The 225,847-nt window shown below is 50.0% G+C and overlaps 14 protein-coding genes, 1 long non-coding RNA gene and 1 pseudogene across 30 annotated transcripts; 7 read left to right on the top strand and 9 right to left on the bottom strand.

Moving 5' to 3' along the window:
- Window positions 1–24,821: 24,821 nt before the first annotated feature.
- Window positions 24,822–44,639, top strand: ZNF335 (zinc finger protein 335). Of its 3 annotated transcripts, XR_009740525.1 has the most exons (29): window positions 24,822–24,920; window positions 25,592–25,842; window positions 27,113–27,353; window positions 28,288–28,365; window positions 28,619–28,924; window positions 29,019–29,147; window positions 30,010–30,156; window positions 31,881–32,133; window positions 32,211–32,391; window positions 33,306–33,418; window positions 34,188–34,206; window positions 34,350–34,466; window positions 34,552–34,628; window positions 34,710–34,870; window positions 35,598–35,830; window positions 36,692–36,785; window positions 36,912–37,006; window positions 39,848–40,107; window positions 40,923–41,034; window positions 41,156–41,530; window positions 42,140–42,282; window positions 42,365–42,519; window positions 42,653–42,756; window positions 42,851–42,928; window positions 43,138–43,221; window positions 43,313–43,378; window positions 43,461–43,542; window positions 43,633–44,006; window positions 44,091–44,639. XR_009740525.1 is itself a non-coding variant. In XM_061437796.1 (28 exons), the coding sequence occupies exons 2-28, from the start codon at window positions 25,642–25,644 to the stop codon at window positions 43,758–43,760; spliced, it is 4,029 nt and encodes a 1,342-aa protein (XP_061293780.1). In that variant the 5' UTR covers window positions 24,822–24,920; window positions 25,592–25,641; the 3' UTR covers window positions 43,761–44,053. The 3 variants fall into 3 exon arrangements, 2 of the variants coding, with proteins under 2 accessions (XP_061293780.1, XP_061293779.1); XM_061437796.1 differs by lacking the exon at window positions 44,091–44,639 and having other exon boundaries at window positions 32,214–32,391; window positions 43,633–44,053; XM_061437795.1 differs by lacking the exon at window positions 44,091–44,639 and having other exon boundaries at window positions 43,633–44,053.
- Window positions 44,640–44,737: 98 nt separating this feature from the next.
- On the bottom strand, window positions 44,738–56,575 carry PCIF1 (phosphorylated CTD interacting factor 1). 2 transcript variants are annotated; one of them, XM_061437797.1, is made up of 17 exons: window positions 55,833–56,575; window positions 53,930–54,105; window positions 52,413–52,555; window positions 52,198–52,322; window positions 50,891–51,028; window positions 50,619–50,749; window positions 50,346–50,500; window positions 49,551–49,698; window positions 49,375–49,458; window positions 49,013–49,112; window positions 47,801–47,963; window positions 46,790–46,962; window positions 46,578–46,664; window positions 46,315–46,499; window positions 45,606–45,699; window positions 45,331–45,506; window positions 44,738–45,246 (listed from the first exon to the last, which is right to left on the bottom strand). In XM_061437797.1, the coding sequence occupies exons 3-17, from the start codon at window positions 52,534–52,536 to the stop codon at window positions 45,021–45,023; spliced, it is 2,109 nt and encodes a 702-aa protein (XP_061293781.1). In that variant the 5' UTR covers window positions 52,537–52,555; window positions 53,930–54,105; window positions 55,833–56,575; the 3' UTR covers window positions 44,738–45,020. The 2 variants fall into 2 exon arrangements, with proteins under 2 accessions (XP_061293781.1, XP_061293782.1); XM_061437798.1 differs by lacking the exon at window positions 55,833–56,575 and adding an exon at window positions 55,208–55,457.
- An 18,633-nt stretch (window positions 56,576–75,208) lies between these two features.
- On the top strand, window positions 75,209–86,392 carry PLTP (phospholipid transfer protein). 3 transcript variants are annotated; one of them, XM_061437773.1, is made up of 16 exons: window positions 75,209–75,280; window positions 76,518–76,628; window positions 76,739–76,838; window positions 77,370–77,498; window positions 77,792–77,947; window positions 78,937–79,000; window positions 79,106–79,169; window positions 80,215–80,306; window positions 81,488–81,664; window positions 81,738–81,797; window positions 83,610–83,774; window positions 83,870–83,937; window positions 85,243–85,285; window positions 85,391–85,454; window positions 85,547–85,623; window positions 86,076–86,392. In XM_061437773.1, exons 2-16 carry the CDS (start codon window positions 76,529–76,531, stop codon window positions 86,205–86,207), a joined length of 1,491 nt encoding a protein of 496 aa, XP_061293757.1. In that variant the 5' UTR covers window positions 75,209–75,280; window positions 76,518–76,528; the 3' UTR covers window positions 86,208–86,392. The 3 variants fall into 3 exon arrangements, with proteins under 3 accessions (XP_061293757.1, XP_061293756.1, XP_061293755.1); XM_061437772.1 differs by lacking the exon at window positions 75,209–75,280 and adding an exon at window positions 75,726–75,884; XM_061437771.1 differs by lacking the exon at window positions 75,209–75,280 and having other exon boundaries at window positions 76,227–76,628.
- On the bottom strand, window positions 86,326–92,936 carry CTSA (cathepsin A). Its single transcript, XM_061437774.1, has 15 exons — window positions 92,846–92,936; window positions 92,430–92,620; window positions 91,975–92,086; window positions 91,648–91,698; window positions 91,469–91,555; window positions 91,087–91,242; window positions 90,578–90,669; window positions 90,092–90,176; window positions 89,199–89,290; window positions 89,037–89,115; window positions 88,804–88,943; window positions 88,080–88,155; window positions 87,295–87,384; window positions 87,017–87,121; window positions 86,326–86,771 (listed from the first exon to the last, which is right to left on the bottom strand). Exons 2-15 carry the CDS (start codon window positions 92,618–92,620, stop codon window positions 86,688–86,690), a joined length of 1,440 nt encoding a protein of 479 aa, XP_061293758.1. The 5' UTR covers window positions 92,846–92,936; the 3' UTR covers window positions 86,326–86,687.
- Window positions 92,937–93,284: 348 nt separating this feature from the next.
- On the top strand, window positions 93,285–95,466 carry NEURL2 (neuralized E3 ubiquitin protein ligase 2). The gene is made up of 2 exons (XM_061437784.1): window positions 93,285–94,037; window positions 95,232–95,466. The coding sequence occupies exons 1-2, from the start codon at window positions 93,296–93,298 to the stop codon at window positions 95,345–95,347; spliced, it is 858 nt and encodes a 285-aa protein (XP_061293768.1). The 5' UTR covers window positions 93,285–93,295; the 3' UTR covers window positions 95,348–95,466.
- Window positions 95,467–95,562: 96 nt separating this feature from the next.
- Window positions 95,563–97,679, top strand: SPATA25 (spermatogenesis associated 25). Its single transcript, XM_061437785.1, has 2 exons — window positions 95,563–96,675; window positions 97,052–97,679. Exons 1-2 carry the CDS (start codon window positions 96,621–96,623, stop codon window positions 97,651–97,653), a joined length of 657 nt encoding a protein of 218 aa, XP_061293769.1. The 5' UTR covers window positions 95,563–96,620; the 3' UTR covers window positions 97,654–97,679.
- Window positions 97,680–98,393: 714 nt separating this feature from the next.
- ZSWIM1 (zinc finger SWIM-type containing 1) lies at window positions 98,394–101,756 on the bottom strand. Of its 2 annotated transcripts, none has more exons than XM_061437777.1 (2): window positions 101,377–101,756; window positions 98,394–99,994 (listed from the first exon to the last, which is right to left on the bottom strand). In XM_061437777.1, the coding sequence occupies exons 1-2, from the start codon at window positions 101,659–101,661 to the stop codon at window positions 98,927–98,929; spliced, it is 1,353 nt and encodes a 450-aa protein (XP_061293761.1). In that variant the 5' UTR covers window positions 101,662–101,756; the 3' UTR covers window positions 98,394–98,926. The 2 variants fall into 2 exon arrangements, with proteins under 2 accessions (XP_061293761.1, XP_061293760.1); XM_061437776.1 differs by having other exon boundaries at window positions 98,394–100,443; window positions 101,377–101,462.
- A 721-nt stretch (window positions 101,757–102,477) lies between these two features.
- Window positions 102,478–121,280, bottom strand: ZSWIM3 (zinc finger SWIM-type containing 3). The gene is made up of 2 exons (XM_061437768.1): window positions 120,819–121,280; window positions 102,478–104,905 (listed from the first exon to the last, which is right to left on the bottom strand). The coding sequence occupies exons 1-2, from the start codon at window positions 120,971–120,973 to the stop codon at window positions 102,982–102,984; spliced, it is 2,079 nt and encodes a 692-aa protein (XP_061293752.1). The 5' UTR covers window positions 120,974–121,280; the 3' UTR covers window positions 102,478–102,981.
- Window positions 121,281–121,381: 101 nt separating this feature from the next.
- On the top strand, window positions 121,382–133,365 carry ACOT8 (acyl-CoA thioesterase 8). Of its 3 annotated transcripts, XM_061437779.1 has the most exons (7): window positions 121,390–121,603; window positions 123,071–123,207; window positions 127,193–127,418; window positions 130,773–130,930; window positions 131,450–131,644; window positions 132,359–132,418; window positions 133,121–133,365. In XM_061437779.1, the coding sequence occupies exons 1-7, from the start codon at window positions 121,485–121,487 to the stop codon at window positions 133,237–133,239; spliced, it is 1,014 nt and encodes a 337-aa protein (XP_061293763.1). In that variant the 5' UTR covers window positions 121,390–121,484; the 3' UTR covers window positions 133,240–133,365. The 3 variants fall into 3 exon arrangements, with proteins under 3 accessions (XP_061293764.1, XP_061293763.1, XP_061293762.1); XM_061437780.1 differs by lacking the exon at window positions 132,359–132,418 and having other exon boundaries at window positions 121,382–121,603; XM_061437778.1 differs by lacking the exon at window positions 133,121–133,365 and having other exon boundaries at window positions 132,359–132,883.
- Window positions 133,362–139,841, bottom strand: SNX21 (sorting nexin family member 21). 2 transcript variants are annotated; one of them, XM_061437769.1, is made up of 3 exons: window positions 138,598–139,814; window positions 137,989–138,167; window positions 133,362–134,437 (listed from the first exon to the last, which is right to left on the bottom strand). In XM_061437769.1, exons 1-3 carry the CDS (start codon window positions 139,319–139,321, stop codon window positions 133,763–133,765), a joined length of 1,578 nt encoding a protein of 525 aa, XP_061293753.1. In that variant the 5' UTR covers window positions 139,322–139,814; the 3' UTR covers window positions 133,362–133,762. The 2 variants fall into 2 exon arrangements, with proteins under 2 accessions (XP_061293753.1, XP_061293754.1); XM_061437770.1 differs by having other exon boundaries at window positions 134,402–134,437; window positions 137,996–138,167; window positions 138,598–139,841.
- A 2,509-nt stretch (window positions 139,842–142,350) lies between these two features.
- TNNC2 (troponin C2, fast skeletal type) lies at window positions 142,351–145,336 on the top strand. Its single transcript, XM_061437794.1, has 6 exons — window positions 142,351–142,461; window positions 144,079–144,133; window positions 144,278–144,421; window positions 144,496–144,610; window positions 144,790–144,926; window positions 145,157–145,336. The coding sequence occupies exons 1-6, from the start codon at window positions 142,459–142,461 to the stop codon at window positions 145,186–145,188; spliced, it is 486 nt and encodes a 161-aa protein (XP_061293778.1). The 5' UTR covers window positions 142,351–142,458; the 3' UTR covers window positions 145,189–145,336.
- Window positions 145,337–149,455: 4,119 nt separating this feature from the next.
- UBE2C (ubiquitin conjugating enzyme E2 C) lies at window positions 149,456–154,187 on the bottom strand. Of its 4 annotated transcripts, none has more exons than XM_061437790.1 (6): window positions 153,993–154,187; window positions 153,408–153,435; window positions 152,256–152,363; window positions 151,633–151,837; window positions 151,467–151,526; window positions 149,456–149,654 (listed from the first exon to the last, which is right to left on the bottom strand). In XM_061437790.1, exons 1-6 carry the CDS (start codon window positions 154,091–154,093, stop codon window positions 149,590–149,592), a joined length of 567 nt encoding a protein of 188 aa, XP_061293774.1. In that variant the 5' UTR covers window positions 154,094–154,187; the 3' UTR covers window positions 149,456–149,589. The 4 variants fall into 4 exon arrangements, with proteins under 4 accessions (XP_061293774.1, XP_061293776.1, XP_061293775.1 ...); XM_061437792.1 differs by having other exon boundaries at window positions 152,277–152,363; window positions 153,993–154,181; XM_061437791.1 differs by lacking the exon at window positions 149,456–149,654 and adding an exon at window positions 150,715–150,969 and having other exon boundaries at window positions 153,993–154,181.
- Window positions 154,188–155,233: 1,046 nt separating this feature from the next.
- On the bottom strand, window positions 155,234–177,216 carry DNTTIP1 (deoxynucleotidyltransferase terminal interacting protein 1). Of its 3 annotated transcripts, none has more exons than XM_061437781.1 (13): window positions 177,028–177,216; window positions 176,381–176,451; window positions 175,237–175,333; window positions 168,920–169,018; window positions 167,179–167,247; window positions 166,860–166,916; window positions 166,547–166,605; window positions 165,166–165,214; window positions 162,150–162,208; window positions 161,989–162,049; window positions 157,772–157,843; window positions 155,692–155,747; window positions 155,234–155,595 (listed from the first exon to the last, which is right to left on the bottom strand). In XM_061437781.1, exons 1-13 carry the CDS (start codon window positions 177,130–177,132, stop codon window positions 155,457–155,459), a joined length of 993 nt encoding a protein of 330 aa, XP_061293765.1. In that variant the 5' UTR covers window positions 177,133–177,216; the 3' UTR covers window positions 155,234–155,456. The 3 variants fall into 3 exon arrangements, with proteins under 3 accessions (XP_061293765.1, XP_061293766.1, XP_061293767.1); XM_061437782.1 differs by having other exon boundaries at window positions 165,166–165,211; XM_061437783.1 differs by lacking the exon at window positions 177,028–177,216 and adding an exon at window positions 176,850–177,017.
- Window positions 158,475–158,580, bottom strand: LOC133259949 (U5 spliceosomal RNA; annotated as a pseudogene).
- Window positions 177,217–177,247: 31 nt separating the features above from the next.
- Window positions 177,248–192,107, top strand: WFDC3 (WAP four-disulfide core domain 3). Of its 2 annotated transcripts, XM_061437786.1 has the most exons (6): window positions 177,253–177,353; window positions 177,713–177,795; window positions 180,653–180,887; window positions 189,901–190,032; window positions 190,801–190,987; window positions 191,885–192,107. In XM_061437786.1, exons 2-5 carry the CDS (start codon window positions 177,739–177,741, stop codon window positions 190,968–190,970), a joined length of 594 nt encoding a protein of 197 aa, XP_061293770.1. In that variant the 5' UTR covers window positions 177,253–177,353; window positions 177,713–177,738; the 3' UTR covers window positions 190,971–190,987; window positions 191,885–192,107. The 2 variants fall into 2 exon arrangements, with proteins under 2 accessions (XP_061293771.1, XP_061293770.1); XM_061437787.1 differs by lacking the exon at window positions 190,801–190,987 and having other exon boundaries at window positions 177,248–177,355.
- Window positions 192,108–205,728: 13,621 nt separating this feature from the next.
- LOC133259809 (uncharacterized) lies at window positions 205,729–207,381 on the bottom strand. The gene is made up of 3 exons (XR_009740524.1): window positions 207,367–207,381; window positions 206,605–206,893; window positions 205,729–205,829 (listed from the first exon to the last, which is right to left on the bottom strand). It is a non-coding gene; the product is annotated as an uncharacterized LOC133259809 (long non-coding RNA).
- Window positions 207,382–225,847: the final 18,466 nt, after the last annotated feature.

The raw sequence follows: 225,847 nt of genomic DNA, 5'->3' as shown, positions 1-225,847 counted from the left end.
AAGCGGGAAGGTGTGTGGACTGCAAGACGCCACTTGCCCGAGGGGAGAGCATCATTCCAGTGCCCACCCCGCCCCCACAACAAACACACTTACCATTCTAGCTCCAGGGTGTTGGCAATTCCCATGCTGACTCGCACAGACACTAATAATAATTACAATACCATTGTGCCTATCACCTATCTGTATTGAGCTCCTTCTATAGGAAGTCAAACCTAAACAGCATATTAAAAAAGCAGAGACATCCCTTTGCTGACAAAAGTCCATCTAGTCAAGGCTATGGTTTTTCCAGTAGTCATGTACGGATGTGAGAGTTGAACCATAAAGAAGGCTGAGTGCCGAAGAATAGATGCTTTCAAACTGTGGTGCTAGAGAAGACTCTCAGAGTCCCTTGTACTTCGAGGAGATCAAACCAGTCAATTCTAAAGGAAATCAACCCTGAATATTCATTGGAAAGACTAGATGCTAGTCCTGATGCTAGTCCTGGATGCTAGAGCTGAAGCTCCAATACTTTGGCCACCTGATGTGAAGAGCCAACTCATTGGAAAAGATCCTGATTCTAGGAAAGATTGAGGGCAGGAGGAGAAGGGGGCAATAGAGTATGGTATGGGATGGTTGGATGGCGTCACCGACTCAGTGGACATGAGTTTGAGCAAGGTCAGGGAGATAGTGAAGGACAGGGAAGCCTGGTGTGCTGCAGTTCATGGGATCGAAACGAATTGGACACGACTGAGCAACTGAGCAACAACAACATAGGAAGTCAGAGTACAGACTTTGCGATCAGCCCTCCTGGACTCAAGTTCCAGCTTCTATTCCTCAGGCTGTGCAGCCTTAAGCAAGTTACTTTGTCTCTCTCTGCTTCCATTTCCTCATCTATAAAATGGGAAAGAGAATAGTCCTTACTTCAGAGTGTTGTGGAGGGATTAAGCGAGATTAGACGCTGCAAGTTTTCAGCACACAGTGGGTATGGAGGTGGGAAGAATATTAGCTCTTAGGATTCTGTCACTCCAGTGCTCTCCCCTGTACAATGAGGACTCACGATCCCAGTTAACTTCACAAATTAGGACTCAGGAGCCCATTTTACACGTGAAGAATCTACAGGTGAAGAATCTGTGAGACTCAAGGAGTTGCCTGCACAGTTAGCAAGGAGCTGGCCTGGGACTCAACCCACATCTGACACCAGCACCCTGTTCTTTCCACCTGGCTGTGCATGCACCCCCCAGCCACCTCAGTTCCATGGTTCTGTCAATGCTGAAGTGGGGACACTTGACAGCTCATCCAAGTGCCTCATGGCTGATCTTCTTAACATCCTATTTGAGTTTGGGCTTGCAGAACCCCTTGGCATTCGTGAGAGGCACAGACTGGAAGCCATTTTTAAGGTGATGGACCCACGGCCCAGAGAAGCGCTTCATGTTGCTCACCGTCACACAGCTGATGAGTGACGGAGATCCTGCCTAGGCCTTCTGACTCCACATCTCGTGCTAAGAACCGGTCACTGGATCTGGCAAGAAGGAAGTCAATGGGGGAAGCAACCTGGGGGGTGGAAGATGCCCAGGAGTCAGGCTGAAGGGGGTTAAAGCCTAGGAACCAACAGAGAGGACAAGTGTGGGTTATTTGGGCTCTGTAGGAAAAAAGAAAATGGAGTGGGGGGGCGGTGAATAAAAGAGGGTAAAGAAAAGATCAAGGTAGCTAGAGGAGGCAGAGGAAGAGTCAAGTGGAGTTTCCTTTAAGGTGAGTTCATGACCTTGAGAAGTGATGATACTGTGGAGAGAGCGCTGTGTGAATTGAGGGGGAAATAGGATGCGCTGGGACCAGTTCCTCTGGCAAGGGATTACCCACTGGCAAGTAACACTTTGCTTGGGGTCCCAGCAGAGCAGGTACAGCCCGTAAATACACATTTAAAAGGTTGCTTGTGTTGTTTTTTTTTTAATTTTTTTGTATTTGTTTAATTAAGACTAATTTTTTTAGAGCAGACTGGGGTTCAATCCCTGGGTCGAGAAGATTCCCCTGGAGGAGGACATGGCAACCCATTCCAGTATTCTTGCCTGGAGAATCCCATAGACTGAGGAGCCTGGCGGGCTATAGTCCATAGAGTCACGAAGAGTGGACACGACTGAGTGACCGAGCACAAGCAACTTCAGGTTCACAGGAAACTTGAAGGGGAAGCACAGACATTTTACTGTATACCCGTACCCTCACATTCACAGCCTCCCCTGTTGTCAGCATCTGCTACTGGAGGAGTATCTTTGTTACAATCAATGAAACTTCATTGACACATCACTATCATCCAAAGTCCATAGCTTCCGGCTCATTCTTGGAGGTGCTCATTCTATGGGTCTGGTCAAAGATGCAATGACATGCATCTGTCATTATGTTATCATACAGAGTAGTTTCACTACTCTAAAAATCTTCTGTGCTCCACTTATTCATCCCTTCCTGCCACAAAGATTGTTTTTGATATTTGAAGAAAAAAAAAATCTTAAAGTAGCCAGCTTGGGAAAAGTCAGATCTTTGGTGGACTACCTTATATAGTCATTTTAGGCTTTAGTGATGTTTTTCTTTGGATGACATGGGGGAAGGGAGCCATATTCTCAGTGTTCAAAGCCTCCAAAGGTCTAAATCTGATGCTGTTCACAATGTGTGTGTTGGGGGGGGGGGGGGGGGGGGGCTAGCTCTCAGGAAACCCCAGGTTAAACATTCAATGGTCACTCAGCTGTCCTGGCCAGATACATGCAGAACCCTGGGGAACAGAGCAGGAGAGAAAAACCCAGACAGCACACAGGGCAACTGGCAGCCTCTGTGGCCCTTTTACACACCTGGGTTACGCCTCTACTCTTGGCCGGGTACATTTTCTCAAGCGTCTTTTAGTTCCCCGGTTCTCAAAGTAGTCATGGGACCAGCAGCATCAGCACCATCTGGGAACTGGTTAGAAATTCAGACCCTCACCTGCCACCCCCTACCCTCAGTACTATTGAATCAGCACCTCTGGGTGGGGCCCAGCAATTTCTGTTTTAAAAAATCTGCCAAGCAATTCCAAGGTGTGCTCAAGTTTGAGACCTTGGCTTTACTTGAGCTTCACCCAAAATGGGAAGGGGACAGGCTTCCCTGGTGGCTCAGTGGTAAAGAATCTGTCTGCCAACACAGGAGACGTGAGTTCGATCCTTGATCTGGGAAGATCCCACACACTTTGGAGCAACTAAGCCCGTGATCCACAATTATTGAGCCTATGCTCTAGAGCCCAGGAACTGCAACTACTTAAGCCTGAGTGCTCAGCAACAAGAGAAGCCTCCTCGATGAGAAGAGCTTGCACCCCAACTAGAGAGGAGACCTGTTGACCACAGCTAGAGAAAAGCCCACACAGCAGTGAAGACCCAGCACAGCCAAATATATTAAGGGTGAGAGGGATTGTTTTTGACCCTATTTGCAGATGAGGAAACTGAGGCTCAGAGAGATGAAGCTGCTTGCCCAAGGTCACACCCAAATTAGGTGGGAATCTAGCCCTTTATGACTGCAAAACTGATAATCCTCACCCCAGTATGATAACTAGGATCAATGTTCAAATGTTTAACAACCACCACCACTACCACCCCACACCAGTCAGAAGTGACTCCAGCCAAGGAACTCCAGGAGGTCCCACAGAAAGTGGGCATGCGTGTGTGACCACTCTAAACCTTTTCATTCCTGGATCTGTAGGCCTTGGGGTCTGGAGGAGAGGGCTAAGGGCTCTGGGGCACTTAAAGGATTCCATGTAACATCTGTTACCAACGGGTAGGGAAATATTTCAATATTTTAACAACAGGTGCTTACCTGCTGAACCTCAGCCCTAACTACAATCCCCTTCCTAGAAGGAGAGGCTCCTTCTTTACCACCAGGGCAGAGGGCCTGGAGCTAAATTTAGCCCTGAAGAGAACACAGGTATAACAAATGTCTCCTGAGAATATCCATTCAGCAGTGCTTCTTAAATTTGGCTGCACACTGGAGTCTCTTGGGATTTTCTTTTGAACAGCGATGCTTGGGTTTCACCTCCAGAGATTCTGACTTAAATGGTCTGCGGTGCGGCCTGGGCACTGGATTTTTTTTTTTTTTTAAGCCCCCCACGATTCTCATATGCAGCTAGGAATTAGAGCAACCCCTACAGAGCCCCCGAAACCTGTAAGAGACTCCAGATTAAGAGCCTGTAATTTGCATCAGTATTTCCCAAGGCTGAGGACTTAAAAAAAACAAAAACGAAAAACAGATTCTCAAGAGACTCTGATTCAGTAATCAGTAGGGCCCGGAATTAGATGTTAGCAAGCTCCCCAGGTTTCTAAATCAGTGAATCCCGCAGGCTGTGGTAACTAAGAGAGGCTCAGAGATTCCACCCCTCCCCACCCCCGGCCCACCCCCAACATCGTTGAAGCAATGGAGAACATTTTGCCAGGAAGTATCCAGAACCGATTTCCGCAGCTCTTCCTTCCCCTGTGCTGCGGAGACATTGCTTCAAAGCACACGCTCTGAAACGGAGCCCGAGACGCCCTCCCGGGAGAGCCGTTTTCTGGCTGCTCCGCTGCAGTGCCCTGGGCCGGCTGAGTGCCTTCCAATCCCATTAATCCCGGGATTTAGAAACACCCTCATTTAGATGCTATCTGCATATATTTGCATATCGAACTCCAGTGCTGCACCGCCCTTCCCCCTGCCCCACCCTCCCGTGGCCCGTTAGGGTAAAATAAAACTAATGTATTCACAAAGCCCGCTGAGATGTGTTCGAGCCTCACGCAGCAATGGGACTTGGATACGCCTGAAACCCTGGCGCTGGGATGGCCCCGGCTCGGCGCGGATGCAGCATGAAGGCCGTCGGAGAGCAAGCGTTGGCAGCCTCCTGAGATCTGGAACCACAGCCTAGCCCCTGAGGAGAGGCGATGCGGGATATCTCCAGCGGAAAAGACGGGGAGCCCAGTAGACAGGGCGAGAGAGCTCCGCTTTTCAGAGGGTTGGTGAGACTCCTTCCTGGCCTCAGAAGGGACCTGGCTTGGAGACCACCACCAAGGGCCTTCCAGCTCTAACCACACGCTCCATGAAAAGCCTGCCATGTGACAACAGGTGCAGTGGAAGGGGCTGGAATCTGACAGCCCTGGACTTGAATTGGGTGTAAATGACCTTTCCCTCCCTGAGCTTCAGTTTCCTCATCTTTAGAATGGGAGTAGTAAGCTCACTGAGGGCTTCCCTGGTGGCTCAGTAGTAAAGAATCTGCCTTCCAGCAAACCTGATCCAGTATCCTTCTCTAGCATTCCTCTATGGAGACAGGAGACTTAGGGATTAGAAAAAAAGAAATCTGCCTTCCAGTGCAGGAGAAGCGAGTTGAATTATTAGGTTGGGAAGATCCCCTGGAGAAGGGAATGGCTACTCACTCCAGTGTTCTTGCCTGGAGAATCCCATGGACAGAAGAGCCTGGTGGGCTACAGTCCGTGGGGTCTCAAAGAGTCAGACATGACTTAGTGACTAAACAATAACAACAAGCTTATTACGTGGTGATGGGAGTCATGTCTTTATTCGATTGCCCAGTAATGGACAGTCTTTCTTAGGCCCGATCTGAGGCTGAGAAGGAATCTGCTGAGTGCAAGTGCCATTCCCGGCTCAGCGGCCCTGAGTTCTCCACGGCTATCCCGGCCCACAGTGGACCAGCTCCCCTTACCTCCAGCTCACTTTCCTAGTCTGGCCTCCCATTACCGCTGGGAGGCTCCAGAAACCTTTTCAATGCCTTTCCTTTTTGCTTACGTTAGCCTGAACCAGTTTTGATTGTTCACAACCAAGGGCCCCAATTGACACAAGGCCCGTTGTCTTCCTTCACTTCAGCCTCCCGAGCGTCTTCGACTGCAAGCACTGCTCGCCTCATTTCCAGGAGCCTCTTCTAGTGCAACTACAGCCCTGCTCCTCCCTGTGGGCTCCCCTTCCTGTTTCTGTCTGCAGCACTCTCTCCTCCCTGAGCCTCCCAATTTCTAAACCATCTGCGTGTAATCCTAGGGTACTCACGCACGCCAGTGCCATCCAAACAGTTGACAACCTTTGTAATCCTCTTAAATCCATTCCCTCTGTATCAGTCTGCAGGGGCTGCCAAAACAAAGTATCACAGACTGGGGGGCTTAAACAACAGAGATTTATTTTCTCACAGTCCCGGAGGCTGGAAGTTCAAGATCAAGGTGTCGACAGGGTTGTTTCTTCTCTGAGGCCTCTGGCTTGCAGATGGCTGTCTTCTCCCTAGGTCTTCATATGGTCTTCCCTCTGTGCAACCGTGTGTCCTAATTTCTTCTTCTTACAAGGGCACCGATTATATTGGATTCATATCTGCCCTAATGACCTCGTTTTAACTTAATCACCTCTTTAAAGACCCTCTCTCCAAACACAGTCACAATTGAGGTGCTGTGGGTTAGAACTCGAAGATGTGAATGGGGGTGGGGTGCACAGTTCAGCTGGTGCCAGCCTTCTCACTGCGGCTGCTCCAGCTGCAGCCCTGCCATGCCCCACCTGGTAGCACAGTAGCTCAGCCTCCCTTGTACCAGCGCCAACGCTCCAGATTCTTCTGGTGGATCAGCTCTCCCTGACCTCCATCAGAAAGCTTCCATAGCTCCCTAGGGTCTCAGGAATAAAGACTGAACTCCTTAGCCTGGCAGCTAGTCCCCTTCAGAACCTGGCTCCAGTCTGCTCTTACAGTCATCACTGCAGTTAAGGCCAGGAAAATAAGGCAGTTGTTGTCTTGTCATTTAGTCTCTAAGTCACGTCCAACTCCATGACCACGGGGACAGTGGCCCGCCAGACTCCTCTGTCCATGGGATTTCCCAGGCAAGAATACTGGAGTGGGTTGCATTTCTTTCTTCAAGAGATCTTCCCGATCCAGGGATCGAACCCACCTCTTCTGCTGGGCAGGTGGATTCTTTACCACTGAGCCTCCTGGGAAGCCCCAGTTGTTGTCTAGGATCATGATATTCAAAGTATAATTCATGGACCTACAGCATCTGCATCCCCTGGGAGCTTGTCAGAAATGTAGACTCTCAGGCTGGGTCCCGGACCTGCTGGGTCAGAATCTGCATCACCTGCGTGGACCCCAGGCCATCTGCATTCACATTGAAGCTTGATAGCTTACAGACACCAAAGGTGGAGGGAGAGGGCCTCATAGGAGTGGGGGCTGTGGTCACCTTGTTGGGTCAGAAACTTGACTTTGTCCTGACAGAACCATCCTACTCACAGGAGTCTGGGGTGCACAGCAGATGACAATTCAGAACACACACATGAACTTGACTCTGCAAGGCTATTAAGAATGCCTAACTCACAAGTATAAACAAAGGAAAAGGTTGCCGGAGATGGCTCCCTGATGGGAAAGGCAAGGTTCTCATCTCTCATTTCCATTTGGCAAACATTTATGGAGGCCCTGCTGAGTGCCAGGCTGGGTGCTGGGAGTTGGGCAGATGGAATGAAAGAGGACGTGAGCTTTGTTCTGAAGGAGCTCACGAACAAGGACGGAGATGGGCCCCAAAGACCTGCATTCAATAATTCAGTAACCAGAGTGCACGCCAAGGGCACCCGCCCACCCACTGCTTTGCTCTATCCCTCCAAACTCATCCTCTGGCTTCTGGGCGTTTGCGCTTTCCACTCGCCCCCCGACCTCAAACCCTTCCCACGTCTCCTGTCTCTACCCTCCCCCTATGCTGGCCAACTCTTACTCATCCTTTAGATTTCAGCTGAGATGTCATTTCTTCCAGAAAAAAATGCTGCTGACCACCCAGACCTGGGAAGGGGGGTTCTTCCGTGCTCGCATGATTCCTCTCAACTCACCACTTCCCTTATTGTGGCATTTTTCATAATTCAGAGTGAATTTCCTGTTTATTCATCTATCTCTCCCCCACAGGCTGAAATCATTATGAGGGCAGGGCCCTTATCTGCTGTGTTCACTATATTCACAGATATTTCTTAAACATAAAAACAATAGTAATAATGGTCGGCTTTTTATTGAGCTCAGGTACTGTCCTAAATATTTCTATGAATGAATTCATTTAATCCTATGACTGTGCAATATGGTGAGTACTATTATTTTTCCCATTTCACAGAGAAGGAAATAGAGACACAGAAAAGTTAAGTAACTTTTCTAAGATATCACAGCTATTAGGTGGCAGAGTAGGGATTCAAAGCCAGGCAGTCTGGGTCCAGAGTGTGCACATTGGAAAACGGTGGGATTAACTGTATGGGAGAGAGGACAGAGGTCAGGGAAGTCTTCAGAGGGAACAACACCCAAGCTGGGTTTTGAGGAGTGAATAGGAGTTTGCCATGTGAAAATGGAGCAGGGTTTTGCAGCTTTGACAACCTCCAGTTTGGGCCCACCTGTCAGAGTGGCAGTATTAGTGAAGGCAATTAAGAACTCTCTAGATACTGTCCAAGGAGCTTAGACAGTGTGTGTGCCTTACACAGCATCCAGTTTCAGCCTGAGTCACCCATGGGTGGGCGAGGCAAGTTGCACAAACCCTGAGGCTCCAGTTCTTCAGTCCCTGTGTGGGTGAGATGTACACACCCCTCCCCTTTTACCCCCACATTCAAGGCTCACTTCCAAAACCGCACCCCCATGCTTTGCAGACTGTATTGTCATCTCAGAGGAAAGGTCCTGGCAAGCACACCTTCCGGCAGGTGCAGCCCCAGAGCAGAGAGCCAAGGAGTTTCCCCAAAACCCCGCTCAAGCTGTCCTGAGTCTGACCTTACAAACTCTGGGAGCCTCTTCTGGCTCAGGGGTTCCCCAACTTTTGAAGCCCCTGAACCCTTTCAAGGAACTGATTTCAAGGGTACCGCAGCCTAACCAAAGGTTAAGAGGAAATGCTCGGCAGTTCCCCACCTCTGCTGACCCTGACCTTGACCCCAAGAGGAGTCCTGAACTCTCATCTTAGCCCAACCACCTCTTTTTTACTGCTGAGAAAACTGAGGCCTGGAGGAGGGAAGAGATTTGCCAAGAATACAGAGCAAGTCAGGGCCAGCACCTGAACAGGAAGTATGGTCTCCTGAGCTGAGCCAGCCCTTTCTCAGTAAACAGCATTCTCTCTCCTGTCCATCCTGTACTGGCCTCTCAGATGAAATCTGGAAGCCTCTACCACCCCAAACTCTACCCCCCACTTGCATTCATCCCATTCATTCATTCATTCCAAAAACTATTTAACTAGTAACTGAGCCAAGCCAGGCACCTGACTTCAGGAAGAGGCAAATGGGTGTGTGAGACAAACATGTCCCCAGACATTTATCATCCATTCTGACAAAACCAATTCTTCCCTGGTGGCTCAGTTGGTAAAGAGTCTGCCTGCCATGCGGGAGACCCAGTTTCAATCCCTGGGTTGGGAAGATCCCCTGGAGAAGGAAATGGCAACCCACTCCAGTATTCTTGCCTAGAGAATTCCAGGGACAGAGGAGCCTGGTGGGTTACAGTCCCTGGGGTCACAAAGAATTGGACACGACTCAGTGACTAACACTTTCACTTTCTGACAAAACTACATCAGAGACTGTTCAAACCTTATTCTCAGGCCTAGCACATAGTAGGTCCTCAATAAATATGCATGGAACACTGAGGAAGGAATGACATGAAGCTGCTGGGCCAGCAAGATGGGAAAGCCACCTTAGACCTCAGGCCCCCCCCCCTCCCCTCCTCCCACCATTCAGCACCTCCGTGGGGGTGGACAAGAGAACTCAGACCCACACTCTGCCTGAGCCTGTGCTCTAGCTGGTCTAGACCCAAGCCATCTGAACTGATGGCCACAGGGCTCGTGTGGCTGTTTTAATTAAAATTAAATGAAATTTGAAAATCCATTCCCTGGTTTCATTAGCCACATTTCTAATGCTCAAAAGCCACATGTGGCTGTTTGCAATCATACTGAACAGCACAAACCATAGATCATCACCACAAATGTCCTTTGGACTGCGCTGCTGGCCAAGAGCAGGGACTCCCAGGACCAGTACTTTTCCCAAAGTGTTTGGGAATTGACATAAGATTGCCAACTCTCCGTCTTGCCAGAAAATTACAAAAGCAATAACAATGATTTTAAAAACAGAACATGAACGCTAAGAGTGATATGAAATTCTCGATTGGATTCTCATTTTTTAAAAAGCCCACATTAAATGGACTTCCGTGGCGGTCTAGTGGTTGGGACTCTGTGCTCCCAATGCAGAGGGCCCAGATTCGATTCTGGCTGGAGGAACTAGATCCTGCATGCTGCGACCAAGAGTTTGCAGGCCACAACCGAAGATCCTGTGTACTGCAATGAAGATCGAAGACCCAGTGCAGCCAAATAAAAAAAATAAAAAATCCACATTAAACGATATGTGTGGGACAACTGGAAAAATTTGAAAATAGATTACATATTGGACAGTTGTGTGTAGGAGACTGGGCTTCCCTGGTGTCTCAGACGGTAAAGAATCTGCCTGCAATGCAGGAGACAAGTTTGATCCCTGGGTCAGAGAGAACCTCTGGAAAAGGAGATGGCAACCCACTCCAGTATTCTTGCCTGGAGAATTCCATGGACAGAGGAGCTTGGTGGGCTGCAGTCCATGGGGTCCGAAAGAGTCGGATATGACTGAGCAACTAACACTTCACTTCACTTTGGGTAGGAGACTGCCCTTGTTTTTTGGAGATTAGGGAGTGGAGGATTTAAGGATAAACTATGATGACATCTGCAACTAACTTCCTTGTGGCTCAGAAAAAATGTTATTATATAAATATGTATATATATATAGAGAGAGAGACAAAGGGAAAGCAAGTGTGTTGATGTGTTAACAGTTGAATGTGTGAATCTAGCTGAAGCTTAGAGGATTGTTCGATGTACTATTCCTGTAACTTTTCTGAAAGTTTGAGAATTTTTCAAAATAAAAAGTTGAGGGGAAAATAAGTCATGATGGCAGTTTACCCCCCTGCCAGGCAGAGATGATGGGTGTTGGGGGCTGTGCTGATGTTCTGGTTCTTCATATGGGATGTTGGTTACATGATGGTAGAGTGGGTTGCCTTGTTCCTCATCCCCCTCCATCACCCCCACCCCCTGCCAAAGAGATGCATCTTCCTGGCACCTGTGGGGTTTCCCTGATAGCCCAGAGGGTAAAGAATCCTCCTGCAATGCAGGAGACTCCAGTTCGATTCCTGGGTTGCGAAGATCCCCTGGAGAACGGATAGGCTACCCACTCCAGTATTCTGGCATCTGTAAATGCAACCTTACTTGGAAAGGTCTTTCCAGGTTAACTAAGTGAGGGAGTTAGAAATGAGATCATTCTGCATCAGCTGCTAAGTCACTTCAGTCGTGTCTGACTCTGTGTGACCCCATAGACGGCAGCCACCAGGCTCCCCCATCCCTGGGATTCTCCAGGCAAGTGGGCACTAAATCCAATGACTGCTGTCCTTGTGAGAGAAAAGCAGAGGGAAATTTGGGAACCAGAGACCCAGGTAAGAAGGCCGCGTGAAGCTAGAGGCGGAAGGATCAGAGCAATGCTGCCACAGCTGATAACTCTCGGAACCACCAGAAGCTGGAAGAGGCAAAAGGAAGGATTCTCCCCTGGAGCCCTTAGAGCTAAGCCCGTCTGGGAACACCTTGATCTCAGACTTCCAGCCTCCAGAACTGAGAAAATAAATTTCTGTTATTTTAAGCCACTAGGTCTGTGGTCATTTGTTACAGCAGCCCTAAGACACACACAGAGGTGTGTTTTACTTAAAGAGAATTCATCAAGCTGCACACTTAAGATTTGTGTGTGTTTCTCTATGTACGTTAAACTCCTTTAAAATGTACTTTAAAATAAAGAAACCAGGATGACTCTCTACTGTGCCCCCTGCAGTGGAAGAGCAGAGACCAAACCACTGGACCGCCAGGCAATTTCCTTGGCATTCGTTTGTTTGAAAAATGTTAAAGAAACAGTTTCATAAAGACATAATCTCAAAATAGAAGATGGGCCCATCAAATAACATTTAACTTAATGACCCTTCATTTCACTGAGAATCTGAAAACATATCTCATGGTAGATAAGCCCCAACTGCAGATGGGTTGTACCCGAATCACCTAGGGAGCTTTGAAAGACAGCATCCCAGACAGAGAGGTCACCGGGACAGGAGAGGGAAGCCAGAAATAGAGCTGAAGACATGTGGGAATGTAGTATCTGCTAAAGGTGGCATTTCAAATTAGTGGAGGAAGACAGACTATTCAGTATGGTGTTGGTTCAACTGGCTAGCCACTTGGAAAAAAAATAAAGCTGTATCTCTACCTCCTTCCAATCACCAAAATAAATTCCAGATGGATAAAAATTTTAATTAAGAAAAAAACACTCTAAAAGGACTACAAGAGAATGTGAGACATTTTCTCTTTATAATCTTGAGGTAGGAATTGCCTTTAACAAACATTTGCTGAATACTTATTCTCTAACTTTGTGCTTGGTGCTAGAGATGGGGACCAGGGGAGACCCTTGCTCTCAGGGAACTCACGCTAAAGAGGGTGGTTCAGAACAGTGGTTTCCAGGTCTTCAGATTTCACTAACCATTCACAGTAATTTTTAAATTATTTGCTGTTTAATAATCTTCTAGTGAGGAAAGCATTTACTTCTATGCATGAGAGAAAATCACAAAGCTATTACAGAAAAAACTAATAAATTTTGGGAATTCCCTGGTGATCCAGTGGTTAGGACTCTACCCTTCCACTACAGGGGGCAAGGATTTGATCCCTGTTTGGGGAACTAAGGTTCTGCAAGCCCATATGGTATGGTCACACACACACAAAATTAATGGATTTTAATACAGAAAAATAAATAGCCAAAACTCAAAATGGCCCTAATGGGCGGGGAGAATGGAGCCAGATTGTTCAACGAATACGAGGTTTTCTTTTGAGGTGATAAAAAATGTTTTGAAACTAGATAGATGTGGTGGTTGCACAATGTTATGAATGTATGAAATGCTACTGAATTTTAAATTTTAAAATAATTCATTTTATGTGAATTTTACTTCCATAAAGATAAATAAGAATATAATTTTTAAAGTCAACTAAAAAAAAAACCAAATGCTTGAATGGGAAAAATTTGCAACACAAAGGGGAGACAAATAATTCATATACAAAGAGTACCTCCAAATCAATAGGGGCATGGAGCAACAGACAACATCTTATATCAATGCTGCTGCTGCTGCAGCAAAGTTGCTTCAGTCGTGTCCGACTCTGTTCGACCCTACAGACGGCAGCCTACCAGGCTCCTCTGTCCACGGGATTCTCTAGGCAAGAATACTGGAGTGGGTTGCCATTTCCTTCTCCTATATCAATGCTAAGAATGTAAATAGAATGGGAACTTTTGAGAATGTACTTTGGAAATAATTTAAATGCACATAACTTTTGACTCAGCAATTTTACTGCTAAGATTTTTTTCTTACAAGTATACTTACACATGTATTCATTGTACTTTACACATGTATACATTGTATTTTGCAACTCAAGCAAATATAAGTCAAAGGTGTTTATTGCCAAACTGTTTATAATAGCAAACAAGGAACAGAAGCGCCCATTAATAGGGAACTGATTATATATGGTATTTTGATAAAGTGGAATCCTACCCAGTCATTAAAAAAGAATGAGATATGCCTAGATGTGCTTACAGAAAACTATCCAAGACAAGAATTATTGTGTGTGTGTGTGTGGGGGGGGAGCAATGTCTACATTGAGTATTATATATACAGTGTGTGTAGAGCCTTTTTTTCTTAATTTTTTTATTTCTGCACCACGCAATATGCAAGATGTTAGTTCCCCGACCAAGCATCAAACCCATGCCCCCTGCAGTGGAAGTCTGGAGTCTTAACCACTGGACCAACAGGGAAGCTCCCGTGCAGATTCTTAAAACATTTCTGGAGAGTGCAAAAGGACCCGACGACAGCAGTTACCTCTAGGAAGCCACACTGAGATGGGTTGACATGGAGAGAGAGTTCTACCTAAACTTCGTGTCTTTTTGTATTTCTCAAATTTTTTAACAATAAACATAGATTAATTATTGTATATATTACTTTTTTAAGGTTAAATTTTAAATTATGAAATCATTGAGGCATCGGCAGATTATAGAAAAAAATGAAACAAACTCAGGTGCCCACCACCTAGATTAAGTAATTTAACATGATGGATGCAATTTGAAGACCTCTGTGTACCTTTCTCGGAGAAGGCAATGGCACCCCCCTCCAGTACTCTTGCCTGGAAAATCCCATGGACGGAGGAGCCTGGTGGGCTGCAGTCCACGGGGTCGCTAAGAGTCGGACACGACTGAGCGACTTCACTTTGACTTTTCACTTTCATGCATTGGAGAAGGAAATGGCAACTCACTCCAGTGTTCTCGCCTGGAGAATCCCAGGGACGGGGGAGCCTGGTGGGCTGCCGTCTCTGGGGTCGCACAGAGTCGGACACGACTGAATCGACTTAGCAACAGCAGCAGCAGTGTACCTTTCTATGATCCACTCCCCTCCTCCCTCCCTTAGAGATAACACCATTCTACATGTGATGATATCAGACACACATGTTTTTATTCCATTAAAAAAATCTTTTATAACTTCCATATCTACCAATAAGAAACATCTCGTTTTGGATGTTTTCCTTTATATAAAAATAGTGTTAATTTATATAGTATGACTCTTAGACCCAGCAAGTCCAGTCTTGGTCCCCAAGCTTTAGAGGAGGGGTCTCCTTCTGACCCTTCTCTGTGCTTCTTTCCATGGGGTAAGGAGTTCAAGGGAATATGCACACTTGGGGCCTGTGAGCCTCTTCGAGGTCGCACTCAGGGTACTGGGGACCCCAGAACTTTCAGCCCCACAGCAATGAGCCTGGGATTGCTCATCCCGTACAGGACTCCAAGGTCCAGCCTCCTGAGGGTGGGCCATCTACCTAGGCGGGTACCCCCAGGCCAGCGTGACCAAGAACCCGCTGTTGGTGAGGGATGGGGTAGGGAGTAAATGGACCTGAACCGGAGCCAGCGTGCCCACACACGAAAGAGGAGGAGAGGTGGGATGCAAATGGGGGTTAGTATTCTTGCCTTGGACTCTCCCATCTCCCTCATGAAACTCTGTGCCTTTGGCAACTTGCTTTGCCATTCAACATTATGTTTTTGAGTGTTATCTGTGTTAATATCTATAGCTCCAGTTTATTGATTTTCACTCTCACACAGTATTTCTTTGAAGTTTTAAAAGTTTCAGACCCCTGGCTCTTAACGGAGAAGGTTCTGACGGAGGAGAGCTGCTTCACGGGCTAAAGCATCTTTCAGAAGCTCTGGGCGTTGCCGCTTGGCAGTCCGGTTTGGGGACCTAGGGGAGGCAAGTCACTCTTGGCATGTCCCTGGCTTTGCACAGGCTAACATTGTCGTTGCTGCTGCCCTTTCTCGTGATCCCCAAGGTCGGCCTGGACCGGCTGCTGCACAAGCCACCAGCCCAAGGGCCCGGTTTTGGTCTGGGAGCCGTGAGGGAGGCAGCGGGCGCCCCCTGCTGGAAATAAAGGAAAACTGAAACAATCTGTTCCCCATCCCTCCACGCCCCTCGCCCCTTCCCCAGCCTTTCCCCTCAACCTCTAGCGCTCATTTTAAGGCCAGCGCCGCTGGGATACAAATAACAGCCATCTCTTTGCTTTCCAAAAACGTTCACACATAAAACAGACATTCTAATAGTTCCCTTTCGTGGAGCCTTTATTAGCGATAAAGCAGTGCCTTTGAGAATCTGTGGGGCTCAAATCCTAGTTTATCCTCTGATCTCTGTGTGACCTCTGTCAAGTCATTGGACCTCTGTAAAACTCTGAGATTCCTCATGAATAAAATGGGACAGGAATGTCACCTACCTCATAGGATTGCTTTGAGGATTAAAGTGGTGCCTGACATGCAGCAAGGACTCCTTACTATTAGATGCCAGACCCAAGGCTGATGGTTTCTCACGGAGACACAGAGCTTGCTTGTATCAGCAGCTGTTATGTGTTCTTTCTGTTGATTATATCCCTTAATCATCACAACTCCATGCAGTGAGTGCACTTATATTCACCTCCACTTTACAGAGGAGGAAACTGAGGCATGGAGAAATCAAGCGACTTGCCTGAAGGCTCACAGCTTGCCGTTGGTGGAGTGTTATTTGAACACAGGCAGCTCTAGTCTACAGCACAGTACCTTACTGGTACATCCTCATGGCAACCGGGGGCGGGGCGAGCTTCCCAGGTGGTGCTAGTGGTAAAGAACCCACCTGCAATGCAGGAGACATAAGAGGTGCAGGTTCTATCCCTGGGTTGGGAATATTCCCCTGGAGGAAGACATGGCAACCCCACTCCAGTATTCTTTCCTGGAGAATCCCATGGACAAAGGAGCCCGAAGGGTTACAGTCCAATGGGGTTGCAAAGAGTCGGACACGACTGAAGCGACTTAGCTCGCACGCATGGCAATCTGCGGAGGCATGTACTATGCCCATTATACAGCTGGGGACACTGAGGCTCAGGGAGTGGAGCGACTTGCCGCACATCATACAACTGGCCTGGACTTCCCCACTTCTGTCTCTTTGCATTGCCTTGTGTAGTTCCGTGGCACCCCAGCGGGTGTGGTGACCCTCTGTGACAAATGAGGATGCTGAACTAAGACAGCTAAGTGCCTTGCTCAAGGTCACAGAGTCAGTTAGTAGGGAGCTTTTTCTGTTGGGGGGTGGGACCCAAGGGTATTCTATTCAGGGGCCCAGCACCTCTGTGGCTCCCTGCTGCAGCCCTTGGACAGCTCTTGTCTTTATAATCACAGTTCTTCTTCCCAGGCACCCGAGTTTAGCACCACTTGCTTCCAGGCCAGCCTCGGCACAGCTGTCAAAGTTGTGCTCTTAAGCCGTCACTCAGCCTGAGCCTGGCCTCAGTGTTGGCTCCTGGGGGTTTCTGTAGGGCTGGGAGGTCAGTTTCCATCCCCTTGCCCTCTGGGAAGCAGCTAGTATTGTAGAAGGAACAGGAGTTTGGAGCCAGATAGTCCAGAGTTCTATCCCGCTGTGCCCCTTCCTTTCTGCATGACCTTGGGTGAGTTTCATCACCTCCCTACATTCCTATTTCATCACCTCTAAAATGGGGTAACGATCAGTGCTTTGCAGACTCCTGTGAGGATGAAATGCCATAATGTGTGTACAGCATCTGGTACACAGTAGGTGCTCAAGAAATATTAGATTCCTTTGCTCCAGACCTTTGTCCCCACCTTCTCTTCCAAGATGTCTCTGAGCCAGGGTTGTGGTGTAGAAGCCGCATCCTTTGTGTTTCCTGGGGTGCTGGCTCACAGACAGAATAACGTCACCGTATGTAACTCAGCCACTGTTCAGTGGTCCATCAGAGACGGATCAAGCACCTACGCGGTGCGCTAGTGGTGAAGAACCCGCCTGCCAATGCAGGAGTCATACGAGACTTGGGTTCGGGGTTCGATCCCTGGGTCAGGAAGATCCCCTGGAGAATACTGGCAGCCCACTCCAGTATTCTTGCCTGGAGAATCCCATGGACAGAGGAGTCTCCAGTCACAAAGAGTTGGACATAAGTGAAGCAACTCAACACACACATGTGCCAGGAACTGTTCTTTAAAAAAAAAAAAAAAAAAACCTTTATTGGTTTATTTGGTTGTATTGGGTCTTAGTTGAGGAACATGGGATCTTCATTGCCTCATGCAAGGATCTTCCGTTGTGGTGCAAGGGCTTGCCCCACAGCAGATGGGTTCTTAGTTCCCTGACCAGGGATTGAACCTGTGTACCCTGCATTGCAAGACAGAGTCTTTTTTTTTTTTTTTTTTTTAAGACAGAGTCTTAACCACTGGACCGCCAGGGAAGGTTCCCAGAAACTGTTCTTGGGAATGGGGCAGCAGTGGTTCACAGACAACAGCCCTGTTCAAAGTGCATCACTGAGAACTTACCTAGTCAGTGTTCAGCCCCTGGGGCTATGGGCCAACGCTGATGCTACTATGCCCACTTCCCGAGCACTTGTACTCTTTCCCATTCACGGCTTCATGTAATCCTCAAAGATTCCACCTGAAGTATGAATATCACCTCTAACTTAAACGTGAGGGAACAGAGATGTGGGAAGGTAAGTAACATAAAGAGGAGCAGGGGATACATATTGCCATATGTGAAATAGATACGCCGTGGGAATTGGCTGTATGATACAGGGAGCCCAACCCGGTGCTCTGTGACAACCTAGAGGGTTGCGATGGGCTGGGAAGTGGGAGGGGGGTTCAAGAGGGAGAGGACATATGTATACCTATGGTTGATTCATCTTGATGTATGGCAGAAACCAACACAATATTGTAAAGCAATTATCCCCCAATTAAAAATAAATTAATTTAAAAAAAAAGAGGAGAAGGGGGCTGACTGTAGACATTCTGATCCCAGAGCCTGAGCTTCACTGGGCTGTCATAGAGTCTATCTTTTACTCCTTCCTCCAAGTTTCTAATGTTGTTCCCATTTTACAGATGAGGAAACTGAGACTCAGAGGGAATGAATGCTGTCCAAGGTCACAGAACATATAAATGTAGGTTCTAGGATATTTGGAGCCTAGGTTTGGCCTGACTCCAGATCCCACTTCACACCTACAGAGAGCTGACTCATTTAATAACCATTTTCTTCCCAACAGAGAAAGAAATCAGACTCAGGTCGGCCTTGAGAGGCTCAATCTACTGAGGAGGCCAGTGGGTAACTGACCACCTCGAACTGCAGTATATGTTATGACAGTGACACTTGGAGTGTGCTAGGGGAACTGACACTAGGGTGATAGTAACTACAGAGGAGGAGTCCTGGAAGGCTTCCTGGAGGCAGTGATACTCAAGCTGGAAGTGGAAAGATGAAAAACGGAGGAGAATCATTTGGAGTTGTTGGGAGGGAGGGAGGTTGTCTGACAACACATACATCATGGCCTCGTCCTAGGTATGGGACTACGGAGTCCAATTTTTCTGTTTATTTCAAATTTATTCTCTGCCCTTCTCCTGTTCCACTTCATATGGCAAACCATGTTTCCTGGGCTCCCTTGCTAATTAGCTTCTGGCTCCGTTTAGCCAATGGGAAACTTTGGTGAGAGATCAGAGAATAAAGTGAAAGTTAAAGTGAAATCGTGTCCGACTTTTTGCGACCCCATGGACCGTAACCTACCAGGCTCTTCTGTCCATGGGATTTTCCAGGCAAGAGTACTGGAGTGGGTTGCCATTTCCTTCTCCAAGGGATTTTCCCGACCCAGCAATCGAACCTGGGTCTCTCGCATTGCAGGCAGACGTTTACCATCTGAGCCACAAGATGAGGGAAAAGCTAGAGTTTCTAATCCCATCTCTCTCAGCCTCGAGGGAAGGGAGGGGATGACTTCAGCAGCCAGAGTCTCTCCTCCTCGTTTGCAGAACCTGCTAGAAAGGCCTGTGGTCCCAGCTCTTCTCTGGGTGGCCCTCAGTTCCTGGGCTAGGTGGTGCCAGCTCCTGTCTATAACGCTGGCCCTCGAGGAGGGCATGGCCTTCCTGTGTTGCTCATCTCAGGTTTTCAATTTCCCTTAGTCACTCCTTCAGCCCTTCTAACAATTTTGTTTCCAATCCTCCAAATTAGAGTCCCTCTTTTTAAAAATATTTATTTTTAAAAATGTATTTGACTGCACCAGGTCTCTCTTTAAAAATTGTATTATTTCTGGCTGTGCTGGTTCTTTGTTGCTGTGCAGGCTTTTCTCTAGATGCAGCAAGCAAAGGCTGCTCTCTAGTTGCAGTGCTCGGGCTTCTCATTGTGGTGGCTTCTCTTGCTGCAGAACACAGGCTCTAGGGCACGGAAGCTCCAGTAGTCGTGCTATGTGGGCTCAGTAGATTCAGCTCCCGGGTTCTAGAGCACAGGCTCAATAGTGGCTCACAGGTTTAGTTGCTCTCAAGTATGTAGGTGGGGAAGACAATGGCACCCCACTCCAGTACTCTTGCCTGGCAAATCCCATGGACAGAGGAGCCTGGTAGGCTGCAGTCCATGGGGTCGCTGGGAGTCAGACATGACTGTGCGACTTCACTTTTCACTTTCATGCATTGGAGAAGGAAATGGCAACCCACTCCAGTGTTTTGCCTGGAGAATCCCGGGGATGGGGGAGCCTGGTGGGCTGCTCTCTCTGAGGTGGCACAGAGTTGGACACGACTGAAGCAACTTAGTAGCAGCAGCAGCAGCAGCAGCAGCAGCAAGTATGTAGGACCTTCCCAGATCAGAGATCGAATCCATGTCTCCTGCATTGGCAGGTGGATTCTTTACCACTGAGCCACCAGGGAAGGCCTGCACCGGGTCTTAACTGGGTTCTTTTTGATTGTCGTATGTGAACTCTTAGTTGCGGCATGTGGGATCTAGTTTAGTTGCCCAATCATGGATTGAACCTAGGCTTTCTGCATTGGGTGCGTGGAGTCCCAGCCACTGGATCACCAAGTAGTCCCCAATTCCCTCTTTAGAATTGTCTGGCTCCCGTCTTGTTTTCCTAGCCAGACTTCTGATATTCTGTCTCCTTGTCCATAAAATGGAGGTTCATTCCATCATTTCACAAATAAGTATCTAGTAGATTCCTTGTAACTACAAAACTGTGCTAAGTGTTGGGGAGCTCACAGGAAACAAGGCAGATTAAAAGACATGAAAACCCAGGCACTGCCTACCCCTCATGTCTCTGTACTGATCAGATGAGCTGTGTGCATAAATGTCACCCGCTGCCTGGGTCTCAGGAATTGCCGGCATCAGGTAAACACTATTTGGACTAGAGCCCGTTTTCTGAGTGTTCTGGGCCTGGGGCCTTTTCTCACTTCCTCCTCCCCCTCCACCAATCCTGACAGAGAAAGACTTAGGACAAATAAAATGAATTCTTAATCTACACCATGGGGAGTCAATTTAAGGGACTTATTATCTCGAGTGGTGGTATGGTTTTAAGCTATAAATAGATCTTTCAAGAACAGGTTTCACTAAACCCATAGAGAGAGAAGACAGACAGAGAAGGCAGAGAGGTGCCCCAGAGCACTCCCCTGCGGACCGCCTGCCCCTACCTGTGCTGCCCTCCTGGGGCACCCAGCACAGTGGCAGGAACCCTGGACTGGGCTGGGAGTCAGGATACCAGGCTTTGAGACCCAGCTCTACTGACCATCAAGTGCATGACCTTGAGCAGTCATTTGACTGCTCCCAAGCCTCAGTGTCCTCCTCTGCAACCTGGCAAAGCTGAGAGTACTAAGGATCTCTGGTTGTGATGATTACAGGTTTAAAATGCGATTGAAGCACTTGGTATTTGGTAAGTGCTCAGTAAACATTTGCTAATATGATTGTTATTTGCTACAGGAGGTCTGGCCTAGAATCCCAGCTCTTTCCATTAGACCAGGAAACTTACTGTGTGATTGATCCTGAGCAAGGTATTTGCTCTCTAGGCTTCAGTTTTTTCCTCTGTAAAACAGGAAAATAGTAACTACACTGCCTGGCTCAAGAAAAGAGAGTTCAAGGATCTCTAAGAACCAGGTAGGGAATTCCCTGGTGGTCCACTGGTTAGGACTGCATGCTTCCACTGCAGGATGCCTGGGTTAGATCCCAAAAGCTGTGCAGCTCTGTAAAAGTACAGAGGTTAGAGCCAGATGGCCTGATTCTCAATCCCAGTTCCACCCTTACTTCTATTCCTTTATTGTCCTGTGCCTGTTTTCTCATATCTAAAATGGAAATAATGACGGCAACTACTTCATAGAGTAGTTGTGACAATAAATACATATAGGTAAAGTGCTTAATACAATCACTGGCACTGAGTTTCTTAAGCCGTACGTTTATCAGTTCAGTTCAGTTGCTCAGTCGTGTCCGACTCTTTCACACTCCATGAACTGCAGCATGCCAGGCCTCCCTGTCCTTCACCATCTCCTGGAGCTTGCTCAAACTCATGCTCACCCAGTCAGTGATGCCATCTAACCATCTCGCGTCCTCTGTCGTCCCCTTCTCCTCCTGCCTTCAATCGTTCCCAGCGTCAGGGCTTTTCCAATGAGTCAGTTCTCATCAGGTGACCAAAGTATTGGAGTTTCAGCTTCAGCATCCAGTCCTTCCAATGAATATTCAGGGTTGATTTCCTTTAGGATTGACTGGTTTGATCTCCTTGCAGTCCAAGGGACTCTCAAGAGTCTTCTCCAACATCACAGTTCAAAAGCATCAGTTCTTCGGTGCTCACCATTCTTTACGGTCCAACTCTCACATCCATACATGACTACTGGAAAAACCATCACTTTGCCTATACAGACCTTTGTTGGCAAAGTAATGTCTCTGCTTTTTAATACGCTGTCTAGGTTTGTCGTAGCTTTGTCATACCTCATATGGTACCTAAATTGCTTGGGGCTTTGGAATCAGAGAGACCTGCACCCATACGCCAGTTCTATCCTCTAGGCTGTATGACCTTGGACAAGTCACTTTCCCTCTCTGAGCTTCAGCTTCCTCTCTACCATGGACGACTAGAACAACCCCAGCTTCTTTAAGGTACTGTGATGCAGCAAAGCACACACGCATTGCCTGGCTTGAGTCAGATGCACAAGGAGAGTGCTTTCCCTCTTGGCTCCTCTCCTCAGTATTTTTCTCAATGGTCTACTTGAATGTCCTGACCCAGAGCCCCATCACTGCTTCTAGAAATCGTCCCATCAAAGCTGAGGCCGTAACTACACACTGCATGTTCTGGTGAGAAGAGCTCTCGATTGGTAGTCAGAAAACCAGATTGGCTTGTCTTTGCAATGGAAGAATTCTGATATGTTGTTTCAAGGAGTCTGTTAGGAAAATTAAAATGAAGGAAGTCTTGTTCAGGCTTCAGAAGTTAGAGAGCAGGCCTCTGACCTGCTTCTGACCTGCCTGGACCCTGCTCAGATTCCATGCCTGCCTGCAAGCACAGCAGGTCAGGCAGGACTTTAGATAAGAAAAGGAGTGAGTCTGTCAACTGAGCCCCTGGAGGTCTGGCCAATCACCCTGGGGTCTAACAAAACCCTATGACTCACAAGGTGAAACAAACAGCATTGTAAAAAAGGTTAAAATAAAACCAGAGTTGCATTTTTCTACGCAAATGGAGGATGCTATCCGTTTGCAGCCTGGGATTATAAAGGGGAACCCCGGAAACTTCAGTTTGAAGTCTCTCCTGGGGGTGGACGCACCACCCAAGACCTTTTTCCAACTGGGACTCCAGATTGCTATTAATGAGGGACTTGCCAGCACTAAGTCTGGATGTTGGTCGGCCCAATTTGGTGATGAACGTGCTGTTGCTCTATTGTTTCTGTTTCTTTTCATGACTGGATACTGAAATTAAGTCAAATAGTCTTTTATAAAATATTGATATTACTTATTGTGTGTGACAAGTAGTTTCTTTTGTTAATGAATACTTTGAACCTAAAACGATAGTAAACCTTTTGGCAAAACAGAGTCATACTCCGGGCCATGAGCTTTCCCTCTCTGGTCTTGAGCTCCATGACAAAGCTATTACTTTCTGTATCATGACATTCTGCAATCTTGTGATTTGGTGGCAAAGGCCAAGGTTAGGAATGAAGACTTAGTCCAGCTGGGGATGAGAATGGACAGCGTCCTCCTGAGTCCTCCAACATCCTTGAGGGAGGTGACTTGTTCGGAGGCAAGATATATCCTACTCACATGGGATGGGGTGGGGGTGGGGGGCTGGAGGCAGCTCTGCAGGGCTGAGGAATCAGGTTGGAAAACTGCCTAGTGGGTACAAAACCAACCTGCTATCATGCCCGTGTTTACCCAGCTCTCCAGGGCTGCTCTGGGAGCTGGGTCTTGCTGAATGGGGATGAGGGGGAATGAGGGGGCACAGCCAATCCAGAGACCTCATGCTCTATTCCCCTTAACAAAACCTGCTCCTAGGAAAGAACCAGGGAAACGCCCTCATACTCGGGTAAAACAGATCGTAACAGCTCAAAGCACCCTGTCTTTTTAAACTTTTTGCACGAGTTTTTTTTAGATTTCCTCCCCCTCCCCACCCCCCTGGCAAATTTGTATTTTTCAACTGACGAAAGCAACTTATGCAACACAGAGACTTTGGGGGCAAACCCCAGCGCCAGGCTTCTGTGCAAAATGCTAAAAAGGCTTAAACTGAGGGTACTGCCAAAACTGGTATTTCGGGCATCAGAAGGGCGATCATACCTTTCTGAAAGGTGGCAGACCTTTAAGTACATCTACACCACGTACACTGAACAGAGGAAAATATGGAGAATGTCTTCACTTCCAGCTCCATTATATAATAAATATGTGTACCAAGCTCAGCAAGGGCTGGGCGCTGATTCTTCTCCGTTTCCCCAACTCCAGCAACCGGGACTTGCATCCCAAGTCCCTCTACTTGACATGAGGTTGGACCAGCCACCTCCCATCTCAGGGCCTCAGTTTCCCCATCTGTAAAACAAAGATTATATGCTTCCCTCTTCCCAGGACACGTCAAACCTAATCGGGAAGGATCTGATTAGGTTCGATGAAAAGCGTAAAGTAACCGCTTAAAAGGCAGGCGAAAAGACCGATAACATTTATTTCTTTCTCACCAACCAAACACTCCGTTTCACGTCTTTCTGAGCTGTTCCGGGAAGGGCGTGGCCAGGCCACCGGGAGCCACGCCTCCGGAAGTGGGGCCAGACTCAGCCGCGCCCCGGCCTGCGGCCCAGGGAAGGGTCCAGCAGTGACGTCACATAGCCACTCCTCTGTGTTCCTCCGCCCTGAGATAAAGTAGCCCCTAACCATAGAGGATTCTTCCACTCATACTAAGCGACATATAAAATCTCAGATTCTCTTACGACTCTATTATGATTTTCAGGCCTCGGGGCTACCTTCCAGAACATTGGAAGCCTGTCTTTCTCCGGCCCGGCGTAGGAAGTAGTCCCGGCCTCAGGGAGGTCAATGGGTCCCTCCGCCGCGGGGGGGAAGAGGATGGCGACCTCGTCGATGCCGGAGTCGGAGAGGAACACCGCTACGAAAGCGTCAGGTGAGCTTCGGAGAGAGTCAGGTCGCCACACCGCACCCTGCTAGGAAGCGGGGCCACACTGCGGGGAGACCCGGCGGCGAGGTCCCGGGCCGGCGGGGCTGTCCGAACAGGGCCCCGGGGTCCCAGGCCCTTTAGTCGCTCTCGCACTTGCCTGAGCGGAAACCCGGCGCCGCCACAAGATGGCGTCGGGCCTGGAGCTCAGGCAGCGCCGGGGACAGCCCCTAGTCGCCAGGCCCCGGAACCGTCTCTGTCAGCCCCCTCCGCATGGGCTCCAGGGGCGGGGGGAGCAAGCCACTGACCCTGGGGGCCTGCAGGCGGTACCACCGACCCTCCACCCGGGGGGACTCGGGGGCCGGAGGGCTGAACCACTGAGGCCACACGGGGACCGTAGAGGGAACCACTCTGCGGGAATTGTGGAGGGGAGGAGAAAAGGGTCAAGATTCCCCGCCACTGACCACCCTCCCGAGGATGAGAGAAGGGCCGGATCCTGGGAGGCTAGGCTTCCTGGTCCTGATTTTCCAAAGCAACCCGTCGCCGTACCCTAGAAAGCCCCGCCCCGTCGGCGACTCAGTGTTTGCATCTGCGAAATGGGCACATGGGCGCAGCTGAGTGGGCCGCGGGGACCCGGAATGAGGCCCACCGGTTCCAGCCCCGGTCACCTCCTCTCACAGAGTGAAGGCCCCGGACCTTGGGCCCCCCTGTCAGGCAGCCTTCCGAGCCGATGGAGGAAAACGAGGTGGAGAGCAGTAGCGACGCGGCCCCTAGGCCTGGCCGGCCCGAGGAGCCCACGGAGAGCGGGTTGGGTGTGGGCACCTCGGAAGCCGTGTCGGCTGACAGCAGCGACGCCGCGGCCGCCCCGGGGCCAGCGGAGGCCGACGATTCCGGCGTGGGGCAGAGCTCGGACCGCGGCAGCAGCTCGCTGGTATGGACCGCGCTTGGGTGGAGGCAGCGACCGCAGGCAGCAGTGCTTGGCAGTCAGGGGGAAGGAGCCAGCAGGCTTGCTTGTAGCTAATAATTGGTTTATGGTTTACTGTGACCCAGGCCCCATGCCAGGCCCCTAGCATGGGTTTTCTTATTTAAACCTCGTACCTTGTAAGGCACATACCACTCTTTCCACATGTTACAGAGAAGCAAACGGGCACAGAGTCAGGATTCAAATCTAGGCTGTGGGCTGCGCTCTCCACTGTTGCCCTGGTTCACATCTTGGCTCTTCTGCTGATTCACTGGGAGATCTCGTGGAGCCTCAGTCTTCTGTCTGTAAAATGGAGCAGAAATACCTACTCCTGAGGGTGCTCCGTTGTGAGCTGCCACCAGATATTTTCTTGGAAACGCTTTATAAAATAGTCTCATGGGTCTGCCACCTCCTAGCTCTGTGGTCTTAGATAAGCTCCTCAGGCTTTAGCTGTCAGTTTTCTCATGTGTAAAGTGAGAATAATAAATGTTTGCCTCAGAAAGGTTTTTTTTTTTTTTTTTTTTTGAGGGTTAAATGAATATATGCAAAGCAATTAACACGGGGCTCAACACTCAGTAAATATCCACACCCTCACCACTGTCGTTATTTGCCAGATAGTGATCATTTTCAGGACATCACATCATAGAGGTACACAACAACAGTCTCCACCTGGGGCTCCAGGGATTTCATTGGGTCAGCAGAGATGGGCTTGGCATGTGCCCAGCTTGTGCTCGACCCTGGGGTTACAGCAAGAGACAAGAGAGATGTGGTTCTGGCCCTGATGGAATCTGACTTGGGAGCCATAATACTGCATAGTGAACCATCAAGTGATGAGGGGGACACAGGCAACTAAAATGCTGAGGATAGAGGGGGTCCTAACTTGGCCTTGGGGGTCAGGGTCAGCTTCCCAGGAGAGGTATCAGCTGAGTGTCTGAGTAGGAATTAGCCATGGTGTGATGCTATGAAGCGTTTCAGGCAGAGGGAACAGCTCATTGACAGCATGGTGAAACCAGCCTCACCTGACTTTTGTGTGGGGACAAGAGACATGGGGCCTTATACCTGATCAGACCCAGGGCCCCTGGGGCTTGTTTTGGGGAGGCTCTGTGACTAGAGGGCTTCTCCCACTGGTCTTCTGTGTGTATGAGGGCGTTGGGTGGCTCTACTCACCATGTCCTTGGGCCCTTAAGGAGCCCCATCCCTGGCTCCTAAGCTTCCTCTCTCCCTGTTTCCTGACCCCCAGGAGGAGGTATCTGAGAGCAGCTCCACCACAGACCCCCTGCCCCATGGCTACCTCCCTGACTCATCTTCTGTTTCCCGTGGGCCAGCGGCAGGGGTGATGGGTGGCCCCCCAGCCCTGGTGCACTCCAGTGCACTGCCAGACCCCAACATGCTGGTGTCCGACTGCACGGCTTCTTCCTCGGACCTGGGCTCGGCCATTGACAAGATCATCGAGTCCACCATCGGGACCGACCTCATCCGGAGTGAGTCAGGCCATCATGGGCAAGAGTTGCCCCTCCAGGGTTTCCCTACAGAACCAGCTGTGCGGACTCAGGCAGATAACTTTATCACTTTGAGGTTGTAACGTGGAAGCAGCAACCGCATCTCATAGTACTAAATGACATGAGGATTGACCTGACTTTGGGGCTTTTCTGGTGGCTCAGATGGTAGAGTCCTGCAGTGCAGGAGACCCGAGTTTGATCCCTAGGTCAGGAAGATCACCTGGAGAAGGGCATGACTACCCACCCCAGTATTCTTGCCTGGAGGATCCCATGGACAGAGGAGCCTGGTGGGCTATAATCCATGGGGTCGCAAAGAGTCAGACATAACTGAGCGATTAAGCACAAAATACCTGACTTTGCCCTGGAGTCTGTTCTAAACACTCTGCCTGTAGCAGTCAGTCATTGGTCCTCTTGGTAACCCTAAAAGGTACATGCTATTATTGCTCTCACAGCCTAGGTGAGGAAGCCGAGGCACAGAGGATGTAAACAAGCATAGCCCCTGCATCAGCAAGTGTTGGGCCATGAGCTCAGTCTGACTCCAGAGCTGGTGCTCATGATTTGCCAGACTATTTTCTACCATCAGTGATCTGTGTAAGGGTCGTAGCACTTGGAAAGGCCCTGAGGTGGTCTCGAAAGCCAGTCCTAAGAAAGTGGTGCAGCAGCTGGGCCTTAACCTTAGAGGAGACTGCAGAGGAAAAGAGGGAGACCTTCCAGGTGTAGTGGTTAGAGGCAGACAGCTATGGACTGGCTGTGGGGCTAGCATGTCACACGTCCCAGACCTCCCAACAGCCTTGCTCTGGATGGGAGGTGGGTCACGGGGCAGCCGATTTCACAGTTGCATGGGTGAATCGGAGTGAGTGTTGGCACTACGGTTGTCCTTATCAGCTGGGCATCCGCTCCTCCTGTCTCTGCCTAGGCTGCATCACCGTGACCAGTGCGGAGGGCAGCGGGGCCGAGGCCACACGGTACCTGATCCTGCAGGGACCAGACGATGGTAAAAGCACAGCACTATGCCCAGGGAGCCCTGCCGTGGGTGGGGGTAGGACAGGCAGGCTCTGCCGCAGACTTACTGTATGATCTTGGCAGGTTAATCCGCTGCCCCTGGCCTCTCGGTTTCCCCATGGTTACTATGGTGGGCGTGGGTTCTAGGACCCCTGAGCTTGCCTGGGAGGGGCAGCGGTAGCTCATGGCCAGTTTCCCTCTCCATTTCCCTCTGATTCCCTCACCACCACCACCACCCCTGCCAGGTGCCCCCATGGCGTCACCAATGTCCAGTTCTACCCTGGCCCATAGCCTGGCAGCCATCGAGGCCCTGGCTGATGGCCCCACATCCACGTCCACGTGCCTGGAGCCACCAGAGGAAGCGCAGGGTGGGCCCAGCTCCCCGGCGCAGCCACCCCTGGGTTCTGGCACCGAGGAGCCGGACTTGCAGAGCCTGGAGGCCATGATGGAGGTGGTGGTGGTGCAGCAGTTCAAGTGCAAGATGTGCCAGTACCGGAGCAGCACCAAGGCCACTCTGCTACGCCACATGCGGGAGCGGCACTTCCGCCCAGGTGCGTTGATAGCGGCTGGCCTGCCCGCCTGCACACATGGAGTGCCAAGAGTCAGACTTGACAAGCTTGTTGTACCCTGCTTCCCCACCCCCAGCAGTAGCAGCTGGTAAGAAGGGGCGTCCGCGCAAGTGGGGCAGCTCAGCCCAGCCCCAGGAGGAAGAGGGCCCAGAGGAGGAAGACGACGATGACATCATAGATGCTGGTGCCATCGATGACCTGGAGGGTAGGCTCCCAGACCTGCTGCCCTCCCACATCTGCATATACTGAGCTCCCTCTGGCCCACATGAAGGGCCAGGAAAGCGGAATTGGCACAGGCGCAGCCAGGAGTGCCTCCAGCATAAGATAAGAGGAGTTGGGGCTTTGGGACCAGGAGCTTCATGTGCAGTTATCCAGACCGTGCACTGAGAAACAGCACTGTGTCTAAGGGTCACATCCCATTTGTCTAGCAGAAACAGAATGCAAGCCACATGTGCACTTTTTTAGTAGCTGTATTAAAAGTAAAAAGATGAATTTAAAGTCAGTCATATTATATTTTATTTACCTATTATGTCTAAAATCTAATTTCAGTATGCAATCATTATAAAAAATTTTTAACAAATTACTTTTTTTTCATTCTAATTTTTGGTAATCTGATGTGTATTTTATACTTAATTATATCTTAGTTTACGCCTCAGTTTAGACTAGGTACATTTTGTACGCTCAAGAGTCACATACAGCGAGCAGCTCCTTTAATGGGTAGCATAGTCATACTTTGTAGACTTGAATGACTAGACTCTTTTTTTCTAAACAATGACTATAAAGCGTATTGAGGAAGGGGCACTTTTTTTCTGATTCACATTAAGGTACATATGAGCTAATGGTAGGTGTTAGGAATGGTCCAGAGAAAGGACTGCAGGGCCTCAAAGATGAGTACTGACAGTCAGCTAGGGGAACATCAGGAGGGCTTCCTGGAGGCGGCATCACTGTTGGGTTTGGAAGGAGGAGCAGGCAGAGATGGGGAAGTGGGCCTCTTTCCAGGAAAGCTGGCAAGGGGTCAGGGCTGAAAGGTCAAGGCTGTAGCCCTCCTTCTCTTGCTTTCCCCACAGAAGACAGCGACTATAACCCTGCAGATGACGAGCCCCGGGGCCGGCAGCTGCGGGCCCAGCGCCCCACCCCCAGTACCCTGAGGCCCCGCAGGAGACCTGGCCGGCCCCGGAAGCTGCCTCGCCTGGAGACCTTGGATCTCCCAGATGGTGAGAGTGGGGCCTTAGGGGTACGGGTGGGGCCCAGGGGTGGCCTCGTTCCCTGCTTGCTTCCGTGGAGCCTGGGGACAGAGCATGCTGTGCAAAACAGCAAGTCTCAGACCCACCGGGATGACCTGCCGGCCTCCGGGTAACGGGGAAAGCCCTCCCCTTCCGAGCTCGAGGGTTAAGATACACCAGCTGTCCGATAAGGCTTTTCGGTGGGAAGCTGTCACAGCATGGAAATTGGAATATTTACAACTGAGCTAATTATTATCAAAACAAGAATAAGTCTGAGGTTTGAGACAATGTCAGAGGAGCACGGACTTGGAGCGTGACAGGCTCGGGACAGGGGAGGCTCCCATGGACAGAATGCCAGCTCTGCCTCCTACCAGCTATGTGACCTGGAGTGGGTCGCTTTGCCTCTTGAATCGCTCCTTCCCTTATTGTGAATGAGGTGATGGTGCCTGTCTCTTAGGATTGTTTTAAAGCTTAAATAGACATGCCAGAAACACAAGGTCTTGGTTTTTGTACATGCAGTAGTGTGTGTGGAGGAGTGGTTATATTTTTTTTAGTGTTCTTTTCTTCTCTTCATTTTTGGCTACACCTCATGGCATGTGAGACCTTAGTTCCCCAACCAGGGATCAAACCCACACCCCTGGCATTGGAAGCACTGTGTCTTAACCCGTGGACTGCCAGGGAAGTCCCTAGTCTTCTTTGTAAAGTAACTTTTTACTGAGGTTTATGTTCAGGAAAGCACATGTATGCTAACTGCACAGCTCAGTGCATTTTAAAAAAATTTTCTGTATGTGTTTATTTTTGGCTGTGCTGAGTCTTCGTTGCTTCGAGGGCTTTTCTCCAGTTGCGATGCACAGCCTTCTCATTGCCGGGGCTTCTCTTATTGCAGAGCACAGGCTCTAAGGGCTTCAGTACTTGCCGCACGCAGGCTCAGTCATCGTGGCTCCCGGGCTCTAGAGCATAGGCTTAGTAGTTGTGGTGCAGGGTTTAGTTGTTCCACAGCATGTGGGATCTCCCGAGATCGGGGATCGAGCCTGTGTGCCTTGCATTGGCTGCCAGATTCTTTACCCAGGTCAGTGAATTTCCACAAGTGAATACACCTGAATATCCTGTTAGAAACAAGATGTTACCAGCATTTCCCATAAAATATTTTGGATTTTTTTAACATGTTTTGAATTTTTAAAACATTACAGTGAAATACTGTTAGTGTTTTTGAATAGGCAATGTATTCTGATGTTTTGATAACAGAGGCTTTGCAACTGGGCTGTGATGTCTCCTCCCTCCCTCCCATCTGCTCTTCAGGCTCCCAGCCTCCCCTGGGAAAACCAGTGATTAAGTGTTGCTGTTGCTCCCCAGATCTTAGAATGTCCCTGTGAGGTCACAAGAGCAACAGTTACCTCCCTTTGACAGATAGGGGAAAAGGAGACTCAGAGAGGGGCGGGGCTTTGCCTGAGGACACACAGCAGATTGGTGACTGAGTTCAGCCTGCAGGCAGGTCTTCTGGCCGGAAGGTCCTGGCTCTTCCAGTGCTGCTCCAGACCGTCCCGTTTAAGGCGTGCAGCTGACAGCTGTAGGAGGGGATGCTGTCTGATCATGGCTGCCTGCATCTGTCCCGCAGCCTGCTGTGCCCATCAGTGGTCTGGACCATGTGTGTGGGGGTGTATCTTGACTGGCCTCTGACACACCTGTCCACATCTGTTATGGTGTGTCCGTGGCAGGTGTGGAAGGAGAGCCTTTAGTGAGTCCACAAAGTGGACAGAGCCCTCTGGAGCCACAAGACCCCGAGGCACCCAGCTCCTCAGGGCGGGGACGCCTGGTGGCCCTGGGCAAGGCCAACCGGGCCCCCGTGGAACCCAGTGTGAGCCAGTCAGATGCGAGGAGCGCGGCGGCATCCTACCAGGATGAGGCTGACGCCCTGCCCCGCCGCCGTGGTCGACCCTCCAGGCGCTTCCTTGGCAAGAAATACCGCAAGTACGGGTGCCGAGATGAGGGCTGAGGGTGGGGAGTGGCAGTCTGGCCCTTCCAGACCTCCTCCACCATCCTCCTAGCAGGTACTATTACAAGTCACCCAAACCGCTCCTGCGGCCTTTCCTGTGCCGCATCTGCGGCTCCCGCTTCCTGTCCCACGAGGATCTGCGCTTCCATGTCAACTCCCACGAGGCCGGCAACCCCCAGCTCTTCAGGTGCCTGCAGTGCAGCTACCGCTCCCGTCGCTGGTCCTCACTCAAGGTGTGGCAGGGGGACCGGGGCAGGAAGGGATGCTGCCTGGGAGAAGGCCCTGAAGGGGAGTGGTGGTGACGTGGTGGTGACGGGCCCCTTCCTGCCCCATCTCCAGGCCGAGGGTGTCCTTTTGCAGGCTGCACACTACAGAGTCACATCATGTCTTAGACTTGCCTCACCACCAGCACACCTGGCAGGTGGCTGGAAAGCTGCGTTAATCTCCTTCACTGTGTTAGTCTCCAGCAGGTCCTTTTCATCATCTGCCCAGAGGTGCCTGTGGGCCTGCAGCAGCCGGAGCCTGCCTTGTATCTTGTAGATGCTCTGATGTCATCCTCATGTAGCCCAATGAGGTCTTAAGTGTCAAGAGTCCCATTTTTTTATTATTATTATGTTTATTTTTGGCCGCGCCGGGTCTTCATTGCTTTGTGTAGGCTTTCTCTAGTTGTGTGAGCGGGGTCTACTCATTGCGGGGCCCAGGCTCCAGGCATCAGGCTTCATAGGTGCAGCACACTGGCTTAGTTGCTCTACAGCATGTGGAACCTTCCTGGCCAGGCACTGAACGTGTGTCCCCTGCGTTGGCAGGCAGATTCTTATTCCACTGCGCCACCAGGAGAGTCGAAAGGTCCCATTTTACTACCCAGGGATCTGCAGCTTGGCTTGGCCAGAGTGAGGTGGAACGGGCCGTCGTGGGGGCTGGGGATACCTTGAGCTCCGATGGCCCGAGTTTTGCACTTTCTGCACACACGGTGCTTCCTCCCTCAGACTGGGCCTAGAGGTTATTCTCTGGACCTCGGCAGGAAGGGTGGGGAGCAGGTATTGTTGCGAGGTGCACTGGGGAGGGACAACTCTAAGGCTGTGGGCACAGGGCAGGTGGGCAGGAAGGGAGGTTATGCTCCAGCCCTATCCTTCTGCCTGTCTCCCAGGAGCACATGTTCAACCACGTGGGCAGTAAGCCCTACAAGTGTGACAAATGCAGCTACACCAGCGTCTACCGGAAGGACGTCATTCGGCACGCGGCTGTGCACAGCCGGGATCGGTCAGTAGGGCTGGGGAGGCAGAGGCCCGGGGTGACCCCAGTTCCCACGTACTGAGCCCCTGCTCTGGGTCAGCCCCTTCGCAGCCCATGACAGACCTGGGAACAGCAGGACAAGTCGTCCCAGATCACTCGGCTCAGAGCGGGGCAGTGGGGGTGCCTAGAGGTCTCTTACTCAGTCTCTTTCCTGCTTCAAGCTTTGTAAATTGGGGACTATCATTGTCGAGGTGGTTAAAGGAAATCGTGTACCTAAAGGGGCTCAGAAAAGGATCTAAAGCCAGTTCTCTGTTATACCTTTTTTTTCTTTCTCTTTGGCATGACTTGCAGGTTCTTAGTTCTCTGACCAGGGATTGAACCCAGGCCCTAGCGGTGGAAATATCAAGCCCTAACCATTGGACTGTCAGGGGATTCCCTCTTATAGGTTTTTCTTTAAAAATATAAATAAAAAGGAAGGAGGAGTCCTTTGTCCGCATGATATTAGGGATACCAGGTTGAACAAGCACTTGGTTCAGCAGCTCTCTACTGCTGCATAATTTCTCAGAGTTTTTAAAACACAAATGTGTTTTGTGACAGAGAATGGCTTGTTTCTAAAGCTAAGTTGCAGAACTTACCACACACCTCTTCACATTTTCTCCAGCGAGCTCCAGTGGGGGAATGCCCTTCTCACAGAAGGGGGCTAGGATCAGGGCTGAGACTGGGTCTGGTCAATGGGAGAGGGTCTGGGGTGGGCTTGGGCACGTGATGGTCTGACTCCTGCGTCTTTCTCCCCTAGGAAAAAGAGGCCAGACCCGGTGAGTCTGGGGCTCAGGCCTGGGAAGGGCGCCTGCTTGCGGGCTGCCTGCGGGGTGGAGGGGCGGGGGCGGGAGGCTCAGGCACTGGCTCACCCTCCCTGCTTGCCTTCTATGTCCACCCGTCCCCTTCTGCCCCTTCCCAGACCCCAAAGCTGAGCTCCTTCCCCTGCCCCGTGTGTGGCCGTGTCTACCCCATGCAAAAGAGACTCACTCAGCACATGAAGACACACAGCACCGAGAAGCCCCACATGTGCGACAAGGTGGGTGGGGCTGAGTGCAGGGCTGGGGCGTGAGGGGGCCTGCTGGGGGGCGGCTCTTTCATCTAACCCACCCCACCCCCTGCAGTGTGGAAAGTCCTTTAAGAAGCGCTACACCTTCAAAATGCACCTGCTCACGCACATTCAGGCTGTCGCCAACCGCAGGTACACCCCCGAAGAGCCCCTGGGGCTGCAGCGCCCCGCTGTGCCCCACTGCTGAGCTCTCTCTGCTCCAACCACCTCCAGGTTCAAGTGCGAGTTCTGCGAGTTTGTTTGCGAGGACAAGAAGGCGCTGCTCAACCACCAGCTGTCCCACGTCAGCGACAAGCCCTTCAAGTGTAGCTTTTGCCCCTACCGCACCTTCCGAGAGGACTTCCTGCTATCCCACGTGGCCGTCAAGCATACAGGTCCGGCCGGCCCCACCCCTCAACACAGCAGGGCTCCATAGTGGAGGCTCGGCTCTGTCTTGTTAGCCATCCCCCCACCCCCAAGCCTTGGCAGCCCCAGCTCTTCAGTGGAAGGGAATTGCCACCCCACCCCACCCGGGACTGTCGCTCACCTAAGCTCAGATGAGCTCAGCTAGCTACTCTCTGTATGACCCGGGGTCAGTCTTTGCCCTCTCTGAGCCTTTCTTAGCTGTGAAAGGAGAGAATCAGATGTGCCAACCCTGTGGTGGTCATAAAACCATTTGTTCCCTGAGCCCTGTCCATTCTGGGCACTGGGACTCGAGACGGGTCTTACATAGGCCCTGCCCTCACCAGAGGAAGCCATAGAAGATGGATGGCAGAAGTTGCCTTTTTTTGGTGCCTGGCCCTCTGGCAGGCACACGAGGGAAGGCTAGAGAAAGGGAGCCAGGGCTGCCCTTAGCTGGATTCCCAGCTCCCTGTGGGGAAGCAAGTCGGGAAGAGAGGTGTGTGGTCACGTGACCTTGAACTGGGTGCTCGGAGGAAGGCCGTGAGTGCAGAGGGAGACCTGGCTGGTCTCTGTTCTGCCCACCAGCAAGGACAGAGTGTGCTTTCCCTGCGCTTGGGAGTGCGGTGCTGGGAGTCAGTCAGCTGGAGAGGTCCTTGGGGTCGAAGAAGGGTTCCCCGAGGGGGCGGGTGACTCCAAGGCTGCCTCCTGGTGTGCCTGCAGGGGCCAAGCCCTTTGCCTGCGAGTACTGCCACTTCAGCACGCGGCACAAGAAGAACCTGCGGCTGCATGTGCGGTGCCGGCACGCCAGCAGCTTCGAGGAGTGGGGGCGGCGCCACCCCGAGGAGCCCCCCTCCCGCCGCCGCCCCTTCTTCTCCCTGCAGCAGATCGAGGAGCTGAAGCAGCAGCACAGCACGGCCCCTGGGCCCCCCGCCAGCTCCCCAGGACCTCCTGAGGTAAGCACAGGCAGCGGGTAGAAGGGGTGGGGGACATGGGCCGAGAGGCCATGTGACGCCGCCTCCCCCAGCCCCAGGATCCTTGTCGGCATGTGGGGTACAACAAAATGAGCCCTGCCTCCCTGGACGGGGTGAAGGGTGGCCGAGGGCACAGAGATGCTGTCCCTAAGCTCTGAGGAGGGGTGGGCTTTCCAGTGCTAGTAATAGAGAACGAAGTGTCAGGAGCCAGGTCGTGGTAATAGTTTATTCTTCTCTCACACAAAAGGAGTCCAAAGGGGAGCAGCCCAGGGCTGATGTGGCAGCTCCCTGGTCAGTCGTCAAGGACCAAACTCTCTCAATATATCTTCCTACGCATATGATTCCCATTTTTGTGGTTGCCTCATGGTCCAGTGTAGCTGCAGGAGCTCCAGCCTTTCTCACCATCCCAGATAAGAAGCAGGAGGAAGGGATGGGGGAAGAGGAAAAAGGATGCGTGCCATATATCCATCTTATCTTCCTCATGAACTTTACCAGAAGCTCCTGCTTAGCCACACATAGCCAGACTTTATCCAGCTGCAAAGCAGGCTGAGAAATACAGTCTCGTGGCTGAGTATGTTGCCTGCCCGCTCCTAGCCCCTAAGGATGGACCACCACAATGTGCTGGCAGAGCATAGAGGGGCTCTGGAGTCAGCCAGCCTTGTGTTCAAGTCCCAGTTCTCCTCCTTACTAGCCGGGGGATCCTACATGGAGCTGGTAAATACCTTGAAGAGAGTAAAGATCAAACAAGCCAATAGATGTGAAGTGTCTTACACTTCAAGACACAGGAGGTGTCTTGAATCTGAGCTGCCCCCTGTCACCCTTGGCCATATTCTCACCCCGCAGATCCCCTCAGAGGCTGCACCTTCCCAGTCCCCTGAGACCCCCCCACTGCTCTGTTCTGACACCTTGGGTGGCGCCACCATCATTTATCAGCCAGGTGAGTTCTGCGGAAGAGTGGCAGCAGGGACAGGGCTCGTGCTGGTCGGGGCCAGAAGCTGGTGGGGAGGGGGCTTGGGTGCCAGTTTTCCAGCCCTTTCTAAGGTTCAGGTTCCACCCGACCCAGGGACTGCGGAGTCTACAGCCGTGGCCACGCAGACAGCCTTGGACCTGCTGCTGAACATGAGCACTCAGCGGGAGCTGGGTGGCACAGCCCTGCAGGTGAGCTTCTTCCCAGCCTGGCTGCACTCTGGGTGTCAGCTCTGCGCTGGACACTGGGAGCGGAGGCAAGTGGTGAAGTAGACATGCCCTGCCCTCAGGGAATTCGCAGGTAGTGGGAGATGGATCCACTGGACCCCAGTGGGCGGATGCAGGGGAGGGAGGCCGCTATGCCAGGGAGGCCCCAGGAGACCAGGGAGGGCAGACGGTCTCCCGCTCCACACCCTGGAGTCACCAGTGACACCCAGCGCACTGAGCAGTAAGCACCACACTGTGCTCAGGGCTCTGAACTGGCTTCCCAGCTAGCCCAGCGCCCTCACTCCGTGCCACCTCCCACAGGACAAAGGCTCCTACAGCTTTCTCCAGCTCTGACCTCTCACGGGGTTCACGCGCCTTAAACCCAGCACGTCCTCCCCCAAGTTCATCATCTTTACTTGTCCTCGCTGCGCCCAGCTGCCTCCCTGGACCTCTCCATGCTTCTCTAAGGCAGGGAAAGGTCTGTCAGCACCTCCTGTCTCTTAGCCTCTTGGAAAGATGGAAACCGTGTGTTTGAGATGTTAAATTCCAAGAACTTGGAACAGTAACATGCTGCCAGGGGGACAGAGCTCCGTGGAGGAGGGAGCCTGTTTTGAACCTGGAAATCTTCATAGGGTTTAGTTTGCATCATTTGGGGGTAGGGAGAAGTTTTTGATTTTTAGATAGTTCAGTGTATCAAGCTTTTATAGTTTTTGCTTGTGGTATCATCCTTAGAAAAGCCTCTTCACCTCAAGATCATATAAACATGCATTGGTATTTTCTTCTTAGCGTCTCATTTTTTACACTTAAATCTTTACTCCACCAGGAATTTATTTTTGGTGTATGCATAAAGGTAGGGGACTAACTTTATTTTTTTTCCCCAAAGTTGTCCAGTGCAGTAGATCGAATCCTCTCATTTCCTCAGTCATTTGAAACATCCCCTTTATCAGTAGATTTCCCTGTGTTTCTAGACAGGGTCTTTTGTTTTGATCTGTTTGCCATTCTCATGCCAGTATCATGCATTTTGCTTTGTTTCTCTGATTACAAAAACATATGCTTGTTTTTGTAAACCCAAAATGAGTGTTAAGAAATGTTCTCTTCAGAGGGTGAAAATCTTTAAGTTTGCTCCCCTCCCCTTCATTTCCACTGTTAACAGGTTAATAAGCATTTCTGCAGAGTTGTGTCCAGGTGCTCGGTAACACAGAGACCTTTTGATCTCTAAAAAGTGGGATCATGGCATCTGCACTTATGGACAGGCTAGCTCTTCTTCCCTCTGCAGCCTGGCCGCATGTGTCCACTCCTTCCTGGCGTCTCCGCCTCATCCTGTCATGGGGGTGTTCTGAAGCGCATCTTGTCAGTCCTTCATGTGTGCACGGTTTCCAGTCTTTCAGGAGCTCAAGGCAGTGCTTCCATGAACATGTATTTCCAGGTGTTCATAAACATGTATTTTAGTGGTGGGGTTAAAAGAAGCCTCCTAGAAACACAATCAGTGTGTTCCACCCCAAGCGTGACTCCTAAAGTGATGTGTCAGGACTTCCCTGGTGGTCTGGTGGCTTAGATTCCTCGCTTTGAGGGCACAGGGGCCAGGTTTGATCCCTGGTCAGGGAACTGGATCCCACATGCGGCAACTAAGACCTGCTTCAGCCAAATAAATAAAAATTTTAAAAATGAAAACACATGTCATTACATGACTGCTACTAGAGTGTGCTTCCCCACTGCCTCGCCAGTGCTGCACGCCAGTCTTTACCAGGCTCTTCATGTCACAGACACGTGTCAAGACCTTAATTGATAACTTTGTGATCACAAGAGAGATTGAGTTTCTGTATGTTCATAGACCACTTTATTCTCTCACTTACCTGCTTGTAAATTATTAGTCGTCTTATCACTTTGCAAGGGCTCTTTGTATGTACGGAAGCTCCACCTTTTATCTCTAATATGCATTGTTAAATGCCATCCCCCCACCCCAAGTGTCTTTGTTTTCTGGTCTCATTTTCTGATTCATGTTGCTGTAAGTTTTAACATCTTCCGTCATGATTAGGAAAATCTCAACCGAAGGATTACAGAAATACCCGTATTTTCTTCTAATCGATCTTGAGTTTTATTTCTTATGTTTCAATCTTTAATCCATTTGAAGCAGACTTTGGAGTAAGATGTGAGGTAGAGCTCTGATGTTTGTGTTTTTTTACTGGTTTGTCACTTGTTCTTCTACCTCAGGATTTCTTAACCATGGCACTTTGGGCTAGATAATTCCATATTGGATAAAGCATCGGCCTGCAATGCAGGAGACCCGGGTTCAATCCCTGGGTTGGGAAGATCCCCTGGAGAAGGAAATGGCAACCCATTCCAGTATTCTTGCCTGGAGAATCCCATGGACAGAGGAGCCTGGCAGGCTACAGTCCACTGGGTAGCAAAGAGTCAGACACGACTGAGTGACTTCACTTTCTTTGGCTTCTACCAGCCAGGGCCCAGTATCCACCCCCCACCCAATTGTGACAATCAAAACTGTCTCAAGACATTACCCAATGCCCCTACGGGGCAGTAACACTTTATCCTGTCCTTGTTAAGTCTCTCCAGTGCCCCTAGGGGGCAGTAATGCTCTATCCTGTCCTTGTTAAGTCTCTCTCCAGTGCCCTTCGGCGGCAGTATGGCTCTGTGCCATCCTTGTTAAGAGTCTCTCCAGTTGCCAGGAACACACAACTGGGCTTGTGTCCATGAGTGGTGGAAGCACTGGATCCGGCTGGAGTGTGGGCAAGCTTTTGAGTCCCAGAGAGATAAAAGGACTTCGAATGCCAGCTCCTGCCACCAACCCCACCTGTCATGCCATTGCAGGTGGCCGTGGTGAAGTCAGAGGACGTGGAAGCGGGGTTAGTGTCCTCTGGGGGGCAGCCCTCCCCAGCAGGCACCACTCCCCAGGTGGTCACCCTCCACATGGCAGACCCAGGAGGCAGCGTGGCCGCCGAGAGCCAGCTCGCGCCCCCTGACCTGCAGCAGATCACCCTGGCGCCTGGGCCGTTCGGCGGGGCTGGCTATAGCGTCATTACAGCCCCCACCGTGGAGGAGGGCACTTCGACTCCCGGCACGCCTTACAGGTGAGACCTGCGGCCGTTAATAGGCGTGGTGAGGGGAGCACCCCGCCCACCCACGCCTAGTTCGCAGGAGGTAAAACTAATGCATGTAAACGACTGGGCTGTAGGGGTATGGTGTCCCTCATGGGTTAAGTAAGGGCTACTTAAGAAATTCCAGGCACTTGACAGTCGTGGACTCGGGTAACCACTCCTGTGGGGTACCTGTTCCCCTCACTTTACACGTGAGGAGGGAGTGCAGTAGCGCCCCGAAGGTCAGACGCGCTGTGGATCTGAGCCTGGCCTGTGGGCCACGTGCTCCTGGTTCTGGATCCCTGAGGTCTGGCCAGTTCTGACCTTCGTCACACGCTCGGGCTCCTCCGCGACATCAGAGGCCCCACCGCTGCACTTGGATTCTTCTAGGCTGAGCGAGTCTAGGGTAGAAATGTTCATTTTCCATGTTCACTGAACCCCTGGGCCATCGGAGGAAGCCCTGAATTCCAATATGGGATGGGAGTCAGGATCCCTGCTTCCCCCACTCACCCTCTCCTCCTGCCCCGCTTAGTCAGACTTGGGCTTGATTCCTGGAGCCCTTCATCTCATCACTCCATGCCCGTGAGGGGGTGGGGATGACCACTGCTAAGCTGGACGGTACACTGGACACTTGGTCCCTGCTTGTGAAAAAGGCAGCGGAGGTCCGGCTGGTAAAGGGAGGAGCCCAGGGCCGGTCTGTGGTGGCCGTGGTCTACTGTGAAAGGAGGGCTCTCCCAGGGGAGAGGCTCCCGTGGCCCGCTAGTCTCCCCTGGAGCTCTGCTTCCCACTCCTGGCATCTGTGCCCACAGCGAGGAGCCCCCGGGGGAGGCAGCCCAGACCGTGGTCGTGGGTGACACCCTGAAAGAAGCTGGCACGCACTTCATCATGGCAGCCGACGGGACCCAGCTGCACCAGATCCAGGTGAGGCTGGAAGGGGGCTAGCTCCGCCCTCGCCCATCTACCCGCCCCCTGCTTCCGGTCCCTGCCCAGCCCCGCCCCTCCGCACCGCCCTTTTCCCTCACGTCCCGCCCCCTCTCCACAGCTGACTGCAGACAGCTCCATCTCCTTCCCAAGTACGGAAGCCTTGGCCTCCGGCGCCAAGTGGCCCCTCCTGCAGTATGGGGGGCTGCCCAGAGATGGTCCTGAGCCCCCGGCTCCAGCCAGGACCCACCAGCCAAGGGACCCTCAGGGCTCTGCCTCCCCACCTCCTGCAGCCAGCAAACCCCTGGGCCTGGTAGTGCCCCCCTCGCCGCCATCTGCAGCTACTGCCTCATCAAAGAAGTTTTCCTGCAAGATCTGTGCCGAGGCCTTCACCGGCCGAGCAGAGATGGAGAGTCACAAACGGGCCCACGCCGGGCCGGGAGCCTTCAAGTGCCCTGACTGCCCGTTCAGCGCTCGCCAGTGGCCCGAGGTCCGGGTAGGTGCCCTGTTTCTCTGCTGGCCCCTGTCTGTGTAACAAAGCTTGACTAAGCACCCTCCATGCCGGATCTTCCGCTCCCCACTGGGCTCAGAGGTGACTCAGCAAGGCCCCAGCTCTCAGGGGGCTCAGTCTGGTGGGGAGACACACCAGGCGGGGACTGACACCAGACAGTGTCCCCAGGGTGAACGCAGCGCACACACACAGGAAATGAGTCACGTGGACTTGGGGTGCTGGGGGGACTTCCTGGAGGTGATGGCTGAGCTGGGTTGGCAGGAGCAGAGGGGTGGTACCGTGAGGCAGCTGGGGAGACACGAGGGAAGTTCCGGGGACTCCATCCCCAGAAGGACCAGTTCTCAGTTCTGACTGCGTGCTGAATCCTCACACAGCTCTGTGTGGGGGGGCGGGCAGAGCCCAGAGTGTCAGGGCTGGGGGTGACCTTTAGAGGCCCCTCTTTGAGCCAGTATGTTTCACAGGGGTGACCTGAGGGGGAGCAGGGATGGGCTGAGTGGCCTCATGATGGAGCCAGCGGGGTGGCAGCAGACTGAGCACAGGTCTGTTGCATCGGAGCCGTCTGTCCTGAGCAGCGCTGCCCCACCCCGCCCGCAGGCCCACATGGCACAGCACTCGAGCCTGCGGCCCCACCAGTGCAGCCAGTGCAGCTTCGCCTCCAAGAACAAGAAGGACCTGCGGCGGCACATGCTGACCCACACCAACGAGAAACCCTTCGAGTGCCAGCTCTGCGGGCAGCGGTGAGGCTTGGCGAAGCCTGTGGGGCTGCTGGGCCTGCGGAGGGTGGGGGGGCGCCCCTGAGCCTGCATCCTCCTCCCTCAGCTTCAACCGCAACGGGCACCTCAAGTTCCACATCCAGCGGCTCCACAGCCCTGACGGGAGGAAGACGGCAGCCCCCACTGCACGGGCCCCAGCCCGGCCCCCAACCCAGACCATCATCCTCAACAGTGATGACGAAACGCTGGCCACACTGCACAGTGAGCAGGACCCCAGGGTGGACCTGGGACTGGAGCCACTGCCCCAGCACACACCCTTGGGCTGGGGTGGAGCCGGGCCATGTCAGGTTTCCCTGGAACCCCTGAGCGAATGTCCCCCCTCTTTTCTGCCCAGCTGCCTTCCAGTCCAGTCACGGAGTCCTGGGTCCGGAGCGGCTCCAACAGGCACTGGGCCAGGAACACATCTTCGTGGCCCAGGAACAGACAGTGAGCAATCCGGTGAGAGCCTGAGTTTGGGGGCCCCGCTGGCGGGTTGGGGACAGGGGTGGGGGCACCCAGAAATCTGAAGCTAGAGCTGGCCTGGCCATGACAGGAGGAAGCCGCCTACATCCAAGAGATCACCACAGCAGACGGCCAGATGGTCCAGCACCTGGTGGCATCTGACAGCCAGGTGAGCTGCCGCTGCTGACCACCCGGGCCGGGGCACCCATCCTCCCCCCAGGAGGAGGGGGGACAGTACTTTGCAAATGATCCCTCTGAGGGTCCATCCTTGCAGTTGCCATTGCTGATGGGGTGGGTGTCCCCAGCCACTCTGCTCTGCCTTCCTCGTGGAGCTCCCGGGGGGCGGGCTGTCAGCATCTGCCTCTTCTCCCTTCTCAGGTACAGTACATCATTTCCCCAGACGGAGTCCAGCAGCTCCTTCCCCAGGAATATGTGGTGGTGCCCGAGGGCCATCACATCCAGGTAGGCCAGGCCTGGGGCAAGGCCAGGGGAGCGGGGTGGAGAGGCACCGACACCTCCTTCCAGGATCACTATGTGGGCTTCCTCTCTCCAGGTACAGGAGGGCCAGATCACGCACATCCAGTATGAGCAAGGGGCCCCCTTCCTTCAGGAGTCCCAGGTAGAGCCCCTGGGGACCCAGGGGAGCAGAGGTCCAGGCAGGGGGCCTGTAAGGCTGTGTCTCACTGGCTTCTCTTCTCCAGATCCAATACGTGCCTGTGTCCCCGGGCCAGCAGTTGGTCACCCAGGCCCAGCTCGAGGCTGCGGCACACTCAGCTGTCACAGGTACAGGGCTAGACCCCGAGGGTCTCGGGGGCCTGGGAGCCAGGCCTCATTCCTGGGCCTCAGGTCACCGTCCTCTCCCCTCCCCGGCAGCGGTGGCCGACGCTGCCATGGCCCAAGCCCAGGGCCTCTTTGGCACAGAGGAGGCGGTGCCCGAACACATCCAACAGCTGCAGCACCAGGGCATCGAATACGACGTCATCACCCTGAGCGATGACTGAGCGAGCCCCAGGAGCCCAGCACAGACCGTGAATGTTGATGGGGCCTGCTCTGCTGGGGGTGGAGGCCCATGGGGACTCCCTCCCTGCTCCACCTAGGATCTCCAGATATTGAGCAGCCAGCATCCTGTCACTCCTGGGGAGCCAGACCTGTGCTGCTGGGGTTGTGGACAGCCATGGGCACCAGCCAGGACACACTGGGGGCCCCAGCCTGCAGGCAGGCTTCGGGAGAGAAATTTATTTTTGTTGGTATGTACCCACTGGTCTCTCAGGCTCAATAAAGGGACCAGAGTCTAGCCGTGGCCCACTCCCTTTGTCCATGTGCTGCTACAGCTGGAACCAGGCAAGGCCTTAGGAAGCAGGAAGAGGAGCCTGTTAGAGCCCACGAGGGTGGGACTGAGGTGGGAGCTGCCCGGCCAGAGGTGCACCCTGCCCCGCCTCTGTAAGTACAGTGGCCCAGGAGGGCAGACTCGTGGGGCAGCAGCCTGGTACCGAGAGACGGCCAAGCTGAGGAAAGTGGACAGCACCTTCAGGTGCTGCTTCCTCCCCAGCCCCAGGGGCGCACTGGCCCCACACCTCAAGGTCCTCCGCGCACAGCCAGGTACTGGCACCGAGGCCAACAGAGCCCAGGTGCCCTGGAGCCGCACTTCCTCCTGGCCCTTGACCGTAAAACAGCCGGCTGCCCACTCAGTGGTGGCTCCAGGCATCTAGGTTTCTACCAGCCCTCCACTCCCCAGGGGTGTCAGTGAAGCTGCTGCTGGCTGTGGGAGCTTGGGGCTTGCAGGTGGTTGACGCTGCCTCTGGACCCTTCAGACTTCCTGGGCACAGCAGGATGAGAAGCTAGATCCTGGAGCCCGGGGCCAGATGTGAAGGCCCAGAAGTCATGAGAAGGTGCGCCTGGATGTGCAGTGGAGGGCTGCGGTCCTGCGAGTGGCTCCAGCTTCCTCAGCCTGCTCTGCCCTCAAGACCCTCACACGTCCTCAGGGGGGTTTCTGTATTTCCTTTTACAAATGAAACAAGGTGGCAACAGGATGGGGTGAGGAAAGGGAGGGAGGGCCGGACGGGGCTATTTACAGGGGGCCTGGAATGAGTGTGAGGTGGGGAGTTGGGGGGACGTGGGCAGGGAGGGAGCGCCCTGGCAGAGCCACGTCTTCCTATGTCATCGGCGGCCGCCCCACGAGGCGGGTCCTGGGGTCCACTCTGCCCCCAGAGCCCCAGCAGTCCACAGCAGCACCCAGGAGCTCCTCCTCCCCGCAGGCTGTGTTAAGTGGAGTGCGGCTCTCGGCTCGGGCCCTGGTCCCGGCCTGAGTCCCGGTCCTTGGCCTCTGAGGATGCGGAGCCGCTGGAGCCATGGCTGCGCCCCGACTGTCGGCAGGCGGCACTCAGCTCCTGCAACCGCTCAGGTGTGGGCCCCCACTTGGCGAAGCCGGGCTCGTTCTGCAGGAAGAGCACGGCCGTGTTGTGGACGGCCTTGTAGTGCATTTCCTCCCTGCGGGCAAAAGCAGTGGCTCAAGGCAGGGCCCAGCAGGGTGAGCCCAGCCCGGCCCTCCCGCCTCGCCCACCCAGCACCCACTTCTTGCAGACGTGCTGGGAGCCACTGCGGTACTCGTGCTCGAAGGCAGGCAGAACCAGCTGGTGGCGCTTGAAGCGGCTCTGCTCCATGCGGGTGAGCGCTGGGGTTGGGGGTTCTCGCCACTCAGGGATGAACACGATGAAGGACAGGGGCTCTGGCGAGCTCTCAAGCAGTTTCTGTGGGAAGGGTCCCAGGGAGGGTATCAGGGGCTTGCACTCCAGGCCGCTGGCCCTCAGGCTTGCCAACCAAGCCCCCACACCCAGTCACACACCCACCTCAAAGTGAGAGACCATGGCGTCCATGAGCTCCTCACAGAAGGGAGGGTTGGCCTCGAAGGAACCGCTCAGTGGGGAGAAGTCCAGGCAGGGCCTGGGGGAAGAGGCAAGCGTGTAGGTCCCACCAGGACCCAGCCCCTCCACCAAGAACAGGTGCCACCCCCACCACAGGCAGCCCTTTGGAGACAGGGCTCTGGTCAGGCCAGGGGCCAAGGGCCACCCTTGGTTTGTCCTGGGACAAGAGGTGGCCCGCTCTGTTGAACAGCTGAGGACAGAGAGGCTCAGGCTTGGGGGCCAAGTCCACGGAACTGGTTAGGGGAGGAGGTAGGGCCCAAACCCAGTGGTGACCAGGCTGCCCTCCCGCTGGCATGGCTGCCTCCGTGCCCTATCCGCTCACTGTGGGACCAGGTGCTCCGCCTCCTGACCCAGGATAGTTTACTGAGCGCCACTGGCTGGGTCAGGGCTGGCATAGGTTTCCAGACCTGCAGCAGCGTGTCCACGGCCACAGGGCTGGTGACGGGAGGCAGGGACTCCACCTGAAACTGCTCAGGCCCCAAGCCCTCCAGCATCGGGAAGCAGCTGACCCCGGTGGGCTCTGTAACCGCCCAGGCCCGAAGCCCCTCAGAATCAGGAAGCAGCTGACCCCGGTGGGCTCTGTGCCCTGGAGGACACTACCCAGGCAGGAGGCCCAGAAGCATGGGGCACTCACCCGCGGGAGCCGAAGTAGCCGTCTGTGTCAGGAAAGGCGGAGCAGTACTGGCGGAAGTAGCAGTTGAGGGGCGAGGCGAAGCACTCGAAGCTGACGCCGAAGAGTCGGTGCAGTGCCTCGAAGACGTGCACCGGCAGCGAGCCCTGCAGGCCTGTGCCCTCGTAGAGACCCACGCCGAACATCATCTGCGGAACGGCTGGCTCAGCCTCGGGCGGCCTCCCCGCCCTCCGGGTCAGCCCGCCCCCAGCCGCCCCAGCCAGTACCTGGTACCGGCGAAGCAGACACCAGACCCGGGGCAGGAATCTCTCAAAGGCGGAGTCGTCGATGCAGCTGTAGCGGTAAAGGAGCCACTGTGGGGCAGAAAGCAGTGGGCTTCAACTGCAGCCCGCCCACTGCCACCCCCTCAGCAGACTCCAGCTGAGAGACGGCCGGCCCCGCGCGCCCTCCTGGAGCCGCCTCCCGCCGTGGCTCTTACCAGCTTGCTGAAGTAGTTGCGGCTGACCTTGACCATCTCGCCCTTGTAGCGGACGCAGACCACGCTGTTCTCCACGTGCATCTCCACGCTGGGCATGGGGGGCGCGGGCACGGCCAGCCGCACTGGGTAGCAGTACACCAGGCGGGGCTCCACCTCAGGCGCCTCCACCTCCTCTGCGGGCAGGAGCGCGGGGAGGCCGTCACCCTGACGCTCTGGGCCCACCCAGGCCAGGCGCTTCCCACGTGTGTCCCAGGGACCAGGAGAGGTAAGTCCCATCCGGGGAGGAGTGAACTGCAGCTCAGGGACGTGACGTGACATGAAAGTCGCTCAGTCGTGTCCGACTCTTTGCGACCCCATGGACTATACAGTCCATGTAACTCTTCAGGTCACAATACTGGAGTGGGTAGCCTTTCCCTTCTCCAGAGGATCTTCCCAACCCAGGGATCGAGCCCAGGTCTCCCACATTGCAGTGGATTCTTTACCAGCTGAGTCACAAGGGAAGCCCAACAGCAGCTCAGATGGTTCAGTAACTAAGGAGACAGCTAGGCAACAGGCAGGAGCAAGAAGCGGGGGTCCACATCAACACACTCTGAACCCACTCAGGCCACCATACCTTGGGGCCTGGTAGGCAAGCTGTGGGTTTGCTGCCATGGAGAAGTATGAGAACTACACTGCCTGCCTCCTAACAGTCATGAGACTGTGCATAGGGCTCTTCTGGGGCCCAGCACTTGGAGGTCCCCGAATCCTCACACGCCCCTGTGGCTAGGTGTCACCCCTCAGAGAGGCTTACAGAGGACGGACGTGAAAGCAGGCCGCCTGCCTATCTCCCTGTCTGTCTCTCGCACCTCCAGCCCTCCCTTTCTTATCACTTCTGTTTCCCGGAGGGCGCGGAAACCCCAGAGCCAAAGGTCACAGCAGGTCCCACTGCTGGGAGAAACGGGCCTCCTCGAACCAGTCCATGGCCTTGAAACTCAGCCTTACTTGTCCCTTCTGTACCACCTGGTGCCCTACCTGGGATGTTGTTTTCCTTGAGGATGGCAAGGTGCTTCTCTCGGATCCGTTTGACGTACTCCAGGGAGATGTGGTAGATCTTGCTGCAGATGCCTTCCACGGAGTCCTTGGCTGCAGCCGAGACGTGGGGGCCACACTGCCTCCGGAGGTGTTCCAGGCGGTCCTGAGGGGGAGAGACTCCTGGTCAGGCTCCAGGGGCTGGTGTGGGAGGGCTGTCAGATCCCAACTGTCCTCGTCCTGAAACAGGCTCTGCTACTTACTAACTGTGTCACTTGGACAAATCCCTTGGCATCACTGAATCTTATTCCTCAACAGTTAAGGCAACACAAAATACTTACCTAACGAGGCAGTTTGAATATTAAATGCAGTCATTCCCATTAAGGATCTGCCATGCCCTTGGTATACAATTACGTATCTAATAAAAGCCAGCACTTACTACTGGGGTTACACTAGGGCAAATCTCTTGCTGGGGAAACAGACAAACCAGGAATAATCCCTGCTTACAAGGCATCTGCAGTTTATGGGGAGAATGGCTGTTGTAAAACAGGCTCTCTGGGCACTGCAGATGTGGATTTGCGCCTTCAGCGATTTGTAAGGTTAACTGTAGGCCTTTGTAATTACGCTGAATTGCACATGTCACAGTGATGGGTGAAAATGAGTCACTCTTGCTAGTGAGGTCACCTACCTTTATCACTCTCTACGTGTCAAGTACACAGTTACTATCGTGAAGTGCGAAACCTTGTCTCTTGTGAAAAATGGTCCTGAAAAGAAAGCCCATTGCTAGTGCTGGTGGAGAGTTGAAGAGTGATGGGTTTGGGCCAGAAAACAGAATTGTTTTGGACTATTAAAGTGGGCAGTTGAATCTGGTGGTAGCTCTGAACTGCAGTAGGGCCGCACACACCAAGCAAAGGCAGTCTGTCCATCTGTTTTCCAAAAATCTAAAGGGAGGTGTTGGAACATTCATTAAGTTGAAAAGGCAGCTTACTTTGGTGTGTGGCCAAGCACAGGATTCCAGTAAGAACCGTAACAGAAGTGTTCTTTGGGAGAAAGCCAGGAGCTGGGAGGAACAGCTCCACAGACATGAGTTGGGGACTTGATGAGTGTCAAAGGTCGGCCGAATGCACAGGAGACGGCTGCCATGGGGGCCCGCCTGGCCTTGGCAGGCAAAGTGGGCTTCTTGGAAGCAGTGGCCTTCCACCCAGGGCTACTCACCATGTAGTCCTCCTTGGAGGCAGAGTGGTCCTTCCGCAGCCAGCTGAAGGTATCCTCCACATTCCACTTGACCACCTTCCTGCTGTCAGGAGACGCGCTCCTGCCAGTTGAGGGCGCATAAAAAGGGGCTGGCTGTTAAGCACCCGCTGCCCACTCCTTCCTTCTCCCATTCCGCTGCCACTGGTGTTTGGGCATCAACACCCAGGCTGACAGTGCAACCCTTGCTGTCTGAGGGAGCAGGCCCCACTCCAGCCACCAAGCGTCATGACCGGGCCCCAGGGGTGGGCCTGAAGGCCCAGGCCCTCCCCTCACGCTGGCCGGAGACCCGTCACACTGGGCCAGGAGACAAGAGCCCAACAAACCTGGACTCGATGAGCCGCCTGGCCGCCTCTGCGTACTTGAAGAGCAGACGCTTGGCCTCCTCCCGGAACTTGATTCGGGATAACCTGGGTCAGAGAGCAGGGAGTGAGCCTGACTACCCTGGCCTGGGCACACACACCAAGAGGCTGGGGTCGGCTGGCCTGGCTGGGGGGCATACCTGATGGGAATGTCATTCATGATTTCGCGAAACATGGAAGGTGACACCACCGGTTCACAGTTGCTTGGCAACAGGGGGTCAGAGCCTTTGTCCACAACCTTGCGCTCTAGCATCCAGCGGTTGAAAGATTCCCGGGGGGGCTCGATGCCTGTGGGACAGGACAGTAGATCAAAGTCCAGATTCAGTCAGCAGGCTCCATGGGGCGGCACCGGAGGCGTGGTGTGGGCACCAGAGGTGCCACAGTAAACAAGGGACAGCCCCCGCTATGTCAGGAGCTCAGTCCCAGGCAACATCTCCCAAAGTGTATTCTGAGAACTGCTAGTTCCATAAAAGGCACAAGGCGTAACAACGCAGGGACGGATGGATTCTGTATCTCAGCCAAGTTTAAGCCGGCTTATTAATAAAAGCTACAGTTTACTAAGCACTTACTCCCTGGAGTAACTGTGTGAGGGGTAGGTGCTCGGCTTTTTACGCCCTTTAAGATACATAAAAAGGCTGTGAATACTGCCTGGCAGACAGTGCCTAGTGCCTATTTTTTGTTGTTTGGGTGTTGCTGATGCTACGTAGACACCCTTATGTGGACTACCGCTACCTTACAGGTGAGAGAACCCGAGTGCAGAGAGGTTGGTCAATAAGCCCAAAGTCACAGAGCAGCAGTTACTGGAGCTGGGACCCCTCCAGAACACAGGCGCAGCCCCTGGGTTCCACGGTGCCACTCCCTGAGCCCCACTGGCCAAGCCCCAGCTCCAGCTCATGGTGAGCGCACACAAGGCAGGTGGGCCCGGGAGGCAGTACCCTCTCGCTGCTGGCACAGCTCCCGGTAGTGCTGCCGGAGCTTCAGGATGAGCTGGGAGCGGAGCAGCTCCACCTCGGGGTGTGGAGGCAGCACCTCCGAAGGCCCCCGGTGCTTGATGACCGCGTTGGTCTGAATGTCCAGATCCCAGTACACCCTGGGGGCACAGACAGAGCAATGAGGAGGCGGACGCCCTGCCTGCTTCCCTCTCCGCTCCCCACACACACAGTCCTGGGCAGGCCAGCCATCCAGGATGCGCAGCAGCAAGGACTCACTCTGTGGGTCGGAGGAGAGCTGCCTGCTGTTTATCTTCAGGGGACGTGCCCCAGATCTTCAGCGTTGGGGTTCCTGGGATGCTGGGGGAGCTGGGGACTGACGGGCCCGTGGGCGTCATGGGGATTTCAATCTGGAGTAAGAATCAAAGGTCTGAGGTCAGGGGAGCTGGCCGGGCTGCACCAGTGCGAGCCCCACCTCCTGACTGACTGCCGAAGCCCAGCGCACAGGGGCCCTGCCAGCTGCCTGCCCGCCCCAGTCCGCTGACACTCACCTTGGGCTTCTTCACGCCATTGCCGCTGGGCTGCTCTTCCGAGAGCTGCCGCTTTCGGGGCTTGTTCTCAGCCAGGGGGGTTTCCACCAAGCTTGAGTCTTGGGGCAGGGGGGTCGCATTCAGCCCTAAAGGGTCCGACTGGTGGAGGGAGACCAGCAGAGTTGCAACCAGGGCCGGCGGCTTAAGAGCCCCAGTACTCGAGTCCTGGCCCCCTCCCGCCCCTACTCCTACTCCTTGGAGAAGAGCACAGGGGCTGGGGTGCAGGACGAGCACTGGGCTCCGCTCCTGCAACTGTGCACCCTAGGCCAGGGCCTTCTCCTCCCTGGTGGGCCGTGCTGAGCCCTACCTCGCCTCTGAAAGCATGATTTAAGGGGTCAACGCAGGTGACCAGTTTAAAACGCCGCCTGGCATGAGAACCAGAATGGGGGGATTCCCTGGCGGCCCAGTGGCTAGAACTCTGTGCTTTCACTGCTGAGGGCGAGGCTTTGATCTCCAGTCAGGGAACTAAAGATCCTGCATGCTGAACAGCACGGCCAGAAAAAACCAGAACGACAGGAATAAAGGGGAAACTTAAGAAACACTTGGAACTCCTGTGGTGATACTGAGAGTATGAGTGTGACAGCGGACAGGGTGCAAGTCCTGCTCTGCCTCTTACTGCCTTGAGGTCTTGGGCCAGTCCCTTCCCCTCTCTGAGCCTCAGTGTGTTCATCTGCAAAATGGGGGTGGACTGTGCCCAGAAAACAAAGTCTGCCCCAAGTGACAGGGACCCAGACAGACGGCCCACACCCACACGTCCCCGTCACGTCAACACGGGCTCCCAGACAGTGCTGCTCACCGCTTCCCACTTTCACTCAGCTAACCTCACACGCTGGTTCTCGAGGGAGCCTTCCCTGTCCCCCCCCTTCCCTAGACCCGCTCAGCACCCCTGCTGGGCTCTGACCCTGTTTTCCTGTGGGTGCTACACTGTAATCCGGGGCGCCCCCAGCAGGCAAGGGCAGGACTAGATCTACCTTGCTCACGACTGCATCCCAGGCACAGTGCCCAACGTGCTACCCAAGCTCAACAGCACCCCCTCACAGAATCATCTTCCTGTGTCCGACAGTCTCTGCTACTGGAGGACAGCTTCCAGGTGGGCAGGACTGTGTGTCTGTCTTGCTGGGCACTGTGTCCCCTGGCCCTGACACAGTGCCAGGTGAGTTAACAGCTGCTCAAGGTACATTTGGGGAAGGCCCAGATGCCAGAAGCCGCTGAGACACCACCCAGCCCCGCCCCACCCCGCCCCGCCCCGCCCCAAGGCTGGCACTCACAATCACGTCGTGCTGGCCGAGCACAGGCATCTCCCACAGGGACTGGTTGGTGAATCGGTTGAAGTAGTAGGGACGGTTCTCCCTTCGGCTCCAGCACTTCTCCCAGCCTGCGTGCACCAGCTCCTCTGCAAATAAGCACGGAATCCAGCCAGGGTCACGGCTGCTCCTGGGCACCCTGCCGACCCCACTGCCCTGCCACGGCCCCTCGCTGGTACCTGGGAGGTCCTGCACCAGGCGGATGGGCTTTGGAGAACAGGGCTGGCTCTGACTGGAGGTGCCGGGGGAGTGACTTAACAAGGATGCTTCCTCCCGGGGGCTGCCGTGATTCTCATTGGCCATCTCAGCACCCACACGGGACCTGCCACACAGAGGACTGAAAGGTGTCAGGGCCAGCAGGGCGTGGAGGTCGATCCCCCCCACCCCACGACTGCACCTGAATTACAGTCCACCAAGGGCCCCAGTGACCGCCTACACCTGTGAAGCCGATCCAGTCCCATGCTGGAGGGCCAGCCTGCTGCCACAGGAGCCCTCAGGCCTACGTTGCTGTTCCCTCAACTGTCAAGTGGGGGCGCTCCCGTTACTCTTTTGGCCTGGAATTCTCTTTCCCCATCCATGTCTCTGCCTGGCTTACCACTAGGTCCTCCATCCTCCAGGAACCCGTCCTTCGTTCCCTTCCCCAAGCTAGGCGGTCAGAGTCCCTCCCTAGGATTGTAGCACTCAAATCCTCTGGTCCATCAACTCAGTTTGCCCCCCTCCATTAGACTGTCAGAACTCCCAGGCCTCAGAAGTGGGTCCAGTTTGGCTCTCTCTGGCGCTCAGCAAAGTACCAGGGACCAGCAGAGCTGTATTCATTCTGCGAATGTTTACCGAGCACCAAGCACCAAGAGTGGCAGACAAGATCAAACAGGGTCTGCGCCTGAGAAAGTTGTTCCCATAAGCAGCAGCAATAACTGCTCCTCTTCCCTTTTCCTACCCAGTAAAATCTAACTGGAACACAGCCCAGAGCAGGAAGGAGTATGGCTTCAAATTAGATGCCTCCTCCTAACTACAGACCAGGAAGGTATCTGTTGCTAAAAGAACCAGTGTGGCTGAGAAGGAATTCCGAGTTCAGTCCTTCATAATCCCCAGGTGAAAATTTACTTTAAATGCCCACAGAAGGGTCAGCTCCTTCTGATTAGCATTCTCTATTACCCCACCCAAAGCACTCTGGCACAAGCCTCAATGGCCAAAGTGGTTCCCAACCCGGCTGTCAGACTCCTAGGGGGGCAACTGAGATCAGGCTGACACTCCGAGAGTTGTTTCAGTGCTGTAACACCCAAAAGAAATCAAACGTTTACCCACAAAGAGACCACAAAGGCATAAACACTGGTTTTTCTCTGCTGCTGAAATTTTATCAACTCATTGTGGCCGCATTGATTATTTTATGACGATCAGAAGCTCTGATGTTGTTGACAACAGCATAGCAATCATTGGGTGGTGGTTTTTATTGTACATTCAGTCATAGACATCATTGTTAATTTGGAAAAGGCAAAGTGGTCACTTCGTCTGTACGGTTTGGCAGCTAAAAATGCAGGGAGCAAGAGAACACACAACAAAAGGGGGCCAGGATAACAAAAAGGCTTGGAACCACCAACCAAGGGAAGCTGCCTTGGTTCTCTGGGGAAAAGGATGCCCTGTGCCTTAGGGCTGACCCCCAGGTCTCAAGGCTGAACAAGGTCCCTCTTTCTCTCACCCTCTGGGGTCTGCAACGCTAGCATGAGAGGGTTTTCTTCTCCGGCCAGATGGACCCCCACGTCACCGGGTCCCCCAGAGGCAGTGGGGGGGGGCCTGCAGGAAAGCACAGCGCAGGAGGATGGGCTGGTCAGCAGTGGAGTGGACCGGGGCCCAGGGGATTCCTTGCATCAGCAACTGCAGAGCAAAGAGAAGAAAAGAGTCGCAGACCTATGAAATGCTGTAGAACAGGGAAAATGGTACGAGAGGCAAGGAGAGAGCGCGTCGGGAGCCCCAGGACAGGGCAGGACACACTGCGGGAGACATGGGGATTCAGGGATGGAAACAGCATTTCTCAAGCTTCCCAACAGCCAACAGGTTCACCTTCACGGACTCGCAGCCCACACGGTCCCCCAGGGCCGAGGAGGGACCTGAGCCTGCTTTAATGCTCTGCTCTGACGGTTGTCACATTTTTAATAAGTATTTAACAAAGGGCCTGTGCTTTCATTTGGACACTTGACACCACAAATTGTAAGCTGGTCTGGCCAACCATAGTACTAAGACAAAAGTGAACAAACATACACATCGCGGATCAGGCGCAGCCCCAAGCCACCTACAGTGAGTGAAAAAACACATTTCTTTGAATCAGGTCTTTAATTCTAAAGACAATAAAATATGCAAATGCATTAAACAACAGAGCGTGTTCACCTTTATTGAAATACTTTTCCCCAAGCAATACTGTGTGATACTGGTGCAGCAGGTAGGTCAACTATGCAGAGAAGGAGCAAGCAGTTTAGTGGCCTCACCGTTTCGTGAGGCCGAACCATGACACAGCAGTGTTTCCAAAACGAGCTGTGCATCAGAAACACCAGGGAACTTGTTTAAAAAATCCTCAGATTCCTGTCCGTCACTCCACATCGTAGAGAAACGGGGAGGGGAGGTACACAAATATCTGTATTTTTCACACACACCCCCCAAGAGTGGGGATGGGAAACCGGATGACTGATTTTCTCACTTTACACCACTTCAAATCTTTACCAATTTTGTTATGATTAAAAAGCTTTTTAATTTCCCAGGTGATCTGGATACAGCAGGTCGATGGCTAAAACACCAGGTCTGGGTTTGGACAGACCCCGGTTCCACACGCTTCTGCCATTTTCCGACTTCTAATAAGAATCATTCGGCCTCTACGGTCTCAATGCGTAGAGCCTAGCACATTGTACACTCTCAGTAGGAAATAACTGCTATTACTAAAAGAACGTTTTTATTTATCTTGTGGCTTCCCGACCCCCAGGCATACCGCAGTTCAACAGTGCCCAGCAGCTTAAGGATAAACAACTGTATCTGCGCAACCACAACAACCCACCAGAAGGTGAAAAAAAAAGACTCCGACTCCAGGATTGGAGGAAGATGGGGCGGGATCATCCAGTAACGCACCAATCAAAGCCCTCCGACCCAGTAGGGAGGCGTCAAAGGGCTCCCAAAGTGCGCAGGCGCGGGGGGCGCGCGAAGGAGGGGCTGGGCCGACTCCCAGCGCGCGCGCACTTTCCCCCTACCCTCTAGCGGGGGCGGGCTGTTTGGCGCGCGCGCGCCGGCCCATCTCCCGGGCTCCGCCCCCCGCCCCGCCGCGCGCTCCCGCCCCCGGGCTGAGGCGACTCAGAGTCGGCGCCCGACACAAAGGCGGTGGCGGCGGCAGCAGCGGAGGGGCCCTAGAGGCCGCTCCGCCCGCGCTCCCCGGACCCAACTCGCTCATCCAGGCCACCGGCTCGGCCGCCCACCCGTGGGCCTAAGATGGCGGCGGCGGCAGAGACGGGACAAGCGGTAGCCCGGAGCGGAAAGCGCCGGAGGGGCCACCGCCGCCTGGCTTCGGAACCCCAGACCCTGGCGCGGCTCGCGGCGGGACCATGGCTTCCTGGGGCTCTTACCTGCCCGCAGCGGACTCGAGGGGACGCGGTTACACGTTCTGCTCGACCGCCCGTTTTGCCGCCTCCGCCTCGCCCTCCCCAACGCCGCTGCCGCCATCTTGTGTCCCGGGCCGGGACTCCGCGCTGCGCATGCGCTGGTACCGCCTCTGAGGGACTTCGCCGCTGCCGCGCCGCCATCTTGAGTGTGGCAGGACCGGCCGGCTCCTTAGACCCCGCTTGCTTTGGGCCCCCTCCCTTTCTCCCTTGTCCTTCCCTGCTGTTCCAAACGGGTCTAAGGGGCGGGAGGCAGCTTTGCAGGCCCTGGGGTGTGGACTGAGGAACGAACCCACAAGCACGTGCCCTGCCTCAGTTTCCCCCGCGAGCACACCCGCCTGGAGAAATAGGGGGTGTTCCCCTAGGATTTGGGTGGGCGGTGCGGCTGCAAGGTCGAACTGAGTATGCGCACCAGGGGGCGCGGGGCGGGTTTGAAACCTGCGGGGACTCGGCTCGGACGCCCACCCGGGGGCGGAGTCCTGGTGACGTAAGTTCTGGACGCTCGGAGGACCTGGGTCCTAGCTTCGGGGCAGCTCTGCCACTTTTCTGCAGTCGCTTGTTTTCTGGACGTGAGTCTAGGAGGTTTTCGAACCACTTCTCGTATGCAGGCTGCATGCACATCGAACTTTCTGCCTTAATGAGGCTGCACAAGTTCTAAGAACTTAGAAGAAATTCAAAATGGCCCTGAGAGACTTAGAATAAAGATGGCTTTTGCCAAAGTTGGAAAATTGTAAACTAAATGCATCAGAGGACTTTCCAACACTTAATATCGGTGGTTGCTAGTTGCAGTGCAAAACCTCACTGAGAACTCAATCCTGCCACAAAAGTTAGTTAGCCCAGCAGGAGGCTGGCAATCGCTAGGAGCCCAAGGCTGGCTGCCTGCAGGGTTCTTTGGTAGGGGCGGGCAGAAGACACTAGCTCCACCTCCCTCTGGCCTCCTCTGGAAGCTGATCTTCCAGTCATAGTTTAGGAAGATGGGCTTGCCACCTGCTGTGACGTCCCCTTCCCACGTGGAGCCTTAGCCTGAGCTGGGCTGTGGCTTGTGTGGTGGTGCCTGGTCCCAGCAGCTTGGTGGGGCTGGGGTGTGCTAAGTCGCTTAAGTCGAGTATGACTGCGACCCCATGGACCGTAGCCCGCCATGGTCCTCTGTCCCTGGGATTCTCCAGGCAAGAATACTGGAGTGGTTGCTGTCCCCTCTTCCAGGGGATCTTCCCAACCTGGGGCTCGAACCCCCATCTTATGTCTTCTGCACTGGCGGGCAGGTTTGTTTTTCTTTTACCACTAGCGCCACCTGGGAGTGCCAACAAAGCAGAGACAGTACTGTAACAAATAATTAAGAACTAGGCTTCCCATCAGTGTGGGTTCAAACTCCTCCTCCATTCTAGATGTATGGCCTTGGAGGAGTTGCTTAACCTCCTAAGCTCTAGTTTTCTCTAATGGACAATAAGGCTGTCTACATCATCAAGATTTGCTGAAAATTAACTGGGATGGTGCCTGTGGAAGTACTCAGCACAGCATATGGCACGAACTGTGCTGTGCTTAGTGGCTCAGTCGTGTCCAACTCTTTGCGACCCCATGGACAGTAGCCCACCAGGCCCCTCTGTCCTTGGGGATTCTGCAGGCAAGAATACTGGAGTGGGTTGCCATCCTCTCCTCCAGGGGCTCTTCCCAACCCAGGGATCGAACCCAGGTCTCCCACATTGCAGGCGGATTCTTTACCAGCTGAGCTACAAGGAGGCACTAACAGATGTTAGCTATTACCACCTCACGGGGTTTGAGGATTGCTCCAAGTAGATCTGAGCCCTCTGGAAATAAACCGGCTCCTTGTAGGCACAGTAGGTGCAGTGATCCTGCCCTCACACTGCCTGCCATTCACTTGGGAGGCTTGACAGGCAAGGGCTTCATCTCAGACACACACAAGGAAACCACATACCCTGCTTTGGGACTGTCTTGATTTATGTCTGTTATCCTGGTATAGTTATTAATATGGCTTGCTTTCTCAAAAGGGCCCTGGTATGGACAATAAATTATATGGTTACTCTAGACTTATAGAATGCCCCGTGTTACAAGCTCACTAGCTAGTTCTTATTAACACTGGAGTGTAAAAATCGTATAGTGATGGTTACCTGCTCGTCGTCCTGTGTATTCAATGTAATTTTTCATTCCTTAGCACCAAATAACCCAAGTACCTATCTTCTTTTACCATGTAGTCCTCTGCAAGATTCTCCCAGGTGGTGCGGTGGTTAAGAATCTGCCCGTCAGTGCAGGAGATGCAAGAGAGGAGGGTTCAACCCCTGGGTCAGGAAGATCTGGGGGTAGGAACGCACTCCAGTATTCCTGCGTGGAGAATCCCATGGATAGAGAAGCATGGCGGGCTACAGTCCATGGGGTTGCCATCGGACAAGACTGAGCACACGTGCGCACCTCTGCAAGAACCCTTAGAGTGGAAATGGCTATGTCAAATCTACACCTGAGGAAACGGTAGCTGGGGGTGGCGGTGGGGGCAGGGGGTGAAGTGACTGTCTAGGTTCAAAGCCATGAAGGGAGAGAACTGGGATTTTAAGCTCAGGGTTCTCAACACCAAAACTTTTTAAGGCTGATTCCTTAAAATCATAGTGCTGCTCTTGTAGAGAAGGAAATCTGGACTTGGGACAAGTGGCTTATCTGAGCTCACACAGTGGTCCTGGCCGTTTCCACTTCAGTATCTTTCAGGGTTCTCTAACTCAAAGAGTGTTAAACACTCCTCCAAACTTGTTCCTCCCAATATATCCTCATCCCTTCTCTCCATCCTCATTTCTACTTTTTAAAGCAGTTTAAAGCCTTTCTTCTTGTTAACAGTTTAAAACCTTTTTTCTAGTGTATTTGGCATTTTCTAGGGGCTGCAACAAGAACTTTACATACATTCATGTTATTCACAACTTGGACCTTCAAACCTGAACCCTCGTCTTTTTCGTCTCCTGCGTTGCCAGGCACATTCTTTACCACTGCACCAGCACCTGGGAAAATCTTGCAGAGGACTGTGTGGTAAAACAGAAAGAGAAATGATTTGTCACTGAGTGAATCTGATAAATATCACTCAGGTCCAGATATTGCAAGGCACAGGATAATCACTGTTGCCACTACTTTTGCGATATTCACGTCCTTCCTTTTATAGTTTTACCACCTAAGCACACATCCCTAAAGAGTATCCTTTCATTTCACCTGTTCTTTGAATTTTATATAAATGGGATTATATATATGTTTCTTTCTTTTGTTCAACACTGCACTTGCAAGACCCATCTAAGTAGTTGTGTGTATTATAGTTAATTTTCATTGCTGTATCCTGTCTTCCACTGTATATTTTTCTCTTCCACTTGGGGTATATTTGAAGCTCCCCCACCCTGTACCTCTTTTCTCAGTTACTATTGGTTTGGAGATCAGTTCCCAAACTAGTCTGATCATCCATCTGTCCTTTTGGTGGTACATAATCCACCAGTCACAGGAATCTATTTAAGCTTGGTCATATAGCAAATCTGACCAAGTCACCCTGGCCTTAAAACCCTGGAATGTCTCCCCATTGACTGCACAATAAATTCTCAAACCCCTACCTTGGCTTCCAAGATGATAGAAATGAGAGCTACTATGGCAGAACATTTGCTAGGGGCTGCGCCAAGCATTTCACGTACATTCATGTTATTCACAACCTGAACCTTCAAACCAGCTGTCCTTCATTTGGTCCCAGTGATCTCCATGATGTACCTAAATGTGCCAAGTTCTCTCGTGACCCTGGGCCTTTGCATATGCTGTTTGCTGTCACTTTTCCTCCCTTCTTTGCCTAATTCAACCTTCATCTTAACTGAGATGTCACCTCCACCAGTCAGTCTCCCCTGAGTTTGCTCGCACCTAGACCAGACTAGGTGCCTAGGTCATAGGCACCTAGAATACAGAAGGTCACCTCTTCTGTATTCCTCTAACAGCCTGTGCTCAGGCTTTGTTCATTTTCTTCGACCATGAGGCTGTGGACTGCTGAAGGACAGGGCCAGGGCTCATCACTCCTGCAGTCCCCAGGCCCAGCACTGTGCCCAAGCCTCTGAATATTTGCTGACCGCAGACAGACCACACCAGGTTAAAGTCTTGGTGACTTTTTCAGGTGTCCCCATCTCTATTCCAGGCTCTGGTTTCTGTGGTGGGAACACCAAGGCAGCGCCCTTTGGGACACCAAGAAAAACATGAGCTGCCCGATGTGGCAGAGTCCCTGCCAACAGCCTGGAATCCTTTACTCCCAAGATGGGGATGAGCAGGTTGAGTAAAGATCCTAGGACTCTCAAGCACTCCAACAACTCCTCTGTAGAAGCCTCAATAGACAGCAAGCCTGGGGTATGAGAGATGGTTGGGGTAAGCAGAGCTCCTCCAGATATAGCCAGTCCTGGCTGGGAAACCAAGCAGAACCCTGGGTGTGGAAGCCCTTTTGAGCAGTTTCTAATCAGGGAAGGCAGGCGATGCAGGGACAAGGGAGGAGCAGTCAAGAAAAAATATCTCAGGGACGTCCCTGGTGGTCCAGTGGTTAAGAATTCGTCTTGCAATGCAGGCAACGTGGATTTGATCCCTGGTGGGGGTTTCCCTGGTGGCTCAGAAGGTAAAGAATCTGTGTGCAATGCAGGAGACCCAGGTCCGATCCCTGGGTCAGGAAGATCCCCTGGAGAAGGGAATGACAACCCACCCCAGTATTCTTGCCTGGAGAATTCAATGGTCAGAAGAGCCTGGCGGGCTACAGTCCATGGGATCGCAAAGAGTCAAACACGACTGAGTGGCTAACACTTTCACTTTCCATTGCTTGGGAAGTTAACACCACACATGCTGGGGAGCAACTAAGCCCATGCCTGTGCGTCGCAACTGGAGGGTCCATGCGCCTCAAGGAAAGACCCTGCACGACAGAACGAAGATCCTGTGTGTCTCATTTAAGACCTGACGCGGCCAAATTAGTAAATAAAACATTTTTTTAAAAAGAAACAATAGTGCAGCCCTAGGTTAGAGTCCTGGTTCTGCCTCAAGGGATACACACAACAGTATCTTTGAAGTCTTTACAGAACCAAACCCCCGACAAATGGAAGATGTTAGCATTCTTCATTCCAGATTAAAGGAACCAGAGAGACGTATTAAGAGCAGACCACCTGAGGCCAGATTAAAGGAGTACAGGCCCAGCAAACACCCTAATCTTTATCAGCAATCCGGCCCTTCAACCATTGCTATAAAACTCCTCAACAAATCCTCCCCTCACCGAGACACACAGTTTTGAGGGCCACCAGCTCATTGTGTCCCCCTTTGCTTGACAAAGCAGTGAAGTTATTTATTCTTTTCTGCTCCACCCCAAACTCTGTCTCAGAGATTCAATGTGGCACCAGTACACAGAGGCCGAGTATTCAGCATCAGCCAGGAGCCTGTTACCAGGGCCTCTGAGGACCCCAGCCGCAAGTCAGGACAAATCCATCTACACGTTAAAGTCAAAACAAAAACATACAGGCTCAGAGCGCCACATATCTTCACATCCTTGTTGTCTCCCACTACAGCAAGAAGCTGCTGAGAGAGAGCCACACATTTCAAGCCCTGAGGTCCTGGCAGTTATGAAACCGTGTAACTCAGATTGGGGCCTCAAATGCATGGCCTTTAAACCAAGATCACACCCAGTCTTAGGACTTGATGAAACTCAGGTTCTTGATGTCCCATCACAGAAAAAATTAGTGAGACAAAGTGATAGGTAACAAGTGGATATATTTGGAGAGAAACATACTGCACAGACAGTGTGGGGCCATCTCGGAAGGCAAACGCGGCACCAAGGTGCAGGTTGTCAGTTTTTATAGGGGTGGATAGTTTCATTACTTTGCCGACAAAGGTCCATCTAGTCAAAGATATGATTTTTCTAGTACTCACGCATGGATGTGAGAGTTGGACTATAAAGAAAACTCAGTGCCAAAGAATTGATGCTTTTGAACTGTGATGTTGGAGAAGACTCTTGAGAGTCCTTTGGACAGCAAGGAGATCCAATCGGTCAGTCCTTAAGGAAATCAGTCCTGAACATTCATTGCAAGGACTGATCCTGAAGCTGAAAGTCCAATACTTTGGCCACCTGATGCAAAGAACTGACTCTTTAGAAAAGACCCTGCTGCTGGGAAAGATTGAAGGCAGGAGGAGAAGGGGACGACAGAGGATGAGATGGTTGGATGCCATCAACAATTCGATGGACATGATTTTGAACAAGCTCCAGGAGTTGGTGATGGGCAGGGAAGCCTGGTATACTGCAGTCCATGGGGTGTCAAAGAGCTGGACACGACTGAGTGACTGAACTGAACTGAATTTCATAGGCTAATGAGTGGGACGAGTAGTCCAGCTATTTTGGGGAAGGGGATGAGGATTTCCAGGAATTGGGCTACCGCCCCTTGTTGACCTTTTATGGTCTGCCATGAAACTGTCCTGGCGCCTGTGGGTGTGTCATTTAGTATGCAGATGTGTGACAATGAACAAATACTCAAGGTCAGTGAGGCTCAAGGTCTAGTGGCAGTCTGGTCCGCCATCTTGGACTTAGTTGGTTGTAACCGGTTTACGTCACCCGTCCTATGGCTATGTCATTTTTCTAAAGGCTGTGCTCTCCCCCCGTCCCTCCTGTTCAGTTGGGGAAGGGAGGTTCCAACCCTATTCCAGGTTGCTTTTCTCCCCACCAAGGCCAAACCACGGCTGTCCCGAGACCCTGTTCTGCAGTTGAAGTAACAATAAGGCAGTTTTGGACTTCCCTGGTGGTCCAGTGGCTAAGACTCCGAGCTCCCAATGCAGGGGGCCTGGGTTCGATCGCTAGCCAGGGCACTAGATCTCACATGCCACAATGTAGATCGAAGATATAACATGCTGCAACTCAGACTCAGCACAGCGAGATTAGTAAAACCCCCAAAACACTAAAGCAGTTTCCAAGGCGAGTGGGTCTGGCAGTAGGAAAGCTGCAGAAGAGGCTGCCACCCTGAGCTGCGGTTTTCCAGGGAGTGGCTCTCCAGCCATTCTGGGCCAGATGAGAGAAGCCATGTAGGCCAAGAATAGATGAGGGCAGTGGGGCGTCTCCTCTGGTCTCCGTGGCCCGGCGAGTGTCTGATGTGGTGTGAGGCACCCTTGCATTTCTCCACTACCCGATACATGTTGAGCCCTGCCCCAGAAACTTGAGCACCAGCGATAAGTAAGACGGGCTCTTTGTCTTCAGGAGCCCATGGAGCAGTGGGGGAGGCAGACACATGAATAAACCCTCTACTACAGGAAGATAAGGGTTCTGTTGGGTTGATCAGGGGAATGGGCTGCAAAGGAGAAGCCTTCAAAAGAGATAACAATGAGATGGATTTGGTGGGAAGAACAGGATTTTCCAGGTAGGGGAGGGTACGGCCAGGCCTGGAGGTATGAAAAGATGTGTTATGTTTGGATAACTAGTCCAGCTTGAGTGCTGCCGGGGAATGGTACCAGGGCCTTGGAACCCAAATCCAACCCCAGTTCTGGTTTAGGGCCCAGCATCCCCAGGTGGTGTCAGAGTCTTCTCAGCATAGAGTGGGGGCCACCTGTGCTGGTCTCCCTCACCATCCAATCCATCCCCTCAGATGCCCATTTTTCTCCTTTGGGCAGCATAGCCAGGAGCCAGATGTTTACACCCTTGTGAGCTGAGTCTGCAGAATTAAACCCCAGACTTCTTCAAAATAGAAGCCAGAGCGTCAGCTGGCAGCTTCCTGAAAAGTCTGAGATCAGAGGAAACACTGATCTAGACAGAGGAGGGGGAGGACACCAAGGCGTCCTGGGTCCCAGCTGAGGGGTTTCCAGAGCACTTGCCTTCTCACCCAGAGATCTCAACCCTTTCCTTGGGTATAATTTACATAACACGAGACTTACTGGTTTCAAATAGCAATGCAGTGATTTTTGGTAAATTTACACAATTGTGCAACCATCATAGCTCAGTCTTTAGAACATTTCTCCCCCAAAAGATCTCTTGTTCCTGTTTGCAGTCAACCCCTCTTCAAATGCCCCAGTTGCCACTCATCTGTTTTCTGCCACTAGGGACTTGCCTTCTCTGGCCCTTGCATATAAATGGAATCACAGGGGATTCCCTGATGGTCCAGTGGTTGGGACTCTGAGCCTCCATTGCCAGGGAGACGGGTTCCATCCCTGGTCTGGGAACTGAGATCTCCATGTGGCTGTGCGGCTTGGCAAAAAAAAAAAAAGAATCATACAAAATGTAGTCTTTAAAAAGAAAAACAAATTATAGTCTTTATGTCGTGGTTCTTTCGCTTTGCAGAATTTTCGGGGGGCTGCCCTGGGTCTTTGGGCTTCCCAGGTGGCGCTGGTGATAAAGAACCTGTCTGCTAATGCAGGTTAGGCATAAGAGGCACTGGTTCGATCCCTGGGTCGGGAAGATCCCCTGGAGAAGGGAATGGCAACCCACTCCAGTATTCTTGCTTGGAGAATCCCATGGACAGAGGAGCCTGGTGGGCTACAGTCCATGGGGTCGCACAGAGTTGGACATGACTGAAGTGACTTAACACATAACAACATGACTGGGTCTTTGTTGCTCCATGTGGACTTTCTGTAGCTGAGGCGAGCCAGAGCTGCTCTCTGTTGGGGTACATTGTGGTGCCTCCCCTTGTTGCACAGGCTCGAGGCACAGAGGCTTCAGTAGTTGTGGTGCAGGGGCTTCGTTGCTTCTCAGCATGGGGAATCTTCCCGGACCAGGGATCAAACTCATGTCCCCTGCAGTGGCAGGCGGATTCTCAACCACCAGACCACCAGGGATGTCCTGCAGAATGTTTCTGAGATTCATCCAGGCTTTAGCATTGATCAGTAGCTCATTTTGTTTCTCCCTGAACAGTATTCTCTTCTACACATAGACCGCATTTTGTCTGTTCACCAGCCGATGGACGCTTGGATTGTTTACACTTTTTGGCTATTACAAATTGGTGTCTATGAACATTCATGTACAATGTTGTGTGAACATATGTTTTCCTCCTTGTTGAGTGGACAGCTAGAAGGGGAATTGTTGTATATAGAGTACATTTGTGTTTCACTTTCTAAGAAACTGCTGAAATGTTTTCCAAAGCAGCTGCACCATTTTATATTCCTAGCAGCAAAGTATGAGGGTTCTGGTTTCTCCATGTCCTTGAGATTACTTATTATTGTCCGTCTTCTACGTTATATCCTGCCGAGGAACTTTTTAAAAACATCTAAGGATGCCCGGGCTCCAACCCAAACCAGTTAAATCAGACTGTTGGGAACGGGGACCCAGGCATAGGTATTCAAAACATAAGAAAGCAAAGCAGAAACCTCCCTGCTTGAAAAGCCATTATTAACATGCAGATGGGTTGAGAACCAGTGATCTAACTTTCGGCTTGAAGTGCTGTCCAACTTCACCAAGAGGGAACTCAAGCTGGCCAGCAGTCTCTCCCACACCAGAAGACATGTGGGCTTGGAGACAAGAAACAAGAAACTTCCCCAAAAGGTGCATGCAATCTCACAGCAGACGGGCTTGTTGGAACAAGTGAAGTGAGGTGAAGGCACCAGGAGTGGGTTGGGTTCAGGGGTCCTGATTTCTGCACAGCCTGTTTAGATCTCAAGGCGGGGGACACCTCCCACAACCTAGGGATTGTTCAGACCTCTCAAAAGATTAGGAAAGTATGACATTCCTGGCTGCAGACCAGCTCCAGATAACTCTGGGGAAATGAAGGAGCTCAGTGGTACCAGCAGGAAGCAAAAGGGAGCTTAGAGGCCAGGGCCACACAGTTCATGACAAGATCTCCTCCTTTTGGAGGGCCTGCAGATGATAACCACAGCCCACTTTCCATGTCCCACACCCTGGGCACGGCCATGTAACCCTGGGTTACAGCCATGACTAAGTGTCAGACTCCTTACTCCCATGGAGCTGACAGTTTACTTGAAGAAACAGACAATAAAGAATTAAACAGAATGACAGGTAATGATGGGGAGAGGGCCTCTCAGTGGGGGTGCCATGTGAGTAAGAGATCTGAGTCAGTGAAGGAAGCCGATTATGCAAAGATCTGTGGGTAAAGATGTTTCAGGTAGAGAGAAGAGTTTGAGGAAAGCTTGAGACTGAGTGGATTTGGTGTGTTCCTGAGAGTGGTGAATGGTGGAGCTGGAGAGGAAGGTAAATAAGGGCTAGATCACCTAGCATCTCCTGGGAGTCATGACCAGAGTCCAGGTTTTATGTTGGGAGCGATGGGGAGCAGATGAAGGGGTTGGAGCAGTGGAGTAGGAAACGGCAACCCACTCCAGTGATCTTGCCTGGAGAATCCCATGGATGGAGCCTGGTGGGCTGCTGTCTATGGGGTCACACAGAGTCGGACACGACTGAAGCAACTTAGCAGCAGCAGCAGCAGAGGGTGTGAGGTGGAGAAGGAAATGGCACCCCACTCCAGTGTTCTTGCCTGGAGAATCCCAGGGATGGGGGAGCCTGTTGGGCTGCCGTCTCTGGGGTCACACAGAGTTGGACACAACTGAAGCAACTTAGCAGCAGCAGCAGTAGCATGTCAGGATTTCTCCTGTTTAAAGATCATTTTGGTTGGTGCAGGGAAACGAGACCGAAAGGGCCAAGAGTGATGCAGGGAGACGAGTCAAGTTGTCCAGATAGACGAGGAAAATGGCTTGGACCAGTGTTGGTGCAAAGGAGAGATGTGTGTAGATATGGGTCATATTCTGGAGTGAGAGACACCACGATTTGCTGACATGGAGTAGGAGGGGGAATAAAGGGGGGCAAGGATGATGCCTTTTTTTTTTTTTTTTTTTGATGCACTGCACAGCTTGCAGGATCTTAGTTCCCAGCGTGTGTGCGTGCTAAGTCATGTTGGACTCTTTGCCACATTATAGACTGTGGCTCACCAGGTTCTGTCCATGGGATTCTCTGTCCATCCCTCTGTCCATGGGATTCTCCAGGCAAGAACACTGGAGTTACCATCCTTTCCTGCAGGGGATCTTCCTGACCCAGGGACTGAACCCGAGTCTCCTGCAGCTCCTTCATGGCAAGTGGATTCCTTTCCACTGAGCCACCAGGGGAAGCCCTCTTAGTTCCTTGACCAGAGCTCGAACCCTGGGTCCTGGCAGTGGAAGTGAAGTGCCCTCACCACTGTGCTGGCGGGGAAATCCTGAGGCCTGAGTTTCTGACTTAAGCGTCTGGGTGCAGGATGGGGCTGTGAAATGAGATGGAGAATGCTGGGAGAGGAGCAGAATTGGAACCAGAGGTGGGGATACTAAAAGAGATCTAGCTCAGTGGAAGACAGGAGGGAGGCCAGGGACCGTGATGTCCTTGTGATTCCCAGCTGAGGGGCTGGCCGTCCTTGTCAGATCGAAGCCTGTGTACGTTGGGTCCTTGTAGTGGTTTATTCGCTAAGTCATGTCTGACTCTTTTGTGACCCCAGGGACTCTAGCCCACCAGGCTCCTCTGTCCACTGGATTTTGCAGGCAAAAATACTGGAGTGAGTTGCCAGTCCATTCTCCAGGGGATCTTCCTGACCCAGGGATTGAACCTGGGTCTCCTGTACCACAGGTGAATTCTTTACCGACTGAGCCACCAGGGGTGGGCCGCTGAGACTGGAGTATTAGAGCATCTAGGAAAATTTTAAGATGCTGGAATATTCAGGATGTTTCTTGCAACCTTTAGGAGGTCCCTGAAGTATTAGAGACAAGTTTAGCCAAAGAGGTGGCCCATCATTATTATCAAAAGGAAAAGTCACCATCTTTTTCTGTTCCCTCTCTTCAGGTACATCTACTTCTGCTTTATTGACTACGCCAAAGCCTTTGATTGAGTGGATCACAACAGACTGTTGTGGAAATTTTTCAAAGAGAGGGGAATACCAGACCACCTTACCTGCCTCCTGAGAAATCTGTATGCAGGTCAAGAAGCAGCAGTTACAACTGGACATGGAACAAGAGACTGGTTTCAAATTGGGAAAGGTGTACATCAAGGCTGTGTATTGTCACCCTGCTTATTTAACTTCTGTGCAGAGTACATCATGAGAAACGCTGGGCTGGATGAAGCACAAGCTGGAATCAAGATTGCTGGGAGAAATATCAATAACCTCAGATATGCAGATGACACCACCCTTATGGCAGAAAGTGAAGAGGAACTAAAGAGCCTCTTGATGAAAGTGAAAGAGGAGAATGAAAAAGTAGGCTTAAAACTCAACATTCAGAAAACTAAGATCATGGTGTCTGGTCCCATCACTTCATGGCAAATAGATGGGGAAACAATGGAAACAGTGACAGACTTTATTTTTCAGGGGCTCCAAAATCACTGCAGATGGTGACCACAGCCATGAAATTAAAAGATGCTTGCTCCTTGGGAGAAAATCTATGACCAACCTAGACAGCATATTGAAAAGCAGAGACATTACTTTGCCAACACAGGTACATCTAGTCAAAGATACGGTTTTTCCAGTAGTCATGTATGGATGTAAGAGTTGGACTATAAAGAAAGCTGAGTGCTGAAGAATTGATGCTTTTGAACTGTGGTGTTGGAGAAGACTCTTGAGAGTCCCTTGGACTGCAAGGAGATCAAACCAGTAAATCCTAGAGGAAATCAACCGTGAATATTCATTGGAAGGACTGATGCTGAAGCTGAAAGTGTAATACTTTGGCCACCTGATGCTAAGAACTGACTCATTAGAAAAGACCCTAATGCTGGGAAAGATTGAAGGCAGGAGGAGAAGGGGACGACAGAAGATGAGATGGTTGGATGCCATCAACAACTTGATGGACATGAGTTTGAGCAAATCCGGGAGTTGGGGATGGACAGGGAAGCCTGGCGTGCTGCAGTCCATGGGGTTGCAAAGAGTCGGACAAGACTGAGCGACTGAACTGAACTGAATTTAAGGTACTTCGAAATTTTATTACTGGCTTACGAACTCCGAGCATCTAAATAGCACTGCTGCAAACCCTCCACCCTGTCCTCAAATCACTTAGAGGCTAGAAAGCCCATACAAGGTGACTAGCACAAGCAAGGGCAGGAGGCTCAGAGGGCCATCAGAGAGAGGCCCCGTGAGTCAGTCAGTTCACAGGCTGTAAGAGGCATAGAACCTGGAAAGGAGGGTAGAGCATGAAGAAAATAAAGAAGAAATCAGAGGGAATGAATGAGCTGCCCGAGGCCAACGTCGGAGCTGAGCTGGAGAGGTATCGGGAGGAAGCTGAGGGCACGGATGATGCTTGTATATATTTTGGCTGCACCGCACAGCCTGCAGGATCTTAGTTCCCTGACCAGAGATCAAACCCTGGTCCTCCTGCAGAGGACCCAGGAGCCAGGGCTACAGCACCCCATGAGAAGCCTTAGAATCCTTGAGTTTCAAACCTGGAAGGGCCTTTGAGGACCATGTGGCCGGCTCCTTAACCCGAAAAAGGAGGAAATGGGACAGAAAAGGAGAAATCAAAAGACCAAGTCTTCCAACTTTAGAAGCAACAGAAGCAGTCAATAGCTCCACCCTGGCTGAACCCTGAAAGCTCTGGTCCGTCCTGTGTCTCTGTCCATTTGGGAAATGTTTGGCCCCCATGGGGGCAGTTCTGCCCAGCTACATTCTAGAAACAGGTGGTTTGGAGAGACGTAATCAGGGTTTCCTGATCTGACATCTGTGCCCCCTCCCCACCGCCCACCACACACCCCTCCCCTCATTCCAACTGGCCCCCCTCACATGGTCCCAGGCACAGCCTCACTGAGCAGCGGGGGGCACAGAGCCTGCAGGGTTCATGAGAGAGAGGAGGATGATTGCCTGTGGGGGTCGCTTGGGTGGGCGTTACGGGGTAGGGGAAAGGTCAGGAAGGGAGATGGGCTGACCGCACGCAGCTTCTCCAAGCCACACAAGTATCCAAAGACAACACAGCTGGAGACAGGGAGAGGGAGGGGGGAGCCCGGCTACCCTCCTGTTGACTTCTTGGGCAGAAATCCAACTTGGTATCCTGTGGTCAGTGGAGCCTGTGTTTATTGACTGAGGCCAGTTACTTCCTCCTGCTGTACCTCAGTATCTCAGTCTGCTAAACAGGGACATTGGATAATTTGAGGGGTGGCTGTGAGGATTAAAGGGGATCATTCAAAAAGAAAGAGGACAGGGGCTTCCCTGGTGGCCCAGGAGCTAGGACGCCACTCTCCCAATGCAGGGGACCCGGGGTCTGATCCCCGGTCAGGGAGCTAGATCCCACAAGCCACAGCTAGGAGTTCGAGTGCTGAAATCAAAGAGCCTGCATTCCGCAACCAAGACCCAGAGCAGCCAAGTAAATAAATATTTAAAAAAAGAAAGAAAGATGACAGGCTGAAGGGGTGAAGAGCGTGGGCTCTGGAGCCAGACTGACTTGAGCTGATTACTTCACCTCTCTAGACCTGTTTCCACATCTGTTAAGGGGGTATGATGATAGCTCTTTTGTAGGGTGTTTTGAGGTTCAAGTGAGTTCCTATTTGGCAAGCACTTTTTGTTTGTTAAACAACTGCTTAATACTAATAACCAGAGACATTTATTCAACCCTTTGGTAGGCCAAGTACTAGATTTAGACTTGATATATTTTATGACATTGGAATGTCACTGCCACCCGGCAGGGGGAGGCAGGTACTAAATCATCCCCATTTTACAGATGTGGAAACTGAGGATCGAGACAAGCTTAATTTTTTTCTTTTAAACATTTTTAAGAATATGAACCATGTCTATTGAATTTGTTGAAATATGGCTTCTGTTTCATGTTTTGGATTTTTGTGGCCATGAGGCATGTGAGATCTTAGCTCCCCAACCAGGGATCAAACCCACAACCCCTGTATTGGAAGGCAAAGCCTCAACCACTGGAACGCCAGGAAAGTCCCAGGAGATTTACTTTTTAATTTTTACTCTAGGACAGGAGTAGGCAAACTACAGCCCGTGGGCCCAGTCCAACAAGCAGCCTCTTCCTTAAAGGACTGTGTATGGCTCCTCTCATGCTACAGTAGCAGAGTGGAGCTATGACAGAGATTAAAGGACCTACAAAGCCTGAAATATGTACTGTCTGGCCCTTTACAGGAAAGGCTTGCTGACCTCTGCTTTAGAAAGCGGCAGAAGCAGGATTTGAACCAGGTTGGCCTGGATCCAAAGCACTGGTGTTTTGCACTATCAGTGTGCTGGGTGTAAAATAAAGTCTGGAAAACCATTTCTTTCCTGTCGCTTTGAATGCTCGGAAGGCTTTTCTTATCATTTCAAAGACAGAAGTGAAAGTAGAAAGGGATTGGGGATTCTGATCGCTCCATCTCTCAAGCCAAGTGGTGAGGACTCGGGGAGGCTGCCAAAACTCCGCGTGGGGAACTTCCCTGGTGATCTAGTGGCTAAGACTCCATGCTCCCAGGGCAGGGGGCCCCGGGTTTGATCCCTGGTCAGGGAACTAGATCCTGCATGCTGCAACTAAGACACAGTGTAGCCAAATAAATAAATTAAAAAAAAAAAAAAGTAAAAAGAACTCCATTTGGGCTGGATGTTTGCCAACTTCATTCTGCAGTGAGAAGGTTGGGGGCACAAGTTGTGGGAGAAAGGGTGACAGAGGGGATCGGGCTGAGTAGGCAAGTCTCTGGAATCAAGGTCAGAGGTGACCTTCATGTCCCCCAGCCCAGGTCGAGGCTGTGTTTAGAGTCAGTTAGACTGTGACTCACAAGGGGCAGCACAGGTATCGCCTGCTCCCCAGGGATACTCAAGCGCTCCCAAACCAGTCCAGTTACTCAGCAAATACATTTCAGTTCAGTTCAGTTCAGTCGCTCAGTCGTGTCCGACTCTTTGCGACCCCATGAATCGCAGCATGCCTCAGTACCTAATCTGTGGGCTTCCCAGGTGGCTCAGTGGTAAAAAAAAAATCTGCCTGCCAATGCAGGAGACACGGGTTTGATCCCTGGGTCGGGAAGATCCCCTGGAGAAGGAAATGTCAACTCACTCCAGTATTCTTGCCTGGAAAATTTCACGGACAGGGGAGCCTGGCGGTCTACAATCTATGGGGTCGAAAAGAGTTGGACACGACTTAGCGACTAAGCAACAACCTAATCTGTACCAGGCACTGTTCTAGCGCTGGGAGTAAGGGGTGAATAAGATCCCAGCTCTCACAGAGACAGACAACGAACCAATATTAAATTAGAATAAGATCTATAAAGAAAATAAACCAGGGACTTCCCTGGAGGTCCAGTGGCTAGGACTCTGTCCTCCCAGTGCAGGGAGCCCAGGTTTGATCCCTGGTCAGGGAACTGGATTGCACATGCCACAACTGAGTTCATATGCTGCAACTAAAAAAGGGTAAAAAGGAAAAAAAAAAAAAGGGCTATTGCAATTGAGAGTTAACTGCTAAGTAGTCAGGGAAGGCTTCTCTGAAGAAGGGTCATTTAGGCGGAGACCAAAAGGACAAGGGGCTAGGCCATGGGAAAATCAGAGGGAAAAGCCTTTGAGGCAGAGGGAACAGCAACGGCAAAGGACCTGAGCAAAGAAGAATTTCATTTGCACGTTCAAGGCACCAAAAAAATCAGTGTAGCTGGAGCAGAAGGAAAAGGGTGAGGGAGGTGGGAAAGGAGACAGGGAAAGGCCCTTTCAGGTGTCTAGACATCTGGGCACAGGGGCAGTTCAAGAATGGTGGAAAGTCACTGACTGAAGGCTAATGACACTAGTAATTGTTGATGGCTAATGATGGTAATAATTATAGCTAGTTTTTGAGCCCTTACTAAATGCCAGGTGCTTATTAAGTCCTTTTTATACATTAACTCATTTAATCCTCACAAGCAACCCTAAGAAGGAGGTGCTTTGTCCTCATTTTATAGATGAGGAAACAAAGGCCCAGAGCGATTAAACCACTGGCCCAGGGTCACACTGCTATATTTAAAGTTCACTGAGGCTGGGGACTTCCCTGGTGGTCCAGCGGTTAATAATCCACCTGCCAAGGCAGGGGACATGGATTTGATCCCTGATCTGGGAAGATTCCACATGCCGCAGAGCCACAATTACTGAACCCACACTCTGCAACTATTGAAACCCATGTACTCTAGAGCCCATACTCTACAACATGAGAAGCCATCACGATGAGAAGCTCATGCACAGCAATAAAGACCCAGCACAGCCAAAAACAATACATAAATAAATAATTTAAAAAATGTAAAGTTCACTGGGGTTCTCTGGGGACAGTGAATTATAGGGGGGAGACCCTGTAAGGGGCTTCCCAGGTGATAAAGAACCCACCTGCCAATGCAGGAGACATAAGAGACACGGGTTCAATCCCGGGGTCAGGAAGAGCCCCTGGAGGAGGGCATGGCAAACCCACTCCAGTGTTCTTGCTTAGAGAATCCCCATGGACAGAGGAGCCTAGCGGGCTATAATCCCTGGAGTCGGACATGACTGAAGTGACTTAGCAGGCATGCTCGACCCTGTAAAAGATAGCAATGATACAAAAGACATTTGCATTCCAGTTAGGAAAATGTGAGGAAAGAAAAACTAACATCCGTCAGGTTTTTCTCTCCAGCCAGACTCCCGGAAGAGCCAGGGTTACTAGAGTTTAAAGGCGTTCAGGCACTTCCTCCTCTGGATATCCTTACCACTTTCTCTGTTCCCCTCCTACAGCCCTCCCGCCTTGTCTGTTTGTAATCTGTGACCCTAATCACAATAGCTAGCATCTATTTGGCATTAATGGTGTGTCATGTATCATGCCCAGCACATGCACTATGCCTATTTAATTTATTCTTGCAATAATCTAATTGTCTTCATTTTAGAAACTGAGGCTGAGAGTTGCTAAAGTATGGGGTCCAAGGTCATACACCTAAGAATTGATAGCCTAGGATTAAAAAAAAAAAAAAAAACCTTTTGTTTTGTATTGGGGTATAGCTGATTAACAGATTATGTGATGATAGTTTGAGATGAACAGAGAAGGGACTCAGCCATACATATTCATGTATCCTTTCTCCTCAAACTCCCCTCCCATCCAGGCTGCCACATAACACTGAGCAGAGTTCCGCTTGCTATGCAGTAGATCCTTGTTGTTTAATCCATTTAAATATAACAGCGTGTACATGTCCATCCCCGGAGAAGGCAATGGCACCCCACTCCAGTACTCTTCCCTGGAAAATCCATGGACAGAGGAGCCTGGTAGGCTGCCAGTCCATGGGGTCGCTAGGAGTCGGACACGACTGAGCGACTTCACTTTCACTTTTCTCTTTCATGCACTGGAGAAGGAAATGGCAACCCACTCCAGTGTTCTTGCCTGGAGAATCCCAGGGACGGGGGAGCCTGGTGGGCTGCCGTCTATGGGGTCGCACAGAGTCGGACACGACTGAAGCGACTTAGCATTAGCACATGTCCATCCCAAACTCCCTAATTCTCCTTTCCCCCAACCTTTCTTACCCGGGCAACCATAATCTCGTTTTTGAAGTCTGAGTCTGTTTCTGTTTTGGATGTAAGTTTATTTGTATCATTTCTTTTTATTTTTTAAAATATGTATTTATCTGGCTGCATTGGCTCTTAGTTTTGGCATGTGGGTTCTTTGGTCTTGGCATGCAAACTCTGTTGTTTTTTTTTTTCCAAACTCTTAATTGTGGCATATGGGATCTAGTTCCCTGATCAGGGATCGAACCCAGGCCCCCTCCCTGCATTGGGAGCACAGAGTCGTATCCCTGGATCACTAGGGAAGTTCCTGTGTTATCAATTCTTTTTAGATTCCTCATCTAAGGGTTGTTATACGATATTTCTCCTTCTCTGTCTGACTCACGTCACTCAATGTGACATTCTCTAGGTCCATTCATGTTGCTGCAAGCCTAGAATTTTAACCCTGATCTGCTAGACACAGGGTCTGGACACAATTACTGGGCTGTAGGCACCCACCTCTCACCTCCCACCTTGCCGTGAACAGTTTATGGGCTCCCAGAGCAGCCAAGGATTGTCTTTACCTCTAGTTTCCTGCTAAAGAGGGTTCATAATAATGCCAACCTCACAGGTTGTTAGAAGATTAAACAAGTTAATCTAGATCCAGGGTGACTGAACATTCTAGTTTCCCTGGGACTGTGTGGGGCAGGGGGGTCCCAGGCAGGGAGACTTGGAGTTTCAAAATCTGGGAAAGTTCTGGAGAAATTAGGAGGAGTTGGTCATCATGTCTGGACTAGTGTTTTGTGCTTAAATACATGTTCAATGGATGTGAACCATCATTATTTCTCTTTCCCGCTTTCACACATTTGACAACAAAAAGGTTGCATGCCCTGAGCCTGTCCTGGGAGCTGGGGCCATCTGTAGGCAGTACACGTGCAGAGAACCTAGCTTCAGAGGCTCACCAGAAACCCACAGCCCTTGGGGAAATGCCAGCCTCCCTGAGGGTGATTCCAGCAGCTTGCGTGTGTCCTCCTGGGCTGGCAGTGTTTGCTTGAACACCAGTTGGAGAGGTCTCTGGGCCCTGAAGATCCGCAGGTTAGTGACACAGAGACAGTTGCGGGTGGGGTGGCGGTGGGGGCTTCCCACAGTGAAGCCTGGCAAGGAGAGGTCTTGAGATGATGCTCGGTGGAAGGAAAGGGAAGTATGCGTCTTGGGCATTGCCTTTGAGGCTTGCCGCGGGGCCCAAGAGGTGGTTCCTATTATCACACACATTTTACTGGATGAGGACATTGAGGCTCAGGCACCCAAGGGAAGGGACTTGCCTAGGATCACACAGGAAGAGATGGGTGGGGGAAACTGAACCAAGGTCCCAGCAAAGCAGGGACTGCTGGCGTCGGGCGGGCTGACTTCTGCACTTCCCTCCCTCCTGCCCCGCTTGGGTCCCCCACTTGTCTTGACAAGGCCAGGCTTGTCACGGGGCTCCGTACAGCCCTCTCCACCCTCCCAGTTGCCAGCGACCCGCCCCATCCCCTCCCAATCTCCGAGGGAGGAGAGGAGAGTGGGAGAGAGGAGGGGGGCTCGGGGAGGCTCGGCTTTATAAAGGCGGCTGGACCAGCGCTGCCCGCCAGACCCCGCCGCCCGGATCCCTTGCGCTGCCCGCCGCCCCACGTGACCGCGCCGACCACCGGCTGTACCGCGAGTGAGTTGGGGGCGCGCCCCCATCTGCCCTCAGACCCTCGCCCAGCCCCCTGATTTACTGAACCCGGGCTGAGGAAGAGGGCCTCTGAAGGAGAGCGCTGAGATTGGGGTGGGGGGCATCAGGCAGAAGCCCAACGACAGGGATTTAGGACCTGGAGGAGCCGAGAGCCCCGGGAGCCGGGAGCCGGAGGTCGGGTCGGCCGCTTGCTCCCTCGCCTCCTCCGACTCGCGGCCTAGGAGACCGCAAGCCACCCCCCAGGAATGCGCGTGCAGCCGTTCCCACGGTAACGTGCAAGCTGCCCCCGCCCTCCGCCGAGGAAAAGGGGAGGTTGCTGTGGGGGCTGGGGGGTTTGATCCCCGGGAGGTCCAGACTCGTCACGCGGCGGTTGCACGGGGGAACAGAGAAGGTGCTCTTGCTCTCCCCCGGTGCCCCAAATCCTCCGAGCGTAAGGGAGCACGTCGCCTAAGCCTCAGTTTCCGCATCTGTCAAATGGAGGCAATGTTACTGGTTGCAAGTTCCCCGAAAAGCGATCTCGAGCTTAACGAGCCGGGCCATCCCCCTCCTCTGGTTGGCCATCCGAGGAGTGGGTTTTAGCGGCCTGGATGACTCCTGCGATCCCCACCCCATCCCCAGGCCCGCTCGCCATGGCCCTCTTCGGGGCCCTGATCCTAGCGCTGCTGGCCGGCGCTCACGCCGAGCTCCCCGGCTGCAAGATCCGCATCACCTCCAAGGCGCTGGAGCTGGGTAAGGCGCGGGGGTGCGGTGGAGGGTGGGGGGAGTAAGGAGGGGAGGTGTGTGTGTGTTTGTGTGTGTGTGTGTGTGTGCAGGAACTAAGGACCTCACTGCGGCTTCAGTGAAGCAGGAGGGGCTGCGCTTTCTGGAACAAGAGCTGGAGACCGTGACCATCCCGGACCTGCGGGGCAGTGAGGGCCACTTCTTCTACAACATCTCTGAGTAAGTGGGGGTCAAGGGGGCGGGGCCTGGGCAGGGGCGGAGGCTTAGGAAATACCTACGGAGTCTCGGGAGAAGGGAGGGCTGAGTGGATTGGGGGCGTGGCCCGATCGCCGAAGCTGGACTTAAGAAACAGGATGAGGCCGGAAAAGATAAAGGCCTGACCCGCCTACCGAGGCGGGACCAAGACGATGGGCGTGGCCTAGAAGTAGGCGGGACCAAGAAAAGCGAAGCCGAACCTGTGGAATTGGGGCTGGTCCCAGAGGCGGAGTCAAGAAACTTGGCCAAGGATGAGAGTGGGGTGTAGGGTACCCGGGTGGAGCTAATAGGAGAGGTCCGAAGGACAGGAGATAAAGACCCATGGTCTTTAGCCACCCAGGTCCAGGTTGGGCACGTGACGGGCAATGGGAGAATTCGTTCCACTCACCCCAGCTTCCCCAGACCTGGAACGGAAGAGGAGCAAATGAATTTCCTACGGTTGGGTGGGATGCCCTTTTCTTGGTCATGAATCTGACCCTGAGGCCTCCCACACAGGGTGAAGGTCACAGAACTGCAGCTGACATTCTCTGAGCTCCATTTCCAGCCAGACCAGGAGCTGGTGCTACAAATCAACAATGCCTCCTGGGGGCTGCGCTTCCGGAGACAGCTCCTCTACTGGTTCTTGTGAGGACCTGGCGCAAGACTCTCCACTCCACACCTGGGAGTGGAGAGTGGATTGGGAAGCCTGGGGAACTGTGGAGCTGTGGGCAATCCCTTAGCCTTTCTGAGCCTCAGTTTCTCCATCTGTACAAAAGGGGCAATCATACCCATTTCACAGTCAGGTGAACTGTGCAGAAGCACATAAGCCTTATTAAGAGGGCTCCCACCATGACCAATATGGCTTGGGGAGGAGGACAGTAAAGACTTGGTTAAGCTCCAAGTTGGAGTGACCATTAACACTCCCACCCCTGCCACAGCTATGATGGGGGCTATATCAACGCCTCTGCCGAGGGTGTATCCATCCACACTGCTCTGCAACTCTCCCGGGATACCATTGGCCGGATCAAAGTGTCCAACGTCTCCTGCCAGGCCTCTGTCTCCAGAATGCATGCAGCCTTTGGGGGAACCTTCAAGTAAGCTCTGTCCCCAATCCTACTGTCCCCCCTTTCAGCCGCACAGCCCATTTGCCTAGGGCAATGCACAATGCACGGCTTGGGAATCAGATCAACTGGGTCCAGGTCGCAGCCCCACCACTTCCTGGCTATGAACTTGAGCAAGTTGCTGAAGCTCTCTAAGATGGGGATGGTAATAGGACCTACTCTATGAGATGTGAGGACTGTTCATCTTAATTTATGTAAAAATATTTATAACAGTACCTCACATATAATGTGGGCTCACCACTTAGGTAAGAACCACTGTGAGGACCTAGTGTATACAGTGGGCATGTACTGGGTTTTCAATAATCGGTAGCTCTTACCATTAATAACAAAAATAATAACATAGTTCCAGGGTTGGGGCTGAGAAGGGGAATTTGTGCTGGTTCTGAAAGAAGGTGGAGGAGAGAAAATGGTGGATTTATTATCTGGTGTTGATACACAGTTTTTTTATTCATTCAACAAATGTGTAGGCCAGGCCTTGAGGATTCAGAAAGGACACTAGAGCCTGGCTGGAGGGATGAAACATTTGTCACTGGGGCCTTGAGAGAGGGACCAAGAAAGTACTCTGGGAGGAAGAGGAGGAGTTCAGAGAATAATCTAGGAGGACTGCCTGGAAGAGGAAGCACCTGTGCCCAGATGGGAAAATACAGGGTGGGAGCACTGAGGATGTAAGGGAAGACAGGAGTAAGGATATGGAGCTGAGGATGCTCAGAGGTTTGAGGAACTCTGGGTCCATTCATTTGATTGGTGGGGGACGAGGTGAGAGAAGAGGTCTTGAGAACCAGTCTGGAGAAGGAATTTGAGCCCACATCTTTAATGGAAACTCCACTAAAGACATGGTAAATTAAGTTGAAGTAGAGGTATTCTGCCCACCCACCCCCATCTCTAATCACTGTGATTTCTCCTAGAACTGGGTTGGGGTGAGGGCAGGGTCTGGACTCACCTGGCCTCTCCTCTCCTCACAGGAAGGTGTATGAATTCCTCTCCACGTTCATCACCTCAGGGATGCGCTTCCTCCTCAACCAGCAGGTGTGGGCAATGGCAGGTGGGGGGGGGCATGTTGGAGGACAATGGCGGGGTGGGGGTCGTATGCCCTCTCTTGCCAAGACCTTGACTCAGGCTGCCACCTCCCAGATCTGCCCCGTGCTCTACCACGCAGGGACTGTGCTTCTCAACTCGCTGCTGGACACCGTGCCTGGTGAGTTGTGTAGACGGGGTGGGGAGCTCTGGGCCCCACCCTGGCGCGGAGGTGGGGAGGAGGCTGGGTGGGCAGCTGTCAGGTAGCACTTGATGGAACAGCCCTGGGTTCAAAGGTGGCCTCCTGCCACTGACTCCCTGTGGTCAGTACTCACTCTCTCCCTCCTTGTTGGCTGACAGCGCTTCCTCAGGGCTCGCTGTGAGGGTTCACTGAAGGCATGGTTGTCGTGATCCTTAATACGTGTCTGCTGTGGGGGCCTCATTTGTATTCAACTCCTGGCACTTAACAGGAGCTCAGTAAACATGACTTCCCTTTCCCTAAGCGATGAGATCATCATGTCACATACATGGGGCACAGGATGGGAAGGAGAGGGCAGGGGAAACCAAGCCACTGAGAGAAGGCAATCCCTTGCCATCTTAGAGTATTTCTTAAATTTCTTTTTATTTATTTATTTGGCTGTGCCAGGTCTTAATTGTGACACGCAGGATCTTTAGTTGCAGCATGCAAACTCTTAATTGCGGCATGTGGGATCTAATTCCCTGACCAGGGATCAAACCCGGGCCCCTGCATTGGGAGCATGGAGTCTTAGCCATTGGACCACCAGGGAAGTCTCTCCCTCGCAATATTATTTAGTGACTTGATGAAACCTATGTAGTAGTAGTAGCAGCAAACAACAACAATAATAATAATCGGGGTGGGGGGGGCGGTCCCTGGTGGCTCAGTGGTTAGAACCCAGTGCTTTCACTGCCATGGCCCCAGGTTCAATTCCTCGTTGGGGAACTAAAATGCAGCAAGCTGAGCACTGCGACCAAAAACAAACCGAGAGAACAACAAAAGCCACAATAATAATAGCTAACACTGTTGACCACTGCACACCGGGCACTAAATACTTTCCACTTGTAGTAAAACTGATTTGAGCTTCATAAGCACCCTATGAGGGAAGTGTCCTAATCCCCCTTCTGTGAGTAAGCAGCTGAGGCCCAGAGAGCCTAAGCAGCCAGCCCAGCACCACACGGCTTTGCATGACTCCAGCCCCTCCCGACAGTGCGCAGTGCTGTGGATGAGCTCGTTGGCATCGACTACTCCCTCCTGAAGGATCCCGTGGCCTCCACCAGCAACCTGGACATGGAATTCCGGGTGAGCTGCCCAGCTGGTGTGTGCAACCGGACCCCCTCCTTCTCTCCTAAAGCACACTCTTATGTGGCCACTCCACTGGTGGGGATGCTGTGGCCTCAGGCTCAACTCCTGGGTCTGACACTTGAGCCTTGTTAATCTTGTCTGGTCCCACCTTTCCAACTTCATCCTTTGCAGCTGTGTGCGTGTATGGGGTAAGTTGCTTCAGTTGTGTCCAACTCTTTGCGACCCTGTGGAGTGTAGCCCTCAAGGCTTCTCTGTCCGTGGAGTTCTCCAGGCAAGAATACTGGAGTGGGTTGCCATGCCCTCCTCCAGGGGATCTTCCTGACCCAGGGATCGAACCCACGTCTCTTACATCTTTTGCATTGCAGGCGAGTTCTTGACCACGAGTGCCACCTGGGAAACTCCTATTCTTTGCCAAAGATGCCCTTCGCTTCCTATCTCAGGGCCTTTGTTCATGTACTGTCTTCCCCCATTTCTCCCAGAAGGAACTGAACATTTAGCTTTAATGCACGCAATCTCATTCCCTCCTCTCACAACCCTGTAAATCAGGTCCTGATGTTATATTCATTTTAGGGATGTGCAGACTTGCTCAGGGAGGCCATGTCCCTTGTCCAAGGCCCCTCAGCTAGTCTGTAGCCATGGCCATTGCTTTTCCTAATGGAGTGTTGCAGAGTTTCAGAGCAGAGTCCAGTTAGAATGCCAGAAGATCAGCTCCCGGCTCTGCCACTTACTAGCTGTGTGATATTAAGCCAGTGGCTTAACGTTTCTGTACCTGTTTCCTCAAATGTAAATAGAAATAATACAGTAAGAAAAGATAATCTCATGGGATGTTATGTGGATTAAAGGAGTTGGTCTAGGTAAACGGCACAGAAGTACTCCGTACATGGAGGCAGTAGTTGCCATCATTATTACTGTCTAGTTTTCAAGGCCCACTCAAGGGCCACCTCCCCCTTGAGCCCTTTCTTGTGTCCCTCCTTCAGTCGGATGGGACTGCGGCCTCGGAGCACTCCAGCTACCCTCCTTTCCATGCTTTTTAAGGAAAGTACCTGTTGAGTCCCCCCAAGGTCAACAACGAGGTCCAATCCTCCACCATGTTGTCTGGGGACAGTGAATTATATGCCTCGAGACACCTGGGTGCCGGACCAGTCTGCCTGGCCCTGACCCCGATCCTCCAAAACTAGGGGGCCTTCTATCCCCTGACTGAGGCCAACTGGAGTCTGTCCAACCGGGCGGTGGAGCCCCAGCTGCAGGAGGAAGAGCGGATGGTGTACGTGGCCTTCTCTGAGTTCTTCTTTGACTCTGCCATGGAGAGCTACTTCCGGGCAGGAGCCCTGAAGCTCTCGCTGGTGGGGGACAAGGTAAGCCGGGATCTGTTTGTGAGGTGGGGGCCTGTGATGGGCCTTCTGCCTTACCCCCAGTTCCCCTGTGCAGGTGCCTCATGACCTGGATATGGTGTTGAGGGCCTCCTACTTTGGGAGCATCGTCCTGATGGTGAGTGTGGGTGGGAGGTGGGAGCCTGGTCAGGTGGGTGGGCACATCAAGTGTACACCCACGAGGCGACTGGCGAGGCGAGCAGGGCCCCCAGCGGCAGCCACAGAGTAGACAGAAGGCCTGGCCTCCTGCCAGTGGCCACAGCCTCTGACTTGGCCAGAGTCAATGAAGGTTCCCAGGTCTGCAAGGAAGACTTTGCTACTCTTGCTTCGTCTCTTTCACGAAAACCAGGATGAAGAAGCTGGGCTGAGAACCCAAGGCAGGCCAGTGTAGGGACTTTAATAGCAACTGAAATATCAATCTGGGCCTCCCTGCTGGCTCAGATGGTAAAGAATCTGCCTGCAATGTGGGAGATCCGGGTATTATCCTTTTTGCTTCTTTTCCCTTGTTTAATGGAGTTAAAATTTTTAAAGAAATACTTCAGTTTGGTTCAGTTCCTCAGTCGTGTCCGACTCTTTGCGACCCCATGGACTGCAGCACACCAGGCCTCCCTGTCCATCACCAACTCCCGGAGTTTACCCAAACCCATGTCCATTACTTTCAGATCAGATCAGATCAGTCGCTCAGTCGTGTCCGACTTTGCGACCCCATGAATCACAGCACGCCAGGCCTCCCTGTCCATCACCAACTCCTGGAGTTCACTCAGACTCACGTCCATCGAGTCAGTGATGCCATCCAGCCATCTCATCCTCTGTGGTCCCCTTCTCCTCTTGCCTCCAATCCCTCCCAGCATTAGAGTCTTTGGACTTGTCCTTGGTTCTAGCTTATAAAATGATGGAGCTGGGATTTGAACCTGGGTATGAATCTCGGTGATTCAAGGTTACCCTACTTCTCTATACTATGTAGCCTCCCAGAGTTGTCATGAGGGTTGAATGCATTAATACTTATAATTACAACACCAGCTGCTACGAACACTATCCTTGTCGTCATCAGTGGCATCATTGTCGTGGCCGAGCATGGACTCTGTTGCCATGATTGCCTGGGTCTCAGTCCCAGTTCTTCAACTGAGCAACACAACTTGGACAGGTTACTTAACCTCCCTCTGCTTCAATTTTCCCATCTCAAAAGTGGGTGTAAGTTAATACCTGCTTCACAGTTACTGTGAGGTTTAAATGAGCGAACATGTGTGAAGTGTTTGGTGAAAAGCAAGCAGGTGGTCACTACACTGCCTGTAGAATAGCTCAGCAGGTTCAAGAAGAAAGGTATGGCAGGGGGCTGAGTTTTGTTATTTATTAATTTTTTTGTCAAGTCATGTGGCTTGTGGGATCTTAGTTCCCTGACCTGGATTGTACCCAGGCCCACGGCAGTGAAAGTACGGAGTCCTAACCACTGCTGGTGGCGGTGGTTTAGTCGCTAAGTTGTGTCCGACTCTTTGTGATCCCATAGACTGCAGCCCGCCAGGCTCCTCTGTCCATGGGATTCTCCAGACAAGAATACTGGAGTGGGTGGCCGTTTCCTTCCCCAGGGGATCTTCCGGACCCTCCTAGTTGGAGGCAGATCCTAACCACTGGACCACCAGGGAATTCCCTGGGGTGTTTAAGTGCAAAGAGACTGTGCTGGAGGAGTCTGGATTGGAGCTGGGTCCTGAATATTGAGAACATGGGAAAACAGAGAGAGAAGGAAGGAGGCATTCCTGGAACGAGACATTCCCTGTCTGAGCAAAGGCAGAGGCTGGACACAGTCCTGGAGGGTTCTGGAAGCCATCGCTGTCTTCCTATTTGTGTTTGTGTGCCCCCAGAGGGTAAAACTACCCACTCCTCCCCAGGGACTCCTCGGGGAGGACTTGACCGGCCCTCCCTGCTGTGTCCCCAGAGCCCGGCAGTGATCGACTCTCCGCTGAAGCTGGAGCTGCGGGTCATGGAGCCTCCGCGTTGCACCATCAAGCCCTCGGGCACCACTGTCTCTGTCACCACCAGTGTCACCATCGCCCTGGTGCCACCCAACCAGCCCGAGGTCCAGCTGTCCAGCATGATCATGGTCCGGACACCAGAGCAGGGGATGCAGAGGGTCAAGGAGGGGGGCCACCACCCACTTTGGGGCAGTAACACCACCCTCCCTGCTTTCCCACCCAGGATGCCCGACTCAGCGCCAAGATGGCCCTCCGGGGGAAGGCGCTGCGCACCCAGCTGGACCTGCGCAGGTGGGCAGGTGTCTGAGGGTCTTGGATGAGCCCGTAACCTCTCTGAGTGTCAGTGCCTTCAGGATAATCATACCTGCCCAGCGATACTGGGGAGCTAAAATTCAGTCATAGCTATCAGCCACCTGAAAGCCAGGGTCTTGTTAACGCATCAAGCGTTTCATTACAGTGTAATTTCTCTGCATCCTCAACTGCCCAGAAGCAGGCAGAGCAGGTATGATGAGAGATGATCCAGCTGGCCCAGGAAGGTTAAATGACACACCCACTGTCACACAGCAAAGTGCGTAAGAACACAGGTTTTGGCACAACTTAGTTTTGCGATCTTGAAACAAGTTCTTTTATCTTTCTGAGCTTCATTTTCTTCATGTATTAAATATAGAAAATAGTAGCATCTGCTGTCTAAGGCTGTACTGTTCAGTGTAGCAGGCGCCAGCCCACTGATGGCTGTATTCATTTAATTATAATGAAACAGTTCCTCACTTGCTCATTTCTATAACCATGGCAGCTAGTGGCTACTGTGTGGCTGGTGTAGAACACTGTCCAAGAGCCTAGATTCTAGAGGCAGGTTCTGGAATTTGCCAGCTGTGTGACCTTATGCAAATCACTCAGTCTCTCTGGGCCTCCTATGCTGCCTCTATAAATGCAAATTTTAATAGTGCCTATTCCTTAGGGTTGTTATGAGGATTAAATCATGTGGCATTTAAAAATATTTCAGTATTTAGCTTTTTAACATGCCTGGTATCTGGCAGGAAGCAAGCATGGACAGTTTTGCTAAATAAAGGTAAATAACACACGGAAGTGAAAGTGAAGCCGCTCAGTTGTGTCCGACTCCTTGCGACCCCGTGGACTGTAGCCCACCAGGCTCCTCAGTCCATGGGATTCTCCAGGCATGAATACTGGAGTGGGTTTTGCCATTGCCTTCTCCAGGGGATCTTCCCGACCCAGGGATTGAATCCGGGTCTCCTGCATTGTAGGCAGACTCTTTACCGTCTGAGCTACCAGGGAAGCCCCAACACATGGAAAGCCATCAGCAAAAGTCTGGCTATAGGGGGTGCTCTACAAATAAAAAGCAGCAGATTTGAGATTCAAAACAAAACAACAAAAAACAAAAGGCAGTAGACTTGGAGAAAGGAGACTGAAGAGGGAGAAACAACTCACCCAAGGATGCACATCTGGAAAGTGCTAGAACCCCCTGGCAAGGTGTGTGGGTGGAACATCCAAGACGGAAGCTCAAGGGCTTGGGGTAGGTAGGCCTGGGTGGCCTGGGGAAGGGCCCCTGCCCATGGGACCCTTCTTTCTCTCCCATAGGTTCCGAATCTACTCAAACCAATCTGCACTGGAGTCACTGGCAGTGAGTTGGGAAGAGGGGGTACAGGCACAAGGTTGGGGTCTGGGGAGGGCAGTGAAGGCCAGCCCATCCCCTCACTGCCCTGACTTCTTGTCTCCCTGCTCCCAGCTGATACCATTGCAGACCCCTCTGAAGACCCTGCTGCAGATTGCAGTGATGCCCATGCTCAATGGTAGGGTTGGGGTCGGGGTGTGAGGAGCGTTGGGGAGAGGTCAGGGGAGGAGCTGGGTGGATTCAGACTGAGCTGACTATTCCTGCCCACAGAGCGGACCTGGCGTGGGGTGCAGATCCCACTCCCCGAGGGAATCGACTTTGTGCGTGAAGTGGTGACAAACCACGCGGTGAGTAGGGGGCACCGTGGGGAAGGAGGGCAGAGCCTTCCCCTCCCTCTACAGCTCTCCTCTGCCCTCCATGACCTGATCGCCATTTCTCCCTTATCAACATCTTTTTTTAACTAATTTTTTTTTTCAACGGCCTCTTCTCATCTCAACCTTACATCAGATTCCTCCAGCCCTTCGCACAGGCTGCATCCTCACCTTGGAACACTCTTCCCTGATTCCATCCCCAATGCCTACTAATTTATCAGGTCTTAACTAAAAGCTTGCCTCCTCCAGGAAGCCCTCCTGGACCTCCTGCAGCCTCTATTTCAGCACCCATCACAGGGAGTTATAAGTACCACTCTGGTGCTCTGCCTCTCCTACTAGATTGAGGCCAGTGATTCTTGTCTGTGTCTCTAGACACTATTCTTAGTAATGGAATAAAGAGACCCCTTTCTCTGCTCCCTCCTGCACAGGGCTTCCTCACCATCGGGGCTGACCTCCACTTTGCCAAAGGGCTGAGAGAGGTGATTGAGAAGAACCGGCCCGCTGACACCAGGGACCCCCGAACATCCAGCGCCCCGCCACCCTCCACGGCAGCTGTCTGAGCCCTCAGCCCCTACCCTGGCAGCTGCATTCAGGACTCCACCGCCTCTCATCCCTTCCCTCACCCCATCACAGCCTCTAGTGTCCTCTATAACCCCAAGTGCCACAGAGAAGACGGGGTTTTAAGCTGTACCCAATTTAATTCCATAATCACAGTCAATCCATCAATTACAGTCCGTCCACTCTCCCTGTGGGGTGTTCTGAGCTTTGTTTTGATTGTGGGATGCTATCAGTGCAATGAGGGCAATTCTTTCAGCAGGGAGGGGGTTAAGCCCCACCCCGGTGAGTTATAAAGTGCAAACTCCCCCCAAGTGAGGCGCTGGGGCCAGGTCTGGGATGCACAGGGCAGTGGAGCGGGGTGGGAGCCGTTCTGGAAGCAGGGATCTGCCCTACAGGGGTATTCTGCATAAAGGGGGCCCTCTCTTCTGGCAGGAGAGTCTGGGAAGGACTAGATCAGGCAGTGGGGGCTGGTCCTGTGGTTCTCAGTATGGCTGCCTATTCAGGAAGCGGGAGAACATGGTGAGGGCAGCCTGGGGCTTGTCGGTGGGGACCATGTGTCCGGCGCCCTGAAGGGCAAAGCTTTGTGAGATTTCCCTCCCTGGACGACCCCTGCCCCTGGGTGCTTCCTTCATCCTACGAGAACCCTCTAGCCCATGACCTTCCTCCTCTGGTCCCTCCCTTTATCCCATCCCTGGCCAGAACTTGCCCTTCCAGGGGCCACGTGGTAACCCAGCATAAAAGGTCGGAAGAAAAGGACAGGCAGGTCCTGCTGCATCCTCTCCCTCCTCCCCAGTCCTCATCAAGGTCCTACCTTGATGGTAAGGAATGCGATGTGGGAGAACTCCTTCACGAAGCCAGCGATCTGCTCCCCGCTCTCCCCGTAGTCCACCAACCAGGGCCGGCGCTGGACTTCCATCTGCCCCGCCACAAAAGACTTAGCAGCCTGCAGCTGCCCCCTCGCCTCTGCTCGCAACCACCGGCCAGGCCTCAGGGGCTGGGAACGCCTCCAGGTTTGCTCTCTCTGTCTGCCCCAGCCAGTCTGCCCTCCCCCGCACCTACTTGACCCTGGGGCTGGGACCCCTGCCTCACCTTCTGGTTGAGGGAATCCACAAACCACTCGTCTCCCATGAAATTGCAGGCCATGTCCACATCGCCGTTGTACAGCAGAATCCGGTATTTCTGAAGCAGCACAAGGGGGAAAATGAGGGTTTGGAATAAGCCCAGACCCCAGCCCTCCCCCGGTTCAAGCCCTACCCACCAGGAAATTCAAGGAATCCAGCTAAATTGCATAAACCAGGAAACCCTTGTTTTCTGACCACTTCCTTCAAGGCGAGAGCCCTACTGAATGCTTTACCTATGCAGCATTTTACTATGATACCATTAGTAACCCCATTTTACAGATGGAAAAATCAAGCCTCAGATATGTGAGAAACTTGCCCAGGGTAACCTGGCTAGTGACCCCAGAGCCCATACGCTACCCACTGTGCTCTGCAGAACTTGGTCCTGCCCTGGCTCAGCCAGTATCTCCTAGGTAACCTACCGTATCTTCTAGGTGACCTTGGACAAGGTCCTCTCCCACCCTGGACCTCTGTTTGCCCCTTGTAACATGATCTGACTAGCTCTTCTCACCTTAAAGGCTCCTGGACTGATGGAGACCCCTCAGACTCTTGCCACAGAGCAGCATCAGGTGGGGACAGAGCCAGGTTCAAATCCTGACCCTGCTGACCACAGGCTCTTGGCAAGGGACTTCACTTTTTTGGGGAGTTTCAGCTTCCCCTGCCCCAACTGGCGTCCTAAAGCAGCCCCCACCTTGCCACGCTGCTCCAGGGTCCTGAGGCTGCTGATGGACCCAGCTGTGGCTGCTGCCCACTCACCTGTGCAGAGAGCAGCTTCAGGTACTGGGAACACATGCTTTGGTAGAGACGGCGGTACTGGATATTCACCAGGAAGCTGCAGGACCACGTGGGCAGTAAGAAAAAGAGACCACAGATCAGACCTCATCCCCTACCTGCTCCTATTCCCAAGCTCCAGCCCAAGAGAGACAGACAACTGGGATCCAGCCCCTCCTTGGGCATGTAACCTCTCTGGGACTCACCTAGATGAGGGGAGGTGGGGCTGGAATCCAGCAGACCCCAAATCACCCCCATTTAGAAATGTGCAGGGATGCTTTTTTACTGTGGCTGGGATGCCACTGGCATTAAGGTATAAGGACTCGTGCTGACCAATCAGAATGGACCTGACTGGCCCCTGCTGTGGTCACCTTCTTACGTGTAGGTGTCACAGGAGACAGCTGCAGGCAGCTGGGCTGGTACTAAAGTCAGGGAGGGGCAGGGGATGGGAGTGTCTACTAAATACCAGTGTAAGCAACTGACATTTTAACCACCAGTGTGGCCATTTAAGAGTTAAGTGGCTGAATATCCGTCCATCTGGGGGTCAGGGACCTTGAAATCCTATTGGAACAATTCACGATCACAACCCAGATGTGCATGGTGTCCTCAATGAGAAACCCTAGGCACAGGATGCCTGGGGACCTTTCTGAGGCCCACAAGCCCCAACAGTCTGCCACCCCTCGGGCCACGAGCACCCATAGAAACCCACTTGCACAGGTCCCAGCGGGGCAGCTGCTCGGGAATGTGGAGCGCCTTCCGCACGTGAGGGTCGTTGAGGTAGTTGGAGGCGGCCGTGGTGTTGGTGCAGGGGGGGTCCAGGTGCACTTTCTCCCCAGAACGCAGCAGCGTCTGGGAAGGGGGCACAGAGGGTCAGGATCTTGGCTTCCCTGCCCCGCTGTCCCTCCCCGTCCCTGCTGGGAGGAAGCCTGGGCCCTTGCACACCTGATGCCACACCCGCTTGAGTGGCAGGCGGGTGAAGATGTTGCCCAGATCCTGGACCACGACAGTGTCCTTCTCATGCCTGCAAGTGCAATGGGGGGAAATGGGTGCCTGGGCCCCCAGATAGGGCTGGGGTTGGCAAACAGGATGCCTGGCAGGGCCTACCTTACGTGGCTGGGCACCCCCCCAGCACATGGAGCATAGAGGTTGTAGATGTTGAGGCCGGAGCTGGCCACGATGTGGGACACTTCCTGAAGCTGCAATGACACCCCCCAAGCTGCCATGCTTTACAGAATCCTGGCCTCCCACCACCTCCCCAACAGCGCCCCAAGACTTTTTTTTTCTTTCTTTGGGCCTGTTATGTGACACGTGGGATCTTAGTTCCCCGACAGACCAGGGATCAAACCCGCACGCCCTGTCTTGGGAGTAAGGAGTCTTAACCATTGGACCACCAGGGAAGTCCCACATCCCAAGATTTATTGCTCTTCTACTTGGCCTGGTCATTATCCTTCCCCCCCTCCCCCAGGGAAACTGAGCCTCAGTGGAAGGAATCTGCTAGTCCTGGGTCCAAATCCTTGTGCCTCTCCTTCCTAGCACTGTGACTTCCACATGCTTGGCCTCAGTTTCCTTATCTGGAAAATGTGGATAATACGATCTCCCTCGAAAGGGACTTCTGGAGGAGGAACAATCTGCATGGCCATCACTGAGCACAGCCATGGCACATCAGACGCTGGATGAGGGAAACGCCCTTTCCCCTCACAGGGAGACCACAGGCAGTGGTGTGGGACCGCACCCACACTCCAAAGCATCTGCCTTCAGGCGGGAGAAACAGGCTAATCCCTTAGTCAGGAAGATCTCCTGGAGAAGGAAACGGCACCCCCCGTATTCTTGCCTGGAGAATCCCATGGACAGAGGAGGCTGGTGGGCTACAGTCCATGGGGTCACAGAGTCGGACACAACCGACTAACCAACACCAAGCAGGCTATAAAATGAAGGGGGTGGGGGATGGGCAGGATGGGGGCTGTCGGGGGTGGCGCAGGGCGGGGGCAGAACCGCACATTGGCCACGCATTCTGGCTCTTTGTTGTCGTGGAAGTTACATTTGTTTTGAGAGCAACAGTGCGTCTGCAGGGAAGACCAGAGCCTGTAAGAGATGAATGATAATTGCTTAGGCCCATGGTGGGCCAGAGAAGGCAAGTATCCCACCTTCTCAACTTCCCCGTCAGGGCTTGGACCCAAAGGACCTGTTTCCTGGGGACAAAGATATTTATCAGAGAGCGTGGTATGTAGCTCCCAAACCTGGCTGCCCTGGGGCCATCCTGCCAGCCGTCCTTCATTTCTTTATGTTCTGATCTTTACATGAAAGATCCTTTCATCTTTCCACACCAAAATCCTTCTAGCAACCCCATCTCACCCACCTCCCCCGCCCCCCAACTTCTGCTCATAAACCAGGGCAGGACCCGAGATAGCATGCGCCTGGAGGACAGACCTGAGACCCCCATGACCCGCCACACCCAGGGATTGCCCAGTGGTCCTCTCCCATACCTGTTCCCCAGAAGGCCATGGTAGTAGGCGAAATAGACCAGGGAGTTGTCATTCTGCTCATAGGAAGAGAGTCCATTGCCCACCGCCAGCCCCTGTGAAACACCCAGGGCCTTCAGCTCATCTGGACGTGGGCCAGAAGAGCCTCCTTTGACCTCCACCCAAACCTTCAGCAGTCTGGAAGCTGAAACCCAGGGTGGTTTGAGGGAGTGGTTGGGCGGGGGAGGCCACTCAGTGTAAAGAATGGAGCTGGCAGCTTGATGAGTGAGCTTCCGGTCAGGGGAGGCACGTAGCCCAGAGGGGCCAGCGAGTGCAAGGGGTGTCATGAAGGAAGAGTTGGACGGAGGAGCTGACCTTCTGCTCGTAGAGCAGGGGAGGCAGGACCTGGGATATCACATGCCTGGAGGAGACCTGCTGCAGGGGAATGCCCAAGAAGTGGGTGGAGAGCGGACCTATTTGACCTTGCTAATCACAAGTCTAGGCCTCCCTCCTCTCCTGCAGCCTCCCTGCACCTGAAGATTCATGCTGGGGTCCTGCATGACCAGCACTGCCAGAGTTGGGATGTAGATGCCGGCATAGCTCTCGCCCGTCAGGAAAAGCTCATTGCCCTTGTATTCTGGGAACAGGCAGAAGAAATCTTTAAGGGCTTCAAAATTGCTCTGGGCGACCTGGAGATGGCAGGATAGAGGGAATCAGAAAGTGGTGGTGCTTCAGCTACAATCTCAGAGATAATGACACCCACCCACCCTGTTTGTGCAAGAGCCTGTGACTCGTCCGAGACCACACCCCAGAGCTGGTGACAGAGCCACAAATGGACTCCAAGACCATGCTGTTTTTCTCCTTGCATCATGCCAACCAGGGAGACTGAGACACGTGGGTGGACACTGGACTCACCTCCGTGTCATTGGTGGCATAAGACTTGTCATCAGAGTAAGAGAAGCCCACTCCAGCTGGGGACTCGAGGTATAACACGTTGGCAATCTAGAGGGGAAGTGGAAATGGGTTGAGGGGGCTGTTCCCTTCCCCATCCAACTGTTGAGACACCCACCCAGGACCCAAAGGGGTGGCGATACCAGGTTCCAGGAGTAGGGGTTGTACTCCAGTGTGACACCATCTGGCTGGATCTGTGGAGGAAAGAGATGGCTAAATTCCCAGAGTCAGCTGGGTGGTGGGTGGAGTGGGGGAAGGTCATCCTGCTGGGTATTGCACAACCAGGCAAAACCCCCTGAGGTATGAAACTGTCAAGTCAGGGGTATGGATGAAGAAACCGAGGCTCAGGAAAGGGACACATTTTTTGGAAGACCACAAAGTCCTTTTCTCCCTCTTCCCGGGCCTTTTCCTTTGGGAACTGTCCCCTCCCTGCCCCTGACCAGGGGGTGACCCCGCTGCTCTCCACTCACCAGGAAGGGGCCGTGCTCTGTCAGGAGGCCGTCAAGGGAGCTACAGCCTGGCCCTCCATTGAGCCACAGAACCACAGGACTGCTCTTCGGATCCTTCTGGGACTCCACAAACCTGGGGGCCAGTCAGGCTAGGGTGGGTGCTGGTGCGGGGGACTGGGTGCAGCTCAGTCTTCCAGCCTTCCCTACTCCTGGATTTCCTCAGGGATTTTTTTTTTCTTCTTCTTCTTAATCTCAGTTTGACGGCAGAGCATGCGAGTTCTTAGTCCCCCAACCAGGGATAGAAACCCAGTCCCCTGCAGCTGGAAGCACTGGAGCCTTAACCAGAGAACCCCCAGGTAAGTCCGATCCCTCAGGGGTCTTAAAGACACCCCCCCCACACACACCATCATCTCCCCTCACGGTGGGCATTGCAGTGCCCCCCTCCCAACCCCGTCCGGGAAGAAAAGGCTGCAGACCAGTAGTGGAGGCGCTTGGAGCCGGAGCCTTTGAGGTAGCCGGAGTACTGGCGGAAAGAAGGCTGCTTGGCCAGCCCGGGCAGGAAGCGGATCTCGTCCTGGTCGGGGGCCCCTTCGCCCCCGGGCGCGCAGGCGAGCAGCAGCAGCTGCAGCAGGAGGAGAACCGGCGGCCACAGCGCGGCTCGGAACATCTGCGGCAGGAAGCGGGTGCCGGCTGTTGCCTCGCCCGCTCGGTGCTCGGCCGCCCCTGGCGGGGAGCTGGCGGCGCACCCTCCAGGGAAGCCCCTGCCTTGCCCCAGCTCCCACCCGCCGTGCCTCCTCCGTCGCGCCCCGCCCGGGTGGCTCCCGGATCGCCTCCAGCCTCCGGGATCGCCTCCAGCCTCCGGGATCCCTTCCAGCCCCGGGATCCCTCTCACCTCCGCTCCCTCGCGTCCTTGCTCTCCTGGAGATGCCGGCCCGGCGACGGGAAGTCATGTGTACTCCGAGTCACGTGTGCCCCGGCGTCACGTGACGGGCCGCCTCCTGCCCCTTTCTGGCCTCTATGGACCCAGGGGTACAGGACGGGGGCGGCGGAGGTTCCACCTCGGCGAAGGTCAGCGGGTTCGGCAGGTCGCATCCCGGGCGCCGGCGGTCAGATGACCCAAGCGTGGAAGGCCGGGACCCTCGAGCCTCCCGGGACTCGCTTCGAGGCGGGATGGCCGAGCTAGCGGCGCTAGGACCCCTGGGCAGAGCCTCGGGGAAGGGAGTCGGTGGGCGGAGGACAATACCTTACATGGTACACTACCCCACCGCCCCCGGCGGTCACCATCTGAGTCCGCTGCCCAAAATAGCCCCCGGCGCCCGCCGGTCTGCCCCATGGCCGGGAGATGGCTGCTGTCTCCGACCCCGTGGGGCTGGGTGCTCCGTGGGGACCGGCGCGCCCCGAGCCCCCTCCCACCCGCTTCCACCCAGTGCACGGTGCCAACATCCGCGTGGACCTCTCCGGGACGCGGGCCACACGCGTGGAGAGCTTCGCCCACGGTGTGTGCTTCAGTCGCGAGCCGCTGGCCCCCGGCCAGGTGTTCCTGGTGGAGATCGAGGAGAAAGAGCTGGGCTGGTGCGGGCACCTGCGCCTCGGCCTGACCGCGCTGGACCCCGCCAGTCTGGCCGCCGTGCCCGAGTTTTCGCTACCCGACCTGGTCAGCCTCGGGCACACCTGGGTCTTCGCCATCACGCGCCATCATAACCGCGTGCCCCGGGAGGGCCGGCCGGAGGCAGAGGCCCTGGCCCCGAGTCGCCCCCCAGCCCTCCTGGTGGAACCGTATCTCTGCATCGAGCAGTTTCGTATTCCCCGCGATCGCCTGGTCGGCCGCAGCCGGCCGGGTTTGTACAGCCACCTCTTGGATCAGCTCTATGAGCTGAATGTGCTGCCTCCGACCGCGCGCCGCAGCCGCCTGGGCGTTCTCTTCTGCCCGCGCCCGGACGGCACGGCTGACATGCATATCGTCATCAACGGCGAGGACATGGGCCCCAGCGCCAGGGGGCTGCCAGCCGCCCAGCCCCTCTACGCGGTGGTGGACGTCTTCGCCTCCACCAAGAGCGTGCGCTTGATCCAGCTGGAGTATGGCTGTAGGTATCCCATCCTCTGGGCAGCGACCCCTCCTGGGCCCCAGTGGGGACAGGAACCTGCTAGGACTTCTGAACCAGCTGGCAAGACCTTGGTGTGTCCAGCGTTGCTTTAGAAGTTGGGGAACTTGGGACTTCCCTGGTGGTCCAGTGGCTAGGACTCCATGGGCCCAATGCAGGGGACTGGGATTCCATCCCTGGTCAGGGAACTGGATCCCACGTGCCACAGCTAGGAGTTTGCGTGCTGCAACTAAGACCTGGCACAGCCAAATAAATACATAAATATTAAAAAAAAAAAAAAACAAAAAACGTGGAGGGGGGATTCTGACTTCAGATTCTGCCTCTGCCTGTGGCCTTGGACAAGTCAGTTCCCCTGGCTTTGGGCCTCAATTTACCCACCTTGGCTGTGATTGATTAGGATGTCCTCTAAATCCTCTTTCTAGCTTTGCCAATTATTTTCTGTATTAACCTAGGGCATGAATTCTAAACCAATTTTAGATTTTGGTCCTCTGAGAATTATGTCTATTAGACAAATACTCATCAATTTGAGTATACAGAGTTTAAAGGCATCACCTCTCAACTCCTGAGAGCTTCTGAATCCTGAGGTCTGGTTCATGATAGCACCATTAAGCCCCTTTATTTATACATCTGAGCGTGTGTGTGCGTGTGCACTCAGTCGCCTCCGACTCTTTGCGGCCCTATGGACCGCAGCCCACCAGGCTTCTCTGTCCATGGGATTTTCCAGGCAAGAATACTGGAGTGGGTTGCCATGCCTTCCTCCAGGGGATCCTCCTGACCCAGGGATGGAACCTACAGCTTCTGCAGTTCCTGTGTTGGCAAGTGGATTCTTTACCACTGAACCACCTGGGAATCCATACATCCGAATTCACATTTTATGGTTTCAGTAGACGAGAACCCTCTCTGTGCCAGGTCTGTGCTGGAGGCTGGGGTTGCGCAGGTTTATCAGACACTACCCCTGCCCCCAGAAGCTGATAAGGGAGGGGAAGGGAGCAGGGTGATGTTATCAAGGAGACAGAGCTGCAGTGTTGGGGAAGTGCTGCGCAATCATGTAAACAGCCCCGAGCCAGAGAGTGAAGGGACCAAGACCTTGATCTGGGTCCCGGCCTTGGCTTCCCGCGCCGCGCCCCCCCCCCCCCCACCCGGTTGCTTTTGCCTTAGACAGCCTTCTCTCCACAGTGCCGTCGCTGCAGACCCTGTGCCGCCTGGTGATCCAGAGGAGCGTGGTGCACCGGTTGGCCATTGATGGGCTCCACTTGCCCAAAGGACTTAAGGATTTCTGCAAGTATGAGTGAAGGCCTGCACCGCCCTGGAGCAGGGCCATGCATCCTGGCCCCAGAGGCATGCCTGCCCTGAAGCTGGCCATGCTGCTGCCAGCCAGGACGGAAATAAACACAGCTGATGTTGCCACTGATCCTTGGAGGGTCTCCTTGCCCCTGAAGTCTGTGAGGGGCATTTCTTTTAGAATCACTGGGGCTCAGCAGGGCAGGTGAGAGAAAGACCATTTTGACATCACCTAGACCAGTGACTCCTAGCCTGACTACTCGTGATCTAAGATAGATTGCCAGCGCTCCGGGCCCTGTCTCCAGAGATTCTCATTTGATTTGTCAAAGGACATTGTTTTTGCAAAAGTTCCCCTCGAGATACTAAGGAATAGCCAGGGTTAAGAAGCATTTCCCTCAAACTTTTCAAACATTTCAAACATTTCCCTATATTTTCAAATAATATTTTAAAAATACTGCTAACTGGGTCTGACCCTGGGATTCTGATTTAGTTAACCCCAGAATAAGGCTGAGCATCAGGATTTCTAAAAGCTTCCAAGAGAATCTAATGTGCAGCCTGGGGTGAGAACCAATGCCCTAGACCAACTACATCATTTCACAGATGGGAAGTGGAAGCCCAGAGATGGGAACGTGTTTGCCGAAGGACACAAGCAAATGAATGAATACAGGGTGTTTCCCCCTCACACGCTACAGGGCACAAAGCACCCGACTCCTTTGTCATCTCTGATCATTTCTTCCATACACATGATCTCATTTGAACCTTCATAACTTCTGGTGAAGTAGTGGGCCGTCATTTCCCCCATCTTACAGATGAGGATATCAAGGAACAGAACTGTCCAGGTGACTTGCCCAAGGTAAAGGCAAGAACCTAGAATGCCCAGTTCCTGGTCCAGCACTCTTTTAGCGCCATCCATGTGCAGGTTCTAGAATGAACAGGTCAATCCTGTGAGGGGGGTTCCAGGTGTAAAAGGGAAGGACTGTGAGGGGACTTCCCTGGTGGCTCAGAGGTTAAAGCGTCTGCCCCCAATGCGGGAGACCTGGGTTCAATCCCTGGGTCGGGAAGATCCCCTGGAGAAGGAAATGGTAACCCACTCCAGTATTCTTGCCTGGAGAATCCCATGGACGGAGAAGCCTGGTAGGCTACAGTCCACGGGGTTGCAAAGAGTCGGACACGACTGAGCGACTTCACTATACTATGACTATGAGGTGACATTCTAGAAGGGTGGAGAAGGTAGGACAGGAGGCAGGTGACTGTTCCCTCACAAATAGGGGCTTTGGGGCAACCATGTCCTATTTCATGTCTCCACAGACTCAGCCAGGTCTTCCATCTTCTGGCCAAGGTGAGGGGGCTCTTGAAACTGGGGGGTATACAACTTCCTGAAAACCTGAGTCCTGCTCAGGGGAGGTGGCGGTTCTACTGGGCATTTTTAGGCTTGCCCTGGAGTCAGTTCTCTTTGAAGAAAGCCATTCCCAAAGTCCTTGCCAAGAGCCACCCACTTGTTCATTCATTCAACAAACACGGCTCCATCACCTACCTGCATTAGGGACTGATTTGGGGTGTGGATATGAGTAAAACCCAGTTCCCAACCACCAGACCGCCCTCTTGGGTTGGTCTTAATTGCTCCCGAACCTAGTGCTCTGCTCCTATGCCCTGCCCCTCAGGGCCTCCTCCTCCAAGACCAAGAATAACACTCCATCCCATTCCTGTCTCTGCAGGTGGGGCCGCTTCTCCGGGCTCATCTCTTGGCCTCTATAGTCCTATAGAGCCAGGGATGGTAGCCTCTGGTGGACAAGGCCCACTGAGCCAGAAAGCTGAGCAGGTGACACCTGTTGCCCAGGCCTGGGGCCCGGCCCCTGGGGGCACTGGCTGGGAGCCACCGAGGCAGGAGTACAACTGGTACTGCCACAAATTCCCCGCCGCGAGGCAGCCGGAGAACCTGGGCCGGGAGGATGGCTGCTCCAGAAGCAGAGCCCCCCAGCTGGGTGGCCCCAGCAGGCCTGCGCCCCTGCTGCTGTGTGGGCTGTCACCTGGGGCTCTGCTGATGCCCGCCGAAGCAGGGGGGAAGGAGGCCACCTCCCAGCCTGACATCTGCATCCTGACCTTGGCCATGATGATTGCTGGCATCCCCACCGTGCCCGTCCCAGGCCTGCGGGAGGAGGACCTGATCCGGGCAGCTCAAGCTTTCATGATGGCCCATCCGGAGCCGGAGGGGGCTGTGGAGGGGGCCCAGTGGGCACAGGCGCAGACCCACATAGCCTCTGGGCCGATGGCCTTAGCAAGATCCCGGAGGGGCCAGCCTCCTGGCTCCTACTTGTAGCTGGATGAAATAGCACCAGACACAGAGGGTGGCTTCTCCGTATGGTTTTTGGGCAGGCAGGGTTGGTGGTGCCTATGGCAGGGACTGGAATAAGGTGGTGGTCTGAGCCACTCTGACAAATACTGGCCCATTCAGGGCCCAGACTCCAGGAAGTTCCCAGAAACCATTAAGCTGGGAGATGGGTCTTTGATCAGAGTAGTTACAATGAGAACTACTGAGGTAGGCGGCCCTGCTTGAACAGTGGAGGCTTCTTTTGTACCCTTTTGGTATTCCCATCAGAATTCTTGTGCAAAGCCCTAGGCAATGTGCACTTTTCTCTTGCCTTTTGTTTCTCACTCTGCTGAGGGCAGGTGATGAGACCATAGGCAAGGAAGGAACATAAACTCTTATTTGAGCACCCACTGGGAATCAGCCCATCACATTCCCATTCTCCTCTCATCTTACCAGTGCTCTGGGAAAGCTCCATATTTACAGGTGAATGAATTGTGGCTTAGAGAGGTGACTTGCCTCAAGTCCCAGGACAAGTAAAAGGCAGCACCAGGCCTCAGAAAACAGACAGGGAAGAAACCAGAATTTGCAATGTAATGGAAGACTCTATAGAGTCTAGTCGTTCTATAGTATTGGGCTGGCCAAAAAGGTCATTTGGGTTTTTCCTAACATCTCACAGAAAAACCCGAACATTTTGGCCAACCCAGTATTTCCTAAACTTCCTTCTATGAGACAAAAAACTAGACAAGTGCTAAAACAGACAACATTCACTTTAATAACCTCAGGATGGGGGGAGCTTGGCAGGTGGTGAGGCTGAGAGCCTGGCTCTCAGCCTCTGGGGGGCCTTTTCCTCTGTGGGTAAGGTGTCGTCTCATGACTGTGGAAGCTCTTACCAAGTCCTAATCTTCATCTTCACTCAGTGTCTTATCTCTTATCCTAGAGCAGGTATTACCTGTTAAGGCCCTTGAGCTAAAAATGGGTTTTACTTTTTGAAAAGGTTGTTAGGGAAAAAAAAAAAAACAACCCACACAACAAAGAAGCAGGAATATACAACAGGCTGTAAGTGCCCAGCAAAGTCTAGGATACTGACTACCGGGCCCTTTACGGGACAGCTTTGCTGCCTCCTGTTTTAGGAATCTAGACACATGGGTAGCGGGCTGCAGAAGAGAAGACCTTTGTGCTTCTTCCCTGGAAGGAGGGTCTGAGGAAGTATAGCAGTGAGTATTGGGGGAAGGGTGTGTGTAGGGGGATGTAAGTGATACACGAGGATAAGCATCATGGGTAATCAGAGTTGTACCTGCTCATAAGGGCCAATCCAGCTGTCGGCCAGCTCCCGCAGAGTGCTGTACCGCCGTTCAAACTCCTCCTGGCTGCAATGCTGCAGGAGCTGACTCACCTCCTCTGTGAGGAGAGCCACAGCCAAGCGCTTCTCCAGGGTCTCACTCCATGTGCTTTCCAGGATGTCACTGAGGTTGGGGGCACAGCCTGCCGTCCACTCAGCAGGCAGCATGTCGGGCTTGAGCTCCTGGCGGTGGGCGCTGAGCATGGCCAGGATGTGACGGCAGGGCAGGCGGAAGGCCTGGTTGAAGTAGCAGCTGCAGCTGGCTGGGGGCTGGGGCTGCACCCTGTGGGTGTCCTCCAGGATCTGTATGTTCACCTTTTCGGAACCCGAGCCGATGAGGTGCATGGATTTCTGGACCACAGCAAGCTCGCCCAGGCAGAGCTGGGCGGCTGGCCCCGTGCAGATGGCATTAAGTGAGTGCTGGATGCGGGCTTCCACCAACTGCTCCACTTTGGGGCTTTCAGGACTGCCCTCCAAGGGGGTGTAACGGTTCGGGGGACTCGGGCCCAGGTTGAAACTCACCTTGTCTCCCGAGTTCTGCTGCAGGTACTGCAGCAGGGCGCTCATGCCTTTTTCCACCACTGGGGTGGTGCCAAAGAACTGGCTGAGGAGGCGGGTGGTGACCTCCAGGCCCTGAAAATAGCGGCTGCTCTCGGCTTGGCTTCTCCAGCGATGGGCCAGCCAGATGCGGTCGTTGAGCAGCCAGTGTGAGTGGAGCGCGGGCAGCTGGGCTGGCGGGATGCAGGTGCTCAGCAGCGTGTACAGCTTCCGCAGGTTCCCAGCTGTGGCCGAGCACATGGTGCTCCGCAGGGCAGTCAGGAGCAGCCTCTCCACCGGCTGCTCGAGGGCCAGTTGACAGAACTTGCCCTGGAGGAACTTACAGATGTGGAAGGCCGAGAGCAGGACCTCAGCTGCGGGGAACTCCATAGCGAGGGTGGGCAGCAGGAGGAAGTAGGGATCCACCAGAATGGTACAGACTCTCTCCCATGCTGGGTTAAACTTCTTGAACACCTGGAATATATGGGCCAAGGCTTCAGCATCCTCCTTGGCAAGAATGGCAAAGTAGACTGCGCGGGAAAGATGACCCTCCAGCGGCACCCGGGGTCCATCCACCAGGAAGGTGTATAACACCTCACCCCTCGGGTTATAGGTCCGGTGGATAAATAAGATCTCAGGAAAATGGGTAAAGACCCTCTGCATATAGCAGCTCTGATAGTTGAGGGTCTCCAACTGGGCAGTCTTGTTAAGCTGGTAGAGCAGCAGAGGTGGGCTTGGGTCCTCAATCAGGAGCTCATTCAGCACTGTCAGCGCCATGGGGAAGATGGGAAATGTCTCGATGCCAAGGTCAAAATATTTGCTCTGTGCGGCCGCCAAACAGAAGGCTCCCACTCTCTCAAGCTCCAACTAAGTCAAGGCTTGAGGCTAGGCTGTAGACCCCAGATCTTAATCCAAAGATGGGCCTATGGAAAAGAAAAGAGCTTTAAGGAGCCAGTAGGGGTCTGGCTCTTCAATTATTCACCAAGACAATACTTTATTCCTTAACTGTGTATCAGCACTGTTCTGAAGGATATGCAATAAACATGTAAACAAATAAGGATGTATCAGATAATGAAGTTTATAAAGACCCTAGAATGGGGTAAGGGTAGGCTGGAGGAGGGAAGGATGCCTTAGCCAAGGTGGCCAAGTAAGCCCTCTCTGAGTGGTGGGAGGATGACTTGGAGCTGAGAGCTAATTGATAAGAAGTCAGCATGGAAGGGTTTGGTGCCAGGAAATTTGAGTGAGTGTGAAGGAATATTTAATATTCTCCTTAAATATTTAAAATATTTGTACAGCACTTTGTATTTACTTCTTGGCCTCCATTCTTTCATTGGTACTGGTATATACAAGAGAACTGCAATTGCTCCAGACTTACTGTGTGATCTTGGGCCGGTCAGTGATCCCTCTGAGCCTCAATCCCTTCAACCGAAAACAGGGTTAACAAATGTTCCTAAGTTTTTCCTCCCTCTACGTTAATCCCTCGATTAACTGTAATACTTTATTCAAATGTTTCCTCTATTTAGTTCCTCAAACCGGTTACTGTCCCCATTTTACAGATGAGAAACTGAGGCTCAAAGAAGTTAAGTGACTTGCCTACCATCACTCAGTAAGTAGTTGGAAGCTGTCTTTGGCTCGGGATTCTGACAGCTTGCCACAGTAAAAAACCAGAGACAGAGAGGGGATACGGCCTCTGACCTCTCACCTCTAACCCAGGTGGCAGGATGTGGATGTCTGACGTTCGCATTCGGGGTCTGGCCAGAGCCAGAAGAGAAGTCAACCTCCCACCCCTTTGGGGGCTGTGTCATGGTGACTACGGTCACCAGCTGCCTCACACCACCCCTTCAGGAATTACTCACCACAGCTTGGCTCCGTCGCCATTTCTCCCTATTTGACCCTGCCTCTGACTCTGACTGACCTCTAGGCTCACCAACCGCGGTGCCAGCTTCCCGTGACTCGGGCCAATGGCCTGAGGAATTCGCTTTAGGACTTTGTGGCAACGACCAATCATAGCCCGGTAACTTGTGGGCGGGCGCTGTTACCAGGGTTACGAGGGGCTCGGCTGGCGGCAACCAATGAAAGTCTGAAGACACTAGCATCCTTTGGAGTCTGAACCCTAAAGCTGAAACTGCGGAACCACACATCTGGGAAGAGGGCTGGAAGGGTGGGTTACTATGGAAACTCCCTCAGAGGCCAAAAAACAAAAGGAAAATAAATAGCAGTGTTTCAAAAAAAATTTTTTTGTCTTTTCTGGTCAAATTCCAAAGCCCCAGGAGGGTAGGAAGTGGTGCCTGTGTGATTGTACTGTGTCCTCTGTCTTATGGGGAGGCTGAGGCCCAGGTCTCAAATTTTGCTTCTCCAACAAGGGTCAGAGGGGCCCAACTCTCGGAATTGAGGAGATCGAGATCTTCTTGAGAGAGCTGAGCTTGGGTATTGCTCAGCCCAACCCCTCCAGTATTTTCCAGGCAAGATCCAGAATAGTGTTGTGACTGTTAAGGTCATGGTGAACTAGTGCAAGAAGCAGGATTGACTCCCATCTTTTGACCTCAGTTCCGTTGAAGATGGTTCTTCGAAAGCTGGGAAGCTACCAGGCTTTAGGTGACTAAGGTTACAAACTAGCAACAGCAACAAAAGTCTGTGTTGATGCTTAAATCTCCATTGAATCTAGAAGTGAAACTGGAATTAGAACATGCCAATGGATTCGTTTTTGCAGATGAGGAAACTGGGGTCAAATTAAGGACTTGTGCACAGTCGCCCAGCAAGTTGAGGGCAGTCAAGTCTTGGACCCAGGTTTCTTCCCTCCCAATCTATTTGGCTTCTTTGGGCTAGAATATGAGGCAGCCTGAAGTCAATGTTGAAGACTTGGTTGCAGGAAGAGGATGAAGCAAGGGAAGGATCGCTAATCATTGAATTTGAGGCATTGGACTCTATTTGGCTGCACAACACCCAGATTCCTTCCCTGTTCAGGCAGAACACATTTCTCTTGCTTATTTGCTTTTATTTAAAGAACAGAAACAAAACAAAACTTTAATATGAGTAAAAATAGGTACAAACAAATTCTTTGTAAAGAGCAGCAACAGCCAAGTAGCACACTCCTTTCATATAGTCCCTGAAACCAGGTCTGTTTTATCTCCCCCTATCCTGGGGCTGGGTTATCATCTCTGTAAAGTTAGTTAGATCTGATCTCAGGGGCTGAGGGAGAAAGAGGAATGACCTTTCTGCATGGAAATAACTTTGGCCTTGAACAATGAATGAGGCTCCCAAGGAAAACCAAAGGCAGGGCAGAAATGGGGCAGATTCAAAGGACTGTCACACAGTAGGGTTTCTTTCTCTTGGAACCATTTTCCTAACCCTACCCAGAAAGACATTGGTTAAAACGCTGACCCCGAGCATGTCCTGCCCACTTTGAGCTCTTGGACTGCTAGGGAGAGGGGCTGGCGGCCTAGCGTGCCAGTGCAAGTGCTTCAACCATGAATGGTGGTGCCAGCAGGAGCCAGTCCCTCCCCTTCCTCCTGCTTTCCCCAGAGGAAAGGGAGGCAGCCCACATCCCTGAAGTCCCTCGGCCGGTGACTGGGCTCAGGAGGCTGGCGGGGGGCCGCCCAGATGTCCACAATCTTGCGCAGCGTGGAGCAGCGCTCCTCCAGCTCTGGTCCCTCACTCTGCATCAGCAGATTTGCAAGCTCCCTGCTTAGGTCCTGAATCATGTCGTTCCGTCCCGGCTCCCCTGGCTGGCCTGCATCTGCTGGGATCAGAATGGGGTCCCGGAGCTCCCCGCAGGGCCCGAGGAGGTGCTGGTACCTCTTCTGCCACCGGCGGCACACCATGGCTTCGCTCACAGGCCTCTGGCTGGTGTGCAGCAGTGCCAGGATGTGCCGGCACGGCAGGTGGTACCGCTGCTGAAAGTAGCAGCTGCAGCTGCAGCCGTCTTTGCTCACCTGGTGGGAGTCCTCGAGCAGCTGCACGTCCACAGCGCAGCCAGCCACGTCCACCAGGTGCGTGGAGCTCTGCACCACTACCCACTCATTGTGGCACAGCTTGTAGGCCAGGTCGGAGCCGCTCTGGCGTAAGGAGGCCAGCATGCCGCCCTGCAAGGGCTGCCCCTGGGGAGGCTGCCGTGGCGGCCCCCGCACTTGCTCTGGCTTGGCCTCCTGCACGGGGGGCCTGCTGAGGCTCTCTCCGCAGATGCCAGAAGGCTTCTTGGACTTGGGGGCCGTGTTTGCTGACCGGGCTCTCTTTAACTTGGGGGGAGCCATGGGAAAGTTCTTCACGCCTTTGGTGTTAAAGAAGTCTATGTAATCCACAAAGTGGAGGATGCAGTCCAGCAGGGACTGCTGCTCCCGGAAGAGGCTCGACACCTTGCTGGTGACAATGTCCAGGCTGTCCATGTAGGTGCTACAGGCGTGCAGGCCCTTCCTGACATGCATGTACCACAGCAGTTCACAGGAGAACCAGTGGGCCTGCAGGAAGCTGAAGAGCTGCTCGTCAAGCAGGGCCCGGGACATCTGGCAGAGATTTTGCAGGCTGGTCTCGGAGGTGACAAACACGGCCTCCCGCAGGGCTTCCTTCATGAGCCGTTTAAAGGACGGATCTGCAGAACTGCGATGCAGCTTCTTCTCCAAGAGTCGGGTCGTGTGATAGACGGAGAGGAGGGTGCGGGCACCAGGGAAGACCTCCTGCAGGATGGCTCGGTGAGGGAAGGACGGGTCCACGAAGACCACCTTGACCTTGGGCCAATCTGAGTTGAACTCTGTAAAGATGCTTAGCATCTTGGCCACGGAGGTGGCTGTCTCGGCCTTGAGCACCGCGAAGTGTACCACCCGCCCTTCTCGCTCCTTGCTCTCCACCAGGAAAGCGTAGAGGATGTGGCCCTGAGCGTTCTCCACCCGGTGCAGCAAGAGATTCTCTGGGAAGCGGACAAACAGATCGCTCATCTTGCTGCTCTGGAAACTGAGCCGGTCCAGGTCTTGGCTGCTGCCCACACTGAAGGAGGCCATGGAACCCACATCTACCTTAAGAAAGTTCTTCATCACTTTGGCTATCTTGGCCAGGTCAGAAGGAGCGATGTCCTCCTGCTCTGGCTTCGCGGGTATCTGGACCTCGTCTAAGCAAAACAATGGTTCAACTGGGGACTTTGCAGCTGTGCCAAGGTCTTTGTTGACCGCGGGCTGTGCAGACGGGAGTTTCTTCTGAGATTTGCCGGTGGCGTCTCCTCTAGGACCAGTGGTTTTGGGGTCAATGTGTATATGCTGTGTGTTGAGTTCACTGATGAACAGTCTATCCAGTTTCTCATTGTACCGCAGGAGCAAGTATGCTGGGCACATGTCTGCTTCTGCTGCTCTCTTCCTGTTTGACTGGGTCCGAATACAGACAAATTTCACCTGCACATATCTAGGGAAGGCAGAAGCAACAGTGAAACAGGTGCTGACCACCCAGTTTTCTCTTACAAGTCTAGGCCCTGTAGGGACTCACAGTGCCTGATACATTTCCTGGAGACCACAGTGTGGTATAGGATATGGGAAAGAAAGATTCACGTTCACGCTCCAGTCCCAAAGTAGTCAGGTCTTTCTTCAAGACCCCATCCAATTAAAACACCCTTCATTTGCATCTACAGAAGTTCTAAGCTCCAACTCCTTTTACTTACTCTCATTTTCCCATCTGCAGTTGTCAATCTGAGGCAAAGATATACGGGGAAATAGATGAACAGCAACAGCAGAACTAGTTACCTGCTGTCTAAAGTGTCTTTCATTCCTGCCCTCAGGGAGCCATTGCCTTCTCTGTTTCCTCCTCCAGGCAGCAAAAATAAAAGAGGTCTCAGGGGTTAGGGTAGATCTGGGCTTCCTCTCTAAGAGGAAAGATCTGGGTTCATCTTTGACTTAAAGAAAAATGTCTACATCCTGAGAGAGTGAGAACCCTGAGGCTAGATGATCCCCGGGATTCTGCTAGCTTTGCCGTTCTAGGCTGAATGTGCCTACTCAAAGGAGACTGGTAATTAAACTGAATATCTGTTCTCTTCCTCCTTTCTATCTCTGAGGCCCAAATTAGGTCCTACCTTCTCCAGGAAACCTTTATGGATGCCCTCAAGCCACAGTAATTGCTCCTTACTTAAGATTCATAGCATTTATTTGAAACAAAAGGCTTAGCAGATTTTCTGGGTAGCAGTAGTGGTTACACAGTGGGGAGGCTGGAGGCTGACTCCTGGATTTGAATCCAGAAGGCAATGGCACCCCACTCCAGCACTCTTGCCTGGAAAATCCCATGGACGGAGGAGCCTGGTAGGCTGCAGTCCATGGGGTCGCTAAGAGTCGGACACGACTGAGTGACTTCACTTCACTTCTACCACTCAGCAGCTGTTTGACTCTGGGCAAGTTACTTCAACTCTCTGTATGCAGTTTCCTTAACATCATAAAATAAAACTAAATAGGGTTGTTATGAGATTTAAATAAGCCACAGACATAATATTTAGCCCAGAGCCTGGTTCAGCCTTTTATTTATTCTAAATAGGAGTCATCTACTGTTATTACAGCTCCTAAGCCTTGTGACCTATTCTTGGGCGTTTATGCAGTACTTTTCCAATTGGATGGGGCTGTTTTCAAGTGTCAAGAGTAAATCAATCCTCAGTGTATTCTAAGCACCTAGCACAAATGCTATTCTTTCAGCAGATGCTTGTCAAAGATGGGCTGGCTGAATGACTCAGGGACCGCAGGTGGGTGGGACAGGTCACACCCCTGACTCCTCAGAGAGGTCCCAACCCAAAGATTAATGAAGGGGAAAAAAAATCTCAGCCTCTGGCATGACATGACACAACGCTGGCATCTCAGCAACCCGTTCCAAACACTCTAATCCAGCTGGTCCTGTTTGCTCACCCTGTGGGGCAAGCTTAGAGAAATAGGATGTCAGGCTTGAAATTACAGGGCGGAGGGGCCGGAGGCTGAAAATGCCTGCACCTGTTGTGTGCACAGCAGCCAGGCGGCCACGTCATCTCTGGCTCAGGGAGCGGCCCGGTGGTACGGCAAGGCCAGCAGGCTGTGACCGCGGGACAGCCTCCACCTGATCTCCTGCCTGTTTTCCACTGCCCCCACCATCTTGTTTTATTGTACCCTAGAAAGACCAGAAGATATTAAGAAGAGGTGGAAAGAATACACAGAAGAACTGTACAAAAAGATCTTCACAACCCAGATAATCACGATGGTGTGATCACTGACCTAGAGCCAGACACCCTGGAATGTGAAGTCAAGTGGGCCTTAGAAAGCATCACTACGAACAAAGCTAGTGGAGGTGATGGAATTCCAGTTGAGCTATTTCAACTCCTGAAAGATGATGCTGTGAAAGTGCTGCACTCAATATGCCAGCAAATTTGGAAAACTCAGCAGTGGTTACAGGACTGGAAAAGGTCAGTTTTCATTCCAATCCCAAAGAAAGGCAATGCCAAAGAATGCTCAAACTACCGCATAATTGCATTCATCTCACACACTAGTAAAGTAATGCTCAAAATTATCCAAGTCAGTCTTCAGCAATACGTGAACCGTGAACTTCAAGATGTTCAAGCTGGTTTTAGAAAAGGAAGGAACCAGAGATCAAATTGCCAACATCCGCTGGATCATCAAAAAATCGAGAGTTCCAGAAAAACATCTATTTCTGCTTTATTGACTATGCCAAAGCCTTTGACTGTGTGGATCACAATAAACTGTGGAAAATTCTGAAAGAGATGGGAATACCAGACCACCTGACCTGCCTCTTGAGAAACCTATATGCAGGTCAGGAAGCAACAGTTAGAACTGGACATGGAAGAACAGACTGGTTCCAAATAGGAAAAGGAGTACGTCAAGGCTGTATATTGTCACCCTGCTTATTTAACTTATATGTAGAGTACATCATGAGAAATGCTGGGCTGGAAGAAGCACAAGCTGGAATCAAGATTTCCTGGAGAAATATCAATAACCTCAGATATGCAGATGACACCACCCTTATGGCAGAAAGTGAAAAGGAACTACAAAGCCTCTTGATGAAGGGGAAAGTGGAGACTGAAAAAGTTGGCTTAAAACTCAACATTCAGAAAACGAAGATCATGGCATCTGGTCCCATCACTTCATGGCAAATAGATGGGGAAACAGTGGAAACAGTGTCAGACTTTATTTTTCTGGGCTCCAAAATCACTGCAGATGGTGACTGCAGCCATGAAATTAAAAGACGCTTACTCCTTGGAAGAAAAGTTATAACCAACCTAGACAGCATATTGAAAAGCAGAGACATTACTTTGCCAACAAAGGTCCGTCTAGTCAAGGCTATGGTTTTTCCTGTGGTCATGTATGGATGTGAAAGTTGGACTGTGAAGAAGGCTGAGTGCCAAAGAATTGATGCTTTTGAACTGTGGTGTTGGAGAAGACTCTTGAGAGCCCCTTGGACTGCAAGGAGATCCAACCAGTCCATTCTGAAGGAGATCAGCCCTGGGATTTCTTTGGAAGGAATGATGCTAAGGCTGAAACTCTAGTACTTTGGCCACCTCATGCAAAGAGTTGACTCATTGGAAAAGACTCTGATGCTGGGAGGGATTGGGGGCAGGAGGAGAAGGGGACGACAGAGGATGAGATGGCTGGATGGCATCACTGACTCGATGGACGTGAGTCTAAGTGACCTCTGGGAGTTGGTGATGGACAGGGAGGCCTGGCGTGCTGTGATTCACGGGGTTGCGAAGAGTCGGACACGACTGTGCGACTGAACTGAACTGAACTGAGAAAGACCAACTGCTTCCAGGGTCCCCTACACTGTGTCTCACCTCTTCGCCTTTGCTCGTGTTGTCTCTCTGTCTGGAATGCCCTACCCACCTGTATTCATCTCAGAGCTTACTCATCCTTCAGGATTACATGCAACTACCTTCTTTCCTAGGAGGCCTCCCCCAAGCCCTCAGGATGGGCCCTACCCTTCCGCTGGCTCAACATCTTGGCATAGATCTTAGCTCATCACATTGTATTGACTTTATGTGCTCATAATCCATGCTTGTTAGCCTAGTCAAAAAAAGAAAAAAAAAAGACACTGGTGAGTGCCAAGCATAAAACTCTTTCCCCCTTTTCTGGTTCATTAACGACTGCACCTCCCTGTGGAGACATCAGCATTCTTTTTAATCCCTCCTTCTCCAGGTTTATATCCATTATGTTATGTCTTTTAAATTCATTTCTCCCACTATTGCATGTATAAGGATTACTATATGCCAAGTTCCATGTAAACCCCTTACATGCATCATTTCATTCTAATAAAAGGGTTCTACCATCTACATTTTACAGATGGGGCAACAGGCTTAAAGAGGTTCTTGAGCATGAGAATCTGGGATTTAATCCTCTGGCTAAAACTGGAGAATCTGGGATTTGAACTAAGTCTGCTTGGCTACAGTCTATGTAGTTAACCATTATGTTGCCTGTCTTCTTCCAAAATATTTCTCCTTCTGAATTCTCATTTTTATCTTCCTCAACTTGACCCTCAATACTTTATTCAGGTTCAATAATGTCCTTAAAGATCTCTAAACATACTGTGCTTGTTGGCATCAAGCACTTCAAACTTCAGGGGCACTAGGTTAAAGCCTGTGTCATTTTTTCCTGCTTCCCTTAATCTTTGGTATTGAGCTGTAACTTACACACAGTGAAATACACAAGTCTTTCGGAAGAATTCTTGGAGCACTGTAGTAATTTTAATCTATATTTATTTCTATCTCCCAAGTGAAGGCATAGACTCTCTTCAAGACAGGGATAGGGTTTTATACTTCTGAATCCCCCTTAGTGCTTCTATCCCAGCATGCTCAGCCAGGACGTGAAGGAAGGAAGTCAGCCAAATCTGCTCTGTAGGTGTTTATTTTCCTCTAACTGGACTGTGCCCCCAGTGTACTCCCAGCGCCCGGTACTGTACCTGGCACAGAGTAGGTGCTCAGAACACACACACTGAATGAGCGACTGCATGACAGAAATTCATCTTACAGTGTGAGCAGCACATTAGGACGATCGCCAGGAGAGTTCTGTCAGGTGGCTTGGCTTCTGGCCCAGCACTACTATGAACTGTAACTTTGGACAAGTCCTTTGTTTAATTTCAAACGTGTACTAAGTCTATTATGTACCAAACACTAGTTGCTCAGAAGGTGATGGAGACAAATTAGGCTCTACTGTCAAAGTCTGTTGAGCACGGAGATGAGTACACAGATGATCGGTAAAGTCAGAAGTAAGTGAAAGGTTAAACAGAGGTACGAGCAACACACTTATAACTGAATAAAGACTAATTCCCCCTGACTATGGGGATTGGAGCAGATCTAAAGCTTTTGATTAATTTCACATGAGATTTGTGTCCTTGCTGCATGTAAACTGTACCTCGAGCAAAGAACAGGATTTTTACAGGTGAAGTCAACCCATTTTAGACAACATAATCTGAGTTAGGAACAAGACTCAGAAGATCTGAGTTGAATTTCCAGCTTTACCACTTAGCTGTGTGAAAGTGAACAAGTCACTTCATTTCCTCTCAGCCTCCAAATCTATAAATACAGAAATAACCAGAGCACTGGTCTCTGAATAATCAGTACCTGATCCAAGAATAATCACTACAACTAAAAGTGAATTCAGGCTTCCCAGTGGCGCTAGTGGTAAAGAACCTGCCTGCCAATGCAGGAGATGTCAGAGACTCAAGTTTGTTCCCTGGGTTGGGAAGATCCCCTGGAGGAGGGCATGGCAACCCACTCCAGTATTCTTGCCCGGAGAATCTCATGGACAGAGGAGCTTGGTGGGCTATATAGTCCATAGGGTTGCACAGAGTCGGACACGACTGAAGTGATTTAGCATGTACAAAAGTGAATTTGTTTAAAAGGCTGTGGCAGAGAAAGATAATTTACAATCTGATATCACCTATATGTGGGATCTAAAAAATATAACAAACTAGAGAATATAACTGGAGAAGGCAATGGCACCCCACTCCAGTACTCTTGCCTGGAAAACCCCATGGACGGAGGAGCCTGGTAGGCTGCAGTCCATGGGGTCGCTAAGAGTCGGACACAACTGAGCGACTTCACTTTCACTTTTCACTTTCATGCATTGGAGAAGGAAATGGCAACCCATTCTAGTGTTCTTGACTGGAGAATCCCAGGGACGGGGAGCCTGGTGGGCTGCCGTCTCTGGGGTCGCACAGAGTCGGACACGACTGAAGCGGTTTAGCAGCAGCAGAGAATATAACAAAAAAGAAGCGGACTCACAGATACAGGGAACAAGCTAATGGTTAACAGTGGGAAGAGGCAAGGGGGGAGGGGCAGGATGGGGTAGGGGACTAAGAGGTACAAACCATTTAGGTATAAAATAAGCCATAAGGATACGCTGTTCAACATGGGGAATATAGACAATATTTTATAAAAAGAATGGGATAAAATCTTTGAAAATTGTGAATCACTATACTGTGTATAAGGATATGCTGTACAACATGGGGAATATAGACAATATTTTATAAAAAGAATGGGATAAAATCTTTGAAAATTGTGAATCACTATACTGTGTATAAGGATATGCTGTACAACATGGGGAATATAGACAATATTTTATAAAAAGAATGGGATAAAATCTTTGAAAATTGTGAATCACTATACTGTACACTTACATAGTACAGTGACTATTCTTTTCTTTCTTTTTTTTTTGGCCACGTCTTGAGGCTCATGGGATCTTAGTTCTCTGACTAGGGATCAAACCTGGACCCATGGTAATGAAACCCCATGTCCTAACCATCTTAGCCACTGTACCACCAGGGAGTTCCCTCAACTATTCTTCAATTAAAAAAAAAAAAAAGGCATGATTGGTTGGTAATTAATCCAACATCCCCCATCCCCCTCCTTCCTTCCTTCCTTCTGGCCAGTTTCATTCAGGTTGTCATTCCTCCCCACACAGCTAAGTGCTTCAGGGCTGGTCTAAGCCAATTAAAGTAATCTTGTTAAGAATGACCATGGATACCGGCCCAATTCTGCAAAGAAACATGATAGGAAGTCTGTAAGAAACCAAGGCAGGCTTTTTCTTCTGAATGTGACCCCTACATATGTGCCATGTGGCGAGACACTCTAAGAACAAAGCTGAGAATTGAAGACGGAGAGTGGAAAGAAAGGAAAAGCCTGAGCCGCTGAAACAATCACCTTCTCTGGGCTAAGAAATAAGGCATTTTGAGTCAGGATTTTCAATTAATTGCAGCCCAAAATACATTTTCAGAATCCCTGTTTTATAGAAAATAGTAGAAAAAAAGATTTGAGCAGATCTTTAAAAAATGTGATGAAAATTATGAAAATATTATATGTAATGAAATTTAAGTCATGTAGAGATGTGAGAGTTGGACTATAAAGAAGACTGAACACTGAAGAACTGATGCTTTAAAATTGTGGCACTAGAGAAGACTCTTGAGATTCCCTTGGACTGCCAAAGAAATCAAACCAGTCAATCTTAAAGGAAACCAACCCTGAATATTCATTGGAAGGACTGATGCTGAAGTTGAAGCTCTAATACTTTGGCCACCTGATGCGAAGAGCTGACTTATTGGAAAAGGCCCTGATGCTGGGAAAGATTGAGGGCAAAAGAAGAGGGTGGCAGAAGATGAGATGGTTTGATAGCATCACCAACTCAATGGACATGAATTTGAGCAAACTCTGGGAGATAGTGAAGGAGAGAGAAGCCTGATGTGCTGTAGTCCATGGGGTTGCAAAGAGCTGGACAGAACTTAGCAACTGAACAACAGGCTATAATGGTGGCTGTCTGCCAATTCTTAAATAATCAAAGAACCACTTGAAGAATCAATTTTTTTCCCTGATGTATTTCCCCCAAACACTCTTATACTTTATTTCCTAGCTCACCTTTGCAATATATAAAGGTCAGTTTTACCAAAATATTCCTGTGCTTTATCATGTTTCCCAGGGGCCTAACTTAATTTTTTGCTCTGCAAATCCTTTGCTTTTCAAGTCTGTATTTCAGTCACTGTCCTTGATTTTCCTTCTCCGTCTGTCAGCTGGCATAAGGCTGTGGGGAATGTAAGGATTTCTCTATCATGACTCTTCATGATAGAGACTTCATGATAGGGACTTCACCAAGTACCATAGCTCTGGAATAGCTCTTGCTATTTCAGTTTGCAATCAATTTTATTTGCACTGTTATTATCCTGAGGTTTACCTCATCTATTCATTAGCCAGAAACTGACTACCAAAGATGTTGATGGAATTGGTGGAGACAAGCAAGAAGGAATGACTAAGTAGTTACTAATTTTAAAAGTGGCTAGTCTGTTAGCATGATTTTTGTTTTCCCACACAGCCTTGTGACTAGAAAAGAAAGAAAGTGAAGTCGCTCATTTATGTCTGACTCTTTGCAATCCCATGGACTATAGCCTACCAGGCTCCTCTGCCCATGGGATTTTCCAGGCAATAGTACTGGAGTGGGTTGCCATTTCTTTCTCCAGGGGATCTTCCCGACCCAGGGATCGAACCCAGGTCTCCCGCATTGTAGGCAGACACTTTACTGTCTGAGTCACCAGGGATATGTGGAAAATGAAAACTCAGATAACAAAGGCTTAGTTCAAAGGGTGTGATGGGGATTAAATAAAACTAAAACCCTCAGCAGAGGAGGGAGGTTCAAAAGGGAGGGCATATATGTATATGTATACCTATGACTGATTCATGTTGAGGTCGATAGTCTTCAATCTAATAGCTACCTTTTTTGAACACTTTTTGGGAACGTGTTCCAGTGTTCAAAAAAGGTAGCTATTAGACTGAACAGCAATGGAGAGAGACAACAGAACACTTCACGGAATGTTTGAAGACTATCAATTCTCCAAAGACATAACACAAATAAAAACACACGTAACAGCCATACATAAAAATATGGGAAGGGAAACTGGGTGTAAAAATCACAGAATCTCCCAGTTGATTGGGATTTTGGGTCATTTAGAAATAACTCCCACAACACAATTCTCTGACTCTTTTAAAAATACCTACCATTTTCTGTCATGTACTACAATTATGACTTTAGCAAATATTACTGTGCTTAAACCACTAGCAAGAGCGTCTTGCTTACAATGCGGGAGACCTGAGTTTGATCCCTGGGTCGGGAAGATACTCTGGAAAAGGCAATGGCAACCCACTCCAGTACTCTTGCCTGGAAAATCCCATGGACGGAGGAGCCTGGTAGGCTACAGTCCATGGGGTCGAAAACGACTGAGCGACTTCATTTTTAAACCACTACGTGTATTTTATGTAATCTTCACCACATCCTCCTCATTTTGCAGAGGATGAAACTGTGTCATGGAAATTAAAAGTCTTGCCCCGGGTCAGAGTTAAAGCCTGTCTTTCTGACTTCAGAGCTCTCACTTTTAACAGATATGCCAGCTTTTCCTGAACTTCAAGGAATCACCGACCCCCTTTCCATCTGCCATAGCCATTCCTATAACCTTTGTATCAGTATTTTCAAATGGTTTTCTTTAAATCAGCTCACTTTATTTAATAAGGACCTTTATGTTTAGATATTAACATAAACATTTAAAATCATCTCGCCTGACCTGTCTATCTGGTTGCAGGAAACACTGCTCTGCTAAATTACTCCCTGAAAGCATTTCCCCTTCCTGCTCTCCAGTCCCACAAGAGAAGTGCTCATCCCACACGTCCATACATCACTCAAAAAGCCCAACTCAGTGCACTCTGGCACAGAGCCAGTATCCAACACAAGCTCCAAGAACACCCTTTACAATACCCCAACAAGCAGTCACTCCCTCTCTGCTGAAGGCCTGAGCTGCTCAGAATTCACTTCCTCCCAAACTAGCTCTGGCATATGATTATCCTCAAGGGTAGAGACCACAGTTCACTCAATCTTTTTATCCTAGCTCAAGCCTGCAGGGGTAAACCTTTTTACCTCTCACTAGAAGTTTGTTGACTGAATCAATACCGGGATGCTGTTATAACCCAGTGGTTGAGGAGGGAGCTTCGAGCTGTGGCAATAAACAGGATGGGTCTGATCTTCAGTTCTAACACCTTGATGCTTTCTTACAACTTCTGAAAACCTTCTGACTTCTCTGGCAATCCAGTAGTTAAGACTCTGCACTTCCAATGCAGGGGGCGCAGGTTCAACTCCTGGTTGGGGAACTAAGATCCCACATGCTGCATGGTGCGGCCAGAAAAGAAAAAAGAAAGAAATCTTACCCCACTCCCTGCTCTGACTTGCTTGCTCCTTTCTGCATATTCTTATTTTCCTTGACTGCAACTGTACCCCAAATTCAGACTTCCCTGGCTCCCACCAGGTGGTTTTGGGGCTGGGGGTGGTTTTTGTTACTGAATCTTATTTTCCTCTTCTAAGTCTTGACTACCCAGGCCTCTGCTCCTTGCCTGCCTTGACTCTATCTACCTTCTCTCCTCCCTTTTGCCCAAGAACAGAGGAGCTAGGGGGTAACCGCCTTCAAAGAGTTACATAATGAAACTAGGAGCCTTAATGTAAAGCAGAGAGGTAGAACTTTTAGTCCTCTTAACCTTGCTTATTTAACTTATATGCAGAGTACATCATGAGAAATGCTGGGCTGGAAGAAGCACAAGCTGGAAACAAGATTCCGGGAGAAGTATCAACAACCTTAGATATGCAGATGACACCACTCTTATGGCAGAAAGTGAAGAGGAACTAAAAAGCCTCTTGATGAAAGTGAAAGAGGAGTGAAAAAGTTGGCTTAAAGGTCAACATTCAGAAAACGAAGATCATAGCATCTGGTCCCATCACTTCATGGCAAATAGATGGGGAAACAGTGGAAGCAGTGGCTGACTTTATTTTTTTGGGCTCCAAAATCACTGCAGATGGTGACTGCAGCCATGAAATTAAAAGACGCTTACTCCTTGGGAGGAAAGTTATGACCAACCTAGACAGCATATTGAAAAGCAGAGACATTACTTTACCAACAAAGGTCCGTCTAGTCAAGGCTATGGTTTTTCCAGTGGTCATGTATGGATGTGAGAGTTGGACTGTGAAGAAGGCTGAGTGCGGAAGAATTGATGCTTTTGAACTGTGGTGTTGGAGAAGACTCTTGAGAGTCCCTTGGACTGCAAGGAGATGCAACCAGTCCATTCTGAAGGAGATCAGCCCTGGGTGTTTTTTGGAAGGAATGATGCTAAAGCTGAAACTCTAGTACTTTGGCCACCTCATGCAAAGAGTTAACTCATTGGAAAAGACTCTGATGCTGGGAGGGATTGGGGGCAGGAGACGGGGACAACAGAGGATGAGATGGCTGGATGGCATCACTGATTCATGGAAGTGAGTTTGAGTGAACTCTGGGAGATGGTGATGGACAGGGAGACCTGGCGTGCTGTGATTCATGGGGTCCCAAAGAGTCGGACACGACTGAGCGACTGAACTGAACTGAACTGAACATTCAACTTCTCCTGGCCATTTCCCCCATCTGCATAATAACATTATTATAAAGGCAATAATATTTATGGAATATTTTCTGTGTAGTGGGCCTTGTGATAAACACTTTACATGTATTAACTCATTTAATGGGAGTGAAACCTACTTCTGACAAGGGGATTCAGAGGGCCAAGTCAGGTAAGGAGGTGAATGTGCTTTGTAAACTTACTTCCACAAAATATCAGGGATGGCCGTTTTTTCCTCCCCAAGAGCCTGCACCGGCATCAAGTGTCAGCCAACACCCACACTACGTACAAGATTAGAGTCCCTTGCCATTCCCCACATGGCACCCTAGACTTTTCCTTTGGCTCTTTTTTTTTTTTAAAAAAAAAAAAAAAAGACGACCCCATAGATGGTAGCCCACCGGGCTCCCCCGTCCCTGGGATTCTCCAGGCAAGAACACTGGAGTGGGTTGCCATTTCCTTCTCCTCCTTTGGCTCTTACTACCAGTCTTTCCTAGACTCTTACTACTATTTTATTTATTGATTGACTGATTGGCTTTGGGGCTGACCAGAGAGGGAACCTGGGCCCTTGGCAGTGGAATTAGAGTCCTAACCACTGGACAGCCAGGGAATTCCCTCTTACCACTCTTTTAAGGAAATTGTTATTTCTGCAATTAGAGTTTAATATTTGTCTCCCTGCCTGGAGGGCAAGCACTATGAAGGCAGGGACTCAACTTATGTTTTTCAACACTCTTTCTAGACACTAGCATGGAGTAAGTTTTCAGTTGACAATCGCCAGAATCAAAGAATTAAATGGCTCATACAATGGAGTGATGTGGAGTAATCTCCAAAATACATTGATAAGTGAGAAAAACAAGGTACAGAATGATATGTAAAAGTAGTATGCAAGGGACTTCCCCAAGGGTCCAGCGGTTAAGACTCCAATGCAGGGGGCCCCAAGTTCGGTCCTTGGTTAAGGAACTAAGATTCCACATGTGGTACATTGCCGCCAAAAAAAAAAAAAAGAGTCAGTCACCTGTGTGTGTTTTTTAAAGGTGCATATGTACACACAAGATATATTTTTTCAAGCTCAGAGTATGTCAGGAAGATAAGAGTGGTTGTCTCTAGATAATATACTGGAAGGGACACTGCCTTTTGCAAACTTTGATGTAATTTGAAATTTTTAAAAAATTAGATGACTATATTGACCACTCAAAAACAAATTCATTTAAAAAACTGTTCAACCTGCAAAAATAAATGAAACTAATCTGCACCTCTGTTAGCTAAGTCCCTGCCATTCTTTTTGGTACTGCTCCAGCATAAATCTCCCTTCTAGTCAAGTGTGTCTCCTCACTGCCTTCCAGGTATAGCATATGCACTGGCTCACACACCACTTCTCCCGGCAGCATGTTAACCCCCTGTGATAGGCAGATGGGCCCCTGAAGATGCCAACTGCCTCATCTCTAAACTTTGTCAATATGCTGGGTTAGACGGCAAAGCGGAATTAAGATTGCAGATGGAATCAAGGTTACTAATTACCTGATTTTTTAAAAGGGAAATTATCCTAGATTATCTGGGCGGGCCTAATACAACCACAGGATCCTAAAAAATGGAAGAGGGAGGCAGAAGGGGCGCCAGAGAAGGAGATGGAACAAAGCAGGGTCAGAGTGATATGATGCGAGGACTACACCAGCCACTGCTGGTTTGAAGATGGAGGAAGGGGACCATGAGTCGAGGAATGTGAACAGCTTCTAGAAGCTGGAAGGCTTGAAAATGGACTCTCTTACAGGGACTCCAGGGGCTTCCTCAGTGGCTCAGAGGTAAAGAAGCCACCTGCAAAGCAGGAGCCTCAGAAGACTTGGGTTAGATTCCTGGGTAAGGAAGATCCCCAGGAGGACATGACAACCCACTCCAGTATTCTTGCCCGGAGAATCCCATGGACAGAGGAGCCTGGAGGGCTACAGTCCATAGAGTCTCGAAGAGTCAGACACGACTGAAGTGACTTAGCATGCATGTACAGGGGCTCCAGAAAGAAATACAACTCTGCTGATGCCTTGGTTTTAGCCCAGTCAGATCTGTGCCTGACTTCTAACCTATAGAAGGATAAGCTACTAAATTTGTGTTGCTTTCATCACTGAGTTTGTGGGTAATTTGTTACAGCAGCAGATAGAAAATACACCTCCTGACACCTCCCTGTCTCTGAGGGCCCAGCTCAAGCCTCCTTGTCTCTCTTACTTCCCCAGCCCACTGTGACTTTTCTCTGAGTCCCTGTAGCACCAGTTTCACTGAGTTATACATTTAATATTTGATGACTCATTCATTCAACGGTTACTTAAGCCCTGCTGTGGGACAAGCCTTATGCTAGACCCTGGAGGTGATCCCCCCGAAGGGTGTCTAGGTGCATTTGTGAGGGGTTTGGACTTGATTCTAAGCAAGCAGCATGGTGTCAATCAGTGAGAATGCAAAAAATAGTAAACTAGAGTCCCTCCCTCAAAGAGCTCAGCAAACCAGGGAAACCTCTGTAAACTATATTCCAAAAGGATGTGCAAAGAGCTATAACAAGCGCTGTCAGAACACAGAGTAGGAGCACTGAACCTAACATAAGAAAGGCTTTTTGGAAATTATGCTAGTATCTGAAGGAAAAGTAACAATTAGCTAAGACAGAGTTTTCCACAAGTGGTCCAAAATGACTGCAGAGAAACAAGGATGTTTAAAAAAGATATACTACTTTTTGGCCACCATACTGTTCCTTCTTATATAGTATTACTTAGATTGGTTCTAGAGTTTCTTTGAATATTAGAACAATTTAAAGAAAAATGTTGGTAAATCGTAGTTCAGGATATACAGTACAGAAAGGTTAGTATACAAAACAACTGTTTGAGGAAGAGAGAGCTAAGATAAGTGATGGACAAGGTTATCCTAACAAGTAGAAGTGGTTAAGTGCAAGGACTAGGAAGCTATGGGCTTGGGACAGGGGCTGATCATGGAGTAAGAGTCGGTGAGTATGGAGCACACAATGCAAGATGGGGAGGTCAAAAGGGTTAGATAGTCTGGCGAGCCAGGTTAATAATAGTCCTGGACTTAATCAAGAGGGCAACGGGGAGGCTATTGCACTTTATCTGGCCTATACTGTTAAGCAGTTTGAAGCAGGGCATTTTTTTTTTTTTTTTTGCATTCTTTCATTGCTTAGAAAGATGGCATAGATCAAAGTCCAAACACCTCACAGACTGGATTGGGTAGCCATGCCCTTCTCCAGGGCATCTTCCCGATTCAGGGATCAAACCCCACTCTCCTGCATTGCAGGCAGATTCTTTACCATCTGAGCCACCAGAGAAGCTCGAAGACCTTTTATTGATGGAAGTCTCTCAGTTGTGTCCAACTCTTTGCAACCCCATGGACTATACAGTCCATGGAATTCTCCAGGCCAGAATACTGGAGTGGGTAGCCTTTCCCTTCTCCAGGGGATCTTCCCTACCCAGGGATCGAACCCAGGTCTTCCATGTTGCAGGTGGATTCTTTACAGTAAAGCCACAAGGGAAGCTTTTCTTGATGGGTGAACTGCAACTGACACGACCTCCTGACAGGTATGGCCTCCTACACTGTTTCTCAAACATGCCACATTCTTTCATACATTTGTGTCTTCACTCCACAGCTCCTTCTGGTCAAACCCCTCTGTGATACTTGATATTAACCACTGAACTTCTGCTCTAGCCTTCTGTTTTCATTCACAGCCCAGCAGAAACCATTACTTCCAGTGTGAAGCCCTTCCTGTCTTCCCAGACACTTGTCCCTTCTTCCTCTGCACATATCTAACAAAGCATTTGTCACATACTAGCCCATGTACTATGCCATCTCAAGCTCTTTGAGCACAAGTTTAATTACTTATTCATATTTATCTGTACCCAGCACAGCACTGGACTCCAGAACAGGGAAATAAACACCGCCTGCCTGGCCAGAGAGTGAGCTTTGGCCAAATGTCTCAACCTAGAGGTCTCAAACTCAGATACACTTTGACTCTCAGAGTTGGCCCATAGACTGCGTGTTCACATGTGAATTGATTTCCAATTTTTAAAAAGTAGACACATTCACATAAAGCCTGGACTGCTAACTCCATTTGCCCATATCTGGGAACACTGGATCTTCACCCCCACATTGAGGCCATCGGCTGGACTTAATTGGCCTGCTCTCCATTTTGCCCAGTTTACTTGTCTATTCTCCCTAGCACAAAGACCTGGAGTTGATTATTTCATCACTCCTTTTCAGATAGTTAAATTAAAAGTTCAGTTTTCTTACACGGGGCCGTTTCACCTGAGTCTTGAAGGCAATTGAGTTTTCAACCCTTAGCTTAGCCTCCAAGCCTCTTTTCTCATCTGCCAAATGGGAAAAATAACATTTACCTGTGATTTTCAATACACCCCTGTGGGTGAAAGCGTGCCTAGAATAGAGAACTCTGCCTGGGACATGGGAAGTGTTTGAAAACCGGTTCTCTGGAGCTCGAGAACCATTTACAGAACTAAGAAAAGAATGAAAGAATGAATGACCAATCTAACCAACCAATAACTGACCAGTGTTACTGCTTTGTAAAGAGAAGACATGAACAAAATTCTCGCCAAGGCGTTTTTATCCATTGTGAAGGCCATACTTTGTGTCTGGGATATGGCAGGTGCTCAAAAAATGAGATAAACTGCAGTCGTCATGAATTTCAGAAAAGCTGGGAATGAAGGCGTGAATGAGTGGAGGTGACGTGGGTGGTCAAAAGGCGATGCCTGTGGAGGTTTTGCGCTTTTCCCAGGCACCAAGCAGGTGCTCAATGTGGAATTGCTCAGAGACGGGGCGGGGTCGGGGGGCGCCCAGGTGCACCCCCTCCTCCACGCCGCCCTTCTTTTTGGGACCGTCCGGCCTCCTCCCCAACCTCCTGCCCCGCCCCCGCCACGCCCTTACAGGATGTCCTCGCGGATAGAGGTGCCATGGTTGAGGTTGTGGTACCGGACGGAGATGCAGTCCCTGAGAATGAAGGAACACTTGTTCTCCTTTTTGTAGGCGCTGAAGCACTCCTTGAAGTCCTCGTAGGTCTTGAAGCAGCTCCCAAGCTCCATGGCCGCCCCCTCGGCCCACCCAGGGGCTGACTAAGATCAACACCGGGGATCAGAGGTCACCTAGGAGGGTCTACAGGCTGTTGGTCCCCAGGATGCCTTAAGAGCGGGCCTCTATTGGGTGCCTTGTTACGGAGCTCAGGAGAAGCCCTCGGCCTGAGAGGGTTATCGTGGGTTAGGTGGGTTTGCTCTCTGACAAGTGGGGGAAAAAATGACACTGAGCCCTTATTATCCAGTCTCGAGGCTCCGCCCCCTCACAGTCATATCCAATCACACATGGGTTCGCCGGACTGGCACTCATTTTCCTCAATTACAAGAGAGCAGATGGGCTCGCCCATCCGAAGACTGACAGGAGCACCGACCAATCACAAAGAGGATACAGGCTGTCCTTCTTTCTTATGGCCTGAGGGAGACTTCCGGTTATTTAAGCGTCCTCCCGAGGCTGCGCGTTCTGTTGCAGGTGTCTGCGTGTGCCCCTCCAGCGCAGCGCCCGTGCCGGTAGCTGGTGAACTACATGTCGCCCCCTCAGGACCCGGAAGACGAACAGGGCGGCGGCGATCCACCCGGGGACCTCCGCAGCGTCCTGGTCACCAGCGTGCTCAACCTCGAGCCGCTGGACGAGGATCTCTTCAGGTAGCCGGCCGCATCTGGTCCGCAACCCCGCATCGGGTCAGAGTCTTCTGATCTTGATTGCTGCAACCCCACTGCCTCTGCTCGTACCCCTCCGAACGAGGATGGGCTCTGTGCGCGATGCCTCTGTCGTAATTGGGAGGGAACTTGTGTCTGAAGAAGCTGCCCCGGCTTCCTCGGCGCGGGGATCTGTGCAGCCTCATCCCCGGGAGGTCCTGGCAATCTGGGCAGATAAAGTGGTGATCCGAGGTATCCTTCTCAGCAGCCTCCCCAGGAAGGGTCAGGTCCCTGGGAGAGCCAGCCCAGAAAGGGCAGTGATTTGTCCGAGGGAACAAACTTATCCCCAGCTCCTTGCACAGTCACTATCTTTTCCTTTTACATACTCCATCCCCACCACCACTAGGTGGGGTCTGCTGCTAAATCGCTTCAGTCATGTCCGTCTCCGTGCCACCCCATAGACGGCAGCCCACCAGGCTCCCCCGTCCCTGGGATTCTCCAGGCAAGAACGCTGGAGTGGATTGCCATTTCCTTCTCCAATGCGTGAAAGTGAAGTCGCTCACTCGTGTCCGACTCTTCGAGACCCCATGGACTGCAGCCTACTAGGCTCCTCTGTCCATGGGATTTTCCAGGCAAGAGTACTGGAGTGGGGTGCCATCGCCTTCTCCGAGGTGGCGTCTAGTAGCTCCTTATTCATTCTGAGGCCTGAGCCAGTTTCCTTCCTGATGTCACTTAAATTTCTTGACTGTAACGGGGTGTAACAGTTCCAGCTACCAAGGCTCCTCCTGGGTTATTGGAAGCTGTTTTAGGCACTAACTTAATTTCCCCCGTTTAACCAACTACAAATAACTGCCAGGAATTTTGCAGTGCCTTATATGAAAAATGCTGGGCTGGGCAGTGGGAAGCTTGAGACTTAATCGTAATCCTTAATCTTTCACTGGGGGAGACTTTTGACCTCTGGGGGCTGCGTTTCCTCATCTGTACACTAAATGGGTTAGACTTGAAGTCTGAGGGTCTCCAAGTTCTAAATTTAGTTCTTTTAAGAACTGGTCTATCAAAGTTGAGGGGTGTAAGTGGCAGAGCTAATGCAGTCCACCTGCAGCTTGTGGGGTTCATCTTGGTCTACTCAAGGCGTTGAGACAAGCTTATGTCTTAGCCTCGTATGGGCAATGGAAGACATATTGGACTTGGGATCAAAAGACCCAGATATTGCTCAGGATGGTAGTTTGTGAACTGTGTGACCTTTCTCAAGTCAGTTTCCCTCTCTGATCCCTTTACTGAAGTCCACAGATAAGGCCTTGGAGTTGTAGATAGAGTGATGTTAGGATATTTGTCTAGGGAAAGGCTTTCACCGGATTCTCAAAGGATCACATACCCCAATCAGGTTAAGAAATCCTACACTGGAGGCTCACGGAAGGTCGTAGGATTTGGCTCAGCCCCCAAATCTTTCCTCTTGTCCCCCTCTCCCCACAGAGGAACGCATTACTGGGTACCCTCAACTGAGCGGCTGTTTGGGGGTCAGATCGTGGGCCAGGCCCTGGTGGCTGCAGCTAAGTCTGTGAGTGAAGATGTCCATGTGCATTCCCTGCACTGCTACTTCGTACGGACAGGTAAACCAACTCCTCCCTACCCCACCCCAGCACAGGTGGCTCAGCAGAAGAATTCTGGCCTTGAGGGATGGGGGTGACTGAGGAGAAAGCAGGAGAGAAGGAGAAGGGAGAGGGATGGTGAGGTTAGTTGATCAACCTCAGGGGAGCCTAGAGGAAGAAGGGCAGGGGCCAGGAAGAACCTTAGGCCCAGTACCTGTTGAGATACTAGGTACTTGTTGGTGCTTAACTGTTCCCAGTGGGTCTTTTGCTCTTTATCCTTTACACACCTTCTCATGCCAGTCCTGGTGCTGGTTCCTCAGAGAAGTACTGGAATCTCTGCTGGGAGTTTGGAAAAGAGACCAGCCTGGGAATCAAGAGACCTCTGGTCTAGATGGAGCTTTGTCACTGATTTGCCAGGTGCCCTTGAGTGAGATAACCACTCTTCCTCACCCTCTCCTTCTTCCCACCTGAAAAATGCAGGAGGGCCTGGGCCAAGCGAGATTGTTCTAGCTGCTTACAACTCTGGGATCAAATCAAAGAAAGAGCATAATCTTTTAAAACTCATGCTCTTTTGAGAAACATAAAAATCTCACTCCTAAGCAGATGCTCCCAATTTTAAGAGTTTCTGCCTTCTGCGTGGTCCCATCAGCTGAGAAGAATTTATGCAACTTTATGAAATGTGATCGGTATTAAAAAAGACAGTGGGTTTCCCCCCTTCATTTTACAAATATAGAATCGTTGTTGTTCACTCGATAAGTCGTGTCCATAAGGACTGCAGCCTGCCAGGCTTCCCTGTCCTTCACTATCTCCCAGAGTTTGCTCAAATTCATGTCCATTGAGTCAGTGATGCTATCTAACCATCTCATCCTCTGTCGCCCACTTCTTTTGCCTTCAGTCTTTCCCAGCATATATACAAATATAGAATAGTTTAATAGTAAATATACCTTTTCATACTATACTCTGTTGGTCACTCCCCATCCCTTTATTTCCTGTCCTTTCCTGATAGTCATTGCTATAAAGTATTTGAATGCTTATTTTAAGGTGAGCCCTGTTCTTAACCTTTATGCCAGTTGGAGGCAGGTGTACCCTTGTGCCCTTGGTTCCCTCAGTTTGCATGTAAACTCCAAAAATCCTGGCCTTTTGATACTGTAATCCTTCTCGCCCAGTGAGACAGTTTTGTTTTGTTTTGTGGAAGTAGGAGCATTATCTGATCCCTTTGAACCGGTTTCATTATCCAGTTTCTGAAAAGAATTCTGGGTCTTTGTAGGTGAAGTATCTAGTGCAGGGCCTGGCAGGTTGTGAGTTCTCCATAAACAGTACTTACCTTTATTTTTTGACGATGAATTTATTGGAGTGATTACAGTTTGCATGTTATAGTGCACAGCTATTTACACTGTCTTGTTTGATCCTCTTCAGTAAACCCGAGGGGTGTTTATTCTACGTGTAAGGAACCTTGGACCCAAAGAGATTATGTAAGGAGCTTCCATAATGCTCAGAGAGGCAAGGCCAGGTTTTGAACCTGAGGTTGGGTGACTCCAAGCTCTGTGCTTTGTTCTCCTTCTGTGCTTTTCTCTTTCACTCTTGGGAAATAATTCCAAAACCATGGGAGAGCCCATCTCAGATTCTGTGGGAGGCATCCACTTTCTTGGAAATTCTCCATCCAGGAGCAGCATGAAATGAATGGTGCCAACACCACTATATCCTAATAATCACCAGTTATTTGTATCCCCTTTCTGCTTCTTGAAAGAAGACAGCTTAAAATAACTGGCTGTTAAAAGTCAGAATTCCCTAATAGCCCAGTGGTTAGGACTCCATGGTTTCACTGTGGAGGGCCTAGGTTCGATCCCTGTTCGGGAAACTAAGATCCTGCAAGCCGTGTGATGTGGCCAAAAATAAATTCTTTAATTTAAAAAATAAAATAAAAGGTGAGGTAGATTAGGAGTATGGGGTTAACAGATACAAACTATTAATACATAAAATAGATCTGCAACAAAGATTTACTGTGAGGCATAGAGAATTCAATATCTTTTAATAACCTGTAATGGAATATAATCTGCAAGAAAATAAAGTGTGGGGAAAAAATAAAACATTTGGGGCAAAAGTTTTAAAAGTAATAAATTAAAGGGCCAGGAGACTGGGATTTGGGGGGAATGATTGTGTTAGAATACTAGGCTAAGGCATATCATCGCAGTTTTATACAAAAGTTAGTTCCAAGCTTCCTGGCAGCAAGGCAGAAAGGGAAGCTCTTATTAGTTTCTGATGTGACCCACTACCAGGGTGTTGTTTACTTGCTAAGTTGTGTCCAATTCTTTGTGACCCCATGGACTTTAGCCAGCCAGGCTCCTCTGACCATGAGATTTCCTAGGCAAGCATACTGGAGTAGGTTGCCATTTCCTGCTCCAAGGTTTCTTCCCGACTCAGGGATTGAACCTGAGTCTCCGCAGGTGAATTCTTTACTGCTAAGCCACCAGGGAAGCCCCCTCTACCAGGTACATCAAGATTTATAAACAGTGATGGTGCTCCAATGATCTTAGACCTTAATTCCCTGACCAGGGATCAAACCCTTGTTCTCTGCATTGGAAGGACAGATCTTAATCACTGGACTACAGGGAAGTCCTCCAGTGATATTTTTAATTAAAAGATACTGTGAGGTTGGGGTCTGGTTCTTGGCCATTTATCATACCAATTCTTTTTCTTGATGCCTAGGAGAGAATGTGAGTTTGGGTTTTTGTTTGTTTATTTTTTAAAAAATGTATTTCTCTAGATAGTTGTCATCTGGCTTGGTACAGGCCATGGAATTCTCCAGGCCAGGATACTGGAGTGGGTAGCCTTTCCTCTCTCCAGGAGATCTTCCCAACCCAGGGATGGAACCCAGGTCTTCCACATTGCAGGTGGGTTCCTTTACCAGTTGAGCCACCAGGGAAGCCCTGGCATAGGTTTAGAGCTTGGAGATTCTACAGCAGGAGTCAAAAAACATTCTATAAAGGCAGATCATAAATATTTTCGATTTTATGGGCAAAACAATAGTCAAAATACATAAACAAATGGGCTTGGCTGTATTCTCCAAAAATGTTATTTATGGCATCAATTTCCCCATCTATACAATTGGGATAAGACCCACTTGGCGTAGTTAATGTGAAACCAACATGAGAGGATACCTTAGTTTAACTGTAAAAAATTAAACGGAAACCTCCATTCAGGAGTGTTGGGAGGCCAGAAGAGGGCGCCCTCGTGCCCTGTGACAATGGAGCCCAAGAGGAAAAAGAAAGACTCCTTTCTGGCAAGGAATCAGCCAATGAAAAACCACAGGTTCCTTGTTTACTAGGATCCTCCCAATTACACTGTACAGTAGCCGCCCCCCTCACCCCCCCCCCCCTCTATAAAAGCGGGCTCCTTCCCTTGCTGGGCGGGGACTTGTACCTGGCTCACCATGGTTGCAGACCTCGAATTGCAATTCTCTGCTGATCCTGAAGAAACATAACTTAGCTGGAAAAGTATCTGGCTATCTGTTTCAGGTCAATGTAACAAATGCACTCAACTCCATAACTCTTTCTCTCTCTTCCTTCAATATACTGCAGAGCCTACCTGCTTTGTTCCAATACAAATTTTAAAGAACAGGTCTAGAACTCATTCATGCTGATGCTGCTAAGTCACTTCAGTCGTGTCTGACTCTGTGCGACCCCATAGACGGCAGCCCATCAGGCTCCCCCGTCCCTGGGATTCTCCAGGCAAGAACACTGGAGTGGGTTGCCATTTCCTTCTCCAATGCATGAAAGTGAAAAGTCAAAGTGAAGTCGCTCAGTCGTGTCCGACTCTTAGCGACCCCATGGACTGCAGCCTACCAGCCTCCTCTGTCCATGGGATTTTCCAGGCAAGAGTACTGGAGTGGGGTGCCATTGCCTTCTCCAAGTCAGTAGCTACTGAGCAGTAAAGAAACGGAGAACCATTAGGTGAGCGGGCCCGAAGGGCTCACTTGGGCTCACTGTGTGCCTTGTGCCCGCTGCAGGGGACCCGAAGGTGCCGGTGCTGTACCAGGTGGAGCGGACAAGGACAGGGGCAAGCTTCTCTGTGCGCTTCGTGAAGGCCGTGCAACATGGCAGGCCCATCTTTATCTGCCAGGCCTCCTTCCAGAAGGCCCAGCCCAGCCCCGTGCAGCACCAGTTCTCCATGCCTGCTGTGCCCCCGCCGGAGGAGGTGGTTGGCCGTGAGGACTTCATTGGCCAATTTTTAAGGTGAGAGACCTGGAGGCCCCAGGACAGTGTTCAAACTGCCGTTGCCACCCATTGGCGGGTCACGGCCTCCTTCAGTGGATCCCAACTAGCATTTTAAAAAGCTAGATTGGGGATTGGGGGAGTGGAAGGGAGGGAATATAGGTATACTTACAGCTGATTTGAAACCATTTGGTGTCACTTCAGGGGCTCTGAAGAGCTTCGGCACCATAGTCCTTTATGGCTCAGCACAGAAAATAATTCAGCAAGAGGCAAAGTGATTGATAAGTGATTTATTAGGAGAGGATGCTTAAGAGGCTTATAAGTGGGTGGGAGAGACATGCCACACACCCTGAGAACTTACTGGGCTACAGTTTTATAATCGAAGGAAAAGTGGGGAGGAGAACGTCTTTGTCTTTCTTGAGTAGATGTCATGCTTCCAACATCAGCTTCTCCTCCAGCTTGAGCAGGAAGTTTTCTTGTCCCTGCGTGGTCAAGCTAGGTCCATAAATGACTGTTTTTCATGTGTGCAGAGTATGTCCCAGGGATCATTAACTTACTGAGCTCACTGGGCAGGATGTGGGTCTCATTGTTTTGGGGGCAGGTCTCGTGCTTCTGTTGCATGGCTTTGTTGCTAAACAAACCTGTTTTCTTGAGTAATCATTAACTTACCAGGGTTTCCCATACTTTTTCTACTTAACAATCCCTTAGTGCTTAGTTGTTGGGACTCAGTCATGTCTGATTCTTTGCAACCTCATGGACTGTAGCCTGCCAGGCTCCTCTGTCCATGGGATTCTCCAGGCAAGAATACTGGAGTGGGTTGCCATGCCCTCCTCCAGGGGATCTTCCCAACCCAGGTATCGATCCCTAGTCTTCTGCATTGCAGGTGGATTCTTTACCAGCTGAGCTACAAGGGAAGCCCACAATCCCCTAGTGGGATTCACTATTTAATCACTTGTTTGTCCCTTAACTCTGTCCCTATCAGATACACTTTGTTGTACAGCGGAAACTAACATGACATTGTAAAGCAGTTATCCTCCAATTAAAAAAAAAGCAAGCTGGGGGCTTCCGTGGTGGTTCAATGGCTAACACTGTGCGGCCATTGCAGGGAGCCTGAGTTCAATCCCCGGTTGGGGAACTAGATCTTGCATACAACAACGAACAGATCCTGAGTATCGCGAAGATCAAAGAACCCCCCTACCACAACTAAGACACACACAGCCAGATAAAAGTAAATAAGTAAATATTCAAAGGAGAAAAAAGCTAGACTGGCAGGGTGGGGCGGGCTGCAGGGCACGTGATCCGCTCATGCGCACTTCTCTGATTGGCTGATGCTGACGTAACAGGGCAGTGTCTCAGGGGTGAACATTATCAGTCCCCAGGTTCCAGAAGGCCTCAGGGCTACGTGCTCATGGTCGTCAGTAGTTGACATCTTCCATTTGGTGGGGAGTTTTCACAGCTGTAAAACAACTCAGGAAATGTGCATCAAATGCTGGTTACCTGGGTACCTCAGAGAGGAGCGAAAGCCGAGGAAGTGGATGAAGACCAGTCCCCGGAAGGCCCCACAGGGTCCTGCTCAATTACAGTTCCCACCTTTCTTTCAATACTCTTCAGTCTTGAGGAGAACACGTTTTGAACAAGAAAAGGAATAAAGGTTCAGATATGGAAGTTAATCATAAACTTGACAGAGGTGCCCACAGGTTCATGGTCGGTTACTGATTCCTGCCAGGGCTCCACCTCTCTTGGTGCCCACCTGCTGTGTAGCTTTGCCCCTCTCCTACCTCTCAGAGCCCCGCTTCTTCATATGAAAAATGGGGATCATTGTTTCTGCCCCGCCTGCTTCCCAGCTGAGCGGTAAGGAGGGCTCCACCGCCTAGTGCCCCGTGCAGGGGAGTCAGCCCAGTGAGATGGAGCGAATGTGCGTCCGAACCTGGGAAAGGCCTGGGCTCAGATCTGGACTCTGTCACTGGCCACCTTGTGAGTCTGGCAAGTTGCTTTCCCACTTTGAGCTTGTGATCAGTTATTAAACTCCATCGGAATCCCTACCTCGTAAGGCTGCTGTGAGGATGACACAGATAAGTGATAACAAGGTGCTCAGTGAGCGCTCAGTAAATTACAGTTAGGCCACTCTTGACAGAGAGGAATAAACATGGAGCCTGGTGTGTGGTCAGAGCTCCAAAATACTTGAGAAGGAGACCTGGGTTCAATCCCTGGGTCAGGAAGATCCCCTGGAGAAGGGAACGGCTACCCGCTCCAGTATTCTGGCCTGGAGAATTCCATGGACTGTACAGTCCATGAGATTGCAAAGAGTTGGACATGACTGAGCAACTTTCACTTTCTTTCTCTTTTCTCCCTGGCGGTGCAGTGGTTAACTTTCACTACAGGGGGCTTGGGGTTCGGTCCCTGTTCGGGGAATTAAGATCCTACATGCCGCAGACAAAAATAAATTAAATAAAAAACTTTGAGAATGAAAGGAGGACATTGTTCTTAAAGGTCCCTGAATCTAGAACTGTGTCTCCCATAAGGAAACTACTAACCACAGGGGGCTGCGTTGAGTTTATTAACATTAAAGAGAGTTAATTCAGATCTGTTCCTCAGTCACACTGGCCACATGTCAAGCCCTCAGCAGCCCGATGTGGCTAGTGGCCACCACAGTGGACCAGAATGTTCCATCATCACAGAAGTTTCCATCAGACAGGGCTCAAGGGGAAAGGGAGGGAAATGAAATACTGGGGAAGAGCGCTAGGGGCATGAGGGGTGGTGGTCCCTGTGGCGAAGGGGCTTCCCTGGAAATGGCCTCCTTGCCCTGGGAGACGGTTTCCCCAGTGGCTCAGGTTAGGTAAGTGTCTAAGTAGGGCAGCCTGTTTCCTGAGGGTTAGAATAGAGAAGCGGTTAAGAGCAGGAACGGAGGAGGAGCTAGACTGCCTGGGTCTAACTCCTGCCCCCAGGCACTTCCTGAGCTGGCTATCTGCACCCTCTGTGTTTACTCCACTTCTCAGAGAGCAGGGAGGATAGCATCTGAGTTCAGGGATGATAGCCTGGAGCTGGGCCATTACAGTAGCCCCACGGCTGGGTGACGTGTTGGCCTCACATGCATTATGTTGTCTCCTCCCCAGTGTTAACTATGAGGGAGGTGACTGTCATCATCCACATTTTGCAGATGGGAAAGGGCTGATGATGACTAACTTGCAGCAGGCCACAGGGCTCCTCAGCGGCAAAGAAAGGATGCAGATACTGTCCTATCCTGCCTGCTGGAGGGGAGGGGAGGTCTGGGGATGTCAGGAGTTCCTGTGGAGGAACAAGCGGGGTCCGAAGAGGCAGCTCAGACAGGTTCCCCATCTTCTGGGGTCTCCCCACCCCTCTCCCCTTTACTTTCAGGGACCCGGAGCTCCAGGAGAGGTACCGAGTGGGGCTGAACCGAATTGCTGCCCAGGAAGTGCCCATTGAGATCAAGGTGGTAAATGCATCCACTCCAAGCCAGCTGAAGAAAATGGAGCCCAAACAGATGTTCTGGGTGCGAGCCCGGGGCTATATTGGTAAGCGGACCCCTTGGCCTGAAAGGAAACTCTCTTTGGGGGTCTAGACCTGTACCTCCTCTGCCCTGGGTGGCCTTGGGCATGGTCCTCCCACACTATGGGCCCATTTTCTTATCTGAGTGATGGAGAAGTGAGCTCAGCCTTTTGCAGGGGGAGAATGGGGAAGTGACGGGAATCCTCACGTGGGCCTTTCCTGGGGAAGGCAAGGCACCTAGCCGAGATTCTTCTCCAGGTCCCCTACTAAGCATAAGGTACCTTTGTGCAAAACTGGAAAAAGATACTTACAAGGTCCAGGGTGGGATACGGGGGGAGGCTTTCAGTCCTCACCCACCCCTGCCCTCTTCCAGTCTTCATCTCCCTTGACCTCCATCACACACACGCACCCGCCCCCTTGGGCCAGGTGCCCTTGTGAAGAGTCTGCACATCTGTGCACAGCAGCCCCTTTCTCCCTACCTCCCTGCAGGTCCTGAGCTATAAAGCCCAGGAGCCCAGGGCTGATGGGACTGGAACCTGTTGCAGGTGAGGGCGACATGAAGATGCACTGCTGCGTGGCGGCCTATATCTCAGACTTTGCCTTCCTGGGCACAGCAATGCTGCCCCACCACTGGAAGTACAAGGTGGGCTTCATGGTCTCCCTGGACCACTCCATGTGGTTCCATGCCCCTTTCCGAGCTGACCACTGGATGCTCTATGAGTGTGAGAGCCCCTGGGCTGGTGAGTACTGGGGTCACGGGGGACGAGGGTGCTGACCTTGGTGCCTTTGGTGGGGAGGGCAGGGAGCCTGCTGTCTTGGGTGATGCTGCCCCACCCACTTGCTGTGGAGCACCGCACAGATCACTTCCTCTCCTGCTTCCGCAGGCTGCAGCATCCTTGTCTTCAAAATGACAGGGTGCGGCCTGAGGACAGGACACCCGCTTAGCTCTTCATTTCTGTAACATGCTGGGGACATGATTCACTTTATCTGAGGCTCAGCGCTAGTCCCAGAACCACTTCAGATTCTCTGTGTGATGCTGGGCAAGTCCCATCTCCGCTCTGTTTCCTTGTCTACACAAATAGGGTTGCACCAGAGCAGAGGGATCCAAAGCTGGGGGCCTATTCTTCCACCTCTCGGGAGAGCTTTTTCAAAACATTCCCAGATTTGACCCCCAGGATTCTGACTGCAGGGCTTGGATGAGGTCCAGGAAGGTATTTTTACGAAGATTCCCTAAGTGATTCTGACAGTTAGCCTGGCCTGGGGGTTGGGGCCCTCAGCAGTGTAGGGGCCCCACTGCTTGGACCCTCCTTATACTGTGAAGCAAGAAACCCAGACTTGTTCATCAGCGCCTGGTCTCAGAGCCCTGGGTTCCGTCCCAAGGAAGTGCATTTCAAACGAAGAGAAACCTTGTTTTGTGAAACAGAGACAAAACTTAAGGGACTCCTTATACTCAGGGAAGAGGGACTCTCAAGAACCAACAGCATCACAGCACAGGAACAGCCGCCACCTTGATGGTAGGTCTCTTGGGTTCGGCTTTGACCTGATCCTTAAGGCCAAGTTCCCGAGCCTCTCTGGGCTTGAGTGTCATCACCTGGAACACAGGACAAGGCCTGCTTTACTTGGCTACCGTGAGAACTAAGTGGGCTATACTGTGTTTAAAAGAAACCAGCAGTTCCCTTCCTAAACGTCAGACTCCGGCCCTGGGTAGCAAGGGAGAATCTCCAAGTGCGGAGGGGAGTGCCTAGGCTCCTCATGGCTTCATGTCCTCTCCCCTGAGCCCCTTTGTCCCCGTGATTGTGGAAGATTATTTTTTTTAATAATATGAATGACTGGCCTGGAGGGCCAGATTTATTAGAAAGGGAACTGATGGGTTTCCTTACACAAGTGGCCAGAGGTTGGGCAGATCCACCTAGCTGAACTACTGAACCAGACTGTTCTCAGAACTTCTCCCCTTGGGATTTTTTTTTTTTTTGAGGAAGTCAGCAGATACATGAAAGTGCTTTTAAACCATCAAGTGGGGCTCCCTTGGGAGGAGTTACACCCTTGAGCAACCATAATAGGCTCCTAAAGGGGTGCTTGGAAATTGGGAGTGACCACACCACCAAGCATGGCTCTGGCATGGGGCAGCCCAACCCGAGCTGCACCTCTTGCAAGGAGCACGTTCGGCTGGGCAGCGGGAGACAGAAGGCCATTGAGATTCTTCTCTTCATCCACAGGTGGCTCCCGGGGCCTGGTTCACGGGCGGCTGTGGCGTCAGGACGGGGTCCTGGCTGTGTCCTGTGCCCAGGAGGGCGTGATCCGAGTTAAGCCCTGGGACTCAACAAGCAAGTTGTAGCCAGAGGTGCCAGCTGGGCCTGGGGCTTCAAGGATCTCCCTTCTCCCCCTACTCCTGAGGCAGGACTACCATCCAGGGCTGGGCCTTCTGTCCAGGACATCCAATAAAGAGACTCAAACCACTGGAGCTACTGCCCTTTAATCCCCCTGGGCCAGGATCGCAGCTCTCCCTCCAGCCATCAACTCCAGGACTCCACGGCCACAGTCCCTGGCCCTTCTGCCAGGCTGGCCTGCGGGAAGACAGACCATCGACCCTGACCTGGGTCACGGCCCCCAGGTATTCGTAAGCTGGAGAGGCAGCGTCAGACTTTCACTTTCTCCCTGCACCATCCCAGCCTGTCCTGAGTGCAGCTCAGTAGAAGAGCACGTTTCCTTGGTCTGCTGCAAATTCTCTGTGGACCTTCTTGGGGTTCCCAGCACCCCAGGGAGCCTCTCAGCAGCTGTCTGTGTCCTCGTCTGCCCCCCAGCCCACCCCCCATCTGGGGGCGGCGCCTCTCCCACAGTGGCCTTAAGTCTAGGTGACGCTAGTCCAGCACCTCCTTGATGAGTAACTCTTTAAGACTGGGGGGTGGCGTGGGGGTCAGCCCTGCCTCCTGCAGGGCCTGGAGCCGGGCCTCGGAGTGGCGTTTGTCCAGGCCCAGGCGCCAGGAGAGCCGCACGTGGGCCTCCAGAAAGGGGGCCAGCAGAGGGTGCGGGCTCTCGGCCCCCAGAAGCTGCAGGGCCCTCTCACAGCATGCCCGGGCCTCACTGGCGTCCTCCAGCTCCTGGTGGCACACGGCCAGCCCCGCCAGGGTTAGCAGACGTCGGTCTGGGCCACAGGGGATGCCCAGCTGGGCTTGTAGCTGCCAGGCGTTGGCCCAGAGCGCCAGGGCCTCGCGGTAGAGGCCGGTGCAGGTGAGGCTCTGCGCCCGCCGCAGCTCGGGCAGCACGAAGAAGTCCTGCAGGTCTGCAGCGTGGCGCAGCTCAGGCACAGCCTGGAGGTGGCCCAGAAACTGCTCGAAGGCCCGGCTGCGGCGGGCGATGGTCTCGGCGGTAAAGTTCCGGCGCAGGCGCTTGCGGGGGAAGGAGATGCCAGCCATGGGGCCCCGGAACTGCCGCTGCAGGTTTCGGTGCAACCGCTCAAAGTCCGAGTAGCGGCGGGAGATCTGGGCTGGCTGGCTATCTGGTGGCCCCGGGCCCATCACGGCGAGGGTGTAGAGCTGCAGGGAGGGCGGGGGTCAGGGCAGAGGCAGGGTGTCCCCAGGCCCCTTCCCTCCCTGACCCCCCACCCCCACTTCCAACTCTCTTTCCCTACCCCTTCCCTTCACCCTGGAGATCGAGCCTGGAGGGTGGGAGCTGCCAGGGCTGCAGCCGGGGAGCCCAGTCTCATCTTACCTGAGGTTCGTCTGAAATGACCCAGGCCCAAGGCAGCACAGGGAGAAAAAGACAGGGATGAGCTTTAGTGCCTGGACGGCTGCCCCCCTCACCCCTTCCAGGGAGTGTGTGCTAAGTTGCTTCAGTCGCGTCTGACTCGCTGCAACCCTATGGACTATAGCCCACCAAGCTCCACTGTCCACGGGATTCTCCAGGCAAGAATACTGGAGTGGGTTGCCACGCCCTCCTCCAAGGGATCTTCCCACCTGGGGATCAAACCCAGGCCTCATGTCTCCTGCCTCGGCAGGCAGGTTCTTTACCACTAGTGCCACCTGGGAAGCCCCTCCCATTGGGAAGCGAGCTCTTCTGACAGCCCCTCTGGAAAACCAGCCATGTGTTGAAACCCAGGCCCATCTCCAGGCCAACCTTTAGGACCAGCTTGGAGCTTTGTTCCATTCTGGACACACGGCTCCACATGGCCAGGTTATTCCCATCCAGACCCTCAACACAGGTCTTCAGACAGTCCCAGTAGTGACCAGTGTAAAGCACACTGGACTGGGACCCAAGTTCTACCCTTGGGTCAGACGCTCCCTCCCTATGGGAGTCGGGCAGGGTGGTCCCCTTCTTGGGTCCACTTCCACTCGAGTGAATGGAGCGCCTGCCCAGCTCAGTGCTTACTCAGGTGTGGGACGGGAACAAACGTCGGTCCCCGGGATGTTTAGGTGGTAAGTACTGGAGTGAATAACACTTGAATAGAGGCAGGAGGTGATACCCCTCTCATTCTCTGTGAATCTTTCTGACTACAAATTGAGAAGCTCTCAGTTTGGTTCACAAAAGCCCTTCTCCAACACTTCTCAGCTCCATTTTTAGAAAAGAGCCAGAAAGAGAATTTGTCAGCGCCACCTCCAGGCAGCAGCATCCAGCCAGACTTTAATGACAGTTTCACTGCTTTTATTTTTATGGTTATCTTCTTTTTATGGTGAGTTAGTCAAGCTTCCCTGGAGAATCCCGGGGACGGGGGACCCTGGTGGGCTGCCATCTATGGGGTCACACAGGGTCGGACATGACTGAAGTGACTTAGCAGCAGCAGCAGTCAAGCTTCCCATCTACAGTTGTTTTGTAAAGTTGTCTTTTAAAGTTATTTTTAAAAAAATATGTTTATTTGAAGAAAAATGATAAGCACCAATTGGTAAATGTAGCATTTAGATAGGACAAAAATTGTGAGGGTGACGGAGGTTTGGGAAATGCTGAACAAGATGACCACTAAGCTTCCCACCAGGTTTGAGAACCCAAATATGCCTTAATCTATAATAATGCTGAGCTAACAGGTCTAAAAAGGGGATTAGCAAGCATTAGATGTTAAAAAGAATCGGTCGCAACTGACACGCACACACACACATACACACACACAGATGTTAAAAGTATACTAACACCAAACCCAGATTTTACTCTCAAATCTGTTCTGTGAAACTGCCAATATCGGAGCCACCCCTGCTCAGTCAGGTTTGCCTGCTCACTCTGGAAGATTCAGTCTACATTAGTATTCAGGATTAGAAAGTTTAACAATAAAGAAACTTACTTTACTCTAGTTCAACTCCACATTCCCAAAACATTACATATTGACTGTAAAGCTTTTGTTTTTTCTTTAAAGGGACAGTTATTAATATTCCAGGGAACCAGTTTTCTTCAGAACACATTTCAGGAAGCCCTCATCTATAGTGACTCCTTATGCTCATCTAGCTTTTATTTTCATTGGTAGTTTTTGGACAAAAACCCATTTTAGATCCACTGCCTGATCCTTCTGTTGTCCTACGTGACAGGTAATAATGAGGATCATTAACTGAGCACTACCCTGCACCACACCGTGGTGTGAGTTCTTCACAGCCACTATTTCACCATCACAACCTCACTGCGAGGAAGGTGTCCATACCTCTGTCAGCTCAGGAAGCAGGCTGCCAGAGAAGGCAAAGGGTTTAAAGACCTCCTCTAAGTCACACAGCTGGTAAATGGCCCAGCTGGGACTCAAACCCAGGCCGACCTAATTCCAAAGTCTGTGCTCTTAACTTCCAGATGTTGAAGCAGGATTTGTTGCCTAGTCACTCAGTTAGGTCTGACTGTTTGAGACCCACCCCCAGGCTCCTGATTCCCTGGGATTCTCCCAGGCCCGGCCCAGGCCAGGCTGGGCTCTATCTTGTCATTCTCTTCCCAGAGCTGCTCCCAACTTCCCTGTCTCTCAGCTGCTCCATGCGCCCCTCTCCTGCGCATGACCCCCAGCCAGGACTTCTGCCACTCAGGACTCGATCATCAGAGTTAATTCCCGCTGAAACTGGAGCAGCTGCCCTGTGGGTGTAGCCCTTTTTTCACTGAGAGCCTCAGAAAGGGGTGGAGAGGTCCAGATATGGGACCGGGCTCCAGGTCCCCTTCCTGCTGAGTCAGAAATGGAGGAGGGTGGGGAAGAGGAGGGAAGTGAGAGGCAGGGAGCTGCCGCTGCCATGACCAGCCAGGTTAGGCTGGGTTTCAGGACCAGGCCAACCGCATCCTCCGTGTGTTCCTCCTTTCCACAGTCAGGAAATCAGCCCACACCCCCGCAACCCACCAATCTTTACCCCAATCCACCAATCCCCTGGCGAAGGAAATGGCAACCCACTCCAGTATCCTTGCCTGGAAAATTCTATGGACAGAGGAGCCTGGTGGGCTATGGTCCATGGGGCTGCAAAGAGTCGGACATGACTGAGCACACACACACACACCAATCCCCTAAATCCAGTCCTTTGGACAAGCTTATTCTGTACAGGTGTGAGTGCTGGAGAACTGACTCTTCTGAGTTGCAAAGAGGCCACAACAGGCCAACCCAAAGTAAAACAGTAATAACAGAACTACCATTTTATCGAGCACTTCAAGATGCCAGGCACAATGCTAAGGGCTTTCTGTGTACTGTCTCATTTAACTCCTGCATTATCCCCATTGTTCAGGTGAGAAAACGGGTTAGTCAAGGTTTCACAACTCACCTGAAGTCAAACAACTGGTAATAACTGGGATCTGAATCAAGATCTGGATGCCAAACCCATTTTTCCAACCAATACCAACTTGGTCTCAAGTCTGACTCAGATAATATTCTTCCCCATGTATCTTGCATCTTGTGACAGTTTGCAAAAGTCCGAGGGGCAGAGGACATGCACAGTAGTTCTTAGTCTCAAAACTGGGATAGGATAGGTTCATTTGCCTGAGGATCTGCTCAAATTACACCCCTTTTCTGGCCTCAGTTTCCCCATCTGTCAAATGGGGCAGCCATTTACAACTACATAGCCAGATCACCCAGGATGCTGAAGCTTCCCTTACTTTCTCTAAGCCAGGGTCTTCTAAGACTCATAGCTCAGGGTCCTGGACCCTCACTCACCACGTACTTGGAGGGCGGGTCCTTAACCACGGTGGCGTTGGTCACCTCAAAGAGCAGCCGCTGGGGTACCAGGGTGTTCCGGGACTTCTTCCAGAAATCTTGCAACTGCCGGGTCAGGAGCTGACTGCCCCGCTGCCCATCAGGTGGTGGACTCCGTTCTGCTTGAGCACAGGATGGGCCTGGGGCCAGGTTTGATGTAAATTAGGTGCCTGACCTCATTCATCCTCCTCCCAACGAATGACAAAGGCTTTATCCCTATCTGACATCAATGGAAACGAGGGCCAGACAGGGACCCGGAGCCAAACACCTGCCGGGCAGACAGTAGGTGTTAAATAAACATCTCCACCCCCAAAACATCCCTAGCACAGTACTACCGTTTGTATCCCAGACTGTACATTTCACGCCCTAAACAACCCTGAGATGGGACTGATTTGACACAGGGAACTTGGCCCAGAGAGGTGTTGTGAGTCTCTCAAGGTCACACAGCCAAGAGGCAGCTGGACGCACTTAAAGAAGTGTCTCGAGTTTCGGCTGGATCAACTCGGGAACGCGGCCGGGGTGGAGGCCTAACCGAGCCCAGGGTTCCCGCCTCCATCCTCCCGCACTCGCCTGCGTCTTCTCCCGCCACCCGGTCGCCAGCGGACAGCGGGTCGGGGTCAGGGTCGTCATCGTCCTCGCCGTCCTCCTCGTCGTCGTCCTCGGCGCTGGTGAAGCTCAAGGTGCCGCTGAGGCGGGACGACAGGCCCTCGGCATCGTCGTCCTCCAGTTCCGAGCTCTCCGGGAACTGCTCGGCCTCGGGGCCGGCCGCCGCCTCCCCGGGGCCGTCGCCAGTCAGGGCGTGCCGCAGCCGGTGCAGGAGCCGGGAGGCCATGGCACCCCGGGGGGAGCGCGCGACGCCGGGTCGCGGGCCGGGGCGGGAGGGAGGTGGACCCCGGCCCCGCGCCGGGAAGGGGCGGGGCGGGGCGGGGCCCGGGGCGGGGGTGGGCGGGGCGCCGTGGAGGTCCCGCCCCTGCCCGTTGAGGGGACGGGGGGCTCTCCCCGCGCCCGTGCCTCCTGCGCCCCGCGGCGCACTCCGGGGCGCCCCTCTCCCCGGTGCAGCTCCCGGAGGCTGGCCGAGGCCGACCGGGTTGCACCGAACCGGCCCAGTCCGCTCCGAGCGCCGCTCCAGCCCCTTCCTGCCGCTGGCCCGCCTCCCGCCCCGCCCGCTCCCGGAGCCGCCCGGGAATCCCGGGCCCTTCGCTCCAGGAGGGCTATGGGAATCCTGGGTAGGCCAGGCCTCCTCCGGGATCGTCCCCAATCCGGAGGGGGCTACGCCCTCCTTGAATCCGCCCATCCCTCCCGGAGACCAAGGCTGGCCGCAGACTATCCCCTCATTTCCACCCAGCACTCTTTAACTTTACAAAGTCACTGCGCGGCAGTCAGAAACCCATCTCTTCTGGGAGGAAACCGAGGCCAAGAGAAGCCAGGTGATCTGAGATGGAATCTAACCTCTAGTGGCCTAGGTTTTCTCATACGTAAAACAAGAACAATAAGAACTGAAGCACGAATTTTGCAGCTCTCCAAAAGGACCCTAGTCCAGAGCTTAGCTCAGAGCAGGGGCTAAGAGGATCATCAGTTACACAGTGATTATTGTTTCTCCAGTGTTCACAAGTTCTTACAATCTCATTTGAGCCTGCCTCACACAGAGCACATAGACAAACGAGGAAACTGAGACCCAGAGGGGCTGAGTTACTTGCCTGAAGTCACACAGCTTGCCAGAGGTTTCTGAGAGTGGGGCCTTGCAGCCCAGGTCTCCTGAGTTCCACATCCTGTTTTTTATCTTGCGATGTCAGTTGCAATCTCAGCAATTCCTCTAACAAGCTGTGTTTTTATCTTTTATCCAGAAGGCAGCTGTAGGTCAAGAATTTATTGTCCCTTCCTGTCAGAAGGCCTAGCTATCAGTCCCTAGCAGGGAAGATATTGCTAGTTATATTGTATGATCAGATAAAATCTCTGATAGTAGCTCCTTCTTCTTTACATTTTTTTTTTTTAATTTTACTTTTGGCTGGGCTGGGCTTCATTGCTTTGCCTGGCCTTCTCTAGTTGTGGCGAGTAGGGGCTACTTTTTGTTTCGTTGTGGTTCACAGGCTTCTGATTGCAGTGGCTTCTCTTGTTGTAGAGCACAGGCTCCAGGCACCTGGGCTTCAGTAGTTGCAGCACTTAGTTGCTTAGGGCTTAGTTGCTCTGCAGCATGTGGAATCTTCTCAGACCAGGGATTGAACTCATGTCCCCTGCTTTGGGAGGCAGATTCTTATCCTCTCCGCCACCAGGGAAGTCCACTCCTGCCCTTTTTAAATGTGCAGGAGAGAGGGGTGGGGGAATGGCTTTGAATGGAACACACTCCCTGCCATCCCTCGGTGCATGAGGCAAGGCTGTCATTTCCTGAGGTTCCACGGTATCCTCCACCTGGTTCTCGGCACTTGAAAAGGTGTCATATCTAACCCTCACAACCTCCTGGGGAACAGGCTGTTAGTGGACAAGAATCGTCCATTTTTAAGACGAAGAAACTGAGGGACTTCACTCCTGGTCCAGTGGCTAAGACTCTGAGCTCCCATTGCAGGGGCCCCAAGTTCAATCCCTGGTCAGGGAACTGGATCCCACATGCTGCAACTAAGCGTTCACAGGCCACAACTAAAGATCCTGCATGCCTCAATGAAGATGGAACGTACCACATGCCTCAGCTAAGACCCGGCACAGCCAAATAAGTAAATATTAAAAAAAACACCTACAAACCTACATGTGCAAGGGCTTGGAGGGCTATAAAGGGTGGTGTTTGGAGCTGCATTTTAGCTTGAACCAGAGCAGAACCACTTGTAAGGTGGGAATGAAAATGGAAGGGTCAGTGGGACCTTGCTTGGCCACACTGAGTTTGGACCTTATCTATTTCCCCGAATATATTAAAGAACAAACTAATGAACAAAGGATTGCCGGGAGTTCTATACTCTCTATACTCTGTTCCTAAAGGATCAAGTGGTTCCAATGTTTGTGTCCAAATAGGCACCCCCTGGAGAGCATCACCCTTTGGCCCTGGGCCTGGATGGGGGAGGCCTTATTTAGCCTGGCCTGGCTCCACAGAGCTTTCCTTGGGAATATCTATGTAGGGCAAGAAGGCAGCCCAGCTGCCACTGTCCGTCTGCCTTCCTTGGTGTCCAGCCCCCTCTCCCTGGCCCCAGCCCCTGTGTTTAGTCATCATCGTGCTCTTTCTGTTACTTGATGAGAGTCCATGAATGTTGCCCATCCCAACACCCTGGTGGACCCCGTGGATTCTCAGGGTGGTCTCCCTTCGGATTTGACTTGATCCACCCACCCCTTCACTCTCTAGGAGGCCAGCTGAACTCCTCCAGACTTCTTCCCCGAGCTGCAGCAAAGGGCCAGCTGTCCCTGCATTTACTTAGTGAAACCTCCCCTGGTCCCCTCCCCCGCTAAAAAAGTGAATCCCCAAACCTCCTTTCCTGGACAAGGTAAGCTTGAGAGAAGAATCTACTTTCAATGTTTATTTCTGTTCCAAGTGCACACCCCGTTTCCTGGACCCCTCTATTCATTTTTCCCTCCAGACAGGTCCCTGGAGGACCGTCTGCCCCAACTTCCTCTCAGTCAGAATGAATAAGAATCCCCAGAGTGACTATAGAGCTTTATGATTTACAAAGCTCCCTGGTAAAAAGGGGAATAACCATAGTTGCTTCCTCACAGGATGAGTACTGGGTGAGATCAGATGATTAAAACGCTTAGCAGAGGTTCAGTAACTGTGGCTGTCAATTTCCCCTCATCCTGTCTCGTCCCGCTCTGGTCTCTGATTCAAAGACAAAACACTCCACTTGCAAAGCACTGACTTTAAGTAGTTGGCACAAGCCCAGTGACTTAAACCCAAGCTCCCGTTTACCATGGTTTCTCTGGGAGGAAGGTTATGACTGTCTTCATCTCACACACAAGGAAACTGAAGCTCAGAGTGGCATTGCCACATGCCCATGTATGCACAGCTTGTAGAGATAGGACTTGGATCTTGGGTTTTGAACGTCAAGGCTTGTGCTCTTCCATGCTACTGTGCTGCCTCTCTTTCCTCTATCCTGATCTTCCTCACCCATCTTGGAGCAAGCGTGCTTCTTGGGGGTGGGGCGGGGGGGCTCACTAGGAGTGGCAGAGCAGGGCGGGTTCTCCTCACAAGAATCTAGGACGTCAAGCCCGCCACCTGCTCAGAGGCTTAAATTTCTCTGCAAGGGCCCTTGGCTAAATTAGGTAATGGGCTAGGATTCTGGGAGGGGGTGGCGCACTGACCCCAGGATCTGATTGGCCAGGGCATCGGTCCTGGGGAGCAGGGAGGTGGGAGGAGAGGGTGCCCCTACAAATCTGAGGGGCTAGAGCGGGCCAGGGCATCTTTGGGTGGTGGAGTACGGAGAAGGTGACCTAGAGTGGGAGTCCAGGTTGACCTGCAAAATGGTAAGCACCAGAAGGAACTTCCTCTCTGCCCTCACTGGAGCTCTTCTGGGCATCTTTCAGATCTGGGTTCTTGGTGGGGCAGTCACTTGGATGTTTGAAGATGGAATCTGAAGGCTCCTGGAATGCCGGTGTCTGGGAGGAAGGCTGGAAGAGGGCCTTGGACTTGTTTTGGAAGGGGAGGGCTGTGAGGACGTTCCAGGGGCCCATCCTCCAGGCTTGCTGGTTCCCTGAGATCTTCTGAGGCTTCTAGCAGTGTGGATCAGGGGATTGTGAGTGGGCCTTAGCTTGTCTCCCTCGTGGTGGAGAGGGGGTTATCCAGCAAGGCACTGAGTGGTGGTGGGGGGATGGGTTGGAAGCCTTGCTAAAGCCCTCCTCTGGAAGACAGGAGGCCTGCTCAGGAGCAGGACCCCCAGAGCTCCAAGGGGCCAAAGATGACAGAGCAGGGTTAGAGAGATGTCGGCCTCCCTGAGAGGGGCTGGGATTTGAGGCTGTGCTTCTCCTCCAAGAGCCCTCCCCACTTCTCTTCAAGGAGTAACTGGACCCGCAGGGCAGCTGCTGTTGCCCATGCCTTACTAAAAATAGTCTGCCCTTCTGGCTCAGGACTGGGGAGGGGGAGGGGAGGAGGGAGACAGGGAGGACAGGCGGCTGCCAGCCAGCCAAAGGACTCCTAGGATGCTTCAGCACTCCCTCACCACCAGCCTCAGTCCAAAGCCCCAGCTGGGTGTCTGGGCTTGGATGTGACCGGAACTCTCCAGAGCCATCTGTCACCCCCACAAGGCCCACATCCCACTCTGCCCAGCACCGAGTGGTATTTACTCTGATGACTGAGTCATCCGAAGGAAGCTTACACCCTCTGTCTCTGCAAGTTCTGAGGGAGGGAATGTGCCTGATTCCTTGGTGGTACCAGTGCCTGGTCTATGGCCTGACCCTTGGTCAGTAATCAGTAACTTTCTGTCACATTATTATTTGTGTGACCGCAAACATTTATTAGCACCTATTAAAGTACCGGGCTTCCCTGGTGGCTCAGAAGTTAAAGTGTCTGCCTGCAATGCGGGAGATCCGGATTCGATCCCTGGGTTGAGAAGATCCCCTGGAGAAGGAAATGGCAACCCACTCCAGTGTTCTTGCTTGGAGAATCCCATGGAGAGAGGAGCATGGTAGGCTACAGTCCATGGGGCCGCAAAGAGTAGGACACGACTGAGTGACTTCACTATTAAAGTACCAAGTGTGATGAGCAGGTAGGGGAAACTGGAAAACCATGCTGGAATCGTGCTGGCACTTTACAAAGCCTTCTTTCTCACTGGGCTGATTCCAGCTGATCCCGGAAAAGCTGCTGAGAAGAGATGAGGGAATGAGGTACATTTAATGACTCTCGGAAGGTCATGGGGATGGAGGTCCTGACTTGATCTCCGATAGACAAGCGAGACATAATCCCCAGTTCTTCAAAAGTGGAGCTGGGTGCTGTGGGGGCATGCCCAGAGTGGGGCAACTGGAAGCTGTTGCTCTGCAGGGACTTAGAGGGCACGTACAGAAATGGGGGTGCAGGAGAACGGGGTGAAGGCAGGAATGTACTCCGGGCTGTCCCTTCGACTCTTTGATGGCCCGTGTCTTCTGCAGACGACGGACCAGCAGGCTGAGGCCCGGTCCTACCTCAGCGAGGAGATGATCGCTGGTGAGTGGGGGTGGGCGGGCTGGCTGCTGGGAGGCGGGGTGCCGGGGAACCTGGAGTCTGGGCAGGCGGGGAGACAGTATGTGGATGTGAGGCTGACAGTCTCGCCAGGCTCACTTCAGCCCTCTGCCCTCCTCGCCCTGGCAGAGTTCAAGGCCGCCTTTGACATGTTCGACGCGGACGGCGGCGGGGACATCAGCGTCAAGGAGCTGGGCACCGTGATGAGGATGCTGGGCCAGACACCCACCAAAGAGGAGCTGGACGCCATCATCGAGGAGGTGGATGAGGATGGTGAGCCGGCGGCCCTCGGGGGTGGGGGGCGTGGCAGCCAGGGCTCGGGCCCACTTACCACCCGCTCCCCTCAGGCAGCGGCACCATCGACTTCGAGGAGTTCTTGGTCATGATGGTGCGCCAGATGAAAGAGGACGCCAAGGGCAAGACCGAGGAGGAGCTGGCTGAGTGTTTCCGCATCTTCGACAGGTGCGTCGGAGGCCTGGGAGCAGCCAAGGCGCGGAGCAGTCTGAATATGGCCCGCAGGGCCGGAAGGTTCTGGGGGGCGGGGGGGCGGATGGGGGTGCAGGCGGGGGGCGTGGCGCGGGCGGCTCGCACCTGCGGGCCCTGAGCGCCCCCCTCCCCGCCCCGGCCCTACACTCCCGCAGGAACGCGGACGGCTACATCGACGCCGAGGAGCTGGCGGAGATTTTCCGAGCCTCCGGGGAGCACGTGACAGACGAGGAGCTCGAATCCCTGATGAAGGACGGGGACAAGAACAACGACGGCCGCATTGACTTCGACGGTGAGGGTCTGGGGCGCGCGGGGACCGGGGCCCGCGGACGGGAGCGTCCTCCGCCTTGAGGGCGGGGCGGGGCCAGGTTTTTCCCCGCCTCCCGCGGGCTGGTTTTGTGCAATGTATCGGCTAATAGCCCGGCGCCCTGTCTAAGAGGCAGGTCCCCCGCCCCACCCCGGGACCCGGCCTAGTCCGCCGCGGGGAGACTCGTGAGCGCCCCACCCTATCCTTTCCCGCAGAGTTCCTGAAGATGATGGAGGGCGTGCAGTAAGAAGTCGGCCCTTGCAGCCATCGACACCGCGCGGCCCTCGGGCGTGGGCGGCGCCGCCCCCCGAGCCGCTTTCGTTCCCCCGCCCCGGGCGGGAGGCGCGGCCCCTTCTGGGGATGTGTCTGGAAGGAATAAAAGGAAACATTGCAAAGCGCGTGGCTTGAGTAGAGGGGAGGACCGGGACGGATCGTGTGTCCGGGGCCGCCTGGTTGGGCCACCGTCCAGGGCGCCGCAAGGCTGGAGCCGCCCGAGCGTCCTCCGGTCCGAGCGCAGCGGGACCCGGGAACCCGAGGTGGCGTTCCGTGCCCTCGGAAGTTTCGCGACTGAGCGTGCGTGACAGCTTAGCTGAGGGGCTGTGTGGCGCCTGGCGCTTCCAGCGTCCCCTCTGCTTCTAGAAGCAAATCCAGATTCCATCCCCTCCTTCTCACAGTTGCCCCTCCCCTCGACAGGCTTCGGCCTCTCTCTCTTGCTCTGGAGGTGGGGTGCACTTTAAGCCCTCGGGCCTTTGCACACGTTGTTCTCTCTCCTTGGACTCCCCTTCTTCCTCTTATTAAAGCCTTGGCAAATCCTTCAACTCAGCTCAGATGCCATCTCCAAGATACTACGACCCAGCTCAGATACCATCGCGTCCTTCCTTGATCCGTGCGCTGACTGGCTGCACTCTGGCGACCAGAGCTCTTTTGGAAACAACTCAATGATAGTGAGAGTCGGGCTGAAGCTAATTAGGTGCAGTGGTAGTTTGGCTTTGGTAAAGCTAAGTCTGAATCCTCACTGCCGGTGACAAACCACTCTCTGCTCCCTATCCTAATCTGTAAAGTGGGGACAATGACAGTACATATCTTTGGCCTTCCCTGGTGGCTCAGCTGGTAGAGAATTCGCCTGCAATGTCAGAGATCTGGGTTTGATCCCTGGGTTGGGAAGATCCCCTGGAGAAGGAGAAGGCTACCCACTCCAATATTCTGGCCTGGAGAATTCTATGGATTGTACAGTCCATGGAGTCCCAAAGAATCGGACAGGACTGAGTGACTTTCACTTTCACAGCGTTGGAAGGACTAGTTAATGTGTACCAAGTGCTTAGAACAGAGGCTGGCACAGAGTCAGCATACAGTAAATCCTTTTAGTAATGTCGTTATCATCTTAAAACATTGAACTCTTATTCATCGCTCTAGCTCTCTCTCTCCAACTCCGTGTTTTCTTCTCCCCTTTCTGTCTCATTCATGTTTCCTGGATGGTATTTCCAACCAGGAACAGTGCTGGAGGTTAGTTATCATCCCTATGAGTGCCTACTGTGTGCTGCTCATTGTCTCATTTATCCACACAACCCCAGGGACAGATGCCCTTATTTCCATTTTACAGTTGAGGAAACTAACACCGAGTGGAATGACGTACCCAGACATATCAGTTCAGTTCAGTTGCTCAGTCATGCCCAACTCTTTGCAACCCCATGGACTGCAGCATGCCAGGCTTCCATGTCCATCACCAACTCCTGGAGCTTGCTCAAACTCATGTCCATTGAGCTGGTGATGCCATCCAACCATCTTACCCAGACATATAGATGATAACTTAGATCAGAGGTCCCCAATCTCCAGTACCGGGTACGGTACCAGTCCATGGCCTATTAGGAAGTGGGCCACACAGCAGGAGGTGAGAGGTGAGTTAGTGAGTGAGGATTGAAACTTCATCTGTATTCATAGCCATTCCCCATCGCTCACATTACCTCCTGAGCTTCATGTCCGGTAAGATCAGTGGCAGTATTAGATTCTCAAAGGAGTGCAAACCCTACTGTGAACTATGCATGTGAGGGATCTAGATTGCACAAGAATCTAATGCCTGATGATCTGATTCTGCATTATGGTGAGTTATATAATTATTTATCACAATGTAATAATAATAGAAATGTAGTGTGCTTGAATCATCCTGAAACCATCCCCCCACCTACCACTCTGGTTGGTGGATAATTGTCTTCCATGAAATTGGTCCCTGGTGCCCAAAAGGCTGGGGACCACTGACCGAGACGATATGGCTGTGGGGTGGAAACAGGAGTAAGACTAGCAGTTGACAGTTCTTTCTGGGCGTCCTGAGTGCTTCAAACTGGCTCTGCTGTAAATTGATAAATCTCCCTCCTCCATCTTGTCTTGTGGTGCCTTTCTCAGGGATGAGACCCAAGTGAGAAATTCTGAAACTCGTTTCCCACCTCTAATTTACTTACTGGGCCCTGCCACTTTGTCTCCCTACCACTTCATCCCTCCTCTCCAAGCCCACTGAGCGTCATAACTCAGGTCACCACCATTGCTTACCAGGCTATTGATAACAGTAGCAAACTTCCTTCCAGCCACTCACTCCCTAGACAGACGGTGGCCAGAAGGATCTTCCCAAAACCAAATCTGATCATGTCACTGCCCTGCTCAAGGCTTCATGAACTGCCTATTACCTCCCACACGGCCCAATTCCTTTCTCCAAAGAGCCTTCTTTGACCCTCCCCATCTTTGTTAGGTGCCTCACTCACCTCTGAGTGCTCATAGCAACATGTGAGCCTAGCGCTGTTTTTGTTTTTTTTTTTGCCACACCACGTGGCTTATCTCAGTTCCCTGACTGGGGACTGAACCCAAGCCCTGTCAGTGGAAGCCTGGAATCCTAACCACTAGACTGCCAGGGATCTCCCACATCCGGCTTTTATTTAGTGCTTTTTATGTGTCAGGCACTATTCTGAGGCACTGTTCTATCCTATGAGGTAGCTACTAATATTTCCATTTTACAGAGAGGTTTGCTCTAAGTTCCCAAGTGTGTACAAGTAATATGGGAGTGGATCAGGAATTCTAACACAGTTCTACTTTAACCACCACTTATTCCTGCTATTGACATGCCTTCGCTTGTGTATGTGTTCAGTCACTTGGTTGTGTTTGACTCTTTGTGACCCCATGGACTGTAGCCTGCCAGGCTCCTCCGTCCATGTGATTTCCCAGGCAAGGATACTGGAGTGGGTTGCTGTTTCCTTCTCCAGGGGATCTTCCCATTCCAGGGATTGGCAGGCGGAGGCTTTACCACTGAGCCACCTCTGATGCCCCACTGATATGTCTATCTGTTCCCTAAACTTCACTCTCCTCGAGGACAGCACTGTGTCTTCTTCCCTGCCTTATCCCCAGCCCCCAACCTAGGGCCTTTACCTAGTAGGCACTCAACCGTTGTACTGAATGAATGAGAATGACAATCATCACAGGAGCCTAGCAGGCTACAGTCCATGGCTTCACAAGAATCGGGCATGACTTAGCGACTTAGCAACCACCACGACCACCTTCTCATACTTACTGAGCTAGTGTCCGAAACTGAAGTCAAACTGACTTACACGAAAAAGATTTGTTGACTCATGACACTGGGATGCCAAGGCATGAAGTGGAGGCCAGAGTTTCAGTGTCATCTCTCAGCTATTTGTTTCTGCTTGGCATTCTTTTTATTTGCAGCTGTCTCCACCAGCAGCCCAGACTGACTCCCTCCTCTTTTAGCAGCCCTAGTAGTAGTCAATAAAGCAATTTTACTTTCTTGGAGGGATTAGTTCTGAATGACAATGTGGAGTTGGGTCTCTGTGACTGACACTTGTAGGCCACGTGACCATCTGGGGGGATCAGACACCATGATCTAGCAAAGTACATAAGGAGGCTTCCTAAGGCAGGCAAAGACTTATCCACCTTGGTCAGCACTTAAGAACCAATTTAGTGTCAGATTCTGAGCGCTGCTCTTCTCAGACATCTCCTGGCCTGGTGACTTTTTTTTTTTTTAAATTTTATTTATTTCTGGCTGCACTGGGCCTTATTTGCACCAAGCGGGGTTACTCTTAGTTGCAATGCTTGGGGTTCTTACTGCAGTGGCTTCTCTTTTTGCAGGGCATGGCCTCTAGGGCATGCGTGGGCTCAGGGGTTGTGGCTGGTGGACTCTATAGAGTGTAGGCTCAGTAGTTGTGGCATATGAGCTCAGTTGCCTTGTAGCATATGGGATCTTCCTGGACCAGGAGTTGAACCTGTGTCCCTTGCATTGGCAGACAGATTCTGAACCACTGGGCCACCAGGGAAGCCTGGTCTGGTGATTTTCAATTTGACAGCATCAGAATCATCTGGACAGATTACTGGGGCCAAGAACTTGCATTTCTAGCCAGATCCAGGTGACACGTGGAAGGAGCACACCTTGAGAAGACGGCTTTGTACCTTTAACTAGACAACAGCAGTGATACCACCTGGGAGCCAATTGGAACTGCAGAGCGTCAGGCCCCACCCAGACGGACGGAATCAAAATTTGTATTTGAATAAAATCCCAGGAAGGTTTATATGCACAGTAGATTGAACAACATGAGTCTAAGCTCCAAGGAGAGAGCCAACAGCACAATTTGAGATGAAGAAATTGATCAGAGGACATTTAAGTTCCAACCGCAGTTCTTTCCACATGTGACAGCTTGGTCGGGGCACAGGGATGTGGGCTAGCTGGATTAAGAGAAAAAGGTGGGTGAGAACCTTCCTGATGGTCTCCCTGCTATCTCCTCCTCCTGCCCTACCCCAGGCCTGCACAAGCAGCTGCAGACAGTTGACCAGGCTAGGCGAGCAGGGCAACGCTCGGGCTTTGTTGGAGTGCACCTAAGCTTCTCATGGAGATCTTCCTGCAGGACCTGGGCAGGGCCTAGCACCTCGGCCTGCTGGGACCCAGCTGGTCAACACGGGGGTTTCCTTCCAGGGGCCCAAAGGCCTATGGTGGGTCAGTGGAAAGATGGCCCAGGGGGCTGGGGCTCTGGACCAGTGGTGCAGCAAGCAGAGGAAATGCTGGGAGATGGAGCAGGTGAATGTGCCCCAGTGGAGATGGAACCACCAGTGGAGGACCTGGGCCAGGGGTGACTTATGACCTTCATCCAGAAAACTTCCCCTGGCTGTCTCCCCAGACCCTGGGCCGGCTGTAGGGTTACCTGAATGTCATCTTGCTCCTTCTTCAGGGTCAAAAAATCTACTGTCCTAAAGTGGGTAGCTGGTCCTCCTCCCAGCCCTCTCTAACACACACACACACACACACACACACACACACACACACTGTATCGCTCCATTTCAGTCTTAAGATCTGGCTCAGCTTCATCTGCAACACAACTGGGACAACACCTGTGTTCCTGGTCTGTGTCACCACTTCATAAGATCAGCATTTTGCTTTTCTTTAAATTAGTATTTATTTATTGCCACGCTGTGTGGCTTCTGGGATCTCAGTTCCCAGGGGTTGAACCCAGGCTGCAGCAGTGAAAGCATTGACTCCTCACCACTAGACCCCCAGGGAACTCCCAGAAACTAGCATTTTGTGACACCTGTTTTATAGATGAGGAAACAGATGCAGAATCATAAAATAACTCAGGTTACAAGGGAGGGAATCCTGTCACTTCCTTGCTCAGCCCTACAGCCTATCAGCTGTTTCTACTCCCTGGGCCGTGGAGCAGAGAACCCAAATCCTAAACCTGATCTCTGCCGACCCTGGGCACTTCCAACCCTTGGGTAATGACAAAACAGCAACTTGCTATAAAAACCCCAAAATGTATTTATTTAATATATTTATCACAAGGGTTTAACCACACTTAATTTAAAAAACAGAAACAAAACAAAATGACACCACAGATAAGACAGAGTCCTGTACAGAAACTGAGGCATGGACAGACTGCCTAAGGAAAAACAGAAAAAAAAAGAACACAAGGAGAGCCGGACATCCCAGGTCAGGGGTCTTGGCTGGAGACCTGCTTTGAGTAGGTTTCTTGCAGGTACTTCTTAAAGGCTGGAAGAGAACAGGCGGGTCTTGGTGACTGATGGGGGCAGGGGATAAGGTGGGCAAGAGAGCGGCAAGAATACACACGTGGGAGGACTTTGGGGAGCTCGGAGGGGTTTCCCAGTACAACAGCTTAACCCTCTGCTGGCCACTCAGACAGGTCTCCTGGATGGGTTCTGCTTCTAGGGGGTAGCTCTGCTCTCAGGGACAGGGGAGGCGCCTAGCGGCCCTGAGAGAGCAAGTCATTTGCACAAAGCTTTGTCTTCTACTTAAAATCTCCCCAAGGTCCATTAATGTGGAATGGGTTAGTTTTTCTGATTTTATAGCAAACAAGAGAACCGGACACATCAAGGAAGAGGTGGAAGTGGGTTACCGTCTCCCCCTCCTCCCCGGCCCCCTTAAGCCATCAGGACACATTCCCAAGTCACTGGATTCCTCCTGTTGTTTGAAGGAGCTTCTGAAGGTTGGGGAGGGATGGTCTGGTGCCCTCAGGATGAAGGACCTACCTGTGGGGTTTTTCCAGAGCTCGGCAGCATGTGTGTTCAAAGGGCTATCAATGTTGGGCTCTGCAGGTGGAGGAAAAGAAGGATCAGGTGTGGGTAGGAGAGGCGGCCCGGGGGGAGTCCGGACAGGTCCCCAGGTTCTGGGGGAGGGGCCGGGCCTGACAGTCACCTCCGAGCAGACTCTGGATGGAGAGCAGGATGGTCCTGACGTCATACAGGGCGGACCACTTGTCTTTCAGGATGTCCAGACAGATGTTACCCTGGGTGTCCACATTGGGATGGTAGCAGGGTGTGAGGAACTTCACCGTGGGTGCGTTGTAAGGGTAGCCACTGGGGAACTCCAGGGACAGTTTATACCTCAGGTCTTCATATACCTGGAGAAAGAGATTCGCGGATTAACCCTCCTGCCCCGAGCCTCAGTTCCCAGCCCAAGCTCCACATAAAGGACTTGCCAGGACCCCTGAGTTCATCAGGACTCAACAGAAGATGAAGCATGAAACTGGTCTGGTGCGTTCTCTTGTATCTGGTGGGGTCCTCAGTGATCCTTTGGTCTAAGGCCCACGAGCCTTAGTGTGCTCAGTTGTCTCTGCTGTCTGGTCCTCTGTACGCATCTCAGATGGACAGCGCTGCCTTAAACCCAGCCTCTCACTGTACTCAGGGTGACCAGGGTCACAAGCTCAGGGCACCACAGCAGACACAGAGGAGTGTCCTGCCGGGCAAGAGACGTGAAGCAGACCTGGCACTTGGATTTCACCTCCCACTTCTACCCAGACTCAGCTTAGTCACACTCACCTCTCCCAACCCTGCACTTACTGTGCCAGCGGCTCCATGGATGGTCCCCACCCATTTGAAGAGGTTGTCGGATTCAGGGAAGGCAGAAATTCCTTTATCGCCAGACATCTGGGGAGGAAACGACACATGCTGGGCTGGAAGAGTTCGCTCCTGGAGGGCCAGTCGGTGAACCCGTTCCTCTTAACCTCACATTCTGATCCAAAATAAAGCAACTGGGCCAAACCGATATGCTTTCCTGAGGGGAGTACTGGGATTGTGGAGGTTCATTGCCAGGCTAAGAAATGAGATGCTGTGTAGGGAAGCAGAAGGCAGCTCTGGACCTTTAATGCTGGCTGTAGGAATTCAGTTCAACATGCTATTTTTTTTTGGCTGTTCTTTGGCTTGTGGGATCTTCATTCCCTGACCAGGGATGGAACCTGGCCCAAGGCAGTAAAAGCGTTGAGTCCACTGGACCACCAGGGAATTCCCTCAACATGCTATTGAGTGCTGGTTATATATGAAGCCCAGAAACTATTCGCAGACTGGGAAGAGGAACAATATGGTCATTGAAGGATGTGAGTTGAGTATCTAGGGTTAATGTAGAAAACGTAGTCCAGGAAGGAAGCATTCCAAAGTATGACAGGATTAGAAATATTAAGAAGGATGGAGAGATGGGTGTGGATAAACCTGAGGGCTTCCCTGGTGGCTCAGAGGATAAAGAATCTGCCCACAATGCGGGAAGATCCCCTGGAGAAGGGAATGGCTACCCACTCCAGTATTCTTGCCTGGAGAGTTCCCTCAACAGAGGAGACTACCAGGCTACAGTTCATGGGGTTGCAGAGTCGGACACCACTGAGCTACTAACATTTTCCCTTTTTTCAAACCTTAGGGCAGGGAAGTAGGGCCAGCCAGGACAAGGAGAGGCCTTGTATAAAAGCTGTATTTTAGGTATAACTTCACTGTGGGGGGGATGGTACTGGGGAGTAGAGATTGTGGGAGAAAAGGCGTGTAGGTGGGGTGGATTAACTTCTTTCCAAAAGAGAGAAAGGTGGACTCATCTTTTTACCCCCACGACTACCAAAGAGCCTGATGTAGGAAAGGAAGCCACTGATAAGTGACTAGGAGGTGGAAGGGTAGACCAATTGGTTGGGGATCTGGGCACCAGTCACTCACCATGAGAGTCATCAGCTCCTGTTGTAGCCTGCAAAAAGAGTACTTGGAGTTACGTAGGAGTCTGGATGGGCCAGGACTCCAGGTATCTTCTCCCACCCCAGTCTCTCTGGAGCAGCTGTCACGGAGGCTTTCCTCTACCCTGAAGTCGGACTCACCTGGGTAACAGTCACCTCCATTTCCATAGGAGGGTCCTAGTGAGCCCTCACCCTCCCTAATTCGAGGATCTCGAAGGACGGATCTGGCTTACTCTTAACCCCATCTGCTTCTCTGGCGTCTCTCTCCGGATCTCAATTTCCCCCCTTCTTCCTCCCCCACCCCGCTCCTCCGCCACCCTCCGGCCTAGCCACCGAGGGTCGCCGGAGTATCTTCATCTCGGCTCACTGACAGAGGATCCTGGCAGTGATCCTACCCCTTTCGTCCTCTTTCGGGAGTGCCTCTTAAGAGCAGGAGAGCTTCTGGCATGTCTCTCTAACTCCCGTATCTCACCCGTTCCAGGAGGAGGTGGGGGTCCCGGAAGTCTTCCCTCTTGGCCCCAAATGCCCAGGGCGTGCCAGGCTCGGCGGGTGTTACCTCCACACCACTCACCTCTTGCCCACAGGGCCCCGGGCAGCACCCCCGCTGGGCTCGGCTCCTTTACGGGCGGCGGCGACGCTGGCGGCGACTGGGTCGCGGTTCTGGGAAGCCATCCGGGCGGCGATGAGGCGGAGAAAAGCGGTACGCGGAGCTCACAGTTCAACTGCAGGGCTGCGGGCCCGCCCGCCCGCGTTTGAATTGTAACCCTCCGGCAGCGTTAACCAATCAGTGGCTCGCTTGGGTTTGATCCAGCCAATGGGGCACTCCAGAGTGCTATGTCATCGCGCAACCGCTAGACCCTCTACCAGCGTACCACTATTGGGCGACGGAATCGGGCTTCTCACTGGCGATTGGCAGAAGAGGCTGTCATTGATTAACGAACGTGTAATAGATTGGTCGCCTTTGGAAAACGCCAACCATTAAAGGGCCTAGAAGACGTCCACGTGGGATGAATCCCTTTAGGTCAAACGCTTGGCTACAGTCGGCAACACCCTGCACGTCCTTACCGAGAGTCTCCAATCTTGTGATGTGTGCGTGTGCTCAGTCCTAACTCTGCGACCCCACGGACTGTAGCCTGCCAGGCTCCTTTGTCCATGGAACTTTCTAAGCAATACTGGAGTATGTTTCCATTTCCTACTCCTGGGGATTTTCCCAATCCAGGGATCAAACCAGTGTCTCTTGCTGTCTACTGCATTGGCAGGCGGATTCTTTACCAGTATGCCACCTGGGAAGCCACACTCGTCCCTCAAACCGGAAACCCCAGCTCCTCCACCTGTTATTAATGTCCTAGGCACTTTGGTTGGGGCCTTAGGTGTCTGAACACGCAGGTGAGGGAAAAAACTAGAAGCTGATGGTTAGAGCCAGAGTCCTGATTGGAAAACAGCTTCACTGGCTGCTTCTCCAAGTTTGCTGCATTACCCTGGGCACAAAATTTAGAGTTTTAACCTATAAAACGGGGGTAATAAAAGCCACCTTACATTTTTTTTTCTGATTTGTCATCAATCTCCCATGGTGCCAGCCATCACATTCTGGTATTCCACGCTTTAGTTGGGTGAGGAAACAGAAACAGAGGGACAGGGAAGATTGGCAAAATACACGGTGTCTCCAGCTTCATCTCACAAAGCAGATGTTCGCGGGGGCACTGGGCTTCCTGGGGTGAGGGTGCCTGGTCCTTTTTTCCTACACCCACTTCCTCTAGAGCCCTTGATATTTTGTCAGGCCCCTCTGGCAGACCTCACAGCAGGCTCACCATCTGTGTTTATTACAAACTGTTTAATTGCTTCTTATCCCAATAACTTTACAAATATAGAACCACATGCCAGTCTGGGGGTGCTCTGCAGTGAGTCACTACAAACTAGCCCAGGCATAGCTTAATGCCGCTGAGATCCATCTAGGAGCAGTCCCAGCAGTGGCCTCAGCCATGTGGATACGAGGGCCTTGGAGGAGGGCTGCCAAGTGTAACCAGGGGACCCGGTTTCAGGTCTGTGGAGGTGCTTCGACAGCACGATGCTCATTCTCTGTCCGAAGTGTCTCCATGTACTTCCGCATCTTCTCAACCATCCAGGAGGGCAGGACAAAGGATTTCAGCTCCTCTAACTTCAGGTCCAGGCATCCTCTGGAACAGACATTGAGGAGGAGAGTTGGAGCAAGGGAGGATGTAGGTCCATGCTCATCCCAGTGGGGAGGGGAGAGCAGAGACTACTGGTTTTACCTGTAGTCATCGCTGGCAGCCAGGTCCCGGATGTCCTCCTCAATGAGAAGGTAGGCCTAGAGTAGGAGCAAAGGAGAGTCATCTTTGCCTATGGTTCATTTCAGTCAACTCGATTAGCACTTTATTAAATGTCTGCTTAAGGTAAGGGCTGGAAGGGAGGGGCTGGTAGTCACAGTTTATAATTTAGCAATGGAGAGAGTAGGGAGAGACTGTCTGTCTGGGGAACAGTTCCTTGAGGCATTCTTTCACTTAAGTTGAAACTTTCTGGGTGTGAGAGTGGGCAATGGTGACTAATTTATCTATAGCTGCCATCTCTTGTAAAAAGGGACCCTGAGGTGTTTTAAAATTAAAGGGCCAATAAAAAGGAACACACTTGAGTCAGTGCTAATGAGGTGGATGAGCCTAGAGCCTATTATACAGAGTGAAGTAAGTTGGAAAGAGATAAACAAGCATTGTATATTCCCCATATATATGGAATCTAGAAAGATGGTACTAATGATCCTATTTGCTGGGCAGTGACGGAGGTACGACATAGAGAACAGACTTATTGACATGGGGGCGTGCGGAGTAAGAAGGAGACGGTGGGACAAACGAAGAGAGTAGCATGGAAACATATACACTAACATATGTAAAACAGATAGCCAGTGGGAATTTGCTGTATGACTCACGGAACTCAAACTGGGGCTCTGTGACAACCTAGTGGGATAGGATGGGGTAGGAGGTGGGAGGGAGGCTCAGGAGGGAGGGGACATATGTACCTATGGGTGATCCATGTTGATGTATGACAGAAACTAACACAATATTGTAACTATCCTTCAATCACAAAAGGGCCAGAGAGCCAGCAAAATACACATGGAAACAGGAAATCAGAAGGAAGCCATGTGTGAACCCTGGAACTAAGATAAGCTGGTTTTGAACTCTGAGGCAAAAGGGCAAACACGACAAACTGCACTGCTGTCCAGGCGCTGGGGTGTTGGTCCGGGGCCTGCAGAATTGCTTTGGCACAATGCCACGATCGGCCTTGGGAGAGCCCTCTTGTGAATTTACCACGTGGGCGATGATGTTCATCACATGAGTCTTCTGTGGGAGGCGTTTCTTTCCAGTCTTAGGGTCAGAAATAACTGTGTGTCCCTTGAGTCATTTGACTGTCTTCACCTCAGGGGCAAAGGAACTGAATCTGTGAAAACCTATAGACATGCACTGGTCTCCCAGTCTGGTAACTTAAAATTCCCCTGCCTTTTTTTCTTAAAACAACAACAATCCTTTTTTATAACTAGTCTTGCTCCTGCCTTAATTTTCGATCCGGCCTTTCCTTTTTTCCTCTCTTTTCTTATTTATGTTATGTGTTCACAGTAAGCTTCCTAAAATCTTTTTTGAAAGAGAGTATAGCATAAATATTAGGAAATAAAAGGCAGCCAGGTAGGGGATGGTGCAGTGGCTTGCAAGGCCACTGAATTCTAACAGGAGCAGTCCCAGCAGTGGGGCTAAGTGCATCTTCAGATGAGAGACAGTGCGTGTGATGGACACACCCCACCATGACAGTTTTAGAATACATGTGAAGATGATTTTCCTAAGGATGTTGCTTGATCTGAGCTGAGAACTCTTCAAGTAGAAGTGATTCTGAAAGGGGCTGCCAGGTGTGGCAAACAAGTTTCACTGCATGTGCTAATTTTTTCTGACAAGGGGTACAGTCTGGGGCAGTGCTGAGAAGAGATTCCATAGTTGCGTCTGATGGCAGAGTTGTGATGGAGGGGTGAAATCTATCGACAGGCAGTGCATGATGGGAAAGAGTGTTAAGTGTGTCTTGTACTTGCTATTCTTATGTACAGCTAATATGAACTACATATGAGGGTGCCATGGGAGGGGGAGGGGGCAGTGTGTGGGAGACCCGGGCACAGGAGAGGAAAGGCAGGGGCTAGACGGGTCTTCAGCATGAAGGAACGGGCCCTCTCTACTCTTACAAGTCTCCTTTCTCATTTGTTGGGTGTGGACTCTCTCAGGTTTGGAGGCAGCTGTCACCAACAGCCCTGGTCCCTGGGCTGGTGGGTCCCTGGCAGTGGCACGTGTGAACAGTGCTTACCATCTTTCCCCCTGTTGCCCGCATATGGTGCTGCTCGGCCAGCCAGTGCTTGTCCTGGGGGTCAGCTGCATACTGTGAGGGATGAAGCCACAGGGGGAGACATTAGTCTGGTGTGATGGGAATTTTTCATTTGGTTCAGAACATACTTTTAGCCTTTGGGGCTTTCTTACCAACAAGACCTCTGGTGGCTAGAGAGGGCTCACTGACTTCTTCAGAGCAAACAGGGCTGAGTCCAGGAGGCCAGGGAAAGGGGCCCAATTCCCAGAGATTTAATACACTTCTAATTCCTTTCCCTTAAAAAAATTTTTTTTTTTTGTTTTTTCTTTTGGCCAAGACTCAAGGCTTGTGGGATCTCAGTTCCCCAACCAGGGACTGAACCTGGGGCATGGCAGTGAAAGAATGGAGTCCTAACCACTAGACCACCAAGGAACTCCCCACTTTGCTTTACCTTACTTTTTTATCTTTTATTATAACATCAAGGGGCTGCCCTGGTAACTCAGTTGGTAAAGAATCTGCTTGCAATGCAGGAGACCCAGGTTCAATCCTTGGGTGGGGAAGATCCCCTGGAGAAGGAAATGGCAAACTACTCCCATATTCTTGCCTGGGAAATCCCATGGACAGAGGAGCCTGGCAGGCTACAGTGGGGGTTTGCCAAGAGTTGGACATGATTTAACGACTAAACCACCACCATAACATCAAAGATAAGCCCTGCCAAGGGCTCTGAGTTGAACACTCAGAGTTGTTTCTCTCTACAGAAATCTTTAGTAAAAGGCAAAAGATATATTCGATTTCAAGAGAAACCAGAGTATCCTCCCTTTCCTTCCTTAAAACATAGCACCTCTGGCAACTGGTCAGACTGGTGACTATGTTTGAGAGCTGTACTCCTCTGTGAAGAAGTGATTGGAGGTGGCTTACAACATATGTGGTTATTAAGGTGACCAAATTTTCTAAAACCAAAGTGAGGACACTTTATGCCCTGGAGGCAGAAGAGCATCATGAGTAAGAACTTAATTGTGGGGTTCAGAGCTCAGCCCATAGGGAGCGCGTGTGGCGTGGAAAGTTGGAGATGAGCATATGCGCAGGTAGCCAATTTGGCCTGGTGGGCTTTTAGGGGGTGGCAGGTTAAAAAAACAAGAAAGAAAAGAAAAAAAACTTGGTTCATAAATCTCGGTTTCTTCTACTTATTAGGTGGTGTAAATCGAGGCAATGATTTCTTTGAGACTCAGTTTCTTCATTTGTAAAACAGAGAGTATTAACACTTATAGGATTGTTGTTAAAATTAACAGAGTCAGCACATCCCTGGTGGTCCAGTGGATTAGAATCTGCCTGCCAACGCAGAGGACATGGGTTCAGTCCTGGTCGGCGAAGAGCCGACATGCTGGGGAGAAACTAAACCTGTGCGCCATAATTACTGAGTGCGCATTCAGCAGCTACTGAAGACCGAGTGCCTGGAGCCTGTGCTCCGCAACAAGCAAAGCCACTGTGATGAGAAGCCCGCACACCACAACTCGGGAGTAGACCCTGCTTGCCGCAACTAGAGAAGGTTGGACACAGACCCAGTGTAGCCAAAAACAAATAAATAATATTAAAAAACAAAAAAAAGAAGGGCTTCCCTGGTGGCTCTGTGGTGAAGAGTCCACCTGTCAATGCAAGGGATGTAGGTTCCATCCCTGATCTGGGAAGACCTCACATGCCGAGGAGCGACTAAGCCCACGCACCACAACTATTGAGTTTGTGCTCTAAAGCCTGGGAGCCTCAACTACTGAAGCCCGTGTGTCCTAGAGCCTGAGCTCTGCAACAAGAGAAGCCAAGGAATGAGAAGCCGGTGCATCGCAACTAGAGAGTAGACCCTGCTCTCCGAAAACAGAGCAAAGCCTGTGCAGCAACAGAGACCCAGCACAGTCAAAAATAAATCTTAAAAAAAAAAAAAAGTTAAATGAGGGGGACTTAATAACATGGACAAATCTCTTAAGGTATTATTCCCTAGATTTATAGTGGTCAGCACACTTTTTCTTAAATACTTTAGGCTTTGCTGGTCACGTAATCTTTATTTTTTCTTTTTAAATTACCCTTTAAAAACGTCATCACTCTGCGTTGGACAAAAACAGGTTACAGATTGGATTTGGCTCCAGGCTATGCAGCTTGCTTTACATTAGACTGTAAGCTCTGTGAGGGCAAGGAGCTGTGTGTATCTGTTTTGCCCACTGCTGTATCTCTGCAGTCTGAGACTGCTCAGTACTCAATAGGTATTTGAATGACTGAATGAATTTTGGGGTGAAAAAAAAATTAGAGCAATATATATAGTATAAGACCAATAACATTAACAAAACATCAGTGAAGGACAAGGAGACACACACACACACACACACACACACACACACACGGGACTGAAAACTGCTACCATGGTGCTGGGGTGACCTTCAGGGAGAAGAGTCAGAGTCAAGGGTGAAGTGGAGTTTGGTGCCTTGTTCCCTATGAGCTTTAGTGTATTGTTTGAATCTTTTTACAAGAATGGGTTTATATATTATTTCTACAATTTAAAAAAGTTAAAAACAAAAAGGAAATTTGCAAAATGCCTTTAGAAGGACAAAAGAATGGGCAAAAGGTATAACGGGCAGTTTATAGAAGAAACACAAAAACTCTAAATGGATGAAAAGATGCTTATCGTCACTCGTAAAGAATTAAAAGTAAAAAACCAAAAACTTTCCCCCTCCACTTATTATTCTGAAAAGATTAAAGTAAGAGAGTATCTACTGGCCATGAGTTTATTACCAACGATAGGTCTAAGAACTGGGAAAGCATGCTGGTAATGACAATTTACTGAGCCCTTGCTATGTTGGCATTGTCTGGGGGCTTTACTGTGCTTTATCTCTCTCTCTCTTTTTTTTAATAGAGGAAGTCCATTTTTTATTTATTTTTTTGAAGTATAGCTGATTCATAATATCATACTCATTTCAAGTGTACAACACAATGATTCAATGTTTTTATAGACTATACTCCTTTTAAAGTTATTACTACTGACTTCCCTGGCGGTCCAATGGTTAAGAATCTGCCTTCTAATGCAGGGGATGTGGGTTTGATCCCTGGTCAGGGAACGAAGCCCGTGAGTCACAACTAAGACCTGATGCAGCCAAGTAAGTATTAAAAGGAAAAGTTACTACAGAAAAAGGCTAGATTTTACTGCATTCTCTCTTAATTCTACCAACCATAAAAGGCTGGTTTGCATCCTTCTCATCTTACAGAGGACAAAACAGGCTCAGAAATGTGGAGCCACTTGCCCAAGGTCACAGGCTAGTCAGTAATGGAACAGGACTGAGATGATACTCTAAACCATTGCACAAAAGGAACTGGAAGTAGGTCTAAGAGCATATCCATTTGGCAATGACGCCAGCGAGGGTCTTGGACAAGGTGGATCTTACAGAACAGTCAGGCAGAGAAAAGGGTGGGGGTGCTGGGGGAAGGTCATCAAAGGAACAGCAGGACTGAAGACACTAGGGAGGAAAATGAAGTAGTAGCACGCAGGCCAAAACACAGGTTGAAAATCCCCAAACTAAGACCGGTAAGATAGAAGTAGGTTTACCCTTTAAAGAACTTGAACTTGCACCGAATGTAGCGCCCAGAGCCCATGATTCTGAGACCCCAGGAGCTGTTCTGACAAGGGGCACCGAGTCTTGCACGTAGGTGCAAAAACCATTAGCCTGAACACGTGCATGTTACCTTTTTTCTAATGTATTTGGATGCTCCTGTGACTGATAAAATACAAACTTATTTAAGAGCATGAATTCATGCCCTCCCAGATCCATTATTTTCTCAAATAGTGGAGACCAAAGCATACCTCAGACGAGGAGTCCCCTCTTTGGAAAACGTTAGAACTGCTTGCAATCTCTTTATTTTGCAGACAAACGAATACAGCAGTGGTTAAGAGCTCAGGATTTGCAGGAGACAGAATCCTGACTCACATCCAAGCGGTAACATAAGTGTAGCACTTAAAACCATGTTTGACACGCAGCAAATAGACGAGGACAGGAGCTATGTTATGAGGCACAGAGGTGTTGAGTCAATTACAAAAGGTAAAGGTTAAGGGCAGAGGGGCCACTAGAACCCTGCTGCCCTGGCTCCTGGGTCAGGGTTTACTCCAGGTTCCTCTGGGCCATGGAGAGCTCCCAGTGCCACCTACTCCACGGCCAGGGTTGGCCCGACTCCTGGCACTCACGTACCTTAAAGAGGTGTGGGTGCTTGATGTAGATTCTCCCTCGGGTGCCCCCCATCCCCAGGGCCCTGCAAGGCAACAGACGAGTGGTGAGGATCCCAACAGGTGTGGTGCTCAGGGGGACCCCTCAGGGCCCCCTCCCTCAGCACCAATTCCGTATAGACTTACTTGTTGGCTCGAGATCCCAACACGAAGGTGGTAGATTCGTTCAGCCGAGCTGGGTCCCACTGTGCAAAAGACAGAGAGGCTGGTGAGGTGGAGGTTTATCTGGTGGGCAGGACAGAAACTCTCCCCCGCCCTCTCCTACCATCATCCTTGACCATTACTGAACAAACAGCTGATTTAAGAAACTGAATACTTTTAAAATACTGCACACTGTGCTATATACTGTGGAGAGGGGAATGGGGGACTGGGGCTAAGGGGATGAATCAGGGACAGTCTCTGTTCTCCACAGGGTCACAGATGCACATGTGGACAATGATACCTCTATACGGTGGGCAGTGACACAGACGAGTGCAAGGCCTGATGGGAGTCAAGGGGAGGGTAACAGAAGGGCTTCCTTGAAGGGTGACTCCCAAGGTGGTGCTGGCAGAGAGCACAGCTGGACAGTGAGAGGGGAGGCAGGAGGGGTAGTGCAAACAGGCAGGTGACGGTTGGGGAGCTCGTGGGAGAAACCACAGCAGCTGTGTGCTGCTGAAAGAGTGAGCATTCGGGAGTGGCAATGGATGGGGCTGGGGGGAAGCAGAGCGGGGCTGGGGGCGCTCGTTCACTATGTGGACGTCTTTTTATTTGTTTATCCTGGAGGTGATGGAGTCACTGAAGGCCTCTAGGCAGGAAGAGCTGGATCTGCGTTCATGATAGCTTGCTCTTCTGTAACTAGGCTAACGGGCGTGAAGTGGCTCGACTATAGGAGGGGTGGGCAGTTAGAGGCAGTTGTACAGAGCAGTTTGGAAAATGAGGAGGAATTCCCTGGTGGTCCAGTGGTTAGGACTCTGCGCTTCCACTGCAGGGGGGATGGGTTTGATCCCTGGTTGCGGAACTTAAGGTCCTGCATGCCAGTTTGGCCAAAAAAAAAAAAGGAAGATGAGGGCCGCAGTAGTAGGATGAAGGAAGAAGAGGGACTAGGAACCTCTTTAGGGAATTTATTTGGGAGGCAGAATCAGCTGGGACTGGATGTAGGGAGGGGAAGGGAAGGAAGAGGCAAAGATGCCTCAAGAAGAGAAGGTTGAAGTGGGTCTGGGAGAAAGATTCTGATTTCAACTCTGGATACGCTGAGTTTGAAATTCTATGGAGATTCCAGGCCAAGAGCTCCAGTAGACAGTAGGATATACAGGTTTTAAACTAGAGGGAAAGGTGGGGGTACAAACCAAGAGGTAAGGCAACTTCAGCAAGTACTAGTCCCCAAGATCTAACAAGCGTGGATGCTTTAGGTCATCCAGAGAGAAACCTGAGGTGGAGAAGTGGGCAATGGAGAGAATTCTGGGGAATGCCCACTTATACAGGCCACTGCAGAGGAAGGACTCACTGGAGAGAGAGCAGGGGTGTTTGGAGAGGAAGACAGAGCTCTAGGAGGCTGCGGGATCACTGGCTCCAAGGAAGCAGAGGTGAAGAAGGCAGGCATGGGCACTGGGGGAGGCAGCGGGCCAGTACAATAACAGGGGGACCATTTCCACTGGACACAGCCTCGATTTGGATGGTGGAGCTTTCACCTATCATTTATGACTGGACGGTGGGCTTGCATGTATGATTTTAGTTGAAGAAAAGATTCTATTCTTACACCAGTCATAATGGCCATCACCAAAAAATCCATAAACAACAAATGCTGGAGAGGGTGTGGAGAGAAAGGAACCTTCCTGAATTGTTGGTGGCGACATAAACTGGTATAGCCACTATGGAGAACGGTATGGAGGCTCCTTTAATAACAGCTACCATATGACCCTGCAATCCCACTCCTAGGCATATATCCAGAGAAAAACTTGCTCCCCAAAGATACATGCACCTCAGTGTTCACTGCAGCATGTTTACAATGGCCGAGACATGGAGACAACCTAGACCTCCATCAGCCGAGGAGTGGATAAAGACGACGTGGCACGCACACAATGGAATACTATTCAGCCATTAAAAAGAATGAAATAAGGTCATCTGCAACAAACTGGATGCAACTAGAGAATGTCACACTGAGAGCAGTCAGGCAGAGAAGGAGAAATATCATGGGACACCACTTACATGTGGAATCTAAAAAGAAACGATACAAATGGAATGACTTACAAAACAGAAAGCGACTCCCAGACTTAGAAAACGAACTCATGGTTGCTGGCGGAGGGGTAGAGGGTGGGGCAGGGAGGGAAGGGACAGCTAGGGACTTTGGGAATGGCATGCATACTCTGTTATGTTTAAATGGATAACAAACACCTGTACAGCATGTGGAACTCTGCTCAATGCTGTGTGGCAGCCTGGATGGGAGGGGGGTTGGGGGAGAATGCATACATGTACCTGTATGGCTGAGTTCCTTCACTGTTCAGTTGAAACTATCACAACATTGGTAATTGGCAGACCCCAAAACAAAATGTTTTTGGTGTTACAAATTTTAAAATTAAAAAAAAAAAAAAAAGCCTGCAAACAACTGTTCTGGAGGCAACAGAAGCTAAAGTTTTAAGAACCCAGACTGGTGTCCCTGGACCTTGGCTTTACACAGCTCTGCCACTTACTCGGTATGTGACTTTGGGCAACTCTGTAGTCCTTAGTATCTTCAAGCGTATCAAATGTGTAGGATAACAGATAAAATAATTTCTACCATGAGGTAGGAAAGGAAGCTCATGAACCATAGAAAGGTAACAGAATCTCTCTCAACAGGTTGTGATAAAGATTAAATGAGGCAATCCATACCAAAGATGTAGGGCAGTGCCTGTGACATATTAAGTACTGGATAAGTCTTGGTGACACCGAGCTTTTACAGGGAGAAGGCTGCAGCAAAGGCCAAGCCCTCTCTTTGTTTTGCCCCTGATTTCAATCCTTACTTGGGATCCTCCTGGAAGCCAGAGTGGGGAGGTAGGCGGGCGGGTAAAATGGCTCTGGCGCACACATCCTTCACCCAGCCCCACCCCCTTTCCCTCAAGGGGGAGCCCAGAGCTTGGACTGGGGTCTCCCTGGGACAGCAGTCACTGCCATGCTCACAGCATCATACCTTGGGGCCCTCCCGGCGAATTGGTTCACAGGATTTTGGTTTCCATCTGCTTGGAGGGAAAAAGGAAAGGTGAATTCTCCGAGATAGGGCCTAGGACTGCAAGAAAGTTTGCTGCTACCGGTGGGAGCTCCTCATACACTCTCACTCCAGCCCTAGGGAGACTGCTGCCTGGTCCCCGTTAGAGGGGGTGCAAAGGGAAAAAGAACGGGTCCTAGTCCACTCGAGGACTCGCTCTGACACCATCTAGCCGTGTGGGCAAGTCCGGGAACCTCTCTGGGCTGCAGTTTCTCACCTGTCTGAAGAGGTAACAGTAGCAACTCCCAGTCTTGTGTAAGTGAGGAATGAACTTGCTTCAGGCAGGAGACAAGTCTAAGGTATAAGGATTACACTAATCCATCTCTTAAGCTGGTGGTTTCAAACTATCTCCATCTCTCTTAACCAGATCAGTGCGGCTCCTCCTCACCCTACCCCCAAACCTCGGCCACGCCATGCAGCTTGCAGGATCTCAGTTCCCTGACCAGGGAGGCTTTATCTTTTTTACATATTGGTATTAGGCTTCCACGTAAAGCTGTTTGAAAAAGATTCTGTTCCTTCAACAGTCTTTGAAAATGACCATCCTGGAGGCAATGTGGTATAGTTTTGCCTTTTATTAGCCGTCTGACTTTGGGCAAGTAATTGTGAGTCTGTTTCCTTATTTGCAGAATTAATTATACCTTTGTCAGAGGGTGGTTGGAAGAATTAAAAGGAAACGTATATATTAGGTGTTCAGACCAGTGATGGCACATTACAAGCATTCGTGTGTGTGTGCCAAGTCACTTCAGTCGTGCCTGACTCTGTGTAGCCCACGCCAGGCTCCTCTCTCCATGGAATTCTCCACGTAAAAGTACTGGAGTGTGTTGCCACGCCCTCCTCCAGGGGATCTTCTTGACCCAGGGATCAAACCCACATCTCCTGCGCCTCCTGCATTGCAGGTGGATTCTTTACAGCTGAGCCCCTGGGGAAGCCCCACAAGCATTTGGTACATACAAATAAAACAAAATTCTGGTGTTTAAAGAAAAACTTTGGTGTTTAATGAAGCTGGGCTGAACTGTTCTGGGGTAAAAGCAAGATACGACACCCTCCTCGCTGCCTTCTTCCCTCAGCCCTCAGACTAGAGAACTCTCCTTCCTGGGTTCTTGCACAGATGAGTCTGAGTCTGCCAGGCTGCCAGGTGGTGGACTCCGGCCTCCCCTCCTCCAGGCCCACCCCCGCACGCTCCTCCCTGCGGCTCTGCTGGCCTCTACTCATACCATGCCCGCAGCGGCTGGGTCGACTCCGGCCCCCCCTCCCCCAGGCCCACCCCCGCGCGTTCCTCCCCGCGGCTCTGCTGGCCTCTACTCACACCATGCCCGTGGCGGCCCGGTCGTTTGCCAGGATGTGTCCCGGAGGTCGTCCCTTCCGCTGCCACAGAGAACAGAACAGCCGTGAGAGGCCTGGCCCTGTGGGAGCCCCCAGCCCACGGGCAGGACCAGGGTCACCTGAAGGAGGCGGCTTCCCTGCGAGGCCAGATGACGCTCGGGGGTGAGCGGGAAGGGTGACTGTGCCTAGGACTCCTGCCTCTCACGCTAGAAAGGCCCCAAGGGGCGCTGAGGAAGCCCACCCTCTTCTGGAGCTGCAGGGCCTTTACCCAGGCAGAAAATGAGGAGACGGTTCACCTTTTTGGGAATGGGGCTTCCTCGGAGGGCACACTCCTCTTCTGCCTGCCGGCCACGCTGGGGGTGGGGAAGGGAAGGGAGTCAGATGGAGGCCACTGCCCGGGAGCTGCAGGTCCCCGGGGCCGCAGAAGACAAAAGCCCTGGAACACACCCTCTGGCACCCCCCTGAGCCAGGACTCAGCAGCCCTCTTGGCACGATGCTATTCAGACCTGGTCCCACAAACGGGGGTCCGTGCAGCCTCCTTGGGGCTACAGAGCTCTCCAGGCTCCCAGTCTGATTGGTCCTCCCTGCAAAACACTGGCACACAGGGACTCTGACCTTTATCCCTGGAAGCTCATGTGTCAGTCTGGGTATTACTTTTTCTCCATCTGAAAACAGTAGTTTAGCCTGAAGGGAAAAGACAAAAAAAAGTGTTATCAGTCACTCTTTTGGTGGGTAAACCTATCTACCTCCACTAGATACAACTTCAAACTCTGTTAAAACTTTTTCATGGTCAGTACAAAGGGACCCTGAAATAGTTATACAAATAAACACCTTTTTTGAAAACCCTGAATAATGAAGGATCATTACTGGAAAATTACAAAAATGTAAATAAGCAAAAATTAAAAAAAAAAATCTGAAACCTCAGTTCCCACAGAATACTATTAACATTTCAATGTAAGACTCTTCTTGACTTTTTCCATGTAAACATATGCTAAACATTTTTTTTCTAAGTATATGCACTGATATTAAACATGTTCCTCAGTAAGCTGCTGTTTTGTTTTGTTTTTAATAAATATTGAGTGCCTAGTATGTCAGTGCCGGAGACACAGCAATTAATAGCACAAGCAAGGGCTCTGCTCTTGTGAGCCTCATTCTATGGGTGATCTGGATGGCGAGCAAAGAAACAAACACATAGAAAGGGGACTTGGGACCATGATCAGACACAATCCGACTCATCTTCAAAAACCTGGGGCTGGCTGCTCTGAGGATAGAGGGGAGGAAGGCAAATGGGGAAGCAGCTCAGGGCTGAGCTGTATGTTTAGAATCATCAACAGCTACACTGGCTTCAAAGCCACAGGACCAGGTAAAGGCACCTGGAAGGACAGGGAGCCAGAGACGAGACAGGATTTGTGAACAAAACAAAACAAAGAGCGCTGCTCAGCTCTATGAGGGTTAAGTTGTAACCCACTGCAAGTAGACTGCACGCCGAGGGAAATTCGAGATGAAAAAGAGGCACTCTGTGCTTTGGGAAAACAGGTCCTCAGACAGATGAGATGCGTATCTCAGGTTCGAGGCCCTGGTCTTGCTCTTTTCTGAGGCTGTGCCTGAGCAGCTTGCCAGCCAACCTCCCAGAAGACATTACTCCCTCAACTCATGATAGTGAGGGACAGGGAAGCCTGGCATACTGCAGTCCGTGGGGTCACCAAGAGTCGGACACGATTTGGCGACTGAACACCAACAACATAAGAGGACTGAACTCCAGTCTGCCCTTGCGGCTGTCGTCATGAAGCAAATTCCATCTCTGACAGCTAATGGCTCACAGTCAAGCACAGAATCTGGGTGATGTTGACAATTCCTATTAATAACAGCAGCTGACACATGCAAACAGGTTCACGACTATCTTGAGCACACAGCCATTTCTAGACCTGACGTCATGCCTCCTGACCACACCTCGGGAGGCAAGGAGGCAGAAAGGGCGGTAGTTCTCGTGACACCAAAAGGGGCTGTGACTACGTGATCAAGTCACCACGCGCTTACAGAGGCGAGCCAGATCTTAGCTGTTCTACCTCCTGCTTGTTCTAAGCCACAATTTCTTCATCTGTAAACTAGGAATTGAAATGTGCCTTCTGTACAGGTTTCTTCTGAGATGGAAACGAACTCATGCAGGTGAAAGTGTCTACCATAGTACTTGGCATCTAGTAGCTACCTCCCTTCCCTCTGTCTTCAAAGCTCTAAGCCCTAAGTAAGTAGCTCACTGGGTTTCCTTCCAAATACCACTCATGATGAGACCGTGTGTCTTCGCCGAGCCTGGAGGGCTAACCCCTGTGCCTACATCTCTCTTCCTCTTTGATCTCACCTGCTCCAGGCAGCTCCGACAGGCCTCCTGGATCAGCTGCTCAGCATCCACTTCTTCCCCGACATTGTCTCGTACATTCAGTGCTGCCTTCTGGAAGAACTAGGGAGAAGTACAATAGAAGACAGAGCCAGAAGTCCTGCTGATTTGCATCAACGGGAAGGGAATTGTACATAAAATCTACCCTTATAAAGAAGAGAAGGGGCTTCCCAGGTGGCTCAGTGGTAAAGAATCTGCCTGCCAATGCAGGAGACACACAAGACACAGGTTCGAGGAAGATCCCCTGGAGTAGGAAATGGCAACCCATTCAAGTATTCTTGCCTGGAAAATTCCATGGACAGAGGAGCTTGGTGTCCATGAAGTTGCAAAGAGTCAGACATAACTGAGCGACTAAGCACACACGTAAGCATGAAGAAGGGAAAGGCAATCATGACCATGCCGTGAGATCAGCCAGACTTAGATTCAGGTCCCTGGCTCTACTTCCCCTCTTTATCCACTCTTACAGAGGAGAACCATCATGGAGGTACTCAAAGAAGGGTCTTCACAGCAGTAATGTGTAGACAGTACAAAATCAAAGGATAACCTAAATGTCCAAGTACAACTGAAGTAAATTATGGACTATCTATACCATGAAGAAGTAGACAAGTATCAAAATCACAGTAAGGAAGGTACAGGAGAATATATTTTTGACACAAAAAGGTATTCATGATATATAGTAAAGTGAAGAAAGGAAGTTATTAAACAGTTTGGGATAGCATGAGACTAAAATAGCAAAAAGCAAGCATAGACAAAAGAACTGTGAGAATACACTATATTAAAGTGGCGATATCATGATTGTTTTCTCTCTTTTTTTTTTTTTAACTATACCTCTTCTCAATTTCTATAATGTACATGTTTTACTTCCATAGAAGGAAAAAAAAAAAAAGGCCAGTGCCTGAGATGAACAGGTCAGGGAGGCCAGAAAAGACCCAGTGGGAGAAAAGCCTACTTGAATCCTGACTTCACCCAATCTGAGAGAAACATCTGTAGGTTGGGAGGGGTAAGACTTGGCCAGGCACCCGGCTATCAGCAGCCCCAGCTGGCTGGGGAAAGGAAAGGCAGAAAGGTTCCTCCACCAGGTACGAGGGAGAGCTGGAGCCTGAAAGCACCAAGGGACAAGGTGACGCGAGGTCCAAACCGAGACACTGGGCACACATCAAAGACAGTCCGTGTCTCTAGGAGAGAAGATAGGTTCTCTCCGGTAAATAGAAAACTTCTGAAACCTAAAACCCATGAACCCCCCGAGGGAGACAACCATGCGGAAGTACAATCACTGACATATATGCCTTTGTTGTGTACACCAAACCAAGGAGGAGAGAGTGAAAGCACTGGATTAGAGAGCTCAAGAGTTTAGGAGGAAAAAAAAAAAGAGTTTAGGGGGAAATTCTGCAGGCAAAATTAAGTGATCAGGTGAGTCTGACTTCAAAACAAAAACTAAAACCTGGAGATTAATACTGGTGTTCAGTGTCGACTAATGACTAAGTGAATGCTAAATGAAATAACATGGATACTTTACAAGCACCCTGTGAGGCGGGCAGTACAAGGCATATGTAGGCTAAGTGTAAGCCACCTCCGGATATGAGAATAAATACGGAATTCTCAAGCACCATTGGTAGAAATGCAAAATGGCACAAAATTTCTGGAGAGAAATTTTCTTGAGGGAAAAATGTTTCCTCCTTTATCCACCGATTTCATCTTTATAACTTTATCCTTTAGAAATACTCTCACAAAGATATACATTCAAAGTGTTCAATGTAGAACTGTTTGTAATAGAGAAAAATGTAAATAATCCAAGTGTTCTACGGACTAGCTAACTAAACTGCAGTACATTCACACACTAGACTACTCTGCAACTATTACAAAACAGTCAGCATGAGCTATTATGTACTGACCTAGAAACATGACCAAAATATATTGTTGCAGAACTGTGTAAAATGATCCTATGTATTTTTTAAACATGCATGTGCGTGCGCACACATACACACAAATAAATAGAGGAGACTACATGATCATTATTAACAGTCTGGGATTCTGTAAGGTGAGTTTTAGTGATTTTTGGTTTTTACTTTTATTCAATTGATACTAATACCTATTACCTAGTCTACAATTAAGCTTTTTAAAAAAAATTATTTTTTATTGAAGGATAATTGCTTTACAAAATTCTGCTGTTTTGTGTCAAACCTCAACATGAATCAGCCATAGGTATATATACATATATATACCCTCCCCATCCCACCCCTCTAGGCTGATACAGAGCCCGTTTGAGTTTCCTGAGCCTTACAGCAAATTCCCGTTGGCTATCTATTTTACATATGGTAATGTAAATTTCCGTGTTACCCTTTCTTTGCATCTCACTCTCTCCTCCCCTCTCCTCACGTCCATATGTTTATTTTCTATGTCTATTTCTCCACTGTTGCCCTGTAAATAATACCATTTTTCTAGATTCTGTATATATGCGTTAGAATACAGAATTTATCTTTCTCTTTCTGACTCACTTCACTCTGTATAATAGGTTCTAGGTTTACAATTAACCTTCTGCTGTATTTGCTATCACATAGCCATCTACCCATCCCATTTAATCCATCTATCACTCCATTTTCTAAGCTATATTATTAGAATATTTTTTAAAGGGGTGTGCATTTAGTAGTAACAAGAATAAATCGATAAAATTAAACATTTCTTGGATAAGATCAGCCATTTCTAGAAGTTATTATTCTAAACATTCTTAAGAAAATGGGTAGCTGAGATTTGGGAACACTATTAAACAAAGTGACCCGATGAGGCTGATCAACAGCCTGGACTTATCCGAAGCTGTGATGTAATCAAGTCATTTGTACCTTGTTCTAAAAACAAGCGTGGCAAGGAGGTATCTTCACAGACAACGTGAAGCCACAAACTGTGTTTATTCAGCATGTGTCCAGGAGAGAAAGTTCCTGAATCATGGTATCCACTATCTGGACAAGCAACAAGGAAAGTGCTTTGGAGACAGATAATCCTGGTCTAGTCTTTTCCTAGTGGCTTAACCCCTTTATTTCTGCATATGCAAAGGTGCAGAGGTATAAGAATACTTGGGGCATCCTGGGAAGTGCAGAAGTTAGGGGCAGGAATAACTAGGTATATAGCAAGGGGTGGCTGCGGTCTGATCTCAGAGGGCCATATATGCCACATAAAGGAATTTGGATTTCACCCAGAAAAAAATGGAAAAGTCGTGGAGGGATTTTAAAGGATTTACATTTTAGAAATCACCGGATTTATGGAGGGTGGGCTGAAAAACGGAAAGAACAGAGGAAGTTAAGGATTACAGTGGGAGAAATAATGAAGGCCTGAACCAAGGCAGAGGCAAAGAAGAAGGGCAGGCTGGTCAGAGTGTGGGGTGGAATGTGCGGGACCCCAGGACTGAATTGGAAGATGCAGGAGGGCAGAGCCCACTGGACTCTGGTTTTTAAGTGGATGATGATCTCATTTAAATTGTCCCTGAGCTCCCGATGCCTCTGCTTGTTTCCATCTTCTTCATACCAAGTCAGAGGTGATTCTACCTTTACAGTTGCCTCTGGCAAATAACTTGGGAGTTATTTACTTCTCTTTTTCTTTTACCCGGCACTTCTGAATTACTGGCAAATCCTGTTTGCTACCTTTGAGACATATAGAATCTGACTTTTTCCTGGCACCCTTACTGCTAATACCCAAGCCACTATCATCTCAAGCCTCCTAACTGCTCCTCCTGAAGTCTACTCTCTCTATGACTGTCAGAGAGACTCTTTAAAAAATGTTCCTCATGAACTCTGCTCAAAACTCTCCAAGAGCCTCTGTTTTACTTGTAATAAAACCCAAAGTTCTGTCAACTGGGGGAAAAAAAGCACAACCTAAAAGTTGAGAGTTATGTTTTATTTGGCGGACAAAACTGAGGATTTAGGTCCAGGACACAGCATCTAAGACAGCTTTGAGAGACGGCTCCAAGAGGGCAAGGTGGGGAGCCAGGATATCGACACAGGAATTTTTGCAACAAAGAGCAGGTAGTCGGAACATCAAAAGATTACCGTTAAATAAAGAAAACCAGCTATGTCCAGTTAAGGAATTTAGTGCTTTCCTATGTACGGAAAGACGCAAGAGTCTGGGCTCACTGAAACCATTCTTTTGACGTGTGCCTCAGCTTCCTGGGGCCAGAATCCTGTGCTTTCTCAGTCCCGAGTCCCCTCGGGGTGCACTGTTGGGGGTGGTTGCAGCAGTTGACCACTAGATGGCGGGCATCCTGTTTCTACCCCGAGTTCCCTTGGGGCTCCAGGCAGGGGGGCTGTAAAGAGATGGCTTGATGGCTGCAGCATCCTTTGTTTTCTGATGTGGCAGGTAATACTTTTCATTCACAGTTCTCATTCCGGCTTCAAAGTTCTGCCTGAGCTGAGTCTGTTAGCGGTCTGGTCACCTCTCCTACTTCTTTCCTGGTTTGGTTGGCTCCCACCACACTGGCCACTCTGGTGCTTTGAACGTGCCAAGTATGCTCCTGGCTCAGGGCCTCTGCCCTTGTTCCCTTTGCCTGGATTGCTTTCCCTCCAGGTAAATGCATGACTTGTTCCTTCCTCACTCTTTTGGGTCTCTGCTCAAATGTCCTGTCTAGACACAATCTATGAAAGAGCACCTCTGTTCCCTACAGGTCACTGTCTTCTCCTTCTCTCTGGCATTCCCCGACAAAGGACACATTTATTTAAAGAGGGCAAGGACGCTGCCCATTTTGTTCCCTGTTACATCCTTAAGTGCCTAGAACAGTGCCTGAATTATGGTAAGTGAATAAGTGAAGTCGCTCAGTTGTGTCCGACTCCTTGTGACCCCATGGACTGTAGCCTACCAGGCTCCTCTGTCCATGGGATTTTCCAGGCAATAGTACTGGAGTGCATTGCCAAGGGCTTAGTAAATACTTCTCGAATGAAAGAATAAATACAAGAGAAGATTTAGGAAGAAAAACAAAAGAGTCCAGTCCTTAATATGCTGGGACTGAAGCATCTGTGGCAAATTCAGGTAGAGCCGTGTAGATTATTAATAGATATTAAAATGAATTTTAAACAGTAACAATGGTTATCTATTAAACAAGTACTAAAAACACTTGCATTCCAAGCATAGGCTGAGCACATTACACTCAAGTCATTTCATCCTCACCACAGCTTGGCACACCTAATGGAGCTGACCCTATGGGGCCTTGGAGGACAGGGAGCAGACTCCTCTCCCATATCCTCTGCTTTAAAACTCCTCAATAACAGCATCTGATGCACATTTCCTGAGTTGTCTAATAGATGTTAAAACCACCACGAAGTGGAAGAAATGAACTACCTGATGAACATGAGCAGAGCCTAAGTGTTAATAATGTTACTCCCTGTGATACCACATGGCCACCTCACCATCAACCAATCAGAGAATTGTGCACAAGCTGATCACATACCCTGGGACGCCCCTCCCTCACTTTGTCTTTAAAAATGCTTTGCTGAAACTTATTGGGGAGTCTGGGTGTTTCAAGCACTAGTCTAGTCCCCGGAGGGCTTCCCTGGTGGCTCAGTGGTAAAGAACCCACCTGCCAATGCAGGAGATGAGGGTCTGAAGATCCCATGGAGAAGGAAATAGCATCCCACTCCAGTAGTCTTGCTTGGGAAATCCCATGGACAGAGGAGCCTGGTGGGCTACAGTCCACGGGGCTGCAGAGTCGGCATGACTTAGTGACTAAGTAACTATAACAGAAACAAACTAGCCCCCAGCCTCCGTGCTTGGTGCTGCCCAGCAGTAAATGTTGCACTTTCCTTCACCACTACCTGCTGTCAGTAGATTGGTTTTACTGCGTGTTGGTGAGCAGACCCAAACTTGCTTGGGCTTCCTAGGCGGCGCTAGAGGTAAAGAACCCACTTGCCAATGCAGGAGACTTAAGAGACGCAGGTTTGATCCCTGGGTTAGGAAGATCCCCTGGAGAAGGATGTGGCAACCCACTCCAGTATTCTTGCCTGGAGAATCCCATGGACAGAGGAGCCTGGCGGGCTACAGTCCACGGGGTCACGAAGAGTTGGATATGACTGAAGTGACTTAGCACACACATGGGTGAGGAGACCCAAACTTGCTTTGGTAACAATAAGAGGTATTCAAATTACCCCCAAAGAGAAAAAACATTCTTGGAGTGGGGATTCCAAATTGGAAAACTTTAGGTATGTGTAGGTACTAGAAAGAGCTAGGAAGACTGTGATGCAAGGAAGGATCACCCATGAGTCTTAACTCCTATTTTTTTTTTTTTGTCTCTGCATCCTTCTCACCTTCATGTACTTGTTGAAGACTGTCTGGATCTCCTCGTTGATGCTGGGCTGCAGGACAGCTCGGAGGAGGTCCATGGAGATGGCAGGATCTGTGAAACTGCAGAGGGAGGGAGGGGAAGAAGCCACAGTCAGAAGGCATGTTCCAAACATTTCCTTTCCCAATCTGCCAATTACTGACATAAGATCCTTCAACAACAATAACAGATGGCTTTGGGACTTCCCTGGCAGTCCAGTGGTTAAAACCCTATGCTTTCACTATAGGAAGCACAGATTTGACCCCTGGTCAGGGAACTAAGATACTGCATGCCATGTAGTGTGGCTAGAAAAAGAAAAAAACAAACCACCCCCAAACAATCAGATGACTTTTACTGAAAACTAGCTATGTGTCCAAGTTCTGTGCAAACCACATAGACGTGGGACTTCATTTCATACTCATAACGCTATGAAATGGGCATTATTTTTAAAGTGTTTTAGTAGATATACTTAATATACTGTAAGTTTTAGTGAACATCCATTTAATCACTACTCAGGTCAAGACTTCCCAGATAGTACTAGATGTAAAGAATGCGCCTGAGATGCAGGAGATGAGGGTTCAATCCCTGGGTCTGAAGATCCCTCTGGAGGAGGGCATGGCTACCCACTCCAGTATTCTCGGCTGAGAATCCCATGGTGGGCTACAGTCCATAGGGTTGCAAAGACCTGGACACCATTGAAGCGAATTAGCATACACACACACACATACAGGTCAGGAAACATATACAGGTCAGGAAACATATACAACCAGCATCCCAAAGACCCGTCTTGTGCTCCCTCCCTTCCCTGAGATGGAGACTATGACGCCCATGTTTCTCATAACCTCCATGCTATTCTGCCTCTTTGGCAGCTTTAAACACAAGAGCCATTGAATGTTAGGGACCTTGGGCATTGTCCCTAGGTTACACCCTAACCCTAATCAACACCCCTCCCCCTCGTTTTGAGTTCAGGGGGGAAATGACTTGCTCAAGATCACACAGAGAGTTACAGAATCTGAATCTCCTCTTTCTACTGGCTGATGAACTCTTTCTTAGCCCTGTGCAGTGGGGACCGCAAAGCTGCCCTCCACGCCAGTGCCTGGGAGAGACATCCCATCCGGGGCTAACCTTACCTTGTGGTCATCTGTGAGCGGCGGCCCCTCCGCTGCACCTGCCGGTGCTTGATCATTATGTTCCAAGGGTTCTGTGGGGACCAAGGGAGCAGATGTCACCGAGGTCCGTAACACTGGCGTGGAGGTGGAGCGTGGGTATTAAGTTACACCTCAGACATTCCTGCTTCTCGGGTGCTTTCACCGTCTCTGCCACCTTGGGGGTAGGGCGGTGCGGGGGAAGGCCCGGCCGGGGAAGAGGAACCAAGGGAAAGTTTCCTGCCTCCAAAGTCCCAACCCTACTTTTCAGAAAAGGGTGGAGGAAGGAGACCAGTGTTTACCGAGGGTCTACTCTGCCAGATGATGTGCTGGGAGCTTTACCCGCATTTATTATCCCTCCCCCCGACAACTTTATGAGGCAAGGGCTAAGCATCTCCATCTTCCTGAAGATAAAACTGGGGCTCAGGGGCTTGACAGGGCCGGCCCACATCACCTAGCTTTAGGAGGGCGGCACCAGAATTTGAAGCCAGGTCGTCGGACTGCGACAATGCCAACCCCCTCGGTAGATCAGCCGCCGCGTTCTCTCCCCCGCGGGCCAGGGTCCCAGGAGCCCGAGGCCCTGCCCGGCCCGAGCCCAGGCCCGGCCGGGGCCTCCCCGGGGGCGCCCTCACCGTGAGAACCAGCTGCCCCGCTGCGCCCGCGTCTCCCAGCTCGGGGCCACCCCGCTCTGCCCCGCCGGGTCCCCGCGGCTGCTCAACGTCGCCAGTGGCCCCCATGGCGCCACGGGCCCCCACAACTTCAGTCCGACTCTGCCACCGGCCGGAAAGTGGCCCCGTGACGTCATTGGAGCGCGCCGCCCTCAGGCTCCGGAAGCGCGACGCGGCGAGCGGCGGGGTTGCCAGGGAAACCGAACCGCTGGTTCCCGTCCGGTTGCGGCTGCTTAGAGGCGTTGCGCGTCGGGTGGCCTGTCTCCCTCTCGGGGGCGGCCTCGCTTCGGGTGTGACTGGGGGTGTTCAATCAAGGGTCGTTCTCTGGCCGGGCCAAGGCCCGTGGAGAAGTGCAGGGCGGGAGGAAGGGAGCAGGTTTCCACGGGCTGGAGCTGGGGAGAGGTGGGGAGCGTTTGGTACAGGGGCGTCTGCGGTTGTCTTTGGAAAACTAGATTTTAATATGCCCGGCACTCAGCTCCCAGAATTGGATGGGCCTCATGCGAGGACCCCAAAACCCAACAAGAGGGGGAGGGGGTCTGGCCCATGGCATCCTAAACACTCACTCAGCGGTCCCTCCAGGCCTTTATCCCGGGGGTTGCCTCTTGGCTTCGGAAGGCATCTAATGAAGATCCTGGGCTTCTCTCCCCAGATGGTTGATTCTGGGATAGGTTGAGGATGCAGGGGTTTCACAGCTGTGGAGTTCCCCAGACCCCCTTTTGCTCTGCATTAGAGGTAAGACATCCCTGAATAGAATTGGATCTTCTTTTACCAGGTCATAATACGGGGTAGTAGAAGGTGCATGAGTTTTGCAGTTAGAATGATCTGAGTTCAAATTCATTATGATATGATGATAAAGAACACTGACTATGAAATTGGACTGCTTACCTTTGTTCTGGGCTTCCCAAGTGGCTCAGTGGTTAAAGAATCCTCCTGCAACACAGGAGATGCAGGAGACTTCCGTTCGATCCCTGGGTCAGAAGATTCCCTGGAGAAGGGAATGGCAACCCACTCCTGGTATTCTTGCCTGCGGAATCCCATGGACAGAGGAGCCTGGTGGGCTACAGTCCATAGAGTTAGAAAGACTCAGACACTGCAAAAAGTCAGACACGACTGAAGCAACTGAGCATGCACACACACACACACCTTTATTCTACTACTTATTAGCTGTGACCTACATTTCTTTCTTTGATTCAGTTTCCCTGTCTGTAGAATGGGGATAATAGTACTTAACTCATAGGGTTGCAGTGAAATTAAGTGAGTTAACTTATGTAAAGTACTTAGACCCTTGGCAGTAATAAACCTTCAAACAATGCTATCTGTCATTACTGTTATTAAATTCCAGCAGCCACCACTTACTAGCTTAATGACCTTGGGCAGTTCTTTCTCTAAAAAAAGAATCAGTTTTCTTACTTTTGCAAGTTAATTGTGAGAAATAAAATATGCAAAGCACATGTTAGATCAACAAATGTTCATTTATCAGCCTTAAAATAATAAGGTGACTTTCTGGCAACAAACTCCTAGGCCCTATTGAGGTTTTTCTTAAACTTTACATAATTGTATTAGTTTTGCCAAATATCAAAATGAATCCGCCACAGGTATACATGTGATCCCGAACCCTCCTCCCTCCTCCCTCCCCATACCATCCCTCTGAGTGCACCAGCCCCAAGCATCCAGCATCATGCATCGAACCTGGACTGGCAACTGTTTCCTACATGATATTTTACATGTTTCATTGCCATTCTCCCATTTCTTCTCCCACAGAGTCCATAAGACTGTTCTATACATCAGTGTCTCTTTTGCTGTCTCGTACACCGGGTTATTGTTACCATCTTTCTAAATTCCATATATATGCGTTAGTATACTGTATTTATGTTTTTCCTGCTGGCTTACTTCACTCTGTATAATAGGCTCCAGTTTCATCCACCTCATTAGAACTGATTCAAATGTATTCTTTTTAATGGCTGAGTAATACTCCATTGTGTATATGTACCACAGCTTTCTTATCCATTCATCTGCTGATGGACATCTAGGTTGCTTCCACGTCTTGGCTATTATAAACAGTGCTGCGATGAACATTGGAGTACACGTGTACCCAGCAGTGGGATTGCTGGGTCATAAGGCAGTTCTATTTCCAGTAAGGAATCTCCACACTGTTCTCCATAGTGGCTGTACTAGTTTGCATTCCCACCAACAGTGTAAGAGGGTTCCCTTTTCTCCACACCCTCTCCAGCATTTATTATTTGTAGACTTTTGGATCGCAGCCATTCTGACTGGTGTGAAATGGTACCTCATAGTGGTTTTGATTTGCATTTCTCTGATAATGAGTGATGTTGAGCATCTTTTCATGTGTTTGTTAGCCATCTGTATGTCTTTTTTGGAGAAATGTCTATTTAGTTCTTTGGCCCATTTTTTGATTGGGTCGTTTATTTTTATGGAGTTGAGCTGTAGGAGTTGCTTGTATATCGGTTGCTTCATTTGCTATTATTTTCTCCCATTCTGAAGGCTGTCTTTTCACCTTGCTAATAGTTTCCTTTGATGTGCAGAAGCTTGAATAGCCAAAGCGATCTTGAGAAAGAAGAATGGAACTGGAGGAATCAACTGACTTCAGGCTCTACTACAAAGCCACAGTTATCAAGACAGTATGGTACTGGCACAAAGACAGAAATATTGATCAATGGAATAAAATAGAAAGCCCAGAGATAAATCCACGCACATATGGACACCTTATCTTCGACAAAGGAGGCAAGAATATACAATGGATTAAAGACAATCTCTTTAACAAGTGGTGCTGGGAAATCTGGTCAACCACTTGTAAAAGAATGAAACTGGACCTTACCATACATAATGGATTAAAGATCTAAACGTAAGACTATAAAACTCCTAGAGCATAGGCAAACACTCTCTAGGGATCCTCTATGACCCAGAGGAAATTTGGGACCTATTGAGGTTTTTAACCTTGTGCCTTGAATGTCCCCTGCCCTTTAGCCTTGTTAGACTAAGCAATGCCAGTGGACACAGGTATCATGGTTGATCAAAGGGACAGATAAAGAAAAATAAAAAGAAATATAGGAAGAAGAGATAAAGAAAAGAAGTGTATATGGCCTAGGTTATTACTTGAGTCAGCAACTGTTCTTTTGGGTTTTGTCAACTGGCCTTCATATAGTCCACAAATATCCTATATGGGCAAGAGGGACCAAGATGTAGGGTTTTGGTGCATTTATGTTAGTTGAAGAAATTCAAGCACTACTTTTCTATAGTTTTTGACTAGTTTGTGTGCAGTTGGTTCTAGTCTCTGCTTTCTAGGTTGCAATGATGGACAGGAGCCACAGTGCATTTTATTAGCGTTGGTTCTTTCCTTCCGTGGTGTCGTTAGTCCTTTCCTCTCTCATTTCAGCTGTAGCCATGTCCCTGAAAAACCCTCTGGGGCTCTCTTTGATCCAGTGTCTATCCCTCTGTTTCCCCAGCTCCCCCTAGATTCCTCATCATTGTCCCTTGTACAGAGTTTGATCATTCTGATCACATGTGTCTTTTGGTAGCACCAGGAATGTTCCACACACCAGCAACCAATCACTTTTCTTCTTCTTGTCAGGAGAAGACATCCTTGGGAATTATTGCGAAAGGGAAGGATCTGGACCTGGGCTTAGGCCAGTCCCCTTGCCTTGCCCTTCCCTCGGTTGATCTTCTGGGCAAGATGTACATGTCTGGCCGGATTGGAGTTTTTGTCTCAGCTCTCAGCATCCTCGTCATGTTGAGCTGCCTCTTCCTCCTGAAGACAGTAGTGGCTCTTGGGTCTGTGGCATCCAGGCTGACTGTAGGAGAGCGTGGTGAGTTACCCTTTGGGACCCCTGACTAAGAGTATCTGAAAATAACTAGAGAAGAAATCACCCCTTGCCTCCCCCCAGAGTGAGGGTCCTCATTTGGGGAGATGATGGTCTCCTCTGTAGGACAGACCTGGATGGATCAATTCTGGGAGCAGCCAGGATAGGTCTTCCTGGCTTTCTCTGTCCTCTCTGGACAAGGAGATAACATTTCCAGTCTGGCTTACTAGAGGTTCTGGCTTTGCCCAACCTTTCTCTCTCTCTGCAGAATGGCTGGTCCTTGAGTGGTGCTGGGTGTGTGTTGGTGGATGGTGGGGGTGTGGGAGGAGGGGAAAGTGATTGCAGAAATATTTCAGATAAGAATTTGGGAGAGGCTGCTACTGCTGCTAAACCGCTTCAGTCGTGTCTGACTCTGTGCGACCCCATAGACGGCAGCCCACCAGGCTCCCCTGTCCCTGGGATTCTCCAGGCAAGGACACTGGAGTGGGTTGCCATTTCCTTCTCCAATGCGTGAAAGTGAAAAGTGAAAGTGAAGTCACTCTGTCGTGTCCGACTCTTAGCGACCCCATGGACTGCAGCCTACCAGGCTCCTCCGTCCATGGGATCTTCCAGGCAAGAGTACTGGAGTGGAGTGCCAGAGAGGCTAAAGGTCCCCAAAGTGCATTTGACTTCCATTCCCCATTTCTTGAGGCCTTATCAGTTACCCCCAATCTCAGGTGATCTCTTTTGCAGTGAAAGAAGAAAAATACCCTCCTGATAAGAACCTGTGCCAAGAGCCATACCAGGGGGATGAATCCTGTCTGGCTAGGCAGATGCGCTGCAGTGCATGCTGTAGTTGGCTCTGCTGAGGAGGCATCCCTAAGGATGTCTCGAGAGGCGAAATCCATGTCTCCTTTCCGATCTTGCCTCTGGGCTACGTAGACCCAGCCAGCTTCTTGTCTTCAAGGTTGGCTCTTGGAATCTAGCTCACCTAGAGCACCTCTTCCCCACCCCCACCCCCCTTTTTTTTTTGGTGGGGGAGCTGTCTCTTCTTTAATCACTAGAGTCCCCACTTCTTTGCTTTCTGTCAGGAAAGAATAGACCATTGATTATCTGTGATTCTTTTACTTGGAACTCAGGGTTCTTGTGAAAGCTGACCTGCCAGCCAAATCTCCCCATGTAGCAGGTCCCTTCCCTCTACCCAGTAGGATTGTCTGCACCTCAGTTTGGCAGCTCCCTTGGGCAGCGTGCCCATAAAAGAGAATAGAGGGTTGTACTCGTTGCCAGGACTCTTGAGGCCCTGTCTGGAACCAGGGCTGGGTATCTGTCTCCTACGGGTCACTCCCTGGCAGCTTGTTGGGCCTGGTACAGTCTTCCCCATGTTTGAAGGTGATGACTGAATTATAGGGGCTGAGGGTGAGGCTGGCAGCCCAGCCAGGCACCTCAGTGAGCTGCTCTGGGCCCTGGCCAGCCCAGTTGGGGCTGCTTCTTTCCTGGGAGCTCAGCAGGTTAGAACAGTGATTTCTCTGCAGATCTGCCAGAGCCCACTGGCTGCGTGGGGTTCCTCGTCTGGTGGGAAGTGATATTGGCCACGGAGTTATTAGTTAAGTGCTTTTCTACAGTTCCAGTCCTAGAGCAGGGCTGGCCCACTCACCCAATGGGACTTGTTGCTACACCCGATGACCGGCACTGGGAGCTCTTCTTTCTGGGCTGTGAACAACTTCCGCTTTCATTAAGCCCTGATTCGCCAGAGGCTTCCTGTGCTGTCTGTTTGGTAAGGTAGAGGCACATCAGAGTTCCTGAGGGCCCAGGCTGGACCCTGGACCTGCTCTCCTGAGGCAGTTAGGGTTTGAACATGGGTAAGAAGCCTGGCTCCTCTGTGGCCTCTTTTTATCATCCTTAAAATGGAGGTAAGCATATTTATCTCTTATCAGGGCTTCCCTGATGGCTCAGCAGGTAAGAATCTGCCTGCAGTGCAGGAGACACAGGAGATCCCTGGGTCAGGAAGATCCTGTGGAGGAGGAAATGGCAACTTGCTGCAGTATTCTTGCCTAGAGAATCCCGTGGACAGAGGAGCTTGGTGGACTCCAAAGAGTTGCAAAGACTCTGAAACGACCGATGGACTAAACACGTGCATGCAAGGACATTTATCGCATAGGGCGATAAGGTAGTGTCCATTCCCACTGCTGTAACAGAATAGCACAGACTGGGTGGCTTACAAACGACAGACATTTATTTCTCACAATTCTGGAAACGGGGACATCCGAGATCAGGGTGCCAGATTAAGTGTCTGGTGAGGGCCTGCTTCCTGGTTTGTAGACTGCTCTCTTTTTGCTGTGACCTCATCTGACAGAAGGCCAATAAGGGCCACTAGCCCTTATAAGGGCTCCAGTCTCTTGACCTGATCACTTCCCAAAGACCCCACTTCCAAATACCCTCACTTTGGGTATTTAGTTTCAACATAAGAATTTTCGGAGAGTACAAGTATTCAGTCTATCCCATGTAGTTGATGCTGATGCTAAGTCGCTTCAGTCGTGTCCAACTCTGTGCGACCCCATAGACGGCAGCCCACCAGGCTCCCCCATCCCTGGGATTTTCCAGGCAAGAACACTGAAGTGGGTTGCCATTTCCTTCTCTAGTCACGAAAGTGAAAAGTGAAAGTGAAGTCGCTCAGTGGTGTCCGATTCTTTGCAACCCCATGGACTGCAGCCTACCAGGCTCCTCTGTCCATGGGATTTTCCAGGCAAAAGTACTGGAGTGGGTTGCCATTGCCTTCTCCAATCATGTAGTTGAGAAGAAATGTATATAAGAAGCTTGTACAAAACCTGCCAAATAATGCCCAAGAGCTTATAGAGTTATGCCCAGCACCTTGCTGATCAGATTTCCTCCCACATCTCTGACGTCTGGCCTGTGTATTTCACTTGCTTGCTTATAAATGGATTCAGTACACACTGAGTCGGTCTGTACTACCTGGCATTTGGGCATCCAGGGGTGAACAGAGCAGTCACGGTCCTTGGTCTCGTGGAGCTCAGCCCCTGATGTGAGACATAGGAAATAATCATAGGCGGACAATAATAAGTACCAGTCATGCTGGTGCTACGAAAGGAAAGAAAAGCGAGGGAAAGAGGAGGTATCATTTTATGTTGGAGAATGAGAAGAAGCATCTGGCTGTTGGGTGCAATGCTAGGAAGAGGGAACTGCCGGGGCAAAGCCTGTGGGGTGGGGCCAGGCTTGCTCTTTTCAGGAGGTGAAAGGTCATGGTTTCCACTGTTTCCCCATCTGTTTCCCATGAAGTGATGGCACCAGATGCTATGATCTTCGTTTTCTGAATGTTGACCTTTAAGCCAACCTTTTCAGTCTTCTCTTTCACTTTCATCAAGAGGCTTTTGAGTTCCTCTTCACTTTCTGCCATAAGGGTGGTGTCATTTGCATATCTGAGGTTATTGATATTTCTCCTGGCAATCTTGATTCCAGCTTGTGCTTCTTCCAGCCCAGCGTTTCTCATGATGTACTCTGCATATAGGTTAAATAAGCAGGGTGACAGTACACAGCCTTGACATACTCCTCTTCTTATTTGGAACCAGTCTGTTGTTCCATGACCAGTTCTAACTGTTGCTTCCTGACCTGCATATAGGTTTCTCAAGAGGCAGGTCAGGTGGTCTGGTATTCCCATCTCTTTCAGAATTTTCCACAGTTTATTGTGATCCACACAGTCAAAGGCTTTGGCATAGTCAATAAAGCAGAAATAGATGTTTTTCTGGAACTCTCTGGCTTTTTCAATGATCCAGCGGATGTTGGCAATTTTATCTCTGGTTCCTCTGCTTTTTCTAAAACCAGGGGAAACAATGGAAACAGAGTCAGACTTTATTTTTGGGGCTCCAGAATCACTGCAGATGGTGACTGCAGCCATGAAATTAAAAGACGCTTACTCCTTGGAAGGAAAGTTATGACCAACCTAGATACAGAGACATTACTTTGCCAACAAAGGTCCATCTAGTCAACGCTATGGTTTTTCCAGTGGTCATGTATGGATGTGAAAGTTGGACTGTGAAGAAGGCTGAGTGCTGAAGAATTGATGCTTTTGAACTGTGGTGTAGGAGAAGACTCTTGAGAGTCCCTTGGACTGCAAGGAGATCCAAGCCAGTCCATTCTAAAGGAGATCAGCCCTGGGTGTTCTTTGGAAGGAATGACGCTAAAGCTGAAACTCCAGTACTTTGGCCACCTCATGCAAAGAGTTGACTCATTGGAAAAGACTCTGATGCTGGGAGGGATTGGGGGCAGGAGGAGAAGGGGACGACAGAGGATGAGATGGCTGGATGGCATCACCGACTCGATGGACGTGAGTCTGAGTGAACTCCGGGAGTTGGTGATGGACAGGGAGGCCTGGTGTGCCGCAGTTCATGGGGTCGAAAAGAGTCGGACACGACTGAGCGACTGAACTGAACTGAAGGTCAGTGTGGTTGGAGACGAGAGACGGGGAAGGAGGGTGTTTCGGGTTCAGGTCTAGGCTTTCGGGGAACCTCCAGGGCCTCTGTCTAAGGCTTTATTGTAAGTGCAATGGGAGGCCTTTAAAGCAGGAGAGACCTGGTTGGGTTTTCATTTTAAAAAGACCTCTCTGCTGGTGTGTGAAGCATGGATGAGGAAAATGTAGAAGGTGGTAGGCCAGTTGAGAGGCCACTGTGGCAGGCTGGGCAAGGGGGTGCCATGGCTCAGACCAGGGTGGTGACAGTATAGACCTGGGAAAGTGGCAGACTCAAAGTACTTTTTTTGGGGGAAAAAAAAGTTTATTTACTATTTTTGGCTGTGCTGGGTCTTTGTTGCTGCGTGTGGGCTTTCTCTAGTTGTGGCAAGGGGGAGCCACTCCCTAGTTGCGGCACTCGGGCTTCTCTTGTTGCGGAGCACTGGCTCATGGCAAGCAGGCTTCAGCAGTTGCAGCAGAGGGGCTCAGCAGTTGCAGTTCACTGGCTTAGTTGCCCCAGGGCATGTGAGATCTTCCCGGACCAGGGATTGAACCCGTGTCCACTGTATTGGCGGGCAGGTTCTTAACCAGTGGACCACCAGGGAAGTCCCTGAAATACTTCTGAAGTTGGAGCTGACAGGCCTGGTTAGCAGATGTGGGTGATGAGGAAGAGGAGGTGTCAAGAAGAATGCTGAGTGGCTGGCTGGAGCCTTTGGGTGATGGTCGTACTCTTTGCTGAGAAGGGGATAACTTTGAGAGGAGAAGGTTTTGGAGCGAAGATTCAGATAATGGCCTTAATGTTGTCCCCTTTGGCTCCCTTAATGTTGTCCCAGAGGCTTCCCTGGTAGCTCAGACGGTAAAGAATCTACCTGCAATGTGGAAGACCCAGGTTCAATGCCTGGGTTGGGAAGATCCCCTGGAAAAAAGGATGGCAACTCATTCCAGTATTCTTGCCTGGAGACTTCCATGGACAGAGGAGCCTGGTGCGCTGCAGTATGTGGGGTCGCCAAGAGTTGGACACGACTGTCTATCTTGGGTCCCTTATGGCCCCCTCCCACTGCGTGAAGGCTAGCCCCTCCTGAGCCCCTGTGAGCCTCCGTTTTCTTATTAGGACATACGCATTATGTCCTTTTGTATGGATCGAGGGTGTGGGCTCCATGTGTGTTTGGGCCCCCCTTTCCTGAAACCTCCACGCTGTTTGTACAGCTGAGAGAGTTAACACGGCGGGTCCAACGTTAACATTCCCAGAAAGGCCTGCTCACAAGATTGGCCTTGGCTGGCTTCTGAGACTTTGGATTTTTGAGAGAGTTCCTGCCACCCTAACTATTAAGAGTGGTATGGGCTAGGCAGAGAGTGCCGTGTGACCAGCCCCCAGGAAAAATCTTGAGTCTCCAGTGGGTTCCCTGGTAGAATACCACTTCATACATGTTGTCACAGTTTCATGCCAGAAGAATAAAGACCATCCTGTGCGACTTTCCTGGAGAGGGCTCCTGGAAGCTTGCGCCTGGTTTCCTCTGGACTTCGCGTCACGCGCCTCTTCCCGTTGATGGGTTTTGCTTTGCATTTTTGTGCTGTGTGAATCATGGCCGTATGTACACCTGTATGCTGAGTCCCGGTGAATCACCGAAACTAGGAGTGGTCGCGGGGGCTCCAGACACACACTAGTTTATTTGTAAGTTTTCCTAACCCCTAAAGCTGTCTACTAGGTTTTGGCAGAACTGAGCTGAGTCTTAGTGCTTGTTGATTTGTTTTTAGGTGATCCTTGCAGAGTGTAGGGGATTGTAATCATGTGGGTTAAAGGGCACTGGACCTAGTGCCAAAGCTTCGGGTTTAGGGCCCAGTTCTGGGACCACTGACTTCAGCCGGTTTCTCCCCCTTCTGGATGTCTATCTGTCTATATACATGAGAAGAAAGGAGTAGGTTTGAGGACTCAGGGCCCTTCTTGGCTTAAGAAGTTTTGACATGTCACTTTCTGCCAGCAGCTGGCGTCTTTCCCTAGTGGAGGGTTGGAGCTGAGGCAGCAGTGGAGACTCAGTGAGTGAGTGTGTCTGGGCTTCAGCTTTGTATCCTGCCTTTCTGCTGATAGCTTGGGATCTTGGGATTGGGCATATCCGGAGGCTAGATTGACCACCCCTATTCTGGCTGTCATTCGTATTTCTCACCTTGATTCCTGCTGAGATAACTGAGGTGACTAGAAACCATGTGATAGGAGGAACTGAGCTCCCTAGCCTGGCAAAGCTGAGACAGAGAAAGGCAGAGGATGTCTGCAAAGGTGACGCAAGCTGTAATCTTACCGGGTGTCTGGGGGCAGGTAAAGGACCGATGGGGAAACAGATTTCAGTTGAGTGTAAAGAAGACTTTCTTCTCCTTAAGGCTGTCTAGCTTAAATATAAGGATGGCTGGCTGTAGTCGGGCTTGGAGTTAGTAAGGCTTCCTTAATTCCAGCTCTCCAAGCTGAGGATGGGGGATCATTTGGCAGGGATTCAGGCATCAGATAGGGTGTTGGACTGGGTGGCCCTGCTGGGCACTGGTCCGAAGGGATATATTCTGAGCCTCAAGGCTTCAGCCTATCCTCCAAGGGTCCCTTTGTTGCTTCTGATAGTTGATAAATCCCCAGGGAACTCAAGGAAGTCTGGCCTGGGAGACAGTAGGGCTTTGGTGTCTGTTCCTGGTCCTGGGGATGAAAGCAGGGGAAGCCGGGTGCTCCTGGCATTGGTTACTTCAGAGTCGTGAGTGTGCGCTCAGTCGCTAAGTCGTGTCCGACTCTTTGCGACCCGATGGACTGTAGCCTCCCAGGTTCCTCTGTCTGTGGGATTCTCCAGGCAAGAATACTGGAGTGGGTTGCCATTTCTTCCTCCAGGGATCTTCCCGGCCCAGGAATCGAACCTGCATCTCCTCTGTCTCCTGCATTGGCAGGTGGGTTCTTTACCGCTGAGCCACCTGGGAAGCTACTTCAGAGTCAGGCCCAGCATAATGGTTTAATCTGGGAAGTTTGAGATTCTAGACCTCCACTCTCTATGGTACAAGGTATAATTTGGTGAGATGTTTATGTTGCTGGGTTTTTTCTCTATCTCTGAGATTATTTTATGCTCAGTCTTCTCAGCCTTGGGGATAAAAGGGTTTGTTCCTTGTTAGAGGGATTTTAGTGTTTGTCAAACAAGTGGGAGGTGTGGGGAGAGACATGTGGTGATGAACAATGATCTTATTTTCTGAATAAAAAAATCAAGACACATAGTTGTAATACGGAATGACATGAAATAGGGGCTATTTAGAAAATCTAAGGATGCTAGGTTATCATACCTTGGATTGTCCAGCGGTATGAGGTTTCCCAGGTGGCTCAGTGGCAAAGAATCTGCCTGCCAATGCAGGAGATGCCGGAGACTGGAGTTTGATCTCTGGGTGGGGAAGATCCCCTGGAGGAGGAAAGGGCAACCTGCTCCAGTATTCTTGCCTGGAGAATATCACAGACAGAGAAGCCTGGAGGACCGCAGTCCATAGGGTCGCAAAGAGTCAGACACAGCTGAGTGGCCGAGCACATGTTCAGCTGCACGCGTTCTCTTGGAGTCTAGCACGTGCTTTTTCCATCATGTCAGACTTCCCGGAACCAGCTGTGTCCAATCGTATGTATGTGTTCTTTCTCGGAGGCACTGGGCCAGTCCTGTCTTGGTTTTCTACAAAGCCTTGAATGGCCTGTATTTTCCCTCCATTTAAAAAACTTGAACACCGAGAGGAGTGAGTCACGGTGAGTGGGTATGGTTTGGACGTGACTTCTTGGGTGTGCCTGCCCTGTGGAGCTGGCCCGTTGCCCACCTGTCTTAGGGATGGTGTAGTAGAAAGAGTGCTTCACTACAGACTGAGAGGCTGGGTTTCGTCCTGCTTTGGCGCTGACTCACTCTGTGGTTCTGGGCCAACAGCTTCTCTTCTCTGAGTTTCATTGTCTGTCTAGAGGCCGTGAACGTGTCCCCTGGAGAAGGGCATGGCGACCACTCCAGTATTCTTGCCTAGAGAATCCCATGGACAGAGAGCCTGGTGGGCTACAGTCCATAGGGTCGCAAAGAGTCAGACATGACTGAAGCCACTGAGCACACACGCATGCACACATGCTGCTTCCATCATACTTGCTGGGGTCTTGTCGGTCAAAGCAAGTCACCCAGTCCAGCCCAGAGATGATAGGAAGGGGGCTCCCGTGGGCATGAGTTCAGCAGCCAGCAGTGCTGATGTCAACCACAGGAAGCAAGGAGGGAGGACGAGTATGGGGCGGCAACTAGTGAGTTTGTCACAACTTGTTAGACCTCAACCGCGCTTTTCAAGCTGAATCTGGATATCAACTTTGTATTTTGTGGCCAGCATTAAAAAAGAGAAGAAATAGAATAAGAAGTATCAGCATTGAATATTCATGAATGCACATAATATACACACTTTAAGCATAAATATTTATGAAATACAAACAGGAAACAATGGAAAATGTATCGTTTTCCATTACATCTTTTTTTGTACATTTTGTACTGGAGTCCCGATAAAAATAACTGGCAACACTGGGCTGGGGTATCTCTGAGCCCCAGTGTTCTGATTCTGTGGCAGAGTTTGGCGGTGAATGTCCGGCCGACCCCCTTCCGTGTGAAGAGCTGTGTGACGGGGACACGTCCTGTCCCCAGGGACATAAGTGCTGCAGCACCGGCTGTGGCCATGCCTGCTTCGGAGACATCAAGGGAGGTATGTCAGCTCTTTGGGGAAGAAATCCTTGGGTGCTCCTGGGCTCCCAGAGCTGGTTAGGGAGGGAGCCATCTGTGATCGTCTTCTCTTTCTGTTTGTGGGAGGAAGTCAAAATCCTTATCCTTCCAGTCCTCATACCCTGCCCCGCTTCAAGCCAAGGCAATCCTCCTCCTGGATCAAGGGGCCCATGTATGGCAGGGGGTGGGAAGTAGGAAGCCCAAACACCAGGGTTGAGGGTGGTGGCGCGGGGGCCTTGCTTCTGCACCCCGCCCAGGCCCACCCCAAACCTACAGTGATATCAAGTCCTGAAGTGGAAAAAGAAAAAAGTGAGTGTTGCTCAGTCATATTTGACTCTGTGACCCCATGGACTGTAGCCCGCCAGGCTCCTCCATCCATGAAATTCTCCAGGCAAGAGTACTGGAGTGGGTAACCTGTCCCTTCTCCAGGGGAGCTTTCCCAACCCAGGGATCAAACCCAGGTCTCCCGCGTTGCAGGCAGATTCTTTACCATCTGAGCCACCAGCGAGGTACCTCTAGGGAACTCCTTGTGAAATACCATTTGGAAATTAATCCAGGTGCTCTCTTGGGGCCCTGCGGGGGCTCAGATCCTCTAGCTTCAAGGTGTCCCAGCCAGATGTTTGATTAAGATCTAGTCAGAATCAGGGATGGAGTCATCTGAGCCTCTGTGTCTAAGTCCCAGGTGGGATCCCACCTGGAGTCACTGGAACCGACCGTCCTGTCTCTATACCTTTGCCTGCTTATCCGCCAGGGTGGGACGGTGACTGTCCAGAAGTCTTAGTGGGGCTGTGCATTGTCAACTGCATGGTCGATGAGAACTGCCAGGCTGGGGAGAAGTGCTGCAAGTCAGGCTGTGGCCGCTTCTGTGTCCCACCCAGTCCCATCACCCCAGCCGGCCCCGAACCCCACCTGGACCATTAGGTCTGACCCTGAATTAGGTGAGTACAGTCCCTCGTTATCAGTAACAGTGGTCTTCACTGCTATGTACAAAACACCGACTTAGATGCTGAGTGGGAACTCCAGAAGGGCAAGGCAGTATTTGCCCTGGAGAGGCTAGTGAGATTCTGTTTCACAGGTCAGGACTCTTATATAGGCCGTATGGGCATACAGGTGATCAGAGTAAGTGTGGTTCCTTGGGAAGGTCCTTCTCCTAGAAGTAGGATTTGATCCGGGCCCTGAAAGCTAGGCTAGATGTGACCCAGCAAGGAGAACACAGAGAACAAGCTGGACACCAGGGTGGCCTGGTGACCAAAGACACAGAGGGTGGATTGTGTGTGACACATTTGGGAAATGGATGGGAGTGATATGAGAGAGTGGGTAAGGGACCAGGCAGGCTGTGTTTACAACAGGAAATATAAGGTTGATCACTTCATGATACATAGTCTTCAATGCCAGTTTAGCCTGGATTGTCTGGAAAGCTGCTGCTGTTGCTGCTAAGTCGCTTCAGTCGTGTCCGACTCTGTGCGACCCCATAGACGGCAGCCCACTAGGCTCCTCTGTCCCTGGGATTCTCCAGGCAAGAACACTGGAGTGAGTTGCCATTTCCTTCTCCAATGCATGAAAGTGAAAAGTGAAAGTGAAGTCGCTCAGTAGTGTCTGACTCTTAGCAACCCCATGGACTGCAGCCCACCAAGCTCCTCCGTCCATGGGATTTTCCAGGCAAGAGTACTGGAGTGGAGTGCCATTGCCTTCTCCAGTCTGGAAAGCAGGTAGCCATTTAAGGTCCGTGAGAGCAATCTTTGCTTAACTTCTCCAGTGTAGAAGGGGAGACGGACATGCTGGGGAGCTGGAGCCAGGAGGGCACAGTTATGACCTGATGTTTCTTCTTCTTGCAGAGGCCCCGGTGCTCTCGTCAATCTGGTGTGTCCTGAGTGTCGAGGGGGCTTGTCCTGGCAGCTGGGAGAGGCTGTTGTCCTGGGGCTTGTGGCACCCCTGGGCACTGTCACTGCCCTCGTCGCTGTTTCTGTTCCTACTGCTGCCTTGACTGTGGGAAGCCCGGCCCTGGGTCTGGGCAGTGGGTGTGTGGTGTGTCTTTTCCCCAATAAAGGCTGGTGCTGACCCTCTTGTCTGTGCTGTTTGAGGGCTAAGATGAGGAAAGAGCAAAAGGGTCTGAGTGTGCCTGTGGGATTCTGAGATTGACTTCTTTAGGAGGGATAAGCGATTTATTCTGAGAACACCAACAAATGGATATTGGTTAGGTGTGGCCAAGGGGGAGATGGGTGGATGCCAAACCCAGGGTGACTTGCCATAGACATGTATCTCAGCTCCAGGAAGGGGAGAGTCAGGCCTCTTTTTGGACTTGCTGACTTTTCTTTGGTTGGAGAATGAGGGTTGGGGTGGAGCTGGGGTGAATAGCTAGTTTTTTGAGTCACTTGGATGATCCCACCATGGTCCACCTTCCTTGGGGGCCAGCCCTTGGCTTCACGATAGGTGTTTTGTCCCCTCCAGGAAACTTTGCTATAGGGTGGGATGTCTTTAGGCTCTTTGGACCAAGATAATTAAAAAAAAAAAAAAATATATATATATATATATATATATACTTTTTTATGGATCAGATTCTATATCTTGGAGCTCTTTTATGCCATCACATGTATTCTTCTAATAGAGCTCCATAAAAATAACTGGGGTTCCCTGGTGGCTCAGATGGTAAAGAATCTGCCCGCAGGTTAAATCCCTGGGTCAGGAAGATCCCCAGGAGAAAGGAATGCCACCCACTCTAGTATTCTTGCTTGGAGAACTCCATGGGCAGAGGAGCCTGGCTGGCTACAGTCTATGGGGTCACAAAGAGTTGGACATGACTGAGCGACTCACACACACACACATCAAAATAACTAACCAATTATCTCTTGTTGGACATTCTTTAGGTTCTTCAGACCAAGATAATTTAAAAAAAATTCTATTTTTTATGGATCGGATTCTATATCTGGGAGATCTTTTATGCCATCACATACATTCTTTTAATAGAGCTCCATAAAAATAACTAACCAGTTATCCCTTGTTGGACGTTAATATCTTTGCACAGAGAATTCCCAGGTAGTTCAGTGGTTAGGGCTCCATGCTTCCACTTAAGGGGGCACGGGTTAGATCTCTGGTTGGGAAGCAAAGATCCTGCTCAGTGCAGTCAAAAAAAAGAGGATCTTAAAATACTGTAGGATGGTTTTCTGCCAGGTGGGGAGCAGGACTGGAGAGGGAGGTGTGAGCTCCAGGTACAGCTCAGGCTGAGCACTGGGAGAGGAGTCCTTCCAGACCTCCCGTCCTCTTCATCTGGGCAAGCCTATCCTGTCTGCCTGGAATGGCGGGGAGAGGGTGGGGGGAGGGGAAAGCAGAGGCAGACATTATTATTTATTTCCCACATTGTAAAACCAAAGAAGCCATCAGAACCTTTCCTTTCTGAGGGTTGAAGGCCTCTGTGGACCCTGGTCCCATTCTGTAACCTTGTACCCTGAAAGTAGCTTCTGACCAGGTAGAAAAGCCACACACCTCCCACTCCCTGACCCTCAAGCTTCCAAGCTTACCTGTTTCACCTTGAGCGCTTTCGAGGTGAAATCTGAAACCAACCCCTAGTGGAGAGCACTCAGAGGGAGGGATAGAAAAGAAAGAGCCAACCACTTGGATTGGTAGGTGGGAGTTCTAACATGTAAGGCAACTTACATTTTTGTCTGGGGCGGCCCCAAGGCCAGCAGATCTCTGCACTCACCTTCAGAAACTTAAAAGGTTTATCGGGAGGTCTTAGCGGGGTTCAGCTGCATATACAGTGCCGATGCACCTAATAGCCTCCCTCTCTTAAGGCTGTATCCTTAGAACTCCCGCTGTGGGAACAGTGGGCACAAGGTCCATTCCAAAGACGGGAGGGCTGGAGCCTCCGATTGCCCAGGTTCAACTCACGTGTCAATCAACGGTCACATCCTTTCGATGACCTCCCCTAACAACCTCTCATGCTGAGCAGGATTTCCTGAGGCTCCGACACTTGCCAGTCCTCCAGTGTGGGTCAAGCAAGACCCGTTCTTTGACCAGACCCAGTGCGTCTTCCTTCTCCCTCCGCTTCCTGACCATCAGGTGTTAGAAATTCGAGGCTCCACAGGTGACCTGAGAGCACCGTGGACCTCTGTATCCTCTCCTTGTCATCCTTCTGGATTTCACTGCTGTCCCGTGAGGCGGAATGTCTTTGGTGAGTGGGGTACATGGGATGAGAGGGGCAGGAGGCTGAACCCATGGGCAAGGGGCCCTTCTGACAAGCGGATCAGTGCAGAGGACAGCCTCATCTAGATTCACCAGCATCAGCGAAGAATGAAGAAGCCCCCCCACTCCCCCCGCCCCCACCATAGGAGTTAACAGGTAACATTTGAGTGCTGACTTCATCCCATTCAGGCGCTGAGCTAAGAACTTTCCACGCACCATCTCATTGAATCCTCACAGTGGCCTGAGAAATCCTGTGTTTTTCAGATGAGGAAACAGAGTCAGAAAGTTTATTTTTTAATTTTTTAAAAATTTGTTTTATTGATTTACAGTCTGTTAGTTTCTGTTGTACAGCAAAGTGTCTCAGATATACATATGTATACTTTATTTTTCAAACTCTTTTTCATTACGTTTTCTCACAGGATATTGAATATAGTTCCCTATGCTCTACAGCAAGACCTTGCTGTTTATCCATTCTCTACATAATAGTTTGCATCTGCTCACCCCAAACTCCCAATCCATCCCGCCTCCATCCTTTTCCCCCTTGGCAACCACACGTTTGTTCCCTCTGTCTGTGAATCTGTTTGTGTTTCACAGATGTGTTCATTTGTGTCATTTTTTAGATTCCAAATACATGATATCATCTGGTATTTGTTTTTCTCTTCCTAGAGGGTCAGGAAGTTTAGATAACTTGCCCAGAGGTCCCAGAGTAAGTCAGAGGGCTAGTTCAAACCTTGGTCTGTTTGACCTCAAAATTCTTCTAATTTTGATATTCTGATTTCTCTCATTATAAACTAGAGAAAGGCTAGTTGCTTGGGATCCCCTGTGATAGTCTGGGAAGTAAGAAAAAGAGGGACAGGCAAGGGTAACTCTGCATCAGACTCTCCCTTTCATAGTTCCTCATTTGTACTCTATAATCACATTCTTTTGCACTGACCATCAGACTATCAGGTAACAGCTCTTGAACTGTTTTTTTCCAACAACTAAAGAGCCTCTTGATGAAGGTGGAAGAGAAGAGTGAAAAAGCTGGCTTGAAACTCAGCGTTAAAAAAACTAAGATCATGGCATCTGGTCCCATCACTTCCTGGCAAATAGAAGGGGAAAAAGTGGAAGCAGTGACAGTTTTATTTTGGGGGTTTTTAATAAAATTTTATTTTTTGGGGCTCCAAAATCACTCTGGATGATGACTGCAGCCATAAAATTAAAAGATGCTTGCTTCTTAGAAGAAAAGCTATGACAAACCTAGACAGCGTATTAAGAAGCAGAGACATGATTTTGCTGACAAAGGTCCATCTAATCAAAGCTATATTTTTTCCAGTGGTCATGTACAGTTGTAAGAGTTGGACCATCAAGAAGGCTGAGCACTGAAGAATTGATGTTTTCAAATTATGGTGCTGGAGAGACTCCTGAAAGTCCCTTGGAGTGCAAGGAGATCAAACCAGTCAATCCTAAAGGAAATCAATCCTGAATATTCATTGGAAGCCCTGTTGCTGAAACTGAAGCTCCAATACTTTGATTACATAATGTGACCAGTCTGACTCATTGGAAAAAACCCTGATGCTGGGAAAGATTGAGGGCAAAAGGAGAACGGGGGCGGCAGAGGGTGAGATGGTTGGCAAGCATTACTGACTCAACATGAATTTGAGTAAACTCTGGAAGATAGTGGAGGACAGAGGAGCCTGATGTGCTGCAGTCAATGGGGTCTCAAAGAGTCAGACAAGGCTTAGGGACTCAACAACAACAACCACCCCCTACCTGGACCCCCTAGCTCCAATCTGGACCAGTACACTAGCCCATCCAGGACAGGGAAATGAAGCATAGTTTGTGAGGGTGATTATCCAGACTGGAGATGAAGAGGGTGTTCAGTGAGGGGTCAAGACCTATTTGGAGTGGTGGTGAGGTTCAGATGCTCCTCCCCTGGGACCCCAGGCTTAGCTGCACTTTGGTGTCTGGAAGTTTTGAGTGCTAGTTCTTTGCTGGTGCTTTTATGCTTAAAGCCACCAGAGGGCAGCAGAGGTCTGTCATAGACCACTTCTGAAGCCTTGTTCCATCTCCCGTAGTGTCTGACTCTGGGACTCCATGGAGTGCAGCACCTTAGGCCTCTCCCTGTCCTTCACCATCCCCCAGAGTTTGACCAAGTTCATGTTCACTGTATCGGTGATGCCATCCAGCCATCTCATCCTCTGACACCCTCTTTTCCTTCTGCCCTCAATCTTTCCCCAGCATCAGAGACTTTTCCAATGAGTCGTCTGTTCACATCAGATGACCAAAATATTGGTGCTTCAGCTTCAGCATCAGCTTCTGAAGCCTAGTTAAGACTAAATCGGAGTTAGTCCCACCTTTTTCAATTGACTTTGAGAAGTTACATAGCTGGATCTATAATACAGATCCTTACTGAATTATATGTAATAAAATAAGACTTCAGTTCAGTCGCTCAGTCATGTCCGACTCTGTGACCCCATGAACCACAGCACGCCAGGCCTCCCTGTCCATCACCAACTCCCAGAATCCACCCAAGCCCATATCTATTGAGTCGGTGATGCCATCCAATCTTATCCTCTGTTCTCCCCTTCTCCTCCTGCCCTCAATCTTTCCCAGCATCAGGGTCTTTTCAAATGAGTCAACTCTTCACATCAGGTGGCCAAAGTATCGGAGTTTCAGCTTCAACATCAGTCCTTCCAAAGAACATCCAGGACTGATCTCCTTTAGGATGGACTGGTTGGATCTCCTTGCAGTCCAAGGGACTCTCAAGAGTCTTCTCTGACACCACAGTTCAAAAGCATCAATTCTTCAGTGCTCAGCTTTCTTTATAGTCCAACTCTCACATCCATACATGACCACTGGAAAAACCATAGCCAGACTAGATGGACCTTTGTTGGCAAAGTAATAGCTCTGCTTTTTAATATGCTATCTAGGTTGGTCACTACTTTCCTTCCAAGGAGTAAGCCTCTTTTAATTTCATGGCTGCAATCACCATCTGCAGTGATTTTGGAGCCCAGAAAAATAAAGTCAGCCACTGTTTCCACTGTTTCCCCATCTATTTGCCATGAAGTGATGGGACTGGATGCCATGATCTTTGTTTTCTGAGTGTTGAGCTTTAAGCCAACTTTTTCACTCTTCTATTTCACTTTCATCAAGAGGCTCTTTAGTTCTTCACTTTCTGCCATAAGGGTGATGTCATCTGCATATCTGAGGTTATTGATATTTCTCCCGGCAATCTTGATTCCAGCTTGTGCTTCTTCCAGCCCAGCGTTTCTCATGATGTACTCTGCATATAAGTTAAATAAACAGGGTGACAATATGCTAGTGGAGGTGATGGAATTCCAGTTGAGCTATTTCACATCCTGAAAGATGATGCTGTGAAAGTGCTGCACTCAATATGCCAGCAAATTTGGAAAACTCAGCAGTGGCCTGGAAAAGGTCAGTTTTCATTCCAATCCCAAAGAAAGGCAATGCCAAAGAATACTCAAACTACTGCACAATTGCACTCATGTCACACGCTAGTAAAATAATGCTCAAAATTCTTCAAGCCAGGCTTCAGCAATACATGAACCATGAACTTCCAGATGTTCAAGCTGGTTTTAGAAAAGGCAGAGGAACCGGACATCAAATTGCCAACATCTGCTGGGTCATCAAAAAAGCAAGAGAGTTCCAGAAAAACATCTATTTCTGCTTTATTGACTATGCCAAAGCCTTTGACTGTGTGGATCACAATGAACTGTGGAAAATTCTGAAAGAGATGGGAATACCAGACCACCTGACCTGCTTCTTGAGAAATCTGTATGCAGGTCAGGAAGCAACAGTTAGAACTGGACAAAAAACAACAGACTGGTTCCAAATAGGAAAAGGAGTACATCAAGGCTGTATATTGTCACCCTGCTTATTTAACCTGTATGTAGAGTATGTCATGAGAAACGCTGGGCTGGAAGAAGCACAAGCTGGAATCAAGATTGCCAGGAGAAATATCAATAACCTCAGATATGCAGATGACACCACCCTTATGGCAGAAAGTGAAGAGGAACTAAAAGCCTTTTGATGAAAGTGAAAGAGGAGAGTGAAAAAGTTGGCTTAAAGCTCAGCATTCAGAAAACAAAGATCATGGCATCTGGTCCCATCACTTCATGGCAAATAGATGGGGAAACAGTGGAAACAGTGGCTGACTTTATTTTTCTGGGCTCCAAAATCACTGCAGATGGTGATTGCAGCCATGAAATTAAAAGACGCTTACTCCTTGGAAGGGAAGTTATGACCAACCTAGATAGCATATTAAAAAGTAGAGCTATTACTTTGCCAACAAAGGTCCGTCTAGTCAAGGCTATGGTTTTTCCAGTGGTCATGTATGGATATGAGAGTTGGACTATAAAGAAAGCTGAGTGCCGAAGAATTGATGCTTTTGAACTGTGGTGTTGGAGAAGACTCTTGAGAGTCCCTTGGACTTCAAGGAGATCCAACCAGTCCATCCTAAAGGAGACCAGTCCTGGGTGTTTATTGGAAGGACTGATGCTGAGGCTTAAATTCAAATACTTTGGCCACCTCATGGGAAGTGTTGACTCATTGGAAAAGACTCTGATGCTGGGAGGGATTGGGGACAGGAAGAGAAGGGGACAACAGAGGATGAGATGGCTGGATGGCATCACCGACTCGATGCACATGAGTTTGGGTGAACTCTGGGAGCTAGTGATGAACAGGGAGGCCTGGCCTCCTGTGATTCATGGCATTGCAAAGAGTTGGACACGACTGAGCAACTGAACTGAAGTGAACTGATATGAAGAGCCCACTCGTTGGAAAAGACCCTGATACTGGCAGGAGGAGAAGGGGAGAACAGAGGAAGAGATGGTTGGATGGCATCACTGACTCGATGGACATGAGTTTGAGTAAGCTCTGGGAGTTGGTGATGGACAGGGAAGCCTGGTGTGCTGCAGCCCATGGGGTTCCAAAGAGTTGAACAAGACTGAGCAACTGAACTGAACTGAACTGAATCAAGGAAGGAGGGGATGCAGAAACAAGGGAGAAGCAATCAAGAAACACAGTAGTGTAGCTTTGGGGAAGTTTTCTGGTTCTGCCTCAAGGGACATATATACATTATCCGAGAGCTCTTCTGCTTACTCCTTGGAAGGAAAGTTATGACCAACCTAGACAGCATATTGAAAAGCAGAGACATTACTTTGTCAACAAAGGTCCGTCTAGTCAAGGCTATGGTTTTTCCAGTGTTCATGTATGGATGTGAGTTCAGTTTAGTCACTCAGTCATGTCCAACTCTGCGACCCTATGAATTGCAACATGCCAGGCTTCCCTGTCCATCACCAACTCCCGGAGTTCACCCAAACTCATGTCCATCGAGTCGGTGATGCCCTCCAGCCATCTCATCCTCTGTCGTCCCCAATCCCTCCCAGCATCAGAGTCTTTTCCAATGAGTCAACTCTTCACATGAGGTGGCCAAAGTATTGGAGTTTCAGCTTCAGCATCAGTCCCTCCAAAGAGCACCCAGTACTGATCTCCTTTAGAATGGACTGGTTGGATCTTGGACTATAAAGAAAACTGAGCGCCAAAGAATTGATGCTTTTGAAGTGTGGTGTTGGAGAAGACTCTTGAGGGTCCCTTGGACTGCAAGGAGATTCAACCAGTCCATCCTAAAGGAGATCAGTCCTGGGCATTCATTGGAAGGACTGATGTTGAAGCTGAAACTCCAATACTTTGGCCACCTGATGTGAAGAGCTGACTGATTTGAAAAGACCCTGAAGCTGGGAAAGATTGAGGGCAGGAGAAGGGGATGCAGAGGATGAGATGGTTGGATGGCATCACCGACTCAATAGATATGGGTTTGGGTGGATTCTGGGACTTGGTGATGGCCAGGGAGGCCTGGCGTGCTGCGGTTCATGGGGTTGCAAAGAGTCAGACACAACTGAGCGACTGAACTGAACTGAACTGAGAGCTCTTCTGCAGAACTAAAATCTTCAGGAAATGGAAGATGAACTATTTAATGAAGCATTTTTTATTCCAGAGAGAAGGTCATAGTTTTATAACTTTGACAACTACAAAAGTTCATCAGGAAACCACATGAGGCTGGATTAAAGAAAGGCAGGACCTCTGTAAAACCTGATCCTTATCAGCATCCTGACCCTTGAACTATTGCTATAAAACTCCGCTGGCAAAATAATAAAGCTATTCCTTTTTTTTTCCTTGGCAGTGCCACGTGGCTTGCAAGATCTTAGTTCTCCAACCAGGGTTCAAACTCGTACTCTCAGCAGTGAAAGCGAAGAGTCCTAACCACTGGACAGCCTCGGAATTCCCTAAAGCTGTTCTTTTCTACTTCCCCTCAAACTCTTATCTTGAGATTCCATTTGGCACAGGGCTGAGTTGTCAGCATCAAAATCCCCTCTCAGCTACAAGGGTCTGTGAGCCTAATTCAGTAACCTTATATGTTCATCCAGCCTTTCTCTTGTTTTTCTTCTCTTTCTTTCTTTTTTGGCCACTCAGTGCAGCATGTGGGATCTTAGTTTCCCATCAGGGATCGAACCCGTGCCCCTGTTGCAGTGAAAAGGGAAAAAGAGGAATGAGTTTTTCTGTTTCCCTTTCCTGAGAACAAAGAATTTAAAGAGAACAGTGAGCAGGCCTGAACATCCCTCGTTTGTTTTTTTTTTACTTTAACTGCTCTTAACTCTGCATGTCTGTAACTAAATTTGCTTTTCTGTTCGCTGACTTCGCAGGAGCCACGCTTCACACTTATTTCCTTTGACTCCATGCTAAATACATCCCTTATCTGGTGCTCACCCTTACAACACTCTTCCCCTTGTAGTTAACACATCAGAAAGGAGGCCGCAGAGCCCCCGAACTGCCAGACTCGATGACTGGGTTATGGATGGCAGTTGATGACTGTCTTTGAAACAATGCAAGAGGAAGAAACCAAGAGCCTATCACCTTTGCCCCTCATCAGCAACTCCTGACTGCAAGCCGGTGACTTATGTAAGCCCCTCCAGTATTCTTGCCTGGAAAATCCCATGGATGGAGGAGCCTGGTAGTCTGCAGTCCATGGTGTCGCTAAGAGTCGGACACGACTGAGCGACTTCACTTTCACTTTACACTTTCATGCATTGGAGAAGGAAATGGCAACCCACTCCAGTGTTCTTGCCTGGAGAATCCCAGGGATGGGGGAGCCTGGTGGGCTGCCCTCTATGGGGTCGCACAGAGTCGGACACGACTGAAGCGACTTAGCAGCAGGTTCCTCAGGGAGATGGGGGGCAGGGCACAGTCCTTGAGGCGTGAGCCTACTGTGTGCCCCTCTCCTCGGGCTAGAATAAAGGCCATCTATCTATTTCCTCCACACCCTGTCTCCGTATTTTTCATTCGGCTTTGGTGTGCGGGGAAGGCCGAGATTTTGGCCAGCCACACGCCCTGCACTGGGAGTTCAGAGTCGTCACCGCTGGACTGTCAGGGAAGTCCCTCTCTTGTTTTTCTTCTTCAGGTTGCCCGTACGTTCAGAGCTGTTTATACTTGGGATCACCCAGTCTTTTCTGTTTTTAGTTTTCTCCTTCCCCTCTTCCCCTTCTTCCGTCTCCTCTTCCTTTCCTGGTTTGTTATCTTTTTATTTTCTTCAAACTTTAAACTTCTTATTTTGTGTTGGGATATAGCCTATTAACAACATTGTGGTAGTTTGAGGTGAACAGTGAAAGAACTCAGCCATGCGTACACATGTATCCGTTCTCCCCTAAACCCCTCTGCCTTCCAGGCTGGCACGTGACACTGCATGGAGTTCCATGTGCTGTACAATAGGCCCTTGTTGGTTATTCACTTTGAATGCAGTGGTGTGTACATGACCTTCCCAAACTCTCTCTCCTCCCACTGGCAACCTTAAGTTCATTTTCTAAGTCTGTGAGTCTCTTTCTGTTTTGTAAGTAAGTTCATTTGTATCATTTCTCTTTAGAGTCCACAGGTAAGGGATGTCACACGATATTTCTCCTTCTCTGTCTGACTTATTTCACTCCGTGTGACAGTCTCTAGGTTCATCCATGTTGCTGCAAATGGCATTATTTCATTCTTTTTAATGGCCGAGTGATACTCCTTTGTATATATGTACCACATCTCCGGGTTGTTATCTCTTAAAAAAGCTGCATAATCACTGTCAAGATATCCAAACATACCAAAAAGTTCAAGGAGGAATCTTTCCGGGCCCATAGATAATCTTTGCTGGTGTTGATATGGGTAGCAAGCAGCCAAAATGCCTGTGATTCTCTTGTCACTCAGCAGTGTGTCACAGATACACATGTTTTTTTATTGCTATTCTGTTTTTTAAATAATTATTATTATTTTTTTATTTAGCAAGGCTTTTGTTCTATTTCCAATGGCTTCAAAGTCTTTTACTTTCAATTTTATTTCAACGAAGCCAGCAGGTGTTTAGATAACAAAGCCTCTATCTTTTTTCAATACTTCTTGAGCTTCCAGATAGATTGCTATTGGTTTTTCTTGATACTGAGTGTTCTTGGTTTCAGTGTTAAGGTTCTTTTGCTCCATCATGATCCATTTGATATGGAGTTTATGTGTTTCTATTTTTAGTGTTCTCCCCGTTTAAATTTTTTACTTTTCTTTTTAAATTAAAAAATAATTAGCCATCTATTACTTTTTTCTTAAAAAAAAAAAAAAATGTTTGGCTGCACACCATGGCATGTGGTAGCCTAGGTCCCCAATCAAGGATTGAACCTGCGTCCCCTGCTTTGGAAGGCAGAGTCCCAACCACTGGACTGCTGGGGAAGTCACTCTTTAAAACAATTAAAAAAAAGTCCCTTAAAAAAAGTCAATTCTGCTTCATTGACTATGCTAAAGCCTTTGACTGTGTGGATCACAACAAAACTGGAAAATTCTTAAAGAGATGGGAATACCAGATCACTTTATCTGCCTCCTGAGAAACCTGTACTTGGGGGGGGCGGGCGGTGGTGGGGGCAAGAAGCAACAGTTAGAACCAGAACAGTTAGAACCAGACAACTGACTAGTTCAAAACTGGAAAAGGAATATGACAAGGCTGTATATTGTCACTCTGCTTCTTTATCTTAAATGTAGATTACATCCTGTGAAATGCCAGACTGGATGAATCACAAGCTGGAATCAAGATTGCCAGGGGAAATATCAACAACCTCAGATATGCAGATGATAGCACTCTAATGGCAGAAAATGAAAAGGAACCAGGGAGCCTTTTGATGAGAGTGAAAGAGGATAGTGAAAAAGCTGTTTTGAAACTCAACATTCAGAAAACTAAGATCATGGCATCTGGTCCCATCACTTCATGGCAAATACAAGGGGAAAAAGTAGAAGCAGTGCTAGATTTTATTTTCTTGGGCTCCAAAGTCACTGCAGACAGTGACTGCAGCCTTAAGATTAAAAGATGCTTGCTCCTTGGAAGAGGAGCTATAACAAACCTAGACAGCGTATTAAAAAGCAGAGACATCACTTTGCTGACAAAAGTGCATCTAATCAAAGCTATCATTTTTCCTGTAGTCATGCACTGATGTGAGAATTGGACCATAAAGAAGTTTGAACGCTAAAGAATTGATGCTTTCAAATTGTGGTGCTGGAGAAGATTCTTGAGAGTTTCTGGACTGCAAGGAGATCAAACCGTCAATCCTAAAGGAAATCATCCCTGAATATTCATTGGAAGGACTGATGCTGAAGCTGAAGCTCCAATCCTTTGGCCACTTGATGTGAAAAGCTGACTCACTGGGAAAGACCTTGATGCTGGGAAAGACTGAGGGCAAGAGAAGAAGGGGGTGGCAGAGGATGAGATGGTTGGATGGCATCACTGAATCAATGGACATGAATTTGAGCAAACTCCGGGAGATAGTGAAGGACAGAGGAGCCTGGTGTGCTGCAGTCCATGGGGTCACAAAGAGTCAGACACGACTTCGCAACTGAACAACAAACAACAATTTGTGAAATGAGAATGCACATCAACAAGGAGTCTTCCCCTTCCCACCCCCCGCCCCCCCAGGATCTTAGTTTCTCAATCAGGGATTGAACCCACTCTTCCTCCAGTGAAAGCACAAAGTCCTAGCCACTGGACCACCAGGGAATTCCTCCAAGTGGGTCTTGTTAACATTCTCAGGTGGGCCCAAGAGCTGCATTTCTACCAAGCTCCTAGGGAGTGCTGAAGCTACTGTTTTTTTTTTTTTTTTTTAAATTATCCTTCTTATGTTACATTCTCCCCACCCCCTCAATATTTAATTAAAAAAAAATTACAAGAGTCCTTCTTTGGAAAACCAGAATATAGTTTTGAAAGACTTCCAAGGAAATGACACGAGTCTTGTGTTATAACACTGTGTTTCATAATAGTCAGAGGCAGGAAACTCTTGAGAATCCATGGATGGGCACCAGGTAGGTTATACCAATGATGTGAGGCCTAGAACAATCTGATCTGGACTCAGAAGGGGCAAGATACTGCACTCTGACTCAACACTTACACAAGAGTAGTTCCTGGGTGAGGGGCTAGGGTGACATCCCTAACCTATGTTTTCTGCCAGTTGCAGAGATATCTCCAAGGCTGTTTCCACAGGCCACAGGCAGGGGTTGCCATTGATGGAATTAAGCTGGAATATTCAGCACATTCACATGTGGCTTTGCTCTAAGCTATGGCTCCTCTTACTGTTTATAGTCCTTAGCATATTGGCCTACTCTACACATATCTCTAGGGGATTCCTCCGGTGGCTCAGCTGGTAAAGAACTTGCCTGCTAATGCAGGAGACACAGGAGATGCTGGTTCCTTTCTTGGGTCAGGAAGATTCCCCTGGAAAAGGGCATGACAACACACTCCAGTATTCTTGCCTGGGAAATCCCTTGGACAGAGGAGCCTGGCGAGCTACAGTCCATGGGGTTGCAAAGAGCTGGACACGACTGAGTATGTGTGTGCACACACTTGTATCTCAACCCATTTGTGAGGCTGGTTTTGATGAGACTATGGATAAGGCAGTTAGGGCAAAGGGGAATGAAACTCTATACTCTGACTGTAGAGGTTCAGCTTGGTTTAAGATTTTCAGTTTCCAGCTGCAAAGTCATAATTTTTGTATCTCTGGCACTTGGGAGCACTGGAGACATTTTTCTAGCATACAAGCATTGTTGGGGGTTGGATAGTTGTTGATTGGGGCAGAGGAAATAATTTTATGATGATTGTTTTTGTGCCACTTACATGGAAATCCCCTGGAGTCAGTGACAAAATACGGAAGCAAACTCAGTTTTGGAAGGGCACACCAAGGAGATGGCAACAATGATTGCTTCAATACAGATTGACTCATTATATGGGTGGGTTGGTACCTCAAAGAGATCATTTGTAGTTGATGTTGGAGAAATGTAGCGTGGGAGAGGTGAATGAATTTAGATCAAGGCTTGACATATAGATGTTTTTCAGTTAAAATTTTATATATCTAATCAGTGTGAAGGGCAAATCTGGGCAAAGAAAGTAAGAAATCTGAAAACCTTCTTGCAATATAGCCTAATTTATTTACTCAGAATAATTTGGGCATAATTCTTTTTTTTTTTTTTTGGGCATAATTCTTCATAAGGAATATTTATTTTCCCTGGCTTCTTCTTTCTGATGGTTCCTTCTCGATCTCTTTTTCTCTGTCGCTGTTAAAAAAAATAAACAAATTTAGTGATTCGTACAGACATTGGAAGAATCCATTAATCTTTTGAATGTTAGCAGAACTTCATAGCTATTCTTAAAACACTCCTATCTCTCCTGATCCATGTATCTATCTATTCATAAAATATTAATGAGCAAATAAAGTGTTAGACCCTGAGGACAGACAAATTAATGAAGTGATGGCTCTGCTCTTGAGCACAAGTCTAGTGTTTAGGCATTCACTATAAATACTGAACCACCTACTCTTCTGACACTCTCATTAACTTCTCTTTTAGCTGTGCAAACGTAAGGAGTTTGGCAGAATCTCCAGGATCTGAGGCCATCATGGTAGTAGAGACACTGGGGGTGGAAGTCAGGGCGTCTGGATCTATGTCCTTCTTCCAAGTTGTTAGCCTCCCTGGGCCTCAATTTTCACAGTTTCTTTTTTGTTTTTTGGCCATACCAAGTGGCATGCAGAATCTTAATTCCCCGAGTGGGGATGGAAACCGGGCCCCCTATAGTGGAGGCATAGATTCTTAACCACTGGACCACAAAGAAAGTCCCTCAATTTTCACAATTTCGAAAGAGTTTCCTTGGGACTAAATGACTTGAGATGTTGGAAATTCGTGCCTGTGACTGACTTTTTGCCCAACCCAAGTAAAATATCTTGTCACCCTTGCTCCATTTCTCCTGACCTCTTCCTTGATTTTTCTGGAAAAACCATGGTTCACTAATATTTGGTGTCATTGGAATTGGAGGAGAGGGGGCTGAGAGATTTACCTTTCAGGAAGACAGAAATATTCACAGATATATTTCTGTTTAAAGTTGTTTCTGTTGCCTCCGCAGCCAGTGAAGATGAAGGGCTCACAGACAAAGGTGTAAGTGTTGTAGTAGAATCTGGTCAAAACTAATTTACAGTTGCCTGACAAAGGAGGGTAGTTGCAGTACTCTGTGCGGGAGAGTCCTGGAGTCAGGTTTTCCTTTCCAGGGCCAAGTTGGCATCCTTCTCCTCACAGACTCAGCCTACTGATGCCCATCAGCCTGTGTGAATCTGCCTGACCCTATAACACTGGGAGAGTCCCTTGAGCCTGAATTTCGCTATGTACTGATACAGGGCAAGGATTCTAGTCTGTAGCCCAGGTCTGTGACTCAGATCCACAGCTGGAGAAGGACAGTAAGGGAGTTCTGCTACCTTACCTACAGTAAGGGAATTCTGTCTCTCTCAGGAGAGACCTGAAGCTCCCTGCATTTACCCCAGTACTCCTCCTGGATTTTAAATCTATCCCATTTCCTGACCCTGCACGTCACCAGAGGTCAACAGCTTATCCATTCCCCCAGGGACACAGGTCCCCCTCCATAGAGTGCAGACACACAAGCGAAAAAGGCCTTTGGCTCTCTACATCTCCTCCTGAAGGATAGGCTTAAAGTGCCCCAACTGGCAGAAAGTCTTCCTCTCCTTCACCAGAGTCTGTGTCCTCTCCCATCCTGCATCCCCTGCTCCCCCTCTGCCCCCCGCCTTTGGGCCTAGCCATTCAGACTTACCTGGTTTCACTGAGACGATGGAGATCGGTGGTTAGAGCAGAAGTGAGGACCATGTTGGAGACAAAGGAGGAGTTAATGTCAGTCTTCTTGAAGTTCAACCACAGCCCTTACCCACAATAGGGAATTTGCTCTGTTTACTCTGAGTATTTCATACACGTCCATTAGAATGTGAGTCGAGAGCTTCCCTGGTGGTACAGTTAATCTGCCTGCCAAAGCAAGGGATACGAGTTCGATCCCTGGTCCGGGAAGATCCCACATGCCGTGGAGCCACTAAGCCTTTATGCCACGACCACCAAGCCCGTGTGCTGCAACTATTGAAGCCCGTGCACCTAGAGCCCAGGCTCCGCAAGAGAAGCCACTGCGATGAGAAGCCTGGGCGTGCAGCAGCCACAGAGTAGCCCCTGCTTGCCACAGGTAGAGAAAAGCCCGCAAGCAACAGTGAAGACTTGGCACAGCCAAAAAATTAAAAAAAAAAAAGAAAGTGAATTGAGCAAATTAATTTAAATAAGTAGAATGTGAGTGCCCTAAGTCTGTGATCACTTCTGCTTCCCTGTATCTGTGGAATGTAACACAGTGGTCCTGGACGTATGTGTTAAATAGAATTGATTTCACCTGACATACACACATTCATGCACATGTATATTCACACCAATAAGAGAATTTCCTGGACACTCCTGACGTCGATCTGATGTTCATAATCCCCACTCTTACACTGAAATCTCTCAGAAAAAACTTAACGCGACTGTCCTTTCTGTCTACCTCCTCTCATCCTTAGGCAGAACTTAATGGGACCCCCAACATTTGATACTCTAAGAGCCGTGCTGTTTGAAATGGAAGGACGACTTGATTCCTGCTTATTGGCAGCAATGTCTTCCAGGATGCCGCCTAGATCCCCTTTCATAGTGCCCTCCTTGGTTACCCCTTCTATTTTGCCTTACGTCCAAGATATCCGGTTTCGCACAAGCTTTTTCTGAGAGATGGAGTAAACAAGAAACCAGAATGTGTATGGAGGGGCATGGAAAAGATGAGGCCCAGAAAAAAGTGAATCCATTCAGACTTCATGGTGCTGCAGATAGTAGATAGGAAGAGTCCTGGATGGGGCTGGTGTTAAATACTGGGGGTGGAGCTCCTTCTCTTAAGGGGAGTTGATCCATCTCTCTGATTCCATCTCCCTAGGGCCCATGCCAGGGTAGGGTTTTGGTGCAACCAGAATCAGCCTAGTGTGTAGGACAGTAGATTCTTGACTACCCAGCCATGTAGCTTGCAAGGTCCTGTTTTGTCAAAGCCCTGTGGTGAAGCCCAGCTTAACCATTTCTCATCCACGTCTAGGGGTCATGACTATTTCAGGATATCAGCATCACATCAACATCTCCATAATGAACAGCTGTAAATGAATTGTTATCAGTGCTTTAATATATAAATGTAAACATTGGAAATCTTCCCTGGTGGCTCAGATAGTAAAGAATTTGCCCACAATGCCGGAGACCTGGGTTTGATCCCTGGGTCCAGAGATCCCCTGGAGGAAGAAAAGGCAACCCACTCCAGTTTTCTTGCCTGGAGAATTCTATGGACAGAGGAGCTTGGCAGGCTGCAGTCCATGGGGTCACAAAGAATCAGACACAGCTGAGTGACTAACACACACAAACATTGGAGAAATCAGTTAATGTAGCCCTGCACTTAAACTGGAACCAAAATAGCAAAATAAATATAAAATAAAGTAGACAAAATATGTTGATGAGGGTAGTGATGGAAAAGAACAAATTAAAAAAGGAATCACTACAATTGCCATATAAAATGAAAAGTTTCTACTCTAAAACACCATTAAGATGACGAAACTTTGGCAAGCATGGTTAAGAAAAACAGAATAAATAAGCATCTTGAATAAAAAGAATGTGAAAAGCATAGAACTCAAACATGGAGGAGATGAAAATTCACTAGGAAAAGTTCGTGTGTGTTTTTATGGTTTGTTGTTGCTTAGTCGCTAAGCTGTGTCTGACTCTGTGACTCCATGGACTGTAGCCTGCCAGGCTTCTCTGCCTGTGGGATTTCCCAGGCAAGAATACTGGAGTGGGTTTCATTTCCTTCTCCAGGGAATCTTTCCAACCCAGGGATCAAACCCCTGTCTCCTGCATTGGCAAGTGCATTCTTTATCACTGAGCCACCAGGGAAGCCTCATTTTTATGGTTAAAAGTATAAAAATCTCCATAAAATGGAAATACCAAACAGACTCAGTATATTGCAACATGCCTGAGGTCATTAATAAACATACATGCAATTTAAATAAACGCTGACTTAACTGGTGAGATGATTATACTGGTAAGTTTGATTAAACATCTGTTACTCATTTTCCGTGCCTTTGAAACCTTACTAGAGGGGCTTCCCTGGTGGCTCAGTGGTAAAGAATCCACCTGCCAATGCAGGAGACACAGGCTTGATCCCTGGTCTGGGAGGATCCCACCTGCTGTGGGACAGCTAAGCCTGTGCACCACAGCTACTGAGCCTGTGCTCTAGAGAATGGGAACCACAGCTACTGAGCCTGTGCTCTAGAGAATGGGAACCACAGCTACTGAGCCTGTGCTCTAGAGAATGGGAACCACAGCTACTGAGCCTGTGCTCTAGAGAATGGGAACCACAGCTACTGAGCCTGTGCTCTAGAGAATGGGAACCACAGCTACTGAGCCTGTGCTCTAGAGAATGGGAACCACAGCTACTGAGCCTGTGCTCTAGAGAATGGGAACCACAGCTACTGAGTCCACGTGCCACAACTACTGAAGCCCATACACCCTAGAGCCTCCCAAGTGAGAGAAGTCACCGCAGTGAGAAATTCGCGCACCACAACCAGAGAGTAGCCGCTGCTTGCTGAAACGAGAGAAAAGCCTGCTGAGCAATGAAGATCCAGGACAGCCAAAACATAAAATAAATATATAAGTAAAATTTTAAAAACTTCAATAGAAAAATATTTAAAATTTACAGAAAAAATGAAAAGATTTCTATCCCCATCAGTTTCTTTATTGAACTGAAGAAAGTAAGAAAGTCACTTCTCTCAGTCCCTCCATCCAATCTCCAACTTTCCCCCATATGCTTAGAAACCTATTACTTGGTTTCAGCATTCTTTGCTCCTCCAAATGCCAGAATCATCCTTCTGAGGGTAAATTATATTTTTAGTCTTCTACTACTTGTGCCTCCCAAGGAGGGAACAAATTATTCAGTTTACTTTATATAGGAAATAGAATGCCATTTAACTTAAGTGTGTTTCATTAAGAAAGCTTCTTATTAAAAAAAAAACACAAAGACATAATTGAAATCATACTACGCAGATGCATCTGGGACTTACTTTTATCCTTAACATTATATTGCTGAGCTTTTAAAATAACTACATGGATTACATCATAATTTACATCATTTAAGCATCATAATTTATATAATTATGTATTTACATATGTGTTTATATATTACATTTATGGTAATATTCACAAAATAATTACATCATTAAACTATCATAATTTACTTAAATTTTTGGTATTAATGGCCAATTAAATAGTTTTAAAATTTTATTGAAATACAGTTGATTTACAAAGTTGTGTTAATTTCTGTTGTACAACAAAGTGACTCAGTTTTTAAAATATACATAAATATAAATGAATATTTCTTCCAGAAGCATCTCTGTACCCCCTCAACATTTTCAAGGTCCATCCGTATTGTAGCATGTATCAATACTTGGTTGATTCCTATGCTAAATAATATTCTAATACATGAATACAGCACATTTGTTTACCCATTCATCAACTGATGACCATCTGGGTTACTCCCACTTTTTTGCTATTATGAGTAATCCTTTTTTTTCTTTTTGACATGGTGACACGGTTTGTGGGATCTCAGTTCCCCAAACGGGAATCAAACCCTTGCCCCTAGGCAGTGGAAGCATGGAGTCCCAACCACTGAATTGAATTGCCAGGAAATTCCCTGAATAATACTTATTTGAAAAATTTATATGTAAGTTTTTGTGTAGACACATGTTTTCATTTCTTTTGAACGTACACTCCGGAGTGGAATTGCTGGATTGTAAAGGAAATCAACCCTGAATATTCATTGGAAGGACTGATGCTGAAGCCAAAGCTCCAATAATTTGGCCACCTGATGCAAACAACCAACTCACTGGAAAAGACCCTGAGGCTGGGAAAGATTGAAGGCAGGAGAAGTGGGCAACAGAGGATGAGATGGTTGGATCGCATCACTGAGTCAATGGACATGAGTTTGAGCAAACTCTGGGAGATGGTGAAAGACAGGGAAGCCTGGTATGCTGCAGTTCATGGGGCTGCAAAGAGTCAGACATGACTTAGCGACTGAATGACAACCACAGCATAGTAACTACATGTTTAAGTTTTTAAGGAAATGTCAAACTGCCCTCTAGAGCAGTTTCTCCACTTGACAATCCCACCAGCAACATATGAGGGTTCCAATTTCTCCATTCTTTTCAACCCTTGTTATTGTCTAACTTTTTTTTTTATTATAGCCATCCTAGTGGATGTGAAGTGGTATGTCATTGTGATTTTTTGAAAAAATAATTTTATTTATTTATTTATGGCTGTTCCCGGTCTTCGTTGCTGCTTGCGCTTTTTCTTCTCTCTAGTTGTGGCAAGTGGGGGTTTCTCTTTGTTGTGGTGTGCAGGCTTCTCATTGCGGTGGCTTCTCTTATTGCAGAGTACAGGCTCTAGAGCGTGAGGGTTTCAGCAGCTGTGGCATGTGGGTTTAGTTGCTCCCTTCCTGGACCAGGAATTCAACCCGTGTCTCCTGCATGGGGAAGCAGATTCTTTACCACTGGGCCACCAGGGAAACCCTCATTGTGATTTTGATTTGCATTTCTGTAATGACCAAGGATGTTGGGCATCTTTTCATGTGCTTATTGTCTGTATATCTTTTCAGAAATGTTTACTGAAACTCTTCGCCAATTTTAAGATTCAGTTCAGTTCAGTCGCTCAGTTGTGTCCAACTGTTTGTGACCACATGGCCTGCAGCACACCAGGCCTTCCTGTCCATCACCAACCCCCAGAGTTTACTCAACTTATGTCCATTGAGTCAGTGATGCCATTCAACCTTCTCATCCTCTGTCATCCCGTCTCCTCTCAACTTCAATCTTTCCCAGCACCAGTGTCTCTTCAAATGGGTCAGTTTTTTGCAGTAGGTGGCCAAAGTATTGGAGCTTCAGCCTCAACATCAGTCCTTCTAATGAACATTCAGGTCTGATTTCCTTTAGGATGGACTGGTTGGATCTCCTTGCAGTCCAAGGGACTCACAGAGTCTTCTCCAACACCACACAGTTCAAAAGCATCAATTCTTCGGCACTCAGCTTTCTTTATAGTCCAACTCTCACATCCATACATGACTACTGGAAAAACCATAGTCTTGACTAGACGGACCTTTGTTGGCAAAGTTACGTCTCTGCTTTTTAATATGCAGTCTAGGTTGGTCATAACTTTTCTTCCAAGGAGCAACCGTCTTTTAATTTCATGGCTGCAGTCACCATCTGCCCTGATTTTGGAGCCACTAAAAATAAAGTCAGCCATTGTTTCCACTGTTTCCCCATCTATTTGCCATGAAGTGATGGGACCAGATGCCATGATCTTAGTTTTCTGAATGTTGAGCTTTAAGCCAGCTTTTTCACTCTCCTCTTTCACTTTCATCAAGAGGCTGTTTAGTTCTTCTTCACTTTCTGCCATAAGGGTGGTGTCATCTGCATATCTGAGGTTTTTGATATTTCTCCTGGCAATCTTGATTCCAGCTTGTGCTTCATCCAGCCTAGCATTTCTCATGATGTACTCTACATATTAGTTCAGTTCAGTTCAGTTCAGTCGCTCAGTCATGTCTGACTCTATGTGACCCCATGAACTGCAGCAGGCCAGGCCTCCCTGTCCATCACCAACTCCCAGAGTCTACCCAAACCCTTGTCCATTGTGTCAGTGATGCTATCCAACCATCTCATCCTTTGTTGTCCCCTTCTCCTCCTGCCCTCAATCTTTCCCAGCATCATGGTCTTTTCAAATGAGTCAGCTCTTTGCATCAGGTGGCCAAAGTACTGGAGTTTCAGCTTCAACATCAGTCCTTCCAGTGAACACCCAGGAACTGACCTCCTTTAGGATGGACTGGTTGGATCTCCTTGCAGTCCAAGGGACTCTCAAGAGTCTTCTCCAACACCACAGTTCAAAAGCATCAATTCTTCAGCGCTCAGCTTTCTTTATAGTCCAACTCTCACATCCATACATGACCACTGGAAAAACCATAGCCTTGACTAGACAGACCTTTGTTGGCAAAGTAATGTTTCTGCTTTATAATATGCAGTCTAGGTTGGTCATAAGTTTCCTTCCAAGGAGTAAGCATCTTTTAATTTCATGGCTGCAATCACCATCTGCAGTGATTTTGAAGCCCAGAAAAATAAAGGCAGCCCCTGTTCTCACTGTTTTCCCATCTATTTGCCATGAAGTGATGGGACCAGATGCCATGATCTTAGTTTTCTGAATGTTGAGCTTTAAGCCAACTTTTTCACTCCCCTCTTTCACTTTCATTGAGAGGCTCTTTAGTTCTTCTGCTTATTAACTTATATGCATTTTAAGATTAGGTTGTATTAATTATTGTCTTTTCATTTTTATTTTTGAGTTATAAGAATTCTGTATATATTCTGGCTATAAAAAAATTGACAGTATCAGTTGCTCAGTCGTGGCCCACTCTTTGTGACCCCATCAACTGTAGCTCACCAGGCTCCTCTGTCCATGGAATTCTCCAGGCAAGAATACAGAATGGGTAGCCATGCCCTCCTGCAGGGTATCTTCCAGACCCAGGGATCAAACCTGGGTCTCCCACATCATGGACAGATTCTTTACTGTTTGAGCCACCAGGGAAGCCTATATTCTGGCTACTAGTCCTTTATCAGATATATGATTTGCAATTTTTTCTCCCATTCTGTGGATTGTCTTTTCACTTTCTTTTTTTTTTTTTTTCTTTTTGGCCACACTTTTTGGCCTGTAGGATCTTAGTTCCCTGACTAGGGATCGAACCTCTGTCCCCTGCAGTGAAGCAAAAAGCTCCTAATCTTTGGACCACTAGGGAATTCTCTCAACATTCTTGAGAGTGCCCTTCAAATTTCAATTTTTAAAGCTTTGATGAAATATAAGCTAGTGGAGGTGATGGAATTCCAGTTGAGCTACTTCAAATCCTAAAAGATGATGCTGTGAAAGTGCTGCACTCAATATGCCAGCAAATTTGGAAAACTCAGCAGTGGCCACAGGACTGGAAAAGGTCAGTTTCTATTCCAATCCCAAAGAAAGGCAATGCCAAAGAATGCTCAAACTACCACACAATTGCACTCATCTCACACGCTAGTAAAGTAAAGCTCAAAATTCTCCAAGCCAGGCTTCAGCAATACGTGAACTGTGAACTTCCAGATGTTCAAGCTGGTTTTGGAAAAGGTAGAGGAACCAAAGATCAAATTGCCAACATTGCTGGGTCATCAAAAAAGCAAGAGAGTTCCAGAAAAACATTTATTTCTGCTTTATTGGCTATGCCATAGCCTTTGACTGTGTGGATCACAATAGACTGTGGAAAATTCTGAAAGAGATGGGAATACCAGACCACCTGACCTGCCTCTTGAGAAATCTATATGCAGGTCAGGAAGCAACAGTTAGAACTGGACTTGGAAGAATGGACTGGTTCCAAATAGGAAAAAGAGTACGTCAAGGCTGTATGTTGTTACCCTGCTTATTTAACTTATATGCAGAGTACATCATGAGAAATGCTGGGCTGGATGAAGCACAAACTGGAATCAAGATTTCTGGGAGAAATATCAATAACCTCAGATATGCAGATGACACCACACTTATGGCAGAAAGTGAAGAACTAAACAGCCTCTTGATGAAAGTGAAAGAGGAGAGTGAAAAAGTTGGCTTAAAGCTCAACATACAGAAAACTAAGATCATGGCATCTGGTCCCATCACTTCATGGCAGATAGATGGGGAAACAGTGGAAACAATGGCTGACTTTATTTTTCTGGGCTCCAAAATCACTGCAGATGGTGATTGCAGCCATGAAATTAAAAGATGCTTACTCCTTGGAAGGAAAGTATTGACCAATCTAGACTGCATATTAAAAAGCAGAGATGTTACTTTGCCAAAAAAGGTCCATCTAGTCAAGGCTATGGTTTTTCCAGTGGTCATGTATGGATGTGAGTGTTGGACTATAAGTAAAGCTGAGCACTAAAGAATTGATGCTTTTGAACTGTGGTGTTGGAGAAGACTCTTGAGAGTCCCTTGGACTGCAAGGAGATCCAACCAGTCCATTTTGAAGGAGATCAGTCCTGGGATTTCTTTGGAAGGAATGATGCTGAAGCTGAAACTCCAATACTTTGGCCACCTCATGCAAAGAGTTGACTCATTGGAAAAGACTCTGATGCTGGGAGGGATTGGGGGCAGGAGGAGAAGGGGACGACAGAGGATGAGATGGCTGGATGGCATCACCGACTCGATGGACGTGAGTCTGAGTGAACACCGGGAGTTGGTGATGGCCAGGGAGGCCTGGCGTGCTGTGATTCATGGGGTCGCAAAGAGTCGGACACGACTGAGCGACTGAACTGAACTGAACTGAAGGAGCCATTGCCTAACCCAAGGTGACTAAAAACCCTCTGTTTTCTTTTAAGAGTTGTACAGTTTTAACTCTTACATTTAGGTCTTTGATCCATTTTGTGTTAGTTATTGTATATGAAGTGAGGCAAGGGTCCCATGTCCCTCTTTTTGCATGTGTATGTCCAATTGTTCCAGTACCATTTTTTGAAACAGCTATTAAATTCCCCATTAAACTGTTTTGGCCCCTTTGTTGGAAATCAGTTGACCAAAAATGTAAGACTTTATTTCTGGAGTCTCAATTTCATTCAACTGACTCTATCAGGAGAAAATAGAGTTGACGTGTCACAATAGGGTGAGTGAAGCATATGAATGGGGTTCCTGAAACATGAATTGTACCGCTGTATTGTAGTAAAGTTTAATAGAAGATAAAAAACTGTAGATATAGAAACCTGAGGTAACTAATCAGACCTATCCTACCCTTCAGCTTTATCAAAGTTCAGTTGAAAATAAAAAATTACATTTAAGGTGCACAACATGATGTTTTGAAATATGTATACCCTGGGCTGGAAAGATCCCCTGGAGGAGGAAATGGCAACTGACTCCAGTATTCTTGTCTGGAGAATCCCAGAGGAGCCTGATGGGCTAAACCCCATGGGGTCGAAAAGAGTTGGACACAACTGAGGGACTTTCACTTTCACTTCAAAGCGATAGCAAATTACTGTATTGATTACTTCATATAATTACCATGTATGTGTGTGTGGTGGGAACATTTAAGATCTACCTGCTGCTGCTGCTAAGTTGCTTTAGTAGTGTCCAACTCTGTGCGACCCCATAGACGGCAGCCCACCAGGCTTCCCCGCCCCTGGGATTCTCCAGGCAAGCATACTGGAGTGGGTCGCCATTTCCTTCTCCAACTAAGATCTACCTAGTGGAAGCTAGATTCTTTTTTTTTTTTTTTATATGAACCATTTTTAAAGTCTTTTCTGAATTTGTTACAATATTATTTTTGTTTTATGTTTTGTTTTTTTTTGGCCACAAGGCATGTGGGATCTAAGGTCCCTGACCGGGGATCTAATGGGCACCCCCTTCATTGGAAGGTGAAGCCCTAACCACTGGACGCCAGGGAAGTTCCCAAGCTAAATTCTTGATGTCCGTTCCTCATTGTTGGGCCAGGAGTCCGAAGGTGCCTTGCTCCATGATTGCAACAGAATCAACATTTTTGCTTAACTTGCTAATTAACCCAGCTTTCAATAAAGAGAAACCTGGGTGATGGCAAAACTGATTGGAATAGGACCCCTGGTGGCTCAGTTGGTAAAGAATCTGCCTACAATACGGGAGACCTGGGTTCGATCCCTGGGTTGGGAAGATCCCCTGGAGAAGGGAATGGCTACCCACTCCAGCGTTCTGGCCTAGAGAATTCCATGGACTCTATAGTCCATGGGGTCAAAAAGAGTCAGACATGACTGAGTGACTTTCACTTTTACTAGGCTATAATGAGATGGTACTGGGAGGGAGGTGGGAGGAGGGTTCAGGATGGGGAACACATGTATACCTGTGGCGGATTCATGTTGATATATGGCAAAACCAATACAATATTGTAAAGTTAAAAAATAAAATAAAATTAAAAAAGAAAAAAGAAAAAAATATCCCCAGGATGCTGGATAGCCTGGTGTTTTGCATGAAATATCTCTCTAGTCATGTGCGGTGAGCGCTCTGCGCTGCATGTCACTGGGGGAAGAAAGTGAGATGTTCCATTTCAGTGGAAGTCATATAGCGCAACATTTCAGATGAAAGAGATATGAGGCAGAAAACAAGAAGGGTCATTAAACTTCCTGTATTTTTTTTTTTGCAATTCATTTTCTGCTCTGTCTAGTTGAAAACTGATGATGGAAGTTTCTTGAGAAATGTTTGAGGGACTCACGCATCCAGTAGCATTCCATTAGAGAGAAGAAAGAGTTTGTATTTGGCCAGACAATTTCATTGGAGGTATATTTCACTTCTGGCTATGCCTCTTTTTTCTGTGGTGTAACAGCTTCCTTAACGCACATTTAAAGCTTCAACTGGAATTCTCTTGCACTTGGCAAAGCAAGAAAAGGAGGATTATATTTTTACCTAAAGTGAATGAGCCTGACTATCAAGGGGGGATATGGTTAATGCTTCACTGAAGGGACTCTGAAGCCCTAGAGCATTATTGTATTGAGGTGATCATGAAATTAGAAAGCATGAAAGCCTGGAAGAGGGAAAGATTAAAAACTGCCCAGGAAGTCCCACCATGAGCTCATATTTCTTCTGTCTAGAATGTTAATTTGGGCTACTCAGTTTGTAAAGAGCTCAGTTAAACAGAGGTTCTGGACAAAGGTGGGGCAATATGGAACACATTTGGAGGAAGAATATGATTAAAACTAGCTACAGCAGGAGTGTGGTGGTAAAGTGGTAAAGAATCCTACTGCCAATGCAGGGGACATGAGTTTGATCCCTGGTCCAGGAAGATCCAACATGCTGTGAAGCAGCTAATCTGTGATCCACAGCTACTAAGCCTGTGCTCTTCTAGAGCCCGGGAACCTCAACTACTGAGCTCATGTGCCCTAGAGCCTGTGCCCTGGAAGAAGAGAAGTCAGTGCAATGAGAATCCCATGCACCACAACTGGAGAGGAGCCCCTGCTCGCCGCAACTAGAGAAAAGCCCATGCAGCGATAAAGACCCAGCACAGCCAAAAATAAAATCAATGAAATTACACACATATAAAAAACTAGCTACAGTACAAACTTCCTGGTGGCTCAGATGGTAAAGCATCTGCCTACAATACGGGAGACCTGGGTTCAAGCCCTGGGTTGGGAAGATCCCCTGGAGAAGGAAATGGCAACCCACTCCAGGACTATTGCCTGGAAAATCCCATGGACAGAGGAGCCTGGTAGACTACAGTCCACGGGGTCACAAAGAGTCAGACATGACTGAGCAACTTTACTTCACTTCACAGTACAAACAGGCTTCCCAGGTGGCCCAGTGGTGCAGAATCCACCTGCCAATGCAGGAGATGGGAGAGGGTTCGATCCCTGGGTTGGGAAGATCCCCTGGAGGAGGAAACGGCAACCCACTCCAGTATTGTTGCCTGGAAAATCTCATGGCCAGAGGAGCCTGGCGAGTTTTAGTCCATGAGGTTGCAAAGAGTTGGACATGATTGAGCATACACATAGCACAAACATGGTCTCTTTTCCATTTTACCTACTATTTTATTTAAGATATGTTGGTTGATGTTGAAACTTGCCGTTTGATACACTGATTGCAGAATTTCCTGGCAGGGTTCAGGTCGTGCTAAAAGATAAGGGACTTTACCTGTAAAACCCTAGCCCTGAAGCTAGTTGAGGTAGGGAATGGGGCTGCCAACGGTCTCTTTTTGGGTTTTGTTAAATGTTTTTGGCTATGTTAATCATAAACCTTAAAAAGTTTATGATTGGAAAACAGTGCGTATGAGTTTAAGAGTCAAGGGATGGGCGTAGTGAATATTTTTGGTTTTGCCTGCTATCCTCCACTTGGTAATAGCATCCCAAGTTTTCTTTGCAGAACTTTCCCTCCACATACTAGACTCTTAGTCATGATGTCTTTTCTTTTCTGAAAGTGTGGGCAGAAGCAGCTCTGCCGACAATGCAGGAGACCCAGGTTTGATCCTGGGTCAGGAAGATCCACTGGAGAAGGAAATGGCAACCCATGTCAGTATTCTTGCCTGGGAAATCCCATGGACGGAGGAACCTGGGGATTATAGTCCATGGAGTTGCAAGAGTCAAACACGACTTAGTGACTAAACCATCACCACTAGAGAATCCAAGCTTTTAACATTCAGGGATTTTTGTTCATACTGGGCAAATCTTAATCTATAATCTTATTGGTGCCAGGATTTTTCTTTTTGCTAAGGGCATTAATTTTTTTTTTGGACTTGGACTTGAGTAAGAAAGGATTAAAATGTTTTAGCTTATAATGCATAGACTATATAAATTCTGTTACATATTATAACTCCATATCTCCATGTTATTAATAATATATATTCTGTGTGGCAACAAATATAAGCAACCTTGATTTAAATCTAGGTGGAATACTATTTTTGAAAAATGTTAAACTTACATTTTAAATTTTTTGGTAGCCTTTAAATGTTTTTGCATACTTGAGTTCTAGTGTGTCGTTATAATCCAGCCCTGTACTGATGATGTAATCAATCTACAATTATGTAGTTTCTCTGCTCTTCTAGGTCATATACTGCTTGAGGAAGCCAAATGAGACGTAATTCCTTTCTTTAAGGCTTTCATAACTAAATTGTATGGGGCTGCCCAGTTGGTGAAGTGGTAAAGAATCCTCTTGCCAATGCAGGAGACACAAGAGACTCGGGTTCTATCCTTGGATGAGGAAGATCCCCTAGAGTAGGAAATGGCAACCCACGCCAATATTCTTGCCTGGAAAATTCCTTGGACAGAGGAGCCTGGTGGGCTGCAATTCATGGGGTTACAAAGAGTCGCAAAGAAAAAGGGCGGGTCGCAAAGGGGACACAACTGAGCGACTGAGCATGCACAATTAAATTGTATAAGAGACTTGGACTCTGATTTAACAGTCCGTGGGTAGAGGCTAAGTGTCTTGCATTGGCTGGAGTACATTCTCCACAGCATGGAGTAAGATCAGGGCCAGCAGCTACAGTAAAAGGAATGTGAAAGCTTTGGCTCTGTAGGTTCAACAAGACCAACATCTTTGCTTGGCCTGGTCACCAGCTCTATTGTCCTTAGTAGGACAAGGCTGAATAGTGTCTGGGCTGGGACAGAGAGACCCTAGGCTATGATGAAGGAATAAATACGTCCCAGAGTGCTGAATGCCTTGTATTTCCCTGCAATGTGCTCAGTAGACAGGCTACATGATGGCATTGTTATTTAAGTATTTGGTTCCTAAAGTTCCTGTATGGTCATGTGCAAGTGTGAGAGTATGTTCTCAGGGTCTCAGAGTATGGTCTCAGTATGTTCTCTGTAGGTCCTCAGGGAGAGAAGATGAAACTTTCCATTTCAGTGTGTGGGGATCTAAGACAGTGGGTGTAACTTTACAGGGTGGAAAACAGTGAAGGTCATTAACTCCTTGCTTTGTCTGGAAAAAAGCTTGCAAAAGAAGGGTGCTTGAGAAAAGCTTGGAGTGCTTGGTAAACCCATTGAAAGTCCTTTTAAATAAGGAAGGAATCTATATTAGACCAATTATGACATGGCCCCAAAGGCACAAGTAAATTTTATGGGCAAGCAATTTACACTCTTAACCTATGGAATATGCTCTTCCTGTTGTGTTGTGCTGTTACAGTATTTGAAATCCACACTTATGGTTTCTTCAGGGATGACTGATGGTGGAAAAATTGTCTGATTTGCACAATCCTTCTGTGTATGTGCGTTAGGACTGATCGAAAACAACTGCTTCAGCATTTATAGCGTCATTACCCTGAAGAAGAGTGAGGAATGAAAATTTTCTGAGTGGGCAGATCTTGAGGAAATATCTGTCCCTGTCCACCTTACCCAGAAGCAAAGACAACCTAATTCATGGATTTATGGGAAATTATAATGGTCTGTCTTTATTGCAAGGGTAGCGGAATAAGTCAGATTAAAAGTTGGTGAGAACTGGGACTTCCCTGGCAGGGGAACTTCGTGTTCTCAATGCAGGGGCACAGATTTGGTCCCTGGTCGGGCAACTAAGATCTCACATGCCTCATGGCACAGCGGCAAAAAATCTAAGAACAAGTTTTAGAGAAGGAAATGTGAACAGAAATTTTATTATGACACATGATTGTTGCTCAAGAGTAACTTATGGGATAAATGAACCCATAATGTGAGACCATTCATATTCATTAGAGATCATCAATATGGAAGAGATTCCTAATAGTCAGATGGACCAGATAGGTCACTTTGTAAATAGCATGATCCCCTTGCTTGAGTAGCCCATCACTTGGTTAATAGACTCACAATAATCACAGCTGTAAGTTTAGATGTAGAAGCTTTGTTGTTCAGTTGCTGAGTTGTGTCCTGCTCTGCGACACCATGAACTACAGCACACCAGGTTCCTCTGTCCTTCACTATCTTCTGGAGTTTGCTCAAATTCATGGCCATTGAATCAGTGATGCTATCTAACCATCTCATTCTCTGCTGCCCCCTTCTCCTTTTGCCTTCAATCTTTCCCACCATCAGGGTCTTTTTCAGTGAATAGATATAGAAGCTATGCATAACTTTAACCAAAGAGACATCCAACTTCCCTGTGTCCCATTTGTTATGATATTAATTTCTTATGATTCTACAACAGGATCAAATACTAGGTCATTTTGGGACATAAGCATACTGCTATAATGAACTTAGATTTTTTTATTATGGTAAAACACACATATCATAAAATTTACCATTTTAACCACTTTTAAGTGTACAGTTTTGTGAATTAAGTGCCCTCATGTTGCTGTGCAATTATCATTACTATCCATCTCCAAAACTGTTTCATCATCCTGTTAGATTTGATTTTTTTTGTCCATTATATTTTTGTCAAAACCAACCTTAATGGACTTAATAAAAGCTTTATAGTTTTCCTAGTAAGCAGTATTATATTGTTCCTGACTATTTTAGGAATTTATATCCTAATGCAAGAAGTAATAAAATATAATAAGGCCTGTTAATTTATTTACTTTATGTTTTCCCATCTCTAGAGGCATCTTGTCTTCTCAAAAATTCCTCTTACTCTTTGTTCCCCTAACTTACGGAATATATTTTTTAGTCTGTTAAACCCGTCACTTTCTCAACCATCATGTTTTTACAGATGGTATTGTCTCTGCCTGTTTTTCTATTATCTCATCGTTCCTCTGCCTCATCCATTAGGTTTTGGCTAAGTTGTGATTCCTTCTGTTAACCTTTCCATGGCTTCCCTGATCAGGGCAAGCCCTCTTTTCTATAATTTTATAGCAATATGTACCTGTCATTGGTAACACTTATAAAAGCTGTACTTTTATTTATGTTGTATTTATTTATATACTACTTGATTATGTTATACTATTATAACTATAGTTATAATACTATAATATACCATAACACTATAGTTAGTAGTATGATTAATATTACTAATTATTTGATTCAATCTCATCTACTAGAATGGAACTTTGAGAAATGATGATGGTTTCACTATCTGAAAGTCTTTGCAACTGAGGATATATTTCCTTGTTTTTTTTTATCAGCCTTAGAACATGGAGGAATTCCTTCCAGACATGCTGATTGTTATGATTTAATCTCTGATGGGCTATGTATGCCCTAGGTTTAGAGGAAAAGAGAATGGGTAGAGAGACACAGAAGACTCAGATGACATGGTCTCATCACTCATGAACTCAAAAGTTGGCTAAGAGAAGAAAATCTGTTTATTTATAAGGGATATGTATCTTGTTCATCTTGCAGTTTATTGTACTTTTTGGGTATTTATATTCATATCTTTCACCAAATTTTGTAAGTTTTCTGTCATATTTCTTCAAAAACTCTTCCTTTTCTCTCTCACTTCTCCTTCTGGGACTCCCACAATGAGTATTTTGATATATTTTTATGATATATCACAGATATTTTTTTGTTTCTGTTCTTCAGACTTGAGAATTTCTATCATCATTCAAGTTCACTGCTTTTTTATTCTGCCTGCTTAAATTTGCCTTTGAATCCCTCTAATGGTTTTTTCATTTTGGTTACTGTATTTTTCAGTTCCAGAATTTCTTTTCTGTTTGTTTTTAGTTTTAAAAAAATCTCTGTATGGATATTTCCATCTTATTCATTCATTGTATTGACTCTCTTCAAGTTAGTTCCTTGAACATTTTTTTTTTCATCCAAAATCTTTTTAATAACAAGGTAGACTCTCAGGTTAGTTTTTGCAGCCACGGCAGAGAGGCTCGTTGGCCTCTGGTACACTCCAACTTCCGGCCCTTGGAGCGGACATAGGGTTTGAGGTAGCTATGCGGGGTTACTGGGGCCTTGCCGAAATGCCTTGTACACCTCTCGCCCCTTGTCAGGACCAGAGAGGAGGACAGTGCCACAGCCCTTGGGAGAGGCCAGGGCCAGCTGGTCAAAGGTGAGGATCTTGCCCCCTGCCTTGAGGATGCGACTCTGGGCGCGGCCGCTCACTTGCAGAGCACGCAAGCTTCAGTTTGGGCACCTCCTGGACACGAACCTGATGCGAAGAGCTGACTAATTGAAAAGACCCTGATGCTGGGAAAGACTGAGGGTGAGGGCAGGAGGAGAAGGGGACGACAGAGGATCAGATGGTTGGACGGCATCACCGGCTCAATGGACATGGGTTTGGGTGGACTGAGGGAGTTGGTGACGGACAGGGAGGCCTGGCGTGCTGCAGTTCATGGGGTTGCAAAGAGTCGGACACGACTGAGTGACTGAACTGAACTGAACTGAACATGAACACCATCAGTTACAGCCCCCACGACCACAGCTGTTTTGCCTTCCCGGCCAAGAAGCTTCATCTTCCGGATCATCCAGGAAAGGGACCGCGGTGGCCAGTTGGTGCGGCTCATGAACAATCTCTTCAGGATAACCTAATTGAAGGTGGAGTTGGTTCCTCTGGCCAGGAACCTGTATGGTTTGACCAACAGCCCCAGGTAAATGTCCTGGCTCTTGGGCTCCTTGTGTGGAACCTTTCTGTCCTTGTGGTAAATGTCAACTCCCATGATGGTGCCTCCTCCTTAGCCAGGTCTGGAAAGCTCTTTAAGCATCTTAAAGACAGTTGTCTTAAAACTTTTTCTCTAGCAGATCTTCCATCAGATCTTCTTCAGGGACAATTATTATTGATTTATTAAAAAAGCTTTCATATTTCTTTGTATGCCTTGTGACTTTTTTCTTTTTTTTAAAAAATCGGACATTTGAATCTAATAATGTGGTAACTCTGGAAATCCATTTCTCCCCCTTCCCTAGGGAGTGATTTTATTTTATTACTGTTTTTGTGAGTGCTGTTTTGTTTTTGTTTGTTTTTTATTGCTTTAGTCTGTCCGTATGTTGAGGATCAGTCTGAAATGAAAACTTAACGATATTTTCACATTTTTTTCTGAGCCCTTTCTAGGACATGCATTCTCACTTTCTAATTTTTCCTGTATACGTAGTTATTTTTTAAATGTCTGGCTCCCAGAAAGAGAAAAATGAAGTGTAGGGAAATGGGCACTGGCCCTGGAAGTCACTTTGACCAGAGGGGGAAGGGCTTGTAACAATGAAAGGAGGTGCTTCTTTGTGAGATCAGAATGGGCAATCAGCAGGCAGAGCATAGATCCCTGATATTTGGAGAACAGAATTCTTTTTGCCCAAGTTGGCTGCCACAGCTATGTTTAAACTTCTCCAGGAACATGTGCACAGCTGTCTGTCACGTGGCTGGGGGTGGAGAATACAGAGCTGCTACTCCTCTAAGAGCTGAAATTGAAATTAATTACAATTATCCTCCCCTGTTTTTTGCCCTGCTTTATTTAGTACTCCAATGCCAAACTTGCCTGTTACTCCAGGTATCTCTTGATTTTCTGTTTTTGCATTCCAGTCCTCTGTGATGAGAAAAACATCTTTTTTTGGTGTTAGTTCTAGAAAGACTTGGAGTTCTTCATAGAACCATTCGACTTCAGCTTCTTTGGCATTAGTGGTTGGGGCATAGACTTGGATTACTGTGAGGCTGAATGGTTTGTCTTGGAAACAAACCGAGATCATTCTGTCTTTTTTGAGACTGCACCCAAATACTGCATTTCAGACTCTTTTGTTGACTATGAAGGCTACTTCATTTCTTCTAAAAGGGAAGAAATATCTACTACCCACAGTAGTAGATATAATGGTCATCTGAATTAAATTCACCCATTCATGTCCATTTTAGTT

The sequence above is a fragment of the Bos javanicus genome, chromosome 13 (assembly GCF_032452875.1).
Source record: "Bos javanicus breed banteng chromosome 13, ARS-OSU_banteng_1.0, whole genome shotgun sequence".
Classification (NCBI taxonomy): domain Eukaryota; kingdom Metazoa; phylum Chordata; class Mammalia; order Artiodactyla; family Bovidae; genus Bos; species Bos javanicus.
The sequence above is the reverse complement of the archived record's forward strand: the minus strand, read 5'-3'. Positions and strand labels throughout refer to the sequence as shown.

Excerpts from the sequence above, each read along its gene's own strand:
- ZNF335 (XM_061437795.1), top strand. The coding sequence starts at position 25,642 with ATGGAGGAAAACGAGGTGGAGAGCAGTAGCGACGCGGCCCCTAGGCCT. Across the intron at positions 42,520-42,652 it reads AACGCTGGCCACACTGCACA|CTGCCTTCCAGTCCAGTCAC; the intron begins GTGAGCAGGACC and ends TTTTCTGCCCAG. Across the intron at positions 42,757-42,850 it reads AACAGACAGTGAGCAATCCG|GAGGAAGCCGCCTACATCCA; the intron begins GTGAGAGCCTGA and ends TGGCCATGACAG.
- PCIF1 (XM_061437797.1), bottom strand. The coding sequence starts at position 52,536 with ATGGCCAATGAGAATCACGGCAGCCCCCGGGAGGAAGCATCCTTGTTA. Across the intron at positions 46,665-46,789 it reads GCAACTACTTCAGCAAGCTG|TGGCTCCTTTACCGCTACAG; the intron begins GTAAGAGCCACG and ends TCTGCCCCACAG. Across the intron at positions 45,247-45,330 it reads TCCCAGCACGTCTGCAAGAA|GGAGGAAATGCACTACAAGG; the intron begins GTGGGTGCTGGG and ends TTTTGCCCGCAG.
- PLTP (XM_061437771.1), top strand. The coding sequence starts at position 76,487 with ATGACTCCTGCGATCCCCACCCCATCCCCAGGCCCGCTCGCCATGGCC. Across the intron at positions 80,307-81,487 it reads ACCTGGACATGGAATTCCGG|GGGGCCTTCTATCCCCTGAC; the intron begins GTGAGCTGCCCA and ends CTCCAAAACTAG. Across the intron at positions 83,938-85,242 it reads ACCCAGCTGGACCTGCGCAG|GTTCCGAATCTACTCAAACC; the intron begins GTGGGCAGGTGT and ends TCTCTCCCATAG.
- CTSA (XM_061437774.1), bottom strand. The coding sequence starts at position 92,620 with ATGTTCCGAGCCGCGCTGTGGCCGCCGGTTCTCCTCCTGCTGCAGCTG. Across the intron at positions 92,087-92,429 it reads TCCAAGCGCCTCCACTACTG|GTTTGTGGAGTCCCAGAAGG; the intron begins GTCTGCAGCCTT and ends ACTGGCCCCCAG. Across the intron at positions 86,772-87,016 it reads TCGCATTCCTTACCATCAAG|GGCGCCGGACACATGGTCCC; the intron begins GTAGGACCTTGA and ends TTTGCCCTTCAG.
- NEURL2 (XM_061437784.1), top strand. The coding sequence starts at position 93,296 with ATGGCTGCTGTCTCCGACCCCGTGGGGCTGGGTGCTCCGTGGGGACCG. Across the intron at positions 94,038-95,231 it reads GATCCAGCTGGAGTATGGCT|TGCCGTCGCTGCAGACCCTG; the intron begins GTAGGTATCCCA and ends TTCTCTCCACAG.
- SPATA25 (XM_061437785.1), top strand. The coding sequence starts at position 96,621 with ATGTCCTATTTCATGTCTCCACAGACTCAGCCAGGTCTTCCATCTTCT. Across the intron at positions 96,676-97,051 it reads TCTTCCATCTTCTGGCCAAG|GTGGGGCCGCTTCTCCGGGC; the intron begins GTGAGGGGGCTC and ends CTGTCTCTGCAG.
- ZSWIM1 (XM_061437776.1), bottom strand. The coding sequence starts at position 100,297 with ATGGCGCTGACAGTGCTGAATGAGCTCCTGATTGAGGACCCAAGCCCA.
- ZSWIM3 (XM_061437768.1), bottom strand. The coding sequence starts at position 120,973 with ATGGAGCTTGGGAGCTGCTTCAAGACCTACGAGGACTTCAAGGAGTGC. Across the intron at positions 104,906-120,818 it reads TCTATCCGCGAGGACATCCT|ATATGTGCAGGTGAAATTTG; the intron begins GTAAGGGCGTGG and ends TGCCTTCCCTAG.
- ACOT8 (XM_061437778.1), top strand. The coding sequence starts at position 121,485 with ATGTCGCCCCCTCAGGACCCGGAAGACGAACAGGGCGGCGGCGATCCA. Across the intron at positions 123,208-127,192 it reads CTGCTACTTCGTACGGACAG|GGGACCCGAAGGTGCCGGTG; the intron begins GTAAACCAACTC and ends TGCCCGCTGCAG. Across the intron at positions 130,931-131,449 it reads GCGAGCCCGGGGCTATATTG|GTGAGGGCGACATGAAGATG; the intron begins GTAAGCGGACCC and ends AACCTGTTGCAG.
- SNX21 (XM_061437769.1), bottom strand. The coding sequence starts at position 139,321 with ATGGGCGGATTCAAGGAGGGCGTAGCCCCCTCCGGATTGGGGACGATC. Across the intron at positions 138,168-138,597 it reads GGTGGCGGGAGAAGACGCAG|GCCCATCCTGTGCTCAAGCA; the intron begins GCGAGTGCGGGA and ends ACCTGGCCCCAG. Across the intron at positions 134,438-137,988 it reads ACCCGCCCTCCAAGTACGTG|CTCTACACCCTCGCCGTGAT; the intron begins GTGAGTGAGGGT and ends CCCTCCCTGCAG.
- TNNC2 (XM_061437794.1), top strand. Across the intron at positions 144,422-144,495 it reads CGAGGAGGTGGATGAGGATG|GCAGCGGCACCATCGACTTC; the intron begins GTGAGCCGGCGG and ends CGCTCCCCTCAG. Across the intron at positions 144,927-145,156 it reads CGGCCGCATTGACTTCGACG|AGTTCCTGAAGATGATGGAG; the intron begins GTGAGGGTCTGG and ends CCTTTCCCGCAG.
- UBE2C (XM_061437790.1), bottom strand. The coding sequence starts at position 154,093 with ATGGCTTCCCAGAACCGCGACCCAGTCGCCGCCAGCGTCGCCGCCGCC. Across the intron at positions 152,364-153,407 it reads AGGAGCTGATGACTCTCATG|ATGTCTGGCGATAAAGGAAT; the intron begins GTGAGTGACTGG and ends TTTCCTCCCCAG. Across the intron at positions 151,838-152,255 it reads TAAGTGCAGGGTTGGGAGAG|GTATATGAAGACCTGAGGTA; the intron begins GTGAGTGTGACT and ends CTCTTTCTCCAG.
- DNTTIP1 (XM_061437781.1), bottom strand. The coding sequence starts at position 177,132 with ATGGGGGCCACTGGCGACGTTGAGCAGCCGCGGGGACCCGGCGGGGCA. Across the intron at positions 162,209-165,165 it reads TTCGCCGGGAGGGCCCCAAG|TGGGACCCAGCTCGGCTGAA; the intron begins GTATGATGCTGT and ends TCTTTTGCACAG. Across the intron at positions 157,844-161,988 it reads AGCACCCACACCTCTTTAAG|TATGCAGCTGACCCCCAGGA; the intron begins GTACGTGAGTGC and ends CATCCCTCACAG.
- WFDC3 (XM_061437786.1), top strand. The coding sequence starts at position 177,739 with ATGCAGGGGTTTCACAGCTGTGGAGTTCCCCAGACCCCCTTTTGCTCT. Across the intron at positions 177,796-180,652 it reads CCTTTTGCTCTGCATTAGAG|GAGAAGACATCCTTGGGAAT; the intron begins GTAAGACATCCC and ends TCTTCTTGTCAG. Across the intron at positions 180,888-189,900 it reads GCTGACTGTAGGAGAGCGTG|AGTTTGGCGGTGAATGTCCG; the intron begins GTGAGTTACCCT and ends ATTCTGTGGCAG.